At 45.2% G+C, this 288,358-nt stretch overlaps 1 protein-coding gene across 1 annotated transcript; it reads right to left on the reverse strand.

Moving 5' to 3' along the window:
- Positions 1-12,781: 12,781 nt before the first annotated feature.
- On the reverse strand, positions 12,782-240,253 carry GGH (gamma-glutamyl hydrolase). Its single transcript, XM_086965799.1, has 9 exons — positions 240,004-240,253; positions 177,150-177,264; positions 160,733-160,783; positions 136,682-136,766; positions 88,355-88,493; positions 33,277-33,383; positions 33,097-33,187; positions 20,622-20,759; positions 12,782-17,203 (listed from the first exon to the last, which is right to left on the reverse strand). Exons 1-9 carry the CDS (start codon positions 240,203-240,205, stop codon positions 17,082-17,084), a joined length of 1,050 nt encoding a protein of 349 aa, XP_086821925.1. The 5' UTR covers positions 240,206-240,253; the 3' UTR covers positions 12,782-17,081.
- Between the last annotated feature and the right edge of the window lie 48,105 nt (positions 240,254-288,358).

Raw genomic sequence — 288,358 nt, forward strand, 5'->3', positions numbered from 1 at the left:
ATTATAGATTTGTCCCCGCCTTTCATTGGCGCGCTGTGTCTTATGGTCTTTGTGGTTCACCTTTTTTAATGTTTTTCAACCCTCCATTGGGTAATTATTTTGAAGTTTGTTCTGTCCCGGTTAAATCAAATGCAGAGTACGTTGTGCCCCCAGCAGCCCATTTTCGAGGCTGACTCGAGGTCCATACCAAAGTAAGTCTTTGGCGCTCACCAGCCTTCCCTATTCGCTCCCACGACAACACACACCTTGGTTCACTAGCGGGAAGGCAATATATATATATATTCACTGAAAAAAAACATAGGTTTCAGGCCTTATATAGTTAGGAATTAACATATAAAAAACCAATGAAATTGCTCCTATGTAGTTAGTTGGACTAACTATATATGGCGCACCCGCAATCCACTGCTGATGAGGTCACATATTACATCATTCATGACATGGTCAGTGACATCACTGATGACATCTCAAATGACATCACTGATGACATCACTGATGACATAATCCAGTGACTGTGTTTTTTTGTAAAGTTTAAATAGGTTTTACTTATTGAAGAATGAGTGGATGTATACGTGTCTGCATGAAGGATTTAGTAGGTGCGTGACTGACTGTATGAGTGAGTGATTAAATGTGTCTTACTGAATGCATAGGTTAGTGACTAAACTGTGAATGTGTGCATCAGTATGTCTGTTGTTGTGTAAGCTGCTGCATGCGTTGATCAGTAGCTATATGAGTGGCTATATGGGTTATTGATTGGTTGCCCAGATATTTGTATGGGAGACTGAGTGTGTGTGTGGCTGGCTGGGAGGTGTGTGACTCTGTGCAGATCAAAGTGTACTTGTATCAGTGATTGTATAAGAGAGTAAGTATGTGTTAGTATATGTTTGAATAAGTAAGGTGTTGTGTGTATAACTATATAGATGAGGAAATGGAAGTGTGATTGATTCTTTCATGACTGACTAGGTGTGTGAGTAACTCCATGGATGAGTGGCAGTATGTGAGTGTCTGCATAGGTGTATGAGTGCATATGATAGTGTTGCATTGATGAGTGACTGTATGTATGAGTGATTGTATGGGTGAATGAGTGGATGTGCGAGTAGACCTAGGAATCAGTGAGTGCCTATGAAGTAACTGGTATTGGTGTGTCAATAGTTTCAAGAATGGTAGTCTGTATTTAACACTGGGTGTATCAAAGGTTATATTAGAGTGTGAGGAGGTGCATCGTATTATCACATGAATGATGTAATCAGTGATGTAATCAGTGATGTCAAATGAGATGTCATCAGTGATGTCATCAGTGATGTCATTTGAGATGTCATCAGTGATGTCATCAGTGATGTGACTGACCATGTCATGAATGATATAATATGTGACATCATCAGCAGTGGATTGCGGGTGCGCCATATATAGTTAGTCCAACTAACTATATAGGAGCAATTTCATTGGTTTTTTATATGTAAATTCCTAACTATATAAGGCCTGAAACCTATGGTTTTTTCAGTGATTTTTTAAGGTTTTTTAAATGTTAATTCCTAACTATATAAGGCCTAAAACCTATGGTTTTTTCAGTGAATTTCAAAGGTTTTTTAAATGCTAATTCCTAACTATATAAGGCCTGAAACCTATGTTTTTTTCAGTGAATTTACAAGGTTTTTTAAATGCTATTCCCTAACTAAATAACGCCTGAAACCTATGGTTTTTTCAGTGAATTTGCAGGGTTTTTAAAATGCTTATTCTATTAGCGGATAACGTTTAAATATGTTACTAGGTCCTAACTATATATACCTATTGGCTACCGCCAGTAGATAATATATATCTAGATAGATAGATAGATATCTCCTCCCACAAACAGTCTATGATAATGATCAATATATTTGAATGTATTCACAAAAAAACGACCCTGTGCTGCTATGCTGGGATTCCCTGGTGCCCAATACCAATATAAATGACTTTTTTAAAACAATATATAGGCCAATATAAAGATGATATTTTTGCTAACTATATTCTGATATACAACCTTACAACATTCTTTTATTGTATTCCTCATTGCCCTAAATTGTTCCTAATTTAAAAATGCTCCATGCAGGCCTATCAGCATGTGTTGATGTACAGTAACCCTCGTTCGAGCCTAGCAGCAGCCTTTTACTCTTGCTCATACATTTGTTACTGGAATGTGACCTTTTAAGAAACCCAAGACACACTTAATGGTAAGGTGATAGACAGGACTTATAGAAAAAAAAATCCCATCTGCATGGCTACCTAATGAGTTCACCGGAGAATACCGATAATGTATTGACTGTCTGTGCTGCACAGGCAATGTTTTAGAAGGTTAAATGTTCTGTAAAATGCCCGCTTCGAGCTGGAGTGTTATTTGCCATCTAGTATGTATTAGTTAAGTTGAAGAGTGCACTGAGGGTGCTTGAGGGATCAATGTATCACCTCTCGGAAACGCTGCGTAAGCGAGGCTGGCGGTGGTGGAGAAGCTGTCACTCGGGGTGCTGGACGTGGTGCTCACGGTGTTGGGGCGCGGCTGTTCCGGATCCCCCATTCTCGTCTTGCGGCAGGTGTAAGTGGGCGATGAAGCAGTGGCACTTCAGGGGGGCCACTGGCCTCAAGCACTAGAGAGACGCTCACACTGCACGGTGTCCAGAGTCCGCACTGTAGTGCAGTGCGCTATGAGTTCCTGCGGGTTTTCACAGCGCCCCCTACCCGGGAGCAGACTCTGAGAAGCCTGGGAGGTCACTGGCAGGTCTTACAGTCACTGCAACCTGGAGCTTGTGGTGAGGTGTGATCCGATGTTTACGTTTCCAGCTCAAGTCACAAACCATAACACGTTTAGATCCTGGTTTCTCCACTTGGCACCAACCGTTTGATCTTGCGCAAACCACTAACTCCTGGTACAAAGTTGCGGATTCCCCGGAACGGTCTAAGCTCCAGTATTAAGCCGTATCTTAGAAGACTGCATGCCTGCACCCTCCTGCACTGGGGCCGCGCTGTTGGGGTCCCCCGCACCTCGGGATGTCCTCGGTGCCGGCAGAGCTGCAGAAGCGAGGTCCCAGGGTCGGTCCCTCCCGCGCCTCTCCTTGTGCGCTCTTGCCTCCTCTGTGCACCCTCAGCGGCAGCGGGTGGCGAACGAAGGGTGGGCGCGGTGCCGTGGCACCCCCAGGGGCACTGTCCGCTCCTCGCGGGTCTAGCTGGGAGGGCGAGGTGAGTGTGTGGGGTGCCACAGGTGCCCCCTTCTTCCCCTGCAGTTAGCCTTGCGGAGCTCTCTGCTATGGCACAGGACCGGTGCTTGACACGGATCCTCCCCCCTACCTTTAAGTACAGTGCATCCGCCCTATCCAATTACAGCGCCATTTCCACCCCCCGCGGCCCCTCTCGGCCCCTCGTGCACTCTATTGTTTGCTAACAAGCGTCTGATGCAATTTAAGAGCCGCCAGACTCTGCCAGGCTGGGAGGACAGGCCTTACTCATGAGGCACTGCGGTGGCCAACCTGCAAGCCTTGGCACGTCCCACAATGCCCTCGTGTGCTGGGCAAGGCGCTATAGGTCAACCTGCTAAAGACAGCTCAGTGTGTTGGGACCCTACTGCAAAGAGTACCGTTAAACCCAGGCTGTCATGATTGGGCAGATATAGGCCGCAATCCTTACGAGGTCGATATATTTACAGCCGTATGTGAAACTCAACCTGTTATCCTTCGGAGGTCAATATAACCAGGGCCACTTGAATTATATGATTCTGCAGCCGCAGCGTTTTCCGCTTAATTATAAAGTTTTGCCATTTAATCCACGATCTGCTGTATCTGCAGATTATAACCAAAAAATGTGCCTAGCTAAATCGGATCAAAAGTTACTAAATATTAACCCTGGGCGTAGTGTGCGGAGTGGGGCTACGCGGAGCTACACGAAGTGGGCACAAAACTATGCCCACCCGCGCACTCCGCGTAGCCCCACTACGCGCCGCCCGCCTCCCTCCCGCCCTCCCTAAATACTGCAATAAAAGTATAGAAAGCTTTTAAAAACACTTACCTTGTCCGCCGCGCGGGCGCCCGCGCATGCGCATTTCTCGTGAGAAATGCGCATGCGCGGCCGCCCGCGCATGCGCATTAGTATTCGAAATGGCGGCGCGAATCCAGGGACGGCGAGAGGGAGCCCCGGGGATGCGGCGGACAAGGTAAGTGTTTTTAAAAGCTTTCTATCCATTATTGAAGTATTTAGGGAGGGCGGGAGGGAGGCGGGTGGCGGCCGGCTACGCACCGTCTGCGGAGCGCGCGTAGTGCCGCCTGGCTAAGCCCGCTACGCAAAATGCGTAGGAGACGGCACTACGCACACTTCGTGCACGGAGCATAGCTGGCCGCCCACCATATGTGGCAACACCTGTTTCCGCGCAATGGAATGCCATCCGCAAAGTTTGACTGGTCATCCTACAGTTTTTATGACCATATGTGGTTGTTAAAATGGCACCAATTAGTTAAAATATTTGCTCAGAAACTGTTGGAAAGTGTAAAAACACAAAATAATGAGCCAACAACATTAGAAAAATTGTGCCTCATCATACTGCATTATTTGCCTTCTTTTGTTCCTCTCTTTTTGCGTCATTCAAGTGGCCTAGGCGATAATAGTATTATGCTTGACTTGTATTTGTCTGGAGGCCTGTATTGACAAGGTTAGCCTCGAGGCCTGTATTGACAAGGTTAGCCTTGAGGCCTGTATTGACAAGGTTAGCCTCGAGGCCTGTATTGACAAGGTTAGCCTCGAGGCCTGTATTCACATGGTTAGCTAGACTTTTCCCGATAGTCGCCCACATTCCACAACTCTACCCATAAGGAAATCCATCACGATCTGTACATCTATCCGGAATGAAAAGACTCCCATCTCACCGTGAAATACTTCTTTTTTGAGACGTCACTGAGTTCCATATGAGTTCTGGAATTTCATTGAAGTGCCACTTGTATAGCCAGTTAATACCAATGAGCCTGTGATTTTCTGTGCACATGGTGCAATCGATGTGTTTTGGGTTCAAGTTTGCGCACAAAAACAATATCGTAATAAACATAACAAACTGGATATTATTTACAAAGCGCAGTTTCGCTGGACTTCGGAGCGCTACTGCGTAATACTGTAAAAAGCACCACAATTCTGTCTTGAAATGCTTTGGAAAAGGCAGCACAATGGAGCATAGTGTGACAGTGAGGGGAGTGAGTTGGGAGGGGTCGGTGGGTCTGGAGAGTTGCCTGGGTTCAGATGTGGATTGGGGTCAGACGACCCACGAAAGCACTTCCTTTGCGTCCCCTCTCAATTCACATGAGGCAGTCGCCACCCGAGGGGCAGGTTGACCAGATGCCGCCACCTCAAATACACACACCTCAGCGTCTTTCTCCCCCTCTGCACGGGAGACCGAACATCGAAGGCTTCCCCCAAGCAGGGGGAAGCGGAAACCATGTCCTCCCGGCCCCGCCCACAACCAGGCAGCCATCTTGAGGCGGCTCGGGCCGCGGCGGTGATCTCGGGGGGCAAAACGTGGGGTGGGCACCCTCGATATTAAAATAAAAAGATTGCAATAAAAGAGAGAAGCCCCCCAAGTCCCCCCCCCCAATTTTTTTTTCAGAAAAATTGCGGGGTGCGCGCACGGTGCGCGCTTACAGATATATCATTTTTTTCTCTTTTAATTTTCTCAGGAACTACTGGAGGGATTCACACTATTTAACAAAAAGCGTGATCTGCGTACCAGACACTACCATTTTGACAAGTTTGGTGTAATTCCCTTCAGCGGTTCAAGCTGTAGTCGTGTCTAAAGGTCCTATGGAAATTAACATGGGAAAAACACGTTTTGGGACCCCCCTTTTTTTCTCAGCCCCCACTTGACTAATCCCCCCCAAACTTTCAGGGAAGGAGAGGAGCGGAGCGAGCCATCTTCTTTGAGAAATTTGCGAAGATTCATCAACCAGCGCCAAAATTATTCCCAATAGAATGTTGGGGATTTCCAATGGAAACTAGGTCCTAACTATATATACCTACTGGCTACCGCCAGTAGGAGATATATATATATATATCTATATATATCTATATATATATCTATATATATATATATATAGATATTTATAGATATATATATTACCTACTGGCGGTCGCCAGTAGGTATATATAGTTAGGATTTTTTCTCTATGGGACTTTTGAAAATTCTATGTCTAATAACTTTGGCGTTTGTGGACGGAATTGGCTGAAACTTTCAGGAAAATGGCACATTTTGTTTCTGAGCAGCCCCTGAAAATTTAGGGGGGTTTTGTCAAGGGGGGGCCGAGAAAAAAGGGGGGTCCCAAAACGCGTTTTTACCATTCATTTTTCCATAGGGCGGTTGGCCTTACTTTTAGCTCGAACGGCTGAATGGATTTGCACGAAACTTGGCAAAATTGTAGGGACTGTTAGCCCGATGTGCCTTTGCTAGGTCTCAATATATGTGTTCCAGTGGATTTTGAGAAATTAACGTTTTAAAAAACAGATATATCTGTGACAGCGTCCCGGGTAGCACTCCGGTTCGCGTACTTTTCGCGTAACGGAACTTCGCAAAGCGAAGCTGATTGGCTCTCCGGTGTCTGTCAACATTCTAAACAGTCCGGACCGGCCGCCATCTTGTCTCTCGGTAGGATCGAGAGACAAGAGGAGAAGAAAAACGAAGGGGGAATTTAATGAAAGGGGGCAAGGTAGACCCCTCTTGACCCCCTAGGAATGATGTTGGGGTTATTAACCCCTTCCATGCTCATGACGAGATCAGCTCGTCATGAGGCACAGTTGAGCTGTGATGATGACGAGCTGAGCTCGTCATGAATATAGGAGAATAGCTATTTTCAGCACAGGGGAAAAATAACCACAGCAGCGATGTGGTTAAAGGGTCCCGTGGGGAAAATAAAAAAAATTAGATTTTTCGCGGTAGAAGCACTTCCCGGTTCGCGAACCTGTAGCAAAGCGGGAATTCGCCATTTTGTGTTTCGTTTTAATTAAATTACAAGATGGAGGAAAAACAATGTGGGAAATGGGTATAAGGGGGTACGGGAGACGTATCCTGACCCCCTATGTTTTCTGAGGGTGGCTGAGGATGCTCATATATGTTGATACATGTCTTCCAGCGGCTGCGCGTGAGCGGATTTTTTTTTGTTGCAGCGTGACGTCTGATAACGTTCGATTCGAAGGAAATCAGGAAGTGTTGACCGCCATTTTGTCACTGCGAGTAAATATATTGTTCATTTCAAAGCGTTGGAACATGGAAAAGGGATAAGGTAGAGATTGTCTTGCTGCATAGTTTTTCTCAGGGTGTGCAGTAAGGCCCCGGTTGTGCTTATACCCACGGTGGGGTCTTTGAACACTTTAGCAAATGATGATCCAAGCTGAGGCAAAGGAGGGTGTCAGTCGGGGGGGGGGAGCAATGGTGCAGTTTTCACTTTCATGTCTAAGTGTTAAAATCTGGTTTGCGATGTCAACATAATCGGCGCCACCTTGTCCCCACTCAGGCACGTACGCTCTAGCAAGCAGCAGCCATTTTGAAAGCGCTATGGCCCCTCTGCCCCTCGCCGGTCCCCAGCGCGTCTCCCTGGCGCTACGAACACCCCTCCTCTCTGACCTCCCCCGTTCTCTCTGTGGAAAATTAATCCGTATTGATAAACATTGTCTGCACCATCTTGCCTTTTTTTCAATGCCACAGTTTTGTCGTGCACGGCAGCCATTTTAGATGTCTTGACCAGACCCACTCTCTGCACGCTGCCGATCCTCAGCATGGCTCCCCACCCTCGCAAGCATCTCCCCCACGCACTGGTTACCCCCGCTCTCTCTCTCATGCATGGGCCATAAACCTCCCCCCATCTGTAGTAAGCTCTTCACAAGAATAAATCCATACATTCCTTAAAGCAACCTAGTAATAATAATTACAGTACATACTACACCATCTGCGCTGCTCTTCCCTGAGAATCACACCCCGTGTCCGCCCGACACCTCCCTTTCACCCTATTCACTACCGCACCCTCTGACACTCCTCTTCCTCTGTGTCCGATTGTCCAGGCCGGTCCCAGGCTATCACCTAGCCCTGCGGATGTAGTTTATGGCCCCAACTGTAAAGAATCTGTAAAAATCGTTTTTTTTTGCGTGGGGAGCGCCCGGTATGCTTTTGTGCAATGGGCGGTGGTAATCTAAATGATGAGAGGGGGGGGGGCAGCGTTCAAAGCACATCAGCGTGCATAAACACGGCAATGGTAGTCTGTTCATTACATAGATCGCCCGAGGGCGGTAGTACAGACCGTGCGTAGGAAAGGGTCAAAAGCCAGGGTTATAGGAGTATGTAACAAGCGAGCCATTTAATTGAAAAAACTAAACGTGACAAACGGTTGCAGGATCAGTGAAGGTTGATTTTATAATTGAAAGTATAACAGGATCAGTTATAATAAAATCGTCCATACGCACACCATGGGCGACTATCATGGGTAACATTACTTCGAAGCTTTATTAATAAAAAAATCAATAATGAAAAATCGACATCAATAGGGTTGTCCGTATTCCCAGTCAGTACCCTTCCCCGCCCGCCATGTGCACAAAGACCGCATACATACCCCATTACGTCAAGGCTAAGTAACTAGAACGTCATAAGGAGTTGCAAGTCGCTCCCATACTGGCGCCATTTTGGTCGAGGCCAGGCAGGTGCAGAGTATAGTTCAATGTCTCTAATAAGTAGCGGCAGGACCAGAATCCCTTTCGGCAGTTGTGGCTTCGTCATTACGAGCACTAGAAAACAAGACATTCTGGGCAATACCACCCTTGACGCAGCTCTTTATGCTACAAGATGGTATCTTCCATTCAGAAAATATTGTTGACAGCATTTTGAAAGGAAAGATAAACGGCCGTTCTCCTAGTGAGTCTCACATTGTTACATTTAGGAAGAATGTTGAAGAGTAGTATGTTGAAAATCTGAAGCCATTGTTCTACAAACTCTCAACCAGCCTTGGATGGAAAAATCCTGAAGAATGTACAAACTGAAAACCAGTTTTTGTCTGCATAGCATCAGCAGCAACACTTGAGTCAGCTTTGTGTGAAGCCGCCATCTTGATTCAATCATTAGCGTCCCCCTGCACACATTCAGGGACCTGGTCGTGTCTTCAGGTCAAACGGATTGTGGGACAAGATGCAGAAAGGAAGAGGAAAAAAGTTCCGCCGGACCCCGGGAGCCTGCCGCCTATGTCGGGGGCGATCTTAGGCCACACCAGGGCAACAAGACTTGGGAAGGGGGCAGGAGCCAAGCGCCCCCTCCCAGTCCGCGTCACCACACCGTATGTTGAAAATCTGAAGCCATCGTTCTACAAACTCTCAACCAGCCTTGGATGGAAAAATTCTGAATAATGTACAAACTGAAAAACAGTTTTTGTCTACATAGCATCAGCAGCAACACTTGAGTCAGCTTTGTGTGAAGCCGCCATCTTGATTCAATCAATACCGTCCCCTTGCACACATTCAGGGTCCAGGCCGCAGGACGTGTCTTCAGGTCAAACGGATTGTGGTACAAGGTCCATAATGGAAGAGCCACCAAAAGGCAAAAAGTTCAGCCGGACCCTGGGAGCCGGCCGCCTATGTCGGGGGCGATCTCAGGCCACACCAGGGCAACAAGACTTGGGGAGGGGGCAGGAGCCAAGCGCCCCCTCCCAGTCCGCGCCACCACACCGCCTCTCGGGGGCCTCCGCCAAGCGGTTCAGGAGGCACCGCAGGCAGCGGTTCTTCAGATCAGTGGCTCTCACCGGCAAGGCTCCCCTCCGTCAGCAGCAATCGTTGGCGCTGTGGTTGCGGCCGGAGGCCCCGCCTAGTCAACGCCCAGGCCTCTCCATGTTGTAGGCCGCAAGAGTGGGCGCAACTCAGCTGGCCGAGCAAGACTTGGGGAGGGGGCAGGAGCCAAGCGCCCCCTCCCAGTCACTTTCTTTGCCATGGGACCTCCTTGGCTGTTCAGGTAAAAACCTCCCTGTCCCTTGCTCCTCTTCCTCTTCTTCCTCCTCTTGTTGTAGGATGATCTGAGGAGGTGGTCCTCTCTTCCTAGGAGGAGGTGGTGGTGGTGGGGATGCACCAGCTGAAGCTACAACACTTGCTATTGCTAAGTGATGAAAAAAGGTCTTCCTCTCACAAAGATGAAAGTCAGAGTGAGGAAACAATGAGGGGTTTTCATCATTTGGGACAAAAAATAGTTCTAAACCAATGAAAAGTGGTATTTTTAGGTCACATGACCTAGCCTTACATAATTAGGAACCCAAAAGTGAAATGAACCAATGAAAAGTTTTATTAACAAGTCACATGACCGGTTATGCTTACGTTACGGGCTCCGCGCCGCGACCCGGATCGCTTCCGGGAAGCTGCGCTTCGCGCCTCGCCCACCAGAGCACTTCCCGGTGCGCTAACGCGGCGCGTCATATGACGCATTACGCGACAACTTAGGTCCAGAATATAGTCAAAATGTCTCCACCAACCAGCGGTCGGAACACCACCCCTTTCAGCAGTCCAAAAAGTTCTGTTAAATGACAACAGAAGGGACAGGCAACAAGAACCATCAGTCAAAGAGGGGAGGGCAAGTTGGGGGTCACGTTGGGGCGCCACCGGAACTGATTGAATTGGTAGTCTACAGTGTTTCTGGATGTTTCAGACTGAAGCTGGCGTCAGCATGTGAGCACCCCGTGGCTACGTCGTGGCCATTCCGCGAGCAATCATGGCAGTCGCTCCCCACCGGAAGTCTGCGGGAGTCGGGGGCCCCGGTGACTTTTGTAGAATCTTCAAGGCTGAGGGGACGCTTTTGGGAATGGGGCCCATGCCCTATCAGTCAAGCGTCCGAGTTCCAGCGTTGCCCAGAGCCATCCTTGCAAGCCAGGCCCAAGTCTGTGGAGCCGACCGCCATTTCGTGAGCTCCGTGGCAGCCGCCTGTCGCTGTACCGCAAGATTGGGTGCAATTCCGTTGGATGGCGGGTGAGACGCTGTAATAGCAAGAGCAGGCGCAATTCAGCTGGCCGAGCGAGGCACTGTGTCGCAAGAGCGGGCGCAAGTCAGCTGGTCGAGTGAAGCGCTGGGGTGTAGCTGAGAAACCTCCACCTGGGGAGGTGGGGGGTGCTCGTTCGCGCCGCCTCTCCCTTCTAGTGCACCCCACACCGTCTCCTGGCGTAGGAATATGTGATGGTCGGACTAGGGCACCGCAGGACGTGTCTTCAGGTCGAACGGATTGTGGGACAAGGTCCAGAATGGAAGAGTCACCAAAAGGCAAAAAGTTCAGCTTGATCCCGGGAGCCGGCCGCCTATGTCGGGGGCGATCTTAGGCCACACCAGGGCAACAAGACTTGGGGAGGGGGCAGAAGCCAAGCGCCCCCTCCGAGTCCGCGCCATCACATGGCCCTTCGGGGGCCTCCGTCAAGCAGTTCAGGGAGGCACCGCATCACATTGTTTTCCAATGCAGTCAGGTCCACAAACAGCCCCCACTTACTTTGAGAATAGTGAAGCTGCAGCAGGTGCAAATAAGCTTCAGACAGTGTTACAAGCGCTGCTCGGAACCCTCAACTATGGAAACATCCAGGACTTATGCCATTTGTGCAAGGCAGTGACATCGAAGCATCTCAGGGACCAAGCAACATACCATATCCAGAGTCCTTTCCACAGCCTCTGCCTTCCTTCTTACCTAGTTATTGTTCTTTCACTCCCACTCCAGGCTTTTAGTCTGTGGATGGAAAACCATGAACCTACACTCACCTATGAAAATCTTACTATTAATACAAAGGCTTATTTGGATCGATGTTGCAGCAGGCTGCCATGTAAATAGTTATTTAATAAAACGTTTTACCCTGTTACTTTGCTGGTGTGTTGTATATATTTATAATATTTGCATAGGGTTTGTCGTTATTTTGGGTGGGGTGGGCGGTGGAGCCGAGCTGTCTTGCAGCCATCATGGTGTAGTTTCGTATTTCTCATGAGGGGTTGTTCATAATGTTTCTATTTTAGCGAGGTCAAAAAGAGATCCCATTAGTGGCCTACTGATTTTGCTTGATTAACGATTTTTCACTATCTGCAAAGACTAAACAGAGTATTGCGACTCTGTGCTTGTTTGTAAATAGAGAATGAACCAAAGAGAACCAATTCCAAAACAATAAATGCTAGGATAACAATCAATCAAATGGAGAGGGAAGCAGGCACGACGGATTACAACGGGGGCAAAGGCCTGCGTTACCTACCCTTCACTATCTGCTAAGAGAGAATACTCCTAAAAGAAAAGAAGAGGGGGGGGGCAGCGTTCAAAGCACATCAGCGTGCATAAACACGAAAATGTTTTTACCTACCACATACTTGACATTTTAAAGCTTTTGATATTTGCTATTAAAAAACCATTGAAATTCACTGAAAAAACCATAGGTTATAGACCATATATAGTTAGGAATTAGCATTTACAAAACCTTGAAAATTCACTGAAAAAACCATGGGTTATAGACCATATATAGTTAGGAATTAGCATTTACAAAACCTTATTTTACTCACACAAAACCATTGAAATTTCATATATAGTTAGTTGCACTAACTATATATCGCGCACCCGCAATCCACTGCTGATCATGTCACATATTACATCATTCATGACATGATTACATAGTTACAAGCTGCACCATGAGCTTTTAGAAAGAACCACTATGTAGATTTATTAACCTATAAGCTTTGAAAAATAAATCATTGAATGATACTGCTGGACATAAAACGGTGTGCATAGATAAATGAATCAGCAAGAAAATGGTCACCATCCTTTTGACAATCTTTAATAAAATATCACTGTGCATTCATCATAGACAAATCATCATATAACTGCAAACAACTAAAATCGTGGTCACTTATACAGAAAAGTACAGCAAGGAAAGGCATCGCTTAACAAGAAGCATATTTCGTGTGGTCCCAGCAGGGTTTCCATGAGTGTCCGGAAGTTGCAGCTGGTAAAACACATCAGTTTCAATGCAGCACACACAGTTACAAAGTAGATCGTACAGTCGACAGCGAGTCCCCTCTGCTGCAGCGCACATTTGAGTGAGACTGAAAGGCGGGAGTTTCAAGTCATCGCACTTAGTCAAGTGTTTGCAGTTATTGGAAAGACACTCTGGTTAGTGACACAACTGGAATGTTGCATTCCCTAAAGAGGACGTTTCTTTAACTTAATGTACTTCAAATGCTACTCGCCTATGTTAAAGGTGTTGACACACTTCTCTTGGCATGTAGCATGGAAAAGCAAGTTGTGATAGTGCTCACACGCGCCCCTCGTCTACTGTCCACAGTCCTTCACTGCTGTGTGAACACTGCAACAGGGTCACACCGCCCAGGCAGGAGGACAAGGTCCTCATTGTGTACATCATACAACCCGCTATGTTATATCACATCAAATGGCATCACAACCAAGTGTGTTTAGGCCACTGTGATGGAAACGGAGTGTGCACAACTGGGCGGTCAACCATGATCAGCCTGGGAACTCAAATGTGAGCTTGTGATGTGCAGGACAGCGCTATTCTCTAAGGCTTGACTCCTTCAGTATGCAGGCTGTCTGTACTGGCCACCAAACTGAATTTTCTTGCAAATAAATTCAAATGAGGATTATTGTGTAATACTCCATAGAAACCCTCATATCTGGTAGAAAAATCTAAAAATGTAAAACAGCCAGGACAGGTCTACTTCTTCTGATTTTTTCAAATTCAGCTATTTTTTAATGGATACATCACTGATTGGTCACAATTGATTGTTCTCAACTACTGGCTGCATTGATCGCTTTTGTCAAACAGACACATGCTGAATCCAAGCAACACAACAACTAAATGTATAAATTCACTGTGTCTTGCTCAAACACCCATAGAGCTAACGATGTAGAATAAATAAACAGTAAAAATAAATTATATTTATGGAGTTAAAAATAATGCCAATATTTACTGTGCATTTGAACAACTATTAACATTGTATTGTGACTTGGCAAACGCCTACAATCTAAAGGTATCAAGTAACATCAAATAATACAAAAAATAAGTGCTAACGTCTATGCAAATCAGAACACTGAATGTAAGGATTTTGCGGCCTTTTCTGTCACCCACTGGATGGACCTGCTTCAGCTCTGACTGATGAAATTTTGTTATCTGAATTGGAAATTTTAAACCACCAGTTAGTAAATGTCCAGCAGTTTGCTGACACATTGCACTGAGTTGGTCTAAAGCCTGTGGTTTGCTCGAGCAATATAATTTTTTTTAATCCTTGAGCCAACTACACCACTAATTCTACCTGTATGCAGTTCAAATGTAATTGAGCAGCAATAAGGGAACATAACAGACTTTGACATTAGAAAGAAATATGCTATTCAAGTACTTCTCTTTTACGTTGCATTTTTAGTTCAAAATACTCTTTTCCTATCACTTTTATTCTATCCATCTGATGTATACTAAATACGTCCTATTATTTTTACCCCTTCTATAAATTCAAGACACCTAATTATTCACCAATGATTGAAGTCCTTATTACTTTCTACCATTACAACAGCTTTGATGCCACCAATGACATGAAGACCACCACACAACTAACTCTGCTCCAAGGCTACTATGTAATTCAGAGAAATGTACTCTCAAAATGTGAACACATTTAAGTCACGCAATTATTTTTCTTATTAGTACTTGGAGAATGTCCTGTATTTTTAGTGAGCTTTTATACCAAGATTTGTCTTGGTCTTTTTAGAAGATGAGCATATCTTCAGAATCCGTTTGTAAGATCCAGATTTTCATGAAGAGCACAAAAATAATGGGTCAACATATGCATTTAAAATGTCAATGCCCCTGTCAATCTCAGTAATATATGAAACCCATCCTAGTTACTAGTTTACTGCCTGAAGGCAGTTTTGTGTATTTCATGCACACTACGCTTGACACCATACGCATGTGACTCACGCTGTATACATCCACACCCCTTCCTGTTTTTGTTTTTTTCTTCTTGGATTTCAAATGTTGGGCAGCATATGACTGCAGGTGAGTTCCAACCCATATGGGACAAATGGAACTTTGTGTGTATAAAGTGAACGCACATTTGTGGTCAATGGAGTAAGATAAGATCATTTGTTAATTCTTTTGAAATCTGGAGTTCTGTTCTGTGTCCAAAACAAACTGGTATCAGTCACTTATTTGTGGAAGTAGCACTGTCGAAGAGAGTTTCCCAAGCAGATACTCAGTAGTAAAGGGTATGGCGTGGTTATTAATCTCCTAGCTAGTGTCTTAGGGTGCAATGTACCCTTCAAACTATGTGTGAAGCAAGAAAGGAGGGAAATACAATGATCTTTGCTCCAACTGACAGAGGAATATTATAAGAACAGTAGACTTTGGCTCACATGGCATCCTTAGGATTGATCCAAAGTGTTATAGGAGGCGGTGCAATAAGCCTACAGAACACAGAGAGGATGTCAATCACTACAATAGATGATGGGTCTTATTTCTTTACCATAGACAATTGGTAAAGAATTGATCGTAAATTGTCCTCTTACTTTCAAATTGTATTATTCAAAGTGATTGGAGAATTTCTATGGATCACTGGCTACAGATGAGACGCTACTACCTTTTGGTAAAGTTATAAAGGAGACAGTTCAAAAAGGAATAAAAACAGTAACAACAACAGAATTAAAGTAAAATAGAGAATATGTGGTGAAAGCTCTGAGTACATCTCCACTTTACACTTTAAACTACCATTCCATGAGGTGCTGCATAGAGAGTACAATACTAAATTTGTATTTACTCCTCTAAAACCATGACTAACATCATCTGACAACCACCAAGCTAACCAGCAGCAAGGCCTCTTCAAGTTACAGTTCAAGAGATGTGAACACAGAATCCTCAAGCAATCTCCTTTAGTACACAAAAAACAAAATACACATTGCATTAATGTGGATCCATCTGCTTTGGTCCCCATTTCTTAACAAATGTTGGTATTTTTGAGAAACAGACTGCACTCAGTGACAACTCTCAACAAAGAGGATAGGCAATATGCTTTTCCTGTTCTCTGCTAATTTCATTGAAGAGTCTTATGCGTCATAATTTCGGTGTCTTTGGCAATAAAGTTGAATATATGTTCCACATTAATAAGCATTCAGGTTTGTGTGTGAAACATTTACAAAAGGACAACAATCTTCAAATTACTACAACATTGTCACAGTCAAATACTGGTGGGTTCTTTAAGCTCTCCACACCCAACTTGTATTTTAAGTTACCTTTACTAGAATGTTTGAAATATACGTTTGTGTAGAATTTAGCATACAGAGTTCTGAATCAGTTGAGGCTGTTTCCTGATGCTCTCCCACATGTATTGATATTTTCAAAAATTAAAACGAACAGGCATGACTTTTTCAGGAATTACCGATTTTCAACCAAAATGAAATACTCTAGAGCTTTTCAAACCAAACTGGGCATCAAAGAGACATTTGCCGGCCCATAATATTGGGGATTAAAGATTGGGTAAAGCGATCTTTTTTTATTTTCACTAGATGACCTCTTTAATAAACTAGCTGCCTTTGGTCTCAATCATAGTGCATTTTGTTACCAGAATCTTTCAAATCTTTCAATGGCAACAGTGGCCCAGTGCTACACACAGGGCAGTAAATATGTACACATTTATGCTCATTCACATAAGGAAGAGTATATATGTTTTCATGTGACTGCAATTAAATATATTAGTATAAACTAGTGGCATTACACAATTATCTATGATCGTGTCACAGTCAATCATAAAATATTGATTGCAGGAACAAGCTCACACCAGAAATAAGTGTATGTCTCTCCGGGCTAAAGAACACAGATTAGGAACCCTGAAGTAAATTTATGTCACTAACCAATGACTGAAGCCAGCTCCAAATTGGTATTAATGCATCATACACATATTAAACTAAACACAATCCTATTCAAAGTTCTTAAGATAGTCGCCGCACACCTTGATCTGCTGTCTCAATTCGTGCAAGTCTTTGAATTATGACACAGGAAGTATAGACAAACTGAGCTGGAGAAAGCCAAAGTACATATCACAATCTACCACTGAATGCATATTCAATCAAAAAAATAGATTTGGTCGAACACTGAAATGTTTGCAGTGTAAACTGGATTGTAGTTCTGTATCAATGCTTTCATTTCTTCTTCTTTCTCCACAAAATGGTGATAATTTTTCCTGGCTATAAAAGAGGAAAATATATATTTTTAATGCTTATGTATCCAAAATCATTTACAAAATTCAACTCCTTGGCACCACATTATCTACATAGATTAGTGCGAGTAGGATTGGAGACTCTTAATTACATTCATTGTCCTATTACAAGTGTATATAGAATCCATTATTATGAATCATTCTGAACAAGATTATGTCTTCAAGCGTTTTTGGCAAATGGATCCCATCGGGTTTGCCAAGGTTTGTCTACATGATACTTGGGGGACAATTAACCACAATGTTTAATTTAGTGCCTGAAACTATATCATCATAGAGATATTCCCATGAAAGAAAGAAATGGCACTGACCATTGGTTGTTGTTGGTTCAGGTCATGAAGAGCCAAGGATTTTAAAATTGTAAAAGCCTGTGGTGGACTAAGAATAGTAGTGAAAGCAGAAAAGATATGCATGTTCCTGACAGGTAGTCGGACAGAGTAGCTTTTGTCAAATGACATCACAGACAAATTGACAACTGGTCGCAGTTCATTAAGAGGAAGTCCCTGGATATACCATCACATCATAATGTTGCACTACTTCAAGGGGTCTGCATTACAAGCAGAGCCAAACCAGAATTCGCCATACTGCATGTAGTCAAGACTACCATTTGGCCGAAGTCCTCACCTGTTACAAATTATGATAATTGTGGGAGTCCAAACGTGGATCTGCCAATGCTACCCTCTGTGTATAACATGCTAACATCATCTGTAGAATGCTCTATCCCCCACGGCCTTTTGGCACTGATCCAAATGTGAGAGTAGCATCTCGTAGATATCAAATGCTTGTTTAATCAAACAGGTTTTAGGGTGATTTCGAAACTGAATGAGTGAAGCACTGAATATGCTTTGCTTGAGATGTAGTATAGATTAAAAACACATGGTACCTCAGCAAATGAGGTATGGGGCATCAACACATTATAAGCATGAATGGAGACACGTGCATCATGCTGCAACTAGTCCGTCAATGTGGGAGCGTAGGACACGCACCTGCATTGAGCTCAGCACTTGCCATGATCCCAACAATAGAGTGACAAGGGATAGATGCTCGGTCTGCTTCCACATCCGGCGCCTCACCACACAAGGTAAAGGTCCTCGGGATGAGAGTCCTGTTCTATAGAGGAAGCCATTAACCAGCGGTTTCTTTACAGAAAGAGCTCAGAGGTTGCTTTGGCTCAAAATCCAGTATATCAAAGAGTTATTTTAAACAGCAATGTGTTTCTAGCTTCAGGAGATACAAGGATGGACTGCACGTTTAACTCTCTTCAGATGTAAAGTTTCAGGCTCTCTGGTCCTATCAGAACACACACCAAATGCCCAATACTGGAGTTAAATGTTCAATCTATGAAACTAGAGGTGACAACAATGTAGCCATCAGAAGTTTCATAACATAATAATACATATTTCAACAGATGGGCAGGAGGAGAGGAGTTCTCTGCTGCATTCCAAGTAACGTGGCATGTGTCCACAGAAAATCTAAGAGTACACACATTAATTCCAAAGTCATCAGTTCATGTTTGCTTTAGACAGCAGTCAGAGTAACAGGTTTTATAATACTATATGCCACGCAGAGCTTGACTATCAGTTTTTTCCCCTTCATGAAGGGGTATGGTTACAATGAAATACTTTTGATTCAAAAGGTTTATACACAAGCCTATACATAACATAAAATACAATATTAGTGACACAGTCAGATTGTAAATGCATACTCGGTTGTATCAAGCTGTAAGCACACGCAAAATAATAAAAATGAAGTTGTATTTCCTAAATATTTATATCTGCAAGTTAATTTAACAGAATGTGTACATGCTTGCATACAATGTTTATCATGACGTGAAATGTTGTAGATGATTGGAGAACATTGTGACATGTTTGCTGACCTAGTTAATTTTTGGGACGCATTAGCAATAACCCCAAGGATTTGAAATGTAAGACAACACAGGCATACAATATTACCATTGAAAAGGTACTATTGCAACTTTATCAGACCCCAAATGTTTGAAGACAGATATTGGTGCTGCAGACAATCGCTGAAAGAACCTTACAAGGTCTGGAATGAGTTTATGCATTAAACTTAAACCAAAGCCAGCAGTAAGGTTCTAAGAACCAGATGGGATTCTTGCACATGAGAGAAACCTTGAATAGCATACCGGGCTTGCTCCGTGACAGAAAATGGGCTCATGCCAAAATACAGCTTCTGAGCCCCAATGCCGTACACCTCCTGTTTACAATAACATCTTATGCCTAGTTAGATCTCTTACTCTGTATGCGAACGTGATGGGTCTTCAGAAAATGCATGCAAATAGATTGTTGCACCGTTAGCAAAACACTTACAAAATGTTTTTGCCAACTGTTCGTAGCACTGCACACACATGGACTTTTATTTTTTTGCACATTATGCCAGAGGAAAGAAAAACTGAGAAAAAAACAACATAAACCCAAGGAAAGCTATCTATCCTATGGAGTAGAAAAGCATAACAAAAAGAAAGCCAATGTACGTTTGCAGCTGATGTACTGTTGACTGTCTGTTGATTGACTGTCTGCAAGAATGTACAGTATTCACAGATCAGTAGAAAGTAGACATGGACATGTATAAGCTGCATAGATTTCTCTGCACAATCCAGGGCTCTTTGTGAATCCCAGAAAAAAGATTATTCAAATCATAAGAAAACAAAATTCAGATGCATGTCTTTCCGATTCTTCTTGAAAACGTTTAATAAGTAGGCACAATGTTTTTTGTTTTGTAGAAAGTGCTTTAAGTCCACCTTATTCTTTAAAACTTCCGGTAGAAATATGGAATGACAGTGATCTCAGTGATGAGACAATTTCTTTTCTTACCTCTGAACACAGCGGCATACTTTTTTAAGGAAGAACTACGATCAATTAAAAGTAGGCATTGTTCTAAATTGCTTCTGTTCTCTTCATTTGCTATAAATATATCTCATCTATTTTCAGCTATTTGATATTTAAAGGACTCCAAAATGTACATACATATCTCACAACGATACATTAGATAAATATCAAATTATTTGAATTTCAATTTAAAGACAAATAGACTGATTGTTACAGCATGCTTTTGTAAAAAGTACCAGCTACGGGTAAATTATTAATGGGGATAAAATGTTGACACTGCAGGCGACACAAAAGTGTAGTTAGTGGGTTGGGGAATTACACAGGTTGTGTGTCGTGTGGTAGAGTCTACATATTATTACCAAACTAATAGGAGATGTGATGCCTTTACTACACAGCCAGTCATATTATCTGGGGCTCACTGAAGGGCTGACTACTAGAAGTCAGTGTGGATCTGAAAAAAACAATGCTTATAAAATATTTACAATTTGTGACATGTGCATGCAGGTCCAAGACGAAAAAGCTTCAGGCATCACTTCTTACCTTCATTAACCAAGAAAGAAGCCATGTAAAATGCTACTTTAATAGACTGCAGGGAATGCGATGTGCTTGATGGAAACTTCCACTCATAAGGGTTTTTCTCTGGGTGCCACTGCGTGCCATAGATTGGATACTTGTATGCTGCGGGAAACAAAGAGGACATGATATGTGGTTATTGAGAGTGTAGGATTCACAACCAGCCCTTGTCAATTCCCCTAAGGAGTTAACATAAATAGTACAGTCCTCAATCAACACCGGCTACAACGCGGAGAGCACCATTAAACTGGATATGATCACTAGGCATGAAGCACCCACTACAAGGGAAGCTGGTAGTACGACATGAAGTATATTTGTGTAACTAATTCAATGTCAGCCGTGCAGAAGCTGCGACAGCCATAGCATGGTTTGACCCCCTTCACTTCCCCAAGCTACAATCCAATATTGAATTGCTCTGTCGGTCCAAACGCTAAAATGAAGTAGGGCTGTAGACTATACCTGTTGGCAGTGTGTCAACTTAACTACCTTAACCATAACACTGAGGATTGGTTTCCAGGTTAGCTCTAGCTTTAATCAATTGCACAGTGTGATGGATGCACCATAATCAATGTGGCAGCATGTGCTAAAGTAGTCTGACAGATGTCACAATAATAGAGGCAGAGTAGGAGAGAGTTATGATAACATGCATGAGGATACAAAATGGGGACTTATTTGTAGATGTAGAATTCATTGCCCACTCTCTCACTATTAAGCAAGAATGACGCCCCATTGTCTGCTTATAACAGAGCTCCTCTTGATCTGCCCTTGTCGCCATTCAAACTGGGCATTAAGTATCTTGGAGTCCTCTTGGACGAGAAACAACCTACAAGCCCTCATCAATTCATTTGCCAAATGGGTACAATTTTAAATAAAATTCCTACGAGGAATCAATATTTTCATTACTGATCTGGATTTCAAAGAAGTATCCCTAGCATCCCTAGTGCTATGGAGGTAAGTGGCCACATCTTGCTTATTATGATCTCACTATACTGACTTCTCATGGGCCACATGTATGAAGCTTAGTGCTTGCAATTACCCAATAGCAAATTTGGCCATTCACTATTTGGTAATCGCAATCTATAATGAACAAAAGTATTATACACATTCTGCGAACCCCAGTAGGTTGCAAGTAGACCTACCTCATGAATATTAATGAAGGAGGTGTCAGTTTGTGACCTATTGGGAATCGCAAAAATCACAGCAATGGGGGCTTGCTGGGGGTCAGCAGACCACAATGTATGTGATTGCTTTTAATTAAGGCAATTTTTTTTAACACAGCCAGTTTTCCTTAAATGACAACAGGGTACATTTAAAAAGAAAAAAATTAAGCGTTTAATTTTTATTTTTGCGAATGGCTCATCACCAACTTTGAGTTGGTGATAAAGTGTGAATGTTGTGCCATCACATTTTGGGCACAAAACATTTGTAATTACCAATGTGAATTGGTATTTGGAAGGGGCACCCTAAACACACCCCTTTCAAATAACAATTCACAAACCCATATTGCAATTCGGTAATCGGTCACTAAATCCCAGTTAGGGATTCGTACATTTGAAAATGCCTTTTGCGTTCACAAATGGGTCGATTCTGTAAATCAGCACATTTGCCACCACAAAATAGCTTTGTACATGTGGCCCCAAATTCCATGGTAAACTCCATTCCCTGTAGGGAGATGACCCACTTCAACAACTTAGGATTCTCACCCCTCATTTGCTTTAGCCATCTGAGGAGCCTGTGGTCCATCTGAACTCAGGTGTGTCCCAAGCAACTATGGTCTCAACTCCTTCAGTGCCCAGACCACAGCAAAGGCTTTTCGTTCATTAGCACTCCACCTCTGTTTCTCAGAGAGTAATCTCATAGAGATTAAAGGTACAGGCTTGTCTAGGCCCTCATCACTGAACTGCAATAAAACTACCCTGTGCCTTGCTCTGAGGCACTTATTGGCCTTGATAGTCAGGCCTGCGTTTTTCAGGCCTAAAGCACTTCCGGCAGGAGAAAGAGGTGGTCTTTCCAGCTGTTACTGAAGACAGTTATATCATCCAAGTAAGCATCATTGAAGGTCTTCATACCAACCAAAACCTAGTTCACCATTTCCAGGCCAAAGAATATCACTTTAAACTGAAAGTAGCCCTCTAGAGTGGAAAAGGTAACCTCTATTTAGCCCCTTTAGTTAGGGCAATCTGCGTACACCTGAAGTTAAATCAAAAGTGCTCAGGAACTTGGCAGCACCTAACCTATCGATTTGCTCATCAGCTCTGTGAAGTTTTAGTAATGAGTTGAGCTGCCTATAGAACACGGTGGGGGCAGCTTTTGGCACCTGCACCACTGGGATGGACTAAGGGCTACTGGAGTGCTCAATCATTCTAGCTCCAACATCTTAGAGACTTCCTCCTTGATTCTAACCCTCACTTTATCAGACAGCCTGTATATTTTGTTTGTGACAGGGAGGGCTGTCTCCTGTGTCAATGTCATGGGTACACAGATGTGTAGGCCCAAGAGTGAGGCAAAACAGAGAGGCAAATTGTACCAAGAATGGGCGACAGTCCCTCTGCTGACCCATCACTCTCTTTTGATTACAGAAGGTCACGGAAAGGTTCACTCTCCACCTCCACCTCCCCATCAACAGCATGGTGACATCAGACTTCTCAACGTGTGGCTTTAGACGGTTGATATGGAAGACCTTTAAGGGGTGTCGGGGGGTCTTGAGGTCCACCAGGTAGGTGACCGCCCCTTTCTTCTCAACTATTTCATAAGGTGCAGTCCAATGGTCTTGGAAGGGTCCTGGGCTCAAAAGGCTCCATTACCTACACTTTTGCCCAGGCTATAATTTCACAGGGGTAACCGCCTGGTCATACCACTGCTTCATCACCTCCTGGGTAGCTCGAAGTTTTCAGAAGCCTCTTGTCAGAACTTGGCCATCTGGTACCGGCATATAGCTAACCAAATCCTCAGCAGACTTCTTGGGAGCTTGCTCCCACTCCTCCTTAAGCAGACTGAGAAGTCCCCTAACAAGGTGACCATATAGCAGTCCAAAGGGGTTAAATCCAAACACCCCTCTATGGCAACTCCCTGTAGGCAAAGCGCAGGAATGGTAAGATGTTGTCCCACTTCAACCTTATGGGCTCATGTAGGCCTGTAATCATGCCCTTCAGGGTCTTGCCGAATGTCTTAACAAGCCCATTTGTTTGTGGATGGTAGGATGTGGAGAACTTGTAAGTTACCCCATATTCCTTCCACATGCACACACAAAGTTGGTGCCCCTATCAGACACCACTTCCTTGGAGAACCCCACTTTTGTGAAAATCCCCATCAGGACCCTAGCTACTGCAGGTGCAGTTGCACTCCTTAGAGGTATGGCCTCTGGGATCTAATAGCATGCTCCACCAAGACCAAGATAAACCTGTTGCCTGAAGCTGTCTTGCGGTCCAAGGGCCCTACAATGTCGATGCCCACCCTTTCAGAGGGGGTGCCAATGACAGGCAAAGGGTTCAGGGGAGATTTCAGTTTTCTGCCTGTCTTACCACTGGCCTGGCAAGTTAAACACGTCCTCCAGAACGTATCTGAGGAAATCTTCATCCAGGTCCAATAAAAGTGTGTGGGAATGCCTGGCAAATGCCTTGTCCTATCGGAGATGTCTTGCCAGGGATATCTCACGAGCCAGCCCCAGTAAGGCCCTGTAGCAGTGAGAGACTACCAATGCATGTGTCGTCCCATGCACAGGTGCCTTAGGCTCACTATGCAGGAGGTAATTCTCCCAATATATGCAGTGATCCCAAGAGGTATCAGTAGCTGTCTGGGCTTCAGCTTGCTGCCTCATGCCCTCTGAGGTCTTGCACTCTGTCTGTGCTTTACAGAAGTCATCCTTGATGGGTTCCCCTATTCTTGCCATCCAGCAAGCTCAAGCAGATCACCATGGGAGACAATGTCCTCCCCAGTAGGCTCTGGGGCCTCCTCCAGCACCCCATCCACATCCACTATGGGACATTCTGGTTTCCCATGCTCCTTGCCCTTTCCACGACTTCCTTGACCGTTGTCTGGGTAATTTTTCCAGGCTTTAGGCCTCCTCAACTCCCTTTCCGGGCAGCAATGGATCTAGTAGTCATAAAAACCTACTAAGGCACACCCAACTTCCATCTCCAGGTGTAATCTGAACCCTTCTTCCTTTCAGGAAGTGTGATCAAGGTCCATCCCTAGCCGACAGTCCACAGGCAAGGCACGCAGCAACTTTCAGAAGACCTAAGACCCCCCACACTCAAAGAGACATACAGCCACAGAGTAGTGGCTCTCCTGGTTGTCAGCTACTAAAACCTAGCGGACTGTATTGGAAATCACTTGCTCGGAGGATGGAAAATTACATTTTTCGTACTGACTTCTGGGCCCCTGAGAGCCTAGACCCTCTGCTCAATGATAGTGACCCACTGTCTATAATTTACAGTATTGGAAGACAAGGAGGCATTTGGGAACCATCACCTCGAAAGACTCCACCATACTGGCATCTAAGGGGACGCGCCCAGATGAATCACCTTCTTCACGGAAGAACCCAGAGTATCCACCTCCCACCTTTCACCTCTGAACCCAAGGAGATCACCTACAGCCACTCCGAGGGCTCATCCCTCAGCCCCATGCTCTTCAATGCATATAAGATGATGCTGGCCAACATCGTTAGATCCCATGGTCTCAACATAATTTCCTACACAGACGACACCCAATTCATAGTCTCACTCACCGATGACCCCACCAGAACCAACTTCCACAGATGCATGACAAACATCACTGACTGGATTAAGAACAAATGCTTGCAGCTGAACGCCTGACAAGACAGAAGTACTGATCTTTGGCAGCAGCAGCAACACATGGAATGACTTGTGGAGGCCATCAGACTTACAACCCGCATCCACTCCCTCCAACCATGCCAGAAACCTCATAATCATCATTGACAACAAGCTCACCATGAAATAACAGATGAACGCCATCTCCTCTGCATGCTTCCTCACTCTGCGCATGCTACGTAAGATCTTTAAGTGGCTACCCCTACACACAAGATGCACCGTGACATAAGCCCTCATTACCAGCCGACTGGACTACGGCACTGCCATTTACGTAGGAATCACTACTCACCTTCTACAGAGACTTCAGATCATACAGAAAGCCGCAGCAGACCAGTCCTCTGCCTTTCCCGACAAACTAACACCACAGGAACCTCCACTGGCTCTCAGTATAGATGAGATGAGAATTCAAGCAGCTGACCCACGCGTACAAGGTTCTACAAAACCAAAGACCCACCTGCATTGACCACCGCCTGAACTTACACCAACCGTTGAGAAAACTACACACCACCTCCCTTTCACTAACCCAAACTCCCCGCATCTACTGAAGCAGAAGTGGAGGACACTTCTTCACCCACATTGCAGCAAAGACCTAAAACAGCCTCCCCGCGCATCTTCAGACCATCACGTCACTTCTGGAATTCTGAATGGCTCTCAAGACCTAGCTAGTTGAATAAGCCACCAGGGCCTGTAAGTGCCTAGATACCCTATCAGGTGATTAGCCGTGCTGTATAAATCCTGATTGCTTGATTAATTGACTGTACCTACTATACACCGCAAAGTTTGAGGAAAGACCACAAACTTTCAGACACAGCTTTCACTAGATGCCAAGGAGATGTCAGTGACTTCTATCCCATTGTATGTACATGTTCTATTATTCAGAAATACTGGCAGTCCAAATTTGTGACTCTGCTAGAGGTGTTGGGCCAAAAGTTGGAGGCCTTAGCCAGAATCGTGTTGGTCAGCCTAGAGGATGAGATGTGAGGCACAAGAGGGGTTGGGACTTGGGGCGGCTAGGAACATTACTAGCTAATAGGGATGTGGTTAAATATTGGAAGTCACCAGATGCCTCACCTCTGTGAGGGAATGGAGGTCATGCATGCATCATTTGGCTAAACTGGAAGAACTGATTTACCTAGCTCGAGAGTGTCGTGGGAAACCTCATAAGATATGGGTGAATGTGGTGGATATATTAAGGGCTGAACACTGCAGTGGCGTGAACTCAGGAGGGTGGGGTGGGTTGATTATGGCAATCAGTAATAATGTTATGGGGATCCCCTGTGTGTGTACTGGCGTTTCTATATTTATACTGTGTTGTTAAGAAGAAAAATCTTTGAGCATCTCCAGGAAAGCAAAGGATCAGATCAGAGCTGGTTAGTACAAACAAACTGACAGTGGGTAATTACAAACTGTCAAGGCAACCCACTCCTTTCACAACCGAACATATGCGTGGGTTTACTACTTTTGGAGGGTAAATCTTCAGCAGTAAAACCATTACTGTCTGTCGGGCATCCTTCTGTCAATACCAGACAGGCATAAGTATAGCCTATGTTCATCTGTAAATGTATCTTTATAGCCAAACATGGCACTGGGAATCATGGCTTCTGGAGAACAAGGGGAAAAAACACAAGTTCATAATTGACAGTGAATCATTTGTACTGAGTAAAAGCAAACAAGTCGATGATACTGGGTATTATGAATAGCTGAACAATAAATGCATTAATTTCTGGGGGGTTTTCTTTAGACCTTCTACTATACAACTGAATTGAAGGATCCCACAGCATTTCCTTTGCAGAGACTTGGGGCCTTATTCAGAGTTTGATGGGCCAGGTACTCCATTATTAACATGGCAGAGTACCTCTTCCACCAGACTTGCAGCTTCCCTGATCTATTTGCAGTCAGGAGAGCAAACACATTTTTAATAGCAGAGACTGGGCTGTCTCTATGGAAAGCTTTCACAGGCAGCCAATCCAGTATGTTGGACTTGGCCCTTTCTGCAGTGTCACGCCTAACCTTTTTCTCTCCACCCCTGCTATTTTTATGAATTTATTTTGTTGGCTTTAGGACTCTGTGCACTTTACCATTGCTAACCGGTGCTAAAATGCTTGTGATTACTTCTTAAAACTTGGTAACATTGAATTACACTTGAGTGGCATATTTAATTTACTTACAAGTCACTATTAAAGTGGTATAGCATGTATCCAGGGCTGTTGTATTAAATGTTACAAGTGGGCTTGCAGCACTTATTGTGTCACCCACTCAAGAGACCACTTAAAACATTTCTCAGAACTCCATTGCAGCTTGATGACATCTTTAAACTTCCAATTTGTTTTTACAAAATAACCCTCTTGCTAAGCCTTAAACTAACCTCGTATTACTTATAAGTCATCCCTAAAGTAGGTCCTAGACATTCCAGAGGGTAGGGTACATTGTAATTAGAAGGTTGGACATGTACTTTAAAGTTTTACATGTCCTGGCAGTGAAAAACTCACAACTTTGTTTTTCACTCCTGAGGTGCCAACCACTCCCATAGCGTTGCTTTATTATATTTAATAAGTGCTAACTTTTGATTGGAAGCGGGTGGGAATTTTATGTTAGGTGTCCGGAAAATTGTAATTTAAAATTCCCTTCAATGGCAAAATTAGATTTTAAATCACAATTTTGAAAATGTTACTTTTAGAAATTTGGCATTTTCCTGCTCTATTTGGTGCCTACAGTCTGTTCCTGGGTTACATGAATTAAGTATAGTTGGCAGTTGTACTTTGTATATTCCTCTTAGACAGCAGCCCCAAAATAGAGGGATTAGTGTGCCTGGATTGGTCATCACTGGCAGAATGGAGGGGATCTGGGCAGCCCCACTTAAAAGCAAACAGTCTCATTTAAAGAAGGCATCAGGTATAAAAACAGAACCTTGAGACGCACTCTTCAGTATACATCTGGGCCTGTGGAAGATGCAGAAGGGGGACTGCTGTGCTGCTCTGCTGCCCTGCTGCCTGAGTGGGAAGGATTGGACCCGCATCTTAAACCCCGGACCACCAGAGTGACTCTAAGGGCCTAGCTGGCTGGCATCCTGATCAGAACCTCTGGGACGGAAAAGGCTTCTACCATCTTGAACGCTGCACCTGGACTCTGCCTGCTGTGAGCCTGCACTACCCTTGCTCCCAACCACATATGTAAGAACTCACTTGATGCCTGGCCACTTCTAGACATGGTGACACTTACACAACTCCTTAATAAAATAAAATTGGGATCCCCTTGCGATTTACTTCCCATCACGGTTCTACAACAAATTGAACAACAGTCACTGTATTACACTCTTGACCTTCTTAATGCCTCTCTTAGGAAGTCCTTTGTTCCCCCAGATTGGAAACACGCAATGGTCATCCCATTATTAGAAAAACCTAATTCGGACCCTGCGCTTCCCTCTAATTACCGTCCAATTTCACTACTCCATGCTCTCTCAAAAATTTTGGAGAGACACATAAATGGACATCTATCCAGGTTCATCGAAACCAATGAGCTTCTCCATCTTCCGAATCGGGCTTTAGGACCGGTTACTTTACGGAGGCCACACTTTTAGGTGTGACTGAAATGCACAGACAGAACCTGGATGCAGGTGGAACTATGGCCCTGGTATTGCTGGACCTCAGCGCGGCCTTTGATACGGTCTCCCATACCTTACTTATAAAGGCCCTCCACTCCTCTGGGGTCACTGGGACGGCCCTGAACTGGCTTGCGTCTTTCCTTTCCAATCGTACCTTCCAGGTTTTTTCATCTACTGCTAAATCTAAGCCCTACTCTTCACCTTACAGGCTCCCACAGGGCTAAATTCTCAGCCCCCTGCTCTTTAATATTTATGTTAGACCCCTGGCAGTGTTGGTAGAGGATTCTGGGCTGTCGCTATTCTCCCACGCTGATGACACCCAGATCCTCCGAGCCGTCTATCCTCAAAACAGGCCTAAGCAAAGTTATGACCTGGATGAACGCCAACTTCCTAAAACTTAATGGCGAAAAAACAGAGGTCCTGGTCCAGGACAAAGATCAAAATCTCTGGGGGCCCCAACACTGGCCCTCGTTACATCAAGGCTGGACTACGGGAACATCCTTTATCTGGGCGTCAATAAGGATGTAACGCATAAGTTGCAGCGAGTCCAAAACTCTGCTGCCAGATTACTTTGCCGAGCTTCCAAAACCGCTTCGGCCTTCAGGCCGCTTAGTAGCCTCCACTGGCTCTCGGTGGAGAAACGGGTTGTGTTTAAGGCCCTTACTTACATGTTCCGCATTAAGCATGCAGCGTCTCCCCTCTACTTACAATGCCTAGCGCATCTTTACGTCCCTTCTCGCACTCTCCGGTCTTCTACACTACCAAAATTCCAAGTCCCTAAGACCAGACTTTCCCATATGGCAGGGCGCTCCTTCTCATACTTGGGTCCTGTCCTATGGAATACTTTGCCGCTGTCTCTCCGTGCACAATCCAACCTTCTTTTATTCCGCAAAACTCTGAAGACCTAGCTCTTTGGTCAGTAGTTCTCTCCAGTCTCTTTGCTGTTCCCCCCCCCCCCCGGCACCAGGAAACCCTTTTTGGGTAGCTGTTGCGCTGACACATAAACTTAATAAATAAATAAATAAATAAATAAATAAATAAATAACACCCCAAGTGGTGCCACCACAAGCATGGTCCCTCGAAGGTGCTCTGCCAGCCCAGCTGTGGTCCTAGTGGAACCCCAGGTACACAACACATCCCCAATGCAGGCCTTCACATCATAGCCTGCAGATCCTCAGAACCACTGCTGCCCAGCGCATCCACACAACGCTCTGCAACCAGGATTCAAGGTACTTTGTTCAGTGGGAGTAAGTTGACCCTGTATCTGGCCCAGGCTCCATTGTGGATGACCTGAACTTCTAATTTTGCCCTGGTCCAGTATGACCAGAAAACCACATTCGGCTTGTTGTGCTTTTAGGCACAATTTCTACCCAAATATTTTAAATTGCATATCTCAAATTCTGCTAATGTGATTTAGTCATCAAACTTTTATTAAAATGTACTTTCTTTTTCTACATTTGTGTGGGATTTCTCTTCTGTTGTAATTTCACTTCATTGCTGTTTATATGCCTCATAAATACTTTACGTACGTGTATCAAGAGGGAGAGAGAGGACCAGATAGCTAGTCCAGATCCCCGGTTTATATGTCAATTAATCTAAAAGAGACTAGCTAAGAATGGGGTTGACATGATATTTATATTTTAAGGATCATAGTGACTCAGTTTTGTTTTGTCAAGAGGTGGTGGCACCTGCTGGGTGTCCTTTAAAAGCCCTTACCCACCAACCTAGTTGGTGGCATGCTTCATCATCGGGCCCACCCAGTGACACCTAGCGTGTCCCGGGTGTGCTACGACGCCTGGTTACAGCGGAGCAGGTATGCCACTGTGTGTGCGGTGAAGGGTGATAAGTTTGTGAGTTTAAAACGGCTTGGCGGGGGTCCCAGTACCCAGAGGGTAAAGACACTTTATTACCTGGGCCTCCGTCAGTGGTTAAAAATAAGGCTGTGGGACGTTAGAGGCGAGTTACGACCTCCCACGCCCTTTAGAGTGTCAACATGTTTCAGCCAGTGCCTTATCAATATGCTGGCTTTCTTCAGGACTGATAAAAAGGTGTGTGCAATTAAAACTAGTGGGTGTGTAGTGCAGGCTATGTGTCTACACGCCCTAAAGTGTATCTAAGTGTGAGAGGGGGGATTCCCTTCTCAAGATCACGCTAGTTTTAAGTTGTTTTCTCTTCAAGGTTATTGAAGTGGCAAGGGGTTGGCCAGGATTTCTGGCCAGCGCCGGCTTTGGACCTGTTGTGCCTCCTTCGCAGACCGGTTCTGAGAAGGAGGCACAACAGGTCCAAAGCCGGCGCTGGCCAGAAATCCTGGCCAACCCCTTGCCACTTCAATAACCTTGAAGAGAAAACAACTTAAAACTAGCGTGATCTTGAGAAGGGAATCCCCCCTCTCACACTTAGATACACTTTAGGGCGTGTAGACACATAGCCTGCACTACGCACCCACTAGTTTTAATTGCACACACCTTTTTATCAGTCCTGAAGAAAGCCAGCATATTGATAAGGCACTGGCTGAAACATGTTGACACTCTAAAGGACGTGGGAGGTCGTAACTCGCCTCTAACGTCCCACAGCCTTATTTTTAACTGCTGACGGAGGCCCAGGTAATAAAGTGTCTTTACCCTCTGGGTACTGGGACCCCTGCCAAGCCGTTTTAAACTCACAAACTTATCACCCTTCACCGCACACACAGTGACATACCTGCTCCGCTGTAACCAGGCGTCGTAGCACACCCGGGACACGCTAGGTGTCACTGGGTGGGCCCGATGATGAAGCATGCCACCAACTAGGTTGGTGGGTGAGGGCTTTTAAAGGACACCCAGCAGGTGCCACCACCTCTTGACAAAACAAAACTGAGTCACTATGATCCTTAAAATATAAATATCATGTCAACCCCATTCTTAGCTAGTCTCATAAATACTTTAAACAGTGCCTCTAAGTTAAACCTTACTGCCTTATGTGCCAAGCTACCAGACAGTTAAGCAAAGTAATTTAGTGGCGTTATTTGTTTTAAAGTTCTTTTGTGCTAACCATGCATGCTTTGAAACATTGTCAAAAAAGCATAAACACAACAAAAGTGCTATTTCGATTTATCCAGCTATTGATTGAGTGTTTATTTCTGAGAACCTCAGCATCTGAAGGACATCGTTTTTTGCTAAGGCTGTTGGACAGTTTTTTCAAGTGAATAATCTATGCTGCCTAGAAAAAAACAGTTACTAGTACTAGGATTTCTTCCTTACGTTCTCATGGACAACAAACTGTGTAAAGAAACTGATTTTATTACCGATCATTGTCCTAGAATAGGAACCAGTACACACTTTCAGTTCACCAACTTTTCATTCTCCCATCTTCTATAACTTTGAGTTTCTATTCTGTTTACTTGTGAAGAATTTGTGTCGGCGTCTGGTTTGAGGTTGACGTGATCTTGATAGCATCTAGTAATTCACAGAAATGTATTAACGCGAATACCTGCTGGAATCAATATTGGTTCGGGTAGTTGAGAAATCAACATATTTTGCTTTCTTTAGCTGAAAACATAGAAGTCAGCTCAGCTAGGGAAATTAACTTTCACCTTAGGACCATCTTCAAAGGACACTTCAAATCAAACCAAATGGAAGCTGAATGTCAAGGCCCCAACTAAGCACACGCGGAACTTCTTCCCTCCTAGGATTAATTGCTGGTGGTTTTCAAAACAATGAAGACTCAGTGTATACTACAGTTGGCTGGACAATGAATTCTGGATTACATATGATCAAAAGACTTCTTCTGAGACAATCAAAGAGACCATGAAAATACTAAACCAATCATGTCAGTACAGTACTTTTCAATAATTGGGCTTTTAACTTTGAAGTCATGAGACTTTTGATACCTCATTTTGAAAAAAAAAATGACAGAGTAATAACTGCTGCTCCCGACTCATGGATAACGAATTGCAATGTGTCCATTTTAATCTGGCTCAATTTTTCCCATACTTTTTGGCTGTTTTAAAATTATTGAGCAAACTGATATATACCTTCCATCGTGGATACAAATTCCACCTGACCATCTGTGTTGGTGGTTAACACTTTATAAAACGTCCTCAGTTTCTCATTGTCAGTATAATTCTGAAATCAAACAAAAATACAACATGAAAAGGTAATCCAGATTAAAAAACACACAATTAACATTTTGCCACAGAACTATCTCCACGTACCTTTACTGAAAGACTCCAGTCGTGGAAATTTGCTGTTAGGGGTTTTGTTGCTAGGGCTTTCACTAGATCCTTGGGGACATCTCTGAAAATCTTACTTTTATCTGGAACTTAAGACCAGAAACACTTGGGTAAATCAAAGCAAAACATTAGTATCACTATAGTATCGAACAATGAATATAAACATATGAGTCATATATATTTATTTTATTTTTTATTTGTGAGTGCATCAGCCTGATTGCAGTCTGGTGTACCAATCAGGCAAAGAGATCAAAAGGGCATAGCTCAGTCGTTTTCCTCACTGGAATGGCAGAAACATGGATGCATGTGCCCTTACCGATGACCAGATGCAATATGGTCTGCCAAAAGAAGTAGTAACTACATCTAAAACTGTGTAAAATCAATGCAAATATTGTCCTTTCTCATCTACCCCTAGCAAAGGAGAGCATCCACACTAGATCTGTGACCATTATTTTTTTAAACAAAATTCCTTTTGGATATTCTGGGTAAATAGTCACCACTCTGTAGATGAGGTTACAATATTTTTAGAAATGTATAATGTTGGTTCGTAAAAATAGAATGGATTCCTAACCAGTCAGTGCGCAATTTGCAGCACATTTTACCAATTTCATTTTTGTACATCCAGCCTAAAATGAACAAAAGTTGATGTCAGAACACACATGTTAAGCTTGAAAAATAAGTAAACCTATGTGAGGATCTGAGAATATATAAGGTATTTTGAAGTAAACAGATACATTTTGAAGGACTTTACAAACCACATTGTGGAGTTACTGTATTAAGTCCACCTCAATTTATTGAAGAACAAATGACAAACAAAAGTATAAAGCACATACACTCACTGGTCAAACGTCTAACTCATTAACTTGTAACCCATTACCAAAATCAACAGACCAAAGTTATTGCTTTTCCAACTGATGAGGCAACTGGTGATCTAGAAAAGTTTAGCCATTGTTTGACTATTGCTTTGGACACATTTTAAATCTTGATGGGTAAAGCGTATTATGAAGGAAAAGGATCAGTGGGACTCACTTGATTTTAGACACCTTGGTATAATCTTCACTCTTGGTACACTCCTCCACCACCACCCCCACGCTCCTGGTTTCCTCTTAGTTAGTTCTTAGAACCTTCAGGTGAAGGCAGCTTTAGAATGTTCACAAGCTGTGCTTCAGATGACTGGGGCACTGACAAGCTGAGGGTACAGTTTTTCTTCTTACCAATAAAGAAATCATCTTTTACCTTCTGCGTGGATCTCTACTTCATCTTGGCAACGGGACAATAGATCTTGGAAACGAGACAATGGATGCTGTGACAGGTACAGCGCTGTACCTTCCCCTGATGCAATTTCGCCTTGCCGGTCCAGTCAAGTCTTCAAAGGACCTTTCTCTTCAAGTTTCCTCTAAGTGGTGAGGTGTTATTTCACCTTTTCGTCATCTGTGAACTTCATTTAATTTATTTCTCTCCTCTTGTGAGGGACTTGGGTTTCAAGACTGGCCCCTCTTGATTTTCTCGGGGTAGCTTCCATCCCGTAGAAAACCTCTGTGTCTTGGGGTGGCAATCAGGTGTTTAACACTGTTCTGGTATCATCATCGGAGGTGAAGTCAAGCGTGAGGAGACCGTACCCCTATTTCTCGAGGCACAGAGGCTGGAAGGGGTTTCGACCATCTGTAGGCAGCATTCAGTGCAAGTTGCCAAGCCAGAGTAGTTATTTGGTGGTCCTGGGCAACATTACCGCCGTTTGTTAAAAGCAGTGTCTGGTGATCTACTAGCTTCCTAAAGTAGCACGGATGCGAAGGTTCACCTTCCAGTAGTGACTCAGGCAGCATAGGTCAGCTGGTGAGGCAGCGAGTCGGCGCGGATTTCGCCAGGAGGACGCTGCGTGGGGAGTCGGAGGAGCGCGTGTGGCTCGGGGTGTGACATTCTCCTCAGGCTGTTTCAGGTGTGGCAAAGGGCCTGTCAACGCGACTACCAGACTGTTCCGTTGACACCTCGGTCATTAAAGGGTCTACACTCGACGCAGGGAAAAACAGCCACACAACGGATCAAACTACAAATCAGAGGTGTACTTTTGAGAGGTCAAGGATTTTCATTGTTTGAGGTCGTATCTCCATTTTGAAGAGGCATCCTGCGCACCTCAGAAGTGAATTTTGTTTTCCTTACAGCTCCTCCCTCACAGGAAGTTCCCGCCTTCTACTATAAACTTCCTATTCTACAAGGTAACTTTCACGGGCACAAAAAAAAGACTAACGTTCACAAGGAGAGAGAGTTCACAGAAGTCATAAGAGGTTTCCCTTGGGGAACATACATATTTTTCATAATTATATGTTCTGATTGTACACATTCTGCTTGAGCTATATTGTCTATTTAAGATTTTCATTGGTTTGAAAGGCACATATCAATTCTTAAGGTTTAATAACTTTCAACTCTATGTTTAGGAGCCTTGCTGGGGGCAGTGCTTGGATTAGTACATCATTCTTCTTAGTAGTAGGTGGTAATTCAGCCATGGCAGGTGCAGGGATGAGTCAACCACCCTCTTTTCTGAATGAGTTAGGTGAGCCTGACAGACCTTTGAGGAGGTGGGAAGGAATTTTTAAATCATACCTAATAGCTATTGGAGGAGGTAATTTTTCAAATGTTACAAAGCAACACGTACTACTGCACAATCTGGGTATTCAAGGGAGGATAGGTTTTGAGGACATAACTGGAAGGTTAGTAGAGGATGAGCCCAATGAGGAGGAAGAAGGTGTAGATGTCCATGAATATACGTTGAGGAAATTGGAGTCACACTTCAGAGTTAAAATAAATGGGGTCCTAGAAAGGCACAAATTCTTCAAAAGAAACCAAAGAAAGGATAAGAAAGGCTTGTCATATGTAGAAGTGTTGAGGGGCTTGTCAGCAACTTGCGAATTTGGTGCCCTGACAGACTCCCTAATCAGGGATCAACTTGTGAGATGCACAAATGATGTGAAGGTTCAGGAGGAATTACTAACCAGGAATCCTGACCTGGAAGAAGTCATTAGTATAGCCAAGGGCTAAGAACATACAGAGTATGAAGGAGTTGAAAATTTATGAAGGGGTGAGTAAAGAGAAGTGTGAATCTAAGAGTTCTACTAATGAGGAGGCAGTGTGTAAGGTTGGGGATAAAGTCAAAGAAATACCACGCAATAGGTCTGAGGGGCTTCTGTGTTTCAGATGTGGTAGCCCAAATCACTTGGCTAACAATTGCAATTCCCCTACCAGGAATGTAATGTGCAGAAAATGTAATAGAAGGGGGCATTTTTCAAAGGTATGTAGAGTTTTCGGTCCAAAATACATGTCATAGAAGATACAGAGAGAGAGGAGGAGAGAGAAAAAGCTTTTGTTATTCAAATTGATGATGAGAACATAGATGAAAATACTAATTATCCAACTTGTGAGATATGTCTAGATGGTGAAAAATTCAAGGTTTAAGCAGACTCATGTTCCCCGTTTACCCTGGTGGACAAGAACATTTTTGATGAGAAGTTTTTTGAACACAATATAAAGTTAGAAGAGGCCGATATAAGTCCGTCAGGTTACAATAGGGAACCCATCCCATTGGAAGGAATGGCCAGGATGAGAATATCATTTAAAAACAGACACACAGTGGGTAAGGTATATGTAACCACACAAGGGTCAAGTTTGTTAGGGTGGAAACATCAGAAGGAATTAGGTATCACCTTAGACCCCAATAATAGAGAGCAAGTCTTACTGGTTGAACCTCCTATGGTCTGTGCCAATCTCACGAAAGAATTTCCAGATGTATTTAATGAAAAATTGGATTTGTTAAAGAATTACATGCACAAAATTGTCTTAAAAGAGGGTGCAGTGCCAGTGGTGCACAAAACTTGTTCTATCCCACTGCTCATGAGAGAACCGTTGATATTGGAGCTAGATAAACTAGTCAACCAAGGGGTCATTCAAGAAATAGAAAGTTCAGCATGGTTGGCACCTATAGTCATTACACCCAAGGATGGGGGGGAGAATATAAGGCTATGTGTGGACTTGAGGGATTTAAATGCCAACATCCTAACAGATAGATATCCCTTACCAAGGAATCATGAGATGCTGAGCACAATTCAGGGGGCAAAGTTTTTTAGTGTGCTCGACCTTTCCTCTGCCTATTATCAAATCAAGCTCCATCCTGAATCGCAGCCATTGACGGCATTCACCACCCCTTTTGGCAATTATAAGTTCCTGAGGATGCCTTTTGGGTTGGCGTATGCCGCTTCAGCATTTCAGCGAGTAATGCAACACGTCCTCAAAGACTGCACAAAGACTATGTGTTTCCAGGACGACATTTTGATTTATGGGTCAAGTGAAAAAGAACACAACACCAATGCCACTAGGGTTCTCAAGAGACTTAGAGAGGTGGGGTTTGCAACTAAAGAGAGCAAATGAAAACTAGGAGTAAGCCCTGTTAACTACATTAGGCACACAATCTCAGAGGAGGGCATCAAACCTAAGATTGACCTGGTGGAAGCAGTAAGAGATGCACCTACTCCCTCATGCAAAGAAGAAAATGTGTCATTTCTAGGGTTAGCAGAATATATGGCAAAATACATTTGGAACTTTGCTCTGATGTCACAACCCCTCAGAGATCTGATCAAAAAAGGGAACACGTTTGTCTGGGGCAAAGACCAGGAGGTGGCGTTGGCCAGCATAAAGGAAGCAATCATTTCAGCACCAGTCATAGGCAACTTCAATGTGAACAAAGACACAATAATTTCCACGGATGCAAGCAGCAGAGGCATAGGAGCCACTCTATCACAAAGGATTGACAACAAAGTAAAGGTGGTGGCATTCGCATCCAGATCGCTAACTGGGGCTGAATCAAATTATTCTACAGTGGAAAAAGAGGTGTTAGCTGTCTTTTGGGCTATAAAACATTTCAGATTGTATGTGTGGAGTTTGCCGTTCGAAGTATACACAGATCACAAACCTTTATTGTCTTTGTTCACAAAAAAGTACATTGAAAGCATGACACCCGGTATCGCAAAATGGGCACTGAGCCTTCAAGGGTTCATCTTCAAAATGGTTTGAATACCGGGTCCACAAAACAAGGTAGCAGACTTTTTATCCAGGGCTCTAGTGGAAGTGAAAATCGATGAAACCATGGGCAACGAAACTGTTCTAGAGGTAACGCTTGCAGCTGTTTCTAAAGATCAATGGGACCCCCATATGGAGCAGGACGGTATCATAAAGAGTGTCAAATCATACATTATAATGGATGGCCCAGCAAATGCAAGGACCTCCAGGTGGACATTCAACCATATTGGAACGTAAGAGAGGACTTGTCTGTTGAGGGGAGATTTCTTCTGAAGTCAGGGAAGATAGTACCGCCGGAAGGGCTAAGGAACCATATAGTTGAGCTTATACATCAAGGACACTTGGGGCGTAGTCTCAGCAAAGCAAGACTGAGAGCTGAATATTGGTTTCCTGGTATGGATCAATTATTGGAAGAAAAAGTGTGGGATTGTTATGCTTGCAGCTTAAGTGATAAGTCTAAAAGCACCAGACCCAAACCCCTCATACCTATCAAAGTCCCCAGTGTCCCTTGCGACAAGCTCGGATTCGACATAGCTGGCCCTATATGTGCAAGGGGACCTCAGGAATGTTACCTCTTAGTACTTATTGATTATTACTCGAACTGGATCACACACAAATTTGTGAAGAACATCAACACAAATTCCCTAATTGCTTTCTTACGTGAGGTATTTTCAAGAGAAGGCATACCCTCAACCATGATCACTGATAATGGGGTACAGATGGTGTCGGAGGAAATGAAAGAGTTTCTTAGGGACATGTCCATACCCACATACGCACACCACTGTATTGTCCAAAGGCAAATGGGAAGGTGGAAAGAGCAAATTGAATGTTAAAAGAATACATTCAACTGGCAGTCAAATCCGGAAAACCCATGGAGTCAGCCATTAGAGATATGTTATGGTCATACCATACCACACCGAATCTTACTACAGGTCACTCACCCTTCGAGTTGTTGAGGGGGAGGAAGGCAGGCTCGAAGTTGTCCCCCAACTTGATGGGCCCGTAGGAGGAGGTGGTGGTTAATCAGGAAGAGTTAAGGGAGAAGGTGGAATCCAAACAAAGGAAATACAGAGTGGTATGACAAGAAATGGGGTACCAAGAACAGGTCATTCAGACAAGGGCAAAAAGTCTATATCCGAAAACCGTTTGGTATAAGTAGCAAAGGTGACAAATATTTCGCCCCAGAGAAGATCAGGGAAGTTAAAAAGAATGTAGTCAATTTGGAAGATGGTAAAATGTGGAGCCAGGATCGGGTTGCACAAGGCCAGCATGGTGAGGTACACAGAGGGGAGAGGAATCCCCTCACCCAGGGTACCCGGATGGAGGAGGGACTGGTTAGAAGACGGACAAGAACCAAAAACTCACTGAGCTGGCACAAAGATTATAGAATGGTGTGATTATCTTTAGACTTACTTTCATATCTAATGCTTATGGGTCTTCTGTGCAAGACCTCAGTATTGTAGTTATCCTGTTTCACCTTCCCTTCGCCTCCCCACTGCTTTTCTCTCTCTCTCTCTCTCTCTCTCTCTCTCCCCCTCTCGACTCCACCTCCTCTCACTCCCCCGCTCCGGTTTCCTCAGAGAGGAAGATGTGTTATAATCTTCACTCTTGGTACACTCCTCCACCCCCCCGCTCCTGGTTAGTTCTTAGAACCTTCAGATGCAGGTAGCTTTAGAATGTTCACAAGCTGTGCTTCAGATGACTCGGGCACTGGCAAGCTGAGCGTACAGTTTTTCTTCTTACCAATAAAGAATCACCTCTTACCTTCTGCGTGGATCTCTACTTCACACCTTCAACTACATTCATGTTTGGGCACTTGTTAGTTGAATTGAGAATTGCGTATATAACCTTCTACGGGATCAGGCTATTTGTTAAAAGAAAATCAATTATATCTAAAAGAATATTGGTGCACAAAAGTAATTAACTTTAAAATTGTACGGCAAAAATTGAAAAGCTGAACTTCTAATTGAATATTAGAATTTCCAATGGTAAAATTTGTAGATACTTCTGGAAGCTGGGATTAAGTGGATTTAAGGAATTAAACCATGTGACAAACTCATCACTGGGACAAAGAGAGTTTAATTGTTAACATAATTCTTTAACCAAGACTGCCCCAATATTACTTCAATTGAGGAAATGAATGCTCCTCTGTAAAGAACACTATATTACACTATGGTAACAGTACACTTCTGCTCCCAGAAACCAGCAATCTCTCCAATCCCTTGTTGACTGTATTCTTGCTCTGGACTGCACTTTGCTACATTTTGGCTAGGGTCACACTAAACAAATAACCAGCACATTTATAAATAAACATTAAATATTTATTTTACTCAGATAGGGGACTCTATCATTCCTAGAACCAATCGAAGAACCTCCTCACCAACCAAGACTCTGGAGCAAAAAGCCCCCTCGGACATGAGACTTCAATAATCATGATCCTTGTCCTGGACTTCCAGTTCAGTTTGTTTTAGTTTGTTTTGGAGGGTGGGGGCGGGGTGACAGATGCTGCTGGGGGTGGGGGCTAGGGAGTGTGAGGTGGAGGGACACTAACCAGTTTTGTTGTTAAGATCACCACTATACTTACAACACCCATACCTTAGACTCACTGAATGATAATGTTGTTGGTAGGCCCAAGGGTGAGCCACACTGGCAGTGCACAACTCGAACTCACTCTTGCTTAAGATGGGCTCCTATATTTTAATGACATGGAACGTTGTTGGCCTTGATGACGGTACCATATTAAGCAAGTGGGGGTACACAGCTTTGCCAAACGCCTTGGCCCAGTTGTCCTCCTGTAGCAGGAAACCCATTTTCTGGGCACCAATCGCCCCTTCCTGGCCCGCTATGGATATGATAGCGTCTATCATGCGGGATACATGCGAAGAACCAGGGGAGTGGAGGTGCTCCTTCACATGGCCTTTGGCCTGGTCATTTTTTCACGGTGAGCCCGGACCCTCTGGGATGGTTTGTAGTGGTGGAGGTCTCTTTTGAGGGTCTTCCACATCACTTTATTAGTGTGTATGTCCTGCACAACTTGATTCGCTGCACTATGGATGACCTACGGGGGAGATCCTCTGCCTCCTCCATGGGTTTACCATTATTGGGGGGACTTCAATGATATTATGACCCCCACACTCAATTTCAAGAGCCTCAGGACAACCCGGAGTAGAATGAGAAGAGTTTTGCGCGACTGGACAGAGAGCACAGGACTGAAGAGAGAATGGAACACTCAGGTACAGGTGTACACCCATCTTTCTGCTGCACAGAAATTTTTGTCCCAAACTGATCTGATAAAACTCCCCGCCGTCGACTTCTCATAAAGAATTGGCTCCCATACACTACCCTGTGGCCTCTCCTATCATGACCCAGTGACCCTAATCTTCGGTCATCAAATGGAGAGAACCAGCTTAATGTGGTAGCTTAATGTCTGCTGCTTACAGCAGTGAGATTTCGGGGATTTTCTATTTTCTGTTCTATTTCAGGGAAACAATTAGCTACTACAAAAATACCGTAAGCCCCCCTGGCGGGCTGTGGGTAGACCACCATGTGTGGAATTGGCGAGCTCATTTAAGAGGGAAGGAATAGGCCAAACAGCAACAAAATGGCCGACCTAGAACTTGAAGAAAGGGCAATTCTACATGCATGTACAAAACATTACACAAAGGAAGAAGGGAGACTCATGTTATTTGGTTTTGGAAGTGCTCATGGCATCATATAATTGGTTATGGGAATTTATACAATACAGTTATATCAGCACTGTGGGCAAGAATTGCAAAGGCAACCCGAAAACAATAAATGTGTGTTGTGCTCATGACATGAAAAGTGATGGCGCAAGTGACACGTGGTGAAGAACAGCGAAAGGCACAAGGTGACAATGTGAAGAAGAATATATACAGAGTTATGGTTCAACTTTAAAAGTCTGAGCATTGATTCGTATAATTCAAGATATTTCAGTGAACCATAGAGACAGGTGGATACAAAAGTAATGGTCAGAGTCTATCGATTCACTGGGGCTGCGAATTATACTGAAAGTTGGTCGACGGCGTTTCAATCCCATCAAGTCAGGATCATCTTCAGGACCGGGTTGCCAATTGGCGGGTGCTGTATGGTGGATCAAAAGGAGAGATCAAGGTGGGGGAGGGTAGGGTGTGCCGGGTAGAGGAGGGAAAAGGACGGTGGATGGAGGTCTAATTCAGTGCATGGAGTGAGTGAAAAATTGGGGATGGCGGCGAGGACGGTAGGCTGTGCGCTTGGGGAGAGAGGGCATGAAAGGCTGCGGCTCAGTGAGAAAAGATCTAACTGAGGAGCTGTGGCTGGAGTGCGATGGCAGTGCAGCTGTGGTTAGGCTCATGGCAGTTAATGAAGGAGCAGTGCTTCTAACCACGGGTAGCGTCAGCGCGGGAAGGCATGCGGCATGGACGAAGCCTGGAACACTACTGACCGGGGAGGGTTGGGGAGGTTGGATGGGTGACAGGGAGCGAGGAAGGAGGGAACTCACCTATCTGTAATCTGGAGCAGGTTAGCGGTCAGAAGGCGGAGTGGTCGGAGCTCCGAGCCACTGAGCGAAACTCCAATGGGATTTCAGCTATCTGTGAACCGAAGATCAAGATTAGATGAGGGAGAAAGTTGAGGGGAGACGGGGATCAGGGCAAGAGCAGGCACGGAGAACTTACCCAAGGACGATACCTTGTGGGCGGCGCAGAGTGAAGCCAGCCGTAGTGTGCATGGCGATGGGTTCCAAACACCGTACCGAGCGAAATTCAAATTCTATGGGGGGAAGGGACGATCGTTAGGGAAGCAGGAGGGATGCGATGGTGCAAGTATGAACAGCGGATGCCTGTGGGGCCGCTTACCTTTATGTAGGTGGAGGAAGAAATCCAGAGGCTGCTGGATATGCAGGCATCAGTCCTGGGCCACCACGTTCGTGTGCGGTTTCAAGTGAATGGAGCAATAGAGAAATCGCTCTGGTCAAGTAAGAGATGTGCTTCCGGGTACAGCGCATCACAGAGTCATATGCTAGGGGCTACTCTGGTCGATGACGAGTGTAGGAGGGGCTTCAGGGGTGACACGTGTGTGACAGCAGGGTGGAGGGAAGTGACGCGCGGTAGGGGTAGGGAGGGGGCGGAGGCAAACAGAGGGTAAAAAACGTTATTGGTACAAACAATCTTTGTGTCAGCAAGGATGAGACACAATGTAGTTTAGTGATCAAGTCCGGAATTGGGGAGAGAAGGAACCTATTGTAGGCACAAAGGACCTGTAGGACAAAGTATGCAGAGCGAGACAGGTTTTTCACGTGAACCCCAACTAAGCAAAGTGTGGATATGGCTGGCATCAAGGGATTTACAATTTAAACAATAACATTTCACAATGGTTCAAGCATGGTCTGCATATAGGGTGCATCAATGGATTCACAATTAAACAATAACATTTAAAAATAATGCGGGCATGGTCTGCATATAGAGTGGTAGAATAGACAGGTATATTATACAATTTATATTGTGTAGGCGTAATATTTTTTAACAATGGTGAAGCAAGTTACACGATTAGAGAAGAACCAATGGATGTGCTCAACAGGGCGCAATCCCTAGGATGGTTGCAACAAGCGTGTGGTAAAGTGGGGGGAGCAAGGGGAAATTGAGTTGTGCCAGAAACTGTAGGAGACTGTAAATGTAAATGTATAGGCATTTATATAGCGCACTACTTACCCGTAGGGTCCCAAGGCGCTTCGACCGCTGCGAAACCCTTCCTGGCTTCCCTGAGAGATGGTCCCTTAATGGGTATCTCCAGGGTGAGACCAGGCATCCCCGGCGGTCTGGTGGGGCCGTTAGTGAAGATGAGGCAAGCTAATGCCCAGAGTTGCCGAGTGTGATCGCTGATCAGAGAGGGCACCGAGGCGAGAGAATTATCGAGTCCGCTGACCCTGGTCCAGAAACCTGCCGCGCCGGGAATCGAACCCTGGTCCCGGGCCGTCCTCTGATCTCGGGTCTGCCGCCTCTAACCAGTGAGCCACACTACTTCACCAGTGAGCCACACTACTTCACTTGTCTCTGGGGGAGCCTGGGCGATCTCCTGAGGGAAGTAGGACCTAGACGTGTGGAGGGTTCAGTCAAGGGGGGTGGAGGCTCACACTTGTGCAGTACTGTTCCATTCATCAATAGTGTTGAGCTCTTGGCCGAATGAGTTACAGCGAGCCATCCATCTGCATTCACTTCTGTTTAGGAGTGTCTGAAGTTTGCCACCCCTGATGGGGAGTAGGCGTTGGTCAATGACCTGCCAGGCAATGTCTAGTTCGCTATGTTTTTTTTCAAGGTAATGTGAGACCAGCGGGGCTGTTGACACTTTGCAATGAATTCTGCTTTTGTGCTGTATTATACATTGTTTCACCATTTGGGTCATTTGGCCGATATAGATGAGGTCGCAGGGGCATCGGATGGCGTAGATGATATTCTGTGAACGGCAATTGGTGAAGGTTTTCAGAGGGTAGGATTTGTTATTGACCTTGAAATCTTTGGTGTTTCAAGTGAGGTTGCACATGATGCAGGACTGGCATTGGTAGTGTTCCAATCCAATGGTGTGTGAGAAAAATTCATAAAAACATATTGGATTAGCAGAGGTACTATTATAGTTCGGACCCTACTACCAATGGTGACAACTGTACACTAGAACACTAATGTAAAACCAATAAGTATTCAATAGAACCTTATTCAGCACTCTCATAGATTAATTAATACAAACCATAAAAAGTCATGGATATGTTGAAGACGTAGGTATAGTACTCAATCCGCGATATCAATCCTTGTAAAGAAATACAAGTTATCTACATCGGGGTCCATGGATTTTGGGGGAGAACCAATATAACTTTGCTAAGTGTGTATGCACCCCCTCCATTGCAAGCAGCCACATTGGAAAATGTGTCAGCCATGCTCCTGGAGACTGATTCCTCCATGCACATTGTAGGTGGGGAATCAAATGATGTTTTGACCCTCGACCTGGACTGTTTTTTGCCCAGTGTAGTGCCCAAACGTGACACCTTTCTGGCACGATTTGCTGCCACCCTGGGCCTCCTGGATCTGTGGAGGCATCACCATCCAGAGGAGGGATGCTATTCATATATTTTAACCGCACACAGTCTTCTTCCTGCTGGACTATGTGTTTGTCCTTGTGGTGGAAATAGGCCACGTAGACCGGGCTGAGTATCTGGTGTGGGGTCTGTCCATCCGATAATTCCCCCTTTAAGTCTCGGTGGGTGAGAGTGGGGAGAAGGCCAAGAACCAGCTAAAAGCTGGAACTACTGGAATGCCGAGGTGGCCAGGGAGCTCCAGATTGAAACGGAGCGTACTTTACCACGAACAAGAAGTCAGTGAACTCCGCAATCATTCTCTGGGAAGCATACAAAGTAGTTCTTAGGGATAAAGTGCAGAACATAATAGTGCGCAAGCATAGGTGTGAGGTAGCAGAGGTAGAGGCAATAGGGGTCAGACTCACAAGTCCTTCGAAAGATTGAAATACTGTGTACTGAATAGTGTGACCTGATACACAGCAAAGACGCACATGCTGGCCATACACCATCGACTGTACGACACGTGTGATAAAGCAGCCAAGTAGTTGTCATGATTAAGCAGGGGAGAATCAGAGGCCAGATGAGTGAGGCATATCACTGATCGATCGGGGAAGTCCCACACTACTGACAGGCATAAAATGGAGGAGACTGCCCCAGTATTTTGGGTTATTCTACAGAGCACACCCACTGGCAAACGCTAAATGCATGATGGACTATCTTTACATTGTAGATACTCCAGTGTTGTCAGTTGAGGAGCGAGCGGCATTGGAAGAAGAAATAACATTGCTTGAAATTCAGGCAGCCATTGCGATACGAAAGCCAGGAAAAACACTGGGGCCCAATGGTATCCTCCAGAATTTTTTACGCGGAATGCTGGATTATTGGGGTCCCAGTTGTTGAATTTGTTTTGGGAATCTAAGGACAAGGGGCCACTCCGGCCGGATCTCCAACAAGCTATCATTAGTGTGCATCACAAAGACAACATTTCCAAGGGCAGTTGTGATTCATATTGTCTGATTTCTCAGTTCAACACTGAACACAAAATATTGGCCACAATATTGGGCACCCAGATCCTGAAGGGTGTGGTCTCATTGGTACATGGAGACCAGTTTGGCTCTTTGCATTGTAGGTCGACCAACTGATGTTGAGACAGCTTCATAAATGGATGACAAAGGTTCTGGATAGGTGGGAGCCTCATATATTCCTCACGTTAGATGCTGAAAAAGATTTGGCACTAAACATTGACCCTTCATACACACTACGCAAATATGGTTTTGGCCCCAAATACAGAAAGTGGATAACATAGTTCTACCAGGCTCCGACAGCAGTTGTGACGGTTAAAGGTATTGTTTCATCAGGCTTCCCAATTGAGAAAGGGACATGACAGGAATGTAGCCTGTCCCCTCTGTTCTCCACCCCCATCTTTGAGCCCCTGGCATGTATGGCCTTAGAAGATTCTGCAATACAAGGCTTTAAGACATAGCCCTCTGATGTTGAGGAAGAAATGGTTTCACTGTGCTCAGACGATCTTCTCCTTTACATTACGGAACCTGCAACAACAATTCTGGTCATTTTCCAGAAATGCTGAAACATATGGTGGCTACTCTGGATATAGAATACATTGGGGAAAGTCTGTACTATGTCTGTGCTATGGCTCACCAGACTTGACAGTCCTTACCCAGAGGTTGGTGGCAGATAAAGATTGCTTTCAATACCTTGGCTGCTATGTGACCCCTCATAGAGAACTATGGTTAGCCAAGAACCATGGGCTGGTAGTCCAGCAATTTCAGGGAGATGCAGCGAGCTGGCAGGGTTGCCCCTGACGATTCTGGGGCGCACAGCTATCTTTCAGATGATTTTATTTGCCAACCTCCTATATGCTCTCCAAAACATCTATTACAAAATTCTGGATGAACTGTCCACAAAAATAGAGGGGGAGCTTAGGAGCCAACTGTGGAACAAGGGTCAACCTAGCATAGCTTTTCAACCTCTGCAGCACAACCCCTACAATGGCGGGATCACCCTCCCAAATATTAGGGCCTACTATTGGGCTACAAATTTGGTAACTATCAACAAATGGATATTTACACCTCACACTCACCTGACGTACTGGCGAGAGAAGGCGCGACTGCAGGTGCGACCAAACATGCACTTTCTAAATTGAAGAAAAGGGGCCTTACAGCTGCTGACGGTTACACAGGTGGAACTGGAGGTGTGGGCAAATGCCACTAGACACAGAGTCTGCACAGAAGGTGACCAGGGAAACACGATTGTGGGAGAGGTCAATGTTGTGGGAATTAGGAAGCTGAAGCTGTTTGAGGTTTGGGATACGATAGGGATCTCTAAAGTTGGGGATCTCCTCGAGACTGGAAACCTCATGTCCTTACTCTTGCTCGATAAGGAATGTCAACTACATCCAAATCAATACTCCCTGCTGCTGCATGGGTGGCAAGGTAAGATTTTGGGAAAGGCTGAAATACCTGATTATGCTACCCAGAAGGGTAAGCTGCTCATTGGAAGAGCTCGGGAAGAAGGGGGCTTCCATCACTTATAAAACACTAAATAATAACATGCCAGATACTATAATCAAGCTAAGAGAAAGATGGGCGAAAGACATCGGAGAGATGGATGATATTGACTGGGAGGAGGCCTGATTCACCCTCGGGAGGTAGCTATAAAAGCCAGGTTAGGGCTAACACAGCTCAAGATACTGTACAGGGTGTACTACAAACGGGAGCAACTATATCAACTTTATGAATTGGGGAAACAAATATCCTCGCACTAAGTTAGATGCAATGTGGACAGAGGGAATGTCCTGTACACACCAGGGGGTTTCACAGTCATTCAGGCTTATTGGAACAAGATAGTGCGAAACTTACACAGCATCTTGGGGGTTGATATTCCACTTGAGCCTAAATATATCCTTTGTGGTATTCCAAATGATGTGGATGTTCTATGGGCCGAACTCCTCTTCAGTAGTTTAGGATTGGTGGTGGCAAAGAGGGATATTGCTTAACACTGGGGGTGCCAGAGTATATATATACCACACAAGTTTGCCTATTGAGGAAGACGCCACATCGTGGATGAGTATCTGCCATCATCTGTTTATTGGGAACAGCAGTAACTTCAACACTCCCAGTCCTCACAATTCAATGTCCTTTCCCAACGCGTTTCGCATTCGCTTCCTCAGGGGTTCTGGACTCGCCTGCAGCAGCAGCAAAGTTTTGGCGGCACCTCTATTAAATTCCGGTAACTTGCCTCGGGGGGCGTGGCAGCTACTACTGCCTGCTGGTACTTGTATTGATCGCTGTGTTACACCCGTGTGTTTTGCCTGCTGCTCACAGTCTTTTAGCAATAATAAAATCCCAGTGGATCAAGGCACATAGTTCATGTCAAGGAAACGGCTTGTTTTTCTTCCCAAAAACCGGCTATCCACGCCCTACGTTGCACCGCCGGTTGACGGCCACACAGAAATGCTCGAAGCAAACAGGGCATCCTCCGCGACTCAGGCCAGCCGCAAAATACAAACCACACAAGTTTGCCTGTTGAGGAAGACGCCACAACGTGGATACGTATCTGCCATCATCTGTTTATTGGGAACAGCAGTAACTTCAACACTCCCAGTCCTCACAATTCAATGTCCTTTCCCAACGCGTTTCGCATTCGCTTCCTCAGGGGTTCTGGACTCACCTGCAGCAGCAGCAAAGTTTTGGCGGCACCTCTATTAAATTCCCGTACCTTGCCTCGGGGGGGTGGCAGCTATTGTTGCCTGCTGGTACTTGTAGTGATCGCCGTGTTACACCCGTGTGTTTTGCCTGCTGCTCACAGTCTTTTAGCAATAATAAAATCCCAGTGGATCACTGATGCTCCAGATTCATAGTAGTAAAATTGGTGTCCTTCTTATCCGTTTCTTTAGTATGGCCCTCACTGTACTACTGTTGAGGTTTAGCTTTGCTGAATTTTCAGCCTTATTTGTGGGTGCTAGTGAATCATTGCTCTTGGCCAACGGTATGGTATCAGAACTGCCTTATGGACTGTTGGTGGGTGCTTCTTTTTGCAGCTCTGATATTTGGTAGGTAAGTCAGTTATTTCCTTTGTTATGTTCAAAGTAAAAAACTAAGGACCAAGGGCCCGATGTAGGTAATCCTCATTTACCGACTCTAAAATACCAAATTTTACTGATTCGGTATTCTACATTCGTTAAATGTGATGTAGCTAAAAATTCGGTATTTTTTACCGAATCGGTAGGATTCGGTAATTACCGAATCGGTATTTACCGATTCGGTAATTGCCATTGATTCCTATGGGCCTTGAGACCAATAGGAATCAATATCAGAATTGTCAAGGGGAACAGGGTGTCACTTTGACACCCTGTTGCACCCCTGATTTTGGCGTGTGTGCCATGTGGCGCACATACATGCCCTAAGGACCTGTATGTGTGTCACATGGCACAGGTGTAGGTATTCGTTATTTACCACCAAATAGTATTTGGTGGTAAATAACGAATCGGTAATGGCCTGTGGCACTGTTTAAAGTGCCACCTATATCTGGATTTACCGATTCGGTAAATTTGCCGATTCGGTATTTTACCGAATCGGTAAAATTAAGGCCACCAACATGTCAAAACACAAATACCGGTCGGTAACGGCCGAAATCGGCCGTTACCGACCGGTATTTGCCGTCCTACATCTGGCCCATAGTTGTGTATTGATCCACTATAAGTACGTGAGAAACTGGGGAGTTTACCTGCTTCTGGTCTTTGGAGGAGAATGATTGGTTCCTGAAAGTAGGGACGAGATGCAATATTGCAATTAGAGTTTTGTTGAATTATGTTAGCATGTGTTAACCCCTTCGACGCTCATGACGAGCTCAGCTCGTCATGAGTTACGCCTGTCGTACGCTCATGAAGAGCTGAGCTCGTCATGTAACGCGCATTTTAAAAAACTCAGCGCACAGCGGGAAAACCGCTAGCGCGCATGGGGTTAATAGAGTCGAGCTGGGCTAATCTGAGGGATGCTTGCTGACTTCGAGCTGAGAAGACCCTTCCAGCTTCTGCTAATCTCCAATGCTTGAGTGCTAATGCTTTATGCATTCCTATACTCTCATCAGGAACCTTTATTCGGGTTTCTGAGTTGAACACCTCATCCTACTTTGCTCAAAACAAAAGGATATTCATGCCCAACGTTCCTTAGCTTAGATTAGGGAATTTCCTATATAAAACACACTTGCTGCATACACTGTACTTTATTTGTAATTCTTACTAATGTACTATATCTTATTTTGAAATATCAATTACTAGACTATTTTTTCAACAAATAATTTTTCATTCAAAATTTCTCCTTGTTGTTTCCTGAAAAGTCTACTTTGGTATTTAATGTTATGTTAACTAATGTCAATCATATCACCTTATCCCCTCTTCTTGTCGACTAACAAAAGTCCATACAACCAATGGCTGGGGTTATTTAAAAATAAAAACAATACTATTGCAACTTGTAAAAGGCATGGCTACTTCGACCACAGTGTCCCAGCGCTCAAAGTCCATCTCCCAAAAGCCCAGAGCACAACTAAGGAGTCGAGAAGTCAGTCAGAGCTAAATAGCCAGGTTTTTAATTTTTTACGATAAAGGGATTCTGATTGGGACTGTCAAATCAGATGGGACAGGGAACTCCACAGTTTTGGAGCTAAGTAACTAAATGTTAATGTGTACTCTACTTTCTATGGGAAAGCTAGCCAGCAAAGCCCCAGAAGATCTAAGATTCCTGGCAGGGAGATAAGGCTTGATGAAGCAATACAGCGAGTGAACACCCTTACTTGCAAGAGCTCTGTAACAAATGCATAGGGCTTTAAATGAGAGCCTTCGTTTTAAATGCAACCAGTTTAGCTTGGAGAGTGCGTTCCCTATAGGAGCCCATTTGTGAAGTTCCAACAGAAGGCGGGCTACTGTATTCTGCACTAGCTGGAGTCTCATCAGCAGGTTTTTAGACACCCCTAGGTAAAGTAGTCCAGCATGGACATAACCAGTGCCTGGACAACATTTTAATATATATTTTTTTTAAGATTCTGGCGGGAAGCATAACTTTTTTTTTTTTTTTTTTAAATTTTTAAAACCTTTATTGTATCAAAGCACACAGCTATTCAGCCTAACATCCCGGAGGCAAGGCAGCATGGTATCAGGAGGAATAAAGTGCAAGACGATTAACATCAGAACATTGCAGGTTGTTTTTTATTTTATATATAACAACAAAAACCAAGAAAGAAGCGCCAAAGGGCGCATAAGAAAGGCGATGGAGGAAAAAGAAATGCGCATGAGTCAGTTGGAGGCATCGGAGGTCAGGCAAGAATCTAGAGAAGAACGGAAAGTAGGATGTAGAGGGGGGGGGGGGAAAGCAGGAGAATTACAGTAAGTATAAAGTAGCTGGTGTCATCGGTTACGGTGACAGGTGTTCCTCGCAGGGAAGAGGCTCAGGTGGTAAACACAGGTCACCCCTGTAAGCATTCCACGCCCCCCACACCTTGTTCCATGTCTGAGGCCTCCCCCTGGCACCGTACACCGTTTTCTCACGTAGCATACACCAATCCATATTGGCCTTCCATTGCACCACCAGGGGGGCCGTGTTAGAACCCCATTTCTGCGCTATATCTCGCTTAGCTACCATGTTGCCCAAGGTAGCCCAACGAGTCTGCGCCGTGTTGTAGTCATTAGGCTCCCAAATGTTGAGGAGGCACCTCCGCGCCTCCGCTGCCAACTCAACTCCAGTCACTTCCCTCATGACTCGGTGTACTCTCTCCCAGTAGGGGGCGATGACAGGGCACTCCCACAAAATATGCATGAAGGTGGCAAGGGCTCCACAGCCGCGACGACAAAAGCCATCAGGTGAGAAGCCCATGCGCACAAGCCGGGGGCCGGTAACATATACCCGGTGGAGGATCTTGAACTGCACCAGTCGCAGACGCGAGGAAATGGCGACCTCCTTAGGGGAGGACACAGCACCCTGCCAGTCCTCGTCATCCAGTTCCAGGCCGTCGGCCACCCACTGTTCTCTCAAGCGCTGGAGGAGGTCAATTCTAACATTGATCAGCTTATTGTAGGACAAAGAAATGGCACTATCAGGCATATGGCCGTCCAGAATCCTGTCCTCCAAGGGGGAGCTTTCAGGGATTTCACCCTCCTCTGGCCTAGCGGCACTTATCGCATGCTTCAGTTGGGCGTATCGGAAAAACTCCGATCCACCCAAGTGGTATTCAGCCTGTAGTTGGGGAAAAGTCTTAACCTCTCCTTTAGCTACCATGTCTTCCACCCTGGAGATACCTATAAGGTCCCACTTATCAAAACCCTTGGTGTGCCAGAGCTTGCCCAGGATATCAGAATCGTACAGAGGGGTGAATCTCGTCAGTCTGCCCTGCCAGCCCTGTATCTTGGTAATCGTCCGCCACGTGTGAACCGCTGCCTTGGTCGGGCCCGTGAGGCGCCGGTCGAAGGACCTGGAGTACAGGGCGCGGTAGTAATTGCCTCCACGCAAAAGCCACCTGTCCATAGCGTAACCCGGACTGTCCGCGGGGCCATAAAGGCCATGGTTGATGGCAGTGAGCTGAGAGGACCAGTAGTACCGCCGCACATCCGGTAGAGCGATGCCCCCGTCATACCACGGTAACGTAAACTTCTGAATGGCGACGCGTGGCTGACCCCCCCAGAGCAGGGCACGTTGCAGGCTCTCAACCTCTCTAAAGTAGCGAGCCGGAACAAGGTCCTGGGTATTTTGCAAGGCATATAGAAACCTGGGCAGGGACATCATTTTAAACAATGCCGCCCGGCCCAGGAGAGAAAGCGGAAGCTTGCGCCAACTATCAACATCCCTCCGCAGTCGTTGAAGAGGAGGGAGCAGGTTGTAGTCATACCGCGCCTTAGGACTACCTGATATGTAGATTCCCAGGTACCTGAAACCTTGCCCGGCCAGTTGTATGTTGCAGCCCCTAGGGAGGCGCGGCGTGTCTCCCTTGAGAATGTAAAGGGAGGACTTGGCCCAGTTTTTAATCAGGCCCGAGTAGCGCCCAAACAGCCGGAGTACGTCACACGCCACAATAAGTGACTTACAAGGAGAGGTAAGATAGAGCAGGATGTCGTCCGCATAGAGGGAGACCCTGTCTTCAAAACCCGGGGCCCAGGTGATTCCATGCAGGTCAGGGTGCGAGCGTAACATGGCCGCCAGTGGCTCCAGGGCCAGCCCAAATAGGAGTGGTGACAGGGGGCAGCCCTGTCTAGTGCCACGATGAAGAGCAAAGGAAGCCGACATGCGACCGTTGACTGTGATAGCGGCCAGTGGGCACGCATAAAGAAGCTGCACCCAGCCCAGAAAGCCCGGTCCAAACCCAAGCTTTGTCAACACCACCCAGAGGTAGCTCCACTCCAGGGAGTCAAAGGCCATCGTGGCATCCAGGGAGGCCAGTACCGCCGGTTCCTCCAGGGCGTGAGCTCTGGCCATGACACCATGCAGGCGTCTCAGGTTGAGGGCAGTGTTGCGGTGGGGAATAAAACCTGATTGGTCCGGGTGCACCAAGTCACTGATGACTCCGACCAGCCGGTTTGCAAGCAGTTTGGTAGGATCTTGGGTTCCGCGTTGAGGAGAGAGATAGGACGGTAGGATCTACAAACGTCCCTTGGCTTGCCTTCCTTGTGGATGACCACTATGGTGGCCAGTCGTTGATCCAAGGGGAGGACACCCTCCTCCCGAGCCCGCAGGAACATAGCTCTCAGATAGGGAGAGACCACGTCCGGCCTAATCTTGTACAACTCAGCCGGTATGCCATTGGGGCCGGTAGCTTTACCCGACCGCAGGGCGCGGATCGCCAAGGCAATCTCGTCCGCGGTTATATCTCGATCCATATCTACACGTTCCTCGTCAGAAAGACAGGGGAGGTCAATCGTCGAGAGAAACTCGGCTGAATCAGCCTCGGAGCAATCCGAACCAGAGGTATAGACGCCCCGGAAGTAGTCTGCAAAAGTCTCGGCAATAGCGCTCGGGTCCGTGACCGCCACTCCGTCCTCGCCCCGGATCTCCGGAACCACCCGGCCTGCCGTCTCGCACCTGTCCAACCAGGCCAGCAACTTACCGGCCTTGTCCCCAACGTCATAGATGCGGCCCTGCTGTTCCCTGGCCAAAACCAGGGCGGCATTCGTAGCGAGATCATGGTACTCCGACTGTTTTAGGGAGAGGTCGTGTAGGAGAGAAGGGTCCGGCTCAGGCCCCAAGCGGGACTCGAGATCCAGGACTTCCTCTTCAATATGCGCAAGGTCGGCATCACGAGCCCGTTTAGCCTCCGCGATGAGAGCCAGGGCCTCGCCCCACAACACAGTCTTGAATGACTCCCACAGGGTGACCGCCGAGCCAACCGAACCAGCATTTTCGGAGAAGTACAAATCGATGGCCTTGGCTAGGAGTGCGCGCGTCTTGGGGTTACGGAAATACCAAGGGTTTACCGCCACCGGACGGCTGGACAGGACGATGCCAAAGTCGAACGAGACCCACAACGGAGAGTGATCAGAGACGCCCCGTGCCAGAAAACGGGCCGCAGACACGGCAGGTGAATGTGCCGCCAGGGTAAGGACATAATCTATACGGGACAGACTCCCATGGGCATTGGAGAGGAAGGAAAAATGGCGGAGCGCGGGATGCAGCAGTCGCCAGCTATCCACCAAACCCATGGAGTCGAGGAAGGCCGGCAGCCACATTTGGGAATTCCGGAGGTCCCTCGGCGGTTGACGATCAAGGGTGCCAGAGCAGACTGAGTTGAAGTCACCCCCCAGGATCAATAAGCCCGCAGGCAGGGACAAGATGGCGCCACCAAGATCTTGAAAGGTGCTGGATTGGAGGCCTGGAGGAACATAAACCGAAAGCAATTCCAGGGAGCGACCCTCCCATCTTCCCGCCACAGCGGCATAGCGTCCCCTATCATCAAGCACTGTGACGTCTATTTCAAAGGGAAGGGATGCACGCACAAGGATGCCCGCCCCCCAGGAACCCGAGGAGAACCCAGAGTGGGCAACCATTTTGTAGCCTTTACGGTTTAGGGCCTTGCAGGAGTTCCCTACCAAATGCGTCTCCTGCAGAAGTACAACGTCGGGCATATGTCTCTTTATCAATTGTATTACCACCCCTCTCTTAACTCGGTCACCCAACCCATTAACATTCCAGCTTAGCACTTTTAAATTTCTACCCCCCATCAACCAACAACCCGCCCCACCCTGCCCCAACCAGCTCAATCATCAAGTATACAGTAAAAAACACAGTCCATTGCCTCAAGAAAGAGAAAGAGAAGGAACAAACGAACAAATAAACTTGCATAGTTGCACCCCCCACCCTGCACCCCTGCATATGACTGAAAAGCCCCCCCAACCAGCAGTGTGCCTGTCACCCCATAACTACTCTACAAGAAGATACCCAGAGGAGTAAGGAATCTCCGCGAACACCCCCCGCCACCCTCCATGTACAGACAGGACAGTCAACAGGGTGAAGTAAGACAATATCTGATAGTCATATGAGGCAGAAATAGCAGACGATGAATCACCCACTGTGGAGCCAAGTCTCATAGGTCCGGGCCACCAGCAACACCACCTTCATGTTCATCCTGAGCGTCTCGGCGCGGCGATAAAGTGTCCAGCCAGTCACTTACATTTTCAGCAAAGTCAAAGAAGAGGGCACGGCCCTCATACTCGATCCGGAGCTTGGCAGGGAACATCATGGAATATTTAAACCCCAAGTCCCGTAGTCTTCGCTTTACCCCGGCGTAGCTCTGGCGCTGTCGCTGTACCGCCCTGGTAAAGTCCGGATAGAAATGGACGTCGGCGTTCTGAAATTTAAGCGGTCCATGCCGTCTGGAAGCCTGCAGGACCGCGTCCCTGTCTCGGAAATTGAGCAACCGGGCCACGATGGGTCTAGGCGCCACGCCCGACTTCGGCGGGCCACCCGGCACTCGGTGAGCTCGCTCCACCGAGAAGAAGTTGCTAAGGCCAGGCGGTGCCAGATGGGTCTTGATCAGGTCTTCTACGAGGAGATCTGTCGCCGCCTCTTCCGAACCCTCCGGTACCCCGACAATGCGGACGTTCTGCCGCCTGGCACGGCTCTCAAAGTCCTCCAGCCGCCTCGAGAATTGTTCCGCGGTCCTCTGCAGGTTCCGGACCTCTGTCTGTAGGTCCGAGACGTCGCCCGTCAGGCTGGACGCCTTAATGTCCAGGGCCTTGACTCGATCGTTAGTTTTACCCAAATCGGCTCTAATGAGAGTCAGGTCGACGGCCATAGTGTCCACTTTATGCGTAAGGACTTCATGCTGTTGCTGCATGTCCGCCCGGAAACTAGTGATGGCCCCCATGATGTCGCTCAGGGTAGGCTCCGAGCCGCCCGACGAGCCCGAAGGCGGGAGATTCGTGGCAGAGGGTCCGGTAACAGGTGGCGTCTTTGGCTGGGTATAGCGCTCAATCCTGTTTTGCTGCTGCTGTGACTTGCCGCGAACGCCTTTGCCCGATGTCTTGTCGGGGTCCCCTCTGCCCGCCATGTTAGGTCCGATGGGAACAAAGGGCTATGCCGGGCAAGCCCGAGCCCGGTGAGCCGGAGATCTTGTCCGGGCCAAACAGTAGGATGCCGCCTCAGGAACACATTGTAGGCAATGACACCCCACCAGTGAAGACGACAGGCAGGCACTCCGCAGGTCGATCGTGCGTAGTGACGGAGTCCGGAGAGACAATGGCACTGCACTGGCACGGAGTCCCACTCGACGTAGCTCAGCGTAGGAGACACCGATTCGTGATCTGAAAACGGTTCTCGCCTCAGTGGACCATCAGCAACAAAAATCCACCCTCGTGGATCAGGATTTCAGGCAGGATAGTTGCGGAGGATCGGAAGGTCTGCGGAGCTCCGAGCTTACGTGGCCATCTTGGTTGCCCGCGAAGCTCCTCCCCCCGCATAACTTTTTTTTAAGGTCTTTTTTTATTTTTGTGATTTTATATACATAAATCAAAAACAAAAGTTGTTATATGGGTTTCCCGCCCCTGAGGGTACAAAGTATGAAGTTAATAGTGTACATTTTCGGCAGGGTTTCCTTGCGCTGGTTATAGGTTGATAGTAGGATAAAAAAGATCCCGAAACATTTATCTGCCAGAGCCCCGATTTGGCAGTTTAAGTTGAGCTTCTCGTCAAATCAAACACCCAGGTTTTAAACCCTGGGCTTAGGCGCAGGTAGAGGGCCAAGATAATTCAGCCGTCACGTGGTGGACCAGATGAAAGGTTGTTTCCCAAGACGAGAACCTTTGTTTTCCCTGCTTTCAATTTGAGACAATTAAAGTCCATCCATTGTTCAATATCCATGAGGCAAGATCTCAAAGAGGTAGCCATGTCAAGAAGTTCTTTGACAAGGTGATGATAAGCCGAATGTCATCTGCATACATAATGAGGTTAAAACCGTAACGTTCAGTGACATCTGCTGGGAGCGTATGCATAAGTTAAATAGGATTGGGTTCAGGAAGCATCCCTCTGGCACTACCTCCTGCAGCAGCAAAATCTGAGACTGGAAGGGTTTTTGAAACACCTGAAAGGTGCACTCCTGCAAGAGGGAGGCCATTCATTTCAGGGCTTTGTAACTAACACCTCAACTCCTCAACCGCTCAATAAAGAGGTTGTGGGACACGGTGTTGAAAGCTGCACGGAGATCTAGCATTAACAGTAATGTAGTGGCACCCCTATCCAGAATTTGATGAATTGTTTATGTGGCAAGTAACAGGGCAGACTCCGTGATATAGGAGTGTTGGAAACCCGCGTCCTGTAGAATAAGTCATTAGCCTAAAAAAAAAAGCGCAGAGCTGCTGGTTGACATACTTTTCTGTAACTTTGAAGAAAAATGGTAATAGTGAGATGGTCTGATAATTTTCGAGCTAGGTGTAAGTCTAACAAAGGTTTTACGAACAATGGGACCAACATTGCTTGCTTCCGCCTCAGTGGAACCTGGCCTGATGCAAGGGAGCTGTGAAGTAGCTTTTGAAACACAGGCTGGACAGCTTCTGTCTCTCGCTCCAAAATAGAGGGCAATACTGGGTTAACTGAGGAGCCAGACTTGACCAACGCAATAAGAGTAGACAACTCCTCAGATTCAATAGGTTTGATGTGGAGCAACCTACAGCAATTTACCGAATATTCAAACCAAGTGTTGAGACACGGAGCTTCTCTAGAGTACACTGGAAAAGATTACACCCACCCTCAGAATGCGCAGTGGAGGCTGAGAGTTGAGACAATGAAGAGAGAGACTTGACAATGGAAAAGATTTCTCAAGAGGAGTTCTGGGCAGAAAGGATTTTGCTAGCAAAGAAATTGCGGCAAGCTTGTCTAATGAGGCCATGATACGCTTTAAGGGCCATCAATTAATTAGCTTTGCTAAAGGAGTAATAGACCCTATATCAAGAATGCTACAAGTGCTTACAGTTCTTTTAGAGTCCAAGCAGATCATCATTAAACCACTCAGATAATAGTTAATCAATACAGGGAGTCCGATTAGCCAAAGGGGGTATTTCATCTAGTGCAGCAGAATAAATCCACCTTTCCAATTGTGAATTGGCTTTATTGACTCAGCTATCAAGGGTGGGATGACTTGAATCTAGCACCTGAGTAAAGCTGGAGGAAGTCACCCTAGCCCATTTACGTGACCGTACCACCAGGGCTGTAGTAAAACAAGGTGGAAGTTTGGCCAAGGAATATGAAAAAGCAATAACAAAATAGGGAGAAAGAAAAGGGGAGTCAGTTGATAAATTGAACATGCTGGAAAAGATAGGGTCGAGGATATGGCCAAGTCTGTGGGTGGGTGAGGAAACAAATTGAAAGAGATTTAGGCCCTCCCTCCAAGTCAACGACCAAGGTTGCTGTCATGGGGCAATTTGCATTACTTGAAGTGCAGATTAAGATCTACGGTGGAGTGGAGGTGGTACATCGTCTAAAGATTTAATTAAGCTAAAGTCTGGGTCCTATGGTCAATTGATTAAAGTCCCTGTTAAGGTGAAATTGCAAGAGAGCATTAAGGAGAAAAAAGCCACTTCATACCCCTAGATGGATAATTCCGAGAAGGAGCAGTGCAAGGTCTGCTTAAAGATAATGGCAATACCACCCCCTCTCTGAGTTTGCCTATCCAATCTCACAAGTGCAGAGCCTCGGAGGATGGCTTGTATAAAGTCTGTTAATGAGTTCTCAGTCACCAGGTTTCTGTCAGGACAATCGCATCTGGTATGCGTTTTTCTAGAAAGCCATAAATCTCCAGTTTATGTTAAATTAATGATCTGCAGCTGGGAGAGAAAAACTTAGCAGAGGGCGTGGTATAGCGCCTGCCTTCGTACCTCGAAACCAGACTGGGCAAGACCAGGAATCCACACTTTCCACAACAAGTCTCTGCTTGAGTGAGTGTAGTATGTGTTTATTATGGTAGTTTCCCTTTAACTTTATTGTTGTATTCTTTTGAATGCTATGTTCTAAGTTCTAGTATGTTGGTGTATGCTCCGTGTTCAGTTCTGCCTGTCAGCTGATGTACTAGGACGTGCTCTTCTTATGGATTAAACTTCACTTCAATTTTACTGGATTCTTCTATTTATTATCAATTCTAATTTACTACAAAAACTGGCGACGAGGATGGGATTGTTCAAGAAACTTAAGGATAATTACATTTTGGATTATTTTTTTTTTAAATTGGAAATACACCGTTGGATTGGATTTTATTTGTGAGTACACTTTTGATTTAACTATTGTTGGATTTTATTTTTTTTCAAGACGACATACTTATCATGGGTAAGAATTCTTCTCAACATGACTCTAGGTTGAGGAATGTTTTAAGTATTCTTGATGAAAGATGTCTCACTGCTGAAATTTCTAAATGTAAATTTTCTGAAAATAAAGTGGTGTACTTGGGGCATGAAATTGGAGAACATGGTATTAGACCCAAAACCAAGTTAATCAGGGCTATTTTGGATGCTCCATCTCCCAAGTCCAAAGATGATCTAAGATCATTCTTAGGATTGGCAGAATTTTATTCTAAGTTTGAATCTAATTTTTCTGAGAAAACATACCACATGAGGTGTTTATTAAAGAACAAGGTTTCTTTTGTTTGGTCGGAAGAATGTCAGCAAGCTTTTGATCTCATGAAGAAAGCTGTTTGTAGTGCTCCAAATCTTCAAGGTTTTGATCCTGCTGCCACCACATTTATTACCACAGATGCTAGTTCAAAGGGTTTGGGTGCAGTTTTAAGCCAAGCTTCTGAAAACAGTCTTGAAGTTATAATTGCATTTACTTCTAGATCATTGACTCCTACGGAAGAAAAATACTCCGTGATTGAGCGAGAAACATTAGCTGTGGTGTGGGCACTGGAACATTTCAGAAAGTTTGTGTGGGGGAAGTTTTTCTATGTCAGATCTGATCACAAACCTCTTACTAAGTTACTAACTACTGATGGTTTTTTTAAAGCTACTGCTCGTATTGCAAGATTGTCCATGCGCTTACAAGATTTCATTTTTGAAGTTAGATATGTTCCTGGAGCAAAGAACGTGGATGCAGATTTTTAAAGTAGATCTTCTTTACCTATTTTTGAAGCTGATAGGAATTCTTGGAATGGTTTTTCTGTTGCTAATATAGTTTCTAATGATAAAGTTTTTGACTCCATTTCTTTGGAGCAGTGGACTAAGGCTGATTCTGAAGACAGTATTTTGAGTACTGTGAAGTCTAAAGTTGTGTCTGGTTGGAATGATTTTTCTAAAAAGGAATTAAATGATGTTATGAGAGGTTTTTGGGAAGTCAGAAATGAACTTTCTGTTTGCGATCATTTTCTTTGCAGAGGTGATAAAATAATCCCTCCGGGGTCTTTAAAAGACAGTATTGTTCAGTTATCTCATGAAGGTCATCCAGGCATTTCTCGTACTAAATCTAGAGTGAGAGACCAGTATTGGTGGCCTGGCATGGATGGTAAAATTGAGAAATTCGTCAGAGAGTGTGTCAGTTGTGAGACTTCTGATAAATCTAAGAAAACTTTCAATCCACCTTTGGGTGAAGTAGCTTCTCCTAATCTTCCTTGGGAGGATTTATCAATGGACATTATGGGTCCTATTTCGTGGTTCTATCAGACTGTAAAATTTATTGTGGTTTTGGTTGACCTGTTTTCTAGATGGTTTGAAATAGAAGTAGTTGATAAAGTTAATGCTGTTTGTGCTATCGGTTTTCTAGAAAGGATTTTTGTTCAAGAAGGTTATCCTGCATCTATCCTTACAGACAATGGTTCACAGTTTAAATCTAAAAATATGCAATCGTTCTTTGTTTCTAAAGGTATTAAACACAAGTTGTCTCCATTGTATCATCCTTCTTGCAATGGTGTTGTGGAGAGACTTAATCGAATTATTAAAAGTACTTTGCAACTATGTGTTAAATCTAGACTTGAATGGAAGTGTGAGTTTTTGAAAATGCTTTGGGCTTATCGTGTGACACCTCATCCCTCTTTAGGTTTGAGTCCATTTTCCCTCATGAGATGTAGAAAACCACTTTCTAAAACTAATCCTGGTTGGATGAAGAAGAATGATATGTGTTTCTATGATATTGATGAAGTGAAATCTAATTTGGTTGCATCTCAAACCAAAAATAGAATTTATTATAATGCCAAACATGGTTCTAAACCTGTCCAGTTGCAAGTTGGGCAATGGGTTTCTGTTAAAAATCCGAGAAAGGTTTGTAAAGGTCAGAACAAATTTAGCTCTCCAAAGAAAGTTATTAAACTTCATCAGAATTCTGTCACTTTAGAAAATGGTGAGAAATGGCATCTTAGTCGCTTAGCTCCAACACAACCCTTGTCAGTTAATCACCCTACTGAATGTAAGAACTTTTCTCATGGACATTTTTGGTGCTATGACAAGCAGGTTAATGATGAAAGCGATTTGAACCATTTTGAAACTCTTCCTACCCTAGATGTACCTTCTGGTTCATTGGATAAGAACGTTGTCGTGGGTGATGGGTATATCAGTGACAATGAAGATTGTGAAAATCAGAAATCTTCTTTTGGTAGAACTGTTAAAAAAACCTTTGAAATTTAAAGAATTTATTGTGTATAAGTAGTTTTTTTTTGTTTTTTTTTGAAAAAGGGAAGATATGTAGTATGTGTTTATTATGGTAGTTTCCCTTTAACCTTATTGTTGTATTCTTTTGAATGCTATGTTCTAAGTTCAAGTATGTTGGTGTATGCTCCGTGTTCAGTTCTGCCTGTCAGCTGATGTACTAGGACGTGCTCTTCTTATGGATTAAACTTCACTTCAATTTTACTGGATTCTTCTATTTATTATCAATTCTAATTTACTACAGTGAGGTCCAGCACATGGCAAAATGAGTCGCAACATGCATCAGCTCCAAAGAAACATACAGCCAGATTAATTAATGTCCCAATTTGCGAGTCCTTAATAGCGATTATTAAGGAATCGCTATTAATGACTCGCAAAAAAGGATTCATGTAAAATCGCAATATTATTTGCGATTTCTACAGCTTCCTTATTTGCGATTAGCAAATTGCTAATCGCAAATAACGAATGACTCCCCATGCATTCCTATGGGCCTAGAGGTCCATAGGAATGAATGAAGAGTCATTCCTTATTTGCGATTAGCTATTTGCTAATCGCAAATAAGGATGCGATTTCAAGGGTGCCAGGGGTGTCCAAAGGACACCCCTGCAAATGTAGACTGATGTTGCGCACACACATGTCCAAAGGACATGTGTGTGTGTAACATACAACTTTGAAAAATGCACTAAAGTGCTTTTTTCAAAGTTTTCGCTATTTACCACGAAGTCAGACTTCGTGGTAAATAGCGGCCAAAAATAGCGATTTCGCTATTCAAAAATGGTTCATGAATTGCATTTAAGGAATCTCAAATAGAGTTTCCTTAAATGCAATTCCTCGCAATTTAGCGGTTTCGCAATTTGCGATTTTTGCATTTGAGATGATGAATCCCAAATGCAAAAATTGCGCTCGCAAAGGGCCAGATTCTCAGAATCTGGCCCTTTGCGAGCCGATTTTACAATGATGAATCTGGCTGATAATGTTGGTGTGCTGACCCGGAATTACAAGAGGTCCTGGCGCCGAACTCGTGCAGACGGGCTTGCCTTGGTGTGCCTTTGATAAATATACTCAATGTTTGAGATAAAAAAATCCCAGCTCCATCAGTATAATCACATTACTACTCACACATCCAGTAAACGGTGCTACCAAGCAAGTTATTGGATGTCCTGTAGCTCACTGGAGGCCTGGAAGCCAAAAAGACCCACATAAAGGTCTTACACAGTGGAAGAAGACCTTGGGCATAGATAGCAGAGGTGCAGCAACACTGGGGCCCAGTGTGCCATGCACTGACCGCAATTATTTGATATGTCACCACTCGGATAACTTTTTTAATACCATGATGGGGAATGACTTGATGTACTTCTTTTTCTTTGGAAGGGCACGAGAGTGGGGAAAGGGGCGATGATAATTGACAGCTCAACATTCTAACACCCATAGTGGAGCGGCCGGGAGTCTGCATCCATATACTACCACATGGGTGTTGGAAGTGTGGGGGACGCGGGGGATATATCTCCCCCAGATTTCTGAGTGGGAAGAACACGGGGGACAAGAGTGGGGGGACGAGGAAACAAAAAAATTTCCCATCTCCCTTACTAGAATAGCAGGACCATTAGCGCATGAAAGCGCTTCCTATAATGGCCCTGCATTTGCCTGTGACCTTCCTCCAGTCACAGAGACCACCTGCCCTTTGTTATGCTGCACCCTCCAAGGAAATATTCAATGCCTATGGATAAGGCTCAGCCTCTCTGAGATGGGCAAAGAGGAAAAAAAGACACTGTGAAATGGATCCAAAAAAAAGAACGAAACACTTTGGAAATTTTGTCATTTTCTCTATTCCAAAGTGCAGCCTCCATTCCAAGATAAACAAGCATTTGCAATGCAATAGGTCTCGCAGCATTAAAGTTTGAGTTACTGGCATTGTAAATGACAATGCTTTGCATAATTTTTTTTACTTTAATTTGCAATTGGTATATAAACATTGTGAATGGTTAGCTGTTGCTTATGCTAAGCAAAGTTGGGGGTAATATAGAGTGCTAGTCTTGCTTGTTATAAGCGTGCTGATTTAAAGCGCTCTGATACCCGCGGGTAAAGTTTGCGCTATATAAAAGTGAAAACTAATAAATAAATTTTAAAAAAGCCTACCTGTACCACGTCTGTTCTTATTCTTTGATGCCCCATATCTTTGGGTCCCTGTATTTAATAACTGCACCTGGCTGTGGGAAACCTCCATGGCAGGAACAACGTGTTGCGGGGCAGACACGGGCAATGTAGCCACTGTCCTGTGGCAGGCAGTTGGTATTGCTGTGCCATAACACTGCTGCAGCCTTCAATGTGAAATTCATACAGTGCTGATCCAAGGTACTGATGATTCTCTGCTAACAGCAATTTCAGGCAGCGTATTTTAAATGAGAACACAAAAAGCAAACCAGTGAAACACTTCTCCTACAGTGTTGTTGGGCAGGCTCCTGGTCCCAGGTACCGAGGGGAAGGGGGAGGAGGTTGTGGCAACTTCAGAGGCCTTCCTCAATCTGCATCACAGAGGGCTGAACCGTCTCGCAATACTTTTTACATTAGACCATCCCTGCCGTCCCGGGATGCATTTAAAAAAAAAAGAAGTAGGGGAACGGAATGTGCAAAATATAAAAAGAAGGGGCACGCCGTGCCCTTCCGATCCCGCCCACTTCTACCACTGTGCCTAGGGAAGAGCGTCCCCTCTGACAGGGCTGCACTGTGTTTACTGTAGCATGCACAAAAATGTAAGGCTGCGGCTACTTAATATGGTTCAATTTTGAGTAAATATACTACAATCATGTTTTTTTCAATCCCAGCATTGCAACACTTTCTTTATTACCGTTCTTTATCCATGCCGCCATCTTGGAAATGATCAACCCCATATGGCTGTCGCTTTTATAAGCCTTTTTTGTCTACGCAGAGTGGCACTGGTGGTGCTTTTCATTCAGTGTTGCAGTGTGTTGTACTTGAAAGAAGACCATGGGTCAAGTATAATTATCATGTAGGTTTAATTAGGTTTCGTTACAAGTTCAGATTAAGTTGTTAAATTAAGAAGAATATAAATATAACCCCACCAGGAGTGGCCTCCCTGCCACTCAGCTTGCCTGCCATCAACTGCCACCCCACCTAAGCCAGGCACACAGGATTCTACAATGACATCAGACATTCCAAGAGCCACACCAGCTGAGTAGCAGGGAAAACACAAAGCTAAGTATAACATATCCCCCTTCCTTAGGGAAAAGACCATTCACAAGTGATGAAAGAAATGTGAACAGATACAATGCAATCTGAAAAGAAAACATTAGCGTTCCAAATACAATGCATGGTATAAGAAAACAATTGAGTTGATAATACACAGCATTGTAACAGAAAGCAATACATTGCACACTAAAGATAAACATCAACTACCAAAAATAAACAATGCATTTCTAAACATAACAATAACATTGCCCATCCCCCTCCCTTAGGGAACATAAAACTCCAAAACTTAAGGCACTCACCACCTAAATACAACAGCACGGGCACTCACCACCCAAATATTGACACTATAGGGCACTCACCACCCTAATACAACTAGACGGGCACTCAATACCCCAAAACTGACACTATAGGGCACTTACCAGCCAAGACAAACAACAAACGACATCAACCAACCTAAACAACATACCTACTACCCTAATACAACTACACGGGGCACTCACTGCCCACTATAGACACTCACCACTGAAAATCCGTCCCTATAGAGCACTTTTCACCCTAGACTTCAACATAGAACTCAGACCACCTTAAATAACATATACAACAGCACGGGGCGCTCACCACTCCAACACTTCACCACCCTAGTCTATAAACATACAACACAGACCAACCTAAACCAGATATAGGACACTCACCATCCTCTTACAACTGCCCAGGGCACTCTCCACCCCAAAACTAATATAGGGCACTCACCACTCCAAAACTACTATAGGGCACTCACCACCCTTTTCAATTGTTCACTATAGGGCTCTCACCACCCAAAAACTACTATAGGGCACCACCCTAGACAATTGTTCACTATAGGGCACTCACCACCCAAAATACTATAGGACACTCACCACCCAAAATACTATAGGGCACTCACCACCCTAGACAATTGTTCACTATAGGGCACTCACCACCCATTAAACTACTATAGGGCACTCACCACTCCAAAACAACTATAGGGTACTCACCACCCTAGACAATTGTTCACTATGGGGTACTCACCACCCAAAATACTACAAAGCTGTCCGCTATGGGACATTCACCGCCCTAAACTAACAACATTCAACACAGATCAACCTAAACCAGATATAGGATACTCACCATCCTCTTACAACTGCCCAGGGAACTCACCACCCCTAAACGTCGCCAAAAATGTTGTACTTGAAAGAAGACCATGGGTCAAGTATAATTATCATGTAGGTTTAATTAGGTTTCGTTACAAGTTCAGATTAAGTTGTTAAATTAATAAGAATATAAATATAACCCCACCAGGAGTGGCCTCCCTGCCACTCAGCCTTCCTATCAACTGCCACCCCACCTAAGCCAGGCACACAGGATTCTACAATGACATCAGACATTCCAAGAGCCACACCAGCTGAGTAGCATGGAAAACACAAAGCTAAGTATAACATAGTGCCTTTGTCTTCTCATCACACATTTCTACAGTCGTGTCTTTGTAAGGCCTTAGTCAAAACTCATAAGTTTTGCCATTTCAAGACTTCAAAGGAATCCATTCAGTGCCTGACATACTAAAAGTCAAGCTGATTTCAAAAGATTATGCCCAAGCTGCTATAATTCCAAAGCCACGCCTTTCTTAATCTCGGTTTCTGCTGCGAGTTGACTTCCTTTCAGTGCTCATAATAAGGCCTGACCTACATACAATTTTAGGGGAATTATCTCAGTGTGAGGTAATTGAATGGGACACTCAAGAACAAACTTCAATAAAAATAAATCACCAGATGAAGTTGACAGAGTGAGTGGGAGAAGAGGAAACAGAAGATGCGCTGTCAGCCCATCAGCCTGGGCACTGGCGTGCACTAATGTATTATTCTGTGGGTGAATGCTCTTAATGTGCTGCTTTGACAAGATAATTTTCCCTCCTGACAGGTCGATAGTGGACAACTACATGCCCTGAATGGCACATTTTACAACAAAATTCTCGGTTTCAGGCATAGTGCGCAATTAAGGTTTCTCCCACACTCTAATCATGCTGAAAGGTTGGAATTACCGGGAACAGGGTGAAACTGCCATAAAAAACAAGGCAGGTAAACAAAGCAGGGAAGTGAGCCTTCGGCGTACACCGCCGTCTGGAGGGTCAAAGGGTGGGCTGGTGTGTGTGTGTGTCTGGGGCACAACACCGGAGCTTGTGAGAAGCACATGTGTACCTCTGTGAAGGAGACAAGCACAAAAGGCAATCAGCATACGAAAGAGCATCTCACAGAGGCCAGTCTGTGCTGATCCAGAAACATGGACATTGCTATATTGTTCGGAGGGGAAATCTGGAGGGACATTTTCATGCACACTCGCCCCGTGTAGCTGTAGCCATAATATATGAATTTCACCAAGTTAGATTTTATATTTACAGTAGTATCTACTGAATAAAGTAACCCACAGATTCTAATGAAGGCATCTGCAGATATAAAAATGAGAAAATGTCACTTTCTGCATTCAGTATTTCAAGATTTGCTTTCCAAATAAAATGCTTACAAAGGCAGAGGCATAATATTTAACTTAAATTCCTGTGTGTTGCGATCCGACAATCAGTGTGGAGGTCCCCTGACATATACATATAATCTGTGCTGAACATTACTTTACTTTACCGTGATAAGATACGAAAGCTGCTGAACAGGAGAGCGAGCCCGTCTTAAAATGGCCAATGACTGCAATATGTGCGCGCGCACTCAAAAACAAAATCTAGCGTGGGGCGGGACTTCCGTCTTGTGCGCGAAGCCCGCGCCCACGGAGTTCCTGGTCCGAGGAGCAGTGGTGACGCAGGGCTCCCATGCCTGAGGGAGAGCCCCGCGGAGGCGACAGAACACTGGATTGGCGGTAAGTGGGCCTTGAGGGGCGCTTGTGTGTGTGTGTGTGTGTGCGACGGCGGGGGGGTCTCTGTATGTGTGCGTGTATGTGCGCTCCTGTGTGTGTGTCTCTGTGTGCGACGGCGGGGGGGGGAATGTCCTGTGTGTGTGTGGGGGGGGAGTGTCTCTGTGTGCGTGCGTGTATGTGCAGTCGTGTGTATGTGCGCATGCGTGCAGGGAGGTGCGCGTGCCACTTTGAAATCGCCTCCAAGGCGATGCGCGCGGCCAGGATTGTCTCCTGGAAAGCAGACACGCCACAATAGGTTCTCGGCGAGAACGCGCTTCCACGCGCTTAGCCGAGACCTAAAAAGGATCAAAAGACGAAAAATAAATAACTACATAAAGCAATACAGAGTGCTTGCAGACAGGCCAGATTGGTGTAATTGACACCCACACACATTAGCGCCACTTTACATAGTCTGCCAGTGAAGCGCTATTCTCTTTTTATCTTCTTTCTTTGAATAACATTGTTTTCCGGGGGTGGGGAAGTGCACCCCTCCTAGAGGGACAGCAATACCTGGTTGATGGGTGGGTGGAAAATGTTTAATGTGATCCTTTTCAACTGTTTTAATTTTTTTTGCTAATAAAGTGTGTACCGTGGCTCAGTGTTCAGGGATGTGGTCTTTTTAAACCAAACTCCTTACGTTTTTTAAGGACATTTGCAATGGACATTGGAACAGGTCCCTTCCGGGACCTGTAGTCATGTCCTGAACTTTTGAGCAAAAGCACTCACTGATTTCTGAATAATGAGTGTAAAAAGCGTTAAGGTAACCATGTTGTTCCTGCTGAGATTTCAGATGCTTTACTTATTCTTGCATTCCCTATGAGTGTTTGCTTTTTCCAAAATGTTATTACTTTTTTTCCGCAGGCACAATATTACTCTTCTCCAGTACATAATTTGAATTGAGTCGCGGCACAACTGGGTTGTAGCTGAAGGCAGTTCAAGTTTCTCTCAGTGGGGCAGTATGATAGTCAGTGGGGGAGAGGATGTGGCACTCTGGACAGAGCTGCCAAATTTGGAACTGGAGAACCAGGTTTAGCCTTCATGACCAGTCTACCAGAACACTCTCCTGATGGAACCCATTCCGATGCTACACTTTAGAAGGCCCAGACAGACCTTAGAAGCCCTGGTGTCTTAGCACTAGTAGGTAGACCCTTGCGGTGGCAAATGTGGGTTTATCTTGAAGGCCTGTCCACCAGAATTCATACTGAAGTTAATCTCCAGTCTTGCGGGCAGGCATTTGAAGCAGCACACCCCAGAGCGATAGTGACTCTGTCACTACGGTCACAAGACACTTGAGGCCAGTCCACCTCACCCATTGGTATCTCCACTGGCCTTTGTCAGCAGTGGTAGAGCAATTCACTGGGATCGGCAATCCAGGATTTGCACACACACCAAACTAAGGGGCTGATTACTATGTAGGGCGGATTGCCCCCGCCCACATAGCGGTGGCGATCAGCTTTACATTTCCCTCTGCCCGCCAACCATTTCCCCCGCCATATTAGTATGGCGGGGGGGACCCTGGCGGACGGAAAGACTGTCTGCCGCTTTTCCGCCGGTCGACCAGTTGACCAGGCGGAAAAAAGGCTAGATATGGTGGCGGTGTCTGCTAGACTGGTTCTATGTGCTGGATCACACAATAGATTCCAAGAAAGTTCAATTAAAGTTCCAAATGTTAAGGTTGTAGGATTTATTTAAAGGTTTTCATTTTAGCGTTTTCATATTTCCTTCATATGAATCAAACGATAAGTATTGTCAACATCATTAAAACAAAATCAAAAAACGAACAACATAGCAGTATTACATTGGTGTGTGGGTGTATCAACCACATGCACCCTCAAAGAAGGTAACGGGAAAGCTCCATCAGTGTTTCAGGTGAATCCGAAAAACATTGCTAGGGGTGATGAACGGTGTTGTTCGTTTTTTACATAATCATTGATTTGGGTCATTCTGTATTCTTTGTTGCAGTGCTCCTTGAGAAAGGACTTCTTAAGTCCGAAATGCATCGGAGCCTTTTCAATTTAATGATGTTGACAATACTTATCGTTTGATGATTCATATGAAGGAAATATGAAAACGCAAAAATGAAAACCTTTAAATAAATCCTACAACCTTAACATTTGGAACTTTAATTGAACTTTCTTGGAATCTTTTGTGTGATCCAGCACATAGAACCACATAAGTGTGCCCACCACAGGGATGCGCCTACACCCCAGTAGCGCACTCAAACCCTCAACCATTTAGGACGCACTGAACAGTTGCGTTACCTGTAGGAGCACCTTCAATCCAGTTACTCCATTTTTAACTCGCATTCAATCGGATCTCCTGAACCAACGCAGTGCGCCGTGCCCACTCTATTTTGTTCATATTACCCGGTGTCTGCTAGACACCGCCATCCATATTAGTATGGGAGTGGGAAGCAGCCTTTCCGTGGCGGCGATGGCGCCACGTAACAGGCATGCAGATTTTGCTGTCGGGAGCCCGTTGCGTGCCCCCTGGGTATTGGGGGAGTGGTATGGTACCCCCCTGCATTGTCATGGACAAGATGGCAGGCACGGCGCGGTGCTTGTCACCTTGTGTCTGTCACAGTGCATTCCCAGTATTGTGGCCGGCGGTGCTGTGCTGTGCACAAGGCTGGGAATAGAGGATGCCACCACCACAGTGGCGGTGGCATCCTAATTGCAGGTGCGGGACCGCCGCACCACTGGGTACATTTTATGATACTTTATTCTTTTGACTTTCTTATATATACTAACAGCCTCTGCAAATATTTTGCCTCATTAGTACCTGTGTAATATACAAATGCAGCAGTGACAAAGGTGACCAGTCACTTCGCAGCAACATAAGTCACAATACTTTTTGTAATTTTTGATCCATTGGAGCTACAAACAATTATTTAGTTGAAATTGTTATATTATGCAGCAGATTATGTATTTTGCGGCTAATATGGTACAGCCATAATTAAGTGGAAAAAACTTGTAAACTAGGATATTTTGCCATTTATGTTTGAGCTGCTCTTGTGGAAAAAGGGAGAAGTGCAGATGACAAAAACTGCATGGCTCGAAGACAGATGGCTTGTGATTCCACTTTTAAGCATATTTGTCATATTCTGTGATCGGAAGCATATCCCACTTTGTTAATGTATTTTAATGTCAATAACTCATATTAAACCTTAAATAAAAATGTGTATTGGTTGAATTAAATAACGTAATACGCTGTAACTGGTCAGTGAAGTGCCAAACAAATACTAAAAGTTTTGCTCTAACTGGCCACACCTCTGACTGCACCCACAGACCCAAATCTCAGGTTATTCTCGCCCTCTGATTCTCCGCCCACAGTTTTCCGACTTTTTTTCCCCACTTCAACCACTGCTTCCTGTTTAGTGTGTTTTGAATGTCGAGGTCTCATGAACTGAACTAGTATCGTAGCCTGACTGTGGGGTTAATCACAGCAGTTGCAGAGCACAGTTGGATCAGGTGGGAGCTGGGGCTTGAAATTAGGAATCATGGAATACATAGGGCACTTTCCCTGTGCCTTCTTACTTCACTAATTAAGCCTGGCAACGGTACCAGATGACATTGTTCTATGTTAGGATTTTAACTTATAAACTGCAAGTAACAAAAGAATCTCTCAGACAAAAGCAGTAACCCACTGACCTACTTACATTATATGTACTTGGTGACCTGCATGGTACACGTTCTTTGCAGCAGGCATATAAACCAACTTTGGCTACCTTACTATGAGTCAAAACTTCCACTACACAATCCTCCGATCTCTCTCAATGAAGAACATTAACCACTGGAGTTATCTTGACATTTTTATTGTTGCCTGAAAATTGCTGGACAGCAGGAATCCAGAAGCAGGTACTTTTCAAACCATAATGCAGTTGCAAACACCACGCCCCCAACCGAAGTCAGAGACCTTTAATTGCTTAGAACATGAAAAAGCAAGATTCATGTGCATTTTTTTCACATTTAGTCTAATTACTATGAATGTAAATAACAATAAAACTTGCAAACTGTAACTACATGCCTTCTTTTCTCAATATTTCATTTCAAAACTGTCCAATTGTATTGTTTTAACAGGTTTACGGTCTCACACAACGAGCGATTTGGATAGGGCCACTGGAAAGGCCCCCCCCCCCAGAATTTTAGTGTCTCCTACGCTCCTGTACTGTCAGGCATCTGTTTGTCCTGAACTGCTCTGTAGTTGGATGGGTGCATGGCAGTCATCCAATTACAAACCAGTCTGGCCCAAGTGTTTTAGGACAGAGCAGATCTAGACAGGATAGACATGTACAGCAGATGCCACGTAATTGTCAGGGAGCCAGACCATGTGCGATGGAAGAGCTGGCAGATGTAGCTCAGAGTTGTGGCATAAGAATTTAAGATTAGCAAGTGAGAGGGGCTATTTGCAATTAGGAGATTTGGACATCAACCTACCCAACACCCTATAGCGGAAACTGTGGACAATGCTTATAGCTTAAAGAAGTGGGAAATGGAAAACTGGATGATAAAAAGACATAATGCATCAGTTATTGTGAACATAATTAAATAGGAAATTACCAGAGCCCAATGAGAAACCTATTTAGCTTCACCGCAAAAAAGTTATATCTTTGGATGTTTTATCGTTTACAAGAAAAGCATGCCCGTGCTGTTTTTCCACTTAACCTGCTCTAGCCTGCAAATGTTGAAAGGGACACTGTAAACTCAGTTAATTCCATGTTAGGATATTATGCTTACCCTAAATGCTCTTCTGTGATTAATGCTTCATGGAAATGCAGACTCCACTTTCTACCCCTCCGAGGTGGGTAAACTAAGTAGATCAGGTTATAGCAGTGTTTAATTTGAGCTGCTGGTTTCCAAAGTTTGAACCAGCCCTTAATTGTCAACACCGGCACTTACGACAGTCTGCAACATGGCGGCGCGGTTTGTCTAATTTAGAGACAAACACAACATTTGTTTATTAATTAAATATACATTAAAAACAACAAATACCTGCCGCCAAAGCCATTCCTGTTGCTTAGGGGGCAAAATAAATCTGTCACACTTGTAGGAGTGTGATTTGGAGCAGATGTCAGTGACTACTGCCGCCCATCTAAAGTGGTTACGGCGGCCGTGGGGGGTGAACGGTGGGAATAATATATATGTAAAAAAATAAAAGACTTACCTGCTGCTCTGCTCCGCTACCGCCTCGCTGCTCCTCTCGTCAGGCCGGACAGGGATTTGCCCTCAGGGCACAGGCTCCACACCCAATCCACATGCTTCTCTCATTGAAAGAGATACAAAAGGGGATGATGGACGGAGCGTTTGAGCAAATCAAATACTCACCCCCAGTCAACTGATCTGGGTTTAATCCATCACCATTCTTTAGCTCACTCAGCCACCTGAGGTTCCGTGACGATTTGAACCCGTGTTTTCAATATTGTCGTAAATATATAATTTTGGTATCAGTAAACCGCAAATGATCCATTTAGCATATCCTGGTGTTTTCGCTATGCTACGAGCAAGAGCACTCCTGTTATGAACACATTTCTGATCTACCCATGGCATCCATCTTAGATTACGGCAGCCATTTTGTATTTCTTGCCCTCACATAGTCAATGGACACGCAGTGACCTCTTTCACTTAAGGACACGTAAGCTTTAGCCGGCGATTCACCTTGCTAGTGACACGTGCACCTTAGGACAGAACACGCCATGGCTGCATGACTCGGCAGAAGCTGCCTCCTCTGCCTGAGGCCAGTCCTGCTATACTGGTTCTCGTGTTCGTTGGCCTGATCATGATTAGGCGGCCGAAGCTGGTAGCCTTGCCCATTTACGACCCACAAACATCTCTTATCCTGCTTTTCTATCTTCTGCACCTGGCTCTGCTCCTTTCCTGCTGGGCCTTTATTAGGGGGAGGTAACGAAATTTACGATGAGGCGGTCCGGCTCTTGAATGAAAAGTTGACATGGGATTATGATGGAATAGTGGGAACCCCTCGTTCGTAATGTTTTGACATCAGATATTGTTGACGATTCCTGTGTAGCCAAATATTTATTGTTTAGGACACAAAGGTTTAGAAATGTACTAGCATGTAAAGAATTTGCCCCAAGCCTAAAATTTAGTATTTAAGGAGCAACCCACTTTGTACAAATCGAACAGGCTCCTAGATACTGCCCGTGCGTAGTTTCTGTGACTTCTGTGTCCCTGCAGTAATAAACCTTTGGTCTTTGACGCCACCATCGAGAAGCCCGTGTTTCTGTTTATTTGTGCACCGAGACAGGTAGAACTCCGGGGTCTTCGGGTGTTATCCCTGACACCTCTGGACGGAACCAAAAAGTCCAGAACTCCACACCCCAGTTCAGACATGGCCATAGGCAAATCAGTCTGAACCTGTGCCTCATGGGAACAGTCCAGCCCGAACTGCCAAGCCATGTCTTCCCTGGACCGGAAACAAGCATCCTGGGACCGGTTTCGGATTCATAATCCTCATCAGCCAGGCTATCTTGAATCCAGTGGCCAAGTGAGCAAGGGACTTTGGTTTTTCTCTCTCACTGAATAAGAGCAGCACCAGGATTGGTCTGAGCGGCCTCGTCGCCCCTCAGACAGTGAAGTGGAGCCTGTGGCTTTTCTACAAGGAGTAACATAAGTGCGTCTGTGAGTTTGGCCATCCTAGGGCGGGCGGTCAAACACACATGGGCACTTATAAGTGAACACTACTCCTCCCCCGACATGTCCGGCCCTCTCCGCCCAGCCCTGCCCTATACTTATTGCGGGGCTCAGACAGACAGCAAAAATAAAATGAGAATAGCATTGTGTTATCATTATTTTATTTATCTATTGCTGCCACGGTCGTCGGGGGGCATAAAGCAGTGTCATTTAGAGGTTTTGTCAACCACTGAGCAATTTAGACCTCAACTTAGACCTTGGGGGAGCCTCCCTTAGGGTTACCTCTAGCTTTCTATAACATGGCAGTGATGGAGGCAGGGATTGCGCTGATTAGATGTCAGAATTTCCACCTCTGTCAGCAGACTGTCGCCTGAATCTTACATGGTCAATCAATCAATCAATCAGGGAATTGTAGAGCGAACTACTCCCCCATGAGTTTCTCAAGGCACTGGGTGAGTAAAGTGAAGTGGAAGGATGCCACCGTGGCAGACATGCAGCCCAACATCTCAGACCTGCTGAAAGCCACCGTTTTCCATGCACTGTGGAAAGGTTCTAAACAGCTTGCACCCAAAGGCCCGCGTTAGCTAGACCGTCTGGCACTCCTGGGGAAGGTACTTATGAGATTAAATGAGGTCCTGGGAAATGACGGAGTTTGCACCTATACAGCCATTAAAATGTCTGTGGTTGCACAACCACTCTGAGACCTGCTACTTCCTTAGAATTCTCTTGCTACGGCCTGTCCACTCTGGTACTCAAGGACAATGTCCACCAATTGCCATGGTGATTGGGATAGCGAGATAGTGGAGCGGTTTGGATCTGAGGAGAGGGGGTGACTCTGCCTAGGTCTGGCTTGGAGTATTGGTGGGTTTGCCCACAGAAGATATACTTGACTCTACTTATGAATAAAATATCCAGACCTTGAAAGTACTGCTCACAGAAGTACACATATGGGAGTATTACATGCAACTTTTAGGACAGATGGGACTATTGATTTAGTTAGGTGCTTACCCAGAGCAGCACAATTTTGGGGATGATGATTTGTTGTGTCTGTGCAGAAGGTAGCAATTACGCCTCATTAGAGGAATAGTTCATACCAACAGTGGTTACATTATATAAAACACACATCAAGTTACGTCACCACTGTGCAAATCCTGTGCAGGTAAGTCACACACACACACACACACACACACACACACTTACTTCCCAACAAATAGGAGCCTTAGTAGCCCATAAGAAGGGGGCAGAACATTAGGAGATGGCCAATCTTCAAATATCTCACTACAAGGAGACGTTGTGCTTCCAAGCTCAGTAAGCTAGGGTTCTGAGACGACATCACAAATGGAGGAGTCTGAGTATTCATTCAACTGGGGAGCAGAGGGCAGATTGACAAGGAGAGTGAGAATCTGTGAGAGCAAGGAACTTTCATCATGTTTAATGACATACTATGTGGATCAGTGGAACTCTGGCTAGTAAAGTGTGTTGACAGGCTAACATCTACTGGGGGATGAGGAGTCGGAGATCTAACAGAGAGACGTTGAAAGTTTCTGAGGGCTTGCGGAGGTGCTCCAAGAGCTAAATGAAGTGTTCTGAGAGGCCGTGGAGGTAGACTGAGCGACAGTTGAGAAGCTCTAATTGTGACACTGTGGCTGTATGAGGCATCATGAGGACAAAAGAATGGGGGTTTGGATCACTTATGGTGCAAACTGAGGAGGTTTGACTGGTAGCAGCATGCTTTATGGGTGTTTGATTGGTGCTGCGGGTCAGGGTGCTCTGAGGGTAGATTATCGCCTAAAGAGCAGAAAGATTGGTTCTCAGAATGCATGATTTTAAAAACCTCCTATTTTTCCTGGTCTATGTACAGACCAATGCAGAACATGATTTCATTTTGAAAATACAGTTTTTAGAAAAATAGTCGTTTTTTTCAGAAGTGCTTTTATTTTTTTGATGCCACGCTCCCAAATGTGCAAGTCATTTAGGACAGGCCATTTGATTTTAAATCCAACATAAGAGGCTGTAGCACAGGGCGCAGGGGTATGAGGGAGCTATTGCACATCAGTAATGGCTGCATTTTACAAGTCTAAGTGGAAGAGGCCCCAATTTTTTCTTGCCTGCATTAGGGCCCATTGTACCCTTGCTACACCACTGATGAGTAACGGCCTCAGAAGTCTCATCTATAGCACTATTTCCTCCAAACACTTCCTATAAAGGTATGATATAGTAAAGTGCAACACTCGAAATAAGGTTTACATAGGCAGCTGGCTAAATTGGCAGAGACGGATGTGACAGGGGCGGCTGCTCATCTTGGAACTGGTGTCAATGCAGTCACCTAAGGGAGTGGGTTCATATGCAGGTGGTCATAACTGATATCTTTTCTCTCTGATTGAGCCATTTGCCAATTAAGCTGATCTATCCTAATACCATAAGAGCTTAACAAGCACGCAACACTATTTCTCACAAACGGAAACATGAAGCACTGGTCCACCAGTGGCCGGAGGCAAGATGGCGTCCGCACGACGGACGTATGTGTGAGGAGCTCCTGGCCAGCTCGTCCTTCCCGTTTGTTTTACGGAGGTGACCGCACGGCAGCAACACTGGCAGCTGAGATTTTGGTTTGGTGTTCTCGTGTGCTCCATCTTTGCTGCCCGCATCGAAATTTAATAACTTAATGGTGAGAAGGAAACCGTCGCGTGTTTGACCACAGCAAATGAAGTACGGCAAGGGTAGTAGGGGAGCGTCGTTTGGACTGTAGCTGCACCTGAGCCGGTCTGCTAACGGCTGTGAGGCGGATCCGCTGTGGAGCACGCAGCTAGGTTCGCGGTCGGGCTCCGAAAAGCCTAAACCAACGCATGCAGGAAAAGTAATGGACTATTCAAATATTTCAACCTTTGCCAGTCAGGGAGCGGCTGAAACTTTTGTGAAATTGTTTTCTACAGAGTGACGCTGCGCCAACGCCCTGCTACATAGTTGCCGTCGTTGACTGCGAGCTGGCAGATTAAGAAAAAGCAGCTGGGACTTCAAGGCTTTGGTGAGTGTGTGTGTTAAAAGCCATAAACATAACGCTGCAACTTTTTTTGCTGTGATTCGATTAAACTCAAAAATCCAGCCGAGTGTTTGAAATCGTGTTGGGCTGCTCTGGGATACGATATGGCACCCATAGTTGCTCGAGGTGGGAAAACAATAGCTACTGGGGAGGCTTTGGTAGTAACACGTGCAGCACTTGCAGCAAAAGTCTCCAAAGAAATGTTTGGCGCTGAGGACCAGGAAAATACTGTGCAGGGTAAGGACTTAGTACAAGGAACTCCTAAGACATTGCAGATATTCCAAGCGGCTGCTGGTAAAAAAGCTGTGATTTTTCCTTCCACATTGTGTAATCCTGACGCTCCGAAGGGGGGGGGGGGGGGGTGAACCGACTGGTTTATCTCTTGAGGAGAGTCATGTATCTTTGGAACAAGCTGAACCACCCCAGCCCGACTTTGATACTGTTAAAGTACCTGTATTAACGGACGACACCGGTATTATTGGTGATGATAGGAATGAACCAACTAGCAGTAAGGATAGTGAGTTTTATTCACTCTCAGAACACTAAGAAGGGTCCGATCTGGAAGGAGATTTCCAATTGCAGGAAGAGGGGTCCGGAGACATCACCCCTTTTACCATGGATGGAAACCATACTAAAAATTCTTCTTTGGGGGTGTATCTGCAGAAGCACCCACTGTACGGAAGAAGGCTAGGGAAGGAATAGCCGGACTATCTATGACAGAAAGGCCTGACTAGGAGCTCTCTAGTGGGGAGCAGCTGCTAGAAGGATTGGACTTATCTGACCAAGCAAGTGGGGGTCAAACAGTGGAGGTACAAGGTCAAGTATCGTTGGAAGAAATATATAGATCAATCTCAGAGCACAGGTTGGAAACACGGGCGGAACATTTAAAAACACATACTGCATGTAGGAAATTACAGAATACAGTCAGACGGTTGGCAAAAACATGCAACGATTTCACTGACAGGATGGTGGAAGCTGAGACTCGTATTTCTTTGTTAGAAGACCAGATGGTGGCCCAAAAGGACGCAGTTGCGGACATAAAAGCCAACAAAGATGATGTGCATGACAAGTTAGCTGATTTAGAAAATAGCCTGTGATGTAATAATTTGCGCATTTTAGGTGTCCCAGAAGGACTTGAGGGGCAAGACACTCTAAAATGTGTAGTTGAGATGAGGAAGCACTCACTGAGTTTAAAGAATGGAAGTGGGTGCAGGAAATTCAGCGGGCGCATAGATTTCCATTTCGACAAAGGCCAGCAAGGAGTGGGCAAGTGGTGCAACAGCCGCGGGCCATCCTGATTTCCCTTAATAATTTCTTGGCGAGGCAGGCACTGTATGATCTGGCCAGACCAGATAAGAAGAGATCTGGTAAAGGGACGCAATTCTTTGTGAGACCCGATTACTGCCACTCCACACTGGAAAAGAGATGGCAGCTGCGGCAGTTGATCACCCCTTTTCATGCAAAAGGCCTACAAGTGTTTTTACTCCAACCAGCTACTTTAAAAACTTTCAATAAGGAACAGATATGTTTCTTTACTTCTGATGTTGCAGCCAAAGAATACCTGCACTCTCTGGGTTGAGGATTATTATATAGGCATGGATGGTGCAAGCAATGTTATGTTTTGATGTGATTATTTTCTGTTATTTGTTTATTGACGCTCCCAGCCGTACATATTTAAGGTTGCGGGAAGGGCGAGTACCAAGCAGACTATTCACCAAAGCATCACAAGGGCAATTAGCCCTAAAGTCTCATAGATGGGGGAGGGTCATGGGCAGGGCGAGAGGGGGGGTTTCGGGGTGGGGGGTGTAGAGGGTCACTTGGGGGGTAAAGGGTTGGATGGGCATCTGTTAAAGGGTAAAGATTCAGTTCATAGTATGTGCTGTAGGAATCTTAGTGCATATTCACTTTTCTTTTTATATATGTTTGTGGCCAGGAGATATCCACACAGTAATGGCATATAGGAGACTGCGCATATGTTCATTTAATGTCAGTGGGCTGAACAATGTCCTTAGGAGGAAACGAGTTATTGCTGATTTGCGGTTAATAAAACCTGACATTCTGTGTCTGCAAGAGATGCATATCCCTTGGTCCAATCGCAAGATATTATCCGAGTTGGGATTTACATTGTTATCAACTTCTAGACAGTCTATTATGAATAGGGGGGTGGCGATTTTGGTGCATAATGGATTAATCGGTACGGGCAAAGAGGAGGTGGATAATCTGGGGAGGTGGACTATTACTGAGTGTATTTTGGGGGGCATACTGTGCAGTGTATGGATCAAATTTAGACGAAGCTGAGATTTTGGAGTTTTTGAATGTTGAGCTAGCACTTTGGGGGACCCCATTGAAATTATTTTGGGATTTTAATATGTATGGGGATGCACAGGCGTGGAAGACTCATTTTGTTACGTATAAAGGTAGCAAACCTAAAGTTTTTAGGGCTTTGCAACAGCTGTTACAGAATCATGGCCTGGTGGATGGGTGGGCGGCAGTGCAATATGGAGATCCGGGGTACACATTTTTTTCATATCCACATAATAAGTTTGTTAGGCTAGATTATATTTTTTTACCTCGATTTTTACATGGGCGCAAAGATGCAGGTATGGCCCCACATCACATCGGATCATGGACCCGTGGTTAGGGATCTTGCTAGCTTTAGCCTTACGAGGGAACTGCGATCCTTTACATTTAACATAAAACTTTTAAGTGACGAGCAATATGTTTGCCATAGTCGACTTTGGGCTGCACGGTTTCTGGACAGCAATAGAGGATCGGCTGCCCAACCAATGATCTGGGATTCTTTGAAAGCGGGACTAAGGGGTGAAACACTCAGCTATGGTTAGGTTAAGCAGAAACAACAGAAAGAAAAAATGCTGGGCCTACTTGAGGAGTTAAAGAAGACTGAGTGTGAACTTATCTTAGCGATCAGAGAAAACATGGATAGCAAAGATGCGCAAACTATGACGGCCTGATGTAAGGCCAGGATAAATGTGGCTTGGAGTCAAGAAATTGCTGCTCAGTTTAAAATACAAGGGCAGAAAGATATGAATATGGAGAAGCAGCTGGTAGATGCCTAGCTCATAGACTGCGATGCAGTCAAGCTTCCCAGCGAATTGAAATTCTAGAGGATGGTAAAGGATGCACAGTGGAGACTATGGAAGGCATAATTGAGGTATTTCATTTGTAATATAAAGAATTATATACCCAAGACCCTGTGGAGCCGGGTAAGAGTGAGCGTTCTTAACAGAAATTTGATCTATCTGAGGTAGGGCTTGATGCACGGGAAGAGTTGGAAGCTCCAATTACCATCCTAGAACTTCAGACAGCATTAGATGGATTAGCATTAGGGAAAGCAACTGTGCTGGATATACTTCCTCTGGAGGTCTATCGGATACTTTTCCCTGTTATTAAGAATGATATGCTGGCCACTTTTATAGAAGCTCAGCGCAGTAACCCCCCACCATCCTGGGATGACGCTAATATAGTGATTTTCAAGAAGAAGGATAAGTCTCCTAGACTCCCGGGGTCATATCGACCAATATCATTAATAAATGCTGATGGCAAGGTGTAATAAAAAATTCTTGCAACTCGATTAGCACAAGTTATAACACCGTTGGTATCTCGGCATCAGCATGGTTTTTTGCCTGGCAGGAGTACGGTTAATCATCTACCTAGGGTTATTGCGCTACTAGATTATGCTACTACATTGCAAAAGCATATAGGTATGATTGTTTTAGATGCTGAAAAAGCACTTGACTGTGTATTGTGGTCATTATTGTGGGCTACAAGGCGAAAGATAGGGTTTGGTCCACAATTCTTGTTAGCACTACAGACCATGTATAAGAGCCTGCACGCCAAAATTTGTACAATGGGGAAGGAGTCATCTTTTGCATATATAACTATGGGCACCCGGCAGGGATGCCCCTGCTTGCCTCTACTTTTTGCCATCTATAGTAACCCACTTTTGTAAAAATTGGAGACTACCAACAGTATACAGTCTATGGTAGTGGGCCAGCACCAAGGGTACGTTCTTGCTTATTCTGATGATATAGCGATAGTAACATTTGACCCAGAGCAAACATTGAGGGTGATTGAGAATCAGACATGGCAGTTGGGGCAGTTGCTGGATATAATCTAAATATCTCCAAAACCCAGGATGTTTGTACTGAGGGACTTTGCCCTGGTGAAGTGCGTGTTACACCAGAAGCAAGGTATTTGGGGATAAAGAATAGGCTGTCACTTCAAGAGATAGTGGATGTGAATTGGGCACATATATTAGGCGTAGCAAGAAAACAATTTGGAAAAAGTTGAGTATCTTCATTTATCAATGATAGGACGCTGTAATGTTTTAAAGATTTGTATACTCCTTAAAGCAATGTATTATTTCCGGACGGTACCTCTCGAGCTAACACGAGCACAACTAACGCATCTTCATTCTGTCGCAGATAGGTTTATATGGGGCTGGAAGAAAACTCGGTGGGCCTCAAAATATATGACGTTACCATTGGCACGTGGGGGATGGGGAGTGCCGAATTTTGCTTTTCATTATCTTGCTTGTTTTCTGCAGAATATGCAGTACTTGGTGAACGGGGTGAAATAAGGCCGTTTGAAGCTCCTAATATATAACAGATGCTGATGGGGATCCAGGCGAGCGGGGGTTTGCGTAAGTTTTACGAAACAAGCTATTTCAAAAAAACGTGATTCAAAACTGTATCTGCTGCATATAAGGCGTGGAAGAGGACGCGCAAAATTAAATCTATAAATCGGGTTTGCTATTATACGCCTTTCGACTCTACGGAAATATTTCTTTTGATATTTTGGGATGCAAAGATGGCTATTTGGAGGGGATACAAAGCCTAGGAGATATCTATAGTGCCGGGATAATTGTTTCCTTTTCAGATTTAGTCGAAAGATACAAAATAGCCAAGAATTATTTTTTTAAATATTTACAAATTCAAGACTATATTAATAAACATTGCAGATATCTGTCTATTATAACTAATGATTTATTAGAAGTCTTGAACAAAAGGGCCAAGATTGGGGCACTGTATATTGTTGGTAACTCCCAGGATAATATTGAGATGCATGAAGCGAAGTGGAGGGATAGATTTGGCAATTCTGGCTCACTTGTGCAACAATCAATGGATATGGCTAGTAAAGTTATACTGTCGACAAACTTGCACACCCAACACTACAAAACTTTATTTAACTTATATCACACACCTGTCAAAATGATGAAGTGGGGTGGGCATTATGAAGTTAAATGCTTTAGGTGTCAGGTGGAGAAAGCCGATATTGTTCACATCTTTTTTGATTGTATAGCCTTAAATTAATTTTTTTCTGAAATTGCACAATTTCTATTGCAAACAACGAGGGTTGATGTTCCTATTTCTAGAGAGATTCTGTTAGTAGGCTGGGAGAAGATATTGAACCCACACAGATCTGCTACCCTTTTCGATATTTCATATTTATGGCTATGGCTGTTGCTCGAATAAGTGTTGCTTCTATGTGGTTGCAACCAGAGGCGCCATCATATGAAATGTTCAGAAAAGGGGGTGGTGATGAACAGAGTGTCTGAATTAAGTAGACCACTCTTACCCAGTCCAAAGATCAGGGCTTGATCCATCACCGTTATTTATCTCACTGCACCATCCCAGCTCAGAACCTGGCTATATGCAAATCAGTCTGTCCCTGGCCCAGTGCATCATGGGAACAGGGCAGACTAAACTACCAAGCCAATTCTTTACCAGAAAGGAGACAAGCTACCGGGGACCGGTTTCTGGCATTTCAGCCGTCTTCGGCCCGGCTTGCTTGAATCCTGATGGTGCAGTGAGAAAGGGACTCATGTCTGAGTATACCCTGCCACACCTATAGTGGCCAAAAACGATTCAGAAAAGGGGGTGGTGATGAACAGAGTGTCTGAATTAAGCAGACCACTCTTACCCAGTCCAAAGATCAGGGCTTAATCCATCACCGTTATTTATCTCACTGCACCATCCCAGCTCAGAACCTGGCTATATGCAAATCAGTCTGTCCCTGGCCCAGTGCATCATGGGAACAGGGCAGACTAAACTACCAAGCCAATTCTTTACCAGAAAGGAGACAAGCTACTGGGGACCGGTTTCTGGCTTTTCAGCCGTCTTCGGCCCGGCTTGCTTGAATCCTGATGGTGCAGTGAGAAAGGGACTCATGTCTGAGTATACCCTGCCACACCTATAGTGGCCAAAAACGATTCAGAAAAGGGGGTGGTGATGAACAGAGTGTCTGAATTAAGCAGACCACTCTTACCCAGACCAAAGATCAGGGCTTGATCCATCACCGTTATTTATCTCACTGCACCATCCCAGCTCAGAACCTGGCTATATGCAAATCAGTCTGTCCCTGGCCCAGTGCATCATGGGAACAGGGCAGACTAAACTACCAAGCCAATTCTTTACCAGAAAGGAGACAAGCTACCGGGGACCGGTTTCTGGCATTTCAGCCGTCTTCGGCCTGGATATTCTGTCCATCACCACCCCCTTTTCTGAATCATCTTGTCCACCATAAGCGTGGAAGGGTATACTTAATAGGGAATCACTTGGAACAAAAAGAAAACATTTGGAATCCGGAAATCTCTTTATGTGCTAACTGCTCTGAACTTTCTTTGATTGTACACTGTTAAGTGCTGAACCAATTGCTTTGGGCTTAGACGGATTTGTCTCTATCTCAAATCTTAGAATGAGAAAAGAGAAAACAAAACAAACAAAACTGTAACGGATCTGGTAAAAATAAATAAAATGGCAAAACACAATTAAACCTCTAAGGAGATTAAGGATGCTTGACAGAAAACACATGAAGGTGACATCTTCAAGATTAGGAAGAAAATGGCAAAGACAATGGATCTAAAGCACATCCACTCGTTTGCACTTATTGAAGTTACAGGACGCTAAAAAATGACTTTTAAAAAAAGTGTTCTAGGATCCTCTATGCAGTCAGCTTGAGATATGCAAGGCATGAGATTGTCACGTTTTAGAGAAGCTCTACCCGGCAAAGGGTCCTCCTTTCTCCAAGACTACATTAACAGATGCACACTTCCCAAAAATCTAGGAGCTTTATGTGCCACATTCTTCTCTGGGATCAGATCATTTAGCCAAGACAATATGGCCTCTGGATTCTGTTCCGGTGGAACCTACTATCAGAGAAGAGAAGTGGAAAGGGAAATGGAAGGGCAAGGAGAAGAAAAATGGTATACTTCTACAAAAATGAGAATCAACATCTTCAGTCTTCCATACTATCCATACTAATATAATAAAGAGAGAGCCCAAACCTTTGAGGCGGGTAATCTCAGGAATCACTGCACCAATCACAAAACCCAATACAGCGTTGGAAAGGGCAGTTGCAGCAGAAGGACATAGGCTATGCAGACTCCCACCATATACATTTAAAAGGTCAAAGAACCGTGCCAGCAAAGTAGTCCCTTGTGGGCGTGTCTGCGTTGTGCTGTGGGCATGTGCTGGGGGCGTGACAAACGCTGGGGGCGTGTGGTACGTTCTGCCCTTCATGCCATGTCTCATATCGTGTGCTAATCCCACCCTTCTCCCTTTAAATACCCCTGCACCCCATAATCACAACCCACCCTTACTCCTTAAAATACCCAAACACCCTTAAACACTAACCCATCTTAACCCTATAAATATACCTTGTACCCCAAAACCCAAACCTATCCCTAAACCCTAAAAATACCCCTGTACCCCCAAACCTAGACCTGAAACCTATAAATACCCCTGTACCTCAAAACCCAAACCTACCCCTACCCCTGAACTCTAAAAATACCCCTGTACCCCGAAAACCAAACCTAGCCTTGAACCCTAAAAATACCACTGTACCCAAAAACCCAAACTACCCCTGAACCATAAAACACCCCTGTACCCCAAAACCCAAACCTAGCCCTGAACTTTTAAAATACCCCTGTACCCCAAAACCCAAACCTACCCCATAACCCTAAAAATAACCCTGTACCCCAAAACCCAAACCTACCCCTGAACCCTAAAATACCCCTGTACCCCAAAACCCAAACCTAGCCCTGAACCCTAAAAATACCCCTGTACCCCAAAACTCAAACCTAGCCCTGAACCCTTAAAATTCCCCTGTACCCCAAAACTCAAACCTAGCCCTGAACCCTTAAAATTCCCCTGTACCCCAAAACCCAAACCTATCCCTAAACCCTAAAAATACCCCTGTACCCCCAAACCTAGACCTGAAACCTATAAATACCCCTGTACCTCAAAACCCAAACCTACCCCTACCCCTGAACTCTAAAAATACCCCTGTACCCCGAAAACCAAACCTAGCCTTGAACCCTAAAAATACCACTGTACCCAAACTACCCCTGAACCATAAAACACCCCTGTACCCCAAAACCCAAACCTAGCCCTGAACTTTTAAAATACCCCTGTACCCCAAAACCCAAACCTACCCCATGAACCCTAAAAATACACCTGTACCCCAAACCTACCCCATAACCCTAAAAATAACCCTGTACCCCCAAACCTACCCCTGAACCCTAAAATACCCCTGTACCCCAAAACCCAAACCTAGCCCTGAACCCTAAAAATACCCCTGTACCCCAAAACTCAAACCTAGCCCTGAACCCTTAAAATTCCCCTGTACCCCAAAACTCAAACCTAGCCCTGAACCCTTAAAATTCCCCTGTACCCCAAAACCCAAACCTACCCCTGAACCCTAAAAATACCCCTATACCACAAAATTAGCCCTGAACGCTAAAAATACCCCTGTACCCCAAAACCCATACCTACCTCTAAACCCTAAAACTACCCCATAACCCAAAACTATATCTGAACCCTTAAAATACCCAAACACCCCAAAACATATACCTCAGTACCCCAAAACATATACCCCTATACCAATACTTAACCTTATCCAAACATTAAAAAAAACATGCTTTTACCATTCATGCATTTACAGCGAATTTCGATGTAAATGTATGCGTGGTAAAAGCATATAAAATGTAATGCCATGCGTTATAATGGCATTGCGGAGTCATGGTACTTTCGTAATGAAAGTATGCGGAGTGATGGTATGCGGAAAGAAAGTTGCGGCATAATGGGTGTTTACCCTCCCCCGGTAAGTACATTGGTGGCACGGCGGCACACATCTCCAGCAACATACTCATATTTTTTCACCACCCATTTGAAAAATGCACAGGTCTTTCTCATTGATGGCCAGCTCGACATATACTTTTAGACACACCTCCCGCCACAAGTTCTAGAATTGCGAACTTTAGAGCTGGGAGCTACGTTCAAATCTCAGCATCAGCTCAACATCCTGGGATTCCAGGCAAATCGATTTGTCTTCCCGTGCCTACCACAAATGAATGTGTTCTTCTGTAATGTAAATTGTGCTCATGCCATGTTGTCGAGTTCGCGCTGTATAATATTGTAAGGAAAAATAAAGTAGGGAAACTCAAGTTCACACACTACTGAACGCGCACTCTTAAGTGCATCAGCAGTGCACTGTGAATCGGAGCGTTTCACAGACTGTCACAGATAAGAAATGCTATCAAAATGAAATCCTACAAAACAATATACTACTGGCTGGCAGCAATTCATACCCGGACAACGTCGGGATGGGCTGCTAATGTTTTATAAACCAGCTTGAATTTTCAAGCTTCGCTGCAGTTCATCCATGCCCTTCCCTTTCTTATTCTTTCTCCAGCCCCTTAGCTACATCTTTATATTAAACTTGCAGTCCAAAGAGACCACTTCAGCAGCATGAGCAAGGTACAAACACTGCATTTAGACATTCAACACACTGGTATTAGTAATCTTTGAAGCTCAATTTGCAAGAATGTGCTTGATATTGCTTGAAAGATCCAAAATTCACATTCGAGAACCTGATGGATGGAAACATCTATATAAAGAACTGGTCCATCACACGCTCTTAGTTGTTTGAAGATAACACTAACACACAAAGATGAGCAAAGCTAGGTGTGACGAAGAGTAGTGTTAATGGAAGCCTACCTGTAGTGAAGTTCAGCGGCAAGGCTACATCTTCTGTGCTTGTCAGTGTGAGTAAATTCTCTCCACTTGTGATATAGGTCAGCTGCTCAAATCCGAGACACGTACCCCAGATTGGGAAATAATCCCCTCTATCATTTGCCTTAAGAAAGCAAACAACATAACAATGGTAGTTTTGAGCAATAGTTACAGATTGACAATAGAGAAAATGTCAGTTAAACATTGCAACTATTGGCATTCATCAAGATTTAATTAGTGGCCGTAATTTGGTAGCCCAGATGGAAAAAGCTATTTGGGAGCAACAAGGAGTGAATGGCTCAAACGAAAGTAACACTACCAGGCTGTGACATTAATATTTCCATTTCTTTTGGAGGATGCGAGGGAGAGAAGTGTTTTACTGGAACCAACCAGTACACAGATCTGTATACGTACCTATGCAGGGGGATAGCTTAGTCAGTGACATTCTGGGGGTGTGTATCTCACATTTCCCAACTAAAAAAAGAAGTGGGCTGTAGGGTGGAGGGTGGGAAATAGGGTCAGTACTGATTTGCATTAGATAGGCCTCTGTCTACGAGCCCACACAGTGCAAATCTCGAGCAATTGCCCCTGGTTGGAATGGATTAGTAACTTACCTGTAATCCTAATGCTCGTCAAGGGGTATACTCATCAAAGTCATAAGCACTGAATGGTCTCTGCCTCGCACGGGAACCTTCAGAGCATATACAAGAATGAATACATATTAATTGATGTTTAACCCAAATCAAGTAGGAAGTACGTAAAATATAAATATATATATATATATATATTCACTGAAAAAACCATAGGTTATAGACCATATATAGTTAGGAATTAGCATTTACAAAACCTTATTTTACTTACACAAAACCATTGAAATTTGCATATATAGTTAGTTGCACTAACTATATATCGCGCACCCGCAATCCACTGCTGATGATGTCACATAGTACATCATTCATGACATGGTCAGTGACATCACTGATGACATCACTGATGACATCTAAAATGACATCACTGATGACATCTCAAATGACATCACTGATGACATCACTGATGACATCTCAAATGACATCACTGATGACATCTCATTTGACATTACTGATCACATCACTGATGACATAATTCATGTGATAATACGATGAACCTCTTCAGACTCTAATATAACCTTAGATACACTCAGCGTAAACAGACACTCACAGACTGTCACTCATCCATGGAGTTACTCACACACCTAGTCAGTCATGCAAAGAATCAATCACACCTCCATTTCCTCAACTATACAGTTATGCACACCTTACTTATTCAAACATATACTAACACATATTTACTCTCTTATACAATCCCTGATACAAGTTCACAATGATCCATACAGCCACTCACACATTCACTGGCTCTTATGCACAGTTATTTATATATGTCAACTCTCACATGTACTGTGTTTTACATATGTACTTACTTTGACATGTAGCACTGAGATATCCATTCACTCACCAATACACAGTCAACCGCCCATACAGCTGTTTCCACATGCACTTTTGAACCCATACATCTAGTGAATCAACTGCTCTTACATTTATGCACAGAGTCATACACCTCCCAGCCACCCACACACACACTCAGTCTCCCATACAAATACTTGGGCAACCCATCAATAACCTATATAGTTACTCATATAGCTACTGATCAACATATGCATCAGTTTACAGAACAACAGATATAATGATGCACAAATTAAGACAGTTTAGTCACTAACCCATGCACTCAGTGAGACACATTTAATCACTCACTCATACAGTCAGTCATGCACCTACTAAATCCTTCATCCAGACACTTATACATCCACTCATTCTTCAATATGTAAGACATATTTTAACTTTACAGAAACATACAGTCACTAGATGTTGTCATCAGTGATGTCATCAGTGATGTCATTTGAGATGTCATCAGTGATGTCATCAGTGATGTCACTGACCATGTCATGAATGATGTAATATGTGACATGATCAGCAGTGGATTGCGGGTGCGCGATATATAGTTAGTGCAACTAACTATATATATGCGAATTTCAATGGTTTTGTGTGAGTAAAATAAGGTTTTGTAAATGCTAATTCCTAACTATATATGGTCTATAACCTATGTTTTTTTCAGTGAATTTTCAAGGTTTTGTAAATGCTAATTCCTAACTATATATGGTCTATAACCTATGGTTTTTTCAGTGAATTTCAATGGTTTTTTAATAGCAAATATCAAAAGCTGTAAAATGTATTCTTCTTTTAAAGGAAAAATATATTTTATATGTATTTAATATAATTTTTTTATGTATATAAATTTTTTGAGGGAACAAATTTATCAACTATCATGCTGAAGAAGAGTGTGGGGAAAAAAAAACAAAGAGGAGGACTAAGAGGAAAGAACAATCAGTTCAAAAATACAATTGCTTTAAAGCATGAAGTGCTTTTCCACACATTACATTTAAATAACCCATATTAGAACATACAAAATATCTACAGAGGAGACGGTGTACATTGAGTTTTAGACTCTTCATTGGTACCTATATGTTGGTACTTACATCACCCACACAACACAACAGCTCTATTCAGAGCTACCCTACCTCAAAGCACTCTAAAATATTATTTTACTATTTCCCTTGGTTTTCCCCTTGTTACGCTTTCCGGAATGCTACCCGGTGCGCGGACCGGGCGCTAACCGTGCGAAAATTTTTTTTTTTTTACATATATGGGCCTCCTCAGCCACCCTCAGAAAACCTAGGGGGTCAGGATATGTCTCCCGTGCCCCCTTATACCCATTCCCAACATTGTTTATCCTCCATCTTGAGACTAAATTCGTCCGAAACACAAGATGGCGGACTCCCGTTACGCTACCGGTGAGCTACCCGGTTCGCGTACCGGGTAGCGCTTCCACCGCGAAAAATCGAAAAAAATTTATTTAATTTTTTTGCCCCGCGGGGCCCTTTAATAGCCCCCACATCAATCCTAGGGAGTCAGGAGGGGTCTACCTTGCCCCTTTCATTCATTTCCCCCTTCGTTTATTTCCACCTCTTGTCTCTCAATCTTACCGAGAGACAAGATGGCGGCCGCTCCGGACTGTTTAGAATGTTGAGAGTCACCGGAGAGCCAATCCGCTTCTCCTCGCGAAGTTCCGTTACGCGTCTGGTACGCGAACCGGGGCACTAACCGGGACGCTGTCACAGATATATATATTTTTTTGAACGTTAATTTCTCAAAATCCACTGGAGCACATATCTTGAGACCTAGCAAAGGCACATCTGGCAAATAGTCTCTACAATTTTGCCAAGTTTCATTGAAATCCATTCAGCCGTTCGAGCTAAAAGTGAGTCCAACTGCCCTATGGAAAAATCAATGTTAAAAACACGTTTTGGGACCCCCCTTTTTTCTCGGCCCCCGCTTGACGAAACCCCCCCAAACTTTCAGGGGACGCTCAGAAACAAAATGTGCCATTTTCCTGAAAATTTCAGCCAATTCCGTCCATCAACGCCAAAGTTATTCAACATAGAATTTTCAGAAATCCCTATTCAAAAAAATCCTAACTATATATACCTACTGGCGACCGCCAGTAGGTAATATATATATATATATATTTTTCACAGGTACTGGATCCCACCATATAGAAGGACACAGAGACGGTACACCAGGAGATCTTGCACAAATCCTTTATTGTGCACTCTTTAACCAAGGACGACGCGTTTCGGCGTAAGCCTTTTTCAAGTTATATATATATATATATATATATATTACCTACTGGCGGTCGCCAGTAGGTATATATAGTTAGGATTTTTTCTCTATGGAACTTTTGAAAATTCTATGTCTAATAACTTTGGCGTTTGCGGACGGAATCGGCTGAAATTTTCAGGAAAATGGCACATTTTGTTTCTGAGCAGCCCCTGAAAATTTGGGGGGGTTCCGTCAAGGGGGAGACTCGAAAAAAGGGGGGTCCCAAAACGCGTTTTTCCCATTCATTTTTCCATAGGGCCTTTGGCCTCACTTTTAGCTCGAACGGCTGAATGGATTTACACGAAACTTGGCAAAATTATAGGGACTGTTAGCCCGATGTGCCTTTGCTGGGTCTCAATATATGTGCTCCAGTGGATTTTGAGAAATTAACGTTTAAAAAAACAGATATATCTGTGACAGCGTCCTAGATAGCGCACCAGATCGCGTACTTTTCGCGTTACGGAGCTTTGCGTAGCGAAGCCGATTGGCTCTCTGGTGTCTGTCAACATTCTAAACAGTCCGGTGCGGCCGCCATCTTGTCTCTCGGTAGGATCGAGAGACAAGAGGAGGAGAAAAACGAAGGGGGAATTTAATGAAAGGGGGCAAGGTAGATCCTTCTTGACCCCTAGGAATGATGTCGGGGTTATCAAAGGGTCCCGTGGGGCAAATAATTAAAATTTGATTTTTCGCGGTAGAAGCACTTCTCGGTTCGCGAACCGGGTCGCAAACTGGTAGCGAAACGTGAATTCCCCATTTTGTGTTTCGATTTAATTAAATTACTAGGTATAAGGGGGTACGGGAGACGTATCCTGACCCCTTATGTTTTCTGAGGGTGGCTGAGGAGGCTCATATATGTTGATACATGTCTTCCAGCGGCTGTGCGTGAGCTTTTTATTTTTTTTTCATGCGTGACGTCTGTTAACGTTCGATTCGATGGAAATCAGGAACTGTTGACCGCCATTTTGTCACTGCGAGTTAATATTTTGTTAAAAATAATTGTTTATTGATAAACATTGTTTGCGCCATCTTGGCTTTTTTGCAAAGCCACACTTTTCTTGAGCACGGCAGCCATTTTAGATGCCTTGACCAGACCTACACTCTGCACGCCGCCGATCCTCAGCATGGCTCCCCACCCTCGCAAGCATCTCCCTCACGCACTGGTCACCCCCGCTCTCTCTCTCATGCATGGGCCAGAAACCTCCTCCCATCTGCGCTGTTCGTGAGCGTTTTTTTTTTTGTTGCTGCGTGCACCCCCGCTCTCTCTCTCATGCATGGGCCAGAAACCTCCTCCCATCTCCACTGTTCGTGAGCGTTTTGTTTTTTTTGCTGCGTGACGTCTGTTAACGTTCGATTCGATGGAAATCAGGAACTGTTGACCGCTATTTTGTCACTGCGATTAAATATTTTGATAAAAATAATTGTTATAAATTAATCCTTATTGATAAACATTGTCTGCGCCATCTTGCCTTTTTTGCAATGCCACACTTTTGTTGAGCACAGCAGCCATTTTAGATGCCTTGACCAGACCCACTCTCTGCACGCCGCTGATCCTCAGCATGGCTTCCCTCCCTCGCAAGCATCTCCACCACGCACTGGTCACCCCCGCTCTCTCTCTCTCATGCATGGCCCAGAAACCTCCTCCCATCTGCGCTGTTCTTCTCTGAGAATCACACCCTGTGCCCGCCCGACACCTCCCTTTCACCCTATTCACTACCGCACCCTGTGACACTCCTCTTCCTCTGTGTCCCATTGTCCAGGCCGGTCCCAGGCTATCACCTAGTCCTGCAGGTGTAGTTTATGGCCCCAGCTGTAGAGAATCACCCCTCTTCAAAGGAGTTACAGCAGATCAAGGCCCCCACCTCATGAGATCCGTCACACCACACGCGTTCCTACTATCTGATAACCATCCTGTATTGTGCTTGGGGAGGGGATTCTCACTGTGAGGGTATGTGGGTCCGAGCCTGAAGCAGAAGATTCCAGGGATGCCTTTTTGTACATCAAAGTCTTCAAAATTATGTGTCACATTAAAAATATATAGCACTCCAACAAAGTTGTAGGATTATAACACTTTAATACCTTATAAATATATACAACGGAACAAAAACAGTAAATACATTTAAAACATTTTTTTTAAAAGAAGCAACAATGGTCAGCAGCTGTGTTTTGTGCGAATAGTCCCAAGGCAGTACAACGTGCTGAGTTCTGGACGGCAACCAGGTGATATTACCTGGGTGCCGCACTGGTTTTTGGTATCCTACAATGCAGCTCCGAAAAACGGCGTGGGGTGTCCCGGGTGGTGCGGGGGGAGGCCTCGTCAGTAGCGGTCTGTTGTGCGAATAGTCCCAAGGCAGCAGAATGCGCTGAGATGTGGATGGCAACCAGGTGATGTCCAGTAAGTTGCCGCACTGGTTTTGGCATCCTACAATGCTGCTCGGAACAACGGCGTGGGGCGCCCCGACGGGGGGGGGGGGGAGGCGGCGTGAACGGGCCTCCCCAGGTGGAGGCTCGTCTGCTGTACTGGGGGCGCTTCTTTACCGTTTCAGTTGCCATTCTGCCCGCTTTTGCTACACTGTGCCTCATCCTCCATTCAGCTGGTTATCGCCCGCTCTTGCGGCTACAGCGTCTCGCTCACCATGTAGTTGAGTTGCGCCCACTCTTGCGGTGCAGCGATAGGCGGCTGCTACAGGACTCTTAAAATGGCGGACGGCTCTTCGGATTTGGGCCTGGTCCACTAAAATGGCCCTGGGACACCTTGGAACTCGGATGTCCCCTGAGCCTTGAAGATTTTACAAAAGTCTTGAGGGCCCCCGACTCCTGCAGGCTTCCGGTGGGGAGCGGCTGCCATGATTGCTCGCGGAATGACCACAACGGAGCCACGAGATGGTGGTGCTCTCATGCTGACGCCAGCTTTAGTCTGAAACATCCAGAAACAAGGTGGGGCTTTCATCGTTTGGGAAAAAAAAAATGTTTTAATCCAATGAAAAGTGTTATTTTTAGGTCATATGATCAAGCCTTCTATCATTAGGAAACCAAAAGTAAAATGAACCAATGAAAAGTTTTATAAACAAGTCACATGACCTGTTATGCTTACGTTACGCGCTGGTATAAAAAGCGTAGAAAATCCATTGGCACGTGAGGCGGCGTCAGTAGCGGACCGATGTGCGAATAGGCCGAAGGCAGCACAACGCGCCAAGATCCGGATGGCACCGAGGTGGTGTTCAGCAAGTTGCCGCACTGGTGTGGCCATCCTACAATGCTGCGCCGAAAGTCGGCGTGGGGCGCCCCGTTGGCCTGTGAGGTCGCGTCAGTCAGTGGGGGCTGTTTGAGAAAGCAATGTGATGCTGTGCGCCGCCCCCAAGATGGAGGCTCCTCGGCTGTAGTGGGGCGCCCCTTGGTGTTTCACTCGCTATCCAGCTGAGTTGCGTCCGCACTTGCGGCTACAGTAGACCGAAGGCAGCACAACGCGCCGAGATCTGGATGGCACCGAGGTGGTGTCCAGCAAGTTGCTGCACTGGTGTGGCCATCCTGCAATGCTGCGCCGAAAGTCGGCGTGGGGTGCCCCGTTGGCTTATGAGGTGGTCGGAACCAGCACAAGGCGTCAAGATCCAGATGGCAAGTCCTGGATGTTGGGTGCCATAGTTGAGAGCCAAGATCCGGATGGCAAGTCCTGGATGTTGGGTGCCATAGTTGAGAGTTCTGAGCAGTGCTTGTAACACTGTCTGAAGCTTATTTGCACCTGCTGCAGCTTCACTTTTGCCCTGGTGTGGCCAAAGATCGCCCATGACATAGGCGGTCGGCTCCCATGGTCCGGCGGAACTTTTTTCCTTTTCCTTTCTGCATCTTGTCCCACAATCCGTTTGACCTGAAGACACGACCAGGTCCCTGAATGTGTGCAGGGGGACGCTATTGATTGAATCAAAATGGCGGCTTCACACAAAGCTGACTCAAGCGTTGCTGGTGATGCTATACAGACAAAAACGAAAGTAATAAAAAGCGTAATTTTTAGGTCATATGACCAAGCCTTTCATCATTAGAATAACAAAAGTAAAATGAACCAAGGAAAAGTTTTATAAACAAGTCACATGACCTGTTATGCTTACGTTACGCGCCGCGCCCCGGATCGCTTCCGGGAAGCTGCGCTTCGCGCACCGGAGCACTTCCGGGTGCGCTAACGAGACGTGTCATATAACGCATTACGCGATAACGTAGGTCCAGAATATAGTCAAAATGTCTCCACCAACCAGCGGTCGGAACACAACCCCTTTCAGTAGTCTAAAAAGTTCCGTTAAATGACAACAGAAGGGACAGGCAACAAGAACCATCAGTCAAAGAGGGGAGGGCAAGTTCTTCCCTACCGGGTCACGTTGGGGCGCTACCGGAACTGATCGAATTGGTAGTCTACAGTGTTTCTGGATGTTTCAGACTGAAGCTGGCGTCAGCATGAGAGCACCACCATATCGTAGCTCAGTCGTGGCCATTCCACGAGCAATCATAGCAGCCGCTCCCCACCAGAAGCCTGCGTGAGTCGGGGGCCCCCAAGACTTTTGTAGAATCTTCAAGGCTCAGGGGACGCTTTCGAGAATGGGGCCCAAGTCCTAGCAGACAAGCGTCCGAGTTCCAAGGTGTCCCAGGGCCATTTTAGTGGATCACGCCCAAATCTGAAGAGCCGGCCGCCATTTTGAGAGTCTTGTGGCAGCCGCCTATCGCTGCAATGCAAGAGCGGGAGCAACTCAACTACATGGTGAGCGAGACGCTGTAGTCGCAAGAGCGGGCGGTAAACAGCTGAATGGCGGAAGAGGCACAGTGTAGCAAAAGCGGGCGGAATGGTAACTGAAACGGTAAAGGGGCGCCCCACTACAGCGTGTCTTCAGGTCAAACGGATTGTGGGACAAGGTCCAGAATGGAAGAGTCATCAAAAGGCAAAAAGTTCCGCCGGACCCCGGGAGCCGGCCGCCTATGTCGGGGGCGATCTTAGGCCACACCAGGGCAACACGACTTGGGGAGGGGGCAGGAGCCAAGCGCCCCCTTCCAGTCCGCGCCACCACATCGTATGTTGAAAATCTGAAGCCATCGTTCTACAAACTCTCAACCAGCCTTGGATGGAAAAATCTTGATGAATGTACAAACTGAAAACCAGTTTTTGTCTGCATAGCATCAGCAGCAAAGCTTGCTATCAGAGTTTATGAGTTTCATGCTCGATCGATTGAGCTAGCCGGATCAGGCAACTAAAAGTATAAAATAGTTATGTAAATAGTTATTTAATAAAATGTTTTACCCTGTTACTTTGCTGGTGTGTTGTATATATTTATAATATTTGCATAGGGTTTGTCGTTATTTTGGGTGGGGTGGGTGGCGGAGCCGAGCTGTATTGCAGCCATCATCGTGTGGAGCTCAGTTCATCTCACTAGTTTCGTATTTCTCATGAGGGGTTGTTCTTAATGTTTCTATTTTAGCGAGGTCAAAAAGAGATCCCATTAGTGGCCTACTGATTTTGCTCGATTCCTTTTGTTTTTTTACACGATTTTTCACTATCTGCAAAGACTAAACAGAGTATTGCGACTCTGTGCTTGTTTGTAAATAGAGAATGAACCAAAGAGAACCAATTCTCAAACAGTAAATGCTTGGATAACAATCAATCAAATGGAGAGAGAAGCAGACACGATGGATTAGAACGGGGGCAAAGGCCTGCGTTAACTACCCTTCACTATCTGCAAAGAGAGAGTAGTACTAAGAGAAAAGGGGGGGGCAGCGTTCAAAGCACATCAGCGTGCATAAACACGAAAAAGTTTTGACCTATCACGTACTTGACATTTGTCAGTTTTTGATATTTGCTATTAAAAAAACATTGAAATTCACAGAAAAAAACATAGGTTTTAGGCCATATATAGTTAGGGATTAGCATTTACAAAACCTTAATTTACTCGCACAAAACCATAGAAATTCGCATATATAGTTAGATGCAATAACTATATATCGCGCACCCGCAATCCACTGATGATGATGTCACATATTACATCATTCATGACATGGTCAGTGACATCACTGATGACATCACTGATGACATCTGTAATGACATCACTGATGACATCACTGATGACATCTTAAATGATATCACTGATGACATCACTGATGACATCTCATTTGACATTACTGATCACATCACTGATGATATCATTTATGTGGTAATACAATGAACATCTTCAGACTCTAATATAACCTTAGATACAATCAGTGTAAACAGACACTCACAGACTGTCCCTTATCCATGGAGTTACTCACACACCTAGTCAGTCATGCAAAGAATCAATCACACCTCTATTTTCTCAACTATACAGTTATACACATCTTACTTATTCAAACATTTACTAACACATATTTGCTCTCTTATACAATCCCTGATACATGTTCACAATGATCCATACAGCCACTCACACATTCACTGGCTCTTATGCACAGTTATTTATATATGTCAGCTCTCACATGTACTATGTGTTACATATGTACTTACTTTGACATGTAGCACTGAGAAATCCATTCAATCACCAATACACTTATGCAGACAGTCAACCGCCCATACAGCTGTTTCCACATGCACTTTTGAACCCATACATCTAGTGAATCAACTACTCACACATCTATGCACAGAGTCATACACCTCCCAGCCACCCACACACACACTCAGTCTCCCATACAAATACTTGGGCAAACAATCAATAACCCTTATAGTTACTCATATAGCTACTGATTAACACATGCAGCAGTTTACAGAACAACAGACATAATGATGCACAAATTAAGACAGTTTAGTCACCCATGCACCCAGTGAGACACATTTAATCACTCACTCATACAGTCAGTCATGCACCTACTAAATCCTTCATCCAGACACTTATACATCCACTCATTCTTCAATATGTAAGACATATTTTAACACACAGTCACTGGATGATGTCATCAGTGATGTCACTGACCATGTCATGAATTATGTAATATGTGACATCATCAGCAGTGGATTGCGGGTGCGCGATATATAGTTATTGCATCTAACTACATATGCAAATTTCTATGGTTTTGTGCGAGTAAATTAAGGTTTTGTAAATGCTAATCCCTAACTATATATGGCCTAAAACCTATGTTTTTTTCTGTGAATATATATATATATATGACATTTCTATGGCAAAATGAAACACCTCATTTTGTTCCTTTGCAAATTAAATGTTTTAAGTGTTAACACTTTATTCCAATCAAGATGAATTCAGGTGTGCCATACTTTTGTCATAAGTAAGACTGTTAGCGCTCTAGTTGTTCTTTAGAACACTCTGGGACATTCTGTCACTGGGCTATAGTTGGGCTACATCTGGTTGATATTTGGGCTACATTTGTTTTTTATTTGTCTCTGGTGGCCATCTTTGGGCTACATTGGGCTACATTTGGGCTCTAACATATATATAGCCCAATGTAGCCCAATGTATATTTTTCAAAGTTAATTTTCGTAAAAACCACTGGAGCATGTATCTTGAGGCATATCGGGCTACCAGTCCCTACAATTTTGCCAAGTTTTGTGGAAATCCATTCAGCCGTTCGAGCTAAAAGTGAGTCCAACCGCCCTATGGAAAACTCAATGTTAAAAACACGTTTTGGGACCCCCCTTATTTCTCGGCCCCCGCTTGACGAACCCCCCAAACTTTCAGGGGACGCTCAGAAACAAAATGTGCCATTTTCCTGAAACTTTCAGCCAAATCCGTCCATCAACGCCAAAGTTATTCAACATGGAATTTTCAGAAAACCCTATTCAAAAAAATCCTAACTATATATCCCTACTGGCGACCGCCAGTAGGTAATATATATATATATATATATATATATATATATATATATATATATATATATATATATATATATATATATATATATATATATATATATATATATATATATATATATATATATATATATATATATATATATATATATATGAAATCACAGCAAGAGGGTTAGTCTCTGGGATCCGGTTCCCGTAGTCAGGTGGCGTGTTCACTCGGCCAACCCCGCCGCCGAGTAATTTCAATAATCCTCAAAGTTTTGCCTCAAGAGCAATACACGCTCTCAGAAAAAGTACTGCTAGTGAGCGTTTATTTCCAAGGTAACGCTACGCGTTTCAGCACAAAAGTGCCTTGGTCACACGTTTAACCTGTATCTAGTCAGGAACAGTTTTAAATACAAGCTGCATGATCACAACCTATAGTAGACATAAAAGAAGGACATTTCAAACATTGAAAATGTGTCGGCCATTTGTAAATTGAATTATTTACATGGATCCTCTATGAAAACATAAACTCAATAATGAGTAACTGATATAGGATCGTATTTATGCAATTAAAGCAATACATGATTAACGATTAAGAGAATAAACAAGGATCATTGGTTGTGGCTATTGAAAACTCGCTTAACCCACACAGTGTCAGTAAATGAAAAGTGCCCGTATGTCCGCCCTTTTGGAACGGGTATTCATCGTAGAAAAGACTAAAACGAAAAAGCCCATGTAATCTCAAATTGGTTTTGAGTAATAATTCAAGGGATCGTCATATGCATCATTTGATATATATAAATACATATTTAGCCATATATACTGAGCAAAACCAATTTGAGATGACATGGGTATTGCTTATCGAGGCAAAACTTTGAGATATATATATATATATATATATATATATATATATATATATATATATATATATATATATATATATATATATATATATATATAACCTACTGGAGGTCGCCAGTAGGTAGTTCTAGTTAGGACCTATTTTTCATAGGAAATACGCAACATTCTATTCGCAATAACTTTGGCGCCGGTCGTCGAATCTTGGCAAAATTTTCAAAACTTTTGGCCAGCTCCGGTCCGCTCCTATCCTGAAAGTCTCGGGGTGATTCGTCAAGCGGGGGCCGAGAAAAAAGGAGGGTCCCAAAACGTGTTTTCCCCATGCAATTTTCCATAGGAACCTTTAGTCGCAGCTACAGCCCGAACTGCTGAACGTAATTACACCACATTTGGCAAAGAGGTAGCCCTTGGTTTAGACTCATGCCTTTTTGTTAAATGGTGTAAATCCGTTCAGAAGTTCCAGAGAAAATCAAAAGTAAAATCACATATATATCTATGGCCACGCAGGATCCGCGCACCGTCCCGATGACAAGCTGTATGCTAATTGGCTGTCAACACTCCAAACCAGGAAGTCTTGGGACAAGAAAACAGTAAAACAAACGTGCAAAATGCAAACAGGGGGCAGGGAAGAAATACCCTGACCCCCTAGGCCTGCTCAGGGCCCAAAATAAATTGCATTTTTTTTTAAATCTGCAAAATCCGCGCAGGGTGCGTGGATTCTGTCAATAAAAAAAACTTTGGTAACTAGCCCTGGGGGGGGGGGGGGGGAAGTCTTGTGGGCAATGCTTTTATGTGAATAGGGGGCCCAGAGGGGCCCCCAGCCCCGGAGACCGCCACCCCAGGGCTTTACAAAATGATGTGCCAGGGGGCTCACAGCCCGCCCAGCCCCGGGGGTGGCAGTCCCCGGGGCTGGGCGGGCTTCAATATAAGTGGGTGGGGGGGGGCTCAAAGGCCACCTCCCCGGGGAACTAAGAGTTGAAATTTGGGGGTCCAATATGGACCCCCAAGCCCCGGGGACCACCACCCCGAGGCTTTGAAAATGTTGGGAGGGGGGCCATGCAGCCCCTCTCCTGGAGCCTTGTCGTGGCCCTGGGGACCGCCACCCCCCTGGGCCGGCTCCTGCAGTGTACCGGGGTGCCCACACCGAGACACTGTAGTTTGCTATGGCAGGGCGGAAGCCTCGCAGCTCCGGCCCTGCCATAGCAAACTTGGTTTGCATTTTGAAAGAGAGAGCAGGGAAATCTGATCTCTCTTTCCAAATTCAAACCAATTTGCTTTTCCACACGGGGAGCTGCATCTTAGCCGCTCCCCATGTGGAAAAGCAATGCTGGCTCCCACAGGAGGCGCGGAGCCGGCTGGGACTGTGGGGGGATTAGGGACCCCCCAACGGTCCCCAGGGAGTGACCAGGCCCCGGAGGTTGGGGTCCCCGGGCCACAAGTGACCAGGTGGGGGGCACACTGCCCCACACACCAAAATAAAATATATTACAAAAAAAAAGAATTATAAAAAGGCTGGCCCGGGGGATGCGGTCCTCAGGGCCTTAAGTGGCCTGAGGAGGGAGGCAATGCAGCCCCCCTCCAAAAGATTAAAAAAAATAAATAAATAAAGGCAATGCCCCGGGGGATGGTTTCCCCGGGCCGATTAAGGCCTTGGGAGGGGGGCCACGCGGACCCCTTCTCATTATTATTATTATTTTTTAAAATAAAAAAGGGGTCAGGCCCTGGGGATGGGGTCCCCAGGGCCAAAAAAATAGGAAAAGAAGGGGGGCCACACAGCCAGCCTTCTTAAAAAAAAAGGAAAAAAAAACAGTATCACGCGGAGGCCCCGCCCCCTCGCTGCAGCACTATGCAAAAGCGCCCCCTAGCCCGTTTGCAGATGGGGACTGTATTCCCTGTGAATACTGGGGATCCCTGGGGGCCAACTAGCCCACGAAGAACCTCCTGAATGCGCCCGGGGGCTGCGTTGCAGAGAGGTGTTCTGAGGCCACGCCCCTTTTTACTCCTCTCTGCAACACAGCTTTGTGGTGCTTAATGGAGGTAGCTCGTGGTCTAGTTGCACCCTAGGGACCCTCAGGATTCAAGAGGAGTTAATCCCCAAACTTAAAACGCGCCACGGGCGAGTTTGCACAGTGGTGAAGGGGGGCGGGCCTGAGGTCATATGTGAGCAAACACGCCCTGTGGCGCGTTTCAAGTTGAGGAATTAATTCACCTTAAATCATGAGGGTCCCTGGGGGCCAACTAGCCCTCCAGGTACCTCCAGTAAGCGCCACGGAGCTGCGTTGCGGAGTGTTGTAAAAAGGGGCGTGGCCTCTGAATACTTCTCTGCAATGCAGCTCTCTGGCGCATACCGGAGGTACCTGGTGGGCTAGTTGGCCCCTAGAGACCCTCAGGATTGAGGAAGAATTATTTTTGCAACTTAAAACGCGCCACAGGGCGTGTTTGCAGACATGTCACCCCAGGCCGCCCCATTCCTTCACCATTGTGCAAACGCACCCTGTGGTGCGTTTTAAGTTGAGGAATTAATTCCTCTTCGATCCAGAGGGTTCCTGGAGGACAATAAGCCCAACAGGTACCTCCAGTATCTGCCAGGGAGCTGCGTTGCAGAGAGGTGTTCAGAGGCCATGTTGCTTTTTACACCTGTCTGCAATGCAGCTCTGTGGCGCTTACTAGGCAAAGTATCCCAATTCCGAGTTTCGGATCCGTGCGAACCTCGGAATTGGGATACTTTGCCTTTCTATGAGAAGCATCTTGTCAAAAATATGGGAACCTTAAACTAATGGAGAAAACATACTTTTTCTTGATCCCCAAACTCTATTTACTCATCCATACATCTGATGAACAACAAAATTTACAACTTGTCTTCCTACACACTATCAGCCCTGAAGAAGTCCCTGGACAGGACGAAACCCGTTGGCGTTTTCAAAAGTTTTTAACAAAGAATAAATAAAGGATGAATTGGAATACAACATCGACTCATCTTTGAAACATTGTTTTTTGATTATCATATCATTGTTATATTTCATGCTTAAAGTGTGCTGGGCTATTATGTATATTTGGTTTTGTGTAAGCCGGTCCTGACCTGCTTCCCAATTTGTGGGGGTATAGGGAATTGTGCCTCCAGCCCGTGTTTGTACCTTTTTTCACGCCACTTAATAAGTAATTTTGGGACTTTTGCAGGCATTTATGCTTTGATTCCCATTCTTGTGTAGTCTATACTTTATGGCTCTACAAGGAACTCCAGATCCTTCACGAAGGTACTCCAGCTCCCATATGCAATATAATTTGCCTAAAGAGCACACCCACCTAAGGAAGATAACTAACACATGCATGCAGAGAATGAGAATAAAGGAGGGCCAATTCCACTGCTCAAGTGCAAATCAAGCCTCTGATGAGATGCGCCATGCATCAAAACGCGTCAGGCACAATAGTTACCTGAGGGCCAGTGTAGGGAGCCAGAAATGCAGACTGGATGGTGGACTTTGAATCGTGTGCCCTCCCGAAAGCTTAAGGGCACTTTGTTGAAATATATATATATATATATATATTTAACATTTCTGTTTCATAGAAACATGCACGCTTTCACTGTTTCAATGTAGCCTTTATTTTCAAGGAAACAGGCAAGGTAATAGAAGGCAGTTAGCCCATAGGCTGCATAGAGAAAACACAACAGACTAAACTTGCCACTGTGCCTTTGAGACCCCCAAAACCTCCAAAATCATCATGCCCCACAGGTGATAGTTAGGTCAGGTCTTTCGCATGGAGTATTACACTGTGTAGTAAAGATAAGAAGACAGAGTGCTACTATAGATGGTATTCATCCGGGGAGGCGGTGGGCTGCTTATGACTTTGATGAGTATACCCCTGGAAGAGAACTAGGATTACAGGTAAGTAACTTATCCTTCTCTGCCAGGGGATACTCATCAATAGTATAAGCACTGAATAGAATAGCAAGCCCATATCCAGAATCCTGCGGACGAACACCAGTATAGCTAGTACACCCTGAGGCTAAGTTACAAAACAGATTCCTTAAAGAGGCTTGCCCAAACTGAGCATTCGGCTGAGTATCAGAATCTAGACAGTAGTGGTGAGCAAATGTATGTGTTGATCGCCATGTAGCAGCTTTACATATCTCTACAATGGGTATATTCCTGAGAAGCAACTTTAGGCAGAAAACTAGGGTGGGTTCTTAGGACCACTCTGTTAGCATGAAAGAAGAGATAAGGTTCTTTAGAACATAGTGCTTGGATCTCTCTAACTCTGCAAGCAGAAGTAATTGCCACTAAGACAGCAGCCTTCCACTTCAGGTGCTGCAGTGATGCTTTGTGAATGGGTTCCAAGTGAGGACCAATCAATTTAGGAAGAACTTCATTAAGCTCCCAAGGAGAAGAGGGAGACCTAACCAGAGGATAGACTTTTTTCAGCCCTTCAAGAAAGTCCATAACTACTGGCATCTGAAAAAAAGAAAGCTGTGTGGGCGAATTTTCTATATGCTGTAATTGCCACCAAGTGCACTTTTATCAAAGTGAACTGGAGACCTGATTTAGCCAAATACAAAAGGTAAGGGAGAATAACCTGCTCCTGTCCAAGGTTGGGATTATGGCCACTGGCAGTACACCATAGGTAGAAGCGCTGTAGTGCAGTCCCCACGAGGGATACTGGCCTCAAACTTGGTGAAAGGGCAGCTCGACCTCAAGGAACTTCAGAACCTACCTCTTGTGTTGCTGGATCCTTCGGAGTCTGCAGGAGCTCAGGATCAGCAGACCGGTCAGTTGCGTTACGGTGCCTGCGAATGCAGGGGAGTGACTACTTCACCCCAAGGGAGATTCTTCAGTTGTCCTTAGTGCACCACAGGTCCTGCATGGAGCCTGTATGGAGCAAGGGCACGGACAAAACTTTGGACGGAGAGGGAGATGGAGTCAGGCCAAGTCGAAGTCCAGTGAGGTCCAGAGTGCCCAGACGGTCGAAGGTCAGTGGTTTCTTCTTGTAGAATCTATTCCACGTAAAATCTAAAGTCTTACAGCCAGATAATCCCTTATGTACCCTCGGGAGAGGGTTGGACAGATTCAGGGGAACCTCCTAGGGGAGGGTCAGGATAGAGGGGAGGTTACTCCCATGTCCTTTGTCCAGTTTTACGTCAGAGCAAGAGCCAACAGCTCCCAGAACTGGTTTGAGCTGGACTATGCACAGGGACACCAAAAGTGCCCCAGGTGCAGACTTTCAGGAACTTTGGAAGTGCACCCACCTAGCCCCAATACATTAATTCCTGTCTGGGAGGTGGTCACACCTCCCTGTGACAGGACGCCTATTGTGCTGCCTTCCTCTGCTCGAGCTTGGCTCAGCAGCAGGAGGGCAGAAATATGTCTCTGTTCGGCAGCATCCATTTTGTGCAAACCGGGTCGAGAGGCTGGCACCGTACAGACCAGTGACACCACTAAGCTCGCTTCAGAAGGGTGGAATCATACCGGTTCACCCGTTACCGGAGTGGGAGATATGATTCCAAGGTGTTTGATACCAAACACAACATGTTTTGCTTCAACCGTATTCGAGATCGCATTTACCGCAAGGTTATAATGCACCTATGTCTGGCTGAGTCACAGACAACCCAGGAGAATGGTCTCCGAAGACTGCAGAGGAGCCATGCTCATGCAGGGGCACCCTCTCACGTAAAACCCAGCACCCTGCCTTCAGGATTGTTAAGGCCTGCTATAGGGGTGACTTATACGTTTTAAGTGTAGTGACCTATAGATATAGTGAACCTATATCTGAAGTAAGTGGTGCAATCCCCAGCTTACGGAGGCTGCAATGGCGGACTTGCAGTTCCATTTTTCATGGCGTCTCATCGGTGGCATAACACATGCTTTAGCCCATGGGAGGCCTCTGGGGTACCTATGCCCTGTGTACATGGGTACCACATACTAGGGACTTATAAGGGTACCCCAGTATCCAATCTGGAGAGTACCAAAGTACATGGCATAACATTTTAAGGACAAAGCAGATAGGCTGGAGTCCTGATTAGCAGGATCCCAGTCAGACTAGTCAAAATCCAGCAAAACACCAGGCAAAAAGTGGGGGTAACTATGCAGTCAGATCCTACCTTCCTACACAACCTCCTCCCCCCCTCCCAAACAAAAGGAGTTAAGGCTAACCTTACCAAATTGAGACTTTATTTCCTAAGTTGCCATATAAGGAAGGTCCTGCACTAGCATGGATACCCCCTGTCTTATGAACCACAAAGGAGTCCCTACCCTGAAGAGTTTTGGATTCTCTCCAACATTTGGGATAACTGCCTGAAGTTTGCATTGTCAAAGAATTAGGCTGGTGGAGTGCCTGAGTATGGTAGTGAGGGTCTAACATGTTGGTCTCAGCTACCTCGGGGCACTGGTCACCATAGATGCCTTTATTTCCATGAGTTATATTTGGCCCTAGGGGTCAATCTTTGGCTGCCTACAGCTGGGGGTTGAGTACCTCTGGTTGGGACAATGGAGGGCCCGGGAAGTTTTGGGACAGCTTTTTCCCAGGTTTTAGTTTGCCCACCAGAGCCCATCAGAGTCCACTGCCATTCCAGACCGCTACAGCCCTAGGCTGACTGAGGCTGGGTGGAGAGGGGCAGGATACCTGCTCCAGACTGGACTCCTGCTTTGAAGGGTCCCCTGCTCTCAGTGGTTCTGCCAGGACAGGAATGACCACCTCTAGGGCAGTTCCTTCACAAGGGGTAGGATCAGTTCCCTGATAAAGCTGACAAGAAGATTTTTCTTCATTCTCTGTGCTCTCTGGTGGAGCAGAGTGGACCATTGTTTCAGGCTCCACTGCTCCAAAGGGGTCCCACCAACTCTCTCAGGGGGCCTAACATCTGTAAATGGGCCTTCAGCTCTACTTCAGCCCAGCCTGAAGTTCCTAAATCATTACCCATGAGACAATCTACAGTCAAATTTGGGGACACTCTTTGGACCAGTGACCCCTCCACAGCTGAGACCGACTACTTCCATGGGATGATGGGATAATCTGTCCTCACACCATCAGTATTGGTCACCTGGTACTTAAACTCAGGTAAAGGCTGGGCTGGGGGCACCATGGTTCCTGTTACCATGGTGTCACTAGCCCCAGTGTCCCTATAGGCTACAGCTTTCTGACCATTGTACTTGCCCAAGGAATTGGGACTGACAGTAAAAGTGGCAAACCCCATGCCACCATCACAGACTAAAGTGGCCTGTGTGGGAGGCCTGGGTAGGCAAGGTTCCACCTCAGTTCCCTAAGAACATCCAACTACATTTTTGGGTGCACTTCCACCACCTGGGGATTACTACCTTTGGAGGTGCAGAAGTTGTGTTTGGATTAATATTTTCCTTATTGCTGGCCTTGGGGTAAATGGCATCATTTTTCCTGTAGCCTGGCTTATTACAGACAAAGCAATAAGGTTTCTTTTTCAGGGGAGGAAGGAATTTGGGGCCCACCCCCAGAGGAGGATTTTTGGGGCCCTTCAGAGTACTTATCTTTAGATGTATCCCCACCTTTCTCTTGGGTCTTGGAAGAATCTTTCTTCTGGTCACCACCCTGGTTCTTTTGTTTCATCCTGGTTCTGACCCATTTATTTGCCTTCTTTTCCAATTCTTTGGGAGACGTCAGATCTGAGTCCACCAGGTACTGGTGCAAAAGCTGCTTTTGACAATTATTAAGAATCTGCTCCCTCATATTCAAATTGTACAATTCTAAATAGTCCCTTTGCTGCCAAGTATTTAACCTTCCAGAGCCTTTGTAGCAGAATCTACACAGTCTACCCAGTCCCGAGTCTGTGCTTTCTGGGTGTCTCTGAACTTAATCCTATACTGTTCAGCAGTAAAGCCAAACCCATCAATGAGAGCACTCTTCAGTACTGAATAATTGACAGCATCCTCTTCTCTAACAGTGAGGAACTTATCTCCACCTTTGTCAGCATAGGAGAGCCAAAAGAAAGCTGGCCACTGCTCGAGGGACCCTCTGTACTTTACAGGCCTTCTCTAAAGCAGTTAACCATTTGTGGATGGCTTCCCCACCATGGTAGGGAGGGACTATCTTGCTCGGGTTCCTCTTGTCAAAAGAATTTGCCTTAACTCTAGGGACACTGTAGGGGGAGTGGGGTGGACCTCCAGGACGCCACTTAAATGTAAGCCCCAGGCACGGGAGAAGAGAGTGACAGCGACAACACGGAATAGTTTTGGCATGGTGGCCAAATAGATGCAAGGAGCAGAGAGATTACTGGACTCCAAACAGCGGGGGCAGTGTGCATATACAATACCAACATAGTCAACGCATAGGATTGTATACAGTTCTGTATGAGCAACCGAGCAATGGAAGGGTGGGAGGGGGGGTTTGTTGAAGTTTATTGGGGTTACAATAAGTTATGTGTCAGAGAGTAGATGAGCCAACGTGGCATTAATTATATGAAGAAATACAGCAATGTGTTGAAAATCGAGTTTCCGCCGAGCCCCTGGATGTCGGCTAGCTGGCTGTGTTTAACACATTGAAACAGTACCAAACATGCCGCCGGCCTCCGGGTTGTACGGTTATGGCTGTGTAAATTTTATACGTGGCAATAAAACAAACAAAATACACTCTAGGGACACTGTTGCTGCCACCTTGGGACTCTAGCCCTTTCTTTCTTTCCATCTCTCTTTACTTCCAGGGATTCCTTGTCTAGGGTCAACTGCTCTTATCTGAACCTGGCCATGTCTGAACTGGGGTGGTGTGGTTTGCAAAAAAACAATGGATTTAGGCCCAGATCTCTGTACTGGGGTGAATGTATGACATTGTTCTGCATTCTGTCCATCAATTGTTGTTTTTGCATTTGTCACCCCGAGTGGGATGGGTATGCTCAGACGTGAGTCCCATGCTCTCCACACCACTGGAGTCAAGCTATCCTGGCTTAAGATGGCTGATAGCCAGAAGCCGGTCCTAGGATGCTTGATTCCGGTCCAGAAAGTACATGGCTTGACAGTTCGGGCTGGACTGTTCCCATGAGGCACAGGGTCAAGGCTGATTTGCATATGGCCATGTCTGAACTGGGGTGGTGTGGAGTGCAAAAAAACGATGGACTTAGGCCCAGATCTCTGTACTGGGGTGAATGTATGGCATTGTTCTGCATTCTGTCCATCAATTGTTGTTTTTGCATTTGTCACCCCGAGTGGGATGGGTATGCTCAGACGTGAGTCCCATGCTCTCCACACCACTGGAGTCAAGCTATCCTGGCTGAAGACGGCTGATAGCCAGAAACCGGTCCTAGGATGCTTGATTCCAGTCCAGGAAAGACATGGCTTGGCAGTTCGGGCTGGACTGTTCCCATGAGGCACAGGGTCAAGGCTGATTTGCATATGGCCCTGTCTGAACTGGGGTGGTGTGGAGTACAAAACAATGATGGATTTACGCCCAGATCTCTGTACTGGGGTGAATGTATGACTTTGTTCTGCATTCTGTCCATCAATTGTTGTTTTTGCACTTACATGAGCCTAAACCTAGCTTTCTCAAGTTCAAGCAATTGATACTCCCTGTCTAAGGAATGGTCCCTCTTGCTAGATACAGAGGTCCCAACAGACTGTCCCGAGTGATGTGATTCTGCAGAGTGAGATCTAGATCTCCTTGGTAAACTCTGCACTCTTCCAGGGGGAGTGAAGAGAAGGCCACTGGAGCCTTCTACACCCTCTTCCTGAAGATCTGAGTTGTTCAGCTGGGAATTATCTTGAGCCTCCTAGCCAGGGTTTGAGTCTAGGCCATGAAAGGTTTCACCTCGTGACCTGTCTGCATTCCCTGCCCCACCCACTCTATCCTGTTCATCTGACCCAGGGGTCTTCCTAAGATCATCTAAGAGTAACACCTCAATGAGGCGTTGGCATTTCTACCTGTGTTCAGCTTTCTAGAAACACACATGGCTTTCAATTGCTGGAATGTAAACTCTTTGTACCTAGAAGGCAGAGAGCCACTGGCTTCTCCTTTAGAGGACATACAAAGTGTGTTGTGGAGTATGCACCTACCTAACCTAGTGGGAAACTAAACTCTCTTTGGTTGGAGAAAGGGTGTGCTAGACCCTTGACTACCAAATCCTAAGTGTAGTAGAACTTACATATTCTAAGCTGGTACTATATGTACCTAGTACTTACTGTTTTTCAGTTATTCAATAGAAAGATGTATCTGGTAAAACAAAGCAGGCTTGAATCCCAGCCGCTGCACACTAATGTGAGAAGCTGGCCTGGAATATGATGTCCACTAATTGAGGTGGGCACCTTGCACCAGTCTAAATAACCCTTATGATGTATGAGGTCAAAGATTATCTTTATAAGGCTGTCCTAGTGATAGTTGTGGAGAGCAGCCTTATGGCTTAATCTTGAAGAAATGTAAAGCAGCTAGTTTTGCCAGATTATCTCCTTTAGCATTAACTAAATGAAAGTAGAACCACACAGTAGTTATAAAAATATGTAATTATTTATATGACACTCTCTAGTATCCTCTATATGAGGATACAACACAAAGCACACAATGCTTTAGAAAAGAAACAGTTGTAGGTAGCACAATACACAGTGGGATCCAGGGGGAGACCAGACCATATACTAAAATAGTGGTAGAAGAACCATGATTGGAATCGAGACAAGGTCTAGAGCACGTAGAATCACTGAGACACCAAGGAACCACCCAAGGTGAGTAGAAAGGGACCCGATGGAGGATGGGTGCTGTGTGCTAACACGACCATGGGCTCGGTACAATTCGATGGGGAAGTTGCGGGTACAGTTTTAAAGTTAAAGGACCCTTCTCATGGACTTCAAGGAAACCCTTTGGAACTTAAGAGGTTGGAGAGCCACCCCACCCATGGATACAGTAGTACCAGAGTTACCTATCCCAGGGAAGATGGGTGCATAGTTCTGGAGTGGTGTCGGAAACCACAGTCGTTTTCAATGGAGGGTTGCAAAGAAGAGCTGCTGCAGGGAAGGAAGAAAGTGTTCATTGTAATCAAAGAGTGGATTCATGATGGAAGGAACCTGAAAGCAGAGGGGACAGAGTCTGGGCCACTTCAGGGTGACCAGGGGCTCAGTGAACGAATGCCCACCCATGTCGGGTGCTTCAGGTGGGAGAAGGGATGCTTGACTCTGCAGCCACGAGGACCAGAAGACCTCGACAATGAGCAGGAGCCAGATGCAAGCTGTCCCACAAAGGATGTTGAATGGTGAGGGGTCGGTGTCCAGCTGGAGCACCAACAAGCCTTGGCAAAAGCAACCCATGCAGGAAGGTCATGCAGATTATGGTGTGGGCCAGCAAGGTCCAGAGGACTCACCAAGCAATGGGAAGTCAGGGCACTTCTGGAGCAACCAGGGAAGCCCAACAGAATTCAAGATGACCCGCAGGCGGAACCACAGGCCGAATGATCATAAGTCGCGAAGATGACAAAGTACCAGCCCACGGAACACTCGGTACGAGGAGGCCGGAGTTCTTGGTAGAAATACTGCTCAGGGTCAGGACTACACGAGTCCAATGCACAAGCTCAAGAATCGCCAACAAGCATAAGCACTTGCAAAAGTACACAGTGCACAGGGGTTCCAGTTATACGGTCCCCACGAGAGATACGAGAGATACGAGAGATACTGGTCTCAAACTTGGTGAAAGGGCAGCTCGACCTCAGGGAACTGTGTTGCTGAAGCCTCTGGAGTCCGCAGGAGCGCAAGGATCAGCAGACCGGTCAGTTACGTTATGGTGCCGGCGAATGCAGGAGAGTGACTCCTTCACCCCAAGGGAGATTCTTCAGTTGTCCTTAGTGTACCACAGGTGCTGCACAAAGCCTGTATGGAGCAAGGGCACAGACAAAGCTTTGGACGGAGAGGGTTGCGGAGTCGGGCCAAGTCAAAGTCCAGCGAAGTCCAGAATGTCCAGACGGTTTAAGGTCAGTGGTTTCTTCTTGTAGAATCTTGTCCATGTAAAATCTAAAGTCTTACAGCCAGGTAAGCCCTTATGTACCCATGGGAGAGGGTTGGACAGATTCAGGGGACACTCCTAGGGGAGGGTCAGGAAGGAGGGGAGGTTACTCCCGTGTCATTTGTCCAGTTTCGCACCAGAGCAGGAGCCAACGGCTCCCAGAACTGGTTTGAGCTAGACCATGCACAGGGAAACCAAATGTGCCCCAGGTGCAGACTTTCAGGAACTTTGGAAGTGCACCCACCCAGCCCCAATACACAAAATCCTGTCTGAGAGGTGGTCACACCTCCCTGTGACAGAATGCCTATTGTGCTGCCTTCCTCTGCTCAAGCTTGGCTCAGCAGCAAAGGGCAGAAATGTGTCTCTGGTCGGCAGCATCCATTTTGTGCTGACCAGGTCAAGAAGGCTGTCAATGGACAGACCAGTGACTCCACGAAGCTCGCTTCAAAATAGTGGAATCATAAGTCCCACACTGGTTACCTGTGTGGAGGTATGATTCCAAGGTGTTTGACACCAAACATAACATGTTTTGTTTCAGCTGTTTTCGAGATAGCATTTACCACAAGGTTATAATGCATCTCTACCTAAGTGTCTGGTTGAGTCACAGACAACCTGGGAGAATGGTCTCAGAAGGCTGCAGAGGAGCCCTGCTCATGCAGGGGCACCCTCTCACTTAAAACCCCGCACCCTGCCTTCAGGATTGTTAGGGCCTGATATACGGGTGACTTATAAGTTTTAAGTGTAGGGACCTATCAATGTAGTGAACATATATATAAAGTAAGTGGTGCAAGCACCAGCTTATACAGGCTGCAATGGCAGACCTGTAGTGCCATTTTGCATGGACTCTCATGGGTGGTATAATAAATGCTTCATCCCATGCGAGGCCTCTGGGGTACCTCTGCCCTGAGTACATGGGTACCTCATACTACGGACTTATAAGGGTACCCAGGTATCCAATCTGGAGTGCACCAAAGTACATGGCATAACATTTTAAGGAGAAAGCAGATAGACTTGGGTCACAAACTAGCAAAAAACAGGTAAAAAGTGGGGGTAACTATGCAGTCAGATCCTACCTTTGTACACCTTGTACTGGAACCGTAGAAATTTCAATGTTTCCAGGAAAACGGTTAATGAAAATAGGCGTCCTAAAGGTTGATGGAGCAAATCCAGTCTCCTTGATGAAGATGTGGAGAAATTTGATGTAGAGCGACCTTCCTGAACCTTTCTTTGCAGATAAACTTCTTTAAGAGTCTGAGATGGAGTATAGGCCTGTACTCCCTGGTTAGACCTTCCTTTAAAACCAGAAAGTAGTGGGAGTAATGCCTTGGTTTTCTAACAGGATGGTTACTTCCACCCGAAGCAGTTCCTGTTGATGGACCGAGGATCTACAAGGGGGGACTGCTGGAGGAGGGGATTTTAATCTTATTGAGTAACCATTCTGCACAATATTTAGCACCCATTTGTCCTTTGTGATTTTGTGTCACTCTTCCAGATGCACCATGATACTTCCATGACTGGAGTGGCGAACAGAGCTGGGGGACACAAGCGCTTATTGCTTTGTCTGCTGCTTAGCAGAGCAAGCTGACTGTTTGGAAGCTCCCCATCCTTGTCGACGCAGTTGATAATTGGACCAGGAAGCTGTTGCGAGGTCCAGTGAGGGGTTTGAACCCTCTGTTGATACTGGCAATGGTCGTAATGGTGGTATCTGTGCCTAAAGTCTTTGCGTTTCTCTAGGTACACCGCCTTCTGTCAGGTTTGGACTTCATTCTGGTCATCTCATCATCGGCATGAGTGCCGAAAAGGGAAGACCTGCTGAAAGGAAGGTTAAGAATCCTGTGTTGGGCCTCAGCTATCACACCCGTAAGTTGTAGCCAGGAGGAGCGCCTAACGCAGATGCCATGGGAGTATCCATGAGCCACCAGGTCCAAAGCATCCGCTGTTGCACTTATTACCTGGTTCACTACCAATCCTCCTTCCTGGAGGATTTCCTGGAAATCCTGCTAATCTTCTCTTAGTAGTTTCTCCATAAATCTTGAAAGGGAGTATCATAGTGCTCTATCATACCTTCCCAGAAGTGCTGAGGCACTAGTGACCTTAATATATGAAGCAGAGGTTCTACACATCATTTTTCCAAGGTAATCTATCTGCTTACCATCTTTGTCAGGTGGCAATATGGAGGAAGACGCCCCTGGGGGAAATTTTCTTGCTGCTGCCACTATGACTGACTCTGGAGGAGTATCAGTTCTCAGAAAAAATTGACCCTGATCTGGGGCTTTGTATGTTTTGGCAGTGCGCAATGGCGCAGACCCTATTGATGCCAATGTAAGAAAGGTTTGAAGAGCTGGTTCAAGTTGCCCAGGTACCAGTTGAAGTAGAGGTGTAGTGGACGATCTGTGATGCAGAGTTTCAAATATGATTGCTGCTGAGGTGGTTGCAGTAGGCATCTCAAGGTTTAGCTTTGCTGTCCCTCTACATAGAATCGCATTGTTCAAGATGATATTGTCCACAGTTGAAACTCTTACAGGAGGGGCTGCCTACAGTGTAGGCAAATAGTCTTCTAGAGAGGCTCTAGATGTATCTGTAGACCAGGATGGAGACCTGTGTCTATTTCCCAAGGTCTCGAGGATTGGGACTGACGGGACCTGGAAGGAGATCTCCTATGTGGGGTTTTAGACCAATGTCTTCTTAGTAAAGGGGATAATGGCAGTCCTGGAGACCCTTGAGGAGATCTTGTGACCGATGTAGCTGGAGGTTCGGATGGCAAAAATGTTTGAGAGTAGCCCAATCATGGACTTCGTCTTTGCATGCTCCACTCCTTCACACTCTTCAGCCACCTCTGTGAGAGATTAACTGGTGTCTGTGGTCTCGAACTAGAGATCCCTCTGGTGAAACCTGCACAAACCTAAGGTCTGGAAAGGATGTTGTGCTCTTCGACGTCGACCCTCTAGATCTCAGTGTCGATCTCTGCAAATCCACAACTTGCACCTAGCTCAATGTTGGTGCAGGGCAGTCAGAAGTTATTGGTCTCTTTGCTGATGGAGAAGCATAAAAGACAATGGTCTGAACTTCAATCTCCTAGAGACTGATTGTCTTCGCCTGACGTCGGGCATCTCAGCCTAGATTCAAGTGAAGGTCTCGACGTTGAGTATCTATGACCCGACATTGGAGGGGTCTTCGACGTCAAGTCTCCAAGCCTAGATGGAGGTGAGGCTCTTGATGCTGAGTGTCTATGACTTGCCGTCGGAGGGATCTTCGCTGTGAAGAGTCCCTCGACGTTGAACGTCTGTGTTCCGCTGTCAGTGGGTAACCCAACATAGACCGTTGCACTGAAATTGTCAACATCGAATGGTGCAGCGGCGGCGATGTTCTCGACGCTGATTCAAGTTTAGACTTAGACTTACTTGGTGCCATTTGTGACGACGATCTTCTCGATGTCGACTTTGAATTAGCTGATGGCCCTGGGGTCGTCCGTGTTGTCGGCGACTGTTCTTCTGACATCATTCATGGCAAAGGACTTCCTGTCATTAATTTTGATGCCGACGGTGAGCTTAGAGGTATATTCAAGGCTGATTTTCTCTTTGTCGACAGTGAGGCAGAGCGGTGTCTTCTTTTTTTGACTTTTCTATCACTTTTTCTATGCTCAGACCGGGATTGAGAGGAGGGCTCTTTAGAAAGTTGCTTTCAAGTCACTTGCAGATCCTTGTCCTCTCTCCTGCATGGCATGCAGCTTGATTATTTCCCTGTCACGTAGAGTCCTCCTGGAAATTTGTTGGCAGTAATAACACTTGTCTGGTTGGTGTGAGGATGGCAAACACACAATGCAGACAGTGTGGGTCTGATTTAGCCATGTACTTCCCACATGAAGGGCACTTGGTGAACAGGGCAGGCATTTCTAAGGCAAAAGAAGTACAGAAAGAAGCAACAGAGGTGCAGAAAGAGGCAAGAGCGGTGCAGAAAGAGGAAAGAGCGGTGCGGAAAGAAGCAAAAGAGGTGCTCAAAGAGGCAAGAGGGATGCAGAAAGAGGCAGGAGCAGTGCAGAAAAAACAAGAGAAGTGCAGAAAGAAGCAACATAGGTGCTGAAGGAGGCACGAGAAGTGCAGAAAGAAGGAAGAGAAATGCAGAAAGAAGCAACAGAGGTGCTGAAAGAGGCACAAAGGCAACAGAAAGAGGCAAGAGTACAAAAAGAAGCAACAGAGGTAAAGAAAGAGGTCGGAGTGGTGCAGAAAAAAATAAGAGAAGAGCAGAAAGAGGCATGAGAATTGCTGAAGGAAGCAACAGAGGTGCAGAAAGAAGCATGAGCAGTGCAGAAAGAACCAACAGAGGTACGAAAAGAAGCAAGAGGGGTGAAGAAAAAGGTTAGGAGGGTGCACAAAGAGGCAAGAGAGGTACAGAAAGAGCCAGGTGGGGTGCAGAAAGAAGGAAGAGAAGTGCGGAAACTAAAACAGGTGCTGAAAAAGGCACGAAGGGTGCAGAAAGAGCAAGAGAAGTGCAGAAATAGTAACAGAGGTACAGAAAGAGGCAAGAGAGGTGCAGAAACAGGCAGGAAAGGTACAGAAAGAGTCAATAGAAGTGCAGAAAGAAGTAACAGAGGTGCAATAAGTGGCAAAAAGGGTGCAGAAAGAGGCAAGAAAAGTGCAGAAAGAGGCAACAAAGGTACAGAAAGAGGCAAGAGAGGTTCAGGAACAGGCGGGAAAGGTGCAGTAAGAGGGATCATGGGTGCAGGTGCAGAAAGAGATGAGAGGTGCAGAAAGACAGAAGAGGGGTATAAAAAGAGGCAAGAGAGGTGCTGAAAGAGGCACGAAGGGTGCAGAAAGAGACAAGACAGGTGAAGAAAGAAGGAACAGAGGAACAGAGGTACAAACAGAGGCAAGAGTGGTGCAGAAAGAGGGAAGAGAGGTTTAGAAAGAGGCAAGAGAGTTGCACAAAGAAGGAGGAGGGATGCAGAAACAGGCAACAGGGGTGCAGAAAGAAGAAAGTGAGGTGCAGAAAGAAGCAAGTAAGGTGCAGAAAGAGGCCAGAGAGGTGCAGAAAGATGCAAGAGAGTTACAGAAAGAGGCAAGTGAAGTACAGGAGGAGGCAAGAGAACTGCAGAAAGAGGCAACAAAGGTACAGAAAGGTACGTGAGGTGCAGAAAGAAGCAACAGAAGTACAGAAACAGGGAAGAGTAGTGGAGACAGAGGCAAGAGGGATGCAGAAAGAAGAAATACAGGTGCAGAAAGAAACAAAAGAAGTAAAGAAAGAAGGAACAGAGGTACAGAAAGAGGCAAAAAGGGTGCAGAAAGATGTAAAGGGGGTACAGAAAGGGGCAAGAGAGGTTTAAAAACAGGAAAGAAGGGTGCAGAAAGAGGCAAGAAGTATACAGAAAGAAACAAATGAAGTGCAGAAAGAGACAACATACATGCAGAAAGAGGGAAGATAGGTGCAGAAAGTACAAGAGATTTGTGGAAAGAGGCAAGACAAGTGCAGAAAAAGAAAGAAATGTGCAGAAAGAAGCAACAGAAATGCAGAAACAGGCAAGAGAGGCACAGAAGGAAGCAAGAGTGGCTTGCACACCATTAGTATCAATTTAACACCCACATTTAGCAATAAGTAACAGGTGAGCATTCTAGGTTTGCAACGGGCCTTCCACAATGCTGTAACACTTGTCGCTGTATTTTTGGTAACGTTTAAGCCGTTGGAGCTAGAAACAAGTTTTTTTTGTTCAAATCTGCAGATTAGGGAGCAAATGATGAATTATGTGGCTAATGCAGACAATTGTATAATTGTGCGAAAGTCGGTGCAGCTAAACAGTCACATCATTCCAGGGGCCCTGCTAATACCACTGACTAGTTCCACAAGTGCACCTCAGTGATTCCTTCTTTTTTTGTCTCACTGAGTTCATAGTTGAGCTTCTATAGAAACGAGGAAGACTAAACCTGAGGTTACCACTCACACAACACAGATTAGAATACCACATAATTACTCTCCACCATAACACATAATCCCACTCTACATAATTCCTATACACTGAATACCACATACTTTCTATCCACGTAATTTCACTACACAACATACCACATAATTCCATTACACACAACGCACATCGAACTCCACTCAAAAAAAAATTATGTCACGATGTGCCACCTCATGACTTGCCGGGATAGGACTATGCGGATTTACTTCCCTCTTACATATCACCCCTCCTTTGTTTTCAGTCAGCCTCGGATTTTGACCTGCAGGGTACCTTTAAGGGTTTGGAGAATCAGGATTCTGCCCCCACACACATGCCCTGGTCACAGGCGCCAATAAACGGCGAAGACGGAACAAGAGTGGAACTTCAAAGGAGCCGGTGAGAGGAAGAGGAAAGAGAGGTACACTGCTGGACGAGAGGAACGAGTGTGGAGTTATCCAATTGTCCCGTTGCTGCCTCCTCGGACACCTACCCCCTGATACGGATCATTAGGAGAGCACTTCCTGGAGACCGATTCCAGCCCCGTCAAGAGGGAGCCGGACTCGATCCGGCACCGTGACAACGCCAGCCACACTTCAGGAGGAGCGTGGCTTCTAGAGGTACATAGGCGATTATGTACCATCTCCTTGAAGGGCAACAGAGGTGGGAAACCACCTACTGGGTTAATTGGAGGCCCATAATTAGACTGTAACCACAGCGAGCTAGCATATTTAAATACAAAACAAAACACATATCACGGGTGACGGACTGTGGTATGCTCTCTAACCCCTGCACCACCCCTTCATTGAGCTTATCTGTCCAGACGGACTAACAGACAGAGATTTCTTTTCTTTTCTTTATTTTGTTTGTTCTTCCCCAAACCACCATAACTGTACCAAGGGAGCCGAAGATCCTAAGAAGGAACAAAGACTCCTCTTGCAGCATGCCGGGATGCTGATGGAAGCAGACCGCATACACCTACCTTAGAGACTGTAGAAAGGACTTGCCGATTTCTGACAGTAAAAAAAACTTCTTTCCCACGCTACCTCTCTCACGTTTTCTTGTGTACTGCACCACACATTAGTAAAAAACTTTTGCATTTACAATGCCAGTAGCTCTAATTCTCGCAAATGCAAAACCTATTACATCGCAAACCTTTCTTTAACTGGTAGTCGCGTTTGCAGAGTGGTGGAGAAAGGGTGCTGAGCCTCCAATCAGCGCTCAGGAATTCTGCTGCGTAGGTACCAGGAAGGTTTCTTGGCCTCTAAAGTCCCGCAGGAGTAAATTTGACTTCATCCCCCATCCCGTAGTCCGCCAGGAGGCGCGTTTGCAGAGTGGTAGAGAAAGGGGGGCATGGGCTCCGAAGACGTCTTAGCAATCCCACTGTTTGGGACTTACTGGAGGTAACAAGAGGGGTAGTTGGCCCCCAAGGGCATCCTTAGGGGCCATCTACCCCTCCTACTACCTCCAGTAAGTCCCATACTGCAGGATTGCTAAATTATCATAGACCACACCCCCTTTGCCCACCACTCTACAAAAGCGCTCACTGGCACGCTCTTGGATGGGGATTGAAGTCCCCTTCGCTGCTGGGGGTCCCTTAGGGGCTAACTAGCCTGTCCCTTACTTACAGTAAGCCCCACACAGTAGGAATGCTGAGAGGTGGACAAAGGCCATGCACCCTTTCCCCACCACTCTCCAAACGCGCCCCCTGGTGCATTCTAAGTTGGGGAATTAAGTCCCCTTAAATATCGAGGGTCCTTTGGGGCCAAGTGGCCCACCAGGTACCTCCAGTAAGTGCCACACAGTGGAATTGCTGAGAGGTGGACAAAGGCCATGCCCCCTTTCCTTACCACTCTGCAAACGCACCCCCTGGCATGTTCTAAGGTGGGCAGATAAGTCCTCTTGTATATCGAGGGTCCCTGGGGGCCAACTAGCCCACCAGGTACCTCCAGTAAGCACCACACACCTGAATTGCTGAGAATGGTCCAAGGCCACGCCCCCTTTTTACACCACTCTGCAAACACTGCTCTTGGCGCACTGCTGCTCAGGGATGAAGTCCACTTGTGTCCACTATCAGAATCCGGGCCACCAGACTCTCCTAACAAGACAATAGTGCAATTATTCGGAGGGGGTGTCATACGCCAAACACCCCCCTTGAAGCTACGCTGACTAAGGACTAGGCTAAGAATAGGAATTTTTAAGTCTGTATTATTAATTAACCCAATGTCATTTGTTGGCTCATGAATATACACACACAATGTTACTGTTATTGTTTGATTTATGTGTGATCACTGCAGACACTGAACATGCTAGAATTCTTGTCTTTAACTTGACGCCTATATGTACATTTTGCCCATGGTTCAATAGCATGCTGGATTTATGGAGGCTTGCTGATGTTCTGTCGTTTTTAGTTTGAGCCTAGGCAGAGCATATGCGCTGTCTGCAAGACATGCTGTATTCACTATAGGAAAGGTAATTAAGCCAGTTGACTTCAGCATCGAACAAAAAATGGAGGGAGAGGGACGTTAAACCAGACCAGGTCGGCCTCCAGTCAGTATACGCAATACAGGAACCCAATGTGAAGGGTTCAGAGACCTGGTTGGTGTTTTCTGGTTACTGCTTACTAAGTCAGTGTGTACCAAGAGTGTGAGAAAGAAAAATGTATTTCTAGAGTCCCCTCACTCACCGGGGTTGCCCCACGGTGACATGCTTCATCATTGGGGCCATCCCAGTTCTCTACGAAAAGGGGCGTGCTGCGACAAGACGACTACGCAGGAGCACTTGTTTTGTGAGATGACTATGTGTGGTGTAAGTGTGGTGATGGTGGAGTGGTTGTGTAATTAAAAATACCGTGCTAGTGGGCCTCAACAATTTATTTTGCTCCTAGTGTGGTATAAATTAAAAAGTCAAGTCAAGTCAAGTCAAAGAATTTATATAGCGCACTACATACCCAGAGGGTCTCAAGGCACTTAGGGAGGGGAGGAGGATTACTTGTCAAATATCCACGTTTTAAGTTGCTTTCTGAATGCTAGGTGGTTCTGGGTAAGGCGAAGGTAAGTGGGGAGTGAGTTCCATGTTTTAGTTGCCAGGTATGAGAAGGATCTGCCTCCCATGGTGGTCTTGTTGATGCGAGGTTCAGTGGCGAGGGCTTGGCTGGAAGAACGTAGTTGGCGGGAGGGGGTGTAGAAGGACAGTCGTGAGTTGAGGCATTCTGGTCCGATGTCGTAGAGTGATTTGTGTGCGTGGGTTAGCAGTCGGAAAGTGATCCTCTTATTGATGGGTAGCCAGTAGAGGTCTTTCAGGTGATCAGAGATGTGTTCGTTACGCGGGAGGTCTAATATGATCCTGGCTGAGGCTTTTGGATTCGTTGGAGTTTCTTCTGGAGTTTAGCGGTAGTACCTGCGTAGAGGGTGTTTCCGTAGTCCAGTCGGCTCGTGACCAGAGCATGGGTGACTGTTTTTCTGGTTTCGGTGGGGATCCAGCGAAATGTTTTTTTGAGCATGCGAAGAATGTTGAAGCAGGATGATGAAACGGTGTTGACTTGTCTGGTCATCGAGAGTGAGGAGTCCAGGATGACGCCCAGGTTCCGTGCGTGGTCTGTCGGGATGGGTGCTTTTCCAAGGGCTTCCGGCCACCAAGAGTCGTCCCATGCAGAGGGGGATGTACCTAAGATGAGGACTTCTGTTTTATCTGAGTTCAGTTTCAGACGGCTGTGTTTCATCCATTCGGCAACTTCTTTCATTCCTTCGTGTAGGTTAGTTTTGGCGGTGCTGGGGTCATTGGTGAGAGAAAGGATCAGTTGAGTGTCATCCGCGTAGGAGATGATGTTGAGGTTGTGTTGGCGGGCGATGGCCGCGAGGGGGCTCATGTATACGTTGAAGAGGGTGGGACTGAGTGAGGATCCTTGTGGAACGCCACAGATGACTTCAGTGGCCTCGGACTTGAATGGTGGAAGGCGGACTCTCTGGGTTCTTCCGGTGAGGAACGAGGTGATCCATTCAAGTGCTTTTCCTTGTATTCCGATGTTTCTGAGGCGTTGTAAAAGGGTGCTGTGGCAGACTGTGTCGAAGGCTGCAGAGAGGTCGAGGAGGATGAGGGCGACTGTGTCTCCATTGTCCAGTAGAGTTCGAATGTCGTCTGTTGCTGCGATGAGGGCGGTCTCAGTGCTGTGTTTTGCTCGGAAGCCAGACTGTGAGGAGTCGAGGGATTTGTTGGCTTCGAGGAAGGCGGCAAGCAGGTTGTTGACAGCTTTCTCGATGACTTTGGCCGGGAAAGGAAGGAGCGAGATGGGGCGGTAATTTTTGAGTTCGGTGGGGTCCGCTGTGGGTTTTTTCAGAAGGGCGGTGAGTTCAGCGTGTTTCCAGCTTTCCGGGAAGGTGGCGGAGTTGAAGGAGCAGTTGATGACGTCTCGGAGGTGCGGGGCTATGACGGAGTCTGCTTTGTTGAAGATGTGGTGAGGACATGGGTCTGTGGGGGATCCTGAGTGGATGGAGTTCATCAGGCGGGTGGTGTCCTCAGTGGAGATTGGGTTCCAGTCGTTAAGGGTGTTCAAGGGGGGAGAATGTTCAGCATATGGTTGGGTGGGTTTGTCTACGGGTTGGTTGTCGAAGCTGTTGTGGATGTCTGCAATTTTGTTGTGGAAGAATAAAGCCAGGGAGTCGCAGAGGGCTTGAGAGGGGGTGATGTCATTGGAGTTGGCCGAGGGATTGGTAAATTCCTTGACGATGTTGAAAAGTTCCTTGCTGTTGTGGGCGTTGTTGTCTAGTCGATCCTTGAATGCTGTTTTCTTGGCTTTTCGGATTAGTTGGTGGTGTGTGCGGGTGGCGTTTTTGAAGGCGTCCTTGGTGCTAGTGGTCGGGTCTTTTTTCCAGCCCTTTTCAAGGGAGCGGCAGAGTTTCTTGGACTTCTTAAGATCATCGTTGAACCATGAGGCCTTCTTGCTGCCAGGTTTGCGTTGACGTTTTTTCAGTGGTGCTAGGATGTCGGCGGTGTTGGATAACCATAGGGTGAAGTTGGTGGCGGCTTGGTCTGGGTTAGAAGAGTGGGCTGGGGTGTTTAGAAGGAGCGATGAGGAGATCTGGTCGATGGTGATTTTGTTCCAGTTTCTTTGCAGAGTTGGTTGGGGGTGGGTGATGGGTTTCGGCTTGTTGTAGGTGAAGTGAACGCAGCTGTGGTCAGTCCAGAGGAGATCCGTAGTGTGGCTGAAGGAGACATGATTGCTGGAGGTGAAGATAGGGTCGAGTGTGTGACCTGCGATGTGGGTGGGGGAAGTGACCAGTTGTTTAAGTCCGAGGTTGGCGAGGTTGTCCAAGAGGGTGGTGGTGTTGCGGTTGTTGTTCTTTTCAAGGTTAAAGTTGAGGTCTCCCAGAAGGATGTAATCTTTGGAGGGGAGCGCGTGTGGAGTGATGAAGACCGTGATGTCTTCACTGAATTTTGCGCGGGGTCCTGGTGGTCTGTAGAGGAGGGTGCCTCTGAGTGTGGTCTTGGGGTCGATGTGGATCTGGAAGTGAAGGAGTTCAGAGTTGGCGAGGTTGACGTCAGAGCTGGTTGAGATGTGGATTGATTTTTTTATGGACGATAGCGATTCCTCCTCCTGTGTGGCCGGTGCGGTCCTTGTGTGTGATCTTATAGTCTTCAGGGATGGCAATGGTGATGTCTGGGGCGGAGGAAGCGTTCATCCATGTTTCTGTTAGGAAGGCGACGTCTGGAGAGATGGTGTCTAGTAGATTCCATAGGTCAATGGCGTGTCTGTGGACCGATCGGGTGTTGAGAAGGATGCATTGTAGGTGGTTGGGGTCGGGAATCTGTGGTGTGGTCGTAGCGGAGATGGTGTCGGTGCCGATGAATTTGCAGGAGTAGCAAGAGAAAGGTCCATGGGTGTGTCCAGGAGCGGCTTGGACGCAGTTGGGGGCGCGACCGGGGTTAAGGGCTAGGAGGGTGGCGGCATCGTAGGTAATGCGGGAGGGCTGGGCATCGCGAGGGGCGGGGGTCTGGCGCTGGGCGCGGTCCAGGCGCGGACGGGCGTAGACGGGCTTACCTTTGGCGCACCTTCGGCGCGGGTTGGGCGCGGTCGCTGCGCGTGAATGCTGCGCGCGGGAACAACTGTCATATATGGATAGTGGAGGGGGAGGGGCGAGGGCGGTTCAGCTGGGAGGCGGGTCGGGCTCACGAGGACGACAATAATAAACAAAATGGAGGCGGAGGGGGGAGCACAGCGGAGCGCTAGAGGCAAACGCGCTAACAAAGTGAAAACAGCACAAATTAAGTATTCAAAGTGTAAATGAAGCCAAGCGGCAGACAGGCAGACAGCAGGCAATACGATTTAGCAGTTTAAAAGCAAAGCAGCAGAAACGATACCATATGTCTCCAAGGGACACTGGGAGCGACCACCCTGCTCGAGAGAGAGGAGCGAGTCACGGCGTCTACAGGTAGGGGAGCGCTGTTTACGGTCAGTGGGAGGGCGGTTCAGCTGGGAGGCGGGTCGGGCTCACGAGGACGACAATAATAAACAAAATGGAGGCGGAGGGGGGAGCACAGCGGAGCGCTAGAGGCAAACGCGCTAACAAAGTGAAAACAGCACAAATTAAGTATTCAAAGTGTAAATGAAGCCAAGCGGCAGACAGGCAGACAGCAGGCAATACGATTTAGCAGTTTAAAAGCAAAGCAGCAGAAACGATACCATATGTCTCCAAGGGACACTGGGAGCGACCAAGAGGTAACACGGTATTCCAACTTTAAGATTGAGCTAGATCAGTGTTATGGTCGACATGTTTCAAGCTCCCCCAGGCTTTTCATCAGGACCATACAGGGTCCAGCCCTGTATTTCCACTCCTATATTCTAATGAATAGAATGGAACATATCTCATTGCGTTAGACGCCTAGTGTACTTAATAAGACAAGACCTACTTCCGTTGAAATCCCTTTACGCCAGATGGTATGGCCACTCAGCACTCTGTGATCTTTGTCAGATGTTTGACCAGGACTTGGATCATGTCATTTTTGTTTGTCCTGCCTTGATGCCTTTTAGGCGAAGATGGTTAAGACCAATCTGCCTACAACTAAACATTTTATCAGCTTCTTCATTTCAGGCGGCCCTGATTAATCCACCAAATGAAATGTTTTGTTTTAAACTGTACAGTTTCTTTAAATGTTTTTTGGACCTGTATTAAGATGGTAATTTTTTACTCTGTTCCCAGTGCATAATTGACATTTTGTGTGTTATTTGCTTTTGTATGTATATTTTGTCTTTTATGTGGACCTCATAAAGAGTTCCTTTATCATAATAAATAAAACTTGAAACTTGAATAGAATAGAATCCTTTGGTTCTAATAGGGCTTCCCTATTATTGTTTGCTGCTCGTTTTTTTGCTTCCTTAATCAGTTTGTTTGGGTATTTTCTGTTTCTCAGCTTGTTGCCCAGGTCTTCTGCTTGGGTTAGGAAGTCAGTTTTTTTGCTACAATTCCTTCGTAAACGGAGGAATTGCCCGAATGGGAGGTTCTGTCTAAGATGGCGAGGGTGGAAACTGTCAAATGCCAAGAGACAGTTTTGTGCTGTCTCTTTGAAGTGAGTTGTTGTCACTAATTTTCCTGACTCAGCATGTATATTCAGATCTAAGAATACCAAATCAGTCTTGCTCATTGAGCAAGTGAATTTCAGGAAAGGATCCTGTTCGTTGACACCCACGCCCTAGATGAAGTGAGCTGCATGTGTGTTCTTCCCCCTTTTTGAAGGGGGATGTTTGCCATTAAACAAATGTCATTCTCTTTTACAGCAGTACGAGTAAAATACAAACCGTATGTATATAAAACACGCATGTTTTATTATTAACAGCGTATAGCATAAATAACTAGCATTTATTTTTTAAAACACCTATTCATTGGAATATAGGAGTGGAAATACAGGGCTGGACCCTGTATGGTCCTGATGAAAAGCCTGGGGGAGCTTGAAACATGTCGACCATAACACTGATCTAGCTCAATCTTAAAGTTGGAATACAGTGTTACCCCTTTTTAATTTATACCACACTAGGAGCAAAATAAATTGTTGAGGCCCACTAGCACGGTATTTTTAATTACACAACCACTCCACCATCACCACACTTACACCACACATAGTCATCTCACAAAACAAGTGCTCCTGCGTAGTCGTCTTGTCGCAGCACGCCCCTTTTCGTAGAGAACTGGGATGGCCCCAATGATGAAGCATGTCACCGTGGGGCAACCCCGGTGAGTGAGGGGACTCTAGAAAGAAATTTTTCTTTCTCACACTCTTGGTACACACTGACTTAGTAAGCAGTAACCAGAAAACACCAACCAGGTCTCTGAACCCTTCACATTGGGTTCCTGTATTGCGTATAATGACTTCAGCATCAGTCATCTTTGCTGCCTCCTCATTGGATCATGTTCCCGATACATCACATCCTTTTGGAGATTTGGAGCACCGCTCATCTACATATTATTTCCCCTTAACTAGTGGCCATGTGTGCTGATGTAGGTACTATTTCTTCTTTGCCACGTCCGTTTAGGGGTAATTGCTGCTTGTTTTGTTACTGCTTTGACTGCGCGACTGGCACGGCATTTCATTATTAGAATTAGCCAACTGTTGCGTGCTTCATTAATCAGCGCGACTGCCACTGCGCTTCATTATTATAACTAGCCGACTACCACTGCACTTCTTCTTTAAGTACGGTGGGGTGTGAGAAAATGCTGTCCTTTCGTGATTTGATAATTACACTATTACCCAAGGGGTAAGGTGCAGATTGCATCCCCACGAGGGAAGACAGACATAACTCTTAGCATCAGCGGGTTCCTGCCCAACAGCACCGCAGGCTACGCATAAACGGGAGCCAGCTTGTCCATGAGACCATTATATCTCGCTAGTACAAGCTAATATTCAAACATGCCTAAAGTGGTATAGGTTTCTATAGCGAGCCCTAGGCATGGGCAACACACCAGTGCTTTATTTCAATCCAGCACTGCCCGAGAATGAGCGCTGTTTCCCTACTATGCCATGTTAAGAATTAATCAACCTGGCAAAAACGGCCTCGCCCTGGTGCTGTAAGAGGACAAGGTAAGAGGATGTCTGCTATATGGCTATAATTCTGTAGTTCACTTTCAGCTTGGTTCATAGTTGCTGGTGAACACACCTGGTCCTCCTGTGTCACCTGTAAAACATCCATAGTGTATACAGCTCTACATGACAAACACACATATATAGCTTACATCTTTCTTTGGGAAACTCTTTTCTTTCTCTTTGGGCTGGCTGCGGGATTGTTTGAAGGATGCACAGCTTTGCACTCTCCGCTGCACCGGGATTGTGGCAGTTATGTGGGAGTCATCAGAGTTCACATTGAAATCTGACTCACAACTTTCAGGAAAACAGAACCAGTACCTAACATACATGTGTGGTTTTCAGTATGGGGTTGAATGTTTCTGTTACTATGCACGTTTGATTGTGCTTCTGTGTGTGTATGTGCATATATACGTGCATAGTTGTCTGTGTGTATGTCTGCACAACTGCACGCGAGCATGCCTACGTGCGTGTGTGATTGTGCTTTGGTGTGTGCATCTGTCAGAGCGTGCATGTGTGGGTAACTATGTAGAACTGTGTCGGTGCATGCACATGTATGTGAGTGTACGTTAATATATATATATATGTTAATGTTTATGCAAGATGGCAAAGTCACAAACAGGACAATCCAGCCTGCTGTCAGCAGGGCTAGTCTCTTCAGTTCATCTTCCTCAGACTCTAAAGTGCATAAGAAAAGGCCCCACACACCCTGAAACTGATCTGTGTTTTGCTTTAAAAATGAAAGGTAGCTGTAGAGCTCCACTGAAAATACAGACTTAACAGTTAGTCCGGTATCATATCATGTCCCAACAAACCATGCCTGCATAGATGTATCTGTCTGAGTGTGCACATCTGCATAGGTATGTAGAAGTGTCTCAGTGTCGCGATCTGTCTTCCCTTGTTAATACTGTATATGTGTGTGAATACTTGTTTATGTATATGTCTATGTTTGCATGTGTGTCTGTGTTTGTATGTATGCGCTTGTGTCCGCCTGCATGTGTGTGCATGAGTGTATGTGTGTTTGTACGCATGCTTCTGTGTTTGCATGTGTGCGTATGAAGCTGCAGCTGGCTGTGTTTCTGAATGTGTGCATGTCTGTGTGCACGCTTGCTCTTCCAATTGCTTCCTCTATTGCTATATCTATTTCGTTCTCCCCAAGGGTTTCCACCCAGTATAACATATGTTTTTCCAGGTCATCCTTCTTACTTGAATTTAGGATTTTATATAATCCACCAATTCTACTATGAGCCTTTAGAGCCTCCATCAAAGGGTTCGATATTAATTTAATATGCTTTTTAACTAAATAATCCCTAATTTGCAAAAATTTGAAAAACTGTGTTTGAGGTATACCATAGAACTGTGTCAATGAAGAAAACTGCTTAAGATTACCAATTTGATCATACAGATCCCCTAACGTCTCAATCCCTTTGACCTGCCAAGACTTCACCACACTGTCTTTGCAAATAGCCAGGAGTAGTTTTTCTGCATTTATTGGGGCATAATACGTTATGTTTCCAAGACCAATTATTTTGCGTACTTTCTTCCAAACTTTGCTAGCTGCTGCAACCGTCTTAAATTTTGTTTTTTTGTAGTAGCTCCATTCTATCTCCCTAAAGAGACTCCGATTTGCTGTTATTCCCAGGGTCAAGTGATACATCGAGATATTAAGACTCAATGTTATTGCATTGCTTCCCTCTTCACCTCCCATCAGTAAAATATACATCTTTTGCAAAAAGCAGGCATAATAATACAATAGAAAGTCAGGGACCGATAGTCCCCCTCTATCTTTTGGTAGCGTCATAAGCCGCATAGCTCTCCGTGGTTTACCAGGATTCCATATAAATCTAGCACACAATGCCTGTAGTTTTTGAATTTGGGCCGGCAATATCTCTAGTGGTATAGATCTAAAAACGTATAAAACCCTTGGTAGTATATTCATTTTCAGTATATTAGTTCTCCCAATTAAGGTAAAATGTAGTCTCCCCCACTTCTCTAAAGATTCCGCTATATTTCTATATAGCAAAACCCAGTTGGCTGAGACTACCTCCTCCATAGCTGCCCTTATCTTGACCCCCAAGTAAGTTGCTTCCACAACTACTCTGGGATCATCAACCTTCACTGCTAGAGAACACACTAACTGTGTCTTTGCTGCATTTAACTTGTAGCCAGACAGTTGGTTAAAAGTCTTAGCTAAACGTTCAATTTCTACCACTCTAGTAGCCGGGTCTTCTGTAGTCACTGCAATATCGTATGCAAAGGCAAACACTGTATGAGGGATACCGTGGACAAAAAAAGGTTTAATCGCCTCACTACTTTTTAACATACCAATAAAAGGATTTATATATAGCGCAAATAAAAGAGGCGAGCAGGGACATCCCTGCCTCGTTCCTCTAGTTATCTGCACTGCATCAGAAGTCATACCCATTGCTGCAATCCTAGCATTCGGTGCCACATAAAGCGTTTGTACTGCTATCATAAACTGATTTGGAAACCCCATGTTCTCCATCAGCATCCATAGATAATTCCATTCTACACGGTCAAATGCTTTTTCAGCATCAAGTAATATCAGCCCAAGGCGGCGTTTCTCTACCTCTGCTATATCAAACAAAGTAATAACTTTATTGATATGTGCTATTGTTCCTCTCCCTGGAATAAATCCATGTTGATCTTCAGATACTAATGAGGTAATGACTTTTGATATCCGATTTGCTAGGATTTTGGAATAGATCTTTCCATCACAATTTAAAAGTGATATAGGGCGATAAGAACCCGGCTGAGCTATCTCCTTTCCTTTCTTGCTAAAAAAACAATAATGGCTTCGTCCCATGATTTCGGTGGTGTTCCTTCTTTGGCAGCCCTAAATGTAGCTAACATCAGTTCTTTAAGTTCCTAAAAAAAAAACGTATATATCTCCCCTGGTAATTGATCGGGCCCTGCTGCTTTACCCATTGCCAAAGTTTTTACAGAGAAAGCTACCTCCTCCTTTGTTAGCGGGGCCTCCAGTAAATCAACTATTAATGGGTCTAATTTAACAATTGATCCTAAAGAGGTCAAATCAAGTTCCTCCACATTGATTTGTTCTGTTTTATACAATTCTGAGTAAAAGTCATGAAAAATTGCCAATATATTTTGAGGCCCCGTTTTTAGAATCCCTGTTTTATCTTTCATAGCAGGTATATCCCGACTAGCCTCCTTCATACGTAATTTCAATGCCAAGGGTCGTCCAATGGCTTCACCATATTCATGGCAGATCTTGCGATGCGCCAAGTACTTCCTGGCATTTTCGTTATCCCATATACTCAGTATCTTTACTCTTTGTTTTGCCACCTCTGCCTCTAATACTTTCACATCTCCCTGGGCAGCTATCCCTCTCGTTAAATCCTCCTCTGCCAATTGCAGTCCCCTATATAGCTTCTCCATCTCTGTTTTTAACTTTTTTTGCCGAGCAAGCCCAAAGCTTAAAACCTCTCCCCTAAAACAGGCCTTAAATGTGTCCCAAACAATATTAACTGAGGCCGAATTTATATTAGTTTTAAGAAATTCTCCTATCCACTTCTTCATATAAACTATAAATTCTTCATTATAGCATAATTTTCGATCAAAAGTGAATTTCCTTGGTGCAACCAGAGACCCCCACCCTCGAACTGAAAGAACAATAGGTGTATGGTCGGACGAAATGTTGGGGTACATATACATCTTTACCTCAGATAGATAAGGTACTTCCACAAAGAAATAGTCCAATCTAACCTTTTTCTGGTGGGGATAGGAATAATAAGTAAAGCCAGGGTCCGCTGGAAACAGGGCACTCCAAACATCCACCAATCCATAATCCTTTAACAAATTAAGGAGAGCCCTGCACACCTGCGGCTTCCTACCTTTATAAATCTTCATCCCCCATCAATTTCGTATTTTGTTAAACTAATGTTCATATCCCCACAAATATTCAGGGGGGTGGCCCATGTTGCCAGCTCATCGTGTACTTGATCCAACACCCCAGAATCATCAGTATTAGAGCCATAAATATTGCATATTGTGAAATTGCCATGTTGTCCCACACACTCAACCATCGCCCACCTTCCATTTGTGTCTGTTGCTTTCCGGCGTATCACAACCAAATCTTTTTTAGCTAAGATAGCTACCCCCGCGTCATACCGGATTGCTGTGAGGAAACTAAAGTACTAAATCCCAATTCAGTTAATATTTGATGTTTATTCCATGGAAGATGAGTTTCTTGTAAGCAAACCACATCTGCGGCAACATGGCGCAACTCGGCCGCTACTCTTCTTCTTTTATTAAAATTATTCAACCCAGAGACATTTAGCGAGCATATTCGAAGATCTCTATTCATAGACATACCGCTCAACTAGTGTTTCCATAAGACTTGGCCCATTTAACGTTCTAAACACCATATAATATCTCTTATCCATTTTGAAGTGTGGATTTTTTAACCCCTTTTAACCCCTCCACCAAACCCTTCCCCCTCCTCATCCCTCCCCCTCCCCCTACCCCGATGCCTCCTTGCCCACCCCCCACCCTTCCCAATAACGAAGCATTCGGACTTATGGTCCTGTAGATGTAGCTGACAATCCCCCGCTCACCCCCGCAAAACTACTCTTATGTACTCTGTCATTCATAAGAGGTAGGATTAGTATACATCCTTCCTCTACTAGTATGACCTAACCGGAATATAGATTAGGTACCCACAGAGCCTCCTTTACTCTCTTTTTTTATTCCCTTTTTTTCCCCCTTCCCTGTTTTAAAAAAAAATTTCAACCTTGTGATAAGCACACAAAAAATAAAGAACATTCATAGTACCATCTTTCTGATTTCTGCCCCCATGTTTAGTGCTTACTCGGTTGCTATAGTAATCTTACTCAGAAACTCCTTAGCTTGCCCCACATTGGAAAAAAAATTAGTTCTCTCCCTATAAATAATCTTCAATTTTGCAGGATTAAGAAGGAACACTTGGGCACCCTTAGCCTGTAATGGGGTTATTAACTGTCGTAGTTGCCATCTGTTATCAACCGTATACTTGTAAAAATCAGGGGTTACAAAAAACTCAAACCCAGGGCCAGGCCGTTTCTTGTTAGGTCTAGCAAGCTTAAATACCTCTTCCCGGGCCAAAAAGCTGTTGAAAGATATTAGCAGAGCCCTGGGTCTATCTAAATTTCTTTCTCTTGCCTTCTCCATCACTTGCTCAGGAGCCCCTTTCAAATTAAATGGGAAGCGATGCGCCCTCTCGACCTCCCTGTCCCAATCCCACTTTGTTAATTCTGGGAAGGCGTCCTTAAAGAGATTAACCATGAATTTGCGTGGATCTTGGCCTTCTTTTCCTTCAGGGATTTGGAGGACCCTCAAATTGTTCCGACGAGCCCTGTTTTCAAAATCCGCTAACTTCCAGAGGGTATCCTCCTTTAACCCTTGTAGAGCTTCTGTAGTTCCTTTTTGATGTTCAACTGCGTCTTCCAAGCTAGAGATACGAGTCTCCGCCTCGTTGAACCTGTTAGCTGTATCGGCTGGTGATTTAGCAAGCCTTCGAACTGAGTTTTGGAGTTTGCGACACATATTCTGGACTCTGTGGCTCTCCTCCCTGGTCTCATCACGCAATGAAATTATCGATTCATATATCAATGCTAGCGAAATCTCATTATGCCCCTGATCAGTAGCCTCCTCTATACCTGTCTCAGTTCTGATATGATCTGAGGCTTCAATGTTTAAGTCTCATACAGTAGAGGGGCTATCTTCTGTATTATCAATAGAATCATCCTGGCATAAGCTACTAGCCGGGCTTCCACCTTTCAAACTCATTTGCAATGCATAGTGCGATACCAGATCTTCACAAGACGAGGGTAGGGACGCTTCGGACATAGAGTAAAAGTCTCCGGACTCTCCATCCAGTTGAGTCTGTTCCTGCCCCTGTTCCTTTCCTCCAATGGCGCCAAGGTCGGTGACAATATCATCACCCTCCGAAGGTGCAACAAGAGTTAGAGTCTTTACACCGTCCCCCTTGGCTCTCTCTTTTCCTGTTGCTGCTGCCGCTGCAGCTGCTGCTGCTGTGAAGATAGACGGGATCACCACATTCTTATCCGTGCCTCCCATAGTTGAACCGGCATCAGCCCCTACTTGTGTGCGGTCCTTCACTGTCTCCACTGGTGTTTTGGGCTGACTTTTTTTACCCGTGGCGGATTTAGCCCCTTCTTTGGGAGCTCCGTTTCCCCCCTTATCTTCTGCAACTTTCTGCTTCCCCCTTGTACCCTTAGGCGCCATATCTTCACCGTTCAAGGCAATTTGAACACTTCAATGCTTTTATTATATTAGCAGTTAGCAATTAGTATCAGAAGCAAAATAGTCCCAATGCTCTCACTCGATAGGTAGTTTAATTATTATTTATTGCCTTTGCCTTTACCTTGCAGTGGCACGATTCTCTGTGCGCTGTATTCGCCACTTCACGACTCTCCTGCCAACACGTGAGCAATCCCTCACTCCGTTTTCAGCGTCTTCCAGGTTACCACTCCAGCAGTCCTCGCTCCCAACACCACCCGAGGCAACAAGAGACCAAAGCGGAACACCGCAACTCAGCCGCTGCCACACCACTGCCAATCAATTTTCCGCCGAATATTCCGCTGTTCCTATCCTCCGACAACACGGCAACACACAGAACTTCAAAACAGGACTGTCTGCCTTCAAAACGCTGCCGAGTGTGAGTGTTTCGGCGTCTTTCGGTGTCTTGGGCTTTCTTCCCCCGCTGCTCCTGACTCCTTTCTCCGCCTCAGCCTCTGAGCCTTTGCTCCTATCCTCCGTCAACACGGCAGCACACCGAGCTTCAAAGCAGAGACAGCCTGCCTTCAAAATCGCTGCCGAGTATTAATGTCTTGGCGTCTTCGGTGTCTCCGGCTTTTTTCCTCCGCTTATCCTCACTCCTTACTCCGCCTCAGCCTCTGTTCCGAACTCCCTGCTCCACAGGTGTAAAAGATCAGGAGCCCAGGGTGGAGCGCCGTGACCCTGCCACCACCTACTACCGGCATTATTCTTTAAGCGGACACCATCCGCCGCTTTCGCAAAGCACTATAATGCCGGTATACCACCAAGAACTCTCCCGGTCCGGACCTCCCAAACAGCTTGCAGGGGCGCGAGGAGTGGTCAGCTTACACGTCCACTCGCGCGGACGCCATCTTGCTTCTCGAGATCTATTGTATTTCTAATGCTTGTTATGAATTGCTGCAGTAAACCCTCTGCTGTTAGAAACTTTGATTGTGTATTTTTCATTTGTTGTGTGTAGTAATTGAATGGTTAATCATATAAATAGTTTCATATGAAATGAGTACCTGGTGAACCACTGTGTCCTATAACTTGTGGAGTGAGAGTAGTCAAAGTAGATGCTTGGTAAACTCCAAAGGCTTGAAATAGCATCTGGCGGTGAACAATATGATGTAATTACAAGGTCCTTTCTTGGGATTGTGTCATAGGTTCTTCTGAAATTACAATGGTCTCCCTATGATGCTGTGTATACTCATATGAGTTTTACTCCGTGGGTACTGTCTTGACAGGACGATTATGGCAATATAAGGGTCTCCCTATGCCACTGTGTACAGTTACAATGGTTTTCTCTAATGTAATCCCTGACTTGGGATGCTTTTCTGCTCAGCTTGTAAATATGTATGATAACACAAAAACATGTTTTTACTTGTAACTATAATATTGTAAAAGCACAGATTTATGGTATAAGTGTTTGACAGAACTCATGTTATATGAGTTTTCCATACTGTCATACCTTGTGAACATGGCCTTAGAGGTACGACTATGTTATCATGTAAATAGAATCTAATTGAATGGTTATATAAATTGTGCAAATGACACGGTCTACACATACATGTTGGTTTTTAAAAGATTTTTAATATTGTATATTGTCTGTGTTTTGCAGCCCTGAAGAAGTCCTCAAACAGGACGAAAGGCGTTGGCTACTGTGAAGAAAGAAATTATAATTAAAAAATAAAGGAATATGTAAACTACGACATTTTGGAGGAATTGTTTCCTTACTTTTTATTGTGTGAGGATCAAATCTTTTATGGAGAAGTGTGTGAGTGTCTAGATCTGTCTCCCCTTTTTAATACTGTATATGTATGTGAATACTTGTTTATGTATATGACTAGGTTTGCGTGTGTCTGTGTTTGTTTGTATACACTTGTGTCCGCCTGCATGTGTGTGCATGAGTGTTTGTGTGTTTGTATGCATGCTTCTGTGTCTGCATGTGTGTTTATGCAGCTGCAGCTGGCTGTGTTTCTGAGTGTGTGCATGTCTATGTGCACGGTTGTGTCATTGACATTTACAATACCAATAGCTCCAAATCAAACAAATGTGAGATGTATTGTATTTCTAATACTTGTTATGAATTGCTGCAGTAAACCTTCTGCTATTAGAAACTTTGATACTTTGATTGTGTATTTTTCCATTTGTTGTGTGTAGTAATTGAATGGTTAATCATATAAATAGTTTCATATGAAATGAGTACCTGGTGAACCACTGTTTCCTATAATTTGTGGAGTGAGAGTAGTCAAAGGAGATGCTTGGTAAACTCCAAAGGGTCGAAATAGCATCTGGTGGTGAACAATAAATCACAACCCTGCTTGAAACCCTCCCTTGCCATCATAGGGCTAAGTTTGTTACATTGGCCATTTTACAACTTCATAACAGATACTCTATACTGATGGACTCTTATATGAATGCCTTTTGGCACATGTTACACTACAACTACTAGTGACTAGTTTTTTCCCAGCAAAACAGGAGGTTTTCACCCAAGCAGCCAAAAGGAAGCTAGGACACGCAAATAATCAAAATGGATGATATAGGTTTAGCTGTACATTTCTGACAAATAAAACGCTCACTGTTTTTATACAGTTCTTTCAAAATTATTAGCAGGTTGTATTAATTACCTTCATTTCAGATTGTCTTTGCAGATCAATAAGCCTTACCTTGAGTGCCAGCTTGTAAAATGTATAAGCAGCCCTGGCATATCCAGATGTCTTAAGATCAACACCACCTCCTGGAAACAGTACTCTGAAAAATGGTACGAAAGAGTTTCACTAGCAGGCTCTTAAATCACATTGAACTGTCAGTAAGGAAACTGTTGCTGAAAGCGGCTGACTGGATACCCACAGATACAAACGCAAGGTAGGCACGCCCATCATAGTGAATACAGCCCAATAAACAACTAATATTGCCATGGAATGCAGAGAGACAAAGGGCTACACTTAGATTTTGGAGGGAACCTAAAATCCTCCAGTTTGTAGAGGAAACTCAAGAACAGAGTATAACCCGTTGTCCGAATTCCCTCCACAGCACTATGCAAAATAATATCATGCTGGTACAAGAAATTCTGAGGAAATTCAGTGGATTCTACTTTGTATATAGTTTCCTCCAGAAATTGGAGAATTCTGTTTCCTTCAAATGCTAAATGAGGCGTAGAATGTGGAAAGAGCATGAGGTTCATTTGGAATTTGGAATAGAAAATGTTTAGGACCTGATGTACCAGGGTTTTTAACAGTTGCAAATGGGGATTTGGCCCGTTTGCAGCCCCTAAAATGCTATTTGGAATGTACCAACCATATTTTTCAAGTCAGTAACCAATTACCGACTCACAAAATAGCGTTTGCAAATCGCTATTAGGAATGGACGTGCCAAGGTCATCCCTTCCTAATAGCAGTCGCAGTGGGATGTACAATTCCTTTGAGACCAGGATGCGGTCGTAAAACAAGCACTGTTTAATTCAAGTAGGCAGTAAGCCAGTCACAAACAAGAAGGGGTCCACCCCTTCTCCTTTGTGAATGGTAGCGAAAACGTTTCCAGAACAGACTGTGGTCCCACGGACCACTGCCTACCCTTAAAATGAAACCAAAATGTTGCATTCTTCTTTTTGAAACGAAAACTGTTTTCCTTTAAAGAAAACGGGCTGCATTTTTTTAAAAAAAAGTATGTTGCTTTATTTAAAAGCAAACACAGACATGGTAGTCTGCGGCCCCCAGCAGGCCACCATTCCTGTGTTATTGCCCATTCCTAATGGGTAGTAAATTGTGTCCTGCTTAATGAATATTGATGAGGCAGGTTCCTTGCGACCCATTTGGGAATTGCTAAGGTATCTGAGACATATTAGTCCATTTCATATTACGATTCTTTAATTGCAAGTCGCAAATAATTGCAATCAGACACACGCAAAATAAAGTGTTCGTACATCTGGCCCCAAATGTATATGTCAAGGGCACAAGTCTTGCACCACCAGGGTCAGAATCAGGTTAACTTGTGCTGGTTGCGGTTTGAGGGCACACGCAGAGTAGGACAGCTTGTCTCAAAAAGAGTGAAGGTGTAAACAAAATAAAACTATTCATGTAAATTTAATATAATTATTTTTTAAATCCAGTTAATTAAATAAAGCTGGTGCGTAAAAGAGAGACAAAAATATGTATGGCTATTGAGAAAATAATAACTGGGAAGGTATATTAGCAAACATCTATGTTTTCCATCATTTGTAAGAAGGAACGGCCTTGCTTTAAAAAGTGTTCTGTCATCAGTTTCTGGATGCCATGGTCGAGCTGGAGCCATAGAGAGGTATACCGATCCATAAAAGAAAGCTTAAGGACTGTATTCTTCTTATTCTGAGAGCTCAAAGTATAGCTCAAGGAGAAGTCCAAAACAAAGGTTTAATCCTAATGAAAGTAAAGATGCCAATTCAAATACTATGTTTATTCAATGAATGAAAAACAATTAAGAATTATTTAACTGTGACAGAGCTTGTGATTCACAATATCACAAGTTCTGCACCCGCAAAATACCTTTTTACTATTTACTCAAGCCCTTTTAAAAGTCAGAAAATTATTTGTGGTTTTGTGACCGTCTCCAAATCACAAATATGATGGGACATGAAATGATGAGGATCCAGATCTTAAAAGGTCATAAAGGAGACGCGGCCCCTATGCTGTTTTTAATTGTGATATTTACATTCGCTTCCTAATGGCTTGTTAAATATTTCAATATTAAGTTCAGGCTATGTAATAAAAACAAAATAATGTGGGCAGACAAACTACCAAAGAAAATAAAGCATATGGAATCAAGAAACCACTGACAAAAATAGTCGCTAAATAATGTTAACAATGCAATACATTTGAACTTTAAAGATTGGCATATTATTTTCATTTAGATGGACTGAGCCCCTAACTCCTTACCAACAAAAGTATAGTGACCCTGTGCTTACTGGCATAATTGAGAGTGTGATCGATCATAGGCTAGGCCTCAAGGAGTGTCCAAGTCTAAGCATGGGATGATCACTTACTGTTGCCAAGGATCGCTGCAACCAGCGCGCTTTAGCGGAGAGACTGGCCGTGTGGAAGGGCTGGGCTTTGTCCTACCAACACCCAAGAGGGGGAGGAGGATATTGAGGGAGTCCAGCTGGAGCAAAGGGCTGACAATTCAGCCCAAGGCTGATGACACACAGACACATTTCCCATGGACATACTGACTCCTTGGCATCTCTGCAAAGCATTACAGGGCCGGAGATTGAGAAACCATATTGAACCCAGATCCATCAGCTTTCGAAAGGAAGCAAGTGGCTAATGTACAACAGGTCAAAATTGTGGGATTGCCAAAACCCAAAATAGGTAGGAAGACTGTAGCTGAAGAGGTAATAAATGAATTTACCACAGTTCAGTAATGCAATTGAAAGATGCATTCCCAATCGGATTAACTTCTTCATCAACAAAGACATTCTTAGTAAAATACGATGCTGGCTTTCACAATAGACAACGCACTGAAAGAGTCATTCTCAAACTTCTGGACAATCTAAATGCAACCTAGACAATAGCAAATCATTCCTCCTTGTCAATCTCGACATCATTTGATGCAAATAAACACCAAAAACAGACGGCAATGTTGGAACACCAAATAGTTTTTTAAGGAAAACTATCTAAACAGTATTCCTTATTCATCTCTCAATGACGTCACATAATTAAAATAGGGAAATGAATGTTCGAATAAATCTCCGTTACATTGGAGCTTGCACGAGTCTTGATTTTAACAATCACAGTTTTCAATCTGTACCTTCAGTATCTGAGTACATTGGTTGTCAGAGAAGATGTAACTATCCAACAATAAGGAAAAAGGTGTGCAACATTATGGGAAGACTTCCTCAATGATGTGTTAAAACTTTGAATCTGGTTGACAAAGCTCAAAATATGGATGTTGTTGGACATGACATCCTTGGTGTGGTTTGCCCCCAAATTTTTACCTTCCGTCCTCCGGTTTTTGTTAGCTTGGTTTTTGCTGGCTTTAGGGCAATACACACTATACTGCTGCTAACCATTGCTAAAGTGCTAGTGCTCTCTCCTTTAAGCATGGCAATATAGGCTTATACCCAACTAGCACATTTCACTTACTAGTTGCAAGTCCCTAGTAAAGGGTAATACATGTATCTAGGGCAAGTAAATTAAATGTTACTAGTGGGCCTGCAACACACATTGAGCCACCCACTTAAGTAGCCTTTTTAAAACATGTCTCAGGTCAGTTAACAGAGCATGTGTGTGCAGTTTTAAAGTGCCATTTGTACCTAGCAAGATAAACATATTGTCAGGCCTAAACCTTTCTTTTTGATACATACAAGCCACCCCTAAATAACCCATAGGCTAGTGTGCAGTATATTTAAAATGTTAAACATGTACTTCTAACTTTTACATGTCCCGATAGTGAAAAACTCTTAAATCCTTTTTCCACAGTATAGCATTGGGTTACCCTACTACATTTAATAAGTGGCAACTTTCGATTGGGAGCAGTTTGGAGTATAAAACTGGGTATCTAAAAATTGGAATATAAAACCCTCTTTAATGGTGAAGTTGGATTTTAAGTCACAATTCTGAAAATGCCACTTTTTGAAAGTGATGAAAAAGAGGAGAGGTGTGTCCTAGCCGTCACATTCGAATGCTGATAAACTAATTTAACAGACTAAAGGCCATTAATTCAATTGATATGGGCTTGAAGCATTTATTTGCTACGTAGTTCTGTACACTTTACTCCACATGTAATCATGGATTAGGTAAGGGTGGATACGTTTCAGTCAAGAACAAATTATATATATTAAGGCAACAAATAATACAAAGACATACAGACTTTGTGATGAAGTAATGAGTAATGTGATGTCACAAACAATACATGAAGTTTGATACAGAACAACAATGATCTAAACATTATATCACCAGTCTTAGTTCTCAAACGGAGCAGCTACTAGGACAACCTCTAGCATCCACATTGTGTAACAAATTCAAGAAGCTGCTACCCACGGGAAAAAGAGACATTAGGCCCAGTAGTGAGACAATTCAAATAAACCTTCTACTGGGGAAAACCTAATTTGTTGTGTAATGCCGACACGTTTCGATTCCCAAGGTGGTTTGTAGGATTCTTTTCAGGGTGTGGACTGGTTTATCTGATTGAATAGAGAAATAAATGTGTACGTTGCAGGCGAAAAGAGGCAAGTTAAAATGTGGATGGCACGATTTGCGCCAGACGGGTGGTGCTTTCACAAAAGGTATAAGAATTCTTGCTGTCGGTTAAATGGAAACCTAGTTGTACTTTGGTTGCGACACACAGTGGGAACAGGTGTTGGCAGGATGGGTCATGAATTCATGAGGAGAAATAGATGTCACCTAACACATGTGCACATCACAAAGGTTCTGCCCAGCACACTCACAAAGGGGTTTGCCACTAATCTTTTGTGACCCCCGACAAGCTGGGGTCAGGACAGGAAGGCAACAAATTCCAAGCACCTCTGGGGCTGGACACCTCCAGAACCTTCTCCTACTTCAAAGTGGGCACCAAGTATAAAGATTGGACCCTCAGACATAACTCATCAGGCCCCTCTGGGCCTGTGGAAAATCAGAAGGACTGATGTGCAAGAAGGACGGCTACTCAGCTGTCCTGCTGTCTGATTGAGATGGCCTGGACCTGCACCTTGAACCTAGGACAATCAGAGTGACTCCAAGGGGTAGTTGGCTGGTCTCCTGATCAGAGCCTCAGGGACAGAAAAGCTCCAACCACCTTGAACTCAGCACCTGGACTCTGTCTGACGTGCTTCCTACCCTCGAAGTAAAGTCCCCTAGTCCTGAACACTAGGAAGTGGGCCTTAAGGTACTCTGGCAGCCCAGCTGTGGTCCTGTGAGCAGGACCGATGCTGTGCAATGCACCTTCTTGCAACCACTTCCGAAACGCAACCGTGTGATGCATCCCCGATGCTGAACCTCACAATGGAGCCTCACAGCTTCTTCGGAAATGACACTACGCAAAGCATCTTCGATGCAGGCATTCACGTCACAAGCCCCTCATTGACGGCATCCACGACGATGATGCAGGACTTCAAATCATAGCATCGCAGTTCCCTTGGAACAGCACCTGTGTGATGCATCCCCGACACAGGATCTCAAATCGCAGCCCTGCAGCTACCTTGGAATAGCCGATGCGTGATGCATCCTTGGCATAAGCCTTTGCATCTCAAGCCCCGAGGCAGTGGCATCCCAATGACAATGCAGGACTTTGCATCGCAGTACCACAGATTCCTTGGACCACCACTGCGCAACGCATCATCAACGTGGGATCTCACAAAGCTTCGCGATTCAGGATTTAAGGTACTTTGTTCAGAGAGTTTAACTTGGTCCCTGTATCCAAAAGGCGCTCCAAAGCAGTCGATCTAAACTTGTGACTTAGTCCTATTCTAGCGCAACCAGATAGCCACAGTTGGCGCTAGAGACTATTTTCACTTACATCTTTAACATTACATGTCTATGGTTGTACTGATGAGAGGTTTGTCATTTAGGTGTCAAATGATGCATTAAATTGTACTCTATTTTTCTAAGTTGGTGTGAGATTTTTCTTCTATTGTGTTTTCAGTTTATTAATGTTTTTGTAATGTATAAACTCTTTCCACATTGCCTCTAAGTTAAGCTTGATTGCTTTGTGCCAAGCTACCAGGAAGTTGAGCAAAGGTTAACTTGGGGCTTGCTTGTGTTTCATCCTGACAAGAATTGTGGTTGCTGATCGAGTAGGGTTTCAACCCCCCTGTTAGACTCCGGGGGTCCCTGGTTGGCACAGGTATGCACTTGTGACAAACAGGGACCCTCTCCTCTAGTCAGGGTAAGAGAACTACTCCTTAGAAATAATCCTGGCTCACCCTCTAGGTAGTGTGGCACGAGCAGACAAAGCTAATCTTCAGGGCGATAGTTAGTTAAGCATTTGTGATCACATACAGTAAACCCACTGGCCCACCACAGACGGACACCAGTCGTAAGGTTGTATCAAAAATATTGTAGACTTTATGTAAAAGATATACTTCATATGCAGGGATATTACAACATCATATAATGTTTAGCGATTGAGGCCACCAGATTTAAATAGGCAATAGTTCTTAAGTGTTCTTTGTCAGCAAGGCACGCTGAGGGTCGATGCGCGCTTCGTGCTGGTGAAGCGACCTGTGGGTGAATGACGGACGACAGGGAAAACAAACGTTGCGGACCCTGGATCCGATGTGAACTCGGGGTCGAGATCAAGTGTACCTTGTTGCGGGTGTCCAAGGCGTTTCAGGCGCGGCCTCAGGTGAGGGCGGACCCGGGACGTGGCTGGCGGTTCTCCGAGGATTTATCCGGCTCGAAGCCCCCTCAAGGTGCGAGGCGGGTGAGCGGGACAGTGGAGGGTTGTGGCGATCCGGGGTCGGGAGAAACTCACGGGGCGAGGCGCCGCTCAAGCCTGCGGGACGTACTTCTTCTTAGTAGGCCGGGTCGTACCTGTGGATCTGTGTGGGTCGTCGCGTTCTCGGGCAGACAGGTGCAGCACCGGGTCTCTGGTACCAACGTACTCTCTGTTCTCAGCAAGGCACCACTGCAGGCCCGTCCCCAAGGTCAGAGACCGGTTTCCTTCCTTCAGCTTCCCTTGGTCCTTCTAGTCAGGCAGAGGTTTGTCGTGGTCAAAACAGGATCTGATTTAGTAGGAGCGGAGCTCCTCTTTTTATACACAGATTCTTTTGTTCGTTCAGGCCAGGGGGGCCTTTGCATAGTCCATCTCAGCTCTTGAGTACTTTGTTTTGCGAAGTCTGTTTTTTCCTTTCAGTGAGCAGGGCAGGCCCTGCAGATGCTCCGCAGGAGGTGGAGCCAGCATTGTGAAGACAAGTACAGTCCAGGAGTACTCTGTTGACGGTCTTCCCCTCTCTTCTTACAAGGTGTAGGGCAGAGTCGTCAGCCGCTCCCCAGGGGCGGAGCCGGCATTGAGGTGGCAGAGCACCGATCGATTCAGAGTCAAGGGGCTCTCCCCCCACCCATCCAGGTGTAATCTTTCTATTCCCCATCTGTCTTCCCCCAGCCCTGTCACTGACACAACCCAGACAGCAAATACACATAAGAGCAGAGGCGGGCCGAGATGGTTAGGCAAGCAAATGCAAACTTTCTAAAAGTAGCATTTGCAAACACAGGATATTAAAATAAACTTTACTAAAATAAGTATTTTATTATTCTGAGTTCAGGCATACTAAACTTTACTTCCTACCATGTTCCCTGAGTCTACTGGGATTATAGAGGGTAATAATCCAGCAGCCCATTCTGGCCTACGAGAACAGGTAGCCTTGCAATAGTGAAAAACGAGAATGGTTGTAATTCACTATTAGGACATGTCGCGCACATCAGGGCGTGTTCTACCTTATGCTTACAATGCACCCTGCCCGTGGGCCTACCAAAGGGGTGACTGACATGAAGTAAAGGGAAGGGAAGGGTTAGAGGCTGGTAAGTGTGTGCACTTACCCACTCAGCCAGCATGACTGTACCAGACTGCACGCAGGTTCTGCAATGGCAGACCTTAGACACATTTTACAAGGCAGCTTCTGTGGGTGGCGCAACCCGCGCTGCAGGCCCACGAGCCGTATCGGTATTTACAAGCCCTGGCACTCCTGGTGCACTTTACTGGGGACTGACAGTAAACCCAATAAGCCAATCATGGAAATCAATTACACGTATACACTTTACATTGGGAGCACTTGCACTTCGGCACGGATTGGCCGTGACGCAGTGCCCTGAGCAGCGAACACCAGCAAAACATCTGAGGCACATCAGCAAAAAGTGGAAGGGAGACTCACGCCAAGGTGCCAGGTCTAACACCCCCTAAACCAGTAACCCAATTTGGTACGGATGTTACACAAGTTTCTAGCACTAATCCCTGAAACATAAATATTTACTTAATTCAATTCAAAAAGTGCTTTATTCGAGTATTACTCATAAAAGCAGACATACAAACATGTAATAAGAAAGTCAATTAAATTACAGAAGTCATTTTAGACATAAGCACATATCACATTATAAAAAGTTATTTCTCAACATGATCACAGGTGTAAAGTTCATTACTATTAAAAATACAGTTAAATATGATTGCAGTAACATTGTGCTAAAAATCATTAAAATTTCGTTCCGAATGACACATAAAATGAACCGTTACAGAGAATAGACAATAGTCTAGCAGTCTCTGAACAACTAGGCAGAGAGTAGTTACCCTACTAGCAATCTCTGCCTTATTACCCACGCCCACCCCAAGTACTTTGCAGTGGCAATTGTGATCCAAGTCAAAGAAGTAGATCTAACAATACGCAACGCTACCATGCTACTTTTTGTACCTAAGTTCCTGCACATAGGCGCCAGCCAGGCTCGCCTTGGAGCAGAATATACTTGGCAGGAGAACAAAAAGTGTCCAAGAGTTTAGTTTCCTTCCCCACAAACTGGAAAAGTAGCTGGACCTCCTGCTTTCCACTTAGATGTTAAATTGCGGAGAGGGAGGGAACCAACCCTTAGTTGAAAAAGCAGTTTCCTATCCATGGGGTACGATATGTAATCCCAAAACAATTCATATATAGGGTACAGTTTAACTTCAAGAAAACTGGTGGTCATGGACCCGCTGCTGGTGCTGAGCAAACTCCTATTAGCAACCCGTTCCCAATAGATGTTTTTTAAGGTTGATTTGGTGGGAAATGATACCCCAACTGGATCGGACCATAATGCATTTAGTCCTAGTTCAAATAGTGCAAGTTTTAGTGATTTGAACCATCTAATTTTATTAAAGCGGTCTGCTTTAATGACATCAATGAACCCATCCGCGTAGTGGGAGAGCTCAGGCGTGGTCCAAAGCCTACGCCAGTATAGAATCGGTCGTAGTTTGGCCATTTCCGAGATTTCTCTCCTGCCAAGCTCATATCTCAGGGGCAATAACGGACTACTCTGTGGGGTACCTGTGAGTGTCCTAAAGAATTTATTCTCTGATGTTTGGAGTTCCTGCAGATTTTCATGCCCCCACAGCTCAGCCCCATACAAAGCTGACCCAATTGCTTTTGCCTCGTATATGATCAGGGGTGGTTTAATCGGTTTGGTCAGCGATTTCCTATGTTCCTTAATGATGGTACCTGCTAATTGCTTGTGCCTTAATGTAGCAATATTAAGATGTTGGTGCCACCTGTTGTCATTAGAGATAAGGATCCCCAGGTAAGTAAATGATTTTACAACCTCACAAACGGTGACTGTCAGACATAAAGGAAACATGGCGGCCGCAGGCTAGAGCGGCGCGCACGCCCAGGGGAGCAGCTGATCCAAGGATGCAGTAATGAGAGAAAGCGGGAGGAAAATCGGACCCGTTTGAAATCACACGCATGAATTTTGTGACGGCGTTTTTTTTTGTGCTTACTCTACGGCGTTTTCTCTCTTCCAAGCACAGGCTCAATAGTGAAGCAGTAAAGCGGGAGGAAAAATCGGACCCGTTTAAAGATTACACGCTGACCGGAGATTCTGTTCTTACTCCACGGCGCTAACACCAGGATGCAGTAATGAGGGAAAGCGGGAGGAAAATCGGACCCGTTTGAAAATTACACGCAGAGATTTTGTGACGGCGTTTTCTCTCTTCTCTCTTCCAAGCACAGGCTCAAGAGTGAAGCGTGGAGAGGACCGGTGTTTCTTTGGCAGTTCCTGAGAGCTGAGAGGAGGGAGGTGGGACCCGGGTTGCAACTTTCACTGCAGACTCTCGGTTGCAGTGTCAGCCGGCTTGCTTTGGATTTGTGGATGTGCCCACCGGCAGTGTTATCTCTGCCGGTCTCTGCTCCTCGACTGTGTTGGTGGCGGGCGGCAGCGGAGATAAGGCGCAGCCGGGTGGCTGCTGCACGGAGACTCCACACAGTGGCAGAGAATGATCATGGGAGCAAGGAAAGGCACCACAAGGCAGTAGTTGCAGCAGAGGCTGAGATAGCTGGAAAAAACGGGAAAACAGGAGAAGTGCAAAGAAAACCGGCCGAACTGGAGGATCAAACTAAAACCAACACTTGCCCAAGTAAGGTGGGGTTAACTAATGTAAGGGGGACCATAAGTAGCGAACGTATAAGAGGCTGTAGTGAGGATCAGACTAAGGAATCTCAAGGGAGAGTAACAAGGAGTAAGGCTAAAACTTCAGAAAAAGAACTACAGGGCCCAGAGTGCACTTGGGGGGAGGTTCACAAGAAAGCACAGGACTTAAAAAAAAATCTGAATCAGTCCTAGACCGCAAAAAACAACAAAGAATTAAGAATAAACTCAAGAATAAGAGCTCCAAAGCCCCAGGGGATATTACACCTTCACTACGCTCATATTTTAGAGTCCTACCCCAAGTTCTGCAGATCACCCAAGATATGGCAGCATCTGCATTAGAAAACAGCAAGCAAATGCAGAGCAACCCCGACTCACTATTAACCGGAGGTTTAACTGTGGCCCAACAAGATGAGGGGCGAGGGGCCGAAGCATCGGCTACTCCACCCACACCTTTGGTTCTAAAATTACCTACAGAGAAGGAAGCTCATAGCATAATAGCAAAAGAGGGGGTGTCCCTGGATGTATTAGTTGGTAGTGAAGCTGAACAAAACATAGCTCTGAACCTCGCTAAATCGCTAGAGGGTATAGTCTCCTCCATTGCGACAATGAGAGAAGAGATTAAACAGGAATTTGTAGTCTCGAAGATTAATCAAAATGAAATAAGAGCAACCTGTGAGGAGTTAGGTCATAAGGTTGATGGCCTTTATGAGAGGACCGAGACTCTAGAAAGCTCTGTGGGTCTACTAACAAACAATCTTGAATGTGCAAGGTCAAAAATATACAATCTTCAAAAAGAGGGAGAAAGCATGAAAGAGCGAATAGAAGTGTTGGAAAACTTTTCTAGACGCAACAATATCCGACTTTTGAAGATCCCGGAAGGGAAGGAAAGTGGAGATCTCAAGGGATACATAATAAAACTAATAAAAGAGGCACTTAACTTGGAGGAAACGGAAGAAGAACTTGGCAAAGACATCCAACGGATACATAGAGATCCTTTTCGTTTGAATCCGGCAAGGACCAAACCTAGGAAAGTCTTAATTAATTTCCAGACGTACACTCTTAAGGAGAAAATACTAAACCTAGCTTTGAAAGCCGGTACAATAAAAGGCCCGGATTTTTCCTTTGAAATTCGCTCTGATCTTTCAAAAACTACACTGGACAGACAGTGGGAATTGGGGCAGCGCATGGATAAATTTAGATCCTACGGGGCTACGGTGCAGATGAGATTTCCTGCATTTTTGCGCATCATGTATAATAACAAAATGCATAACGTTCGCACTACTCAAGATGCAGATGAGCTGCTAGAATCCATCCGAGATCATGCCCAAGCCCAAACCCACGACCAGACTCATTCTCATAAGGCTTAGAAAGCGGTTTATATACAGATAAAGAAAAAAGGAAAAGGAATTTTCAAATAGGGAGACGGTAAAATTAAAAAAAAAAAAAAAAAAAAAAAAAGGGGTTGGGGAAAAAAAAAAAAAAAAAGGGGGAAAGTAATTAAGGAAAAAGAAGGGGAAGAGGGGAAAAAAGGAAAGAAAAGGGAAAAGTGAGGAAAGGGGAATAAAAGAGGGAAAACAAGAAGAAAAAAAATATATATATATATATATATATATATATATATATAAAATACCCACAATAAATGTATATATATAATCACGGGAAACTATGCATAGGGGAAGGTAGGAATGAATGAATAATTAGATATATTTGTGTATGTGCGTTTATATAGGTGTGCACGTATACACGTGTATACGTATATGTATATATGTATGCAAACAGCACTTGAAACTCCCACTTGATTCACGCTTACGATTACTTTAACCCCTTTAGCGCGTCGAACATTCCGCCCCAGTGCGGACGTTCGATCGCGCTAACGGGATTCGGACGTCCAACGGTCGTGAGCAGCACCAGCGAGGTAGCGCGTGCGACGACCGTTGGACGTTCGAAGCACGGAAGGGGTTAATGACGAAGGGAAGGAAGGGAGGGAAGAGAGAGAGAGGAGAGAGGAGAAGAAAAAAAAGGAAGATAATTTTTTTTTTTTTTTTTTGGAGCTCTCTTTTTTATCCTTACTTGCTCACAGACTAACATACTCCTGTAATAATAGGTAGCAGTAGTAGTCCATGGATGGGCTGCAGACGGGCGTTAATCTGGCTAAAGACCAAGCCAGAGTAAGTATGGGGGGGTTTCCCGGGGTAAGGGGAGAGTGGGGGGGTGGTAGAAGGGAAAAAAAATCCTCATTTGTGCTCCTCAACTGTTCGCTTAAATATTCAATATTACGACTTTTTACTAAAACAGGCTATTTTCATGCTAGGTCTAAGGAAATTCTATATAATACAAAAAAAACGAAGGGTGTCAGGAGAAGATGCAAACTATGACATGCACTAAATTCTTGTCCTGGAATGTAAATGGCCTGCGCGTGAGAGGTAGACGTGAGCGAATACTACAATATCTGAGAGACTCACCGGCGCAGGTCATAGTGTTGCAGGAAACACACCTTCTCAAAACAGAAGCAAATATTATATTAAAAAAACATAGATGGATCGATAAATTTTGCTCCACAAACCATAATGCCAACGTAAGAGGGGTAGTGTTTATCTTTAAAAAATCTGCAAAGGCAGAAATATTAGAGAGCAAGGAAGATCAAACAGGGAGATGGCTAATGATAAGAGTTTCGCTTGATGGTCATACTAGAGTTTTGGTGGGATATTATGGTCCAAAATCGGACGACCCATCACATCTAGATGCAATAAGGATTCAATTACTAACAGTGCAAGACCCAATAATCTGGATGGGTGATTTTAATATTGTGCTCGATCCCAAACTAGATAAATCAATAAGATCGAAAAATATTGGTTCGATCAAATCTAGGGAAACATTAAAAGCAATTATGGCACACATGGGTCTGGCTGATCTTTGGAGAGAAAAAGCGGGTAAGAAGATTGGGGTGTCCTATAAGAACAGCAGGTTTAAACACAAATCTAGAATAGACTATGCCTTTTTTAGTTACTGTCTAAAAGATACTCTAGAATCAATAGAATACCTTCCATCTCATCTGTCAGATCATTCGGCATTAGAGTTTACTCTTAAGGCTGAAACCTCCATCAAACACCCTTCATGGTCCTTTGATAGGACACTCCTACTTGAAGAAGAGGAAATCAACTTCCTAATTAAGGAGTCTATAACCTTCTTCGACTTAAATAGAAACTCAGCCACCCCAACAATCATCTGGGAGACATTCAAAGTGTTTATAAGAGGACAAATTACTAACAGAGCTTCCTATAGACGAAAGCTATACTTTGACAAGATAAATAGAATAGAAAAAGGCATGAAAACCTTAGAGTCAAAAACATCCTCACCCTCAAGTACAGCTGAAGAACAAGAACAAATGGCTGAGTTGAAAGCAGAATTAGAACAAATACTGCAGGAGAGAATAAATAGAAGGTGGGAAGCGAGTAAATCTTCCCAATTTGAGTTTGGAGAAAGTGCTGGAAAAATTCTGGCTTGGAAAATCAAATCTGATAAAGCCCTAAACTACATCAGGGAAATTAAGATAGAAGGTGAGTCTGAGACAAGAACTACCAGTCCTGAGATAGAAAGAGCATTTCTTGAATTTTTTCAGGTCATCTACAAAGAGGATCTCACCAATGATTCAAACGCAAGAGATAGCTAGTTGGAAGCCATTACATTACCAAATTTCTCGACGACCCAGAGCAAATCACTAGAATCAGTCATCACACAAGAGGAGGTGAAAAAAGCTATCAGTCAAATCAAGAAAGGCAAAGCGGCAGGCCCGGATGGGTTGCCGGGAGAGATCTACAAAACACTTGAGAACGCCATTATACCAATATTAATTGAACTCTTTAATGGCATTCTATTGGAAGAACAGCCTATGCCTAAATCTTGGGGCGAAGCCACAATTGTCCTCATTCCCAAACCAGGGAAATCCCCATTAGAGTGTGGGTCATACAGACCAATATCGTTACTTAACAACGACTATAAAATTTTTACAACTATAATCGCCACAAGACTGGCTAGCGTTATTGGTACTGTAATCCATCAAGATCAGAAAGGATTTATTAAGGGGCGACAATTAGCTGAGCTAACCCGTGAGCTAATAGGGGCTATAGATATTGCCACCGCTTTTTCTCTCCCTCTGGCTACCCTGACTCTAGACGCAACTAAGGCGTTTGACAGAGTTAACTGGCTCTATCTAAATGATGTCCTAAAAAAATTTAACTGTGGCGAAGTGTTCTGCAGAATGTTTAAACAGCTATATAACTCACCGTCAGCTAGGTTGCTGGTTAATGGGTCCTTGGCTGAAGCATTTAATATTACAAGAGGTACAAGGCAGGGCTGCCCGCTTTCCCCTCTCCTATTCGACTTATACATCGAGCCTTTTGCCCAGGTGTTAAGGGAAGAGGTGGACATTTCACCCTTCTGTTTCGAAGACTGGGAAAGACGGGTAGCACTGTATGCAGACGACATACTAGTGTTTACAGCTGATCCAGTCAAGGCATACCCAGTGGTTATACAACGTGCTGTAGAATTTGGCCAAGTCTCAGGGTACGACATAAATTCGAGCAAGAGTGAGATCATGGCATGGAACCTACCCAATTTAGATCTCGGGATTAATATCTCATCCTCAATGCGATATTTGGGAATCAAAATAACTCAAGATGTCGGCACCCTTGCACAAACTAATTTGGAAAGAATACACAGTGAAAGCAAAAGACTTATGAAATCTTGGACACACCTGCCTCTCTCTATAACAGGAAGGGTTAACTTAGTCAAAATGTGTATTCTCCCAAAATTCACCTTTATTTTTAACACTATCCCAATAACTATGAACACCAAAATGTTGGAAAAATGTCAAAGAGAAATCAACTCATTTATATGGAACTACAAGACTACAAGAATATCATGGAAGAAGCTCAGAAGAAGAAGAGAAAAAGGGGGCCTTGCACTACCGGACCTAATGTTCTATTCATGGGCCTTTCAGATGTCCTATTCTAGAATGCTTCTTAAAATGCCATCTAATCTACCTAGTACATCCATGTATGGAGCCATGCTAAAGGAGACAAATCTTGCAGCAGATGGCTTTATGTTTAAATTTGGTAGTCAAACATTCTTCAAAAATATAAAACTGAAAACACTACACTCATGGGCCAAAAATTGGTTTAACATCAGGAAAAAACTGAGACTATCTTACTATTCAAACTATGCACCAATTTGGGACTCTCCCGGGTTACCACTATGCTTGAAAGATAACTTGTCCAATATAATTGAACAAGCAGGCATCTGTAAATGGGGCCACCTATTTAAAGATAAAAAACTTATAACTTGGGATGAGTTATATGAGCAAGTTGGCCCAGGGCTTTCCAGATTCAAATATATTCAAATGGATAGTTGGGCAAGATCTGAAATCCGTAAAGACAGTAACATTGGAAAAATAAGTGAAATGGAACAACAATTAGTAGAACGTCCAACTGGAGGAAAAGAAGTAGCTAGATGGTACTGGCTTCTGTTGGAAGAAAGCGAAGGGGAGTTTAAACTCCCGGATGAGTTATGGGGGACCGAAATTGGGATTCCATGCGAGGAGAGGTGGATAAACTCTTTTGAGATTTTACGCAACATCGTAAAGCCCTCTTGGCTTGTACGAAATCGCATTTTCTCTGTACATAGGGCATATTTAACACCGCGGAAATTGTCTAAATATCAAACAGACAAAAAATGTAATAAATGCAACTTAGCAGACGCATGTGACATACATATGTTCCTAGAATGCCCTAATATAACCAAATTCTGGGAAGACGTGAAAAACACTTTAAATTCCATACTAAACACTTCCTTGTCAATAACTCTCCCACTTGTCATCTTTGGAACAGAAGACAATATCACAGGCAAGGAAAAATCATTTCTTTTCTATGCAATTTTGATGGCGAGAAGACAGATTTGCATCCAATGGGTAGAGAAGACACCTCCTCTACACTGTTCATGGCTTACTTCATTATATGAGATATCCAAAAGAGACCTAATGAGATCTGTAAATAAGAGAAAGCTAGCATTTTGGGATCTCCTGACCAACTGGAGATGATCCGGGTTTTTTTTTTTTTTTTCCCGGGTCCGATGATTATGCCATCTTTACTCTTTTGGACCAAGGGCTAGGACAGTTTCGAACAAGGTCCGGCAGGTTGAAACATACCTAGATGGAGTCAAAAGAATGCTCCCCTAACTGGCTTTTTCTTTCTCGACACATATCTCCCGCCATTAACACATATCACGCCAGTAAGGCCGTGCAAGGTGGTTGGTATCTTCCGTCAGAGGGGAAGGCAGATGAGGACAAAAAAAAAAAAAAAAAATGATTTTACAACCTCAAGAATGCGTCTTGTCCTAAAATTAAGCATTTCTGGGAAGAAATTATTGGTTTTTTAAAGACTTATTGTTTGTTATCTGTCCCATGCAATGCAACAATGTTATTATTTGGATATGACCCTGATTGTATATTTTCCAGTCACCTGGCAAAATTGATTTATATTATAATGGCTGTGGCTAGATCTTTAATTCTGCAGAATTGGCTTTCAACCTATATCCCGACGCTGCAGGAATGGTTGGAAAAAATGAAAAGGGTCAGGAAAAGTGAACTTTTATATGCTCAAAGAGTTGGGGGTATTAGAAAATTCAATCAAATTTGGAGATGTTATTTTGAGTAAATTGGTTTAACATTACGTTAAGTTGAAACTAAAAGTAATTGTTATTTTTCTGTGTTTAATTTCTTTTTTTTTTTATGTATGCCGTATATAATCTGAATACAACTTCAATAAAAAAAGATTAAAAAAAAAAAAAAAAAAAAAAAGAATGCGTCCACTCATGGAGATTTTGGGTTTAAAATTTCTATGCGGATTAAAAACCATGAGTTTTGTTTTAGAAGCATTAACCTCCAAACCGTGATCCCCACAGAACTCGTCAAATATTGCCAATGCTTTTTGCAAACCACTTGGGGTTTTAGATAAAATTAACGTGCCATCGGCGAACATTAAAATAGGAACTTTTACACCTGCGACAGAGGGAGCATCCACTACCTGAGATTGCATGCGGGGAACGATACCATTAATAAAAAGGGTGAACAAAGTTGGGGCCATTGAGCACCCTTGCCGCACCCCGCGCTCAACAGTATCATTACCGTACCCACCCCATTGGATTTTGGCATAAGTTCCTTCGTGCAATCTCATGATCATGGACAACAAGACCCCTGGGACCCCTAGAGCCGCAAGCACGTCCCACAGTTTTGCCCGTGGTACCAGGTCGAAGGCAGCCCGCAGATCGACAAATGCCGCATAAAGGCTGCCTCCGCCTAGCACCACGGTCCTCCACTGGATCAGTTGAAAGCGAAAAACTTGATCCACAGTGCTGGTTGCCCTGCGGAACCCAGCCTGGAAGGGAGATAAAATATTGTGATCCTCCGCCCAATCGAGCAATCTGTTGACAATCACTCGCCCCACAATTTTTTGGACAGTATCAATTAGACTGATTGGGCGGTAGTTGCAAGGCTGGGCACGATCTCCCTTTTTGTATACCGGAATGATTACAGCACCCCGCCATGATACCGGGATATCTGCACCTCTGGCAATGTGGTTTATTAGCAGATAAATGTATTTACACCACCTTCCAGTGTCATTTAGAAAAACGTCCGCTGGAACCCCATCAATGCCAGGAGCACGGCCCCTATGAACAGTTTTAAGGGCAGACAGTATTTCACTCTGCGTGAAAACGCTATCTTCTGCCAATAAAGGAGTCGGGCAACTACTATTTACAGTCTGATCCCTAGTTGCATACTGTTCACTAAAGAATTTGGCCCAGGCATCCTGTGGGACGTTGTTGGTACTTGCCTCTTCAATCCTTTCATGACCCCATTTGACAATGTGCCAAAATAATCTAGAGTTTTTTCGATCACTTGCACATTTCAGCTTGTTCCAATGGGCTTCGTCCCAGTCTCTTTTCGCTTTGACAATACAGGTTTTATAGTGTTTCCTAGCAGATCTAATAGCCCCCACATTTTTACTCTTGATTGCGGCTCCCAGAGAGGTTCGTGCCACCTTACAGTCATGATTATACCATTTAGCAGCTCTATAAGCACATACCCTCATTCTATTTACAGGTTTTAAGAAATGACATTTGATTTCATTAAAAAGAATCTCATGAACCCCAGTAGTATTGACTTGGCTCGGGGAATAACCAGCCACACACTCTAGGGCCATAATAGCCTTATCTGTCGCCACTCCTATTTTTTTTAAAACCAGCTGATCAGTCCTAACACTTGTCCACCTCAGCCTGCGCATGTCGTTCGTTGGTACAATCAACGGGGGTAAAGGTACCTCACAGGGACTAGGAGCAATATCATCAGACAACCACCATTTGTGAAAAACACATAAGGGTTATGATCGCTCTCAAGCCTTTCCATTACAACCATATCGCTAACAAATGACCAAAGAGACATGCTACAGATGACATAATCAATGCGGCTTTTGTTTCTCCCGTTGTTGAAAGTCATAGCTGGTACTCTATCTGACTTTGTCCGACCGTTCAGAGCTCTTAACCCTTGTTCGAGGCACATTGCATTTAGACCTAAAATATCCTCAGTCCAGCAAGTTACTGGAGTAGTGTCTAGTGCGGGAATATCCCATTGCTTATCTTCCTCTGCACCCAAGAAAGCCTTGCCAGTATCTAGAGGTTCAAACGTGCGATTTAGGTCGCCTGCAATTATTGTGTTCTTCATAGAAGAGTGTGTCTCTAAAAGATTATACAGGGTCAGAAGGACCTCTGATTTTCCTGCACTTCCACCTCTAGCATATATATTATAGATATCGATGGAAATGGATGGAACACTCGTGAGTCTAATGAGCTGGATATCTATTTGATGGAGCTCCACATTTTTCACTACAACCTTTAGGGACTGACGGACCCATATGGTGAGGCCCCCCATCGGGCGGCCTTTAGGGCCCTTAGAGGCCGGAACATAGAAATTTAAGTACCCCAGAGCGAAAACAGGATCACAGGCCCATGTCTCTTGAAAAATACAAACATCGTACTGGCTAACAAACCCAAACCAGTCTCCGCAATCCAGTTTGGAACATAGCCCAGCCACATTCCAGGACAATAGATTCCCAGTGACCTTTGCCGTGGTTGGCTTAGAGCTGGGAACAGACCCCTTCAACATCGCATCATCAGTACCATTATCATTTACATTTACATTAGTTGGTCCTACTATGACCACAGGGTTGTGAATCTCATTTTGAGCACCTATCAAATGACTGGGCTCCCCAGTAGTACATGCGTCAAGGGTAATTTGCAACAAAGACATGGGGTTAAATGGTTGTCAATCACAGGCGTCTAAGTTTGAAAGGGCAGAGAATCTGTTTTCCAAGCCTAGTCCCCACTCAGTAAAACCGACATCCTTACTGCCCCTTTTGGCTACAACGTTCCAATTTGTTCTTAAGGTACTTGAATTCGGGCCTCTACCTTTCTGAGGATAGAAAAAGTCCAAAGTCAATGGAACAATTGAAGTGAGGAGGTAAGATGTTAGGCAAGATGTTTGGCAAAACCTCAGGGTCTGAAAAGTTGAGGACAACGCAATCCCCCTTGAACCTTTTTACCCTGTTACCAATCCACTCTACCCTTCTGGCATTTACAAGTTCATCAGATAATTGCTGCTTTCCCCAGGGAGAAATTACCATATTATTAGTGAGCCATGATAAAGATTTATTTAATAAGGATGATGTTGATTCGACCTCACCAGATGCTAGTGGAGGGACATTTGCAAGTACGAGAACAAGTGGCGAAGCTTCCACTACAAGCTCGAAAGACCCTTTCCCAATATTAGAATCTCCAATTGGAGGAACGGGGGGAACAACACCAGAGGCACCACCAGGTGGATTAATCAGTGGTACCGTTAGAGGATTTGGCGCAGCAATAGGAGTCGGTCCAGTGACTTCGCATGAATGTATTTTACTCACTAATGGCTCTACACTGGACACGATGACTTCAGGGAGGTTTCCTACCTCCCCCAGAGTTTTTTCTAGTAAACCTACCAGTTTGCTGACCTCAGCAGTTAGTTTGTCTATTTTACTAACCAGGGGTTTAACTATACCTTTAATTTTTGTGTCCATCATGCTCCATAGTTTATTGAAATGAGCATTGGAGAGGGTCACATAAGCTTCCCCAGTTAGATCATCCTCCTCATCTTCAAGTATTTTCCTTGGTGGTGTTGCAACTTTGTTTCTAGCAGACCTTAAACCCCCCCTGTTTTTGTATGACCTTTCTTTTGCCCCCAGTAACCCTTGGGGCTGGAGCAGGGACGGCAGTAGGGATAGGGAACTCGTTATTAGTAGATATCACAGCCACCACTTCGCTATCACTATTGTCTTCGGTAGTAGCAACTATGCCACTAGGCTGGATGGTAATTGTGTCGTGGAGAGAGTCATGTACCACACCAGAAATGCTGCTATTTAGTAGTGCAAAAGAATCCTCTGTCTCTTTATCGGCCAGAGGAGATTGATTAGATGAGTCTAATCCCAGTGAGGATCTCCTGTCGCTATTTATTTTTGCCACGACTTGAACAAGATAGTTCTCCATGGTGTTATTGACTGGGGTTTGCTTTTTCCCGGGCATAATTGAGATGGACAATGCACTTGGAGCAAGATGGTTACTCACAGGATTCAGCAGTAATTTTAATTACCTGATGCAGAGTAGACCAAGAAGGCTGTATCCAGAATTGTGCAAAGGAAATATCAAGCAGGGTCCCTGGCCCAACCCAACCTAGTCCGACCTCGGACGGCCTCAGACGGCCCGCCCTTTGCCCGGGCTTCGCCCGGCGTCCCTCTCGCGTCCCGCGAGACGGGGGTGACTGCAAACTTAAGCGCCTCCTGGCGCGCGAATGACGCGGCTTGCACCGCAGAGGATGCTGGGAGATGTAGTTTGTTCTCCCCACACCGCGCTCCGCTCGGCGGCCAGACCCCGAGGTGAAGCAGGAGTCAGGCGGCGGGAGGCGGGTGGGCAGAGGCACAAGAGACAAGGATTCCAAATGGCCTTTAAATCGCCAAAGGGTTCTGGCAGCAACAGCAGTTCGCTTCAGAAGAGGCTCCCCCCCTCGACCGGGGTGACTGCAAACTTAAGCGCCTCCTGGCGCGCGAATGACGCGGCTTGTGCCGCAGAGGATGCTGGGAGATGTAGTTTGTTCTCCCCACACCGCGCTCCGCTCGGCGGCCAGACCCCGAGGTGAAGCAGGAGTCAGGCGGCGGGAGGCGGGTGGGCAAAGGCACAAGAGACAAGGATTCCAAATGGCCTTTAAATCGCCAAAGGGTTCTGGCAGCAACAGCAGTTCGCTTCAGAAGAGGCTCCCCCCCTTCAGAAGAGGCTCCCCCCTATTTACTCATCATGCCGTGGTACAAAATAACTATGACCCTTCACTGTGAAAATCAAGAACAGATATATTAAAACCTAAGGGCCTGTGATCCTGTCCAGCACCACCAAGCTGTTCTACGGACTTTCACAGGAAAGATGGCACCACCATCAAGCACTCAACTGCTCTACATCGGTCTTAAAGAAGCCAAATGCAGCTAACTTCTAAGAGGCAGGAAAAGGACAGTGGGCAACATGTTTGGGCTACCATTCATGTTGGCATAGATCATGGGTGAACCACTACTCTAACTTTGAGACGAGGGTCCAGCTTAGAATCTTGCACACAGTTACATAGTTATGCAAGGGTATCCCAGTCAGGGTGATCGGACGTACCTGGGTATGGGTGTACCTATTCATCCCATATCCCTCTCACAAAGATCTGTCATTTGCCTCCTTCCTCGCTATTCTTGAAATGATGTTAAGGTAAGAGACCCCCCTCCCAGCAGGCCAATCTGGGTGGGAAGAGGGGTCCCAATCCCAAGAGCCGCTTGACTAAATGATTATGGGCCAGATGTAGGAGCCCTAATACCGGTTGGTAACGGCCGAATTCGGCCGTTACCGACCGGTATTAGGGTTTCCAGATGTAGGGGCCCTATTTTACCGATTTGGTAAAATTACTGAATTGGTAAAATACCGAATTGGTATTTTTACCGATTCAGTAACTTTGAGATGTAGGTGGGACAATTCTGAGTCCCACAGGCCTTACCGAATCGGTATTTTACCACCCAATCCTATTGGGTGGTAAAATACTGAATACAGGTGTGCATGCACATCTGTGCATGCACACCTGTGCAATGTGACACACAGACATGCCCTTAGGGCATGTCTGTGTGCCACATGGCACACAAGTCAGGAATTGGGGTGCCAGAGGGTGTCAAAGTGACACCTCCTGCACCCTTGCAACAATCGGAATTTACCGAATCGGTAAATACCGATTCGGTATTCCACATTGATTCCTATGGGCTTCAAGGCCCATAGGAATCAATGGGGGATACCGATTCTGAATTACCTACATTTCCCCCACCCCTAATTTACCACTTCTTAAATACCGAATCGGTGTGATTCGGTATTTAAGAAGTGGTAAATTAGAATTACCTACATCGGGCCCCAAGTAGCATATCATTGTGAGGAGCAATTGAAGGCTACTAGAGCATGTGGAAGATAGTGTAAATTGCTCCCTAGTCCGTTATGCGTTGCCAGTCGGCAGTGTTGTTGTAATGTTCCCTTTATTATTATTATTATGTTTCTTATATAGCGCCTGAATCGACCCCCGAAGGGGTATCTCCGCTCTTGCCTTGGGAACCCGTCCTGGCTTTTCCCTGTGAGATAGCCCCTACAGGGCATCCCTAAGGTGAAAGCAGGCATCCCGCCGCGGGGGCTGTTGTGAAGATTAAGCAAGCTTAATGCCCAGAGTTGCAGAGTGTGAACCCATGATTAGGTCAGGCACCGAAGCGAGAATTATCGAGTCCATGGACATTTGAGCTCAAGACCCTGCCTCGTCGGGAATTGAACCCTGGTCCCGGGTCTGACCTCTGCTTCAGGGTCTGCCTGCTCTAACCAGTGAGCCACACTTCTTTTTAATACTGTGGGCAAAGCATTGGCAAAGATGTGGCATCTTTATCAATATTGAGGGTAAAATAGGTTGTGGAATCTAAAACTAAATAAGAAGATGTCTGCATTTCTGGTAAGCAAAGAAAGCCGATTTATACTGCACTGACCATAATCCATCATGCAAACTACGTTTCAACTGAAACTTTAACATGTCTGCAAATGACCCGCCCGACTTGAGGAAAATATCCGACAGAAAACAGGTAGCATCAGGGGAAGTAAATATTTCCACTAACTCAAAGGATTCTCAAAGAAATAAGCCTAAGAAGTGGGTGAAACTAGACATATAGACCTGCTGCTTAGTATCACCTTACCCACTATCTGCACCAGCACTAATTGCACAAACTCATACAATGATAAACCCAAGTGTGTGGCTACAATGTTTAAAAATTATGGTTCCACGTTTTACCCCTGACAACACTTCAGCATCGAGCTAAGAGATGCATAATCGTAACACACACACAAAAATACACGTTCAAATGAGAAATATAACTAACAATATTATTCGGAAGTAGGAAACTTAATAAGATTTCAAAATTAAGACTCGGCTGTAACTTATAACAGAAAAAAACTTACCCATTAATTGAATTGAAAATTCTTTCATACTCTGCTTCTGTTAGGTTTATTCTGGAAAAAAATAAATACACCATTAGATCGTATGCCCGAAACCTGTGCAGTGAGCTCTCCCAGTGTCATAGTCCTCCCATTAGTTATTCAGAAACGATCTCATGATTCTCCATTTTTCTTAGAACTGAAGACCAATACATTTACCCCCTACTTCCTCCACTCAATGAAGTCACACAAACCCCAATAGGGCCTTCATTTTGTGTCAGGTGAAGCAATATCTCTGTGGGGGTATTGTAAGCTCAATTCAGTTGTGTGACAACACCTCCTGTAATACCAAATGTGTTTTCGCATGCAATTTCCTCCTGCTTGAATCACTGACAGCATGTAGAATTGGACTAGTTAGACCTGGGTTAAGCATGTTCCTCCCCATTCTGGGCCCGGAAACTTGGGATGGCTTGCCACAAGGTTGGAGATACCTGTTAGAATCGGTAACTCTTGCCCCAGGATCTCCTCTCACAAATTCCATCCATCTCAGAATGAGGACCTATGTAAACACCCCGACGTTTTTCTGTGATCCTGCAGGTGGGTCAAGTACCTTTGTGGCTATATTTAGTACTCTACTGTTTATAGCAACATGTTTGTGTTCTCTAAATATTCCACATAAAATAAATAGATCTTTCAGATCCAAATCAAGTTAATTAATATAAACAAGAAATTGAATAAATAATAAATTAATAGTAGATCGCTACTCAATGTTAGGAGAATAAATATGGAATCCCCAGAAACTCACCTATGAAAGAATATCTTTATGATGATCCACATTGGTATACGGCTCCTTAATCATTTGTCGCTACTACAGATGAACCATGTGTATATTTTCCATCTTATTTGTAATTTAGATAGAAGCACGCACAAAAACATACACAATCCTTTATAGATACCAAATGAGATTAATCCCTCCCCTGCTGGTGACGGAACCACTCCGTCATTAGCCGGGGTCGCGCTGTGCCGATGACGGAGAGGTTCCGTCATGGCCCGCTCGGAACGCCTGCGCGGCGCAGATTCCGCGCCTGCGCTGAACGTTCTATTGAGCGGGCGGGGCCGTGACGGAACCGCTCCGTCATTAGCACGATTCAGAAAAGGGGGTGGTGATGAACAGAGTGTCTGAATTAAGCAGACCACTCTTACCCAGTCCAAAGATCGGAAGCTTGTTTCCTTTCCAGTATAAGAATTGGCTTGGTAGTTTGGTCTGCCCTGTTCCCATGATGTACTGGGCCAGGGACAGACTAATTTGCATGTAGCCAGGTTCTGAGCTGGGATGGTGCAGTGAGCTAAAAAACAGTGATGGATCAAGCCCTGATCTGTTGACTGGGTCTGAGTGCTCTGTTTAATTCAGATACTCTGTCCATCACCACCCCCTTTTCTGAATCGTTTTGTCCACCATAAGCGTGGAAGGGTATACTCAGATGTGAGTCCCTTGCTCACTGCACCATCAGGATTCAAGCAAGCCGGGCCGAAGACGGCTGTAATGCCAGAAACCGGTCCCCGGAAGCTTGTTTCCTTTCCAGTATAAGAATTGGCTTGGTAGTTTGGTCTGCCCTGTTCCCATGATGCACTGGGCCAGGGACAGACTAATTTGCATGTAGCCAGGTTCTGAGCTGGGATGGTGCAGTGAGCTAAAAAACGGTGATGGATCAAGCCCTGATCTGTTGACTGGGTACGAGTGTTCTGTTTAATTCAGATACTCTGTCAAGCACAACCGTGGCTGGTGACGGAGCGGTTCCGTCACCAGCATGCGCCCGCCGCGGGGCCGCCCCACTCCCTTAGCACTGCGGCAGAATAGCCGCCGCAGTGAAGGGGTTAAGGATATGGTCCACTAAAATTGAGACCACTTTCACCACATCCACCACCACCACCACCACCACCATGTCCACCACCACCACCATGTCCACTACCACCAACACGTCCACCACCACCACATCCACCACCACGTCCACCACCACCTTGTCCAGCACCACCACGTCCACCACCACCACGTCCACCACCATGTCCACCACCACCACATCCACCACAAAGTCCACCACTACCACCACGTCCACCACAACCATGTCTACAACAACCACCACCACATCCTCCACCACCACCATGTTCACCCACACTATGTCCACCACGTCCACCATCACCACGACCACCACCACCACGTACACTACCACGTCCAGCGCCACGTCCTTCACCACCACGCCCAACACCACCTCCACCATTACCACGTCCACCACGTCCACCACCACCACTTCCACCACCAACATCCACCACCATGTCCACCAGCACCACCACATCCACCACCAACACGTCCACCACTACCACATCCACCATGTCCACCACTACCACATCCACCACCACCACGTCCACCACCACGTCCACCACCACCATGTCCTCCACCACCATGTTAACCACCATGTCCACCACCACCATCACACTGCCATCACATCCACCACCAACACGACCACCACCAACATGTCCACCACCACCACCATGAGCACCAGCAGAACCATGTCTACCTCCACCATCACGTCCACCACGTCCACCACCATATCCACCACCACGTCCACCACAACGTGCACCACCACATCACTATCACATTCACCACCACGACCACATCCACCTCCACCATCAAGTCCACCACCACATTCACCATATCCACCACCACATCCACCCCCACCACCATATCCACCACCACCATGTCCACCCCCACCACCACGTCCACTACCACCTCGTCCACCGTCACCACATCCACCACCACATCCACCAACATGTCCACCACCACCACCACCACACATCCACCACCACCACCACATCCACCACCAACACGTCCACCACTACCACATCCACCATGTCCACCACTACCACATTCTCCACCACCACATCCACCACCACCACATCCACCACCACCATGTTCACCCACACTATGTCCACCACTTCCACCATCACCACGACCACCACCACCACGTACACAACCACGTCCAGCGCCACGTCCATCACCACCACACCCAACACCACCTCCACCATTACCACGTCCACCACCACCACGCCCACCACCACCACTTCCACCACCAACATCCACCACCATGTCCACCACCACCACATCCACCACCAACACGTCCACCACTACCACATCCACCATGTCCACCACTACCACATCCACCACCACCACGTCCACCACCACATCCACCACCACCATGTCCTCCACCACCATGTTAACCACCATGTCCACCACCACCACCACACCCGCCATCACATCCACCACCACCAACATGACCACCACCACCATGTCCACCACCACCACCACGAGCACCAGCACGACCACGTCTACCTCCACTATCACGTCCACCACCATATCCACCACCACGTCCACCACAACGTGCACCACCACCATACCTATCACATTCACCACCATGACCACATCCACCTCCACCATCAAGTCCACCACCACATTCACCATATCCACCACCACATCCACCCCCACCACCATGTCCACCACAACCATGTCCACCCCCACCACCACGTCCACTACCACCACGTCCACCATCACCACGTCCACCACCACCACATCCACCACCATGTCCACCACCACCACCACACATCCACCACCAACACCACATCCACCACCACCACCCGTGACAGGTAAAGTGTCACTGGAGGGCAGGGGTAATCGGAGTGTCAACTCCGGCTGTACATTAGACATTTAAGGATGCATTGGGTGGGAGAAGATGGGAATAGGGGCTAGAAGTAATATACCAGATCCAAGATACATTTTGAAGAGGTGCAATGTCATAGGGGCTCCTGTAAAAGCACTTGCAGCATCTCTACCTCACAGTGGCATACCTGCACGAGCCACTCACTCAAAACAAGCATTGGTATAGCCAATAGGTCTCGCCTTTGGGAACTTATGAGTGGTTTTTTGGGGGTTTTTTTTGGAATCCTCATTTCACCGTTGGCAAACACAAATAAATGCTAACAGCCCTGATTCTGTCCTGGGCGCCCCGGGCTGAAGTTATTGCTTGTGCCTTAGGCCGGCCCGGCCTGCCCATTTGTTCAGGGCATGGTGTAATCATAGGACCCTGGGGCTTTAGACCAGCTTCATTTCTTTTCCCCACTCTATCAAAGGTTCCCACACTGTGTTATTTACATTATATGTCATACCAACTTCCAAGCTTGCAATTCTTAGTGCAGCTCTGAGCCAATTCTCGTACAGGGGGTGGTTAGAGTCCTTCCAGATCTTACAAATCTCTCTACGAGCGACAAGAACAAGGTTAAAAAATAAAGCCACCTGTGTCTCCCTAAACCCACAAATAAGATCAGTGTCTAACCCCAAAAAAATTCTAACTGTGTTCAAATTAATTTTAACCTTGTAAATGCCCTCCATAGCTCTCTCCACGTTAGCCCAAAAAAGGTCTAAGCTGGGACATTCATAAAATACATGAATATCGTCAGCCTCTACTGTTCCACATCTGGGGCAGCAAGGTGGCAATGTCGCAAACTTAGCTATTTTTTTGGAGTGTAATACAACCTGTTCAGGGCAAAGAAATTGTTTTTCTTAAGAGAGGCAGACCTGACACTTTTGTAAAGGTATTGGAGAGATGTTTCAAATAATGCGCTTGAAGCAACCTCTAAGGCGGATGAGTTCCAGACAAGATGTAACGATGGTGCCTGACCTTCCTCAGCCTCAAGTATTCTTCTGTACCAATAACCCACTTCTTTTTTCCTATACTGCGGTGTTTGGAGGGCAGATTCAATGTCCCAATTACCGCCAATGTTCAATCAATCAATCATAGACATTTATAGAGCGCTCTACTTACCCGGAGGGTCTCAAGGCGCTAGGGGGGGGGGGTGCTGCTACTACCCGAACAGCCAGGTCTTGAGCTTCTTCCTGAAGGCGAGGTGGTCTTGGGTCAGGCGCAGGTCGGTCGGGAGGGAGTTCCAGGTCTTGGCGGCCAGGTAGGAGAAGGACCTTCCTCCTGTTGTCGTTCTTCGGATGCGGGGGACGGCGGCGAGGGCGTGACTAGCTGATCGGAGGTGTCGTTTGGGAGCGTAGAAGTTGATGCAGTTGTTGAGGTAGCTCGGGCCTTGATCGTGAAGAGCTTTGTGTGCGTGGGTAAGGAGACGGAAGGTGATTCTCTTGTTGACCGGGAGCCAGTGCAGGTCTCTTAGGTGTCCGGAGATGTGGCTGTGTCGTGGGATGTCGAGGATGAGTCTGGCTGAGGCGTTCTGGATCCGTTGGAGTCTCTTCTGGAGCTTGGCGGTGGTTCCGGCGTAGAGGGCGTTGCCGTAGTCCAGTCGGCTGGTGACGAGTGCCTGGGTGACAGTCTTCCTGGTCTCGGTGGGGATCCACCTGAAGATCTTCCGTAGCATGCGCAGGATGTTGAAGCACGACGAGGAGACGGCGTTGACTTGCTTGGTCATGGAGAGGGAGGAGTCCAGGATGAAGCCCAGGTTGTGTGCGTGGTCTGTCGGTTTGGGTGCGGTTCCCAGGGCGGGGGGCCACCAGGTGTCGTCCCAGGCGGAGGGCGAGGATCCCAGGATGAGGACTTCCGTCTTGTCCGAGTTCAGCTTCAGGCGGCTGGTCGACATCCACTCGGCTACCTCTTTTATTCCTTCGTGAAGGTTGGCTCTGGTGGCGGCGGGGTCTTTGGTAAGGGAGAGGATCAGCTGGGTATCGTTGGCGTAGGAGATGATGTTCAGGTTGTGTTGGCGTGCGATGGCCGCGAGGGGGCTCATGTAGACGTTGAAGAGGGTTGGGCTCAGCGAGGATCCTTGGGGTACGCCGCAGATGACTTCGGTGGCCTTTGATTTGTACGGTGGTAGGCGGACTCTCTGGGTCCTTCCGTCGAGGAAGGAGATGATCCATTCCAGTGCCTTCTCCTGGATTCCGACGTTGTAGAGGCGCTGCACTAGGGTGCGGTGGCAGACGGTGTCTAAGGCCGCGGAGGGGTCTAGGAGGATGAGGGCCGCTGTTTCTCCGTTGTCCATCAGGGTTCGGATGTCATCGGTGGCAGCGATGAGGGCGGTCTCGGTGCTGTGGTTGGCTCGGAAGCCAGACTGTGAGGGGTCGAGGGATCCGTTCGTCTCGAGGAAGGCGGCCAGTTGCTTGTTGACGGTCTTCTCGATGACTTTGGCCGGAAACGGGAGCAGCGAGATGGGGCGGTAATTCTTGAGTTCGGTGGGGTCCGCTGTTGGTTTCTTGAGTAGAGCGCTGAGTTCGGCGTGCTTCCAGATCTCAGGGAAGGTGGCGGTGGTGAAGGAGGTGTTGATGATGTCCCGCAGGTGGGGTGCGATGACAGCGTCGGCCTTGTTGAAGACGTGGTGAGGGCAGGGGTCGGTCGGAGATCCGGAGTGGATGGAGTTCATCATGCGGACGGTGTCTTCGGTGCTGATCGGAGTCCAGGCGTGGAGGGTGATGGTGGGGGGCGGTGGTTCGGTCGTGTCGGACGTGGCGTTCGTCGGTTGGGTGTTGAAGCTGTTGTGTATGTCCGCGATCTTGTTGTGGAAGTAGGAGGCGAGGGAGTTACAGAGTTCTTGCGATGGGGTGATGTCGTTGTTTCCGGCGTTGGGGTTGGAGAGCTCTTTCACGATGTTGAAGAGTTCCTTGCAGTTGTGTGCGTTGTTGTCCAGCCGGTCCTTGAATGCAGTTTTCTTGGTGTCACGGATCAGTTGGTGGTGCTTCCGGGTGGCAAGCTTGAGGGTGGTCAAGTTGTCCGGTGTTGGCTCCCTTCTCCAGGCTTTCTCGAGGGCTCGGCAGTTCTTCTTGGAGCTCTTGAGTTCGTCGGTGAACCATGGGGCCTTCTTGCTGCCGGGTCTGCTGGGCGGGGTCCTCAGTGGGGCGAGTTTGTCCGCGCAGTTGCTGATCCACTTCGTGAGGTTGTCGGCGGCCTGGCTGGGGTTCGCTGAGCTGGCGGGAGGGTGCTGGCTCAGGGAAGCGGCGAGCTGGTCGGCTGTGATCTTGCTCCAGCTTCTGCGGGCGACCTGTTGCTGGTGGTGGTGGATCGTCGTTCTTCTGAAGGTGAAGTGGACGCAGCTGTGGTCCGTCCAGTGGAGTCCTGTGGCGTGGCTGAAGGCGATGTCTTTGCTGGATGAGAAGACGGCGTCGAGTGTGTGTCCGGCGAGCTGGGTGGGGGTGGTCGCCAGCTGCTTGAGTCCGAGGTTGGCGAGGTTGTCGAGCAGGGTGGTGGTGTTGCGGTCGTTGTTGTTCTCCAGGTGGAAGTTGAGGTCCCCCAGGAGGATGTAGTCAGCGGAGGGGAGGGCATGCGGGCTGACGAAGTCGGCGATGTCCTCGCTGAATTGTGTGCGTGGTCCCGGGGGTCGGTAGATCAGGGTGCCTCTGAGGGTGGTCTTCGGGTCGGTGTGGATCTGGAAGTGTAGGTGTTCGGAGGTAGTCAGGATGTCGTCGGTGTAGGTCGTGATGCGGAAAGTGTCCCTGTGGATGATGGAGATGCCTCCTCCTATCTGGTTGGCGGTGCGGTCCCTCCGGGTGATCTTGTAGCCCTCTGGGATGGCGATGTCGGGCGCTGAAGAGGCGTTCATCCAGGTCTCCGTGAGGAAGGCAACGTCAGGAGCTGTGGTGTCGATGAGGTTCCAGAGTTCTCTTGGCGGAGAACCGGGAACAGAGTTGTATATATTTGAATCTAGAGAAGGATTCCCCAATCCTCGACCGCAACACCTCCCAGGAAAGAACCCCTTCAGATGTTACCAGGTCTGGCCAGACTGTTATTCCTGCCCTCCTGATTGCAGTAGAGAGACTATCTTTAAGGCATATTGGTAGACCAGGGAATTCCCATATTGGGGCAAATTCAGAGTAATATTTTATGCCCCATCTTGCCTTTACTCTACTCCAAACTAAGAAAGCCAGTTTCAAAACGTTAAGGCGGACCTTTTTATAGAACTTTGGAGCCCCAAACGTATACAAAAAACAGTCCCATCCCCTTCTTGGTGGGCCACGATCCCCAGAATCTTCCCCCAATTGGATTCATCTGGGTTGGAGAGAAGACTACAAATGTTCTTTAGCTGGAAAGCAAGGGCATACCAAAGAACATCTGGCAGGGCAAGATCCACCTTTAACAATCTTCTTTTCAGCTTTTTCCACGATAGCCTGGAATTTTTATTGGCCCAGACAAAACTTCCGATTTTCCCCTGAATTCTTCCCAGGATTTTATCTGGAAAAACCAGGGGTATCGTATTAAAAAGGTATGTTAATTTGGGCAAAATCACCCTTTTGACCAGATTGACTCGGCCATAGATCATCAGAGGGAGGTTCTGCCATCTCAAAAACAACTGGTCTATCTCCTTGGCCACCCTCTTTATATTAATCTGGGGTATATTATTTAGGCCTGAAGTTATTAATATACCCAGATATCTGAACTGAATACTCTGTGCTCTTTCCCAGTTGTTAATTCCCCAACACATTGTTTCAGTTTTTAAGGTGTTAATCAGGTAGCCAGAATACCAACCAAAATCAGACATTATCTCCTCTACTCTGGGAAATACCTCCCGGATTAACGGATCAACGCGAGTTTACAGCTATAGTCATCTACTTTGAACTGTGTTATCCGATCATCCAATCTCAACGCCTGTGCCAGAGGCTCAATGTAGAGATTGAACAGGAGGGGCGAGATAGGACACCCCTGCCTAGTCCCCCTCCTGATGTCAAAACGAGATGTCAATAGGCCGTTTAACAGAAGGGCAGCTGAGGCATCCTCATAACAACTTCTCAGTACATGGGGGAAAATTGTCCCAAACCCCATGGTGCTCAGGACATCCCATAAAAATCCCCAGTTGACACGGTCGAAGGCCTTCGCATCATCGTGGGCCGCCACTGCCAAGGGTTCCGACCGTGCCACTGCCTAATCAATACTGCCAATCAGCTGTGAGGTCAGCTCATTGATGTATCAGCCAGGCATAAAGCCCTTCTGGTCGGAATTAATGAGTAGGGGAACCAATGTAGCCAATATCCCTGCCAAAATACGGGTAAAGATCTTATAGTCGCATTTAGCAGGGAGATTGGCCTAAAGGAGTCCGCCTTAAGAGGGTCCTTCCCTGGTTTTAGTATAAGGACAATTGTGGACTTCTTCCAAGACAACGGAACCCTACCCTCCAAGCTATACACATGATTAAATAGTGCATAGTCTTGGTAACAAGGCATCCTGAAATACTTTATATACCTCGCCAGGGAGAGCATCGGGGCCGGCCGCTTTATTATTTTTGATCTTTTTATGTGAAGTCTAACTTCTTCATCACGACCTTCATCAGTCAATCTAGGTAGGGCCTTACTCTCTAACCACCGTAGAGTATTTATGGAACTTGGAGACTGTTCTTCATTATATAATTCAGAAAACATAGTAAGAAGACATTTTTTCATGTCCTCCTGTTTACAGGACACAGTGCCCTGATCGTCAATAATTAATTTATCGATATTGTTCTTCACCCGATCTGCCCTGATCTTACTGGCCAGGATTGCCCCTGCTCTTTCTCCGTACTCATAGTTTTCCATAGAGTATGTGGCCCACTGTGCTTTAACTTTCAGGTCCAACAACCCTCAATATTCGGATCGGAGACATTCTAGGTCTACCAAGATCTGTGGTACATTGCCTGCATGGGATTTTTGCCTTAAGCTCTCCAAACTTGAGATTTTATCCTCTAAGGTTTTAAACTTCAATTTCTGTTCCCTATTATCAGAACAGATCAGACTATGGAACTGACCTCTGATATGGACCTTATAAGCATCCCAAACTATTTCGATTGGCACTGAGCCCATATTAGCAAAAAAATAATTAATAGTAGAGGCGGACACCATGGTGACCATATCTGGAGCCTTTAAGACTGCCCGTTTTAAAGTCCACCTGGGAGTTGTTGCTCTCCTAGCCACCCCCTTCGAAAGTATAAACATCACAGGGGCATGGTCAGATAGCATACTTGGCAGTATTTCTATCTTTACTTAGATGTCTTAACATAACCTGTCTACGAGGATATAATCCAGTCTAGAGGCATGGCCATGCTTTTTGCTAAAGTATGTAAAGCCCGGCCCATTCCCATTCTTGGCCCTCCAAGCATCAATTAGACCAAGCTCATGCATCATATTTATCATGGCACAACATGATCTCGGGGCTGCGTTATAGCGGCTGTAATTGGAGCGATCCTTTTGGGGATCAAGAAGGACATTAAAGTCCCCTCCTATGACTGACGGGGTAGTAGCCTCAACCAGATTGGACTGTTCTTTTAATAGACAAGAAGGATCATCTATGTTTGGTCCGTAATATGATACAACAGTTAGTTCACTTCCACTAAAATCAACTCCTGCCAGGACCCATCTTCCTGACTGGTCCGTTAAACTAAACTCTATGATACCACCACTTCCAGCTTTAATTAAAATGGCGACCCCTTTGTTTGCCACGGACTGCCCAGTGCAGAAAAAAGCAGCTACCCATCTGATCCTCCCTTGCCTCAGTAACATTCAAGTGGGTCTCCTGGAGAAGATTTATTTTAGCCGGAGACTGTTCTAAGTATTTTAAAATTACCCTACGCCTCCGTGGACAACGGAGCCCATTAACATTCCAGGAGATACAGGGTACCTTATTATCCGTCATCTCTTAATCTCTCCTCCTCCGAACCCTGGTACGTCCATTTATCAGAATAGAAATTCCTATAAGCTATTGTGAAATGATAACACTTTTTGGGGGAACTTATGAGTTTTAGCCACGAAACACTTGATGTTGTTGCACCAAGGATATTGTGCTGGATAACTAAATACTTATAAGGTCCCAAAGGCGAGACCTATTGGCTATGCCAATGCTTGTTTCTTATCCCAGTAATGCCTCTGATGAGCCTTTTCACTTGAGATGGAGAAGCTGTGCAGTTAGGAGTGGATAAACGTTCCCTCTATCTTATAACATTCTTCAGGCCTTCATAAAAACTTTCAAGAAAGTAAGTTTCAATCATTCAACCTGTCCAAGCATCAAAGAGGTAGAAGGCAATATACACAACATCAATGGATTTCTACACTGCCAACACACACTCTTTCTAGGTCTTGAAGCCTGTCTCTTACAGTGCAGGGGGACAGGAGATGGTAAGAGAAAAAGAGGAATGAATAACTATATCATATTCATAACCACAATTAAGTCCTTTGCCTTACTGCTAACCTCTCCTTATTAGCATCTCCTATTGGCCTCCAAAGCCTTCTAGACAAAAGTAATACATTTTCCAAAGCAAATTCCTTAACAATCAATCTGGACAAAACCAAAGTCATGCCAATGAACTATAATAAAAAACAGAAACCCGCATGGTACCTGGATAAACAAAGACTAGAACTGGTAGCCTCATATAAATATCTAGGAGTCATAATAAAGGGCAACGGCTCCTCCAAGCAACAACTAGAGGCCATCCGCAGGGAGGGCATGACCTTTCAACTATCAATAAGGCCCCTGCATAAAGTCCTCCCCGACAGGACATTAGCACCACTTCTACAAGTAATAAAAGCTCGCCTACTGCCAATGCTCTCCTACGGCAGCGAATCAATGCGGGGCAATGATGCAAGCACTCTGGACAATACTATCAGCCGTGCATACAGGGCAATCTTCCATCTCCCTAAAAATTCCTCGCCCGCTCAAATTCGTCTCGAATTCGGACTATTGAAACAATCTGTGGAGAGGAAAGGTCAATACATAAAAAGCTGGCACAAAATCAAAGACTTGGTGCAAGGATCGTTAAACGACAACTTATGGACTGAGCTTCACGCCAAAGAAATCTCACCAGCAAGGGCCTACCTAACAACTTCATTGGAGAGCCTAGGACTAAATATGCTCTGGGAAACAAGAACAGATTTTGGGACCTTTAAGAAAGCGGTGACAAAGGTCATTAAACTGGTCTCCTCACTCGAGGTCAGAGCCACCCTGACCAGGAGAGCGCACGGATGGGTAGTGCTTGAAGGGTATGGAGCCATAAAGCCACAAGAATATCTATCAAGGGGTCTCACACAAAAAACAAGTTCCTAAACATGCGCTTAGGCAACATACCCATAGCACGTCACCTGGAACATTGGAAAAGGCCTGATCCGTCAAACGCATGTCGCCTTTGTCAATCTGCGAAGGAGGATCTTATACATATTATTTGCATCTGTAAAGCTTTTGTGGATGTAAGGCGGTCCATGCTCCGGCCCCTATGGAACCAGAAGGGTGTAAGATCATGCAGGCAAGCAGTGATGCTTTGCTTTAACCCCAATGAGACTTAGTTAAACTGTAGAACAGTTAAATACTTTGAAATAGTGGCCAAAAAATTAAATTAAATAACACAAGGACGCGAAAAACCAACTGCACCAGGAGAATAGTAGCCTTCCCAAACGGCCCTTACAAAAACTTTTAAGACTGCTGAGCGAAAATTAATCACATCAGGGGAACAGAGATCCCTGCAACAGCCTTATAACTACAAGAACTACAAGTAATAATAGCAGTGACCAATAGGAAGACCTACTAATTGATTATAGACTCCTTGAGATTTTACTAATGTGCAATATCTTTTTGTCTGGAAAAGTTTTATATAGTCAAAAGACTTTTTATCTTTGTGTAATATTGTGAGTTTTTATTAACTGTGCAATAAACAAATTCAAATTCAAATTCAAATACTGCTAACCTCTCGAACTGGCAGTGTAGCTTTGGAAAACTTTAGAAGAGAACATTCATGTGAATTGCAATTATATTGTTCACACTATTGCTATAATTTCCACACACTCATGGGTTTTCCCTGTCACTTTATTTCTTTTTTGGAATCATAGGGTGGGAATTCTGAGAGACCAAAGGCTACCTCCCCATTAGTAGTTTAAACAGACAGAAGCAAGGAAAAGATGGAAACAATTTGTTGCTTTATTTCTGTCTCTAAACCGGTTAGCCTTGCATGGTTTATTTTTAATGGGTCTCATATTTGCCACTTGGAATGTGATTATACTGCAGAGTAAAACTAGGTGTTACACCTCTACTCTCTGTACAGCTTAAGGCCCTAATATGGAAGCGGCTGTATGACGCTATAACGAATCCATTCGCAGCGCATGCCTTTACCATGCCTGCTTTACAATGCAAATGCCATTACCATGCATAACCCTTACCGCAAATATGCCTTTATCATGCACATCTTTACCACGCATTTCTTTGTTAAAGCATGCATGTTAAGGGCATATTTGTGGTAAAGGTTTTCCCTGACCCCTGCACTAGGTCCGACAACTGGTCCCCTCAGCTATCAGTCCTTGTTTAATAAAATACCCCTGCCCAGTACCTCTGGCTGGCACTTCTAACAAATACCCCTCCGCTGTCGTGAATCCTAGAAACAGACCCCTGCGTGACCCCTTCTTAAAACTACCCCTCCTCTGCTGCAACTCCTGCTTCGTTAAGATAAACTTAAAAACATAATAAAATGTAACATTTGAATTTAAAATCCCCCTTACCGCTCCACAAAATCACCCCTCCAGCTCTTCTGCGGCATGACGCATTTCGTACAGAGGAAGCTGAAGGTTTTGTTTCCTCTAATGCTGCCGATAGCCTCCACCACCCTTACCACACACATACCCTAACCACACATACCTTTACAATGTAATTTGTTGTAAAGCCATGTGTGGTAACGATGCATGTGTGGTAACGAATCGTTGTAATGGCTGTTTCCCATTTTAACAGCACTTTAACCCCCCAGATTGATAAATTAATGCCTCCATGAAACAGAGCTTATGTCTATGTTCAATGATTGCAACACTGGACATGTTGAAGGTCCCTCCAAGCGTTCATTCCCTTTCTTTCAAAACTCTCATTCATCCCGCATTCTGATAAATGTTTTCCAGTTTCACCGTTAGTCTCACTACATTGTCATTCTTATAGTCATCCCAACACTTAAAAATCTATTGATCTTTTAACCGACTGATGTTACATAAATAAATAAGAATAATGCAGACAAAGATCAACAAATTTTTACAGTTCAGTTGCGAAGTAAATATATTTATTTTGTATGGGATGATCTCAAGATGGTTGGTAAGGCCATTTGTGCAAGTTATAGCATCAAATCAGACAACGACCCAAAGAAAAAGGAATCTATTAGGAATGACAACTGAAGATTAAACTGCCAAACTAGCAGATCGAACAACAGACATTTCAAAATGTTAGCCCAATTTCTTTGTTTAACCATCCACCACTTGGATGAGGTAAATACTCAAAAAAGTCTCACCACCTCACACATCCATTTCAAAACACAGCATTCTAAATTTTACTTTGTTGAAGTCTCCAACATATGAATCACCACCAAATTCAGACTGACTGCATGTACTCTATTTTTGGAAAAGATTTTTCTGTCTAAGGGCCAGATGTACGACGCATTTTACCAGTCGCAAATGGCCCATCGAGCCGGTTGCGACCGGTAAAATGCATTTTTTAATGCACCAACCTATTTTGAGAGTCGGTAACCTATTACCGACTCGCAAAATAGGGTTTGTGATTCTCTATTAGGAAGGGGCGTAACATAGTAACATATTTGTATATAAACATATTAACAATAGAATAGGTGCCTGCACCTTTCGAACTTCCTGGTGTTTTAATCATGGAACTTCAAACCCATAATGGACAGCACTAAGAATTATTTTTTTTCAAAATCTGCTATAGAAAAACTGATACAACTCCCAATCAGATCTGGGGCTGGACGAGGGAGCTTCTGCCTCTACCTAACAGCATGCGCTTAACTGGTTTGTCGTGAGACCAAAAATCAAAGGCATTGTGTGATGTTCTCTCATGTGATGCTTCTTCCTTTCTTTCAAAGCTGCTTTTCACATAGAATGTGGTATTCTGGTCTAAGTGACGTTTTCTGAGAACCTTGATGTGAGGCATTTTGTGAGAGTTCCACAATCGGCAGTTGTCTGCTGTCTGTGTGTGGTTGAGGTTCATTAAACCCAACTAGCTGAAACTGGCTCCTGCATTCATTATTTCGAGAAACACCACACATTGCTCCCAGGACGCTCCAGTGCAAACTGGGCAGATGTGATACAGTGATGTGCGTCAGAAGCTGTGGGGAGACTTGCATGTTCTTCCACATTTTTTGGACATGCCCAGAAATCCAAGATACTGGGCTGAAATAAGGAGTGTGATGTCTGAGATAGCTGTTGGACAGGTGCAACTCGATGCTAGGTGGCATTTACTGGGGGTCGTGGGGGAGGAGAGATGGCCCACACACACCAGGACTTGGCTTCTACTGGCAGCAGTGATAGCCAAATTGAACATTGCAAGACTATGGGGGCAGCAAATGTGCGGAGGTTGAAGGACTGGGAAAAAGACCTGGACTGGTGCTGTTTTGATGAGATAGTAATATACGAAAGTAGGGGATGTCCCAAGAAATGGGAAAAGATCTGGAGCCCATGGAAAACCTATCGGTCATGAAGGGAGGGTGGGTGAGAGAGTGGGCTGAGCTCGGGTGGAGGGATGGTGGGAGGGTCCTGAGTACTATTCATGGGAAGTGAAGCAATGTACTGATGGATTGCACTGTTGTTTTAATAAAAAGAAGTAAAATAAAAAAATCAAAGGCATTTATTAAGCATTATTCGGAATTCATCACACAAACTTGCATTGCAGACACATATGAAAACCAGTATTAGGCGCCTACGATAGTTTGATGGACACATTTTATAAACTCTACGTCTCCCGAGTAGATATAATTACAGTTTCGAATTCTTTACGCAAGGCTCTAGATGTAAGGTTTGCGGCATCAACACGTTTAATTATTTTCAGCTTTTTCCTCATCTTGCATCAGAATGAAAGAGCTGTCCAATTGGTCATAGTCAACTAGTTGCCCCGGAGTCTATTTATTAAAGCATAGATTTCAAAGGGCCGCTTAACCTTTGTGACAAGTACATTCGTCTAGCAATGAGATTTCATCATGACAGATTAATTGCATCTACATCAACTAAGCCTCTGTCCTTTAGGGACGAGTTTTCTCGTTATTGCCAACAGTGGAGGATAAAACATTTTCTGATGACACCAACCGAAGCAGCTGTAGGAAAAAGCTTTATTTCTGACTTGCTGAATGAGCATGACTACAGTGTTCCCTTCACAGCCTTTGATGTCCGCTAATGACTTTTCAACGTACTAAGTTCTTGGAGGTTTTTTCCCTGGAATCTGTTCTATTTCCTGTTTGATATACGCATTAAGTAGGCACTCAGATGTCCGGCTAGCCTCGCTGCACATTTCCAAATTAGTAAAAACATGTATACAATAACTGGAAATATATTAAAGAAGTACAAAAGTGCGATTGTCAGACATGCCAATTGATGAAAGAAAACGTGGACGGCCAGTGAGTTATAAGCATGTGTTTTGTTATCTTTACTCAGATCCCATGAGGTCATGCCATGCATTCTTTTATTTACCTTATTGGCACTACCCGTGCTCCCGCTGATTCCAGAGTTTTTACATACGAGGCAGCAATGTAAGATTTCCCAAAATGATAAAGATGGCCAAAGTGTGTTTCTTGGGCTAGTATTCCTGAAATGGATGAAAAATAAATTATGAAGGAGTACATATCAACTTACCAAAGCAACTGATGACTGATACAATTCGATGTAGTACAAAGGGGTATCCTGTATATGTCAGTAACATTTTTGTGCACAGTGCTATAAGAAGATGAAGAAAGATCAAAATAGAGCCAGGGAGCCCTAGACATCAAAGTCAATTACAACGACATCTGATTGCATGGTGTGTGCTTAAAATCATAGCCCGATCAGTTCTCCATCACTTGCTGGGTGTTAACACATGCCTACATTAATAAAGATGAACTCTTTTGTGGTTAAGCTGTCCTGTAATAGTTCAAGGTGCTAACAGTAATGACAAATCAACGGATTTTCTTAAGTCATAAAACATAATACATTAGTCAAGAAGTCATGCATTACACATTTTTGGGAAAATATCCATATTTTATGTGGAAAAATGGGAGAATATTCAAAGAAGATTAACAAGTAGAATTTACATACACAGTGTGAAACAAAATTATGTGTGCTTAAGGGCCATATGTATCAACACCCTCATTTGAGATTCTCAAATAGCGATTTTTTAGAAATGCTTTTTGAGAATTTCAAAAAGGGATGTATGTAAAAAATCGCAATTTTTAGCGATTTCTTAATATTCCTTAATTGCGATTAGCAAATTGCGAAATCGCAATTAAAGAATACTTTCCCATTCATTTCTCTGGACCAGGAGGCCCAAGCAAGTCAACGCTGTCTCGTCATCCTGCTTCAACACCCTGCGCATGCTCCGAAAGATCTTCCAATGGATCCCCACCGAAACCAGGAAGACGGTCACCCAGGCCCTCGTCACCAGCCGTCTGGACTATGGGAACACCCTCTACGCTGGAACCACAGCCAAACTCCAGAAAAGACTCCAGCGCATTCAGAACGCCTCAGCACGACTCATCCTGGCCATCCCTCGCCACAGCCACATCTCTGCCCACCTGAAAGACCTGCACTGGCTCCCCGTCAACAAGAGGATCACGTTCAGGCTCCCCACCCACGCACACAAGGCTCTCCATGATACGGGCCCGAAGTACCTTAACAGCCGACTCACATTCTACACACCCACCCACCAGCTCCGTTCCGCCAGCCTCGCCCTCGCCTCCGTCCCACGAATCCGCAAATCCAATGTCGGAGGAAGATCCTTCTCCTACCTGGCAGCCAAGACATGGAACTCCCTCCTCACCCACCTACGGCTGACCCTGGACCATCTCTCCTTCAGGAAACAACTCAAGACCTGGCTGTTCGAGCATTAGCAACCCCCTCCCCCCCTCCCTCAGCGCCTTGAGAGCCTAACGGGTTAGTAGCGCGCTATACAAATTCTGTTTATTGATTGATTGATTGATAGGAATGAATGGGAAGTTTTTCTTTAATTGCGATTCGCAATTTGAGAATCGCAAATTGAGAATAATTTCAAGGGTGCAAGATTGTCATAAGGACACCCTGATGCACCCCTGAAATTTACATGTGTGCACATATGGCACACATACATGCCCTAAGGGCATGTATGTGCGCCACATGGCACCTTCACAAATGGCAAAAGTGCATTTGTAAAAGAAATCGCAAATTACCACCAACTTCAAGTTGGTGGTAATTTGCGATTTCTTAAGGAGAAATCGCACAACTTCAGTGGTTGCTGCATAGCATTTAAGGAATCGCAATTTCCGATTCCTTAAATGCTTACGCAAAGTTAAGGAATCGCAAATTTTGCAATTCCTTACATTTGCATTGTGATTACCCTCATACATACTGTTTTCCGAATTTTGATTCGCAAACGCTGCTTTTTTGCGATTCACAGCATTGCTTATTGTTCTAATTAACTGTTACCTTCCAAATTCACTTGTGTTATTTTCAAGCAGTTGATTAAACGCTAGGGGCATTTCTTAATTGCATAGCAATAATCTGTACTCGATTTTCCTCAGTACAAAACAGACAAAAACTACACTTTAATCAAAAATGGGAGTCCACCCATAAAAGAAATCAAGTTTCAGATTGAAACCATGGTATGTCTCAGACGTTACTCCTTGACGATAATGTGACAAAGATATACACAAACCAAATTTGAATACAATGAGGACCATTTATGTCCTATTAGTGGCAAAATATAATACGCCATTCAGTAATACTTTCGGCATTAAAATGCATAGATATCTTTGAGACTTTTTCTCTGGGTTTTAGAGCTATCAGGAGTGTCAGATCTGCTCCTTCCCAACTATCATGCATCGCTCGGACTCAGTTGACTGTCCAAAGGGCAATGATATGACCCTGGATATGCTAGCCCCCCTTTCAGAGGAAGGTTTTGATCTATTGAGCCTAAAAATTAAATCCGGCTCCCCTGCAGACCCCCTCAAACCGGCCCAGTTTAAAAACATGCAGGTAACATGTCGCTCACCCTTGCTGACCCTTATCAACATGTCACTGGCCTCTGGGATTGTGCCCTCCAAGTGGAAGCAAGCGGTAGTCACACCCATCCTAAAAAAGCCTACCCTAGATCCTATAAAACCCGAGAACTATCGCCCCATCTCACTGCTGCCGTGGGCTGCTAAAGTCACCGAAGCCCACGTGAATGGGATCCTGGCCGACCACCTTGCCAAAGCTAACATCTTGGATCCCACGCAAAATGGATTTCGTGCAGGCCACAGCACGGAGACTGCCTTGTTATACATGGTCGAACATCTGCGCTCCGTACTGGACACCGGACGAACAGCGGCACTCTTGTTGTTAGATCTGAGTGCCGCCTTCGATACGGTGTCCCACGAGATCCTGTTGCGGCGGTTAGAGGAAGCTGGGGTCAGGGGTTTGGCTCTAGGATGGTTCCGCTCCTTCCTTTCCAACAGATCTTTTCAGGTTGCGATACCACCCGGCAAATCCACCTCTCACCCGCTCACCTTGGGGGTCCCACAGGGATCATCTTTGAGCCCCACTCTATTTAATCTATATGTGAGACCGCTGGCTGCGGTAGTCAAACGCTGGGGCCTGACAATGGTGTCCTATGCGGATGACACGCAGCTGGCGGTCACATTAAGTGGGGACTCAGCTGTGGACGCCCTCAACTTCTGTGAGGGGCTACGTGCGGTGGCCAATTGGATGAACCAAAACTGTCTCCAATTGAACACAAAGAAGACAGAGGTGATGGTGGTCGGTAAGCAACCTGGATGGTGGAATGACAACTGGTGGCCCCCCGAGCTAGGAATGATCCTTTCTCCTGCTATGGAGATAAAAATCTCGGGGTCTGGCTGGACCCTACACTTAGTTTTACCTGCCAGACTAAGAGGGTGGCTGCCTCCTGTTTTGGCATAATCAGGGGTATCAGGCCGGTGCTTAAATTCTTCGATGCCCCCACTAGACAGTTTGTGGTCCAGGCCTCTGTACTATCTAGGATAGATTATGCCAGTGCTCTGCTAGCAGGTACGAACAAGGCAGAACTTATGCGGCTGCAACGAGTGCAGAATGCCGCCGCAAGAGCGGTATTAGGGTTGCCCAGACGTTGTTCAGTGTCCAGAGCATTGCAAACGCTCCATTGGTTGCCTGTTGCTCGGCGGATCGAGTTCAAGGTGCTCTGCCTGGCTTTTAAAATTTTGAAAGGCACGGCCCCACCTATTCTGATGAACTTACTGACCCCATATGTTCCCTCTCGATCCTTGAGATCGATGGGCCAGAATTTGTCTGTTCATCCACGCTTTCTGCTGAGCAGGATTGGAGGCCGCTCCTTTCGAGTAGTAGCCGCCAAATTATGGAACTCTCTTCCCAGTGAAATTCGAGCTCTGGAAGATTTATTCCAGTTCAGACGTGCCATCAAAACCCTTCTTTTTAATAAAAATCCCTGATTCTGTGGCATTTTGTGATGTTATGTATACCTTCCTTGGCGCCAGGACGCCCCTTTGCTGGGGCAGCTGCGCGCGGTACAAAAACCATTAACATAACATAACATAACATAACATAACATAACATAACATAACATAACAATTGAATGGTGGGGAACGCCGTTTACCCAAGTCTCATGGTTTATCAGGTATGAATACACTCTGACGGGATAACCAAGTTATTCCATTTGCAAGCTTGGCTCTCCAAAGCTGGCAGAGAATCGCTAAACACCAAAGGCAGACCCAGCAACTTGTGCAATACTGGCCCTCATATTGTCACAACATGCACTGCCTAGCAAGAACAATGAAAACTAAAACGTTGATAGGCATTCGCTCCCCAAAAATTATTTCTCAGCATTTTATGAGACATTTCCTCAAATATATTTATGGAAATATTTTCATTTATTAAGATCCTTCTTACCCCAAAATTAGTTACACATTCAAGACCGCTCCCTGATGAGGCAGCTAAATTCGGATTTGTTCCAGCAAAGTACGCAAATATCGAATTTTAGGATTAACCATTGACTCCTGAATTACTATGTCTCATCATGTAAACAAATTTCCCACATCTCTATTACTGAAAGGGGCGTCTGATTAGAAGCAAGTCTGAAGTTTAAAATAGGTTGTAAACATATAAAGCATTACTCTATGGCACACCCAGCTACCTAACTGAACTCCTGATTAAGCATGAGCGAATTTTGCGGATCTCGCGTTCGCGAATTTTGCGGATTTGCGGATTCGCAATCCGCAAAATCCGCGAATTCCCGCGAATTTGCGGATTTTTTTTTTTTTTGTGTTCGCCCGTGTTTCTGCCAGTTCGCGAGGGTTTTGTACACTTTCGCAAATTGCGAACTTACCTGTCGGGTCGCAAGTTTCGCGAACTTGTTGTTTCTACGTGTCCAGCCTGTTTGGGACACTCTTCTTCATCACTGCCACTCTCTGTCACCACTGCCACTCTCTGACTACTCATGCCACCCTCTGGCCCACCCATGCCACCCTCTGTTTCATCACCACACCCTCTGGTTGTCCAGTGTACATTATTTTCGGCAAAGCAAAGCACACCTTCCCTGCCTCAAGTGACCTGAATTAATTTGGGGCTGATTCATGTGTCACAGAATATTTTTTTAGCTGGCACCTGCTTCCTTAGTGCGCCCTGATTAGTGATCTTTTGCACTTGCTAAGTGCTTTCATTGTTGCAAAATTAGTTACAACACCTGCCCTGCCCCAACTGACAATAATGAATTAGGGGCTGATTAATGGATTTTAACTTCCAGCCTGGCTCCTGCTTGTCTCCCTTAGCTGTAATTCAGGACCTTTGTGGCATATGTGTAACTATTCTGAGGTTCAGAGCAGGGTCACATACTAGTTTCAACTGGCAACTGAACTCTGGAGGGGCCCCTCAGGAAGCACTCCAGGAAATGGCTACTAATGATGAGCCTGAACTTTTGAACCTGGTAAGTAGTTACTTTCAGTTTTGCTAAAATCGTATTTCTGCAATTTTGCACTTATTCGCGGGGCGCGAACTCACGCGAACAGTGCGAGCAGTGCGAGCAAAATCCGCTGCTCGCGGATTTGCGGATTTTGCGGGAAATTCGCAAATCTCGCGGATTGCGGATTTCCCGAAAATCCGCAAAATCCGCGAGCGGAACGGATTTTCCGCCCACGCCTACTCCTGATCACCTCCGGAGGATCGCTGACCCCCAAAACCCGGAAAATGTAAATCCTCATTTGCCATGAAACAGTCCTTTTTAGGTGTCGCCTTGGCAGCGCATGGGCTGCATGCGCTGTCTCAGCGAGACATAAAGTAATCTGTATGTTGGGTGAATCTCCGTGTAATTTGTCATCCTGCTTGCGATTCGTTTAACTGTGGCATTGTTGTTCTTATCTTGCTTTCTGTTGGCTGTTGTTCTTATCTGTAACGTGTAGTCCGGAAGCAGCGGCGCCTAACTACAGTTTCTATCCGCTCTAACTTGTTTTAATTAGCAGCTGCACGCACTTGTTTCAATTAGGAGTGGCGCGAAGGGTGCGGAATGCCAGGCAATGAAGAAAATGGCTTCCTTTCCTTTTGTTCAGCGCGCGCCGCTTTTTTTATTTTTATTATGCCACTTGGGAGCTACGGTACAAAGTTGCTTGCTTTCAAGAAATATTACTTTCACCCTCTCGATTCACGTTGAACCCTCCTCCCAACCTCTGAGCACAAACGCGACGTTTCCCTTCACCCCACCCTTTCCATGTGCATTGTTAGCAGTAGCGCACAGAGGGCGGAATGCCATGCTATAAAGCTAATGGCTTCCATTCCTTGTGATCAATGTACGCCCCTTTAAAAAAAAAATTATTATGCCACCTGGGAGCTACAAAGTTGATTGCTTTCATGAAATATTACTTTCACCCTCCCGATTCACGTTGAGCCCTCCTCCCACCCTGAGCACAAACGCAACATTTCCCTCCACCCCACCCTTTCCATGTGCATTGTTAGCAGCAGCGCACAGGGGCGGAATGCCATGCTATAAAGCTAAAGGCTTCCGTTCCGTTTAATTAGCCTGCGCCCCTTTAAAAAAAAAATTATTATGCCACCTGGGAACTACAAAGTTGCTCGCTTTCAGGAAATATTACTTTCACCCTCTCGATTCACGGTGAGCCCTCCCCCCACCCTCTGAGCACAAACGCGGCGTTTCCCTCTGCCCCACTCTTCCCATGTGCATTAAGTGAGGCACCATCCATGTCGTTATGTCAAAGAGGGGCACCATTTATGCCCTTTTTTTACAGGCTGATCTCCGGGGCATAACTTATTTTCTTTATGGTACTACCACAATAAGGTCACACAACTCGTGGATTTGAAAACAGGCTACGAATTTGAAAAAGTTGTAATTTCACTAATTAGGCTTTGTGTTAACAAAACAAGTTTCGGTGTATGCAAAAAAAGAGGGGTACCCCCGACTAAAGTTCCTAATTCGGGATATACAAATCTGCAATTACTGACAGATGTGATCCATTAAAAGATAAATGACAAAGAATGTCGACACTGGTCTGATTGTACGGCCATTCGGTGTAGCTAGCAATGTAAGTAGACTTAAACTTCATAGGCTTAGCTGGCATTGTAGGACTCTCTCCTAATGTACGAAACTTGTTTTGTTGGTTGAAAGAACAAATAATTAGGAACAAATTTAACTAGTGGACATAAACTGGCATCAGACAGTAATGATTATGTCTAAACAATGTACATGGTACAAAAATATATATTTTATTTTATTTATTATGAAAGATTTCTTTATGATTTAAAAAGCAAACTTTTTTTGTCTCCTCTGTATATGTGATGATCAATCTACATATACGAAATGCTGTACAGTTTTGTTCATTTCAGTTTTCAGTACATTGCATAACACTTCATTGTATGGAGACTATGTTTGGGGTACTGGTCAAACTAATCGTTTCAATCTAAAAACATGGCTGAAGGTAACTACACGTGTTTCGGCTAAAGGCCTTCATCAGGAAGCCATGAAATTTCCAAATGAACCTTGTTCTATGAGGTTCGATGTCTCAGGAAACTCGGGTGACGATGTTCCAAAAAACGATTGATTTTGGTGTAATTCTGCACATGTGGTCCGCCGCGTTTGCCAATGAGGGGGGTTCCGTGTAGTGGGAAGTAGAAACTGCATGTAAGATAGGGTTGCAGGTTCTGTAGCAAGGTTATCTGTTTAAACAATCCGTCGAGGGTTTCTATAGTGGAGTCTGTAGGTCGGGTACTTCTATCAACGCGGTGTATCAGGGAGGATATCCATGTTGTGGTTATCTGGTGAAGAGGTCCGACCCATTGAGACGTCGGAAGACCCCACCATTGGAAGGCAGGCGGGACCTCTTCAGCAGATAACCACAACATGGATATCCTCCCTGATACACCACGTTGATAGAAGTACCCAACCTACAGACTCCACTATAGAAACCCTCGACGGATTGTTTAAACAGATAACCTTGCTACAGAAACTGCAACCCTATCTTACATGCAGTTTCTACTTCTCACTACACGGAACCCCCCTCATTGGCAAACGCGGCGGACCACATGTGCAGAATTACACCAAAATCAATCGTTTTTTGGAACATCGTCACCCGAGTTTCCTGAGACATCGAACCTCATAGAACAAGGTTCATTTGGAAATTTCATGGCTTCCTGATGAAGGCCTTTATCCGAAATGCGCGTAGTTACCTTTAGCCATGTTTTTAGATTGAAACAATTAGTTTGACCAGTACCCCAAACATAGTCTCCATACAATGAAGTGTTATGCAATGTACTGAAAACTGAAATGAACAAAACTGTACAGCATTTCGTATATGTAGATTGATCATCACATATACAGGAGACAAAAAAAGTTTGCTTTTTAAATCATAAAGAAATCTTTCATAATAAATAAAATAAAATATATATTTTTGTACCATGCACATTGTTTATACATAATCATTACTGTCTGATGTCAGTTTATGTCCACTAGTTAAATTTGTTCCTAATTATTTGTTCTTTCAACCAACAAAACAAGTTTCGTACATTAGGAGAGAGTCCTACAATGCCAGCTAAGCCTATGAAGTTTAAGTCTACTTACATTGCTAGCTACACCGAATGGCCGTACAATCAGACCAGTGTCGACATTCTTTGTCATTTATCTTTTAATGGATCACATCTGTCAGTAATTGCAGCACTTCCAGATTATATGTAGGCCAATACCAAGTCTGGAAATATCTATGAAGTGATCGGCATTAAGAGGAGTCGAAATGTGTGAAATGGCATTGAATTGGACCATTGGGGGCACTTTATCCAAACCTAACACGCAGTATGGGGGCCTCAGGGGGAGCAGAGCGGGAGCGGTCTCCCCCTGGGGTTTTTTGCCCAGTGGGTTAGCCCGAGGACAACGATAGGCTGGGAGGCAGGCGCGCGCTGTGGAACGTTCACAGTGACCGCTGAGGGAGGTTGCGAGGCGGCAGCTGGGAGGCGGGAGGTGTTATTTTTGTAAGTCCCACCCTCCCATTCCTAAAAAATTAAAATTAAAAATTAAAAAAGAATAAATAAATAAAAAATAAATAAATACATAAATAAATTAAAAAAAAATAAAAAAGTTTGGTTTGCATATAGATTGTCTCTTTTAGATAGGTAGCACCCAGGCATAAGAGAAGTTATGGCGTTGGTTTTGGGTGGGTAGGTTTGGAGCGGGCTTGCCCACCTCGGATTTAGAGAAAAAGAAAGGTGAAAGGAGTAAAGGTAACAAATGAAGAGTAATGAAACACAAGGTTTTGAAAGAATGTGATAACATAATATTTGAGGGTTTCGGTCTGAAAATGCTAATATATTATACCCAGGAAAATGGTAAAGGTTTTGACATGTTTTACTAAATTGTTGATCTTATAAACTCAATTGCATGAATTTGGAGTTACCGGATCTAAATAAAGGTGGCCTTTTCTGATATTTAAGAAACATGTGTCTGAGTCTGGTCATTTTGGGCGATAAAATTTAGACGTGCTCATTGGTTGTGCACCTGCAGTTGCACCTGCTAAATATTTTATTTTAATGAGGGTGCTGACCCTCTTTCTAGTGAATTTTTTTTCGACAACGAGGAGCATCATTTTCCTCACAGTCTGAGGTAATTCCTCAAACTCGGAAAATAATTATTTTCCCAAGTAAGATGCCACCCAGCTCTGCGAACAATTTTCATATGAAATGAGACAAGACCCTCCGCGCCCCATATTTTTAATTTCACCACTTCACACTGTTTGAAAAGCGTGACAATAGAAAAGTGCATACCCTGGTGTCCAAATTTGCTACTACATAAAGCCTCTCTCGCTAAGCTTTGCTTTATTTCCACAAGCTTATCAAAAGCGCGTTTGAACAGGTGTGATTGTTCTGATATTAAAAATCTTTCAAAGTACTGCAAAACCCCTTACTTCAATGCTGTCTCCCCTGCCCACCCCCTCGGTTGGAAGCATTTTTCCCCCTCCCTAACTCTAATGGCTGACCAGCTAAGTGCCTGTTAGTTCCTGTTTTTGGGTGAATACTAAATTCAACAAGCATATGCAATGCAATAGGTCTCTCATTTAAGTGAGTTTAAGCACTTTGGCATTGTAAATGACAATGCCTTTTATTTATCTTTTAAAAACCAAAACATAAATAAAAGGTATTGCGATTTACAATTCCAATAGCTCAAACTCGCGTAAATGCGAGACCTATTGCTTTGCAAATGCTTGTTGTATTCTGCTGCTACCTTCAGGAACTCTCTATCTCTTCACCTGAGAACAGCACTCATGCCCTTTTATTATAGGAACAAGCTTATAATCCTCAATTTAGCAAAGGAGATGCTTAATTCACAGATCAAGGACTGTTAGAAATGGTGGTATCTAGTAGCCAATGGTTGGCACCTTTATCCAAGTTGGGCCCCTTCTTCCTAATCAGGGGAAGGGGGGATACACTTCTAAAAATAACTCCTGCTCTCCCGCTTGGTAGTTTAGCAGGAGCAGACAGGTTTATCTCAGAGGAGTGTGTAAAGCATTTGCGCACAAATGCAGTGATACAGTGAAAACACTACAAATAGACACCTCACCAGTTTAGAAAAATGAGTAATCTTTATCTAAACCAAACAAGACCAAAAATGCAAAAATCCAACATACAATAATCAAAATATGACTTTTAGAAGGTAAAAATAGTTCTGTCCATAGCAAACGATAGATGAAACACTTTTAACACAAAGTTCCTTGGATGCTTCAAAATCATAAAAAAAACAGCAGCAGGGAAGGTAATGAGTCAGTTCCTTACACCCGGGGAAGGTGATACGTCAGTTCCTTACTCCACGGGAGGTGATGTGTTGTTTCCTTACTGCCATGTTAGGTAGGTGGCGCGCCTGTTCCTTACTAAAGAGGAGGTGATGTGTCGGTATCTGACTGTGGCCCCGGTGTTCTTGTATACTAGGCGCCCTGGTGCGATACGTGGGGATCGGGGATGTGTCCATTTCTCGATTCGGCGCCAACGGCGCTACGTTGGTCTCTCCAGCCGCGGTCCCATGATGCACTGGTTCTTGCAAAGGCACAGCAGGGCCTGCGTCAGGATCAGTGCGGTGATATTGAACTTCAGAGATCGGTGCACAGGATTCAGCATGAAGCAATTTCTCTAGCAGTGGGCAGGCGCTGTATTGGTTTCTTCAGCATCACAAAGGTGATGCTTCAGAAACGGGTGCAGATGTGTTGTGCTTCTCTTTGTTGCATCTGTTTTCCAGCTCCCAGAAGCAGAAACCTCCTCCAGAGGTCCAACACAGCAACAGGCACCTCTTAGCAGGTCAGAACTCCCAGCAAGGAAGTTCAGGATGAGATGGTCTTTGTGTCCCTGAGACTTCAGGACAGGAGTCAAGCTCTACTTCCAGCCCTTGGAGATCTTCTTCAAACAGGATACACAACAACGTCTTTACCCTCTCCTTGGCAAAAACAGCCACTGCAGGCCAACCCCATACAGCACACAGCAAAGGAGCAGTACTTCTTCAGGTTTCCAAGCTCTTCTCCTTGGCAGAGGTTCTGCTTGAGTCCAGAAGTAATCCAAAGTCCCATTTCTATTTGTTCTCTGGTGGCAGAGAGGATCTGTGCTCAGTCAAAACCAGTTCTGTTTTCTCTGGTCCTGCTTCCTGGCAGGAGGTAGAGACACCATTGTGTAAAGCAGACCAGGCCCATTCAGGTGCAAGGAAATCTCCCCCCCCCCCCACACTCTAAATTAAGCCCAAGTCTATTCAGCCCAGCCCTGACATATCCAGGAAACGCAGGACAAAAGTCAGCACTGTCTACAGTCCATCCCCCTGTCACTCCAAAGCCAAACAGTCAATCCACAACCCAGCAGAGGCACACAGGATAGCAAAGCAAGAAATTACCCATTTTCTAAAAGTGGTATTTTCAAACACACAATATAAAACTAATTTTTACTAAAAGATTAATATTTATATTCTGAGTTAAGGTATACTAAACTCCATCATTCTATCTTGTGCCAATGGAAGTTATACTTAGAAGATGTTATAGATAAATTCCCATGCTATCCTATGGGGCAGATAGCCTTTCCATAGTAAAAAAACAAACTACACTGTAGTTCACTATCAAGATATGTCACACACACCAGGACATGTCCTACCTTTCACATACACTGCATCCTGCCGACAGGGGTAACTTGGGTCCACCTTAGGGGTGACTCACTTGTAATAAAAGGGAAGGTTAGGGCCTGCCAAGTGGGTGCACTTGCCAGGTTGACATGGCACTAGAGACTGCGTGCAGACACTGTAGTGTCAGGTCTGAGACCCCTTTGAAAGGCTGCTTGTGTGGGTTGTACAATCAATGCTGCAGACCTACTAGCAGCATTTGACTTACAGGTCCTCGGCACACACAGTGCACTGCACAAGGGACTTAGTAGTTAGTTAAATAAGCCAATCATGGAAACACCAACCCATAATAACAATTTACACATAAATCATTTGCACTTTAGCACTGATCAGCAGAGGTAAAGTGCCCAGAGTGAGTCCTAAAACCAGCAGAAACGGGGTTAAAAAACAGGAGACCCAAAAGCACAAAGTCTGGGAATAAATCCGCTGGAAAAGCCAGGTCTAACACAAACTATATACATGCTAATCTTAGTTTACGGCATTTAATACTATATTTCACCTTCTTCCCACACCCACAGTTGCCTAAGTATGCTGTTTTTTTTTTCTCTCTCGTCATACCAGTTGGTAAAATTAGAGATGTCCTGTTGCCAATCTTTGGGAAAGAGCACAATATAAGACTGTTACATAAATGACTACATAAACGAACAAAGATCTGTGTGTTGACCTACTCCGCATTCTGTGTAGTTGACGACTGAAAACTTTATACATCTTATTTATTGATTTTCCATGTCTGTCATTTGTTAGATTGCTTAATGTTAAAAACCGTCTGCATGTTACATTGAAGCTTGGTGTGGTGAGCACTCAGCTAAGATATATCTGTAACCGTTGTGTCACAGATTTAGATGTCAGCTAGGGCAACTCATCACTTTACCTCCATAAGGTCAATTAAGTTAGTATCAGAAAAGAATGAGTTATAACTGCTTTGTAAGATAGGAATAAAAGTGCTTCACAATGATTACACTTTTTAATTATTTTAAAAGGCTAAGTCATTCTTTATGCCATGATAGTGTGAGAATTGTTTTTCCTGCTGAAGCCAAACAACAAAGTTCACCTCACTGGAGAGGCATTAGCCCAACTCCCTGGCCTGGATACTGTGATGAAAGGGTAAATGGTGTGCAGTTCACTCTGTGCACACTTAATTGCTCGCCCTTGCCCACCACAACAGGTCATTGTTGGAAATGGAGTGGAGGGTGCAACGGTGTTTAAAAAACAATGTGCAAGACCAAATGATTCAACACATATGTACTGGCATGTCCTAAAATTTCTTTTTGAAGCAGCAACTGCCTGTTCCCACCCTGGCTGTGGAATGTCAGGAGGAACAATCTGGTAGTAACAGGTAGATAAGTTGAAGAGTCAAGGTGTACTCAGGAAGTTGCAGTTGGTTTAGAACTCTGATAGAGAATCAAACACATGCACACAAAAATAAATATCCAATCGGTAGAGTGCCACCCAGCCTCTACAATATATACAAGGTCTAAGGGGAAAAATAAAGGGTGGAGCAGCCGCTTGTGGTTCCTCCCGATACACCAGTCCAGCAGCTCCATGTGCATTATTGCAGTGGCGACGAGGACGGTCCAACCACCATCGCCGCAGCCCTGCCCATGGCAGGGAGAGGGCTGCCATAGTGTGAAGTGCAGAGCCCTGAGAGACTTAATCAGGCATGAGGTTGGGCCTCTGCCCAGTCTGCCACTTCTGCTCAGCTCGCTGGGAGGGCCCTCCTGCTGTTTGCTGCCCCTGGTGTAATACTGACGGGACCTTACCCCATCCCACTGCGAGTGCCGACAGCGATATTGTGGGCCCCTGCACTGCCAATCAACACAGAGCAGTATATCTCTATCTCTCTCTCTATAGCTCTCTATACAGAGAATAATGGAAGTACTTCACATCCAGACAGCCTGTGAAAAGTAAGACGACTTACATTATCTATCATGAAAGTCAATTTACAGTATTGGTAGACCTGGGCTTTTTAGCAGGTTTATCCCCAGACTTTTTCCCTCCTGTTTTTGACCCATTTTTCGTTGGTTTTAGGAATCTGGCACTATACCACTCCTAATCAGTGCTTAAGAGCATATGCCCTCTATTTAAGTTGTGTTGTGGATTTATGTTTCTATGATTGGCATATTCAATTTACTATTAAGACCCTAGTACATTGTACTGTGTTTGCTGAGAGCCTGTAAATCAAATGCTACTAGTTGACCTGGAGCACTGGTTGTGCCACTCACACAAGTAGCCTCTAAAAAGGTGTCTCAAACCTGCCACTGCAGTGTCTGAACGCAGTTTTTACTGCCATGCCGGCCTTGCAAGTGCACCCACTTGCCCGGTCCTAACCTTTGCTTTTCGTATTAAGAAATCACCCCTAAGGTAGGCCCAGGTTAACCCCATGGGCAGGATGCCATGTATGTGAAAGGTAGGACATATAGTAGTGTGTTTTACATGTCCTAATAGTGAAATACTGTGCATTTCGTTTTTCACTATTGAAAGGCTGTCTGTGCCATAGGGAGCTGCCTTGTAACATCTTACAAGAGTAACTTTCCATTGGGACAAGATGGAGAAATGGAGTTTAGGTTCCCTGAGCTCAGAATTTAATGACACATCTTTTAGTAAAGGTGGTTTTCAAATTGCTTGTTTGAAAAATTCACTTTTAAAAAGAGGACATTTTCTTGTTTAAGCATCCTGTGTGCCTCTGCCCGTTTGTGAATTCATTATCTGGTTTTGGAGTGACAGGAGCTGGAAATGGGTGTTCACGCTAGATAGTCACAAGGGGGGGTTGAGGTTTGCCCTGCCTCTCCTGGGTGGACTGCATTAAAAGTGGTGGGAGGTGTTTTCACTAGTGCATTAGTAGGCTGTGTCTTTCAGCTTCACACTCTCCACTATGAATATTTGGTAGCTAAAAGTCAGCTGGTAGCCATTCGTAAAGGCTCCTTTCAACTTTGAAACCCTAACATGGGCACCTTCTGTTAAAAGAAGCTTCTTTACACTTGCTGCGAAAAAGGGCTCCTGTACACCATTCTTTACCCTGCTAAGAAATTATCGGTCATTACCTCTACAGGAAACATTTTGATGGTTCTATGATAACTTGTGTTATAAGCATCTATAAACACCTGTAAAATATCCACATATTTTAAAGCTCTGTTACAATGCTCTATAATAGCAGCTTTTACCTCCGTTTGTGTTACAAAATGATAAACAGTGTGCTGTTTTAATATTTACTGAAACAAATTGTTTAATAATTATTTTCCAGCATCTGTTTGCAGCTTTTGAGGGATTTGACTTTTCCTGAGGATGACGTTCAAGGCGTAGATACACCAGTACTTCTTTTATCACTTATCGCTTCTGCAAAGGCGTACTTGTAAAATACATCAATTACCGTTAATATATATCGAGCTCCGTTATTATGCTTGGATAGATCTTGAAGACTGATTATGTCTGCACACCACTGATGATCTAGCTCCGCATTAATGATGGCTGGTCGCCTCCTAAAACATTTCCTGGCTGACTTGTGGAGTGAATATGCCTCTTCCTCAAATAACCAGGCATTCCCCTGTGCTATTTATCAGCTCATTTTCAACTAGATGGAGCTTTGGCACTTCCGAAGCTTCTGAACCCGCTTGAATTGTTACAATGCTTCCTTACCCCACCCTCCGACATGTTAATAACCCCTGCATCTCATGAAATAAAAGATAATGGTTTTGTGTAAGGGAATTTGATTTAAAATAAAGAATGTTAGTAATAAATAAACAGGGCATACTTTACAGTTTCATGGTACGCTTCTTGTTGTTGTACAGTTTGCTGACTTTTCACTACATATAGATGACATGACACTTACTACATACATTACTAGGGTCCCAGCAGATAATCTGCCTCAGCGTCACAAGTTCTTGATATTTTTACAGTTATAAACTCTAAGGCTCCAGACAAGACTTCCTGCTCTCCCTTCCTATAACTTTATACAGTCTGGATTCTGACCGCATTCAAACGATCGTATAATTCTCTGTTGTACAATAAGAAACCTTGATTTCTGAAATACCCTTCAGTCAGAAGCTTCAAGGCGCTATGTAGCCTAGTTGTCAGTGATAGTATTATCTCCCTCATACGGCATTCCAACTCTCTCCAGTATTCATTTGTAAATACATCAGCTGCCTCTGCACATAGGGCGGCACACTAAGCTTTAGATAGCGCAGAGTTACAGGTTGTATTTTAGCTATTCTTTCTTTAAGCAACACATATACCAATCTGGCAAAACATATGTATCCTGGATGTAGCTCAGAAGCATCTTGCGCACTGACATTATGATGCTTGTCCTAAAGTGAGTAAATAAGTAACATTAAATAATAGAATAATGACACGATACCAGTGATTCATCATATTTTTTTTAACTGTTTTCGTGTGACTAAAGAGCCAACTCATCTATTTTTCAAATAAATATTGCACATACGTCTTTCTACAGCCCTTTCTGTCATCCAACTAACAAAATACGTACCCAAACCTTGAATATGATACAGTTTTGTGTTTGGCTCGAATGATCATCGGATCTCATCTCTTTGAGTGCAGTCGACAAGACCTTAATCTTATCAAGGTGGACATTTTCCGTTTACTCAGACAAACCATACACCAACCTTTAAAATTTACATACTTTCTTCGGGTCTAGCAAGCTACATATATAACCAATTGGTCTTGAAGTCTACGAGGCGTAGAAACACTCGAGAGACTCCTGCGGGGAATCATTAACTTTAAGGCCATAACAGAGGTTATAATAGTCACGTATGACAAACATGCGCAGCAAAATCGTCAACAGGACATATGGTGTCCTAGTGTACGCCTGGAGCTTCCTTTTCAAATTCTGCAATATCATAGGCATAAACACATCTCTTATACAGCTCTTTGATTTAGATTGTGGACCTTTCTGTCTGTTTTAAACAGCATAACCAGTAAACAAAAGTATGCCGTTAACTTTTGGTCGTGTCCCCTCTTCCACGGCTCTTTTTACCAATGTTTTCAATGGCTCATAAAAAAAAACAATTACAGACTATTAGATCAAAATTAAATATAGCCGTATACGGTATAAGTAAGTGTCTATAACGATTTTTACTAACCTCGTCATTTTAGCGGGACTCAGAGGTGTCTCTGAAATCCTGAGAGTCACTGAAGTCTACTGAGGCATTACTAGTGTCAGAATGTGTGTGCGGCAGCTGCACAACAATAGCATCTAGAGCAGATTCCTCCGGAAACCCCATTTCTTCATAGACCTGTGAGTTAGGAGTGGTTTTAGATCCTTCACCATCTTCCATGTCAATAAAATAGTTTCCAGCATTTGCTTAGTTTCTCAGGGCATTACTGCACTGCTGGGGCTCCTAATAGGAGATATCAGTAGCAAACCCTTGAGGCCCAGTAGTCCCGGTAAAAAACTAACGTCACTTTCAGGGTGGGACAACTGTTCCTTTTTGATTGATGTGGAAGGTATCCCACACTACAAATGGTGCCATCAGAGAAGACACCACTGTCGACCCTAGAGCAGTGTCCCTCAGCGCAGCAGCCCAAGCCCTATAGACTTAGGGAGGCATCCTGCCTGCAGGGCGAAATTCGCACAATGTCCGAGCAGCAGCAGAACCCTGCCCCACAGCTTCCTAAACCCCCTCGTCTGTCACGGCATTGCTGCCATTCAGCAAGTTGGTGGGCCTGGCAACAGCTGCAGCACAGTAGTGCTCCTAGGTTGGACGGCTGCAATATTACTTTCATGCCACTCCAGAAATAGATAGGGTAGTAAAGTGGTCACTGTATCTTCACTCAGGGGGGTGGAACTATTCAACATGTTTGAAAAGCCGCCCAACAATGGTGATGATACTGACTTTGATGCCCGAGCTGCGACTTTGAACCGTCATTTCCACCCTCAACTTAACGTAGACTATGAGCGGTTTAACCTGCAACAAGCACACACCTCAGGAAACTAACGAGTACCTGCGTCAACACTGACCACCCTGAAGAGATCAGGGCACAGCTGGTACAGGTTTTCAGGTCGGCATTCCTGCAACGGCTCATCCTACGCAAGTCGGGAATTACCCCGGAAGCCCTCCTAGAACAGTCGCATGAGCAGAATAACAGTCAAGCCAATAATATGGAGGTGGCTCTGGAGAGAGGGGCGGCCCTGCCGGTTGCCGCTCACATTGTGCAGAGTAAGTGGATGCCATTTAGAGATGGCCCACGTACCTCCAACACTCCACAATAACTAGAGGGCAAATGCAACAACTGTGGCCTTGAGCCTCGAACACTAGATGTCTGCCCCACTAGAGGGCGGTCGTGCTCGCACTGTGGGTTACTGAACGCCTTTGTCAAAGTGTGCTGGAGCAAAGGGAAGGGGCTGAGAATGGCAACTAAAGGCAAGCAGAGAGTAGCCATGTGACAGTTATCAATCGCAGAGGAGGAGCCCTGGAGCCAGTCATCAGGCGGCAAACTGAAATTCAATCCTGAGCTTGACAACGATAGTGAAGTGTTCACCATCTCCATTACGAACAATGAAGGCAACAGAAAGATTCCACTGCCCATGTCCATGGTGGAGAAGGGAGGCACATTTGTGCGGGCCTTAATCGACAGCGGAGCCTCAGTCAATGTCATGGACACCACACAGCTTAGAAAGATACCGCAACACCCCAATCTGGCTCCCACAAGAGCAAGGATATATACCTACAGAGGCAAGGAACCACTACCACTTGTAGGAGTAATGGTAGTGTTGAGTGAAGGAAGGTTGACCCTGGCCCGTTTCCATGCCACAGAATGTGACACTAGCATCCTCCTAGGCTGCCACATGGCTGAAGACCTGATGCCTTGTTGTCTTCGTGAATCTGCATTCGTTCAGGTTTTACCCCAGCTCTTCAATGGGCTAGGACAGCTTAACACCACCACTGCGGCCATTAGTGAAAGAGGAGCTGTGGAATCTGAAACAACATGGGGTGATCGAGAAGGTCACTGACCCTACACCCTGGGTGTCAACGCTAGTAACTGCGACCAAACCCGAGAAACCTGGGGCCATTCAGCTGTGTGTAGACATGCAACTTCAAATAATGCAATTTGGCATGAACAGCATATCACCCCAACTATGGATGACCTGAAACGTGCACAGTGGTTTTCTAAACATGGCCTCAATGCCTGGTACCAACAGCTGGACCTGGGGCGGGCTAGTCGCTATATAACGACATTCTTAAACCGTATGGGCTTCAGGAGGTAGTGGTGATTAAACTTTGGCATTTCCTCGGCAGCAGAGGCATTTCAAAACCCCATACGTGAAAGCGTCCTTCAACTTATAGAAGCTTTAAACATCAATGATGACATCCTGATCTTCTCAGTCACTGTTGAGGATCATCATGTGCGGTTCAGGGCAATGCTGAAGCATTTGGCGGACTGTCGACTGATGCTACACAAGAAGAAATGTTTATTGTATGAAGACTTGATAGAATTCTTTGAGTATGTGTTTTTGAGAGAAGAGCTGCGGGTGGACCCATGGAAGGTGGAAGCCACAGGGATGGCATTGATTCATGGACCTGCCACAGAGATAAGGGGCTTCCTCTGGATGGCAACCTACTGCGGCCGGCTCATGTCGAATTGGCCACCCTGTGTGACCCCTGGGAGCTCTGACAATAACGAACGCTACAAGGGAGGTGAAATGAACACACTGAAAAGCTGTTTCGCTTAGTAAATGATGCAATGCTGACTAACGCCACCATAGCCTACTTCAACCTGAGACGCCAGAAGGAGCTTGTGGTGGATGCTAGCATTCAGTATGCTCAAATAGAATGGGAAGTGCTAGCAATTAGATGAGCCAGCTGGCATTTCCATCTTTATTTGTGCGAACAGCATTTGACGGTCATCATGTATCACAAGCCGCTTGTCCTGCTCTTCACAGGAACATCTCAACATGCCCCTTCCTGCATCAAGTAGTGGGCAGTGCAACTGCAGCTGCATTCATTCGAAGTATTGTATCGTCCTGGAATGAACAACCCGGCTGATTGTCTGTATCGACACCGAAACACACAACCTAGCAACGGCAAAGGGCAGGAAAGTGAAGGGGTTGAAAAGTTTTACGTATTGTCATGCATGTAGTGTGCCCCAGAGCCCTGTGGGTCGAGGAGGCGACCAAGACAGACACTATCAATCAATCAATCAATCAATCAATCAATCACAGTATTTGTATAGCGCACTACTCACCCAGAGGGTCTCAAGGCGCTAGGGGAGGAGGGTCCGCTACTGCTCGAACAGCCAGGTCTTGAGTTGCTTTCTGAAGGCGAGGTGGTCCTGGGTCAGGCGGAGGTGGGTCGGGAGGGAGTTCCATGTCTTGGCGGCGAGGTAGGAGAAGGACCGTCCCCCTGTGGTGGCTCTTCGGATGCGGGGGACGGTGGCGAGGGCGTGGCCGGTCGATCGAAGCTGGCGTTTGGGAGCGTAGAAGTTGAGGCGGCTGTTGAGGTATCCTGGTCCTTGGTTGTGTAGGGCTTTGTGTGCGTGGGTGAGGAGTCGGAAGGTGATTCTCTTGGTGACCGGGAGCCAGTGCAGGTCTCTCAGGTGTCCGGAGATGTGGCTGCGGCGGGGGATGTCCAGGATGAGTCGTGCTGAGGCGTTCTGGATCCGCTGAAGTCTTTTCTGGAGTTTGGCGGTGGTGCCGGCGTAGAGGGAGTTGTCGTAGTCCAGACGGCTGGTGACGAGGGCCTGGGTGACCGTCTTCCTGGTCTCGGTGGGGATCCACCAGAAGATCTTTCGTAGCATGCGCAGGATGTTGAAGCGCGACGAGGAGACGGCGTTGACTTGTCTGGTCATGGAGAGGGAGGAGTCCAGGATGAAGCCCAGGTTGCGTGCGTGGTCTGTTGGTTTGGGTGCGCTGCCCAGGGCTGGGGGCCACCAGGAGTCGTCCCAGGCGGAGGGTGAGGATCCCAGGATGAGGACTTCCGTCTTGTCCGAGTTCAGTTTCAGGCGGCTGTTCTTCATCCATTCGGCTACCTCTTGCATCCCTTCGTGGAGGTTGGCTCTGGCGGTGGCGGGGTCGTTGGTGAGGGAGAGAATCATCTGGGTGTCGTCGGCGTAGGAGATGATGTTGAGGTTGTGCTGGCGTGCGATGTCTGCGAGGGGGCTCATGTACACGTTGAAGAGGGTTGGGCTGAGCGAGGAGCCTTGAGAAAAGCTGCAGATGACTTCGGTGGCTTCAGATCTGAACGGGGGGAGGCGGACTCTCTGTGTCCTACCGGCGAGGAAGGAGATGATCCACTCCAGAGCCTTCCCCTGGATTCCGACGTTGCTGAGTCGCTGCACTAGTGTACGGTGGCAGACAGTGTCGAAGGGCGCGGAGAGGTCTAGGAGGATGAGGGCCGCTGTTTCTCCATTGTCAAGCAGAGCTCGGATGTCATCGGTGGCTGCGATCAGGGCGGTCTCGGTGCTGTGGTTGGCCCGGAAGCCAGACTGCGAGATGTCGAGGGATCCGTTCGTCTCGAAGAAGGCGGCCAGCTGCTTGTTGACTGTCTTCTCGATGACTTTTGCAGGAAACGGGAGCAGCGAGATGGGGCGGTAGTTCTTGAGGTCGGTGGGGTCGGCTGATGGCTTCTTTTGTAGAGCGCTGAGTTCGGCGTGCTTCCAGCTCTCCGGGAAGGTAGCGGTGTCGAAAGAGTTATTGATGATGTCCCGCAGGTGGGGTGCGATGACAGCGTCGGCCTTGTTGAAGATGTGGTGCGGGCAGGGGTCGGTCGGAGATCCGGAGTGGATGGAGTTCATTGTGCGGACGGTGTCTTCGGTGCTGATCGGGGTCCAGGCGCGGAGGGTGGTGATGGGGGGCGGTGGTTCGGTCGTGGCATGCGTCGGTTGAGTGCTGAAGCTGTTGTGTATGTCCGCGATCTTGTTGTGGAAGTAGGAGGCGAGGGAGTTGCAGAGGTCTTGCGAAGGGGTGATGTCGTTGTTTCCGGCGTTGGTGTTGGAGAGCTCTTTGACTATGTTGAAGAGTTCCTTGCTGTTGTGTGCGTTGTTGTCCAGTCGTTCCTTGAATGCGACACTAGCCTGCCCAACGCCCAGGAGGCACTCTTTAGGAAGCATTGGCAATACTTCCTAGATGGTGCCAGGTCGCTAACTCCAATTGATCAATGCAATAATGGGTACGGTTCCCACCTGATGGGAAGAAATTCCATTCTGGATTGCACAAATAACAAATCAACTTCAAGTAGCATTTCCTCAAACGGGTTTCCCAAGATAAACATAAAATTCTCACAATGTGCCTACCTTTAGGGACGGTCCCTCCAGTAGATGAGCGTGCCACTTGGAGCAAAGCTTTTGCTGCAATATATACCATCACGCAGGGTACACCATCTACAGCTATTTTGCCTTAGGTGATAATGCACATTCAAAATGAATAAGGGGCTGCCGCTTGCCTGGATTCAGGAATGAAACTTTATTGGCAATTATCCACAGTATCCTCAATTATTTTTAAGCAACATTAAAGGGGAAGCAGCATCTTTGGCAGTACTCCAACGCCTCACACAGGTTCAGATAGTAGATCAGGGGTGCAAACTAAAAAAATTATTGCCAAAAACGATACATCTATAGGTCGAGATAATTTGGGAGGTAGACCTAATAAATCACAACTGAAGAGTAATTCCGACACGGATAAACCGAAACAGGCACCAGAATGTTCAAAAAAAGAAACGCTGGGATAAACAAAAAAATTTATAAACAACAAAGTCACTGGGAAGATCTACACAGCCGAGGTGCTCTGACAAATGCTATAATTTGTGTAACGGTAAAACAATGAAACAGCCTGATCGGTATCAGTATGCTAAAACACATCCTTCTTGTTCCTTTCAGGAAATATCCACAAAATGCTCGGAGAGAGGAGGACAATCAGAGTGCAGAGCAGAAGAGTACCTGAAACTGAAAAAAGATTCACAATGCTCATCTGACATCAACTTAAACAAGCATTTGCAATGCAATCGGTTTCGCCTTTGGGACCTCATATGTATTTAGCTATGCAGCACATTAGCCTGGGTGCTGAAACATCTACTATTCTTTAACAAGGAGGAACGGTAAGCACCAAACTGCATGACACATCGGGTATGGGAACACATGGAGAGAAAAATTAGTATAGTATTGGAGTTCTGGACTTTTTGGTTCCGTCCAGAGGTGTCAGGGAACAACACCCAAAGACTCCGGAGTTCCACCTGCCTTGGTGCGCAAATGAACAGAAACACGGGCTTCTAGATGGTGGCGTCAAAGACCAAAGGTTTATTACTGCAGGGACACAGAAGTCACAGAAACCACACATGGGCAGATTCTAGGAGCCTGTTCAATTTGTACAAAGAGGGTTGCTCCTTATATACTAAATTTTAAGCTGGGGGTGAATTCTTTACATGTAATACATTCCCAAAACCTTTGTGTCTAAAACAATAAATATTTGGCGTTACACAGGAACCGTCGATAATATCTGATGCCAAACATCTACGAAGAGGGGTTCCCACTAGTTCATCACAATCCCTTGTCAATATTGCATTCAAGAGCCGGACCGCCTCATCGTAAATTTTGTTACCTCCCCCTAATAAAGATTCAGAAAGAAAGGAACGGAGCCAGGTGTGGAAGATAGAAAAGTGGGATAAGGGATGTTTGTGGGTTGTAAATGGGCAAGGCTACCGGCTTCGGCCGCCTAATCGTGATCGGGACAATGGACACGAGAACCAGTTCAGTAGGGCTGGCCTCGGGCAGAGGAGGCAGCCTTTGTCGAGTCATGCAGCTACAGCGTGATCTGGTTTAAGGTGCACGTGTCGTGAAAGAGGTGAATCTCCGGCTAAGGCTACGTGTCCTTAATCGAAATGAAGTGATCAGAGGTTATTGCGTATGTGAGGGCAAGAAACACAAAATGGCTGCCATGATCTAAGATGGATGCCATGGGTAGATCAGAAATGTGTTCATAACAGGAGTGCTCTTGCTCGTAGCATAGCGAAAACACCAGGATATGCTAAATGGATCATTTGCGGTTCGCTGATACCAATATTATGTATTTCCGACAATATTGAAAACACGGGTTCAAATCGTCACGGAACCTCAGACCCTCCTTTTGCCCTTACATAGGCAATTACTCAGTCTATGTCAGAGTCTAATTCTATGCTCATCAGGTCAGTGACATGCTGTTGTATCATCATCCTTTCTCGCGCCTTTTCTCCAAACGCAGGTGGTTTCCTAAAACAGGTTGCAGCACAAAGGCTACACAGAGCTGGACCACACTGGATAATCAGGCAGCATGAGAAGAGGAATACTAAGATGACACCAATGACCATTAGAACCTTCCATCCCCACGCTGAGATCAGAGTCCAAAACCACTCCATGAAGGACCAGTTTCCCTTGTCTACATGAATAGAGTCGGAAATCTTGTGTAGCTTAGAGATCGCCTCGTAGACTGTTGGAGCATTATTAGGAATAAAGACACAGCAGCTCGATTGGATCATTCTGCATACCCCACCTCGATCTGCAAGTATAACGTCTAGAACCATACGGTTCTGCAACGTCATGAGTCTATCCGCCTGAAGCTCAGCTGTCAAATTGCTAAGGGCACCAGCAGTTTCGGTAATAGTAGATTCAACTACCCGTGTTAGCTGACGTATGTTTCTACTATTGGCCATAGGCCCCCAGAACGGAAGGAAGCCTTTGAAGAAGTCTCCAGCTTCCTGACCAGCAGTATCTTCCTTGCTGAAGACACCTCTCGCTACTCTGGTCTTGTGGTAGTCAGATGAAGCAGTGTATGTTGGAGGCAACAATCGAGCAATATAACATGACCCTGAAAAGTCGGCAGGCAACCATGTATAAGCTCTGTCTCGACAGATGAAGTAGGTACCCCTAGCAGTAAGAAAGGCAGGGGAAGAGTTAGCCGGAAACACATAAGTCTCTACGCACTCACTCCTCCCTAGCTGAGCTCTCGGATTTCTCCCATTACCTTGCAAACAGACCTGACCTCGGTGAGGTACGACCCAGATTGGAGTTGAGCTTTTACGCTTGCTTTCTCCCAAACTAAGGCGATACTCTGAAGAATTCCAACTCAAATATACTCGCAATTCGTCTCTAGGGTAAGATGGAGTATTATTGACGTCCTTGATCATGTCAATAATTCCCTGGACTAAAGCTTTGTTGGCAGAGTTATATTTAGTGGAACGTGGTGGACGTGGAGGATAGGTTTCAAGGGCATAAGCAAAGATGGTTTGAAGGGCCTGAAATGATCCATTGTAGCTGAAAGGCAAAACCAGATAGGGAATACCTTTATCCATAGTGTGGGGTATCAAGCCACACACCCAGCAGTCTGTAGTGTTAACTACCAGTTGGTGTTGGTGCAAGAGCTGTACAAAAGTGTTATTAATGAATTCTGAGCGTCGAGCTTGCTCGTGTTCAGGAAACGAGTGAAAAGAGTGTATAGAAGAAACAGTAGAAGTAGCAGGATCAAGGGGAGGTACTGTAGTTACTGGCACAAAAATCAAACTCATACCGAAAACGATTCCACCCACCAACGTTATCAAAACAATCAAAAATGTAATGGCACATTGTATTAAAAAGCATTTGCTGTGAAGAATTCTATAAAGTCTGTTTCTGCGAACATAAATCACATTTTCTCGTTGCAGCGCAGGAAGCTCCATCTTCTACAATCCGCTCGCGACCACTGATGATGTGTACGTAGATGAAAATGCCTCTATCAGCCCTGGGAGTTCCCAGAACCAACAGAAAGATCGACCTTGTGTCAGACCCCCGCAGATTCAACTAGGCACACAGCCACGACCCTACGGCTACCCAGACGGCAAGGCAATTTTAAAAACAATAAACAATAGCAAACTTCCTGGCTGAAGGCAAAAGTTCAAAAATTTCAAAATATCACAATGGGCAGTTGCCTGCTTTATTTGTCCATATTACGAGGTTGTAAATTGTATCTTTGCTTTGCAGGTACTGTTTGATCGGCAAATAGTGTATCACTGGTAGCTGTTGCAGTGTTCAAGTTCGCAGATGACAGAGTTTTTTCTGGTGCAGGGGACAGGAGGAGAGTCAGAGTTTGGAGTGTCGGTGATCAATTCGGCATCGCTGAAAGGGATGAACTTTGGCGTGCGTTCAAATTCGGAGGCACCAATTCCCTTCTTCACCCAGTCGTCGTAAGGAAGTGGCAAAGGTACACGCTTAACATGAGATGCGTGCACCCAATGCTTGCGACCAGCTACACGAACTGCTGTTCTCGTTGCAAGCAGGACCTGGAAGGGGCCGACGTATCTGGGCTGAAGGTTCTTCGTCCTCGCGAAGTTTCTTATTACAACTTGATCGCCGGGTTTCAGCTGATGCCCTGGACTCTCCGGAGGCTTTGGCAATGCATCGAAAACCTGTTGGTGAATAAGACTCAATTTAGCAGTCAAGTCGTAAAGGTAGTCTATCAACATAGGATATTCTAGGGAACAAAACTCCTTTGGCCTCGGCACACCCCAAATATTTGCCGGGCGGCCAAAGACAATCTCATAGGGGCTAAGCCCCACTCTAGAATGTACAGTTGCTCTCGTTGATAACAAAGCCAGAGGAAGTGCGTCTGGCCAGGACAAACCTGTGGATGCTTGAATTTTGGCTAGTTTTAGTTTGAGGGTGCCATTGTAACCCTCAACTAAACCAGCAGACTGGGGATGGTTCGCACTATGAAACTTCTGTTTTATGCTCAGACCGGCACACACACTCTGCATAACTTTCCCTATGAACTCACTTCCGTTATCTGACCATACAATCCGTGGCATTCCATATCTAGGGAAATATTCTTTGAGAAGGATTTTGGCAGTTGATAGGGCAGTATTGTCCTTTAGTGGGTATGCTTTGATCCATCTGGAAAAAGCACAAACTACCACCAGGACGTATTTCAGATTATTACAGCGATCCATGTGAATGAAGTCTAACTGAATCACTTCAAAGGGGCAGGAAGGAGGAGCGAAGTGACCAGCAGGAGTTGGAGTTCCCTTGCCAGGATTATGCATCAGGCATACCATGCAATTTTTCACCACTCTCTCTGCACATTTACTGATCCCATCATTCTTCCAGACTGGAGCCAACATCTTACAGATTCCTTTAGAACTTATATGCGCTACTCCATGCGCCATTGTCACCACTGCAAGCACATACGCATCAGGCAACATCCAACGCTGCTGTTCTGTCAAATCAATCCAACACCCATTCGAATCCAACTTGCCCGTACTTTCTCTCCATGCACGTTTTTCCTCCTCAGTTGCCTCTTTCTGAATCTCTTTCACACTTTCCATTGTATCCTCACACATTCCAGATTCAGCAATCCACCTTGCAGACGTAGCAACATACATTCTGCTCATCATGTCTCTAGCTGTCTGTTTAGCAGTTTCATCAGCAAAAGCATTCCCACGACCAACATCATCTGTGATTGCTTTATGAGCACTGCACTTTACAATCGCAACTTCAGTCGGCAAGGTTAGAGATTCCAACAGATCGTTAACTAGCTGACCATGTTGAATCTTAGTCCCATGGGACGTAATGAAACTTCTTTCTTTCCACAAACGGCCAAAACTATGGGCCACGCCAAATGCGTACTGACTATCTGTAAAAACATTCACTCTCTTTCCCTTAGCTAAAACACACGCTCTGGTTAAAGCTATTAATTCTGCAGCTTGGGCAGAATTCTGACTCACTCTTGCAGTCTCCACAATCGTCTTCAAAGTCGTTACTGCGTAAGCAGCAGTCACATCACCATTCTCCAATTTAAAACATGATCCATCCACATACAGCGTGCCATCTGGATCTGATAATGGAGTGTCCTTTAAGTCAATACGTCCTTTTGTCTCTTCCTCCGTTCTAAAACAACAATCATGTGGCTCGGAATCACTCGACTCTTGATTAGCCGGCAACAACGTTGCTGGATTCAATACATTGCATCTTTTGATCTGAATATGACTCGCTAGTAATGTCAGCTCGTAACCAGATAGTCTCGCACTGGTAAGGTGTTGTGTCTTAGTTCGGTTCATGAGTGTATCCACCGCATGAGAAACCATGACCACTAGCATGTTGTTCATCACCAGACCAGCAGATTGTCGAATGGAAGCCGCAGCTGCCGCTGTAGCTCTCAAACAACTAGGTAACGCTCTAGCTACCGGATCTAATGTTGATGAAAAATACGCACAAGGGCGTTGTTTATCACCAAATGTCTGTGTCAGAACACTCAACGCGCAACCTTCTCTCTCGTGAACGTAGAGCGTGAATGGCTTGCTGTAATCAGGTGTACCTAATACAGGAGCTGAACACAGTGCATTTCGTAACTCAGAAAAGCTCTCCTGACATTCATCAGACCATGGCACCGGACTCGGAACATTTTTCCCAGTCAAAGCTACCAACGGTTTTGCTAAAAGAGAAAAATTTGGGATCCACTGCCTACAGTAAGAGGTAATACCTAAAAAGGCACGCACTTCTCTCTGCGTGCGGGGAACACTCATTTGCGTAATTGCTTTTATTCTCTCTGGGGTCAACTTCCTTCCCTCCTTTGACAAGAGATGACCTAGGTAGGTCACTTCTTGGCAGCAGTATTGCATTTTCGAAGGTGATACCTTGTGATTCAAATTAGACAAATGATGCAATAACGAGATCGTAGCTGCCTTGCAAGTTTCCTTATCATCAGCAGCCACTAGAAGATCGTCTACATACTGTACTAGGGCAGAGCCTGGAGGAAGGACAAAGGAATCTAACTGACTTTTTAATGCTTGACTGTAAATAGATGGGCTCTCACAATAGCCTTGTGGAGCGCGTTTAAATCTGAAACTTCGACCTCCTAGACAGAAGCCGAAAATATCTCTGCTATCCTCGGCTATCGGAATGCTGAAAAAGGCATTCTTCAAGTCGATGACTGAAAACCAAGTAGCTGTAGCAGGAATCAATGTTAACAAGGCGGTAATGTCTGGAACTACAGGAAACTGCGGGACCACAATCTTATTAACTTCTCTGAGGTCGATGACAAACCTGTACACTGGAGGCTTTGTAGGATCAGTTCGTTTCAAAATCGGTAATACAGGACTGTTACAGACATTTCCTCTCGTTTCTTCAACCACACCTTTCTTAATCAAGTCTTGTACAATTAATAGAAGTGCACGCTCACCTTCACTAGATATTTTATATTGAGGAATTCTTGGAAATTTTACATTTGCTTTCAAAGTGACTACATAGGGTGGTATTTCTAAAAGGCCTACATCATTAGGACCAGTCGCCCAAAGAGAATCAGGGAGTGAACGCAGCTCTGGCGGGAGTGCATCCATTGACAAGTACATCGGAGAGGTGATTCTTTTACCCAATGTAAGCTGTACTCCTTCCGGAGAACAGTACAATGTCGCATATAGTCGTTTTAACAAGTCTAAACCAAGCAGATTTTCATTACAACCCGTCGTCAAAATCAGGGGTGCTTTCAATTGACACGGTCCAACAGAAATAGACAAAGGACCAGATATGGGGTTGTAAACAGGGGCGCCTGAAAAACCTACAGAAACATTTGTTGAGCCGGACAAAGGTGCGCCAGGGAGTTTCGCATGAATGATAGAACTTTTTGCTGCACCAGTATCCAACAGAAACGGTTCGACTACACCTGATGTTGCTACTGCGACATAAGGCCCACTCTGACACACTGGAACTGATCCCTCTCTCTGTCCATGGCTGTCCTAGTACCCATTTTGCTGAAATCCCTCATCTACTTCACAATAGTCTTCAACAAGATATTGTTGATCTATTTTGCTGGGCAGACTGTCCATTTCGTTGATCAAAGTGATTGGAAGGACGATCATTCGTCTGTGGAGGCATAGCACCTCGCCCTCGACCTCTAGAATTTTGCACAGAACCACCACGACCTCTCTGAGCTGCTGCTGCATTATTTTGCGCTAAGATCGGACACTCATTCTTGTAGTGACCCTCTTTCTTACAGTACGCACACTGATTCCACTGATATTGAGGCCTCGGTGAACTATAGTCTGTTCTTTGATACGAACTCTGTTGCGTATTGATCTGATTCGTGCGAGGCGGATACGCCTGTTGCAAAAGAACTTTAGTTTTTAAATCTTTCGTTTTCTTATCTGATTTTTCTTTCTCCTCTTTATCCCTATTTTCATAATACTGTGCAGTTGCAAGTATTTGCGCAGTTGTAGAGACAGCCCACGCACTCTCGGAATCTTTTAATTTGTTGCATAGTTCAGGTAACAAATTATGCACGAACTTATCTACAAACAGTCTCTGTCCTCCTTCTGTGCTCATATCCTGACCACTATGATCTACAAAAGTCTCTTCGAACCTGGTGAAGAAGCCGGAGACACTTTCGTCTTTCTTCTGCCTGCATGCGGACAACTTGTCCCAATTAACACGCAATGCGGGCATCAGAGTCTTCATTAAGTCAATTATTCTACCTGGAAGATTAGCAATTAGAGGTTCGGGTTTTGCACCACCTACTTGCTGACCATCCGCTGCAATGATAGCTGCCCAATCACCACCTAGGGCAACTGGATGATTCTCTTTACGAATTTTAGCCCAAATTGGTTGCGGAACTACATTACCAAATAACATATCAATGTCCGCTAAGTTCATTATACAAGCTTCAACTGTCTGTGTTAATTCCTTATAGTATCCAGCAGGATTCTTACGCGGGTCTGGCAAGGCCTGTTTCACTGCTAGCACTTCAGCTCGTTTCCATGGAATGTGTATCCACACTCTTTGGAATTGGGCCGGAGCGGCTGCAATACCACGTACTGCATCAGCTTGTATAGCATCGCGCCAAATTGGAGGAACCTCCCTCATTGGATATTGGCGACTTAGCTTCGTCTTACTTTTCTCTAAATCTCTTGGTGAACGAAGTGATGGGTCATTTCTATAACTTAAAATCAGATCAATCGCTTCTTCTATATTTTCACCTACTATCATTCCTGCAGCAAACTCTTTCTGAACCTTAATTAAGTCTTCTAAATTCGATTCAACATCATCTTCTTCTATTTCCTCACGTAACAGCGAGCACATCTCATCAAAGACATACCGTTGCGTTGGTTCTTTCCACTGCATAAATGTATCTAGCACGTCTCTCGTACTGTATCTCCTACTCTTCGAAATCCATCTGAGAGCCGTGGAATCTAAAATTCCCCGTTCCTCAGTACTCGGAAGCTGACTACGTCTTTGAACAGAGTCAGAAGTAGGAGTCTTGATTAAAGTTTTATAGAAAGGAGACAGAATGTTAGAAACAGAATCAGTGATTCTTCGACGAACAGAAAGTGGAGTCAACACACTCGCAGACGCAGAGAACACAGTAGAGGTAGGAACAGATAGCGGGACAGTAGGAGTATCGAGGAAGATAGTTTGTGGAACAGTAGGTGTAAGCGAGACAGATACAGGTATAGAAGTCGGCAACCCAGGAGGAGGAGGAGCCGTAGGAACATTTATATTGACTACAGGAGGTACAGGAACTTGATTCTGAGGGGCAGGAGCAGGAATACCAGGTTGTCCAGCAACCGGCAATTGAACATTCGGTAAAGGTGGAGCCGTAGCACCTTGTGCATACGGTGGAGGTGACCTTAACAAATAAGACAACAGAGGATCATTTTCGGGGTCCTCTAGTATCTTAGCTGTTTTCGATGGCAAGGCAGGATAGCACTTGTCGATCGCTAAATTATGCTCTCTAATGGCTACCTCTATGGCCTTTTCAGACTCGTTAACTTGCAGCTGCTTAGCCGCTTGCTCCAGAGTCAACTCTTCTTGCTCTTTCTGTTCCTTCTTTAATCTCTTCATTTCTCTCTGTTTGGATTCTTTTCGCCAGTAACGGAAAGAATCAAACATTGCCGGCCGGGCTTTCTTCCTAAACAATTTCGCTTCTAAATTGTCAAGAATTTCGGGTTCAAAACTACCATGCAGTGGCCAACTAAGGACACCATCTTTCTTCGTATAGCGGACCCACACCTCATTATAAGATATAGGACCCACACCATGTTTACAGTACAAGTCATATAGGGGAGTCCCAATCGGAGGAACCAGACATGAGTCCTCCAATCGTGAGTAACTGTTGCAACCAAAGCAAAACAACATACAATTTCTCCGACTTACCATTTTGCAATCCGGAACACAAAACAAACAAAACACGAAACAGATATGTGCACTTGAACCAAGAACTTTAGGCCTACCAAAAGCGAACTGATGTATCGATACCCAAACTAAACCAAATAGATTATCGTAACCAGAACAACCAGTGATAATCTTACGAAACCAAACCAAACCAAGAACCAAAAAGGATTTTTAACAACCCTTACGAAGTAACCAACTAGCAACCACTAAATACTTAACTGAGGCACTGAAGACGTCACCAAGGAGAAACCCGTCACGTTTCGCCGTACTAAGGACTGCACCTCGGGTCCAAGACAGGGCGACGGTCAAGGCAACGGCCCACTGCAGCCGTCCTGAACGGGAACCCTCGTGGAAGAGAACTTCGGGCCACTTTTGCGATATGCCGGGATCGATGAAGTGGGGCGCCTCCCTCAGGAATCTTCACACGAAGCTTCTCGAACTCTTCAGGCTTTTGGACCGGTACCGAATGACGTCGCCCCACGTTGGGCGCCAATTGGAGTTCTGGACTTTTTGGTTCCGTCCAGAGGTGTCAGGGAACAACACCCAAAGACCCCGGAGTTCCACCTGCCTTGGTGCGCAAATGAACAGAAACACGGGCTTCTCGATGGTGGCGTCAAAGACCAAAGGTTTATTACTGCAGGGACACAGAAGTCACAGAAACCACACATGGGCAGATTCTAGGAGCCTGTTCAATTTGTACAAAGAGGGTTGCTCCTTATATACTAAATTTTAAGCTGGGGGCGAATTCTTTACATGTAATACATTCCCAAAACCTTTGTGTCTAAAACAATAAATATTTGGCGTTACACAGGAACCGTCGATAATATCTGATGCCAAACATCTACGAAGAGGGGTTCCCACTAGTTCATCACAATCCCTTGTCAATATTGCATTCAAGAGCCGGACCGCCTCATCGTAAATTTCGTTACCTCCCCCTAATAAAGATTCAGAAAGAAAGGAACGGAGCCAGGTGTGGAAGATAGAAAAGTGGGATAAGGGATGTTTGTGGGTTGTAAATGGGCAAGGCTACCGGCTTCGGCCGCCTAATCGTGATCGGGACAATGGACACGAGAACCAGTTCAGTAGGGCTGGCCTCGGGCAGAGGAGGCAGCCTTTGTCGAGTCATGCAGCTACAGCGTGATCTGGTTTAAGGTGCACGTGTCGTGAAAGAGGTGAATCTCCGGCTAAGGCTACGTGTCCTTAATCGAAATGAAGTGATCAGAGGTTATTGCGTATGTGAGGGCAAGAAACACAAAATGGGTGCCATGATCTAAGATGGATGCCATGAGTAGATCAGAAATGTGTTCATAACAGGAGTGCTCTTGCTCGTAGCATAGCGAAAACACCAGGATATGCTAAATGGATCATTTGCGGTTCGCTGATACCAATATTATGTATTTCCGACAATATTGAAAACACGGGTTCAAATCGTCACGGAACCTCAGTATGGTATAGTCCAAAGCTCTGTTTTTAATATAAATTCAGGGTTTTGGGTGGTCATATCACTGTAAATACAAGATTGGAAAAAAATATTTAGGAGGCTGGCTTAGTGTATGGTGCACCCTCATTTAAGCGGTGCACCTTGCACTGATCCAGGCAACCCTTATGGTGATTTTAGTATTCTTTGATAACCATGGAAAGCTCTCAAAGTAGTAGCTGTGAAAAGCAGCCTTCAGGAGGATCTTGAAGGAGTGTAAATCATCTTGTTTTACCAACGTGAATCAATAGTGTAAGTTAAAAGGAACCACACAGTGTTTATGTAAAAATAAGTCTATTTATTCACAACAAAAATCACTAACACATTGGTATATCTCCTACCCGGAGGTAACAATAGCACACCCAAGAATATTTTAAAACAATCAGGTAAGTACCACAAAATACAGTGGTCTCCAGGGGGTGACTAAACCATATTCTAAGAAAGTGAAAAAAGTGTGGGTATCCGTGCTAGAAGGAGCCTACCTTCCTACAACGTTAAAGAAATTCTAGTACAACTTGAATGCCAAGGCATTATTAAGCAGTGCATTTCACCAATGAACAATCCTTTCTTCCCATTAGCGAATCCAGATCATTCATATCGCTTAGTCTTACACTACAGACATTTAAACAGTCACACACGCACATTCGCAGTACAAAATTCACACAGAGGAGCACTAATGAACAACATTGTGCATAAAAAAATACAAAACAACATTAGACATTTCAAATGTCTTTTTCTGCCAAAACATAGAGCTTGAAAGCAGGGCTTTAACTGCATTTATTTATTTATTTAATTTATATGGCGCGTTATAGCCACCGGGGTCTCTAAGCGCTGTTTGTCCAGATTTACATAGTGAGGTATTGCATTCACTTGATCCCACCTGTACACCTAAGGTCTGCTCCATGCTTGTTTAAATAATACAGTTTTTAGTTTTTTCCTGAAGGATAGTAAGTTGCTTTCCTTCCTGAGTTCTGGAGCCAGTTTGTTCCATAAGGCTGGGAGTGTGTTGGAAAACGCACGACCCCCCACCGTGGTCAATTTAAAGCGGGATTGGGACAGAAGAGTGGCATCCGACGAGCGCAAAGTCCTACCCGGTGTGTAAGGGGATAGTCGGGATTTCAAATATTTTGGCGCTTTGCCATACAGAGCCTTGTGAATGATGCACAGTCCTTTAAAAACAATCCTCTGACGAATTGGGAGCCAATGTAACTCCTGCATCAGAGGAGAAGAATGGGCAGTCCTGGGTTTTTTTATAGATCAGCCTAGCTGCATCATTCATAACCCCCTGTAGTTTGTCCAGCAGCCGCTGGGGCAAACCTATATATAGGGAGTTCCCGTAGTCCAGCCTAGCCAAAATTGTGGCTGAGACCACGTGTCTCAAAGTAGAGAATGAAAGTAAGGCAGAGATCTTCCTTAGGTGTCTTAGAAGGCCTATACAAGTGCCCACCACCGTGGTAACTTGTTTTTCCATGGATAGTTTGTCATCCACATATAGGCCTAGACTTTTAACTGCGGACGCTGGTTTCGGTGGTGTACCCAGCTCCATAGGCCAAAATTTCTCGCTCCAAGGGTTGCCCGAAATGGAGATGGGCAACACTTCCGTCTTATCCGGATTGACTTTCAGAGAGTTCTCGGACATCCAGTTGACCGTGGCCTTCAGTATGTCCTGCAGCCTGGTGGACACTCCCGGGCCATCATCCAGCCGAATGATTATCTGGGTATCATCGGCGTAGTTGTACACTAGGCAGTCCATCCTATTCAGGAGAGCGATTAGTGGCTGCAGGTAGATATTGAAAAGTAGGGGTGACAAGGCAGAGCCCTGTGGGACCCCGCAGGTGATCGGAGCAGAGGTGGAAAGTAAATCTCCCAACTGTACTCGTTGCGTCCTGCCCTGCAAGAATGATGTAAGCCATGCATGTGCTGTACCCATGATACCAAAGGATCTCAACCGCGACAATAGCTGTTTGTGACACACGGTGTCAAACGCCGCGGAGAGATCCAGTAGTATCAGGGCGCTCGGTGTTTTTACATCAGCCCACACTTGGGTCACAAAAACGGCTTTTTGATTCCTTTGGGTATAAGAACAGCCCAGACGTGTTCCCTCCCTGCCTGGGTAACATCAATTGTACAAGAAACTGAACCAGAAACATTGCCCTATATCGGTGGCAAATACATTACTGACAATGGCTGGAACACACATCTAGACAGAGTAGATTGCATTGTCATGGGATTTGCAGAAAATGGCTACAAATTTAACGTCCAAAAAACGAATATTGCCCAGCTCAGCGTTCAGTGTTCTGTTCTTGGGATACGAGTTATCTAAGGAAGGAAAAAGCCTAGTACGGTATTTCTTAGAGAAATAAGCACTCCTACTTCCAGCCAAGAGCCAACACAATAAAAAAGCTAAACTCACTTTTGGGAGGAGCCACATTCAGATTATGCACAATAGATAAACCTTTTTGTTATTTAATATGTGCAGACTTCAAGCACACATTGGACACCAGAACATACACAGATTCTGAGACCATTGCAAACTGATATAATTGCACCAAAACGTTTAAACGCATTTGTTAACACCACTAACTTGCGGGGACCACAGACTACAGATGTCACTTTCAGGGAAGGCGATACTGTACCAATTGCATATAAATTGCATTTATATTCCAATGCAGAAATGCGTATTGCACCTACTAAAACAATACTGACTGCAGTTCAGACTGCTGTTATAAAGGAAAAATTATTGGCTCTGGGGAAATGCATAATTGTCATGACTCAAATTCCCGTCTTAGAGGTTGTTACAAAAGTCAGCGTTCCTAATGCTAAAGCCTAACATCTTAGATGGATACAGTGGGCCACCCCCTTAACACCTAGTGACATAGATTATTTATTTGACTCTACACTACAAACACCAGAATTTCTACATTATGTTGAATACCCCGTGCCCAATGACGTTTTGCCTCTTGACCAGTAAGACTTCATAGCCTAAACTGAAGATTCTTCCCAGCCCGCAGCTGGAACTTGCACAGTGATGAGGGGCAGAGAGATGGAGTCTTCCAGCCTATTAAAACATTTACACAATCAGAAGGTGATTGCACTGCACAGCAGGTGGAACTCAAAGCTCTAATTTGGGTACTCGAAAATACCGATCCAGAATTTCTCATACTAATAGTGAGTGATTCAGATTATTGTGTCCAGTCTCCTAATGAGCACTTGCACTATTGGCGCTTGAATGGATTCAGAGCCTGTAAAGGGAACATTTTCAAGCACAAGTTGCTTTGGGGATAGGTGGCACATTCGGAAGAATGTTTGCCACAGGTTCATGTAATACATACATTGAGTCACTAACATGTTGGTATACAAGTTGCTGGGAATTCACTGGCTGATGTATCCGCAAAGGCACCAGTCCAGACTACTGGCGTAGCTGCTATTCCTCGTTCCAATACGAGAGTAGATGGACACATCATGGTAGTTGTCAATACCTCACGCACTGGCACTCCCATTACCTAAACAAATATCTAGCTTAATATTTCTACCTACTGAGCGCACAAAATATACAAATTGCTTGTATTCCCAGAGTGGGGGATCAAGTGATTCCATATTCAGACTGCATACTAGAAATGATCGGTAGCTGCTCATTAGTTGTTAGTTTTAGCCCTTGCAGGTGTGGCAGCCACAGTTTCACTAGTACAGTAGCACTATTGGTGGCCAGGTCTCTACAAACAGACCAAGCAATATGCCCTTAGCTCTGACATTTGTCAACAAATTAAAATTTCCACCACAACATGCCAACTGCAAACACCTCTCCTACTTTCAAACAAGCCATTGGCTTGTGTGTATTTCAACCACTGTTGGGCACTCAACTCTGCTGACTCCTTTAAATACATCTTGTTAGCAGTGAATTTGTGTTCTAGATTCCTATGGGTATGGCCACAGTGATCGGCTGATGGACGAGCTGTTAAAAAAGGTTTGCAAGTCTTCAACTGGACATATGCAGTAGCAGCATTCCACTCAGACCAGGCACCGGCAATTGCCTCTGGTGCTCACCGGGATATTATGTAAATATGTGGCTGTGCATTACTTCTCACCATATCATCCTGAGGGTAATGTGATTGTGGAGAGGAAAAACTGAGACTTAGAGCAGTCTTTAACATTTCACAGTATTAGGCATTAGAGTATTAGAGTATTAGTATTTGGGAGAGGATGTGGGTTGACAGCAAGGGCGGTCGACCTCAAATGTTGGGAACCAAGTTACAGTCTCAGCAAGGTTGCACAACATCCTGTGATTCTGTGCAAATCACTTAGTCTACCTATGCCTAACAAAAATGACTGTGTCCTCATGTAATGCAGCTCGGGTAAAGCACTCTGATACTCGATACCTTTGGGTCAAGTTTGCGCTATATAAAACTGCATAAAATAAAATAATAGGTTCAGGTCGTAGTCGGATCCATCATCTGTATGGAGTCCAAAGAGCTTTAAATAATCTGCCTAGACGATCCTTGGGTGGCCACACTCCGTATGAACTTGACGGAGCTAATTTAGAAAAGGCATTAACTGTAGTTGATAACAAGATGACTATGTTGTCAACTAGGATTTATTCTCTGAATAACATTAGGTATTCGGCAACTGACATCATAAAAAGTGACATGTCCCTACTACAAGAAGGGCATAATTAGCTAAGGTCAATTATACCATTACACTAGCCATTATAGACATTAAAAGCAGGTCGCGTGCCATGAAAATACCAAAATGTGACTGATTTATTTTCGCCTTATAATCTAACATGCTCACAAAAAACAAAGGCAAAAAAGGATGGGGCATACACAATGTTAAGCACAGAACATTTAAAGAAATTACCTTTACCTGAAATACCATCTGCAGAAAGGTAAAGGCTTATCTCTCTGCTAATCCCACAATTTCATTTCACGTCTTGCCTGAAACATTCTCAAGTAGGCAGATTAGGAGAGAGATATGTCCATAAGAGATCCATAAGAGATCCTACCTTTCATTTTCAGACGTGTGTTCCAGACCTTGATAATCCTGGCACAGTGGCGGCGGATACGCCTTTTGAGATTAATAAATGTTTGGCTATCATACAGGAACTGAAAGACTAATGAGATGTCCATTCGAACAAACTCATGAAATGTTCGGCCACTAGAGAACTGAAGGTGCAACAAGCAATTCATTTCTGAATTCCATAGACAAAATGGAATTTAGCCCCTCCTACAGAGCGCTAGTGCAAGTCCCGGCAGTTTAAGGTACCAGAACAGTACTTTTGCCACTGCTTGCTGGTTGTGAACACAAGAGATGTGTATCCATAGATCGAATACACCAACACCACGTGGCCAGACCTACATAGTAGGCCCGGAGGATTCCTGGGTAGTTATCTGTTTCCTCTCACTACCACACAGGAAATCTCTATGCAAACATTACATAATACTGAAATTTCTACTTCTGGGCGGGGATATCAGACACTGAAGTTTCACTACATCCAGTTACAGCTAGCAACACCAGACACAAACTGTATTAGAATTCAGAGTCTTCAATTATCCCTCCTAACACTTAAGTTGTTTATTATGATCCACCAGTTCAACTTTGCCCATGAGGTTCCTGTTTTTCACAGATTACCTCTGGCTATTTTGCAAACATAGATTACTTTTCTTCAGAATCGTCAGAAAAACCATTGCATGGGATCAGTGCATTTATTTTTTTACTAACCAGTCTTACGTTGCTCCACCTTGGATTTACGTTTGGATTGCCATTTCATTGCTTTTCCTTTTTGTTGTTTCTCCCAGAATGCTATCCTGTTGATCTAGTTTCCGAGGTACCGAAGCCTCACTCTTCATCACATAAAGTGCAAAGAGATGGTCCCTTGTGAACATTTCTGCTTTTCCAATCATGGATGGCATTGTTTGGGATAACGTCTTTTTTGGTCCTACTGAGACTTTACACATCCATTATTATTTTTTTATCTCACTAAGTGACATTATAACTCCTGGCAGCTTGTCTGATGGTTGAGATGTAAAATATGTTATTACGATGCTTTGTTAGTTAGACTATTATACTGTATTTGAAATTGAAGATATGCATGTTGAAACAACTTATAATGGTGAAATGTACTGTTATCATTGGAATGCACACCAATATTTAAACAGACCTGGTACTCCACATGCAGTTTTTATCTAGACACAATTGGAACATTGACCAACATTACCAGTGAGTAGCTCAAAAACACATACCTGCAAAGTTTGTTTCTATCAACAACTGTGCAAACCTAGTGTCCTATAAAAACGTTCCCCTTCCCCGGCCGGGAAAGAAAAATATGCTGACCAAAACAAAATGGATTTATTTGGCTTATTTTATTTCCCAGTTGTCTGTACAGTTACAAATTTTGGAAAAACAATATTGTTTTGAAATCTGTTTGGGTAACAAAAGATTGGCAAGTTCAGGGCAATGAGGCTTTGTTTAGAGTGTGCCTAATACAGAGACAAATGATTTTTCTGAACAAAACAGTACAGAAAACACAGTGCCTAGACTTGGCTAAAATAAAGGATATGAATACACAAACATTACCACAATTGCAAATATTGGTAAATGGCAACAGTTTACAAATTAGACATAGGACCAGCTTAACAACATGATACAGAATGGTACATACAATTCTTTATATTCCGGTCCAGAGGGGTGGCTAGTGTGGCCACCCCTCTGGTTGTCATGCAAATATCTTAAACAACGCGAAGGGCAAAACAAATAGGCAGACCTGGTTACAGCATTCCACTATAGAGGAGGTAAAAGAACACGTGCTCTCCTTTCAGAATACATGGATATACAGGACTTTTTGTTAGGTCTGAGAAACCCAAACCATAAACGCTTTTTATATGCCATACATATAAAAGGAACCTTGGAAAGCTTCCCAGCAGAAAGTTCCTAAACTGATAAATGAAACTGACAGAGCTAATTTAGAAAAGGCATTAGCTGTAGTTGATAACAGGACATTGTAAACAAGAATTTATTATCTAAATAACATTATTTCTTCTGAAACTAATATCATAAAAAGTGACATGTCCCTCCTACTACAAGGGCAAAATCAGCTTAGATCAATTACGCAATTAAACTAGGCATTATCAACTTTAAAAGCCGATCGTGTGCCAATGAAACACCTAAATGTGACTGGTTTCTTTTCGCCTTATAATCTAACATGCGCACAAAAAATAATGGCAAAAAAGGATGAAACTTACACAAGGTTAATCATTTTTTTTACTTGTTTTTATTAATCACTGCATCCAGCTTATCACTAACAATGATATGTTGCAATGCAACTTCCTGGCCCGGTATGGGTTTAAGACGGTCTGGCACTCAGGATTTCTGCGCGGATCCCGAGGGGTGGCAATTCTGCACGAAGAGCGTTCCCCCTTACCCTGGTTAAGGCATATACTGACCCACAAGGGCTTTATATGGCGATATCTGGCATGGTGGAGGGCTGTCCTCTGAACGTCCTGAATCTCTACATCCCGCCTGCCCTCCTGTCCCCGATGCTTCGGTGCCTCACACAGGTTATTTCCTCCTTCCAGAATGGCCTTGCGGTGGTTGGTGGCCGTCCTGCAGCCCCAGCGGGATACGACCGGTACCCCGTCTGCGACCCTAATCTCCACCGCAGCGGCCCTAGCGAGCTGGGCCTCGGCTCGGGGGCTCTGCGATGTGTGGCGAGTCTGGAACCCCCGCACGTCGCAGTACACCCACACGTCGGCCTCCCAACATACCCCCTCCCACATCGACCTTCTCCTGCTTCCGGCCACCGACTGCCATCTGGTCTCGGGCGCGACTATCCTGCCCAGGGGACTGTCCGGCCATTCCCCTGTCTCCCTCCGACTTGGCTTCGCACCGACGGGTCCATGACCAGTATGGCATTTCAACGCATGGTTCCTGCAGGGTCCCGCACTGGTGGGCACGCTTGAGCAGGAGTTAACCCACTACTTCTCCACCAACGAGGGCTCGGTTCCCTCGCCTGGCACCCTATGGGAGGCCGGCAAAGCTGTAATTCGCTGGGTGGCAAGAGGGCTTGTCCACGCCAAGCGGATGGACCAGCTGTCCCAGCTCGCAGATGTGGAGTCCCGGGCTGCCCAGCTGGAGGCTGAGCAGGCCCTTGCCGGCTGCGAGGACCCCACTCGGTAACTGGCGCTGATGCGAGAGGAGATCCGCCAGATCTCACTAGACTCTGCCTAAATGCTGTGGCGTTCGTCGGTGGCACGGGTGTACGGTTGGGGCAAAAAAAATGAAAAGCTCCTCCATAACTTGGTCTCCTACCCCAAGATCCACCACATTTTTCCGGAAGTCCGTGCCCTGGATGGCACCCTTCCGGTAACCTCTGCGGCCATAGCAGGAACCTTTGCAGATTTTTACGCCCGCCTCTACGCAGTGCAACCGGCTGACGCATCCTTAACTACCCTCCTGTGTGGAGCTGGTGTCCGTCTCCTTTCTCTTGCTCCTGAAACCGCAGAGGCCCTAGAGAAGCCCTTCACCTTAGACGAAGTCCGGGAGGCTATCCCCCTCCTGCACCCTGGTAAGACGCCTGACCCAGACGGGTTTCCTCAGGAGTATTACGCTGCTTTTCGAGATATCCTAGCCCCCCAACTGTTGGGCCTGTTTCGACACGTAGTGGAAAATGGCTCCTTTCCCCCCCGAAACGGACTTGGCCACGATTGTGGTCATCCCCAAGACCCAACCGCCCTCTACGAACTGTGTGGACTTGCGTCCAATTTCACTTATTAACACCAAAATCAAGCTCTTCGCCACAATACTGGCCCAGAGGCTCAAGCTCTATCTACAGGATCTACAGGATCTGGTCCTCCTGGACCAATGCAAATTTATGCCGGCCAGAGGCACTCACCACTTTATCCACTGCCTCCACCTGGCCTTGGCCCACCGTGCCCACCTGACCTCATATGTGGCCCTCCTCTTCCTCGACTTTGAGAAGGCCTTTGACACGGTGGGTTGGGCATATCTGCAAGGCGTGATGGAGGCGATGGGCTTTGGCCCGCGGTTACGCCGATACATTGGGATCTTGTATGCCAACCCCAGGGCCCGGGTGATGGTCAATGGGGCGCTCTCAGAGGTATTCCCGATCTGTAGAGGCACGCGCCAGGGGTGTCCCCTCTCCCCACTCCTGTTCGCGTTAGCGATGGAGCCCCTGGCAACGTTCATCCGACAGGACCCCCTCGTCCAGGGATGGGCCTGGAACGAAATAGCCCTCTACGCTGACGATGTGCTCCTTTATCTAGCTGACCCGGCGACTTCGGGTCCAAAATGCTTGCACTTCCTCCTTGCCTTCAAGAGAGTCTCCGGCCTTCGCCTCAACGCAGCCAAATCCACCTTGATCCCGCTGCATCCTTCTCGAGACTGCTATGATTGGCAGTCGACCATCCCCCTCAGGCACCACTCGGTTAAATACCTGGGGATATGGATGGCCCTCCTGCCGGAACTGGAATGGGCACTGAACATCACCCCCCTGGTGACTCGGATGAGGTCTGACCTTGAAAAATGGCAAACCCTTCCCCTCAACCCCCTGGGACGCAGTGCGCTATTCAAAATGATGGTCCTCCCCCGCTTCCTCTATATCCTGCAAAACGCTCCTGGCTCCGTGAGCTCGACGGGGCCCTATCCCGATTCCTTTGGGGTGGCGGAAGACGCGGGTCTCCCTAGCACACAGTCGCTTCCCCTCCGTTGACGGGGGCCTGGGGGTTACTTACCTATATCTCTACTACCGTGCCACCAAACTGATAGTTATCCACGACAGGTACGCGGGCGGCTGGTCCGACCAGGCGTACAGCGTGGAACTAGAGGATACAGATTTCTCACAGATCCAAGTGTTTCTCTACGGAAGCCTGGTGCCACAAACAATGGCGCCCATCACTAGAGCGGTCCTCCGGGCCTGGCCTGGCGCGCCGCCCTGCGTCACACTGGATGGGACCATAAACTCACTCGTCAGACGCCACTCTGGCACGGTACCTGGCTCCGGGAAGTGTCGTCCCAGACCGGATTTCGTCGCTGGGACCTCATCGGCGTATCGGGCCTTGGAGAAGTCTGGGTGGAGGACCATATCCGTGCATTTGCATCCCTACAACAGTGCCATGCCCTCCATACACACCTCCCCTCACCGACCACCCTCCCAGAGTTCAGCCCGCTGGAAGCGCAACTGACGATGGGGAATCTGGGCAGAGGAGGAGTATCCCGCATATATCGCTCCCTCGTAAATAATGGCCCCGCGTCCTTAGACCAGCTGTGCACCCGTTGGGAGGGATGGGTGGGCCCCCTAGAAGAGGCAGATTGGAGGATGCCCTAATGGCTCCATGCACCCTGACCACGTCCTCCAGACTGCGTCTGGTACAGACTTACTATCTACATGCAGCTTACCTCACCCCGAAGCGACTCTTCCGCGCCCGTTTACGCCCTTCTTCAGACTGCCCGAGATGTGGACTATCCCCTGCTGATTTTTATCACATGGTGTGGTTATGCCCAGCGTTGGAGAGGTTCTGGAGAGGAGTGGAGCGGGAGCTCACGCAGGCCTTGGGCTGGGAGGTTCCCCACGACCCATTGCGACTGCTGCTGGGGATCTTTGATGGCCTAGATGGGTCAAGAATGGAAAAACGCCTACTGGGAACGGCGGTGGCCGTGGCCAAGAAGGAAATAGCGTGCCACTGGTCACGAACCGCTGCACCCACTGTGGGGGGGTGGAGGAGGGGGGTGGATTGGTGTGGCGACCAGGAGGAGGCCCTATTCGAATCCCAAAGTTCTCCAGAGATGTTCCCCAAAATATGGGGGAAATGGTTCAACACGATCCCGCCATAAGTCCAGGTGTAATGATTGTCTTACGGTGTGACTTTACTGTTGTACACAATGAAATGTTGGACTGGAGTGGACTGACCCCGCCTGTATGTCTTGCTGATTTTGATCCACTGTCTCTCTTGAATTGTAAGCTGCTGTCAATGAATTTCTTGCTGTTTTAAAGTTGATCAAAAAAAAAAACAATGACATGCATGTATGTGTGCATGTTCTATAGTCGTTTTGCATTATGAGTTTTTGACATGACATTCCATTTTTCCACCTGATCACACTACCGGGGGGGGCAAGTTACTTTTGTTTTGAAACAGCAGTAAAGAAAAATGTTAATAGGGTCTGAATCCTGAACAAAAACGATAACCAAAATAGGGAATCTGGATTCCCCCTTATCTAACCCCGCCCCCTCCCTATCCCCATCTTGGCAGCAACAGGCAGGCAGGCAGTACTGTACCTCTAATACAGTGCACCTGTGCCTTATTTGTGCTTCATGTGTTCATGGTGTGAGAGGGTGTATATGCTGGTGATGAAGTGGGCCTGGTAAACTGAACTATGCATGCTCTCATTCTCACTCTGATTTATTACTGTAGACACTGCAGTCAACATTTGTCCCCAATCCAAGAGATAACTCACCGCATTCTTATCTGAACGTACTGCTCTGAGGCGGCATTCCTCAGCTACCCCACACACAATGTTAATCATAGAAGATTTAGAGAAACTACCTTATAGTGGCTGAAAGACCATCTGCGGAATGGTAATAGGCTTATCTCACTACCAATTTCTACATTTTATTTCATGTCTTGCCGCAACCATTTTCAGGTAGGCAGATATGAGGTGTTTGGTGAGAGATATGTACATAAGACATGGATCCTACCTTTCAATTTCAAATGTAGCAATGGAAAAACTGAAGTATTTCTCACCGGAAACAAATACGAAACTTCCTTTATCCATTCCCTTCATGGCGTTTGTAATGCACCTATTGCCAACTTAGGGGCCAATTACAATGTCAAATTGGAAACTCTACCGACCAGATGGGTTTCGGAATCATTTCTGACCAAATTGGGTTGCGCAAGTCCGACCGATTACGGTGCTTCCCAACATCATTCGGTCGGACTCACATTGACTTCAATGGGAGCCTGTGTTTCGGACAAGAACACAGGCTCCCATTGAAAAAAAGGGTGGTTGAGGAATACCTTGCACCCTATGGCAGGCACCCCATAGTGCCTGCCACACCGTGCATGGTTGTAAAGAGGGGTCGCATGGATACCACCATGGGTACATCCACGGGCCACAACCGGAGGCCTCAGGGTGAAGGGGGGCCTTCTCTGGGCCCCCAAAGTCAGATTCTGACAGCTGTTGCGTGTCGGGCAAACCGATTCGGAATGGCTGTCATTGTAATCGCTCGGTCGGAATCCGTGTCCATAGAGCTGTAATATTAGTCTGCAAACAACTCTGGCTGTTCGAATGCCGATCACAACCAAATCAAACAGCCCGGTTTCCCTGCATTATAATCTGTCGCTCGGAAATGTATCCGGTTCGGTCAGACACATAGGCCCGAATCGGATTCGGAGCATCCGAGCCCATTCGGAGCCTTTACAACCGACATCATAATCGGCCCCTTAGTATGTTATCTGAACTGTGCCCCAGCTGCTTTGATTCAGCCGGCATTCAGATTGCTTTCAAATGGAAGTTATTTGATGCTGAATGACAAAGGATGTTGTGGGATGAAACAGGCAGTACCCTTTGTGGTGACGGTTTCCAGGGTTGTGACTTGCTGTCATAACATGTTTGTAACGAGGCAGGGGCGCCTACCTCGCATGACTGGTGGAACCCTCACCCTGCTGACCATCCACCGACTCCTTCTTTTCAGTCAGGACGGTGGGACGAAGGGCGACGCGATCCGGAAGACGACGACAGCAACAGCGGCTCCTTTAACTGGGCATTTTCAGCAGAGGAGGAGGACACTCCCCGAAGGACGTCAGAGCAACCATATTGGTCAAAAGCAGGGAAGTGACGTTCGTTGGGTGTGCAAGCACCCCGGAGGAAGAGAGACAGGCGGAAGCAAGAGGAACGGAGGATGGAGGCGAAACCGAAGAGAACGTGGAGAAAGCCAACCCGGAGGAACAACGCGGAGAAGACGGAGAGGCGGAAGTTGGAGGGAAGCCAGGAGGCCAACGACCCTGCGGACCGCCGTGCCACGCTCCCGAGGGAGGAGTGTGGCTGTCACAGGTACGGCGGCGTTGGGCAGCTTGGTTGGGGAGGCAAAGCGAAAGCATGTGAATAGTGCACATAGTCCCTGTTCGTTCCTACCCTGTGTTGTTTTCCTGACCCCTCCGCCCCCCCTTCCCTGTTCCTACCTTTTCTACCCCACCTCACTGGCACCACAAGCACTGTAAATATTCGGAAGCACGATACACTGGGTTTCCCTCACTTACCCCGGACCCCCTGGTGCAACCCCATAGAGGGCTGGACACTAACGGCTCCCCTTTTCTGTTGGTTTCTTTCATGCACCCGAGCCTGAGGCAGCGGAGAGACCACCCCTTACCGGAGACACCTGGGAGAACAAGCGTTCATCACCCGCTTAAAGGAAAGAGAAAACTACCGCCACGGACCCCAGCGTGTTCGCCCGAGAGAGACTGACACTTAGAAACAGAAAGACGTTGATGTCTAAACCTGCTCGAGCCATAAAAATAAAACCATCTTTAACCCCAGTACCTGGTGTCACGGTCGTCCCTACTCCCACGCCCACAATGTTATTTCCAGCTGCAAGTACATTCAAAGAGGTGATGATTTGGCCTTTAAGAGCTATTTTTAATGTGAACTTTTATAAGTTGAGCAGGATATAAACGCCTTATTGTTCCAGAAGGAGGTTTCTTTAACATCTGCTGGAGACACTTTTGATCTCCAAGTTCCAAGGTCTTCTTCGGAAACGTAATTGCCACTACCCACTACCCTTCCTCAACATTTTGGAGAGCTTTTGCACTGCATATTTAAAGCATCTAATACAGCGAAAGTAGTACACTTTTTTTAACCCCTTCGCTGCTCATGACGAGCTCAGCTCATCATGCAGTACACTGGTCGTGTGCTCATGACGAGCTCAGCTCGTCGTGAAATAATGTATTTGAAGGATCTGCAGCACAGGAGGGGAATTGCCTTAGCAGTCATGTGGTTAAGTGACTGGGTCTTGATTTGTTAGCAAGTTCCAGACTGCCTTCAGAGTGATTCCATCTTTTATACACTCAACGATTTCTTACGTTTTTGGAGGCATACCTTTGGTACTTTTTTCAGATTGTAGGTATTTTGGTTCTATTTTTGCTGCTCCCAATAGATGTTACACCTCGTGGCCAAACGGTAATGGAAACTGCTACACCTGCTGCTGTGTCGTAATGCAGTGTTTTGCTCTGGCTTTGCTTCAAGAACTAAATGACAACTGGTCTTTGTCCTTTCACTTTGTATGGTTACATTGCATTAAGCGTGGGTTCTGCTGTCTACTGTGCACTTCCAAGCGTTCTCTAGGTATATGCCTGAATCAGTTCTCAAACTGTAATACTGCCAAGGTTGTATATGCTATTTCATGTCCTTGCAATCAAAGCTACATAGCACAAACTAACCAAGAGATCTGAATCCGGATTTGCCAGCACCAAAGCCACCTCCGATACAGGACACCCAACGCAACACATGTTGAGCATTTCATTGATAAAGGAATACGAAGTTATCAGCATTATTAAACCTATCACCAAGAGGCAGAGACATAGGTACCATCCTCAACAAAGAAGAACTCAAGTGGATATTATGAACTAATAGCTTGCACACTGGGATCAATAAAATGTAGGACTGGACCTCCTTTAATTGTGGACTTGCCATTTCAGATATTTGGATCATATGGACCCGCATTCGTCCTTCCCATACCTTGATCAGCTTTCTAGTATTTGATGCGCATGTCTCACTCCACCCGGCTGGCTGGGGCAACACGGCGTGACATGTATCCTAATTATTGCTATTTTTAGAGCTTTAGATCCTTACTAGTGTGTGCACTACCTTGGAATTAAAAATTTGCGAACATACGTGACAAGAATTTTCAATTCTATTAAGGACACGGAGGTGAGGATTATGCTTTCTCATTTCTTTATTAGAAATGCTCAGCAGTCAATTAGAAAACAGTATGGAAAAACAAAACTACAATACCCATGAGTACTTGGGTATCACATGACAGATCATAGAGTTACCAGTATAAAACGTCTCACAGAGAATACCAAATCCTCTTTCTTTGGTGACTAAAACAGTTCAAATGAAAAAAGGGCAGTGCAATATGAAGATCAAAATGGTAGTACCCAGCGACACCAGAAATCAATTGGGATGAAGGACCGGATGCTTGCAGTCGTAGACAACTGGGGATTGAAGATAACCGTCAGGCAGGTCGAACCAGGCTGGACAGAAGCCTCTATTTAAAATCAGAACCTGAAAATGATATAGAGCCATATTACACATTCTTTGTGTGCAGAGAAAATTAATAAATAGGGGGTGCAATAACAAGGATCAGTAATCAACAAAATGTGATATGCAAGTAGCAATAATCAATAACAAGTTAACACATGCAATAAACAGAAAACATGGGTGGGATAATCCTCGCCTCTGTACCCTTAATTGAAAATTCTTGTCACGTATGTTTGCAAATTTTTAATTCTATGTCAGGACCGGAGGCTCCGTTTATGCTTGTTCAAAGCTGATCCACCACAACAGAAGCAATATGTGCAATTGGTTTATAATAAAAAGTCTTAAACACAGAATCAGATGACCAATCAGCGGCCTTCATGATGTCAAGCAAAGTCACTCCCATGGAAAAGGCTTTAGAAGCCATAGCCCCCGTGCTGAATGTGCACCAAAAATAGAGACATCAATACCAGCCTCAGTCATGAGCCATCTGACCCAACGGGCCAATGTAGCTGGGGTGACAGGACAAAAAGGCTTCTGTAAGCAAAATAACAATTGATCCTGACGAAAAGGAGCAGTACTCACCTCATAATCCTTAACACATTGAACTACGCAAAGTTTGGGATTATTGGGAAAAGATGGATAGGTAACAGAAGACGTATTACATTTAGTGTTGAAGAAAGAAAGAGTATGTATTCCTTTTCTATAAATATATTAACTTGAGGCTGAATCCTGTTTCCTTAAATGCAGAGTGCCATCATTCAGATGTCAAAGAGTACTCCAGTTTAGGATTATTTCAAAAAGATCTTTATTGATGCGGATTTGAACACAAACAGCCGACACGTGTTTCGCCCTGTGTGGCGAGTGGCGCCAGGGCTTTCTCAAGGCTGTAACGAAGGAAAGATTGTATTTTATTAGAAAAATTGATATGTGTTTTAGGTGACCCCAAAAGAGCAGGAAAAAGGAAAGGAACCAAAGAGTGCAAAGTAGTGAGTGAAGGAGGGGGAATCCTAAAAAGTTTTTTACATTTTTACATTATTTACATTAGAATAGAATGTCAAGGATAAACTCCTAGACAGAGCTCAGAAATTTCAAGTAATTGCTGATTATTTATCAAGAAACAGGAGGGTAGTGATAAGGAAGGAGTGAAAATACTAGTAACAACAAGCGGTATTTGCATACAGCATTAGTGATCAGATGTTATAGATCTAATATTGTGCAGTAGTTCCAAGTGATACATGCGCCTTTGCTATAGCAAATCCTATTTTCCTTACTAAAAAAGACGAAAATGAGGTTTTTAAAGAGGGGAATACAGAACACCCAAAGTATCAGTGCAGAAGAATAGCTTTGAACTTTTCCAAAAGCATTCTTAAAAACAATACCTATTCCAATTTTATTTAGACATTCTAGGCCATATGTAGGTGGCCAAATACCGGTCGGTAACGGCCGATTTCGGCCGTTACCGACCGGTATGTGTAGTTTCAGATGTAGGGGGCCAGAAAATTACCGATTCTGAATATTTACCGAATCGGTAAATTTACCGAATCTGTAAATTACCGAATCGGTAAATGTACAGAATCGGTAAATGTACAGAATCGGTAATATGGGATGTAGGTGGCAGTGGAAACAGTGCCACAGGCCCTTAGGAATTCGTTATTTACCATGAAATACAATGGCATGGTAAATAACGAATTTCTGTGTACATGCACGATACCGATTCGGTAAATTTACCTATTTGTCAAGGGGGACAGGGTGTCACTTTGACACCCTGTTGCACCCCTGTTTCTGGCTTGTGTGCCATGTGGCACACATACATGCCCTAAGGGCATGTATGTGTGCCACATGGCACACAAGCCAGAAACAGGGGTGCAACAGGGTGTCAAAGTGACACCCTGTCCCCCTTGACAAATAGGTAAATTTACCGAATCGGTATTTACCGATTCGGTAATTGCCATTGATTCCTATGGGCCTCAAGGCCCATTGGAATCAATGGCAATTACCGAATCGGTAAATACCGATTCGGTAATTACCGAATAATAACGATTCGGTAATTGATACCGAACAATTACCTACATGGCATGGCATCGGTAAAATTCGGTATTTACGATTCGGTAAATGCCATTTACCTACATATGGCCCTCTGTTTGTTTCTTCAATTTTCTTCATTGTGTGTACTCAACATCAGTAGTTACTCAAGCTTAGTTCTGTTGATAAAATGCATCATTTACCATTTGTTTTTTTTACAAGTAATTCACAGTTTCTCATCATTAAATCCTTCATACAATTTCATACAATTTTATAGTATTTTATAGTCACAAGTAATCTTAAACCATTGTTATGGAATTTATACAAAACAATTGTGGTAAAAGTTGCCACATATGTGTTTTTCCCCAAAGTCAGCTGGGAGTCTATTGTTTTTTTGTTTTCCACATTCTAAGCGGCAAGTTTTTTTTTGTTTTTTTAAAGTTTCAAACTTCCATTGGGACATAGGTCACATTTTAACATTTGAAAGGGAACTGAGGAGGTAGTTTTAATTTATAGATTTCAAACATTTTTTAACTGTTACTTTTTATTGCTTTCAGGGAACGTGAAAGTTAATAAAATTACTCATCCTCAGACTCATCCTCGACATCCCACGCACCAGCCACATCTCCGGACATCTGAGAGACCTGCATTGGCTCCCCGTCAACAAAAGAATCACCTTCCGCCTCCTCACCCACGCACACAAAGCCCTACACGACCAAGGCCCGAGCTACCTCAACAACCGAATCAACTTCTACGCTCCCAAACGCCACCTCCGATCAGCCAACCACGCCCTCGCCGCCGTCCCTCGCATCCGAAGAGCGACAACAGGAGGAAGGTCCTTCTCCTACCTGGCCGCCAAGACCTGGAACTCCCTCCCGACGTCCTGCGCCTGACCCAAGACCACCTCTCCTTCAGGAAGAAGCTGAAGACCTGGCTGTTCGAGCAGTAACGGCATCCCCCTCCCCCCAGCGCCTTGAGACCCTACGGGTAAGTAGTGCGCTCTATAAATGTCTTTGATTGATTGATGACAAATGTGCTGGTCTACAAGAAAACGCGATAGAGCTTATGCGCCCCTGTTCAAGTGACATTGTTAAAAAGGCGCTAATGCGGGTAGAAGTGTCAAACAACTGCAATTAACACGATTTACTGGTCGAAAGGCAGATAGCATATTCAGCGTGACGAGCATGATGGCGCTTGTGCGCCTCAGGAGGTTTCCCATTGTTTATCAAGCAAAATGTACAGAGCAAAGAGTAAATAAATCAACCCAGTAGAAACGGCTTTACTCTAAGAGTACGTTAAACAAGAACGGGAGGGGAACAGAGACCACAAATGCACTCAAACCTCACTTACTTGGAGTTAAATCTCCTTCGTTCTGAAGTGTTTTCAGAGGGATGCAGTATGTAGCGAAAGTCCTGTGATGAACTTCTATGCCACCGGCTGATTTATTTAACCCGCATTTTCCGGAAGTGAACCGGAAGCGAAAGAGGTGGTTTTGGTTTTGTCGAAAACCTCCGATCTTTTAGAAAATACAATTTATCGATTGTTTCTTTTTGCGGTCATGATAGTCTTCAGACATAAATTGCCAATACTGTTTATTTTCCAAGATTCTCAAGATGACCTGGATATTGAAAATATCTTGTGTGGGGTAAAAATAGATATCGAAAACGGACTTACTATTGTTATCATTTGTAACGGAGGCAGCCTGCCATATTGAAAGGTGTTAGAACTGAGTCAGATCGATATATGTACATAAAGACCGAGGAAAAATGAGGAAAAAATAAATAATCTACTACAAATCAAAAGGTAGGGAGGAGGAATATGTGTCTAGTTTGTTCCCCAGAGTAGTCTTATTTATCATAAGTGGGCATAGACACTTGTAACTGCGTTACGCACAGTAGTGTAGATAACCCTCATAAACGTTATGGATTAAGGTAATGAGGTTTATGTTGATTCTCCGCCCCACATAAACGTTATGGCATTTATCATTGGGTCATCGTTTGTGCTGTATGCCTACCTCAAGCCTGAGGTCAACTCTGGAGTAACGCAGCAGTGTCCAGAGAAGGGTGAAGTCACAATGAAGGGTTATTATATTAAAAAACACACCTACGTCGATTGAGTCAATTTATTATAAAGCTGACTTGGTGTGGTATTAAAATTCATATGGGTATACTCTTGGACCTAGTTACTGGGTCCTAGTATATCACTTCAAAAACAAAAATAAACTGTCAACATGTTTCTGCTCCTTTTGGCCCAGCCGGGTCTATGGAGCATTCGTCAGGACAAACATAGAAGTTAAAATAGTGCTCACACCCTTTTTGTGTGGTATATTAGTGGATCAATTATTCTCACTGTGGTCTAGAAGGTTCAATTAAACCTAGAAGGAAAACACAAATAAATTCTATTTGTATAATTCTGTGGCTCCTATTTGTGTCATTTAATCACACTATATGCAAAACAAACAAATTGAATGCACTGTTGCTTACATATACAATTCACTGAAATTTAGCGACAAAAATGGGGAGACTGATTGGCGAATTACTGTGGAGAAATCCAAGTGAAACAATTACTGTAATGCATATAGACTTGTGCATATATACAAAAATTAGCGTATTATTTTTCAGATTATTTTTCAGATCTCAGATTTTAATAGACCCCCGTTTGTAGGACAGATTGAGGTTTTTTGTTTAATATGTGATAGCATATAGTATGTTTTTGTTAATGCTAGGATGGATATTCGTAGTGTATACAAAGTAAATACAAAGCATACTCTGTTGTATTGAGTTGGCGCTCACACATTACCTCATTGAATGTAAAGTCGCGGTTCCTCGGGGAAAAGGACATCTGTGTCCCAGGCTGTACAAAAAAGAAAAGAGGAGGAAAAGAGTTTGGCCGTTTTAATACATTACCCTCCGCATGCTCTGACCCTCTCTGTTAGTAAACCGAAGAGTTTCAATCGTATTGGGCATTCTCTCCGTCTTACCCGCTTGCAATGGCGAATTCCGCATCTGGTGCTGGCGCTGCCCCCGGATGCGGAAACTCGTCAGAATCGGGTTTTTGTGCTTTGCCGATCATGGACATAGTTAACAGACACAGTAATGGGTCCGTTACTATGGGTAACATAGAAAAGGGACTTTAGTGGCATGACTCTTCGGATTTGTTATCTGAGATCTAAAATACGAAATTATATAAATGTCACTCTATTTAGGGTAACGCGAGCGTGATATATTACTGGTAAATCCTAGGTGTAGAGTTAATGGATTGTAGGTTTTCGCTATTTAATCGGTTTTCATAATAAAACCGATGACTGTGCAGATGTTAGAATTGTGTGGCAATATTTAATATGTTGGTACTTATGACATTGGTCAATCAAGGAAGGACTTCTCAGATAATTAATTGATGTTTATAATGATATGGTTCTATGTTGGAACCATTTTTTTTTCTGTGATGTCATGCTGTCGAGCCCAACACTATTAGTTAACATTGCAGAAAGAGGGTGATGCTGTGAGTGATTGGCAGAACAATTAAGCAAAATGATGCCACTGCACATTATCATTCAGCCCATGCTGATGGGTTTTAAGTCTATTCACCCATCTTTTTTCTTTTTCATAAAGGGTTTTTTCTGAATTTCCTGCTCTGTATGTTATCATCTCGATTACTGCCCATTTTAGATCTTCAACTTTGTGGCCAGTTTCTACGAAGTGGGTACAGAGTTTGGTATTGTTCTTTTTTGTTCTTATATTGCTCTTGTGCTCCCCAATTCTGAGCTTGACTTTCCTGCAGGTCATTCCAATATATTGTTTACCACATGCGCATGTGATCATGTAGATCACATGTGTAGAATTGCAGGTGGTATGTTGTCTCTGGGTCCAGCGTAGCGTTTCTGAAAGTTGTAATGTTTTGCTAGTCATTGTTGAATTGCAAACTTAACTTGGCACGATCCACATGGGTAATGGCCTGTGATTTTACTCATTGATGGATTTCTGACAATGTCTACTACCGGTTGTTGTCTTGGACGCGTATGTACAAGCATGTCTCTTAGGTTACGTGTTCTCCGGTTTGCGAATCTTGGCTTTGGCCATTCTAGATTGCCTGAAGTTAGGATACAGCAATTTTTATTGATCAGTTTTTTACCCATGTGGATCGTGCCAAGTTTGCAATTCAACAATGACTAGCAAAACATTACAACTTTCAGAAATGCTACTCTGGACCCAGAGACAACATACCACCTGCAATTCTACACATGTGATCTACATGATCACATGCCCATGTGGTAAACAATATATTGGAATGACCTGCAGGAATTCAAGCTCAGAATTGGGGAGCACAAGAGCAATATAAGAACAAAAAAGAATCATCATAAACGGGGGAAAGGCGTAACAAAGGAGCGATGGCCAGGTCTGCAGAAACGCATCCGTGGCCAGGCCTTCCGGATCTGGTCTCCAGCTGAAAAACAGGGGAAGCGGAGTGTTGAGGCGAGATGCAAACAGGTCGATCTGACACCTGCCCCAAACACGGGAGAAAGAGCTGAACAGACGAGGATGCAGCCTCCAATCGCTGAAGTCCCGAAGATGTTGCGAGTTCCAGTCCGCAATCAGATTGCTGCGACGGGGAAGATACTCTGCAATAACTGTTTCTTCCTCTGAAGGCAAAAGTGCCAAAAATCCTTGGCGATTTCCGCCAAAATCCTGGACCTTGTACCGCCCAACTTGTTGACATACCGAACTGCCGAGACATTGTCCATGCGGAGAAGTATGCAGCAATTGGTCTGGCGTGGAGATAAACAACGGATAGCAAAAGATCCCGCTAGTAGCTCTAGGCAATTTATATGGAGAGACAACTCCTCCTGAGACCACCGGCCTCCCGTTGACAATGAACAGCAATGGGCACCCCAGCCCCACAGACTGGCATCCGACTCTATCACCACCTCCGGGAACGCTCCGAACAGGGCTCGCCCATTATAGGCTTCCATATACACCAAACCACCACATCATCTCCCACCTCGCTTCCTCTGAAAGAGGGACCAGATCTGAATAGCGAAGGCCGTTCTGGAGATGTCATATCTTCAAACGTTGAAGCGCCCGGTAATGAAGAGGGCCCGGGAATATAGCCTGAATCGAGAAAGCTAACAGACCGACATTCGGAGCTATAGACCTCAACAATATACTCTGTTTGGACGAAACTAAATTCAACTCCCTCTTGATGGACCGAATCTTCTGATTGGGCAAGAGGAGTTGACAAGAGAGGGAATTGACCTAAAAACTCAGAAATTCTATCGACTGAGAAGGAAGAAAGATCAATTTCTAAGGATTGACCAGAAAACCCAGAGATTGTAAAAGATTGATGGACCATTCCAAGTGCGTCATCAACCGGTGAGGGCATTCCGCCATGATCAGAATATAGTCCAGATATATGATTAGACGAACACCCCGGGCTCGCAAGGAGTCAACGACGGGCCTCAGACGTTTTGTGAAGCACCAAGGTGCCGATTAGAGGCCGAATGGGAGAACCCTGTACTCAAACCAATTCCCCTGCCATTGGAATTGTAGGAACTGACGGTGCGGACCGTAAATGGGAATTGATAAGTACGCGTCCTTCAGATCGAGACGGACCATCCAGTCCCCTTCCCGAAGAAGATCCCTCAAGAGATGGATGCCTTCCATTTTGAAGTAGTGATAAACCACCCCTTCGTTGAAATCTTTGAGATGGAGTACCAGACGGGACCCGCCCCCTATTTTCTGGACCAGAAAAACTATGCTTACAAAGCTATGAGGATGGCGGGAAGTCTGAATGATGAGCTCTTTTTTCAGAAGAGAATCGATCTCCGTTGAAATGAACTCTTGTTCTTGAAGGGAAAAAACTAGGGAAGTAGGCGGGTGGGTTTGATGTTGGGAATGGTAGAACTCTATCTGAACCGTCTCCAATGCCCATGCATCACTGGAGATCAGACGCCAGTTTGGTAGAAAAAACTGAATTCTGCCCCCCAAGACAACTTTCCGAAGCTGGGATCAACCTCACCTGATGTATTGGAATCGTGATGTCCAACTTGGGCCCCGCCATAGCGTCCTTTTTTTACTGACCTCTCCCTTTACGGGAGGGATAGAAAGAGGCTCTGTTGTTGTAGCCGGAATCTTGTCCTCCACCACGTTGGAACTGGAATCCACGTTGGGAATTCTGGTTGGATCTACTTACGAACGATCGTCCCCTGTATCGTCCGGCCCTCGCAAAAACCGGGCGAAAAGCTCTTCGGAGGGAAACTTAGCCTTATCCAGCCCACTAAAAGTTGTAACAAATTTTGTCAACTCTTTCAAGAAAGGTTGGCCAAATAATAAACCTTGAGACAATGGGCCGGATTCCGACGATGATAGTTCTGCCAGTTTGGGATCAAGCTTCAGTAAAATGGAACGCCGACGTTCTCAGGACATTGCGCAACTGGCATTCCCCAATTGGCACATAACCCTCTGTGACCACTCAATTAACTCATCTGGATCCACAACAGACGATGATTCTTTGGCCTGAAAACCCAGGTCCAAGATCTTTGTAAGAGGACCCAAGAAATCCAACAATTTATCTTGCCAGGAACGCCACGCCCTGTCAATGCCCTTTTTTGGATCCCTAGCATACTTTTTAGGGTATGTCACCATAGTAGGATCAACCTCCGGAGTGTTGGACAACTTATCGGCCAAGTCAGGACGTGGACATTCTGAACAAAGGCGAGCTCTGACATCTCTCTAAAACAGCTGACGAATATGGGCTTGAACATATTCAGCCACGACTGGGGACGGGAGCCAAGAGGAAGAGTTCGGATGAACGATGTCAGAGGGTTCAAAGGTGAGGAGCTGAGGATGCGTTGGGGCATCAACATAACGCTCTTTACGAGCTTTCTTAGAGGGCGGAGGCTCATCATGGTCCGAAGAGGAAGTTGAATGAGAGTCATCTGTATCCGTTTGATTACCCTGCGACGTGGAAGCTCCCTTAGGGGACTTGGACGTAGACTGGTCACTGGATAAAGCCTTTGCTAACCGTTGAAAATCAGGAGGATTACAGGGAGACTTAGAGGAGGAAGTACGGCTGGAAGTGGATGGTAACCAACCTTGATGTTGCGCATAGAGTGAAAGATGACGTTTTAAGCAGACCCCCAAGGAAATTGCGGCATGGATTAGCAAATTTAGCGGCACAAATAAGGACATTTAGTGGCACAAATATGGAAATTTTGCGGCATTTTTGCGGCACTTTATTTTACTCATAATAATTCATTTTCAGCCTGAAATCAATGGAAGTTGTTTTAGCAGAATAATCCATTTTGAAATAGGCATGTTTAAAGTGTCTGCAGCTCTACGGAAGCACAGTTCCAGTCCTAACCTCGTGGGAGGGAGCTGCATTTATCCCTGGGATGATCTGGTGCTATGTATGCACCCCTGTTGGGGCACAGCTGCCTAGGGATCCGAGAGGCAGGACACCTCTTCCTTAGGCACCCTCTTTTGCCAATTGAGGGTGCCACTGATGCCCTGCAAGAATGGTTGCAACATAATATTTCTTTTTTTAAATTTGTTGTAAAGATATTGGTTACAGATGACATATGTGACAGTAAATCTGTTCTAGGTTACTCAATTGGTTACATAGAGGCTGCATTTTAAAATATCTTACAGAGTTAGGATACCTGTTGAAGAGACCATTGTGTGCCCTGCAATTTCGAGGGGACAGAGAAAAACGTTATTACGATACTAACAAGGTACTACACATGTTATTAAACAATTTTCAGGGCTTGAGTAACAGTTCTGTGCGTGCTGGTGGGGGTTGAAGACCCTCTTTGGCCTCCTCCTGGTGTCGAAGCAAGTAAACCTCTGACCCTGTCTCGTGCGCAGTCGCTGGATGAAGGGAAACTCTCTAAAACTAAATTCAGATAAAATAGAGGTGGTGTACGGGCCATTTGGTATTTCAGAGCCCTATAAATTATTCCAGACTGCTTAGTACGATAATAAGGCAAATAGAGGCATTGTTTCCACGGAAAAAAGGAATACAGAGGATTTTACATACATATGTTTTAGGTGCCTGCTCCTGTCCTTCCAGAACTTCCAGATAGGATTAAATGGCTGCTTTATTTCTCGAGAAGCCTGCTAGTGAAGGCAGCCGTGTTTTATTGGACACTGCACGAGGCAAACCTGGATTTTAAAACCACAATCAGTGCTGAAAGGAGAATTGTGTCAAGGTGAGCGTGCACATATTGACAACAAACTGAAACTGATGCACGTCTGATCTTGCACATCATAGCTCACTGAATGTAGAGATCATTGCGTTATGACGCACTCTTTCGAATGTAGCACTTGTTATGCTAAACCTTGTAGAGTGGTGAATTACCTTTTTGTTCCCAAATACACGTTGCTATTATTTTGTGACACATAATGGTTCGGGCCTCTGTCTAGGCGCCCCTCCCCCCACACCTCCTTCGCCTGCTCTCCAACAGGATGCTCAGGCTGTCTAAAATCTCGCTTTTCTGGCATCTAGCATATATTCACCAGAGGGGGGTGGGGTTTGGGGGGAGAGGGGGGGGGGGGGCAGGGGGGTTGGCGGGGGTTACTTCTAGGAGTGAAGTCGCCCCCCCTGTTCCCCACGAGAGCGACGTGCAGGAATAGACACGTGGGGATCGACATTCCAGCAGGTCAGGCGAGTTCGAGTTTTGCTAAAAAGAGCCCTCCCCCTATCTCCTGAAAGATTATCTGCATGTACTTTTTCACAGCCACTAGAGCTGAGCTGTACTATCAATCAACACAGACCTAAAAGGGGCCTCCTTCCAAGAGCTGACCGACCGTCCAAATTTCGCGGGCAGTTTTGTAAAAATCGCGGCATTTTTACAAAACTGCTGATTTCGCGATTTTTCTGCAAATTGCGAAATCCTGGAAGGTCGGTTTAAGGGAGTGATTGCGCAAACAAGCGCCTTATTAACGGAATGCTGAACTCCCTGGCCCAAAGCCTCAACTAGATCCTGCTCCATGGAGCCAGAGGCGTTCTCCTCATAATAGTAATCATCCTCTTCAAAATAACTGTCCATAATTACACCAAGTGTATTATTCAATTGACCACAGAGGATATATATATATATATATATATATATATATATATATATATATATATATATATATATATATATATATATATATATATATATATATATATAGAGAGAGAGAGAGAGAGAGAGAGAGAGAGAGAGAGAGAGAGAGAGAGGTATGCCAAAGGCACAATGCAGAGCCTATGACGATTATACTGCTCAAAGTTATATTTTTCTACTTTTGGGCGTAATTGGGGCTAAATGCGCAGGCAGTGGGCTTGAGGCGATTGAAAACGCTGCTCTCCTGTCAAAACTCCGTGAAGGCACGCACATAAACAAAGAAAATGGCCACCACGCATGCGCGGTAACGGCCACCTGCCAAAAGATTACCGGAGCACTCGCGCACCGTACGCGAGCCTCTCAGCCCCAGACTCCCGCTCCACCAAGAAAAGAAGGCGCAAAGCGCCGAACCGTGGAGGTGAGCACACGCTCCCCGCAACAACTAAAAAAATGCAGAAATCCCTGAAGCGCTAGGAAGCGCTGAGCACAGCAAAAGAAGCGCCGGACAGAACAAGGGAATGCAGCGGCAACACGCGAAGAGCGCGAATGAAATTGGCAACAGCAGGAAGCACGCAATTCACAAGTAAGGCAACAATAACTCTCAGCAAAGCAGTAATGAGAAAAATAGACTTAACTGGCTGCGGAGCAGCAAAGAAAGAGGATTTGGTATTCTCTGTGGGACGTTTTATACTGGTGACTCTATGATCTGTCATGTGATACCCAAGTACTCATGGGTATTGTAGTTTTGTTTTTGCATACTGTTTTCTAATTGGCTGCTGAGCATTTCTAATAAAGAAAGGAGAAAGCATAATCGGAGCCTCCGGTCCTGACATAGAATTAGACATTTCACATTCACCTGCCGTCATCAGCACACGAGCGCCATAGTGCATGACGAATGGGGTCCGTCATCAGCATGCAAGGGGTTAAAACATTTACATGTTTCAATTTCCCCCATTCAATCTCTCATTCAACCTTTACACTCATTCCGACATACATCCACTACATTCACAGCTAGCATTATCTATTTACAAATCTAACTTTTATGGTTTTGAAAAAATACCATAGAAACCTAAGTTATCTTTTAATCTTTTCAAAAACAATCTAAAGCTTTGTTAGAATTTTCTTATGGCTCAAAAAAAACTGGTCTACTCGTTTCGAACTCCTAATAGCTGAGGAGTTCTCTTCAGGACCCAATAGCTGGAACACTCTCACCTTATCTGGATGAGCTTTCTGATTAAACCAACGGTAGGAACTGTACTGAAAACAAAGCCAAACCGACAGTAAAGCACCGGCAGTTCTTAAAAGCAAGTGCTGAGGCGGGTCCCTATCGGGCTCTCCATTTTTACCTTCAGGGTGTAGGAAAAAAAACTTAACGCTGCATCCATCACTACTTTTGAGGTAACTTCAAAGAGACAAATTTTTCAGTTTTATAGAGCACAAACGTGGAGCAAACACAAGCACCAGTTACATTAAACCAGGACATATTCATATTTTGAATCACAGGATGTTGAGCTGACGTGAGGCTGGAATCTACTTTCCCAGCTCGAAAGTCGGTGGCTCTAGCCTTATGCCACAACCTCGCCCACAATGGAAGCATTTTCAGTATTGCATACAACTAAGTCATAGTTGCTGCTTATTTATCTTATGCAATTTACAACCATTGACAAAGACATTATTAGCCCTGGCTTGTTGGAGGTGTAATGTTACTTGTTATGTTATATATCTGGATGAATGGATAGATGCAGCAAAATACCAGTGGGGCAGCACACTATGCTAAGTACAGATATTTAGTTTAAGGGGCAGATTTACAATAACTGGCGCATCCCCAGGGATGCGCCAGTTATTGTGCGCTGCAGCATTTGCAATGCAGCGCACCATGGGGCAAAAACGGCACAGATGCGTGACGCATCTGTGCCGTAAAGGTGGCGCATTACTGGAGTTGCGTCGCAAGCGCGACGCAGATCCAGCAAGGCTTCACGCAGGCGCAGAGTTTTGACGCAGCATTTGCCTAAAAGTGACTGAGTGAAATCTTGTAAATTTCACTCAGCCACTTTTGCGAGGCGCACCTGCCCCGGAACGCCCACCCTGCCTAGACGCGTCACGTTGTAAATGGGTCGCAGGGATGCGCCACGTTTACGCCGCCGTTGCGTGACGCAACGACGGCTTAAACGTGGCGCAAGTCCGACATAAATCTGCCCCTAAGTGTTTTAAGCCAGGGCCTTATTTACATCTGCCACGCCCCTCTGAGAGACCCCCATTTTTTTCATCCCACTCAAAGCCCTGACTATACTCATCATCCTATCACTTCCACCTCCCGCCCCTTTGACTAATGTGAACAAAACTTGGAAAATAATATTAAGGTGGCAAAATAGATTTGGGGGGGATTTTTGGGCAGACTTGTTAAATAAGGTCAGAGTTAGTTGCCATCCCAATAATGTTTTATTTCTGTAAGCGCAACTCTCCCATAACTACAGAGTATCAATGTGATATAGTCCCATTAATTCGGATGTCAATAATACTTCGTAACGTGTATATATTAGTGCTTCCGCATACCAAATGCGGTTCACAAACTAAAGTACTTTGCCTTTTCCGTGGTACTGTAAATTATGGCAGAAATTACTATTCTGTTACAGTATTCATTATTCTTTGTGGTTCTTCCGGGAACTCAATCAATCATAAAAGTGAGCTAGCTTCGCACCGTACACAGTGCTCTTACCTATGATGGGCCTGTCATTGACACCGCCATGGCTCAGGCTGACAGCTGAGCCGCAGAGGAGCAGAGCGCCCCCTAGCAGAAGGAGCCACATAGGTCTCGGTGCCGTAGGCATTGGGGTCCTCATCTTGTGTATTGCTGTCCCTCGTCTGTTTTCGACCACCGGAACTAACTGCTTCTCAGCACAGCTGAAGCTACATTGCATCACCCAGCATCATATTCCTTTGACGTAAGCCTCGACCTGTCAATAAGCGAAGGAACTCTGGGACATGTAGTCAGCCTGTGCACAGGATCGGGTGCATACCACTGTGTGTGTATTGAGTTTGTAGGGGCCATATAGATGGTTTAATCAACAATTCAATGGTTTGTATAGGGCTACTTATCAACCCCCCTTGATGGTATCCAGGCGCGAGGGGAGGGAGGGGGGGAGGAGGAGGAGGATAGTGGGGCTGCTGGGTCTTGTCAGTCAAAAACAATATAAAATTCTTGAAAAACAAACAATTTTCCCGTCCCGGCTAGAAAGTCCATCATTAAGTTAAATTACCATTTACAGCATGCAATTATTTTTCAGTCCCGCAACGTAGGGGGCAGGGTGAGACTATCACGAGCTTCATCGAAGGATTCAATAAAATCTTGGTCATAGTAATTCAGTATGATAAAGCGTAAACAACTAAACACGGACTACATATTGTTAGTAGTTTTAAAGTGCTATATGCCTTGTCAAGCCCTTCAAATGCGCTTAATAATGCGAAAGTAAAAAAGGTCCTAATCTAGTGTTTTCTTAGTTTCTATTCAGTCGGTATGAAATAAAGGGAACGACTACCATTGAAAGATGGCCGTTGAAACTAGAACGAACCTTATACGTTAGGCCAACGCTGAACTCCCAACGATAACTGAGATACGTGTATTAAGATGGCCAAAAGCTGTTATACTACTTTCCAGTGTGCCAAAATGTCTTTTTGCTCTTTTGTTATTATACATCTCTATGCTTCCGTACCCTACTGTCGGACCGCTAGACACAACAAGGAACTGTACGGCGATGTTGGCATGTAAAGACATTAAGTTTCGCAGAGTAGCATCTCAGTTAATTTATTTCAGCAAATAGTTTCAAAGGCTCTTTTATGATTAAAACTTCTATCGCTACGACTGTAATAAGAAACATGATTAGGATAGTGATAGATACACGTTTGGAACAAATAAGTTCGTAAAAACAATAAATAGAACAGTATTAAAATACCTAGTAGAACTAAAACTTTGACCAGATATCGTTATTCCGTTTAAATGAGGACTTTAATCCTTTACGTGATGAATATCCGTGGTTATCAAGCAGAAGGTCAGCATTCTAAGATGGCCGACGTGGTTTGCTATGCCTGCTTTAAAAAAATCTATGTATTCTCAATTGTCTTTCTTTTATTTTGATTACATTATGCGGAACACGGATTGACAGTGTCTAATCTTTTGCAGTATTTTGCTGGCTGGTCACTCCCCGAATATTCGAAGGATGATCAAAGATTTTTTTTCGGTTTTGGTATCTGTGTGAAACTCCACTCACTGGGATTAAAACAACATTGCCAAACATAGCTGCCAAAATTTCAGATATTGCCATGTGTGACATTTTCATAACTTCAGTGTAATTTAGAGTGACATTTCAAAGACTATGAGTGACACTTTCTCATATATATATATATATATATATACTCCAACCAGAAACTCGTGCAGCGCCTTTGCACAAAGTCCAGTACGCAGACAACAGATGAATAAATCCACAGCCAGTCTTACATCGATATTCTTCTTTTATTTCATGATAAAGTGCAGAGGTGCAACAGGATGCCGAACAGACGCGTTTCGGGAGTGAACGCCCTTGCTCACTGTCAGCGGGTAAGTGGCTGAGTACAAGTTTAAATAATGCAACAATCAATTACCACCTCGCGCCAAAACGCTTCCAGTAGTCAAGTGACATAGAAAGTGGACTACACTCTATGCTTAGTGAATTCACACCATACATTTTCAGCGGCCATATTAGAATGGTAATAGTATGTTTTAGACATTGCCATTACTGCAGAAAAAAATGTATATGCATACAAATATATGTTAATCAAAGGCATTTTCTCATAGGTCAACACCTAAAAACAAGGAAATTCTGTTTAAAGTGCAAATGCATTGATGCAATAGAAGTGCAAATTTTAAGTGCAAATTTTAACTGTGCAAATGCGCAATTTCATCATGTGCAAATACGCTGTAAACAAATACTTTTTTTCCCATCTATAAAAAAATGAATTTCCTCAAAGGTGTTCTTCCTGCCCTTGTAATCAATCATTCTCGAAGACAATTCTATTACTAGTAACGCAATGTCATAATAGTTATAAATTTGCCCCCAAAAAATATTCCACTTATAAAATATAGAAAATGGCGAGTGGATATCGATATCAATCTATTGGTAAATATGCAAAGAGTTGTGATACGTTGTTGTGCATTAAAAGGTCAAGAGATAGTTATGCATTTACAGACCGCTAAATAACTAAATAATATTAAAGTGAAGGAGTGCTAGAATGTCCTGATCAACATAGAAAAGACATCATGGGGTATAGGGAAAAAAACAAATCAAAAACATGATAAAATATGCAATTGCATAATGAACCAGTTCATTAAATTTTCTTGGAATGCCCTGATGTGATTCAAGGTGGTATAATCTATCCTACGCATAAGGTTGACATAGGTCCCTGCCACAGACCAACGTCTTCCCTGCTATATCTTGTGCAAAAAACCAAGCGTGGAAATACCGTCAATACAAATGAGGGAACATGATAATGCACAAAAAGGACAAAACATTAAGCCTGATGAATACGGATGTCTGCCTGCTATGATAGTGACAAGTGCAATGGTGGCCTATGATGCTGTACAGAAACATGGTCTTAAAGAAAAGTACTCAGATCTTCCCCCATGTTCAAACCCCCCGGGATCTTTGTGTTGAGGCGAACAATATAAAGGGACTCCAACTGTTTCAACTGTCTTTCATAGTCCCCACCTTTCTTGGAAGTTCTGACTGCATCTATCACAAAGTAACTCAGATGGGATAGGTTTCTGCTGTGAAATTGGTCAAAATGCCGAGCTACAGGGTAATTTTTGTCACAGTTCACTATGGCCCGTAGGTGCTGCAGGATACGTTGGTGCACTGGTAGTTTTGTGCTACCAAAGTATCTCAGATTACATGAGCACGTAAGTACGTATACTGCTAACTCGGTTTTGCAAGTATAGTGGCCTTTAATATAGGTTGGTTTACAATCGAATGGTGTCATGTATGATCTAGTATTGGTGCCAAATTTGCATGCTCTGCAAGATATGCACCGAAAGAAACCTTTTCGAGGTGACAACCAATCATTGTTTTTGATTAATTCCGGTGAACTGGACACTAAGGCATTTCTCATACTGTAAGCCCGTCTGTAAGTCACTTCAGGTTTTTTGGGCAGGATGTCTTTTAGCGTTGGATCAGTGAGGATGACAGACCATTGTCCTCTGACTAGTTTAGAAATCTGATTGGCCTGACGACTAAAACCAGTGATCAACCGTATGGTATTGCTATTCTCTTTTTGATTCTCAGAGATGGAAACAGAATTGGAGGGGGCCTGCAGGAGACTCGTTCTGTCTAGCTCATTGGCTTTGGACATAGCTGTCTTTAGGGCACTGGGTTTATAGCCCCTCGCTTCCAACCTTTTCATGGCTTCTTTCTGATGGAAGTCCCTTTGCTCCAATGAGCTACAGGTCCTGTGAATTCTAAGGAACTCCCCATATGGTATGGATCTGATGGTGTGACCCGGGTGAAAGCTGTGCGCGTGCAGTATTGTGTTGCCTGCTGTGTTTTTTCTATAGAGGCTTGTAGTCAGAGTGTCATTGACTACAGTTACCTGCACATCTAAGAAGCTAATTTCAGTGTTACTAATTTCAGCACTGAATATAAGGTTGGAATCATTTACATTGATGGCTTTAACAAAACACTCAGCTTCTTCCTGGCTCCCCCTCCAAATAATGAAAATATCATCGATGTACCTCATGTACTTTACAATGTTGTTATGCCATACCTTCGAGTAATGTGCCCTGAGGACATGCTCCTCTCACCAACCCACGTGGAGCCCCGCGTAGGTTGGGGAAAAACATGCCCCCATAGCCACCCCTCTCAACTGTTTAAAGACTTTGTCATCAAACAAAAAGATGTTGTTATTGAGGCACCGTTCCACCATAGACAGAAGCATCACATTGTGTTTATGCAATTCTACTGGTCTTTTGTCTAGATAGAATTTTAAAGCTTTGAGTCCATCTTGATGGGAGATACTAGTATAGAGGCTAGCAATATCCATGGTGATTAACAAATAATCTGAAGACCACACACTTTGGTTCAAGTTTCTAAGAAAATCCGTGCTGTCCTTAATGTATGCAGGCAAAGTGGTTACAAAGTCTTGTAAGTAATGATCTATATACTTCGAGGTGTTCTCAAACAAGCTATGGATTGCAGATACTATAGGTCTTCCAGGCACTGGTCTGACCCCTTTATGGACCTTTGGTATGGAATAAATGTTCGGTATTACTGGATGCTCTTTATACAGATATTTCATTTCCTCTTTAGTTAGAAGGCCATCTCTTTTCCATCCATTTAGTTCCTTGTAGTAAGCTAGCTGGATGTTTTTTGCTGTTCTTAGGTCACTTTGTGCATAGCATACTGTGTCATTCAAGTGGCGATACGCTTCTTCCATATACTCTAATTTGCTCCAAAGGACCACATTATCCCCTTTGTCAGATTGATTTACAATGATTGCATCATTAGATTGTAGCTTCTTGATTAAATCATTGTATGGTTTCATACTTGAATTGATGGTATTTCTTTGTTTACTGACTTGGGTATGTAGTTTTTTCAGACCATTGGTTAACAACTCCGCATAAGTGTCTATGGCATCCTTGGGCATACATGGGATGAAGGTTGATGGTGGTTTAAAGCCACTAGATTCACTTTGACCAATGTCTATGTTTTCATCACAGGCTGCATCCTGGGTGCTTGGAATGGATGTATTATCGTTAGGCAGCTTTTTACCCACACGATGAATAATACATTTAAGCAGTTGGATATCTAACCTCGCCTGGGCGTGCTGATTTTTGCTGTCTGTGTGCCTTTCTGTGCAGCAAGCACTTGTGTAGACGGGCTGGATGTATATATATATATCATTGCATGTTTTTAACCTACACCCTTAATTACATATGAGAGACACCCGTCCCCCAGTTTTTTCCTCCAACTTAAACCCCTGGGTTCGAGGCTACTAAACTAGATATATATATATATATATATATATATATATATATATATATATATATATATATCTAGTTTAGTAGCCTCGAACCCAGGGGTTTAAGTTGGAGGAAAAAACTGGGGGACGGGTGTCTCTCATATGTAATTAAGGGTGTAGGTTAAAAACATGCAATGAGAAAAATGGTGTTGGCATATTGTACCGCCCGACTAGTATTTTGCTGCTTCGGTCATGGCATCCAGAGATATATAATACAACCAGTAACATTACTGCTACAAGTCAGGACTATTTAGCTTTGTCAGTGCTTATTAGTTGCATAAGATAAATAAGCAACAACTATAGCTTTGTTGTAAATAACATTGAAAATGCTTCCGTTGTGACATGGTGAGACTGTGAAAGAAACATAACGAGTATCTTTGATGTTACACATTAATGTCAGTGAAGGGTGTTATTGCTGTAGAATTAAGATTTTTTTCATGCTGACAGTAAGGGCAAAAATGGAGAGACCCGTCTCGGCATCTGCTTTTCACACTGGCAGGACCTGGCCTACTGTAAATGGGGGTCAGGAATGGACTGGACACGGTGTCTTGGTAACAAGGGTTTTATTTTAACATAAAGTTTCTTTTTGCGCAAAGTTAGTCTTTCTTTTGCAAAACCGGCAGGATCCGTGGTGCTGACTGTGAAGGGGTGTTCTTTCCTCTAGAGCGTGTCAGGTCAGGATAGCGCTTCTTCCAGAAGGACCTCTCGCAACAGATATACCGGAAATAAAACACAGAAAAGGACCAATTACTGCCACGTCCTATACTTTTCCTTTCCGGGGTACCAGGGAGTGAGGGACACCTTCAAGTGTTTCAGACGTTTACCGAGGCTAAGTGACAGGCGTGAGGGAGGGTATTTTATAACGGGGAAGGGTAGTGCAGGATACTAAGGGGTTGAGAGGCTTTTTACCGCGGGTGAATGTCCCCGCCGTCCCACCCAGTTCGAGATTCTATCCCGTACCTGTCATAGCCACACTCCTCCCTCGGGAGTGTGGCACGGCGCTGCGCAGTCTCGTTGGCCTCCTGGCACGTCTTCTTCGGACAGGGCCTCTCCTCTCCCAGCGTCCTGGCGTGGCGTTCTCCTCGTCGGGTTCCTCTCCGCGGCTTCCACCCCTGTAGGTGACGTCACACCCCGACCTCCAAGGTTCCGGGGCTTTATCCAATGCGATGAAGGATACGTCACGATGGGCAGTCCCGGCGTCCTGTTCCGTCGGCCAGTTAAAGGGGCCGTGTTTTATTTCTTGCGACGGGGTTCCCCAAGCAAAAGGCTCGTCCTGTGAAGAAGGAGCAACCATATCCTCATCATGAACAGACCACCAGGAAACTTCTCTGCCGCCGCCCTTACTATTAGACAATGTCCCGGTCACCTCGTTACACACCTCCCCCCCTGGATTCTCCCGATCGGGGAGAAGGGGTGATCTAGACAAAAAGTCAGCATTAGCGTTGTCCCTCCCCTTGCGGTGTTTAATGACAAAAGAGAAGGGTTGCAAAAACAAGGACCACCTGAGGACCCTGGGATTGAGGGAGATGTTCCTTTGCATCCATTGCAAGGGAGCATGGTCGGTATAGAGTACAAATGGACGGCCTTCCAGATAATACCTCAGTTTATCTACAGCCCACCTAATAGCCAAACATTCCCGTTCAATGGTAGGGTACTTCCTTTCTCTGGGGTGCAACTTGCGGCTTAGGAACAGTACAGGGTGTTCGGTACCGTCCTCCCCTTCCTGGGACAACACAGCACCAATCCCTACCTCAGAGGCATCGGTAGCCAGGGAAAACTCTTTGTTGTAGTCAGGTGGTATCAACACTGGATTTGTAGTGATAGCTCTTTTGAGGGCCTCAAACGCCTCCCTAGCCTCCTTTGATGGTTGAGTCAACTGAGAGGGTTTGGAAGCTTTGCTGAGTAGGTCTGTCAAGGGACTGGCTTTAGCAGCAAAGTTCTCTATAAAGCGTCTGTAGTATCCTATGAGGCCTAGGAATCCCCTCAAGTCTCTTTTGGTGGATGGGAAAGGGGTCTGCATAATAGCCTTGATTTTCTCTTCTTGTGGAGCTATGACCCCCTCTCCTAGTAGAAAACCTAAGTACTTTACCCTGGGAAACGCGGCTCTTGATTTTTTTGCGTTAACATGCAAACCTGCGTTTTTGAGGGCCTGTAGGACGTTTTGTACATGTCTCAAATGTTCTTCCCAGGTCTTGCTGAATATTACAATGTCGTCTAGATAGACGGAACAATACTGATTCAGGTCAGAGAGGACTCGGTTCATTAACCTTTGGAAGGTGGCAGGCGCCCCATGTAAGCCAAAGGGTAGTACATTGAATTCGTAGAGTCCTTCCTCTGTAGCAAAGGCTGTCTTTTTCCTGTCCTCCTCTCTCAGGGGCACTTGCCAGTAACCTTTTGTGAGGTCTAGCGTGGTTATAAACTTTGCTTCTCCAATCCTTTCAACTAACTCGTCCACTCGTGGTATAGGATAGGCATCAAAGGCCGATATGGCATTCAAAGCCCTAAAATCCATACAAAAACGAGTGGATCCATCTGGTTTGGTATCATCACTATAGGAGATGACCAGTTACTGTGAGAGGGCCTGATGACTCCCAACTTGAGCATTTCTTTGACTTCTCTTTTTACATCCTCTCGCCTAGCGGCCGGAATCCTATATGGACGTTGTTTGACTATCTTTCCTTCCTCTGTCTGACTGTGGTGTTCTGTCAGATGAGTTAGGCCAGGGGTATCCGAGAATATGGGAGCAAAGGGACTGAGAGTCTGTAACAAACCCTCTTTCTCTTGTTTCGTTAACTCTGGGTTGACTGGTAACTGCTCTATAGTACTTTGTGAATCACAAACCGGTAAACCAAAATGGGCTGCTTTAGGAGGGGGTCCAATCCATTTTTTTAGCAGGTTTATGTGAAAGGTTTGGGTTCTGGAGGGAGATAATTGGATTCTGTAGGTGGTTTGTCCTATTGTGTCTATTACGGGGTATGGTCCTAACCACTCGCTTTTAAACTTCTGTGTAGAAGAGGGAAGCAATACCAACACCCAATCTCCCTTGTCAAGAGTGCGCCACCTTTTCCCCTTATCGTAATAGAACTTCTGTTTTCGTTGCCTTTGTTCTGCATGGGAATATGCCAAATCCCTGAGTTTTCCCAACTTGGATTGTAGTTGTTGGGTATATTCTAGGAGAGATCTTTGTTCCTCAAAGCCTTCCTGTTCCCAGGCTTCTTTGGTTATCTCTAGGAGGGACCTGGGTTGCCTACCGTACAATAACTCAAAGGAGGAACATCCCAAACTACTCTGTACTTGTGCCCTCAACACGTACAGGGCTAGGGGTAGAAGTTTGTCCCAATCCTTGCTTTCTACCGTTAGCATCTTCTTCAAGGTTGTTTTCAATGATCTGTTATACCTCTCCACGAGGCCATCCGTCTGAGGATGATATGCTGAGGTTTTAATTTGATGTACATCCAGCAGTTTACATACTTCCCTCATTAACCTTGATACAAAAGGGGTACCTTGATCTGTAAGGATTTCTTTTGGGAATCCTACTCTCGCGAACAACTCAACCATTTTGTCCGCTATGTTCTTGGTAGTGGGGGCCTTTAATGCAAAAGCCTCAGGAAACCTAGTATGATAATCCACTATGACCAGGGCATATGTATGTCCGCTGGAAGACCGGGGTAAGGGTCCGATAAGATCCATCCCAACTCTTTCTAACGGTTTCCCTATGAGAGGCATAGGTTGCATTGGGACAGCTTGGGGACGTGTCAAGTTTTTCTTTTGACAGATTGCACATTTCTTGCAATATAATTCCGCCTCTTTGTAAAGGCCTGGCCAAAAGAAATGTCGTACGATGTTCTGGGTGGTTTTCTCTGCCCCTGAATGACCTGCTGTGAGATGTGAGTGGGCGTAATAAAGGATCTGTTCCCGAAAGGCAGATGGCACTACTAACTGAAGGTCATCCCCTGCCTTTCCTTCTCTGTACAGTAAATCCTTTTGTATTATGAATCTGGGATACGTCGGGGAAGTGAGAGTTTGTGCAACATGTGCGGCTTCCCAAGCATTCAGCAGTGTGGAGTCGTTAGCCTGTGCAAATCTAAAATTCCTATCCAGTACCCATGGTTCCTTTACTAGGTAAGCGGTGGCTGTTTTGTCCTGAGCTGACAATTTATCTTGGAAGAGGGACATAAAGTCGGGGTTATCAACGCCCAAAATGATGTCTTCCGGCAGGGTTGATATAACCCCAACTTTGATTTGCACTGGGGGTCTATTCTGAGGTTCAATGACCAACTGGGCAACAGGATAAGGTCGCACGTCACCATGGACGCACCTTATGTGCACTTGTTCATTAGGAATAATCTGTGTGGGGCGAACCAATTTCTCCTGAACTACCGATTGTCGGCACCCTGAGTCTAACAACCCCCGTATATTTATATCATTAATCCGGATACGTACATAGAATGAGGGACCCATTTCTGCGGAGTACATGACCGCTCGGGGTATGTAGCCAACCTCCATTGGTTCTTCGGTCGGTTTTCTTTTTGGACACATCCGAGGGATGTGTCCCCACTCCCCGCAGTCAAAGCACTGGGGTCCTTTAAACGGTACGTTATCCACCCTCAACGGTTTTTGCCTGACAGGAGGTGGTAGCTCCGGTTTCTTTTTGTCACTTCTCAAGGTTACCGGTGGCTTGCTGTTTTTTTCAGAGTCCCAAGCAAAAGTTCTGGGTTGAGCTCGTGCATAATTGGTAGCCATTTCGATAGCTTGGGCTACGGTTAAACCAGAGGGTTGGCGTAGCCATCTTTGAGTACCGTAAGGCAACGCCTCCATGAATTGTTCTAATACTATGCTGTCCATAACATCCTCTTTACTTCTTTGGCCGGGCTTTAACCATTTTTCTGCCGCCATTTTCAGTCTTAGATACAGGGTTTTGGGGTTTTCCCCAGCCACTCCTCTTTCCTTTCTAAACCGGACGCGGTAAGCCTCGGGATCTAATCCCAGGTGATCCAGGATAACTTCCTTAATAGTTGCATAAGGGGTATTGCCGGCATGATTAGCCACCTGGTAGGCGGCCTGAGCTTCCCCAGATAACAAAGGGGCTAAGAAAAAGGGCCATTTCTCTGGAGGCCAGCCACATGCTTGGGCTGCTCTCTCAAAATTTGAGAGGAAAGCATCCGGGTCTTCCCCAGGAACATATTTTTGTAGTGCTACACCTGAAGGATGGGGACTTCCGGCTCTACAGTCGGCTCCAAGTACTGGGGTCTGGGCCACTTTCTGTAGACCTTCTATCTGGGCGCTAAGAGCGTTCTTGAACAGTTCCCGGTCAGCGTCAGCTACTGTAATCTGATTTTTTATAGCCCATTCCAGCTTGTCTTGTCCATCGATAAGATGTTGGATTACTTGATCCATCAGTGATTGCTGGTGGGGGTCAGGCGATCCCACTTCTGACACCACTTGTAAAGAGGGGTCAGGAATGGACTGGACACGGTGTCTTGGTAACGAGGGTTTTATTTTAACATAAAGTTTCTTTTTGCGCAAAGTTAGTCTTTCTTTTGCAAAACCGGCAGGATCCGTGGTGCTGACTGTGAAGGGGTGTTCTTTCCTCTAGAGCGTGTCGGGTCAGGATAGCGCTTCTTCCAGAAGGACCTCTCGCAACAGATATACCGGAAATAAAACACAGAAAAGGACCAATTACTGCCACGTCCTATACTTTTCCTTTCCGGGGTACCAGGGAGTGAGGGACACCTTCAAGTGATTCAGACGTTTACCGAGGCTAAGTGACAGGCGTGAGGGAGGGTATTTTATAACGGGGAAGGGTAGTGCAGGATACTAAGGGGTTGAGAGGCTTTTTACCGCGGGTGAATGTCCCCGCCGTCCCACCCAGTTCGAGATTCTATCCCGTACCTGTCGTAGCCACACTCCTCCCTCGGGAGTGTGGCACGGCGCTGCGCGGTCTCGTTGGCCTCCTGGCACGTCTTCTTCGGACAGGGCCTCTCCTCTCCCAGCCTCGTCTGCTTCTCGTCCTGGCGTGGCGTTCTCCTCGTCGGGTTCCTCTCCGCGGCTTCCACCCCTGTAGGTGACGTCACACCCCGACCTCCAAGGTTCCGGGGCTTTATCCAATGCGATGAAGGTTACGTCACGATGGGCAGTCCCGGCGTCCTGTTCCGTCGGCCAGTTAAAGGGGCCGTGTTGTATTTCTTGCGACGGGGTTCCCCAAGCAAAAGGCTCGTCCTGTGAAGAAGGAGCAACCATATCCTCATCATGAACAGACCACCAGGAAACTTCTCTGCCGCCGCCCTTACTATTAGACAATGTCCCGGTCACCTCGTTACACCTACCTAAACCTTGCTAAACCCTAATAATCATTCCCCCCGAGATAAGAGGTGTGCCTAAGGCGGCAAGTGGAGCCGCTAGCTGTGCAGACCTACAGCAGTCACCAGCTCACACTAGACGCAGGCAGGCTGTCACAAAGCTACAGACAGGCTATGCTGATAGTGACGCTCCGGCTCATTATTGAAAGTAGAGATGAGGGCCAGGGAACCAGCACGATGGCCCCAGACTCCAGATACTGCCCCTCCAAGCACCATATTGACAATTGTGTTAACACACACATCATATTGTGGTTAACACTGACAAGGGTGGCTAGTGGCTGAAACAACGAACTGTCTACTTACTGTGATCATTTTCAGACGGAACTTGCGTGATTGGCACATCAGACAGTGACTTGCACTGCAACAAGGCTGCTGGGTGCTCATTCCAACGAGTGAGCTACCCACGGAAATCAGCCTTATACTAATTCGGTCCAGGCGGCTGCTGTCCTCACGGTGACCTGGCGGACCTGACAGTGACAGTCAGTCATGGCTCTCCGTACCCGTACTCACTGCACAATTCTCTCTTCGGCCAGTGTTGTCTCCTGCATCTTTAATGTATTAGATTGTTTTGATACATGTATTCTATGTTCTGTATTCTATATTCTTTATGTATGAGTTGCTGATGGGCATTCTGATCGAGGACTCCGACTGAACAGCAACTTATATATACATCTTCTTGATCTATTCTTTATATCATTTAAAGTTTAATAATTAACTTATTTAGATTACTTCAACACGTATGTTGTGTATCTATACAACATAATTTGGCGACGATTGATGGTGAAAATTTTACCCACTGCTCCGGAAAGAATTTAAAAAGAAGCAGTATAAAAAAAGAATTACATTTAGAAGGAATAAATACTGAAAAATATATTCGAGAATGTCATCGGTGATCAGAAACTTGTTTGATCAAGAAAATCAAGGTAAGATTACTTTACCTTATATTTTCAAGAAGATCGCAAGGAAAAGTAGCCGTTGGTGATCAGCGTCATCGTTTTAATTGAGTTGCGCGAGCAGAGTTATGGCATAGAGGAGTAATACGCGTGTCACTGATGCGCGAGAAGAGGAAATGAGGTGACGCGTTAGCGTGATGATGTCAAACGCGTCAAAGGTCACGCAACGTAACCTCTAACAGCGGCCATTTTGAATGTTGCACAGTAACCAGCCTTAGCAACCATACACGGAGCATCGGAGCATCAGCAGAAGGAGCTGAAAAGTGTTGTGATTTTAAAAGGAAGCATAGAGGCACAAATAAAAGGTACCTTTACTCAATGGAAATAGTAAATATAAAAGGATATAAATAATTAATATGTAAAGAGTTTCATTTTAAGGAATTTGATTGAAACAAAAGACGAAGAGTAAATATGGCTTATCAAATTCAACCATATCAAATAAATCCATTTTTACAAACTGCAGGAAAGCCACCAGTAAAATGGCAACAATGGTATGAGTCATTTCAAAGTTACATAATTGCAATAGATGGGAAAGATTATTCAAATGACAGGAAAAGAGCAGTGTTGTATGGTTTATTAGGAGATGCAGGAATAGAAATATTTGACAATATTCCTGAGAGTGAACCACCACCTGGCCAATTTATACCATGGGATGAGTACACAGAAGCAGTGAAAAGATTAGAAAATAGGTTCTTTCAGCAACCAAACATAATGGTAGAAAGACATAGTTTTAATAAAAGAAAACAACATGCAGATGAAAGCATTGAAGACTATGTATCTAGTTTCAGAATTTTAGCATCAAAATGTGATTTTGGAGACATGCTTGATATATATCTGCGTGATCAACTAGTTTTTCATTGTTTTTCGAAAAAGGTGCAAGAACGTCTATTAGCATGTAGGAATCCTACTTTAAGTGAAGTGATTGACATACCTGTTGGAATTGAGAGATCATCTGTTTCTACTAAAGTTATTTCTGGATCTGAAAGTAATACTGATTTGGTATGTGCTTTTTCAAGTAAAACTAAAACTAATGAGAATAGTAAAACTAAAAGAAATTTTACGAATAATAAAAATATAGTTTGCTATCGTTGTGGATCAAAAGCACATATTGGGAATAATCCAAATTGTCCAGCGCATCGGAAAAGATGTAACAGATGCAAAAGAATGGGACATTTAGAAACTTCATGTAAAACTAATATGAAATTTAGAAATTCAAGTTCTACAACTGTAAATGCTATTGAGGAACTGGAAGATGACATGATTAGCAATCTTATTGTCAATGTCAATGTAATTGATTCTGATGTGTCTTTTAAAGGACCACTGGGTGAACCATCAATTGGAAAAGTGAAATTGGAAGTAATGACAGACTCTGGATCGCCAATTACAATCTTGAATGATGACACTTACTGTAAAAAATGTTTTCCTAATGAACTTTTAAGTCCAGATTCTAGTCCAAAAGCATTTGGAGGCCAAGACATAGACATGGTTGGATATTTTTATGAAGATGTTGAACTCTTGGGAAGAAGAATAAGCACAAAAGTTTATGTGGCAAAAAAAGGACGTGATACAATTGGATTTTTGGAGCTAAGAAAGGTCCTAGGCTTTTGTGGATATCAAGCGAAATAATAAGCACAGACTTCGAATAAGAACTGTGTCTTTTTTCTCCAGTGTCCAGCCGGACAAGGAGGTGTTTATTTCAAAGGATTAGTGAGTACATACAAAATTAAGAAGTGGAGCAAGCCACAGATAACTGGGCACAAGCCTGTACCGAGTCAAGGAGAAAAACAATACATGGGGAGAAAGAATGACAGGCAAACAGGTTGGAGAGAAACGGTGGCTTACAGTACATTCAAATCTTACGTAAGCTCAAACCAACAGTAACTGCCACACATGTTACAAAAATAAGGGGAAGCAGTACTGTACAAACAGTCGACGTAACGTTTCGATCCCTGTCTCCAAAATTAAATTGGGATCATCTTCAGGACTACAATATACAATTTTGCCTGGTTATGTTTATACAAGCCTGTGGGATTTAAACAGGAGGGAGGAAAGGGGAGGAGACAATTTATCTCAAGGAAAATATTTACATATTTACAGCATGTCAATTGCAATTCTCTGTAGTGCGAATTCAATAAAGCTCAGAGAGTGCGGAGGATGCTAAGTACAGTGCGAACCTACTTATTACAAAAGGGCACGGGTGGAGATGTGCTCATTTTTTAAGGATCGTGCAGGAAAACGTGCGGGCGAAAAAGGGGAAGGAGGGACTCAGTGCGTGGTCACTGTGCTTGAGGCCATAGTGAACAAGGAGTGTGTTAACTATTAAAGCCTCCAACTGAGGTTGTGCTCGTTCTGGTAAAAAACGTGCTCATTCTGATACAAGGCGGTGTAGTGAGCCGGAAAGCAAGCATTGCCGAGTGACGTGTGAACGGTGACTGTGGCCGGACTACAGCGCGTGGAATAATGCGGCCGAACGAGGGAGCAGATGGTATACTAACCGAGGCACTAGATAGAAGTGCGGTCACGACGTGAAGGGTTCAGGCGGGGGAAAGCTTCAATCCATCTGGGATGAAAAAATTAATTGGAATTGAAAGGGGGCCGTGGCATAAGCGGTAGCGGTAGTGGGTGGGCAAGCGAGGTTAAGTGGCTGAATTACCTGAGGCGGCAAGCAGTTTGCGTTGGGCGGCCTCCCGGTTCAGCTGGGAAATATTGAGTTATTCCTGTCCGAAGACCGTGGTGTGACCTGTATATGAAGGGAGGATTTATTAGAAGTGCAGATGGGCAGTACGAGGCGCGGCACGGTTGGGCTTAAATCAGAAGAATTACCTGAGCAGTAGTGCATTTACTGCTAGCTTCGTTGGCTTTAGTGGTGGCCGTGCGCAATGCGGCGAACCTGTTCCGTGCGTTCCTGCAAGAAGGGACGGGGGATAAGTAGGGCGAATATTCGGAAGTGCGTCGAGAACGCGGGGAAAAGAATAGTGCTTACCACAATCTGAACGCTGTCGGACGGCGGGTGGGTCCCGTCTGGAGAGCGTGGTAGCTGATGTGTCCAGCTACGGGAGATGTGTGCGTTAATTAATATCTCCTGGGTCAATGAAATAAGAAAGGACTAGTGAGAGCCCTTAGCACGGGCGGGAAATGGCCGCCATCTTGGAGTGGTGAATCGAGAGTGAAGGGGTGACGTGAAGTGTTAAGTGCTCACTGCCATATGCACAACTAAAACAAACAACCATTGGCAAACAAGACAATAAGATTGATAACAATTTCTATTGCTCAAGTGCAGAAATGGGAGTTACATTTACCTCATACAAGTGGGTATGCATACTGTTCAAGAATGTTCAGGGGAGAGTCTCACAAGAGAGAGTCGAATTTTTGGCCTTCCAGTATTGCAAAGGTTCCGAGATTCTAAGGAAATTACACTAGACTGGTCCAGTCCTATGCTCTGTTTAAGCCATCCTGTATGGAGTTGAATTGGATGATGGACTTCAGTTCTTCCTTGTTCAACAGCTGTCCCATATTACCTCCTCTGGATGGGAGTTTCAAGGCCTTTAGTACAGTCCATGTGATGTCATTTTCAGAGTGTTTGAGTGCTGTAAAATGTTCTACCAGTGGTGCATTTGGAGTCCCGCAGCGTATGAGGATTCGGTGTTGTCCGATTCGGATCTTCACTTTCTGAGTGGTTTGCCCTATGTAGACCTTTAGGCAAGGGCATTGGATCAAGTATTTAACATTTGACGTGTTACAGTTTGAGAAGGAAAAGCTCCGTACAGTGACATTATTGAAAGTAAAACTTTTACCTTCCATTGTGAAGTTACACTTAGTACAACCACCGCATTTTGAGTGGCCAACAATGGGGGACAGACCCCGTACAGTGTCAAGAGTGGAAGCAGGTGGAGCACTAGGTAGAGCTGCCCTAACGAGGTGGTCTCTTAGATTTTTGTTCTTCTTGAAGGCAAACAGTGGCTTATCAATGGTAAGGTTACCAGAGTTAATGATGGGCCAATGTTTGAGTATGGTTTTCCTTAACTGGTGCGAGACAGGTGAGAAGGTGGAGACACAAGCAATACGTTTTGAATCAGTCTTGGGTTTGGGGGTGAGCAAGATCTCGCGGGGACAATACCAGGCCCGTTTGGAGGCGTTTTTGACTATTTTCTTAGGATAACCCCGTTCTTTCAGTTTAGCTGATAAGGTAGCTGCCTCTTTGAAGTAATCTTCCTTACATGACCAGTTGCGCCTAATCCGCAAAAATTGGGAATAGGGGAGAGAGTCACGCAAGGCTCTTGGGTGATTGCTGTTATAGGCCAAGAGGGTGTTCTTTTCAGTGGGTTTACTGTAAAGACGCGTGAGCAGGGACCCTTCATTGTGGAAAATTGTGAGGTCCAAAAAGGAGACTGGCTCATTACTGGTAGTGATGGTAAATCTCAGTCCCATACAGTTATTATTTATCCAGTGGAGGAAATGGCGTAGGCAATCGACGTCCTGTCTCCAGATGATAAAAATATTGTCGATATACCTACGCCAAAACTGTATCCCTGTGAAGAATGGATTGGAGGGATTGAGAATCACATTGGTCTCAAGTTGGTCCATGAAAAGCACGGCCAGATTCGGGGCAAAAATAGCACCCATTGAAGTGCCTTTGATTTGTTCGTAGAAGATATTATTGAACATGAAGAAGTTTCTCGTGAGGCATATCTCAAGCAACTGGAGAATGAACATGCTGGGCACAGTGAGGGCGGGGTGTGAGTCTAAGATCTTTTGAATCACTAGTAATGCTGCTGTCTGAGGGATATTAGTGTAAAGGGACTCTACCTCCATGGTCACTAGAGTCTCTGATGTTGGGTCAAAGGGATGGTGCTCGATCATATTGATCATGTGCATGGAATCTCTTATGAAACATTGGGTTGTTGGGACAAATTCCTTGATAAAATAATCCACATAAGAGCCTAGAGGTTCAAGAATGGACCCGCATGCAGAGACGATCGTACGTCCAGGGGGGTTGTCTGCGTCTTTGTGCACTTTGGGAAGTGTAAAAATCACTGGTATTCTGGGGGGTCTTTACATTTAGGAAACTAAATTCCTTTTTGGTTAAGAAGCCAGCATTGAGGCCGTCCTTGGCGACCTTTTGAATTAGGGCCTGAATTTCCTTAGTGCTCTCTGAGTTTTATTGAATTCGCACTACAGAGAATTGTAATTGACATGCTTTAAATATGTAAATATTTTCCTTGAGACAATTTGTCTCCTCCCCTTTCCTCCCTCCGGTTTAAATCCCACAGGCTTGTCTAAACATAACCAGGCAAAATTGTATATTGTAGTCCTGAAGATGATCCCAATTTAATTTTGGAGACAGGGATCGAAACGTTACGTCGACTGTTTGTACAGTACTACTTCCCCTTATTTTTGTAACATGTGTGGCAGTTACTGTTGGTTTGAGCTTACGTAAGATTTGAATGTTCTGTAAGCCACCGTTTCTCTCCAACCTGTTTGCCTGTTATTCTTTCTCCCCATGTATTGTTTTTCTCCTTGACTCGGTACAGGCTTGTGCCCAGTTATCTGTGGCTTGCTCCACTTCTTAATTTTGTATGTACTCACTAATCCTTTGAAATAAACACCTCCTTGTCCGGCTGGACACTGAAGAAAAAAGACACACAGTTCTTATTCGAAGTCTGTGCTTATTATTTCGCTTGATATCCACAAAAGCCTTGGACCTTTGTTAGCTCCAAAATTCCAATTACCGGAGGTCCTACGCTACCTTTACGGGTTCCCTTGTTTTATATACTAGTGATACAATTGGATGGCGTGACTTAGGAAACCTGGCTATTATGTTAAAACCAGGAAGTGATACACCAATTATTCTTGGTGATATTCCTAAGCCCATATCAACAGTAGATATATGTTGTAATAAGGATATATCAAGTGCATTGAATGAAATCTTAGAAAAATTAAAAAATGCATTTGAAGACAGAATTGATTGGGTTAAAGGTGTTGCACATGAAATTAAATTAAAAGAAAATGCCACACCAGTGAAACACAAAGTAAGATGCGTTCCTCTAAGTTGAAGAAAAGAATTAAAGGAACATTTAGAGAGTTTGTGTAAAGATGGTATTATCAAGCCATTGGATTCAACGGAATGGGTTCCGGATGTTGTTTTGCCTAAAAGGAAAAATGGTGAATTGCGCATGTGTGCAGATTTATGTTCTTTAAATAAGAACATATTGGTAGACTGTCATCCTTTGCCGTTGATTCAAGAAATGTTGATGGCATTTGGAGGGTCAACTAATTTTTCACTAATAGACCTTAAATCAGCCTATCATCAGGTTTCACTTACGGAAAATTCTCAAGATCTAACAACATTTGTTTCACCCTTTGATGCCTTCAAATATTTGAGACTCCCATTTGGATTAGCTTCTGCAGCTAGTGTTTTTCAGAAGCTAATGGACTTATTATTTAGAGACATCAAAGGGGTACAAGCGTTCCAAGATGACATACTCATCTTTGGAAAAGGTATTGAAGAACATAACAAAACTCAAGAAAAAGTTCTTCATATTCTTAATAATAGAGGGATGACTGTTTCAAAAGAAAAATGTAATTTCTTGGTTAATGATTTAGAATATTTAGGACATTCAATCACAAGAGAGGGTATCAAACCTTAACAAAATCTAATAGATGCAATTACAAATGCACCACCACTGTTAGACAAAGATTTGCTGAAGTATTTTTTAGGACTCAGTGAGTACTATGCATGTTTTGTACATGGTTATGCCTTTTGTGTTGAACCACTCAGAGTATTGACAAGAAAGAATGAGAAATTTATTTGGAATAAAGAACATGATGATGCCTTTTGTAGAGTGAAAGAAATGATCAAAAAAGCACCATCATTGCAACCATTCACTTGTGGTAAAAAATGTACAGTCACAGTGGATGCTAGTGCAAGAGGACTGGGAGGTGTTTTAACTCAATTTTGTGATGGAAAGAAAAAACAATAGCATTTATTTCGCTTACTCTGAGCAAAGCAGAAAAAAACTACAGTACCATAGAAAGGGAAGCTCTAGCCTGTTCATGGGCTGTTGAGAAGTTTAAAAATTATTTATGGGATGTCATTTTGATTTACAAACAGATCATAAACCATTGATATTTTTAATGAATGGTAAAGGGACTGGTTTGGCGTCTTCAAGATTGGTTAGAATAATTTCAAGAATGCAAGAATACAATTTTGATATTAAGCATATATCTGGAGGAGCAAATTTCAGAGCGGACTGCTTGTCAAGATTGGCAATTGAGAATGATGGGGAAATTTCTGAATACAATGATGATGAATGTGTGGTTGTATCTGCAATTGATGCATCCGAAAATTCTAATGGAATTATCTCTGAAGATGTTTGGATTAATCAGTATGATAAAGAGGAAGATCTAATAAAAATAAAAAAATATTTTATAAAGGGTTGGCCACCGTTAAGAAATTTGGGAAAAAAACTAGTTCCTTATCAACAAGTATCATCAGAATTGAGTATAGAAAATGATTTTATAACTAGAAATGGTGTGTTCATTCCACCAACAAACCTCATTGAGTCTTTAATTAAAAAAGCACATATTGGTCATCCGGGAATGTCAGTAACAAAGAAATTATTAAGAGAATATTATTGGTGGCCATCTATGGATTCACATGTAGATCAGTACATTAACAAATGTCAAGAATGTTTATTGTCGGATAAACAGTGAAAAAGTAAAAAAACTGTTTGTTCTACCAATGTTTTACCAGATCAGCCATGGGAAAAATTGACAATAGATTTTTCAGGACCTTAGAATATTTTAAGTTCAGATATGAAATATCTCATTGTGCTAACAGATGATTATTCGAAGTGGATTGCATATGATTTTGTAAGTTCACCCACTACTGAAATTGTAATTAGTTTTTTGGAGAATTTTTTTTGTAGTGAAGGTTTTCCAAAGAAATTAGGTTCAGATAATGGAACACGCTTTATTTCTAAAAAAAATGGTTGATTTTTTGCAGAAATTTACCAATAAACATAAAAAGACACCATTATATTTTCCAGCTGCAAATGGTCTTGTAGAAAGAGCTAATACGTTTTTTAAAGAAGGAATTCAGACAGCTTTATCAAATGGTTTAGATGTGAAAAATCATAAAAAAAGGAAAAAGTGTGGAGTTATTTAAATACACCGCATTCAATTACAGGTTTTACACTTTTTTCCTATTAAAAGGTAGAGATGCTAATTCTGTGTTCAAACCAGTGTTTGAACATAAAAATAAAACATTGGAGGAAATTGGGAAAAAAGCATCAGAAAAATCAATTAATGATTGTGTACAAAATAATTTTGAGGAAAGATATAAGATGAATTTGAGAACTAAAAAAATTGAAGAAGAGAAATATGCTATAGGTGATCGGGTTATAATTAAAAAACCTAAAAAAGTGTGCAAAGGAGAATCTAAATTTAGCAAACCACTACAAGTAGTTAAAGTCACACATTCATCAGTCCTGATAAATAATAAAGGATGGTGGAACAAAGGTGCTGTAATTAAAGTTGAGCCTTATCAAAAAGACATAATTAATACAAAAATAAATGAAATGGAGAAGATGAAAGATACATCATTTTTATGTTTTTAAAAGTATCCTTATAAAAAAAATTATTATTCATCTATTGATCATTATAGAATTTATGAATGTGATTGTGATTCCAATGAAAATTTAGAATTAGTATCTGATTCCAATGCTCAACAAATTGATTGTGAAAGTACAATTAATACTCATAAAAATGTTAATTGCAATTTGAGTCAAAATTCAGAGTCGATTAATACTAAAAGAAATGTTGTACTACCTGCTAGACCTAAAGATTATTATTTATATTGATCTTGTTTTTGTTATAGAAGGGAGATGTTGTTATCTGTATCTTTAATGTATTAGATTGTTTTGATACATGTATTCTATGTTCTGTATTCTATATTCTTTCTGTATGCGTTGCTGACAGGCATTCTGATCGAGGACTCCGACTGAACAGCAACTTATATATACATCTTCTTGATCTATTCTTTATATAATTTAAAGTTTAATAACTAACTTATTTGGATTACTTCAACACGTATGTTGTGCATCTATACAACAGCCAGCTCAGAAATTTTAAGTAAATGCTGCGGCCTTGATTATAATGGCCTACAGCACAGTGTGGCCGAGCGATCGTGCGAGTAATAGCGCTGCCTGCCCCATAATTATTTACGGCCACCTTGGCGCATTCCAGCTCCTGAACAACAATAAACTCGCTGCTCTCGGAGCCAGCAGGATGTTACATAACCCGCAGAGCCCTAGCTATTCATTGGGCAACGGATGTGACATAAGGCAGGCTGACTTAGAGCCATGCGGCGCCGCGGGTAATACATTGTAGCAGAGAGCCTGGGACTGGCAGGCTGAGACCACGGAAGCAGCGCGCTGGCGCACGCAGACCACAGGCAGTGCCTGCAGCCAGCCCACTTGCCACACTCACGTTTCCAGCCATCATGTACACCTACGACTGCCACTATGCATTATGCGTGTCAACGCATTTCAGTGCGGTGATGCGGAGCACCACACTGATATGCGTTAGTGTCACGTCTGATGCGTGATACTTGGCAGGACTGCATTGCTTAGTAATTAGTGTAAATGTAGCAATGAACCCAGGGCTTTAAGTGGGATGAAAAAACTGGTGAGTCTCTCAAAGGGGCAGTGCCGATTTAATTAAAGGCGTGGCTTAATAACACCTATTCTAAAAAATCTGTGCTTAGCATAGTGCAGGGCTCTATGCTATGCGTCCCCCTCTTATTTTACCGGGAGCTCGATAACTGGAGCAAATGGAGCCACACATTCACTCTATGGCCTCTCTGGGGCGAGATCAGAGCTCATTCAGAACGCTGATCACATGCTGGCTTCTCCGATGCAATCGCATTTAAGGGGTGAGCGAGGGGAGGCAATGAATCCGATGGTGCAAGCCGCCTTTTGTGACTTCACTTCCTGTCGTGACGTCAGCGCCCCCCCACTTCTTTTTTTAAGACTTGTGCCCTGGCATAGTGTGCCGCCTTACTGGTAAATTTGCTGCTTCTGTCATTGCTTCCAGATAAACAATACAAACAAGTAACGTTTCACCTAGAACAAGCCAGCACTATTGGCTTTCTCAATGATTGTTAGTTGCATAAGTCAAGTATGCAACAACTTTGGCTTCATTGTATATAATATTAAAAATGCTTCAGTTCTGAAATGATGAGACTGTGACAGAACTAACAAGCATTGGCATAGCAAATAAGTCTCACTTTTGGGACCTTAGAAGTATTTAGTTATGCATCATAATATCGTTGGTGCAACAACATCAACTGTTGCATGGCTAAACACTTCTAAGGTCCCAAAGGCGAGACCTATTGGTTATGCCAGTGCGTGTTGTTAAAGCAGGCAGGTGGGGGGCAAGTAACAACATGGAGAGGTTGGGAAGATGTTGGCAAACAACAACACGGGTTGGAGGGAGTGCGATTGGAGGCAAGCAACAAAATAGGGGAGGTGTGACAAGTGGGGGAAAGCAACAACACAGGATAGAGAGGGTGAGAGTGGAGACATGGAACAACACAGGAGGGAGGGCAGGTGGGAATAAGCAACAACCAACACTGACTACAGATGGGGAAGAACTACATGAGGGAGGCACCTAATAAAGACGCACTCTAGCAGAGTGCTTAAACAGAAAGAAAAAGTGGTGCCTAAGGGAAAAAAAGCAGTGGAAGGACACAAGTAATGCATTAATTCTCCAGGTGCGGGACAAACACATGAAGAGGAAGGAAGCCTATGGTAGCAAACCATTATGAGGTACGCAAATAAAAGTAACAATGAAGCAAACTAATGCTAAGCATTGGTTAATCTCTAAGGGCCAGATGCATCAAGCGAAATGCGCTCGCAAAAGGGCCAGATTCTCAGAATCTGGCCCTTTGCGAGTGCAATTTTTGCATTTGGGATGCATCATCCCAAATGCAAAAATCGCAAATAGAGAATTCGCTAAATTGCGATTGTTTGCATTTAAGGAATCTCAAATTGAGATTCCTTAAATGCAATGCATGAAAGTATCAAAAATAGCGAATTCGCTAATAGGGCACGCAAATTACCACGAAGTACAACTTCATGGTAATTTGCAAAAACTTTGAAAAATGCACTTTTGTGCATTTTTCAAAGTTTCATGTTGCGCACACACATGCCCTAAGTGCATGTGTGTGCGCAACATATGTGTACAGATCACATTCAGGGGTGTAACAGGGTGTCCTTTGGACACCCCTGCACCCTTGAACTCGCAATCTCAATTTGCGAATCGCTAATTGCGAATCGCAAATTGAGATTGTCTTCCCATTCATTCCTATGGGCCTCTAGGCCCATAGGAATTAATGGGGAGGTATTCATTAATTGCGACTCGCAATTTGCGAGTCGCAATTAAGGAATTCTAAGGAATCGCTATTTTTATAGTGATTGCTTGATGCATTCCATTTTGCTATTCCTTATTAGCGATTCCTTATTTTTCGCTAATAAGGAATCGCAAAATGGATGCTTGATGCATCTGGCCCTAAGCCTGCTGATAAACTACAAAAGGTATCGAAGACAGACCATGCGCTTTCTAGGTGAGACCTAATGAGCTCCTGCATTCTAAGTTTGTTTTTTAAACAAATTAAACACTGTGCTGATCTGCTTCTACTTCTGTCAACACACATCATTTTGTCTAGAGAGAAACGTCTGCTACTAACACAGCTGCTTAGTGACTAAACTTCTGTGACAGAACTTTAACTTCAGCCACTTGTCTGCAATTTGGAATTGATATTCAAAATTATAAATTGGTCCATTCAATGAGAACCCATTCCAAATTGTTTCCAACGGAAGGTCATTAGTGAAGATCAAAGCCCTTTTGTTTATAAAATGGCCACACCTACTGCTTTTGCCAATGGTCGTCATATACTTATCACAACGCAACACAGATTGGTGTTTTATTCATACAAATAATCCATGGGTTCCTTGTAGGGTTCCTGCTTTCTCATATGAAACTTTTTAAGGATGATTCCATGCAAGAACACAGCCAATAGCCACCAAATTACAAAATACCGACTTGTCAACCATAGTGTTAGAACTGGCTATTTCTGGTAGGCTAAGGCTGACGCCAAAGCCAGGCAGAAACCACCATTCTAGTCAGGGCAAGGAAGTCACACGCCAAGATAACCCCTGCTCACCCCCTTGGTAGCTTGGCACGAGCAGTAAGGCTAAACTCGGAGGCAATGTGTAAAGCATTTGCGCCAGCGCACAACAGCAACAACATACTAGGCACACCACAAAAGTAACTCCACACAAGGTTATTTATAAAATAACTTTTGTATTGTAAAAACACATCAGATAGTATCACACATGTACATTGTGCCAACTGGCACGGGCAATATTTACAAGGGATTATTCACAAGACAGGGCCACATGGACCACTGTCATAATCAGCACTTAGCAGAAATGAAATACTGTCAGAAATTAGAATAAAAGAATATAAAATCACTGTAGCACAAAGTAACAGTTAGAAATCACAACCAGTATCTACTGGTAACAGGTAAGTACCACCTATGCAACCCTAAACACCCTAGGAGCAGGCCACGCAGGAGACCAGGACCTCACTAGGACCACCTGTACTAAAAAGAACAACCACCTAAGTATCACACAGCATTTAGGGGTCTAGGAAGGAACACATTACCCATGATGCATAAATATACATTCAGAGGAGTAGTAAAGAGAAAAACACATGATGCATAAACCTACACATTCAGCGGTGTTAAGAATAAGGCACATGATGCATCACAAACACATTCAGAGGTGCAGCGCTAGGAGACACATGACGCCTAAAACATTCAGAGGTGCAGCGCAGGAAAAAGGAAGACACATAATGCATAAAAACCTTCAGAGGTGCCAGAGCAGTACAGTAGCGCAAAAATCACATGATATCTAAAAACATTCAGAGGTGCAGGAATGACACATGATGCCAGAAATCACATTCAGAGGTGCAATAACCATACAATTGCGCAAAACTTACATAAGCCACCACCTGTGGCAGTCCCTAGGGCAACTGGCCTTGTTGGGGCTAGGACGCCCTGAGTCTCAATGTCAGGGTGCGCTGTCAGGCAGCGCCAGTCCAAGCACAAGCCTAAACATAGCAGGTGCCCACTACTTGCTGGGCACCTGGAATATCCCAAGACTTAAACGGTGCAGCTGCCCACTAATTGCTGGGCAGCTGGGGAATCCTGAAATGAAACTGTGACAGGGTCCTCACTGACCCTTGGGCGCAAACTGCACCCACTGTGGGAGCCTCACAGGCTCACAGGCTCTACAAAACACATTCCTCGCAGGCAGGAGAGGGCGGGCACCGGCAATGTGCCCCTACGCCCCCTCTATCTTATATGGCCCTCGAGCCTCGCTGGGCTCGTAAATCGTGTATGTCCCCTAGAGCCTCCGTGGCTCTAAACACAAAAATGGCCCTCTGAGCCCCACAGGCTCTCTACACAATTCTGCCCCGTCGTTGGAGCCTCTCTGGCTCTAGATTGCGAATGCCCCCTCGTTGGAGCCATCTGGGCTCGTGAAGAACGGTGGGGCGACCCGCTGCCAATCGGGGCCGCCCTGACTCTGTGCCTCTTGACCGGCACTTCCTCGCACGTCTAAGGCTTTCAGGCGCACCTCGCCTATCAGCGCTCACTCGCGCTCAGGCCCGGCCGGTCTCAGCAAGCCCCCCGCCCGGTCTCAGTCCTTCAGGGAGCGGCGGGGAGCAGAGACGGCAGGCCGGGGCCTGGGAGAACTCACAAGATTCCCTCGGCGAGGTCGGGTCAGCCTTCCCCGGTCCCAGCAGTGATACCGGCAATTCCTCGGCTTCCGCAGCAGCTTCTGCAGAGCCAGCCAATCCCGTTGCGGCTCCTGTGACGAGCCCCTCTGGATGCGAGGCCGCCAACCAATGGCAGCGCGGCCTCGCCGATGACGCTACGCTCCACGGGCCAATCCCGTCGCGGCTCTGGTGAAGGGGCTCGGCTCTCTCACCCAATCAGAGCGCGGCGGGCTCGATCTTCGTGGCGTCGGCTCCGACCAAGTAAGGGGCACTTCCACGGGAGTTCACGGACCCCGGGCTGCGACGGTGACACGGCACACAGCGGTTCTCAGCGTTTCTCACACTGGGGAGGCCCACAAGTCTCTGATCTGCACCCCACACAAGTCGATGAACATGTCGATCTCGGCCACACAGCAGGCTGGGTCAGCGCGGCGCCCTCACTCAAATTAGAGAGCAGCCAGCGCGCTCCACGGGGCAAACAGCAGATCTCAGTCGAGCAGCCCCCGATTTCCACCGCACACAGCAGCTCACGATTTCCTCAGCCCACAGCAGCTTCAGGGGGGAAAACAGCGCCCAAAGGTCACCAGCAAAGTAGGACACACAGTCCAGCAACTAGGTCCTTCCAGGCAGTCCTGAAATCATAAAGAGGGAGCAGCATAGCCCCCAGCAAGGAAAATGCAGCTTCTCCATGCTGCAAAAGGTCCCAGAGATTCCCAGGGGGCAAAGCCAAGTCCCCCCATCATCCCAGCAAGGCAGAGGGGTCCCCCAGGAGTCCAGGAAAGTCCATCAGAGGTCCAGGGGCTGGGCAGGGCTCAGGGATTCCCCTGAGCCCCAGCAGCAGCATGCCCCTGGCAGATTCAAGTTAAACAAGAACAAATTGGAAGGGGACACAGCCCATTCTTATACACAGAAAAGTCTTTGAAGTCTTTGTGTAGGCTGTGTGAGAACCAGCTAGAACTGGTTATAGGGAAGTCCCTTCAGTATCAGGGACAGAGGTGACAGTCGCCCAGTGGGGGGTGGAGCCATTATTGTGGTTTGGCAGGCACAGCCCTTCACTATCAGGTGCCATCTCCTCCCACTTCCCTGGCAGCAGATGCTGCCTTTCATCCATGGGCTGACTCAGACAACCTCCTGGGCTCTCCAGCCCCTGTCACCCTCAAACCAGACAGTCAATCCAAAAGCAGGCCCAGGCACTCCTGACCCAGGCTCACCAGCCAATCACACGCCAGACACAACTTACACAAATATGCCAAACTTCTAAAAGTGGCACTTCTAGACTAGACACCGTCATGCCGCATATACCATTTCGCAGCATTCAGTCTCACGAGTTCTCTCATACCAAACCCGCCCCTGCACTACCATGGGCATACATATTCCCCATTCATTCCTATGGGAGGGCAGGTCACTCACCACACATACACAGAGAGCTCAAGCACTTTACACTGTACCACAGTGAAAAAGTGCGCAGAGGCCTAAAATCACCACCACCAGGTTCCAGAAACAGGCTAGGAAAAAGCAAAAAGTCTCGGGTGAACCTGCCTAAAGGGCCGGGTCCAACACAACCCTCTTCCAGCCAAAACGCAGGGTAGACCAATAACTCCACTGATGGGCTTCCTTGCTTTGGGCGACAAAACACGGACACGGACCCGCACAGCAGGCACACCTTCCGGTTCATCGCCACTCTGAACCCACATGGTTTCCTCTAAACAATAACTCTCTGACACAACTAGGATACCCCACTGGTACTCCCTAGTCTTCCACGGTCAAGACCAGGCCATAGGCCATCAAAATCACAGGTCCTAACCAATCCACAGAGCGGGGGGTAGTAACCCCTGGCACACAATAGCCATTCTCCACTCTCTCTCTCAGTGTAGCTACAACTACCACTGATCCAACAACCTAGGGTCCACACCCCCAGGCTGACCAGAGGTCACGGGCAAGAATGCCCCACCCTACCTCTACTTCTGGGTTTCCGCATCCTCACAGAGAAGCACTCGCCAGAACACAATTCTCCTACCAGATCAGGACCTCACTCCATCACTGGTCTACCACCTGGAAACTATTTCACTTCAGAGGTACAAAGCACACAGCACAGTCCCTCTTCAAGCAGGTGGGGGGACACAGCACACAGCAAAGTCCCCTTTCCTCTACTTTAGTGGAAACAACAAACTGCAGGTGAGCCCCAGAACACCCAGCAAGGGCAGCCCCCTCAGTCTCTTCAGCTGATCCACTTTGGCAGAGATTCCTCTTGACCTAGAAGTTTCCTAATCTCCCAACCTAAGATCTAAACCCTCAGGTTGCACCGGGGTCAGAAGTAAGGACACCGTCTCTCTGCACCCCCTTCCAGTTCCATGACTACAGGCCCAGTATGTCTCAGGCTAGACAGAGCACACGCCAGCGGCGTATCAGCGACACACTCTCCTCTAGTACTCCTTATCACAGGGTAATTCTCAGTATGTCCCAGGCTAGACAGAGCACACACCAGTGGCGTATCAGTGTGTGTGTGTGTTTCGATTTATATAGCGCAACACTTTAACCCAGGGGTCTCAAGGCGCTTGCTTACGGAACCCGTCCTGGTATTCCCCTGTGAGATACCCCGGCCGGGTATCCATAAGGTGAAAGCCAGGCATCCCGCCGCGAGGGGCCGTAGTGGAGATTAAGCAAGCTATTGCCCAGAGTCAGTGACACACTTTCCTTCAGTACTCCTTCCAGGTCAAGCCACAACTCCAACCTGGCTTTCCCCCCTCCTCGGGGAACGACCTCCAGAGGCCCCACAAATGGTCATGCACTCTAGACGGTCAAATGCTCAGCGAGCCAGGACTTCTGCACCCTCCACTTAGGAGCGGTACTGCCCAACACTAGGACCGCCGGAGTTCTGGTTACAGATACTTCCCGTCCTCTAGACACAGGAAGATCCTCCTCAAATGACCTATGTACAGCTTAGGCCCCTGATCTGGCGCTCCCGTAGGAAACCCTCCAGGCCCTGAGATAGGGTTTCAGCCCAACGTGGGACACACCGTCCCACACTCACTCCGCCTCCACTGAGACAGGGCGTGAGCCCCTACACCCTTACCATACTACTGAGACCTAGCTGGGTTACACATGAACCTCTTCCCCTTCACAGGATCATCGGATACACAAGCCACTCCTTTTAGAATCACTTCCTAATGCCTCTGCAAGACATCTAGCACACCGCCAGACATCCACCTTCTTGTCCAGTGCCTCTGCAGGACCTCCTGCACACCACCAGAGGTACACCTCACGTGCAAGCTCCTTAAAAAAAAAACTCACACCGACTACTCAAGTTCAAGACACCACTCATCCACACACTACCCCCCCCCCCCCTCGGACTGGTAAGGCAGTTTCTACCACCCCTGATTCCTCAACCTGACCACACGTGACACAGGTACCAAACTCTGGGAGCGGGGCGGGGAACAAATGTACTGGACACTATTAAGCTGCCACCACCGGATCCTACCACACTGGGGAATCCAGACACACACACTACACTCAGGGAACAACCACCCTCCTGAGCTAGCCATTTCTCCTCCACACCCCTTCTCTCTCCTATCTACCCACACACACACACATGGGGACAGGAACAGGGATTGGGCACTGGGCCCAGCAAGGGATTCCTAAGCTATGGGAACCTCCCCCTCTACTGGCATCCCGCCCTGTCAATTTCTCTCATCTGCCCCTAAACATAAAGCGCAGGAACACATTTGAAAATGACACTCTAGAGGAAAAACAAAAATCAAAAACAATAATCCCAAACATGTGACTATCTGAAAAAAAATTGCAGAGTTTTGTAATGTAGCCAGTTGTCGCTGTGGCACTGCACAAACACAAGTCCAAATCCCACCGCTGCCACCAATGTTAGAACTGGCTATTTCTGGTAGGCTAAAGCTGACGCCAAAGCCAGGCAGAAACCACCATTCAAGTCAGGGCAAGGAAGTCACACGCCAAGATAACCCCTGCTCACCCCCTTGGTAGCTTGGCACGAGCAGTAAGGCTAAACTCGGAGGCAATGTGTAAAGCATTTGCGCCAGCGCACAACAGCAACAAAATACTAGGCACACCACAAAAGGAACTCCACACAAGGTTATTTATAAAATAACTTTTGTATTGTAAAAACACATCAGATAGTATCACACATGTACATTGTGCCAACTGGCACGGGCAATATTTATAAGGGATTACTCACAAGACAGGGCCACATGGACCACTGTCATAATCAGCACTTAGCAGAAATGAAATACTGTCAGAAATTAGAATAAAAGAATATAAAATCACTGTAGCACAAAGTAACAGTTAGAAATCACAACCAGTATCTACTGGTAACAGGTAAGTACCACCTATGCAACCCTAAACACCTTAGGAGCAGGTCACGCAGGGGGCCAGGACCTCACTAGGACCACCTGTACTAATAAGAACAACCACCTAAGTATCACACAGCATTTAGGGGTCTAGGAAAGAACACATTACCCATGATGCATAAATATACATTCAGAGGAGTAGTAAAGAGAAAAACACATGATGCATAAACCTACACATTCAGCGGTGTTAAGAATAAGGCACATGATGCATCACAAATACATTCAGAGGTGCAGCGCTAGGAGACACATGACGCCTAAAACATTCAGAGGGGCAGCGCAGGAAAAAGGAAGACACATAATGCATAAAAACCTTCAGAGGTGCCAGAGCAGTACAGTAGGGCAGAAATCACATGATGTCTAAAAACATTCAGAGGTGCAGGAATAACACAAGATGCCAGAAATCACATTCAGAGGTGCAATAACCATACAATTGCGCAAAACTTACATAAGCCACCACCTGTGGCAGTCCCTAGGCCAACTGGCCTTGTTGGGGCTAGGACGCCCTGAGTCTCAATGTCAGGGTGCGCTGTCAGGCAGTGCCAGTCCAAGCACAAGCCTAAACATAGCAGGTGCCCACTACTTGCTGGGTACCTGGAATATCCCAAGACCTAAACGGTGCAGCTGCCCACTAATTGCTGGGCAGCTGGGGAATCCTGAAATGAAACTGCGACAGGGTCCTCACTGACCCTTGGGCGCAAACTGCACCCACTGTGGGAGCCTCACAGGCTCTACAAAACACATTCCTCGCAGGCAGGAAAGGGCCGGCACCGGCAATGTGCCCCTACGCCCCCTCTATCTTATATGGCCCTCGAGTCTCGCTGGGCTCGTAAATCGTGTATGTCCCCTAGAGCCTCCGTGGCTCTAAATACAAAAATGGCCCTCTGAGCCCCACAGGCTCTCTACACAATTCTGCCCCGTCGTTGGAGCCTCTCTGGGCTCTAGATTGCGAATGCCCCCTCGTTGGAGCCATCTGGGCTCGTGAAGAACGGTGGGGCGACCCGCTGCCAATCGGGGCCGCCCTGACTCTGCGCCTCTTGACCGGCACTTCCTCGCACGTCTAAGGCTTTCAGGCACACCTCGCCTATCAGCGCTCACTCGCGCTCAGGCCCGGCCGGTCTCAGCAAGCCCCCCGCCCGGTCTCAGTCCTTCAGGGAGCGGCGGGGAGCAGAGACGGCAGGCCGGGGGCTGGGAGAACTCACAAGATTCCCTCGGCGAGGTCGGGTCAGTCTTCCCCGGTCCCAGCGGTGATCACGGCAATTCATCGGCTTCCGCAGCAGCTTCTGCAGAGCCAGCCAATCCCGTCGCGGCTCCTGTGACGAGCCCCTCTGGACGCGAGGCCACCAACCAATGGCAGCGCGGCCTCGCCGATGACGCTACGCTCCACGGGCCAATCCCGTCACGGCTCTGGTGAAGGGGCTCGGCTCTCTCACCCAATCAGAGCGCGGCGGGCTCGATCTTCGTGGCGTCGGCTCCGACCAAGTAAGGGGCACTTCCACGGGAGTTCACGGACCCCGGGCTGCGACGGTGACACGGCACACAGCGGTTCTCAGCGTTTCTCACACTGGGGAGGCCCACAAGTCTCCGATCTGCACCCTACACGTGTCGATGAACATGTCGATCTCGGCCACACAGCAGGCTGGGTCAGCGCGGCGCCCTCACTCAAATTAGAGAGCAGCCAGCGTGCTCCACGGGGCAAACAGCAGATCTCGTCGAGCAGCCCCCGATTTCCACCGCACACAGCAGCTCACGATTTCCTCAGCCCACAGCAGCTTCAGGGGGGAAAACAGCGCCCAAAGGTCCCTAGCAAAGTAGGACACACAGTCCAGCAACTAGGTCCTTCCAGGCAGTCCTGAAATCATAAAGAGGGAGCAGCATAGCCCCCAGCAAGGAAAATGCAGCTTCTCCATGCTGCAAAAGGTCCCAGAGATTCCCAGGGGGCAAAGCCAAGTCCCCCCCATCAGCCCAGCAAGGCAAAGGGGTCCCCCAGGAGCCCAGGAAAGTCCATCAGAGGTCCAGGGGCTGGGCAGGGCTCAGGGATTCCCCTGATCCCCAGCAGCAGCATGCCCCTGGCAGATTCAAGTTAAACAAGAACAAATTGGAAGGGGACACAGCCCCTTCTTATACACAGAAAAGTCTTTGAAGTCTTTGTGTAGGCAGTGTGAGAACCAGCTAGAACTGGTTACAGGGAAGTCCCTTCAGTATCAGGGACAGAGGTGACAGTCGCCCAGTGGGGGGTGGAGCCCTTATTGTGGTTTGGCAGGCACAGCCCTTCACTATCAGGTGCCATCTCCTCCCACTTCTCTGGCAGCAGATGCTGCCTTTCATCCATGGGCTGACTCAGACAACCTCCTGGGCTCTCCAGCTCCTGTCACCCTCAAACCAGACAGTCAACCCACAAGCAGGCCCAGGCACTCCTGACCCAGGCTCACCAGCCAATCACACGCCAGACACAACTTACACAAATATGCCAACTTCTAAAAGTGGCACTTCTAGACTAGACACCGTCATGCCGCATATACCATTTCGCAGAATTCAGTCTCACGAGTTCTTTCATACCAAACTCGCCCCTGCACTCCCCACACATCAGGAACTACCATGGGCATACATATTCCCCATTCATTCCTATGGGAGGGCAGGTCACTCATCACACATACACAGAGAGCTCAAGCACTTTACACTGTACCACAGTGAAAAAGTGCGCAGAGGCCTAAAATCACCACCACCAGGTTCCAGAAACAGGCTAGGAAAAAGCAAAAAGTCTCGGGTGAACCTGCCTAAAGGGCCGGGTCCAACACAGACTAAATCCAGCAGGGACAGTCGCAACCTAATCCGCAGGGACAAGGCTTTGGATATTTTAAAAAATCTGGCTTAGGCCCACCACCTAAACTTATCATTTTAAAAATAATGTAACAAATACAAATCTTATTACATAATAGATTGTAATTGTAATTGTAATTCATATAGCGCATTATCACCAACGGTCTCTAAGCGCTTGCTTTGGGAAACCGTCCTGGTTTTTCCCTGTGAGATAACCTGTACTGGGCACCCCCAAGGTGAAAGCCAGGCATCCCGTCGCAGGGGGCCATCATGGAGATTAAGCAAGCTATTGCCCGGAGTTGCAGAGTGTGAACCCATGATTCGAGCAGGCACCGAAGCGAGAATTATCGAGTTCGTGGACATTTTGGGCTCAAGACTCTGCCGCGCCGGGAATTGAACCCTGGTCCCGGGTCTGACCTCTGCTTCATGGTCTGCCTCTTCTAACCATTGAGCCACACTTCTCCACATAGATGTTCAATGATGGTTTGCAAATGCTGCTGCACTGTACATTGCGTACTTTCATCTGGAGAGCATGATACACAATGCTAATACTGCGTCAAAACTCATGTTATATCCAAGAGAATCCATCTGGGAGCCTTTTTAGGATTACAGGTCAGAAAAATGTTCTTGAATCGAAGGACCTGATTGTGTTGTATCCTGGATTATTTGTTATGGGTGGGTATTGGATACCGCTGTAGACCTAGCTGTAAGGATACCATCTGTGCACTTTACAAATGCCATTTCCACTATAGTTGGGACACTTCTGAATTGAAGTGCTGTTCATAACAAGTTTGGAGTGTGGGGTCTATTTCAGAAACAGTTGTAGAAATTAGGATAAGAAAATGTGCAATTGTGTCACTGGGACGTTTCACTTTATAGATGATTTCTAACAATACGCATTATTTACATTTTGAGCCACAAGGATATAAAGTGAGTTTTAAAGACTCATAATCGTCTGCCTAGTGCCTAACCTCTGGTGTCTTTAAGGTCAGCAATTTAGTAGACACCGGAAGCCTGATTTTCAAAGCGCTCTCTCGAAAACGCATGATTAAATCCACACAAGTCGGGCGAGAGACACAACTAAACGCGCACAATGCTTCTAAAAGGGCCCGGGAAGTCTCACGAGAATACAAGTCAATGCTAGGCAAAGTGAACCGGTGAGGGGGAAACAGAGGCTTAGCTAGTGCTTGTGGCGCCCGGGGCTATCCCACATGTTGTCGCCCCTGGTGGGGAAGGGGTGCTGGGGAACAAATACGGCAAGCACTTGAAAGAGGTCTGAGAGACACGCAGTATTGCCGCTAATAGTTACCTTGATCAATCATGCAAGTTACATGCACATACATGACACGCTCCAAGGCTACACAGTTGAATACACCGGTGACCGTCAGTGCAAAGGAGAACACACAGACTGCATAATCTATCTGGGGCTCAGAAAAATGCATGTGACATCCATAAGAGAGATGCATGAGCTATTACCTTGTAATCCACTTAGCACAATGGAAACATACACACACATGACTCTGTTCGGGGATCCATCATCTACAGCTGACATTAAATGACCAAACATAATGGTCCCCCCATTAAAGCAGTGGGGACATGCACAAATGTGATGTGCTCTGACTTGAGGTACAATAATGCAATGACGAACTCAGAACAGCATGAACTACTGAGGGGAGGTGGGGGCAGCCTGGCCTTACAACAGAGTCACACCAGTCTCAACTCTCAAACCCACACCATTGCAGCCAGAGACATTCTGCCTAACTCCTAGTGCCTACTGCTTGGTGCCGATCTAAGTTGGAGTGTGTACAACAGCTAAGTTCAATTCAAGTCAAGGGAGATTTCTAAGATCTGAGTATCTTGTCACCAACCTAGAACCAGCCTGCATTAATTAAGAGTTGCACTAGTGGCCCACCACAATAGCAAGCCACTATAGCAACAACAAAGTACGACCCTGCAGGTTTACAGCATCACCATCCACCAAAGCATCCAGGCCTATTAACAGTGCCAGCTTCTTAACTGATGTGTTCTCATTCCTTAAGAATCCCAGGCCCCGCCAACTTGCCTTACCACTGCCAGCACCCATCAGGATGCAGAGCCGTAGCGGAAAGGCACCTGAAACCAAACACGGAAATGGAAAATATAGTGGTGTATGCCAAATAAGAGCACAACCCCATGTTTCCATGACACGATGTGGGCAGAACACATCACCCGTAACACCCTTGACACCAATCCATGCCGTTGCTGTGTCAGCATGAGAACACATCTCCCTGCCCTTCACTTTAGGGGGTGTCAGAACACATCCATCTTGCTCTCCCTGCACCCAGGGAATGCAGCAGTACGGAACACATCAACCTTGTCCCCCCTAAGCCACATTGCCTGGCGTGTCCACCTCACCCTACTGTATGGCAGTGCCACAACATGCCCTCTACATTTCCCTTCACTCTAATGCCTGCAGTTCCAATCCACACATCCTTCCTTGCTCCCCTTGACGCCAAATCACGCAGTGCCAAATATATCCAATCCCCTCTATGACAGCAAGTGCAGTGCCAGTACAGGCCGCTTTCTTTCTGCCTTCGCCCCCAAGACACGACGTAACAGAGAAAAAAACACAGTGACTTTGTCTCCATCCCCTGGCGCCTGCATTGCAGAACAGCTCTTGTTCTCACTTCCCACAGTGCAGAGCGATCAAAATCTCACCTCTTATTTTCCCTCTAATGCGTGCAGTGAAAGCAGTGCAAAATCACAGGCCCCAGCTGATGTATCCTATTCTCTGTCTCCGCCCTTGCCCGCCTTCACTCTGCATAGCTGCTAAGGTTTCAGATTGCTATGTGTGACGTTTTCATAATGTCAGTGTAATTATGAGTGACATTTCAACTACAATGAGTGACACTTTCTCGCAAGTAAAATCAAGCAATGAAGACGAGGGAAACTTATAAATATCAGAAACTGCACCCATTAGAGCAACAAGAAACTCTAAGAATTCACTGAAATAAAGCGTGCAACGGGACCAAATACTTCCTGACTAGGTAAAGCGTTTGGTACAAGTTTTGTTGAGACTTACATTTGGTCCCAAAATCTTACCAAATAAAACAATAAAAAAACACTTTAGAATTTTGTTTGATTCTTGAACAGGCTGCACTTACTGAGTTGCACAGATATGTGTGCATTCCCACCATATGTTTTTTACAAGCCCCTTTGTGAAGCATAAGTACTTGCGGGTAGATTTACAAGCCTCTTGCGCCACTTTTGCATACACTTTTAAAATGTGAAAAGTGACGCAAAAGTGGCGCAAGGGGCTTGTAAATCTGCCCCTTGATTTTTCCCATAGACTCATTCGGAAGCCTGGCCTGATGAAGAACCAATATTTTGAACAATCAGGGTTGAAACGACAGTATTGACTTTGAACAAGGACAACAACTTTTACTTTTGAGTCTGGGAGAGGCAGAGAACTGTGGCCTTACTCCTAACAAGACTGCAGATGCTGCCCACTCTGCATTGATTTCAACAGCCACAAGGCAATGACCATATAGCGCAGTCTGTTCCTATTTTGTTTTTATTCTGATTACTGGCACCCTACACTAAATATTATGGCTGCATTGCACTGATTATGAAGACTACCAAGGCTCAGCACGAATAAGGATTTCCACTTTTCTCTTATACTTGTGGTTTTTCTGCCCCTAGGATTTCCACTGGGCGACTGACATGCCTAGGCCAGGGTAATTCGGTAAAAATAACCAAACTACCCGTTTCTGCCTGGAATCATCTACCAATCAAAACAGAAAACGAGGCCCTCCAGATCAGCCAGTGAGTGCCCCGTTCAGAGTATGATTTGGGAGCTGTTCACTTAATACATTCATGAGAAAAGGCGAGGCGGTCCCGGCAGGGAACTTGATTCACTGATCTAGGTTGTTTACCAAAGTGAACATGCCAGAACCCACCTCTCTGAGCTGGGGTCCGTTCAAATCTGTACCACCAAATAATTTATTTTTTGGGCAGTCCACAGGATGATTAAGCTGCAGCAACTAAAACTAGCAGCTCCCTCTGTTACAAGGTGCTAGGTAGCAGACCCTCGACGGCGATTCTCACTCAGTGGCACCACAATCAGGGGAGCTAAGTCACCTCGGCCCAAAACAAGTTTGCACGCTTTCGCACAAATCTATTGAGACAGATTGTGTCACTGCACACTTGTTCTCGGTTCCACGGCCGCAGGCAGATCCGGATGACCGCTGGGCATTTATAAATGCATAAAGTTAATATACTACAACTAAAAGAATAGGTCACAGTACCTTATTTCGCTGCGAAGCGTCAGTGACTGTAGCTGCAGGCTCTGTGTGCTGTCTCCGCGCTGTAGGCAGCGCCCGATGCAGCCAGGCTCTGCAGCCAGGCCTCTCATGATGGTGCCCCGCCAAGGAGGATTGTGAGACCGAGTCTCACAGGCCGGTGACACGCATTGACACGATACTGACACTGAGTTGACTCTAGTACAGTCTGAGGTTGCGGCCTATCACCCTTTAAGGGCTATTGGATGGTGGCCACGGGAGTAAAAAGAAGTGCGTCACTGCGTCCTCGCTGTTCCCCTTTAGTCATAACTGAAAAACAAACAGACAACAAGGAGGCACGTCTGGCGAGTGATGTCTGATGTGCTTGTGATGTAAGGGTGCCCGCGAGCAATGCGCCATGACGAGAGAGCAAAGCCAGATGGTTCCTGTGCGCGTAACTTCACGCTTTAGGCCACACAAAAAGCGTGTGGTTGTCCTTTTGAAGCCCACTTACTAAAAGTCTCACCAGAGCAGTGCATGCGCTTGCTCAGGCAAGACCTAAAAAGGAGTGTCTTTGAGTTACTTCAGTGAAGGGTGTTACTGCTGCCAAGGTAAAGATTTTTTTTCATCCAGAGGGTGAGGGCAAAAAACGGAGAGCCCGATAAGGACCCGTCTCAGCGCCTGCTTTTTAGAACGCACTGGCTGCACCAATCAAAGCCCTGAATGTACCCTGCGTAGGATGACCATATGTCTCCATGTTACCTCAACATCCCATTTCCTGTCCAGACTTACATCATTGTAGTAAAGTGTGTTGGTCTATTTTTTGGCTCAGGTAAAGACAACAACTTTCAGAATGCGCTGATGTGTTAAATCAAACAAGCTAAATCTAGGACTTGAAAAGTTGTGTCCTGGTGACATGGAGTCATCTAATTCTCCACTTCAGCAAATTATTTTCTTTTAAAATATCATGTTTTCATCCAGTACCCTAGAGTTATGCTCCTCTGGGCTCCTAAACTGTAAGTTCCATATTCAAGTTACTTATGGCTCTAGGCATCACCATCATTGCAAGGGAGATATAGGTACAATTGATGTGTAACCCTCCCCCCTGTTTTCAATGCCATATAATGTTTCTGTATTGTACCTTATTGCAAATTTTATCTAGCGCTTACTACCCTTAAGTAGGGTGCTGAAGTGCTTGCCCTCACAGGTAATAATATGCTGCACTTTGTAGAGTGTGCGGTTTGTATAGGCGCTGGAAGTATTGGTGCCTGGGTTGCTGCATCCCACGAAAAATAACCATATTGGATTTCAGAAGGTGAATGAGCAATAGACATGGCTTTATGTTTTGTTTATATTTGGTGAAATTTGCTGTGCTTTCAACCAAAGAGGTCAAGCGTCTTATTCTTTTAACATGAAGATTGACTTTTACTTTTCTTTGTCGGATCTAAAAATTAGAGGATTTTCTCATGTGAACTGCCTGACAATCTTACAGGATTACATGGAGTATGAAACGAAAGGCTGTAAATTGTTTTCTAACACACACCAACATTTAAATACCTGTAAATGAACTGTACAAATATCTAAAAATATATCAGCATTTACGAATGCACAAATGAAGCCCTTTTTTAATAATTCTGAAGTGTGCTGGAAACAAAAAAACAATCACAACACTTCACTTAGTAACATGTCTGTCATTGATAAATATTTGGTGAAGCCCGATTTCCACTTTATCATTTGCGCGCTATATAGTTTTATCAGGAAAAAGTTGAGGTCAATGCAAATGTTGTCACCATTTCAATGGAAAATGCGCGTTTGTAAATGACAGTTGATAATTTAGTAATATATTTGCGACAGTGTAGTCTAAAATGCACCACATGCTACGCACAACCCCATTACCACTCTCTTGTTGAATTGGTGTGAATTATTACTCTGAAAATTGGTCCAGCACTACTGGTTTGGACTTAGTTTGTGATTTTGCTCACTGTCCGAAACGTAAAGAAGAAATGTTAACATAATAGTGTCTGCATTTTTAAATTAATTTTAATCATCTACGCTCATTACTGCAAATCACTTTGTTTTTTGTAGAAGGAGTATAGATGGTTAAAGAGTGAGAGCTTTAAGTGTCATGAAAAAGGCATGGAGAGGGTCTGTCGGTTACATCTCTTTAATTTCTGATCCCAAAGACTCATAACTAAGGCTCCTTTCCAAGAGGCATGGCTTATGTAGTTAAGAACTATAATCCTGTGCTTCACACAGCCTGCCTACGACCAGTATTTGGATGCCTCTCAGAGTCTTCTGTTATTGTATCAAGAAATATCACACAACAAACCTATGCCTAAATCCAGGGGCGCAATGCAAAATGATAGGGCCACCCTGCGGAATATGACGAGGGACCCCGGTGTCTCCCAGGTCGCACAGATATTCATTGGTTTTGGGACAAATGAGACCTCCCTGAACTGTTCCCCGCCGTAAACTGCAGGGGCCTGCTCGGGAAAGCAAGGAGGCTTTCCCGAATATTTAACAATTTCTTATTCCATGCCATTGCATGCATTCTGCAAGGCAGGTAATGGCATGACTGTCTTAGAGGGTGGGGGTCCCTACAAAGCAAGAATGGCTGGGGATCCCACAGCGCTCCAGAGGCCTGCCTAAATGAGTCATACTTTGCAGTACCGGTTAACCGTATCTGATAAATGAGTAGCAACAGTGATTTTGTTGTGAATAATTAGAATTGAAAATGTTTCAATTCTGAAAATATGAGACTTGAATTAAATATTATTAAGGGTTGAGAATGGTAGTGGTCTCAGTCACTCAGTTCTCTTATTTACATCACTTTCCTCTGCATTCTTTCACTCTCTTCAAACCGTGCACCTTTTTTCCCCCAACATTTTTCGGACGTCCTTCTTCAGCATGCCTCATGAGTCACCATCTTCCTGTTCATTATTGTATTTTCACTCTGTTCTTCTGCATGTAAATCATTGGGTCACCATGTTGTCTCTCTTTCTTTTTGTCTCTCAAACATTCACCCAATCTGCTCTTTTCCTTTGGCACTATCAATATTTCAACATTTGTGCATTGCTCCTAAACACACTTTCACATAAAATTGTAATTACATTTAGCACATATGAAGACCACCACTCTGCGCTCCGTAGAGACGGATGAGCATGTCGCCTGAACAGCTTTAGGAGCCACTGATTTGCACTGCTTCGGCTTCACCTTTATTGTTCTCAGTCATGTCTCATTAGGATCATCCATCCACACTTTGACCTCTCCCAGGATAGTAGACCCTTATTAGGAGGGGTACAGTTTTACCCTGCCCGATAGCTCTAGAATTGCATCACCCGCAATTACAAGTGTCTCAGGGCCAGGATTTATCTAGACCCAATAATTCTGGTTCCGCAGTCTCTGGACCTGTCTTTGATGCTGCAATAGCACACAGTATCTGAACTGCCCAGCCACCCAACCCATGCAGCACCCTGGGCAGGGAGAAGAAAATGCCCATATCATCGAATACTGCAGACCCAAAATCCCATTGGTCGGCTCATCACAGAGTATTTATTCTTTGATCTGTAATGTTATGTACTGGCTCTAATAAGGTATATCATTGTCATGCCCACACTGTGATAGAGGACCTACTGAAGATTGACACCTGTCCGTTTCGCAACCAAATTTGGCAGTGGCGTCCAGCTGTAGGACCATGGTTGTTATACCTAGCAGCAGATTAGACTTTATATGATCTGGCCAAGGTCTCCTATAACAGCAGGAAACTCCAGGACTGTGCCTCTTGAAGGCCACAGATTGCAAAGATGTAGTCTGATTGATCTTTGGGTGCTTGCAGATTATGAAAAAAGAACATAGAGGCTAAAACAATATCACCCCAGTCATGAACTCAGCAGCTACTTACTAGTGGCATTCGAATTTTTTTGTAGGCGAGCACAGGAGCTATACCCAAAATTGGTTGGGCATTTGGGAGGCGTCTCCTGATTCCCGCAAGTATTGATGTCACTTTATCAATATGGCCAATGTTAGATCGCCAATAGTTGATAACAAAGCAAATCGATTGTGACAAGGAACATTAAGAACAATGTTGATTTCAGGGAATAGCGAACACGGAACCGGAGTAAGCGGCTTAGTGAATAGTGATTCTTTCAATTTAGGTAAAGCAGTCTCTGTAGTCTATATAGTCTCATGGTGATGATAATCTGGGGCAGAGATACTTGTGGCATGAGCCGTAACGCCCACATCCATACTGAGGCAGATGATGGTTTGGTTTTTCTGAACATATCGGGAACCCTTGATGGTTTACCCTTCCCTTTGTTGGTTCTAGGATTCAAAAGTGACTCCACCTCTTCAATTAACGATTCAATATCTGCCGGCGTATTAGTATTAGAATGTGAAGTCGTCTCAGGGTTTTTATTCATTGACTTCCGGTGTTTTTTGGCATTGATCTCCAGTTTAACAGGGTCTCCTGCTTTCCGTTTGCCCCTGGTATGGCGGGACCAGGGATAGAAAGAACTATTTAGAGAACACAACTTACTTGATCCCAGTGCAGAGATGGAAGTGAATAGGTCCTGTGGGAAAAGGGAACACCTAGGGAAGGCGATTTTTAACACATTGCAGGTATATCAGTTACAGACATACATAAACCCAAGAACAAACAATTTTTTTTATTTATATAAAATCTTTCATTTTATTCACTTTTTATCTTGTGATAAAAAAATATATATATATGTTCTCTTTTTTTCGTCTTACAAAAATATATCCTCTCTTGTATTTCACAGTTGTCATATTTCTCTATTCCTTTTTATTTATAACAACTTTATAGTTATGTTATGTTATGTTATGTTATGTTATGGTGCTTTTATATAGCGCACGGCTACTCGAAAAGAGTGTCCCGGTGCTTTCCACCTGCAACTCAGAGTAAAAATAACACAACAAAGCAAGAACAGGATCAGAAACAAAAAAAGAAAACAGTAGAAAGTCCTAAAGATTAAAAAGCCAGGTCTTCAGGCTCTTCCTGAACTGGAGCAAATTAGCAGTGCTACGGAGCGAGAGCGGAAGCGAATTCCACAGCTGGGGAGCTTTACAGCTAAAAGAGCGCCCCCCCCGCACGGGCCTTCCTCACCCGCGGGACCACCGCTGTAAAAAGGGATTTCGATCGCAGGGAGCGGGCAGGACGATAGAAGGCCAGTCTCCGCCGCAGATATCCGGCTCCTGATCCAAACAAAGCTTTGTGCATCAGCGTCAGGGATTTGAACAAAATCCGCAAAAGTCACATTTGTATTCATAAACTCATCAAATAACACCATTCCTCAATTTGACAATATGTAAGAGACAAGCAGTCTTCTTTAACCTTGATCATACAATCAATAATGACATCATCCTTCTTTATGCTGGTATCATAAAACTGGCGGCTTGTTGACAGACAATGTGTGACTAGGCCCTGCCCAGCCTCTTCAAGACAGTGACGGGCAAAGAAGATCCCTGCATGACTGCTTCAGTGATCTTGTAGGTGCGCGGCCTTCTGGCTCCACCTTCAGCCCTGTGGAATGCTGGGGACCTAGTCTAACCCCAGCAACAGGGAACAACACCAACCAAGGCAACACTGGAAGAGCAACCCCAAGTATATATCCCGAGTTCCTAGCCAAAAATGACTGCAATACCACAGCGTAGCTATACAATAACACTGTGCCTTTCCAGTCTCACTCTTCTCAGGCAATGTGCAGCCTGCCCTTGCCACAGAAAGGTAATCCCAAACTGAAGGGCCTCAGGCGGTCCAGGCAAAGTCCGATGTAAGTAGTTGCTCTCAATCCCCTCAGTTGTGCTCCACTGCAAAGCAGGGTCCAACAAGCCAATAGTGGACTATGGGCCAGAGCGGAGAACAAGTGGGACCATTCCCAACAGGCCTGTAGGCGAAACCACACCGCACCTCATAGGCCGCACCTCCAGCTGACCTTGGCCGCACAGCAGGCCAATGCTAGGCTGAACTTCCCATCTGTGGCACAGCCTTCGCAGATCACAGAGGTCATTCGGGGAAGGCCGTCACCACTCCGTGCCACCTAAGCAGGTGGTGGCGTAGTCAGGTAGACTTTCCACAGCGCAGTCGTGCCCGGCCCCATCCTCCTGCCCACCTATGAGCTGCTTTCGTTTCTGCGGGTCCGTGGGGGTCCTCAGCCCAATCACGCACTCTAAGATCAGGCCGAGTGCTATATGTGATTTCCCCCCTGTTTGCTTTAGCCATTCAGTTTCCTCACCCAGCTCCTCACACTCGGGAAAGAGAGCTGTGGTGGGCTGCTGCAGTGTTTTTGGCAGTATCCTCCAGGTGGCATCAAACCACTCCTCTGCCTCCAGTGATTTGATGTAAAAGCTGCCATGAGGTAAAGGACCACGTCAACAACTTAGTCCCTTGTACTGAACTTAAAAAAAATAACATAAGGTGGCACCATAAGGATTTTGTGACCCCCTATGCCGGGGAGAGGGAGTCCAAAGGGTTCACCCAGGGTTCACGCAGGTCCAAACATTAAAAAAACATAATGCAGTGATATATCGAGATCATGATATTGAAAAATAAAATATGAAAAAAATTGTGGCTGGGCCACATTGATTGGTTTGTGCCTAGGAGAGCCCACTCCGGGGACAGTTTTATAAAGGGGAGTGGGGGATGCGCTGACCCCATCCCTGAGCCACCAGAGGTCCTGCGGTGCCCACCCCTGGAATTCAAATTATCTGATTTAGGGCCAGGGCCACACAACCCCCTCCCCGACTTGCCCGAGGCCCTGGGGAGCCCACCCCAGGGCCAAAATTACCTTATATGGGGAGGGAGGCTACACAGGCTCTATCCCTGTACCTCCAAAGGCCCAAGGGAGCCCACCCGATTACTTTAAGGGATGGGGACCACACAACTCTCCCTAGAGCTATTAATGATCCTTTGGACCCCATTCCCCAGGGCAGACCCACAGGCTATGTCCAGGGAAGCCCACCTTGGGACATAGCAGTTTCCCTGCCAGCAGTGGCACGGGCAGAGAAACCTGTGTTTGATCTTGCTTGACAGGAGCATTTTTTTAAATCTCCCGCCAAGCAGGAGCAAACACCAAGTCGGCTCCCAGCAGAGGGAAGCTTCAAAAATGCTCCCACCCGCTGGGAGCGGACTGAAATGGGCATGGAAACAGATCCAAATATTGCTACGGTCCACAGGGAGCAGCATGAGGAGCTGCTCTCCTTAGGCAGGAGCATTTCCAGCAGGGCCGCAGGGCTCCACCCGCAGCCCCTGGCGAGACTATGGTAGGTGTCCTGGGTTAGCACCGGGGAACTTACCTTTACTAGTGCCAGGTCCCAGGATATGGGGCCCCCATGGCTGAAATCAGCCTGGGGAGGGCGGCCCTGTGCTCCCCCTAAATATAACAGCGAGCCCCAGGGGATGGAGTCTCTGTGGCCGTAATTGGCCCGGGGAGGGGAGACAAATGCCCCCTCCCACTCCTCCTCCGCCCGGCAGATGGGGGTTCCTAGGGCTGGAATTGGCCCGGGGTGGTGGGCCGCAGGCCCCCGCCAACTAAAAATGACAGCAGGCCCGAAGTGATGGGGTCATAGGGGGCCGATCTCTAATGGGTAAAGTCACATTATACTTAGGTGAATTTCTCAGTGACAACATTAACGTTTTGAAAAACAAGAAAAAACATAGAAATTCACCAGTTATAGTTAGCAGCTGACGGCTGATATACTACGCCACAAAAGCATTTACTGCGAACTTGGAGTGTTGACCAGGAGGCAGCGCCTTGCTTCGCTGTTTGGATTGCTTCTTTCATTAGACGCCTCGGCTTATAATATGGAGAGAGGCGAGAGAGGTGGTACCACCCAAGTTTGAGGCAGTTGTAGAGACGCTAAAGCTCTGGGTTTGCGGTAGACGCGACCCATGATAGATTCAAGTCTTATTGTTCTATTGCCCTTGTCCTGAGGAGGCCTAGAAGAATCCACAGGCTGAAACACGTCTGCGTTGACAACCTTTTGGAGGAGTCCCCATTAAATCAACAAAGAATTGCTTAATAATTATTTTTGACACAGTAGAGCTAAAGGAAAAAAGGTACCTTTTCCTAAAGTGTTTATTTGGACTACCTCTGAGTGTATCCCCTGGAATCAATAGGTGAACACTAGTTTAAATATTTTTAGGGTTTTGGCAACGAAAATGTCAATTTAATGTTGTCTGTGCATTTATAATTCTGTTTATCCACTTTGTCATATGTAATTGTGTATGTTTCTACATTGTTATTTTGTAATGTTTATAGATCTGTCCCACTGTATATGTGAGTCATAAATTATCAGATTAGATTTTTCATAAGATTAAAAGATTGAAGATAGGGTAATAAAATGTTCCCTTTGCTGAAATAAAAATGAGATATTAATTCCTCCGTACCTATTCTTTTGTACATGGTAACATGCACCCCTGCCATGCACTGCTTAGGACCTCACATATGACATCTCTCAACTAGTATACCATTACAGCTCAAATAAGTGCACAATAGCTCAGAAGCATATGAAGCATCTTTACTGCCATATTTACAAAATTCCCTAGCACACATGAGATTTATGGCCGTAACAATGTGACAGCAGTAGCTAAGTAAGTGATCCAAAACATGTACACAACAAAACAAATGTGTTATATTCTAAGGTTTGCATTCATATGTAAATCAGCCTAGGTCCTTTTATACCACTTGACGTGGATTAATAAAGAAGACTTTTAGAACTTACAACCTGGCTACCAGTGACTTCCTATACAAAGCACAACAAAATGGATTAGAATTTTCAGTCTTTTATTCTTTTGTTGATTCTTATCTTATGTGAGTTACAGTGACAGGTCGAGAGCCCAAAGCCAACACGTGTTTGGTTGCCTCTTTTAAATGTACATGCGACTTTTTCAAGGCTCAATTGGCTTCTCTTTGTAACTATAAATGTGCAGTGATAATTCCGACCCACACGATCCTCCGGCGTGGGTTAAATGTCTTTATAGGGGTACTCAATATCGACGCTCCCTCTCCAGTATCTGGTTTCTAAACGTCTAGCTTCTTAATTCACTCGTTCAAAGTTCCCTCACGCCGTCTTCCTCGAGTACGAGGATTATCACTGCATAATTCAAATATTCATGTTGCATCTTAGGCCGTAGAATTAGGAGAGGTGGGTGGTTCTCTCCTCCTTGTAGCACCGTATAAATACTTTTCAAAGACAGACAAGTCAGTAAATATTTCCAGTGGCGCCTTCCCTATATCCAATACCACCATCTTTACTACCATCAGACATATATATACCCACCATTGGTAAAACAAGCTTGTGTTTTATATATATATGCACATATACATATTGTTCTCCAAAGACCCAAGAGCTTTGAACTCGCACTCCCAGCAAATTTCAGCTGCCTACCCGTTTCGAGGCAGCAGCCTCTTCTTCCTGGGCAACTGCAAAAAACTGTCTTGCTTGCACCTGTACTGCCCTCAGTGGGCCACGTTCTTCACGCTGATTTTGGTGAATGCAGGGACTTGTGGTCCTTGGAAATACATTAAGACACCCACAGTGGGTTCCGTGCCAGTTTTTAAATTCATGCAGCATTGAGTTGAATTAAAACACCTTTAGTGGGCTCCACGATGTCAGGTAAGTTAATTAAATCTACATCTGCCACGTTGATCGCAACGGAGCGTAGTTCAGTGTTGCGCAGCCTCTTTAGTTCACAAGATGGTGCGAGTTCCACGGCAGGGCGCCGCGTAAATCATTTTGTTGTCCAAAGGACAAAGAGCTTTGAACTTGCACTCCCAGCACATGTCACCTTCCGGCATTAATCATGGAAACAAACCTCGGCATTTTAGGAACTTTTATTTCATTTGCCTACGCGTTTCGAGGCAGCAGCCTCTTCTTCCTGGGCAACTGCAAAAAACTGGCTTGTGGAATTTTCCTCATTGCTTGCACCTGTACTGCCCTCAGTGGGCCACATTCTTCACGCTGATTTTGGTGCATGGAGGGACTTGTGGTCCTTGGAAATACATTAAGACACCCACAGTGGGTTCTGTGCCAGTTTTTAATTTCATGCAGCATTGAGTTGAATTCAAACACCTTTAGTGGGATCCACGATGTCAGGTAAGCTAATTAAATCCACATCTGCCACCCTGATCACAAAGTGGAGCATAGTTCAGTGTTGGATGTGGAATTAATGAACTTACCTGACATTGTGGAGCCCACTAAAGGTGTTTTAATTCAACTCAATGCTGCATGAATTTAAAAACTGGCACGGAACCCACTGTGGGTGTCTTAATGTTTTTCCAAGGACCACAAGTCCCTGCATGCACCAAAATCAGCGTGAAGAACATGGCCCACTGAGAGCAGTACAGGTGCAAGCAATTAGGAAAATTCCACAAACCGTTTTTTTGCAGTTGCCCAGGAAGG

This window comes from Lissotriton vulgaris, chromosome 4_1 (genome assembly GCF_964263255.1).
Source record: "Lissotriton vulgaris chromosome 4_1, aLisVul1.2, whole genome shotgun sequence".
NCBI lineage: Eukaryota > Metazoa > Chordata > Amphibia > Caudata > Salamandridae > Lissotriton > Lissotriton vulgaris.

Coding starts and splice junctions, on each gene's coding strand:
- GGH (XM_086965799.1), bottom strand. CDS start 240,205: ATGCAATGTAGCTTCAGCTGTGCTGAGAAGCAGTTAGTTCCGGTGGTC. Junction 177,265..240,003: donor CAATGACAGGCCCATCATAG/GTAAGAGCACTG, acceptor CATCCATTTCAG/GAATACTAGCCCAAGAAACA. Junction 88,494..136,681: donor TTTACAAGCTGGCACTCAAG/GTAAGGCTTATT, acceptor TGCTTTCTTAAG/GCAAATGATAGAGGGGATTA.